At 50.6% G+C, this 253,560-nt stretch overlaps 2 protein-coding genes, 1 non-coding gene and 1 pseudogene across 16 annotated transcripts; 2 read left to right on the top strand and 2 right to left on the bottom strand.

Annotated features, from left to right (window-relative positions):
* Positions 1-59,304: 59,304 nt before the first annotated feature.
* On the bottom strand, positions 59,305-69,674 carry CLRN3 (clarin 3). The gene is made up of 3 exons (XM_059052230.1): positions 69,446-69,674; positions 63,109-63,288; positions 59,305-59,585 (listed from the first exon to the last, which is right to left on the bottom strand). The coding sequence occupies exons 1-3, from the start codon at positions 69,672-69,674 to the stop codon at positions 59,305-59,307; spliced, it is 690 nt and encodes a 229-aa protein (XP_058908213.1).
* A 12,290-nt stretch (positions 69,675-81,964) lies between these two features.
* Positions 81,965-249,503, top strand: PTPRE (protein tyrosine phosphatase receptor type E). Of its 14 annotated transcripts, XM_059052228.2 has the most exons (21): positions 81,965-82,036; positions 150,418-150,440; positions 204,466-204,584; positions 211,988-212,078; positions 212,353-212,426; positions 214,097-214,233; positions 219,475-219,565; positions 224,052-224,128; positions 224,830-224,866; positions 226,759-226,856; positions 230,836-230,955; positions 232,429-232,589; positions 235,937-236,072; positions 236,354-236,503; positions 236,815-236,908; positions 237,941-238,017; positions 239,212-239,346; positions 241,932-242,057; positions 243,198-243,364; positions 244,776-244,911; positions 246,720-249,502. In XM_059052228.2, the coding sequence occupies exons 3-21, from the start codon at positions 204,473-204,475 to the stop codon at positions 246,792-246,794; spliced, it is 2,094 nt and encodes a 697-aa protein (XP_058908211.1). In that variant the 5' UTR covers positions 81,965-82,036; positions 150,418-150,440; positions 204,466-204,472; the 3' UTR covers positions 246,795-249,502. The 14 variants fall into 14 exon arrangements, with proteins under 14 accessions (XP_058908211.1, XP_066880419.1, XP_066880420.1 ...); XM_067024318.1 differs by lacking the exon at positions 246,720-249,502 and having other exon boundaries at positions 232,426-232,589; positions 244,776-246,110; XM_067024319.1 differs by lacking the exons at positions 81,965-82,036; positions 246,720-249,502 and adding an exon at positions 82,217-82,232 and having other exon boundaries at positions 232,426-232,589; positions 244,776-246,110.
* Positions 92,483-93,386, bottom strand: LOC131750028 (S-phase kinase-associated protein 1-like; annotated as a pseudogene).
* Positions 249,504-253,151: 3,648 nt separating the features above from the next.
* LOC131751761 (U6 spliceosomal RNA) lies at positions 253,152-253,258 on the top strand. The gene has a single exon (XR_009334318.1). It is a non-coding gene; the product is annotated as a U6 spliceosomal RNA (small nuclear RNA).
* The last annotated feature ends 302 nt before the right edge of the window (positions 253,259-253,560 follow it).

Raw genomic sequence — 253,560 nt, 5'->3', positions numbered from 1 at the left:
CCATCAAACCATCATTGCATCTCCTCCTATTGCACTTTCTTCCTAAAAGTAATGATTAACTGCATCTTGTTCTTTCTTGCGTTGCGGTCACATTGCCTACCTGTCTCCCTAAGCGGACAGTCAAATCCCTGTAGACAGAGTAGGCTGGTTACTCTTCAGGCCCCTGAGACGCAGCTTTGGGGTACATTGACGTACTCTCAGCGAACACAGGACAAGGGTTTGGCCACTTTTTTGTCTGTTAGCAGAACGTCGCTTTCCATCACTAAGGCAATAGGGGAGCATGGAAATTTGATTTGTCTCTGGAAGGTCCCACGGGCTGTGGGAAGGGTCCCAGGCTGATCTCAAAGCCCCTCTCTCCACTCTCCAAGCAATTGTCCTATAAGGAGAGGGCTTGGGCTCACCTCCTAGTCATTCTCTCTGGTCCCTAACTGGCCTAAGAGGGGCTGGCAAGCTCCAAGGTCAGTCCAAGCTCCATCCTCTCTCTCCTGCATTCCTCCACGGCCTCCCTCTGGACCACATGCCCTGGGGCTCCCTCCATCCACCCACTTCTGCAGCCCTAGGCTGATGACTCCTGGCCTCCTGGCTTCACACTTTTCAGTAGCTCCATCTTCCTTTTAAACCCACACGGCTGAACACCCTACAAGTGTCCTTAGGCCTCGCTGACACCCTCCGGCTATTGAGTGCAGCCATACAGGGCCTCACTCTTTCCTTTCCTCTCCTGCCTCACCAACTTTGCACAAACAGCTTTTTCGGCCCCACTCCTCCTCCCAGTGTGCCCACTGCAGTTATTCTCACAACCCCTATCCTCCCTGCACAGGCGGTGTCCCTCCTCCAGGAAGCCTCTCTGGGTTTGGCCTTTGAGTCTTTGTTTTCACAACCCTCTTACTTCCTCTCATAGATGACTCACCACTCTCCATGACTCTCTGAGGGTGGGGCTGTGTTTGCATTTTTCATCACAATATCACCTTAAAATATCACCAGGAGCCAAATCCAGTCCACTGCCTGTTTTTGTATGGCCCTGAGCTGGACATCACGTGAGTTCATGTGACCCACCTTCTCTTCGTCCATGAACATTCCTGGTTAAGGCAGGTTATCCTTGACTCCACTCTTTCTATGAGCCAGACACCAAGATACACACTGTAATGATATGATATCATTAAATCCTTCCTACAAATCATCACCGGTTGTACAGATAAGGATCTGAGAGTAGAGATTAATTTGCCCAAAGGTACAGGTTCTTCCGAGGTGCTTTTCAGATGTTATATGTCCATTAGGCTAGGCACGTGCTAGTAAGGGACAGAGCTAGAAGCTGGATATGACTTTTAATTTCAAACTGTCTTATTCTTCCACCTACCAATATCTTAACCACCATCTATCCTCCACCATCTCATACAACTTCCCAGTGAGAAGCTTTGGGCTGCTGCAGAGTTTTGGTAGGAAACTCCATGTAGGGTTGCCTTCTACTCCCTCACCGGTTTCTGGTTTTATCAGCTTTGGCCATCATACCATGAAAGCACCCGGGCATGGAGATTAAACACGGCAATGGGGACCAGAAAAAATCACTGAGGACTCTTTTCCTAGGAAGAAAGCAGTCACTGGCATCCATCTGGAAGCTTGTGGAATACGGAATGGTGCCTTCCATGCAGTGCTATGCTACCCATTTCCAGAGCCCTACCGTTCATTGCTTTCCAGACTACACTGCAGCCAGCTCTTCCAGGGTAGGGTCCTCCTTTGCTTGCTTTCTATTCCCAGAGCCCAGAGGAGGCACTCAGTGCATGCTTTTGAGTTTGTTTGTTTGGTTTTTTTTTTTTTTTGCGGTATGCGGGCCTCTCACTGTTGTGGCCTCTCCCGTTGCAGAGCATAGGCTCCGGACGCACAGGCTCAGCGGCCATGGCTCACGGGCTTAGTTGCTCCGCGGCATGTGGGATCTTCCCGGACCAGGGCACGAACCCGTGTCTCCTGCATCGGCAGGCGGATTCTCAACCACTGCGCCACCAGGGAAGCCGGCTTTTGAGTTTTAAATACAATGTGTCATCAGAATGCATTCTCTGTACAAAAAAAAAAAAAAAATCAGTCACTCAGATTAGCTGAAAGAAAAGCAAGTATGAATTGTTTAAAATTCTGTTTTATAGTCTTTGATGCTATTTTGTAAATGCTAAGTCTAAATAATAGCTGATGGTTAAATGGAGAACGTATCTCAGGGCTTTAAAAATTATATACAGAGATGAACTTCAATAAGTGCAGCTTTTAAAATAAAAATGGGGCTGTTGACACACAAACTTGAAGAGCTCCCTTCTTCAAATAGTTAAATGTACTCTCATCACCACATCACTCCACCTTCGGGATTAAGTTCTGAATTTAAAGTTTTAGTGACTCTTTAACTAATAACATTCTACTACAGATTTCTTTAATAATTTTCTAACAAGAAGTCATATGAAATATAATAAATCTTAGACACGAAACGCAATGTATATTTTAAACTTTTACTATTCTAACTTTGTTTTTATAAGTCAATTTATCCTTTTAAAAATACCCAGCAATGTCACCCAATTAGTTTAAAACTGCATATATATTTGAGTCATGACAAAAATCCCCAAGGTTTTATTGTCATATGTGTTTTAATTTAGTGGGTTATATATTTTAGGAATGTTTGTGATAGGCCTTCATTCTCAAGGTTCATCGATTAAGTGCTTCAATTGAAAATGGAGATAATCATATTCATATCTATTAATCTCCCTTTTTCCTTTATCTACAAGATCTCAGTATTATTGGAGGAGGTGGAAACATATCTGGTTTAAAAAAAAAGAAACCTGCATTTCTCATCATCTTGTGGAAATATGGTAGCCCTGTGACTAAGTTCTGACTAATGAAATATGATCAAAAGTTGCTTGTTGAAGGTCTGGGAAAATCTTAAAATTGGGATAGGGAGGGGCATATTCAGGTTGTGTACAGCCTCTTTGCCTTTTGTTCTTTGTCTTAATCCTTTTTCTCCTGCCTGGAATGCAGTCATGATGGCTGGAGCCCTAGGAGCCATTTTGAGAGCATGAGGATGAGGGGGGACCCCTGAGAATGGCAGAGAAGAAAGGTGGAAGATGTCTGGAACCCTGATGATCTTGTGGAACTACCACCATGCCAGGCCTGACTGGCCGCCTGCAGATGGTTTTTACATCAGAGAAAAACAAAACTTCTATTTAGTTTGCTAGAGTGTGCAAATTCTCAGCTCATCCTCAACATGACTTTCCAAGGAAAATTAGCCAAAGTTCAAAATAAATGTATGAGATATAAAAATGTTCTTGTAGCCTGGGAAGTGGTGTGTGAGGGGAGTGGGGGGCATGAGATGAAGGCACACTCTCAATCCATGCCCAAGCTCTGCCTCACTCACTCTGTGAGGATGGACCAAAGAAAAAGTGTCAGTTTTCACCTCCATTGTCTCATCAAGAAAATGACGATGGGTTTGCCAGTTCACTCACCTCTACCTCAAATGTTTGTTGAGTGTTTAGCACATGCAGCTCTGTGCATGCAATCTAGAGATTCAGTGACAAGCAGTGACAGGCCAGTCTTGCTGTCATGTCACTCAGGCTTGGGACCCAACTTGTGTTGGCAAAGAGAAGGCGTTGAAGACATCATTTTATGCTCGGCCTGGAGAGATACTGCATGGGTTTGATGAACTGATGAGGGAAAGAAGAAAGAAGAGACATACAACGGGGGTGGGTAGAGGAGGAAGACCCTACTCATCTGCCTGGAGACAATTACTTTTGAGTTCTGCAACCCCCTTCCCAACCACACACACACACACACACACACACACACACACACACACACACACACCTTGGAGGGGCTCAGCTCACTGGTGCTGGATGGGTCTAACCACTCAGAGCCCTTGGCTTGCACTTTGACTAGCAATTCGTATACAACCAGAGCAAACTAGTTGTTGCTCCTCGGCTTTCTAACCCAGTATTTACCTACAAAACAAATATATTTATGGATACTTTTCAACTGAAATTCGATGCCTGTAGGAATGCACGCCAAGGCTGGGGCAGACTTGTCTTTGAAGGGCTCCAGCTTTCATCTTGCAAAGCCATTTATTGGTTTTTTCCTTGGGCACAGATGTCTTCAGGCACCTGGGGGACAAGGAGCCTTCTTTCATGGAAACAGTTCTCCAGTCTCTCTGGAAGTCAAAGATATTGGACATTCTTGTTCCTGAGAGCATTTCCATACATTCGCTCTTCCTTAAAATTTCACACCAAGTCAAAAGTGTGAAAAGGTGACAGAATGTGTAAGAACACTCATCATCTCCATCCTTGCTCTAGAAAATGTCAGAACAAGAGGAAAATTAGACACGAACAATAACTCTTGTCCAGCTAGAATAAAAATGGCAGAAGCAATGACATTGCATCCACTTCCTTGTAGACCTTAAAACCATATGCTCATTTTGTGATTTAAAATTCACAAATCCTACCCAGGAATAGGCTTTGGTCCTTTTAGTGATCTTGTGAATCACACATGTGAATAAAGTCTGCTGAGCCATGCTTCTCTTTGACTCAAGCCAAGTCCTTCCTTGTATACCTTCCCCTTCAATCATACCTGAAGAGGTAACGGCTAACCTCTGGATCTGGGAGAGGAGAAGGAACTAGAGGACCAGTTGGTTTGAAAGTCCTTCTCCCACCTGGTGCTGAATTTTCTACCCTTTTGTCAGTTACTCCACTTGGTCAAAACCATGCATCTCTCCACTCTCCCATCCCCTCACTCTCAACCCCAACCCGGCCACTATTTAAAATATAATATGGTGACAGTCTTGGTCAAGCATGCCCCGGATACAAGGATCAGGAGACTGGGATCTAGTTCTGGGTCTGCCATCCACTAGCTGTATGACGGGAACCGAAGTTGACCTCTCTGGGTCTTTTTGATAAAACTGAGAGAACTAGGTTATATTATCGGTAAAATCCCTTCATCTATGAAGGATTTTACCTGGTTGAAAAATTATCAATGATTTAGAAGCATCTCTGAATTATGGCACCAGCTGGGTCTGCTTTAAAAGCAGACCTGTGAAGAAATGAAGGAGTAGGGAGGTGGTGGGGTCCCTACAGGGACTGGGGAACCTCATCTTCCTGGAGCAGAGCAGAGCCTTCCTGCAGCAATTGTGTCCAAGGATGCTGCACTCCTGCCGTTCCTTCCCTTCAGTGGAAGGAGGGTTCAGGGTAGGAGGCTTCCTTGACTGTAAGCTGGCAGGAGACCACGCCCTCCTCCTCTGTGCGCCCCTCCAGGCCCAAGGCTGTGTGAGCCTGTCAGGGAGTCGCCCAGTGTCCTTCGGTGGTAGCCTGGATGTGATCTTTGGAAGCTGAAGGCTTGGGACAGGCATTCACTTGGCCTAAAGCAACAGTGTGAGGACTGTTGTTATTTTTGTTTTGTTTTCTTTTGTTTTTTACCCAAAGTTCATTTTGCAGAGAACTGGGCACTGTTTCTCAGAAGAAAAAAGCAGCCTTGGGAAATTTTTCTTCTTCGGGGTTTTGTCCAAAGGCCAAAATCACACTTGAAATTGCTGAGAGGGGTTTTTCCACTATAGGAACTGGCAGCTTCCCCAGAAACATAGAAACATTTATGAACTCAACAGGAATCGAAACGTGAAAAGCAAAACTCTGCAGTTCCGTCATACCTCGGCGAGCCAGGTAGATGGTGCAGGAAGGAGAGGGAGCTCAAGCAGAAGGTTTTTACCCCAGACATCCCTCCACCTGGGTCCGCCTGGGAGCCCAGCCCAGCACACCTCTGCCCTCTGGACACAGAAATACAAGGCGGTGATGGCGACACCGGTCCTGGCAGCCCAGGGGCCCACTCTGGTGCCTACTCTGGCTTGGGGAAGGACGGGCAGGCACACCGGACTTCTTCAGTGACAGGGCAGCATAATTGGAACTCAAGGGACTGCGGAGGCACTGCTTGCTTTGTCCTGGAAGAGAGCCTTTTCAAGGGAGCTGTTGGGGCCTTAAATATTTCCTTATAACTCAGGACAGGCAGTGCTCTAGGGCCAGAGAGGGAATCGATCACCTTAATGAATGTTCTCACTGTTTGCACGGGGCAGATACTTCCCACTCTGAAGTCCTGCCTGCCAGACACACATTAGCAGCACGATTAATGCACGTAGCGACTGAGTCATCTCAAAAAAAGACTACCTCTGTAATCAGTTATACTCATGGTCCTGCAGCATTCAATTCCTGCCAATGTGCATTTTAAACCAGCACTTCAAAATAATCAATTTCTGATTCTCGGGTCTACTGCAATGGCTTCTCAGGATGAACTGCTTTCAGAGACATTACCAAGTTGATGCCACGGACAAAGGGGCCCTGCACCGGACTTTCCACCAAGCCATCCCCCTCCAACCAGGTCTTCTGGAAAACGGGGTACCAGAAGGGTCATGCATTTGGGGTGGGGGGTTTCACCTCTGATATTATGCAATTCTCCCATGAACCTCCCTGCGCCCTCTCCAAGACCTTGGCTGACCTCCCCTTTTGCTCTAGACTGCCCTTTTCTGGAATTTAATTCATAAGTGAATTTTATGTGGTTAATCAAATGGCAACCAGTCAAGTTTCAACTCACAAAGAACAAAAAGAAAACCTTATAAACTCGCATTTTCAGGGAATATCATTGATTGCTTTACTCTGAGTTTCCACAAAACCACTTGACACTCTGTGAGTGCTGTTTGTAGGTAGAATAGGGCTGTTGTTTTTGTTAAAGGTATTACTAATTTTTAAAATAAAGTTATTTATTTTATTTATTTATCTTCGGCTGCATTGGGTCTTCGTTGCTGTGTACGGGCTTCCTCTAGTTGTGGCGAGAGGGGGCTACTCTTCGTTGCGGTGTGCGTGCTTCTCATTGCGGTGGCTTCCCTTGTTGTGGAGCACTGGCTCTAGGCACGTGGACTTCAGTAGTTATGGTACATGGGCTCAGTAGTTGTGGCTCATGGACTCTAGAGTGCACGGGCTTAGTTGCTTTGCAACATGTGGGATCTTCCCAGACCAGGGCTCGAACCCGTGTCCCCTGCATTGGCAGGTGGATTCTTAACCACTGCACCACCAGGGAAGTCCCTAGAATAGGGTTTTAACAAAGTTATCCTCAAGACTTTTTATGCATTATGATGACGTGTTACACTGATGGTAGAAAACGAACAGATATTGGAGCCAGTCCTTTCTGGGTTCAAATCCATTCCACTTCACAATTTACTATGTGACCTTGGGTGTGTTGACCTGAAACAAATAGACTACCAGATTTTTCTCCAGCAAAGATGGATTTATTTGGGATCAGCAGAGAATCGTAATTCAGGGTCTGCAACTATGGTAAGCCACACGCAAGTCCCTGAACCGCAAGGAAAGGAGATGCTTTTATACAGGGGAAAAGGAAGTTGGAAGGCTGGAGTCAACAAGGAGCCCATGGCTTTTCATTGGCTGAGTCCTTGCCAGGACAGAAGAGGAATCTTTCTTCTTCCTCTTGGCTCTGCTATGGTCATAGGACATGAGGACACCCCCTTCTGGTCTCCTGACTCTGTAATTGAGGCTCCTGTTTATTAAGTTTTATAGGTATGTTACTTAACCTCTCTGAGTCTCAGGATTTTCTTTTACCTGTTTAAATACCTTGCACAGTGCCTGGTATATAATACACACTCAAACTCAAAGTTCCTTTCTATTTACTTATCTATTTCTAGGTAAGGAAGCAACAATCGTGAGGTAAGTAATTTGCCAGATATTGTATAATAATAATTATTTTTATTTACTGTTGTTGTTGTTTCCATTATTATATTATTATTTTGTTCGTTCTTGTAGCTAACACTCTTTGAGCACTTTTTTCTCTCGCAGACATTATGGTCAGTTCTTACCTATGCATACAGAAGAAGTCTGTAAAGGGCTGAACCATCCAAAATTTCAAAGCCATTTATAATTAGGTTTCAAAACCATAAACAAACAACAAAAGAACAAATAGGTAAACTGGATGTCGTCAAAACTAAAGATTACTGTGCTTCAAAGGACACCATTAAAGAGTGAAAAGACGACCCACAGAATGGGAGAAAATAATTGCAAACCGTATATCTGATAAGGGACTTGTATCTAGATTATATAAAGAATATTTGTGGGCTTCCCTGGTGGCGCAGTGGTTGAGAGTCCGCCTGCCGATGCAGGGGACGCGGGTTCGTGCCCCGGTCCGGGAGGATCCCACGTGCCGCGGAGCGGCTGGGCCCGTGAGCCATGGCCGCTGAGCCTGCGCATCTGGAGCCTGTGCTCCGCAACGGGAGAGGCCACAACAGCGAGAGGCACTACACCCCCCAAAAAATAAGCAAAGGGTCTGAACAGAAATGTATTCAAAGAAGATATACAAGTGGCCAATAAACACATGAAAATATGCTCAAAATCATTAGCTATCAGGGAAATGTAAATCAAAAGCACAATGAGATACTACGGAGCACCCACTAAGACAGCTAAAATAAAAGAGATGGATAATAACAAGCTTTGCAGGGTGGGCAGGACACAGAACCCTTGTACACTGGTAGCGGGAATGGCAAATGGAGCATCCAGTTTTGAACAGGGTCTGAGAGCTCCTGAAACAGTCACATGTAGAGTTACTCCGTGAGCCAACCATTTTATCCTAGGTGCATATTCAAGAGAAATGAAAACGTATGTCCACACAACAACTGGTACATGCAAGCTTCTTGCAGCATTCATTGGAATCGCCCAAAAGGGAAAAGAACACAATATCCATCGACTGATTTTTTTTGTGTGTGTGTGATACACGGGCCTCCCACCCCTGTGGCGTCTCCCGTCGCGGAGCACAGGCTCCGGACGCGCAGGCTCAGCGGCCACCGCTCACGGGCCCAGCCGCTCCGCGGCACGTGGGATCCTCCCGGACCGGGGCACGAACCCGCGTGCCCCGCGTCGGCAGGCGGACTCTCAACCGCTGCGCCACCAGGGAAGCCCATCGACTGATTAATGGATAAATAATGTGTTATATCCATACAGTGGAATTATTTGGCCACAAAAAGGAATAAAGTACAGATACATACTACAACAGTGTTGGATCTTGAAAACATTAGGCTAAGTAAAAAAAAAGCGAGTCACAAAAGGCCACATGTTATATGATTTCATTTATATGCAACATCTAGAATAGGTAAACCCGGAGCAAAGGAAAATGGATTAGTGGTTGCCTAGGGCTGGGGGTTGGAAAGAAATGGGGAGTGACTGCTGACGTGTACAGGTGGTTCCATTTGAGGGGACGAAAATCTCCTAAAAATGGCTATGGTGATGGTTGCATGCCTCTGTGGATGTACTATAAACCACTGAGCTCTGTACTTTACATGGGTGAATGGTATGGTATGTGAACTATATTGCGATCAAAATATTATTTTTTACAAATAAGCAAGCGGTTAGTATATACTGACTTTCTCTGACAGGGTGAACTCACAGTTTTAAGGTAGTCCGTGGTCCGTCAGCACCCCTTCCATCCCCACCCCCAAACACACCCAGAGATCGGGGAACTGTCCCGGAGGCCTTGGTGCTGCAGGGCCCTGGGTGACTCTGCCCAAGGCGGCAGCCCCATCCGATCATTGGAGGCTCCTCCAGATGTGCCAGGAAGCCCCATCCTCTGCTCTGGGGCCATTCTGGCCAGGAATATGCCCTTCCAGCTACATCTCTATCGGTAAATTCTGGCGCTTCTTTCAAGGCATGGTTTGGGGGCCACTTCCTCTGGTGCCCCACCCAACTCTTCTGAGATGGTTAGAAGCTCTGTCTGCTCCTTTGCCCTCAGACTTGTCACACTTCATGACCATTAGATGACTACCTATGCCCCTCCTCCCGCCCCAATGACTCTTTCAGCTCCCTGAAGGTAGGGACTGAAACATGTTTATCTGAATGTCTGCATCACCTGCCAATGCCCAATAGACAATGAATGAGGAAGCTAAGGGGGTCACTGAGCACTTACTGTGTGTCAGACATCATGACACAGTACTCACATACGGTACAGTGTTAATTATCAATACTTTCCCCAAAAGCCTGCAGAAGTTGATATTATAAACCACACTTTTCCAATAAGGAAACCAAGACTCAGAGAGGTCAAGTTCCTTCTCAAAGTCACAACATTAACACTTAGCAGAACCTGTATTGAGCCTAGTCCATGTCATGCTAAAGACCATGGCTTCTTATGAAGAATTGAACAGTCTCTCAAGACTATATTTTTAAAAATAAATTTATTTTATTTTTGTCTGTGCTGGGTCTTTGTTGCTGCATGCCAGCTTTTCTCTAGTTGTGGCGAGCGGGGGGCTACTCTTCGTTGCAGTGCACGGGTTCTAGGCGCACAGGCTTCAGTAGCTGTGGCACGCTGGCTCGGTAGTTGTGGTACATGGGCTTTGTTGCTCCGCGGCATGTGGGATCTTCCCGGCCCAGGGCTCAAACCCGTGTCGCCTGCATTGGCAGGTGGATTCTTAACCGCTGCACCACGAGGGAAGCCCTCAAGACTATATTTATGCATCTATTTCCCTAAAAACCTTCTCTTTCTCCTTCTAGCTGCTCCTGCTTTTCCTCTGGGGTCTCTGCAGCCTCCAGCAGAGGCTTTGGGACTTTGTGTTGGGTCTTGGCTTTTTCTTAAGGTTGACTTCATCTATTATGCATGACAAATGGCTCCTTGTTTTCTTGGACCCAAATCATGCCTCTTCAGTAGAGAATGTCCTGACCTTTTACCCTCCCTGGCTGCTAAGGTAGACTTCACACAGACTTCTGACTGACCATTGCTTTTTTCTGGCGGGGGGAGCAAAATTTCTGAGGATTTCTGAATCTAAGGTGAATACTCCGTGTGAGTTCTCTGGTTGACTCTGTAAATGTAACGTCAGGTCAAAAGTCCACTGGGAAAGAACCCTCCAGACTCTTTGGGAAATGGTCCACGCAAAGCCAGGGCAGTATTGCAGAGAGGTGCAAGAGCATCTTGTTGCCACAGTAACAGCACTGAGCTTCTGACACAGCCTATAGCCTGGTAAACACCAACATGTTGTCTCATTTCCAGTGGAAAAACAAAACACCATTCCTAAATCCGTGTTTAGAACTTTATTATGACATAGATGCAGATCAATATGGTTTCACTTCTTCGTCAGAGTGTTTCTCTGGAAACTAAAATTTAGGCTATGAAACAATGGAGATTTCCTTTAATGACATTGGAGTTGGTGTTGGAGTTCCTACAGATTTCCTCTTTCCACCCCAGTGCCAAGAGCTCCTGGGATGAAAACGAATTGACCACCCAGTCACTTATCTGGGTCATAAGATTTGTAAAATCCAACAGAGACCTATTTCCTTTTTGACTGTGATCAGCAGATATGAAGCAACTCGGATCATTTACAGTAAATATTACTTTTACGCTGGTGAGAATAACACCAGCGCACCTGCCTTCGCTGACATTCTAAACAGCTGGGACATTTCCTTCCCTGTTGACCATCAATACAGCGGACAAAACACAGGCGTGCCCCCCAAGGTCACCTACAGAGGGCGTAGTTAGGACCTCAGCTTCCAAAGGCTGTGCCCAGACCACTGGGTTAGTCAAACTAGGAATCGAACCCACGTCACCTGCATTGGCAGGCAGATTCTTATGCACTGAGCCACCAGGGAAGTCCCTCCATGTGTATTTTTAAAATGCCACCTCCCTCATCCGCAGCACTCTATTTTGAGCCAGCGTTTGCGGGGTTGTTCACCCTGTGTGTGCTTTTTAATGGAAGCTAAGTTTTTAAATAAGATCCTTGTTTTTTCATTACAGCCGTGAAAACCTAAGCTTTAGGAATAGTGTGAATAAGCATTTTTTTAAAAAAAATGAGGTTTGTTCCTTGCAGTGAGGTTTACTCTAAGGGATTCTAAGTGTGCCTTTGGTTTCCTTAAGAAGGGATTAGCGCATGGCGCCTTCTCTGCTGTGGTCTAATTGATTGTCTCCTCACACAAAAGGTGCAATTGTAAAGGAAGAAGGCGGGGGGGGGGCACAGAGAAAACACTTTTCCGTACCTCACTGTCTGTAGCTCCTGGTGGCTGCATCAGGGGCACGTGAAGGATTCCACTTGGAGGTCTGTCTGCCACATTTACTGCAGCTTCACCCACCCTCTACTCCTGCCCCAAGATAAATTCAAACAGCTCTATTGTCTCACGGAGAGAGATGGAAGCTACCTGAGGCTGCCCATTGCACTCATGTGAAATTACTGCAATGACCCACTCCTGTCTCGGGGCCGGCGAAGCTGCCAGCTCCCAATTAGCTCTGCCTGCCAATGACTCACCTGACGGTGATGTGGAGACCCGGGCACTAAGCCCAGCAGACTTTGCGGCCACATAATTGGATCCGATTCCATGAGGGAGCCCATCTCATTATTATAATGATAATGATCACAGCAATTAAGAGAGCACAGGCTGCCTGGTAGATGCAGGGAGGAGCTGGTGTGCAAAGACAGTCTTTGGAAAAGGGCTGAAACTCAGCAATTCCAGAACAGCTGCACATCTGCTGCTCTGCTGTGGATACATGAAAGACGTGACCCTAGGAAGGAGTGGGTACATCCAGACACCCTTAGGAGCCCAGTGCAAATCGTTAGTTCATGATTCTGACTGGCATGCAGGTTGAGACAGTCTTCACCTTTGGAGATGGGGATCTGTGCTGGTAACGACTCCACCAACCATAGAAAAGAGGGACATGCACACCCTTTCCCCAGGGCCCCATCGGCTGTGGTCTCGGCACCCACTGCATTATCCCATCCACACTTCAAACTCCAGTCATCCAGAAGGACTCCCGGTTCCTGGACCCCATGCCTGTTCTTGCAGAATTCCGTGCCTTCATGCTGGGTGTTCCTGCTTTTCTCAAAGTCTTTTCTCTCCTCTGTGGATGAGCTCCCACCCATTCCACAAGACCCAGTTTGAATTTCACCTCCTCTAAAAAGCCTTCCCTGACCCCAGACCCAAGCAGGGCTTGTATCTCTCTCCTCTATCACCCTATAAGAATTTGTATCTTATCACGATTACAACACTTACCAAGCAGAGCGATTTAGTCACAGGTCTGCTTTCCCCCACTGGACTGCAAGAGAGGAAGGACCACGGTTTGTCTTGTTCTTTGCAGCATCTGTGTGTGTGTTGAACTAATGGATGATGGACCAGGATGATATTTTAACTTTAATATCCCAGTAAATACTCTCCTCTTACGAGCTTTTTGCCCAAGGAATGGATACATTCTTTTGACCCCTGAGTTGTCTGGATGGTTGAACAGAAGCATTACTCTTATTTTGCTCGAAGCAGTGACAGCCCCTGGGCTCCGTGGGCTAGCCTATAGGACACCGGTGACCTGCCACCCTGTAGAACGTGCTTCCAGCAGAAGAATCCCGATTACTTTCACATGTCAAACTCTGCTCTTTTCAAAGCAGATGGAAAGAAGGCATTAATATTTAACATACATTATAAAACTACAAAGAGGAGGGGCTTCCCTGGTGGCGCAGCGGTTGAGAGTCCTCCTGCCGATGCGGGGGACGCGGGTTCGTGCCCCGGTCCGGGAGGATCCCACGTGCCGCGGAGCGGCTGGGCCCGTGAGCCGTGGCCGCTGAGCCTGTGCGTCCGGAGCCTGTGCTCCGCAACGGGAGGGGCCACAGCAGTGAGAGGCCGCGTACCGCAAAAAAAAAAAAAAACTACAAAGAGGAGAGCCAGCCATTTTAGCATCGTTACACACGTTGGTCACCGACACTTGTGCTGGTGCGGAGAGACAGCGACGGGTGCAGGGTCTTCTACGTGCAATTCACCTCCCACTTGAAGATCAACGCCAGTAGGAGTTTATGTTACCCGTGCACAAGGGAGAATGCACTGTACCTGCTCTGAAAGGTAAAGTGGGTTGCCAAGCAGCCTATGAAATTCAATTCCACAGAGAAGATGACCTGATAGTCCAATGTGGGGTTGCAGCCGCTTCTGAGTCCAAGGCAATGGACAGTTGCGGGGTGACCCTGCTTGCCTTCTGGCTCCTGACAATGATCAGAGGTTGCTCCATAAGCAACCTACAAAACCATGAAGGAGGGGGGAAGGTGGACTGAATTCTCAGGGAGAGGAAAGGTAATTAGACACAAGTGTCCATGTGTGAAGCACAGTGTACAGAACCCAGGGCTGAGCAGAGACACAGCTGGTCAGTTAACATCTCAGGGGTCGGTGTCTCCACAGGTGGAATGAACGGGATTGACAGTAGGGTTTTTGCAAGGTCACTTCCAACCCTAGGCTTTGATTGATTTTTCAACCCCAGGCTTCAACTGGTCCAATCCAAAAATTCGAGTGCCCCAGACTCCGCCAAGAGAAGCCTTCACCTGCTGATGGGGCATCTATCATCGAAACTCACATGTCACCTTCTCAGGGACGCTCCCGTCTCTCCCGACCCCCTTCTCTGCTTAGCTGTCTCCGTAGGACTTCCCACCACACTGTGTTTTGCCCACGTATGATGTTTACTTGCTTAACTATAATATACGACCATGGTTGCAAAGACTGGTTGTCTGTACCTAGCCAAGTTCCAGACACATAGTAAGTTATTAGTAAATGTTTGTTGAATGAATGAAGGCTCCTCTGCTTTGAAAAACCTGTATTATCTCAGGAGAAAATGATGAGGAAAAAATACTTTTTACTTCAATGATACCCGTTACTGGGGAAAAGCTTCAGGAATTGTTAACTTATGGAGTGAATGCTGCTGTGTAACAATTATTTCCTAAATAGCCTGGAAAATCTGGAATCGTCCATACAAAGGAGAAAAAGAGGTGTAGGGTAAATTAGTGTGTGATTGGACTATTACAAATAATTGAGAAGGAGACCTTTTCTGCTTTGGTCAATTTCCGAGAGAGTCAATGGATAAAGCTGATTCAAACCCTCAGGAGCACACCCTGATCTGTTTCCTGCGGTTTCCACTCTTCCTGGGGCTATAGCTGTATCTGCTTTCACTTTAATTTCAGGCTTGAACAGATGAGAAAAGGATAAGAAAGGAGATAAAAGTCAAGTTCTTGGTTCTCCCGAGATCCATGTAATGACTCTGGGAGCCCACAGCATAATTCCTTTAACATCTTCTACATGATAAGCACCCCGCTGTGGAAACCAAAAATCTCTGAAAGACATAGCAGTGACCTCCCGCTAGCGGTGCGACAGAAAAATGTAAGCTTAAACCCCAGGCTTCTCCTGTTTCACCTCCTCTGCCCCAGACCTCGGCTCTCAGATGTCTTAGCAGGGCCCCAGTACCATGGGATCTGAGCCCTAAGGGTGATGGTGATTTAACAGGAGCTGAAAATAACCACGTGTCAACATTCCTGAGACTTCACTCCCGAGAAACTGAGCGGGAGGAGAGGAAATCAACACATCGTCCCTTTACCAAAAAATATTGGAGGTGTTGATCACAATGAAACAGGCAACACTAGAACAGATGACAAACTGTCAAGTCAGAATGCAGTCGGACAGTTTGGGGCCGCTGTGAGTTTTTATTTATTTATTTATTTTATTTATTTATTTTTTGTTTTGTTTTTCCGGTACGCGGGCCTCTCGCCGTTGTGGCCTCTCCCGTTGCGGAGCACAGGCTCCGGACGCGCAGGCTCAGCGGCCATGGCTCACGGGCCCAGCCGCTCCGCGGCGTGTGGGATCTTCCCGGACCGGGGCACGAACCCGTGTCCCCCGCATCGGCAGGCGGACTCTCAACCGCTGCGCCACCAGGGAAGCCCCTGCTGTGAGTTTTTAGTGAAACTTCACAAATTTGATCAGGGACTCCAGGGCAAACAGCTCTTCTCTGCCAAGTGTCTACCCCCAGTAGACAAACAACACAGAAGACTTAGCCTCCAGCTGCTCCAAGTGAACCGCGGTCCTGGGTTGTTCCAGAAGAATGTTCTCTCCATGTCACAGGGATTTTAAAGAATAATTCCAAAGGGTCTGAGCACTTTGGATCTGATGCTTGGTTCACCGGATGCTCTCCACACAAGGAGGTGTTTTGGAGTCTCTATATGCGGGCTATTTGACGTTCCAGCCTTTTCTTCTACTCAACATTTCAGACTTTCTCTGGATTTCTTTATTAACTATAGAACCCATTTATACAGGATCTGTACACATAGGCTCTTTAATGTAGGATATATGTTAACTCTAGGATCCTCAGAGATGGAATTAAAGTGTAATTTTTGTCCATTCATTAATTCATTCATTTAGCAAACGTTCATTGTGTCCACCGTGGGCAAGAGCTTTGTGAAGAGTTGATGTCCCTGTGTCAGTGACAGCCTCCCTGTGCAATCTGCCTCTGATCTTGATTGGCCAAGACCCTGATTTTCCAGCAAGCCTCCTTGCACGCTCCCTTCCCCAGCTTTCCCCATCCGTGCTCCTTTCCCTAAGCCAAATAGCAAACCGAGCCACCAAATGTGTGCAAGGCATAAAAAAAGCTAGGTTAGCAATACCCATTCAGCCGTGTGCATAGAGTCTCTCTGGATCCAGACACACATAGCCCCATCAGGACAAACTCAGGTTAGGAGAGAGGATTGGGGGGGGTGGTTGTTTGGTTTTGGTTTTTCTTTTTTTTCTGGTTTGCCCACTCTGGACACCAGAATCTAGACTTTTATGGTTATCTGGAGCTCCCTTAGGTAGAAATGTAGAACTACTTCAAGGGATTCTTATGTAAGGATTCCAGGATGAGACAAAAGGATTTATAGCCAATGACTGGGGTCCAGGCAGTTCTCGATGACCCGCTCCGTGTGTTTCCTCTACGTATCTTTACGCAAGGTGCTGCGAAGGGTACATAGTAGGTCCTGAGGTGGAATTGTGGTTTCTTCTCCCCGAGGGACTGGTGGTAACCTTGGCCAGATGTTATGGGCACAGCTCCGCCTGGGTTTTCTTCTGTGTGTTCCGTCTGTGCGTCTTAGCCTTTGCGTGACACCTTGCTAGGACGAGACTTGAAGCACCTTGCTTTATTCACCACTTCCTTGGACACACTTGGCCTCTATTCCACGTGCTCTCCAGTGCGGACTCTGTCATGCGCAGGGTTCCATGCGCTGTGGTGATAGGAGAGAGACTGCGAAATCTCCTTAGAAATCTATATGGGGTCCAAGTGAAAAATAGGGCCTCTGTTGTGTAAGTTCATGGCACTCCCTATGTGACAGCATTAAACTTTCCTCCTGTCCCCAAAATTGACAGCCAAAGAACATTGCTGCTTCGTAATCCATGTACTGTCAGTGCAATAGGTTCATAAATCCTGGCAGGAACTACTGTAGCTCATAAGAAATGGGGAAGTATAGAGGAAGAAACACCAGGCCATTGCCAGCCCTTACCCCTCTTTGGGGCCCTGGGACCTTCAGTTTGTAGACATGTGACATCAAATCTATATCAGCAGAGTACTCAAGGACTAAACTCCAGAAAATTTATATACAGCTCATTTTTCATTATTAAAGTTGGTAGGTAGGTGTGTGTGCATGTGTGTGTAAATTGAGTGTAAAGGAATTGAAGGGAGTTGAGTAGTATGGGGAACTGACCATGTACTAAGATTGTCATAATTTAAACGTATTAAACACCAGTTCCCCAGCCGTACTTATCAACCCAAGCGAAGTTGAGTGATTGTGCTGTGAGTTGAGGTATGATAAGAGGGCAGATTAGAATAATGGTTAAAACTCAGTCCCTTCAATCAGGCTACTGCGTCTGAATATAGGCTCTACTGCTTAGAAGCTGCACAATCTCAGGCAGACCACTTAACCTTGATTTTCCCAACTGTAGAACTCAAATGAGCTAAGGTATGGAAGGCACTTAGCTCAGAGGAGTGGATTTAAGAAGTGCTCAGTAAATCTCAGCTCTTAGCATTTCGTGCTAGAAGCCAAATGGACTGTCACTCAGAAAAATGCCCCATGTGACTTCCCAAGCAAATTGCTCAGACAGTTCTTGAGTCATAATGTCTTTCCTCTTTCCCCCACCAGTCCAGTTTCAACAAGTCTCCTAAAGCCATGCTCTGTTCTCACCACCACCTCCATGAAGCCCTCTCTAACCTCATGAATGATGAATTCACAACCCAGCAAACCAGAAGCACCTGGACAGCTGTTGGTAAGTTCAGACCCTTCTGTAGGTCTCTGCTGAGACCTCACAGCAATAGTCCTAAGGAATTCATGGAACCCCTCAAGTCTGTGGACAAGGAAGTTTTTGATAAGGAGGCCCCAGTGATACTTATACCTCTAAAGGAAAGGCTAATGTCCAGGGGTCCCTATCACTAGTTCACCCAACACACCAAAGACGGGATAAACACAAATGGCAGCAATAAAAGGCCAGTGCTGGGCATCTGGACATATGGTCAATATGGTTGTTATTATCTTTATCACGATGTATGATGCGTAGCTGATTAGTGGTCTTGGATCTCTGACACTATGTCCCATACCTCTCCAATGGCCTCATGTCACTGTGGAATCTCTCCAAATAGTGTGGAAATGTACAGCCCAGAACAAGCAGATAAGTTACTCTCGCAAATAAAAAATACCTCGCTTCATCTCAAAGGAAAGTGTGACCTCTGCTGGAAGATTCTTGGGACCGACCATGACTAGGAAGTTGAAGGAAGGAAGGAAGGAAGGAAGGAAGGAAGGAAGGAAGGAAGGAAGGAAGGAAGAGAAGAAATGGACTGAGTGAAGGAGAGAGGGAGGTAAGGAATGAGGGAGAGAGGGATGGAGGGAAAAAAGAGAGAAAGAAAGATGGAAGGAAAGAAAAAGAGAGCAAGAGAGAATGTAACAGAGCAGGACCCAATGGGGTCTTCTCAGGACAGGACCCTCCCTCCCAATGTCCTCCTCCTGCATCTTGTCTGTAGAAAAATCTTTAGCCAAAGAATAAATTTAATCAGAGAAGTAATAAAATGCAGAAGCAAAGGAAAGCAGCCAAACCAGACAAAATAATAATAGTTTAGTCATTAAATAAAGTAAAGGACATTTAGTTCCTCCTCAAGGGCTATAGATCATATTCTGAGCCATGTCCTTGAGCTGTTTTACAGATACTGAAGCCCCCACCAGGTGGAAGAAGTTAACTATATGATGACCAGACTGCAGCCACGACATAAGCTTCTCCATCTTGCACAATTCCAAGAACTGTCCTTAAGGAAATGGGAAGAAACTGACCCTGGAGCTGAAGATTAACTGTACTTAAAACAATCAAGATGATGCTGATCAGACCACCCCATGACCAATTTCAAAATGATTTTCAGAGCTGACTGTGATGTTCTGCACGTAGCCCCGCTTCCCTCTGCTTGTGCATCCCTGAAATTCTCCATTAAAACCCTTACTCCCTGATTGGCTGTTGGGAGTTGGCTTTTGGACATGAGTCCACCTTCTTCCCAGGTTTCTGGTCTCCAGAATAAAGCAAACTTTCCTTTCCTACCAACACTTGTCTCTTGAGTAGTGGCTTTCAAGTGTCAAGCAGCCGAACCTGAGTTTGGTAACAAGATGAAAGCAAGAAGGTCCCTTTATGTCAACCCAGAGCCCATTCCTTCTGTGAAATGCCAGTCTGATAAAGCCTGTTTGATTGACCTCTTGGTTTCACTGCCTCCATGTTTCTTTCTTGATACCCTCTGATGTGTACACCTCTCAAGTGTGAAACCAGCCTTCAACCTCCCTTAGGACACAGAGCTTCTGTAAGCTAATCTTAACCATTCTCTACTGATCATTTTAAAACCTCTGTTCAAATAAGATTTTGGAGAAAATTGTTCTATTACTGATTTTGGAGGTTTGGCATGTAGTTGGGGAAGGTAGCCCCTGTGTTCTGAAAATTGTGCCAACACTTTGAAGTTCCTTGTCACCAAATCTCCAGGGGTGGTGGGGCAGGGAGGAGGTTGGGGTTTCTTTGCTTTAAGAAATATAATCTTTTAAACACCCCTTCCCATGTGTTCCCACCTCATAGAGTGGCCGGTTGATAAAAAGGTCACATGCATTATAGAAAACCTAGATTCTTAGACAAACATCTCACTTCCTTGATCAGCGAGATGGCAGAATTTCCCAGGTATTCATCAGTCAGGAGCCCATGGAACCTTAGACTTAGTTCTTCTCCACCTTCTGCTGCAGAAATAATGGCACAGGAAGATGCCCACAGGTACCTTTTAAGAACAAAATTAACCCTGTGGATCATCCACAGACCTCAAATACGTTCTGGGTCTTTGGAGTCTGCACAATTGTCCCCTTTGTTTTCTAAATCACACGTGTCAAGTTTGGAGTTGTTTTATCACCTTATTTGGACAGAGAAAGTGGGCAAAGAAGAAAGAGGAAAATTGTCACTGTGGATCATTAAAATCACAATCTGAATAGCGACTGGCATGTAATTGTGGAAGCTGCTTGACCATAAATACATTTACAAGTGAACTCTTAGTTTTGGAAGATATACACTATTGGCAGATATTTAATTACTAATATAAAAGGAGGAAAAAAAGGGCCATTAACTGGGAGATTAAATGTTCCCCAATTTTCAGGCAGGTATTAACTAGAAAGTATGAACCCATATGGCTGAAAAAATAATCTCTCTCCTGGCAAAACTTCTCAAAGGTTGGAGAGGATGATTTGAAAATGAGAAGATATTCACCTTTAAACCCATCTGCTCTGAATTTCAACAAATTTGTCCCCTGTGACTCCTCCTGTCAGATCTTCACTCTTACTCTTCCTGTTCCAGATGTTCCAGTCCTAGAGATGCCTGTCACTGCCTTCTCTGGCCCACAGTCTTCTGGGAGAGTCTACCTCCCACTGTCCTGGGTTCTATGTTTGTATTAAATGATGTATGGCCACAGCTGACTCCAGAGAAATGAAGTCATTGGCTGGTCTGAACCTATCTGATGTGTTCGCTCTGAATAACTTGGAGGTACCCAGACTGACTTAGTCTGTGAAGTGCTCTTAACCGGAAGGCAATGTGCAGCCAGGGCCAGAGTGGTTATTTTTTCACCCTCTGACACAAGATGGTACTGCAGAGGCCCAGACAGAAGCAGAGACAAGAAACCATGTGCCTCCAGAGAGACAAAAAAAAGGAACCACATTAATGGAATACTCATGTCCTAAGTCCAGCCCCTTGTAAAACCTGACCCTGCTTTCTGCCATGTGACCCCAAAGATGCCATCACCACCTCTGTTTCTGTCATAGGCACCATCATCTTCACCAGAACCACCACTGTCATCTTCATCAGCAGCAGCATCCTCATTACCACCATCATCTCCATCACCACCATCATCCCCAGCATTACTTTCACTATCATCACCACTATCACCATCACCATCCGTACTGTCATCTCATCACCAAAACTGTATCCCATCACCATGACCGCCATCACCATCCTCTCCATCACCACCACTGTCAGCACAACTGTCATCATCATAACCTCCATCTTCACCATCACAACCACCATCAATATCCCCTCACTAATAACACCATCAGCCATTCCTGTCACCCTTACCACACTATAGCCACCATCTTCAGTATCGCCATCATAAATTACCACCAACACCGTGAATACTATCACCAGCTACAAATCATCTCCTTTGGATTAACCTTTGAGTTTCTGCTCCTTGCAACTAGGTAATCCTCAAGAAAGATGTCATGCATGAGAAGGGCCTTAGATTAGAATTTCTACAAAGTTAAAGAGGTGATAAAAATATTGGAGCCATCCCAAAATACCTGTGAGAAGCGGATCATGCAAAACATTGGGTTTGCTAGGATTTGTAAGGGAAGTCAATAACATTCTGTATGATTAAAAACGTTGTGATGGAGAAGATTACCTCAGAGAAAAGCAAACCTGTATGTTGCATTTTCCTTCTTAATACTTTCTCAGTTGTTGCGGAATAATAGTGGAAACTTGGCTTGAAATCAGGAGAGCAGGGTTCTACCTCTGTCTTTATGCTTTTCTCTCCTTTATGCTTTTCTCCCCCACCCCTGCCAGTTCCCCTCCTCCCACTGCAATACTGATAAGCTAGACTGCATACTGTACTACTGGACACAGAGAAGTCCATGGCTGGTAGACATGGCCAGAAGGAGATCCCAGGAGACAAGATGTAGGAAAAGAGCTGGAGGAGAAGGGCCTGGAGTGCAGTGGGTTTTCTACATTCAGGACTGTCCTGATTGATGGACAGAAGACCTTGTGTAGGTTCACATTCCTGGCTCTCAGCTCCCATGGTGCTCAGGTGTGTCTTCCAGGTCTGATGGACTCCTCCCCAGAGGTGAGCAGAGTGAACATAACATTGAGAAGAGGTCCCTCCCACACCCTAACCTGTAACCCGCAGGCCAGGGACTGTCACACTTGGACCACCCCATGCTCTCCTCTTCTTCGTGCAGGTTATGTCCATACACGCCTGTCTTCTTTGCTTCCGCAACAAGGGAGTGAGAGCACCTTAAGAGCGTGGATCACATCCTATTTAGAAGGGAATTAGGCTTAGGAGCCTAGGAATCAAGCAGACCAGGGTGAGTAACTTTGAGCCAGTAGCTGAGCCTCTCCCAGCCTCAGTTTCCTCTTCTGTGAAATGGGGACAATCACAATACCTACTTATTGGGTTTTGTATTAATGAGATAATAGTAATTGCTTTAATTAAATATTTATCATTTGTTGAATCTAGGGTTTGGCACTAAACAGATGCACATCATTTTTATTTTTATTTTGTTTTTATTACGTATTATATCTTTTGCAGAGTCTAACTCAGTTGTTTAATTAGTGTTAAAGATACTAATAAATGGACATTGAAATTTAGTTAAGGGTAAAACACAAGAGATAGGAAATGAAAGTCTATTCTAAACTGTATCTTGACATTCTGTGTTTGATACGGCCACTTCTCCTGTTTCACTGTAAGCTCCTTGAGCCTGGACACTAGGTCTTTACTCAGCTTTCTCTTCGCATCCCTGACATAGGAGTGCAGTCAATAGTACATGCTCAGTAAAAGTTTGTGGAACTCAGTTATGTTTACCTGCTGCTGCCTTTTAGTGATGCTTTGGGCTTTTTGATTGATTTTAGAAACCAAAATAAAATGGCCCTTAAATAAGAACCGGTGGAGACGGATGGTTTGCTATAAAAGAGTGAGAAAGCGACACAATGAAGACCCTGGCATCAGAGAGCTGCCACCTCCGCAGGTGGGGAGCCTGTTTCCCGACCGTCGGTGCTGCTTTGATGTAGGGCTCTGGGAATCAGACAAGTAGTTAAATTCCGCTTCCTGGGAGTGCAAAATTGATCACCAAAGTAGCTTCAGCTCTTCATGGCATGCATCAAAAATGTTTGTTTACAGACAGCTGAGGGGCTACTGATTACCTCCTGACATCCCGCCATGACACTCATTTATTTCCCATGCTGCCCGGACAGCCGTGTAGTGTGTGTCTGTCACCCTATGCAGCCAAGTAGCAATTTCCCCAGTTGGGGCCGCCAGCCTGCCCTCCTGTGAGTGATGGAGATCAGGGCGTTTCTCACTCAGGCAGCCCGACCCTCACACAACCTCTTCCACTCTTTGCAGAAATCCCTTCAACTGGTGATGAACACCGTTCATCGGGCTGCTGGTTCCATATAATTGCTGGGTGACTGTACATCACAGCGCTTTTGGCAGCTCATTAAGGGAGGGGAAGAAAAAGGATTCTGGTGAGTCAAACATTGTCAACTCTTATTTTAATGGACACATTGAGCACTTCTGAGCCACACACTATTCTTCTCAATTTAAGATTAGAATTCTCCACTTGGCCAATTTTTAACCTCATTGATTTTAACATCCTGACCCCAATTTTAAAGTAGTTAATCTAAGAAAGTCATTGAGGTGGGAACGGGCCTTTGGAAATCCCTCCCATTTCTTAACTAAGAAAAGGATGTATGGAGAACCGTGTAGATTGAGTGCCCGCCATGAGCCAGGCATTGAGGGCATATTAGGTGTCTTATCACAGCCTTCTCAACAGCAGAACATGGTAGGTGGGTACCTACGTCCTTTTGAAATATTTCCCACTTTCACTCGCATTTCACTGATTACTGTATAAAAATGTACCCTGGCCAGTTCTTGGAGCATTTTAGACCTTGTTTAGAATTTTAGGTGTTCTTGTAGACCTTACTCATATGCTCTCTTCTTCCATCACAGTTGCTCAACAAGCATTTATTGAGCACCTATGTGACAGGCACTGTTTTTCGCCCTGGGACCCCCCCAGAGAACCAGTCAGAGCCCTGCCCTCAGGGACCTCACAGTTGAGGGCAGAGACAGGCAACCAGCAGCCAACAGGCCAACCTGTAAGGTCAGGAGGGAATCAGTGTCCTGAAGAAAATGGAGCATTTTGGAAGGACAGCAGGATGCATGACAGTGGGTGTGTTCTTAAACCCTCTAACATACCAGGGGCGTCAGTAAGCGCCTGGAGAGAGCCATGCAGGGCACTCAGAAAGACTGATCTGAGGGCTTCCCTGGTGGCGCAGTGGTTGAGAGTCTGCCTGCCGATGCAGGGGACACGGGTTTGTGCCCCGGTCCGGGAGGATCCCTCGTGCCGCGGAGCGGCTGGGCCTGTGAGCCATGGCCGCTGAGCCTGCGCGTCCGGAGCCTCTGCTCTGCAACGGGAGAGGCCACAACGGTGAGAGGCCCGCGTACCGCAAAAAACAAGAGACTGATCTGAAAACCGTTAAAGGAAGGCACTGTTATGGAGGTGTGGGCTACATTTAAGGGACCACCAGGGAGGCTGAGGCCCCAGCAACTAGCAACAGGGGGAAGATAGAACCTTCCTGGGCCTGAAGAGCCTGGAAGAGAGTGGGATTAGCCGGGCCCCGGAGAGCCTGGCTGCGGAACAGCGAGTGCAGAGGCCCCAGCAAGCACACGGATGAAGGCACGCGTGCCACAAGTCTAAATACCTTCAAGTGATAGATCCAGCTACCAAACTGTTAAATAGAACTTGTTTTATCCTCCTACCATGACAAATATATCTGCATAAAGACAAAATAGGAAAATATATGTAAAGCTACAGTTGTATACGTCTAAAGCCAACAAACTACCAACAGTAACTACATTTAATTATTATTACCCATTTCTGGGTATTCTCTTGATAGGCTAGAAATATATGGGTGAATAGCAAAATGCCTCCATAATCCATACATTTTTATATTCTTAATCCACAAGATCTACTTTCCATGGCTTCATTTTAGGAAAATCACAAATTATGTTTCATATTCAAGAGTTTTACATTATCTCTATTCTGTTGACAGTAATGCCAAATTAGACAACATTTCTGGAGTGACTGTAGTTCTTAGTTATGTCTTTCCTTAAGTTCAGTTTGGAGGCAGTTTGCCCTGCTGAAGCTGTAGCAGCTTGAATTGGCAATAAAATTTTAAGCAATGCTTAAATTCACAAATGAACCATAAAATTTACATATTATATTCAAAAATTATAATGGGATCTCCTATGATAAATTATCCTTACTGAAAAAAATAACTCACAATATGTTAAGCTTAGATAAATTATTCTCACTTATTAAGCAATTTCATGTATCTTAAACCAACATATAGATGTACACAGTGTTAGTTTTTCCCTTCTCCTTCACATTTTTATTTTATTTTTTATTTATTTATTTTTATTTTTTTAACTTTTTTTGGTGGTACGCGGGCCTCTCACTGTCGTGGCCTCTCCCGTTGCGGAGCTCAGGCTCCGGACGCGCAGGCTCAGCGGCCACGGCTCACGGGCCCAGCCGCTCCGCGGCACGTGGGATCTTCCCGGACCGGGGCCCGAACCCGCGTCCCCTGCATCGGCAGGCGGACTCTCAACCGCTGCGCCACCAGGGAAGCCCTCCTTCACATTTTTAAATGCTGGAATTCTATTTAAAAAAAAACACTGAAATAGTAGTGTGGAGCTCAGCTTGTTCAATTCTCTTTTTATTTGACATTATAGTTTTATTTACAGACTAAATAAATAATCATTTCAGGAATATTTTATAGAAATTTCTCCTTCATAATCATGCAAAATTTTTATTTTTTTGTCCTAATTTTCTGATATGCGTTTTGGAATGTCACTTTAGTTTATATTTCACCAGCAGTTTCTTTCAATTTATTTTTTTCCTAAAAATTGTTAAAACATTTTTCATCCTTTAAAAGGTGAAAATAGCCAAACTATGATCTACTTGACCTTTTTTGGTGTAAATGTTACTAACATGAGTAACTGCAAACAACTTTATAACAAATAACTGTCAGCTTCGCAAATTCAAAATTAATCGGAGTTTTCATGACAGACCAGATTCTTTATTCAGGAATCTTCTGTTCTCATTCCTTAACTGTCCAGAGTGTCTCTTATCTCTCCTAAATCAAACCTACGTGCTTCAACAGCATGTATTCAACATTCCACCGTGTGTCTAAAGTGGTTTGCAAAGTCACATTTGACATGTGTTCTATCAAAATGTCCCAGCGTGGGCAGACGCAGAAGATACCACTTGTGACCTCAGAATGGTGCCGAAGAATGGCATGGCTTTGGCCAAGCTGAGGCCGTGTCTCCTGGTGACAAATGTGTCAGCAACCGCTGTGTGAGACCCACCAGCGCCGAACATCAGAACAGGAGGAGAAGTCAGGAAGTGGTCCCCCGGCACCAGCGATGGCCGATGCTCCATTGTGCCAGAGTGTCCACACTGCTGCCCTCGAGAGGAAGGACTTGATGAGGAATGAATCGGACTTTTCTTGGCCGCGGTACAGCCCAGATGCAGACGGTGGAGGACCGGGCTACCTTTCACCATGAGAACTCACGGGACAGTTGTAGAGAAGTGTCTCCTGGGGCCTGAAGGCCTCTGTCACCGGACAGATGCTGGTGGGTATGCGAGTAGGGCAGGAAAAGTCTTTTCCCCTTACCCTCCTAGGCTGGGGCCCCAGAGTCAAGCTGATCAAAGACGTCAACAAGGAAAATAAAGTTTTAAGGGAGATCACAATGCAGAATATGGCTCTTGGAGACGGCCAGAAGATTGAGGTTTACATAGCATCTTAGGTTAAACAAAGAAAAAGGGGTCGGGCTTCTGGATGCGGAGGGAAGCCCTGGGAAGGGGAAGAAATGGGTGCCATTATGGGCCGCCTAGTGCAGACGCGAGTTTCTTGGGTGATGGATTTGTCTCCAGGTGGGAGAAGTCTTCATAAGTGGAAATTTCCTTTACAAAAGGGGAAGTTTAACTCTATTTTTAGGCAGCTAGGGAGAGGTAAAGAGCTTTCCCTGCATCTGCCTGTTTTCAATTGCCCTTAGCTCAAAATGACCGCTATTCCAAAGAGGCACATTTGGGGTGGCGTGTTCCAGTACACTTCTCAAGTGAGAGGGATCATTTGTTCCCTGGTACGTTGATGTGTATGCAAGTCTGTGACATGTGGGGCCTTGTGACGTGGCCTTGTGTTTGTACAGGGCCTGTGTTCAAAGGAGCAGAGTCCCAGAGGGACCCACCACCTCCAGGGAAGCATCCGGCAGCCAGGGGGTAGAAATACCCAGTCCCCTCTCCCCCACGGAGGGGAGGCTGGCCTCCTGAGCACAGAGCAGGACAGAGAGGGGAGGAGGTGACAAACAGGGAGCAGTGACCCTGTAGTGCTCATCGCTGGTTTCTGTTAGGGACTTCTGATCTTCACATAATTACATTTTGTCTTTCTCAATTTAGGACACTGTAAGAATGAATTTTTACATTCTTGTGGAATGAAGGAAAGTAAAGCAATTTCCTCAGACAGAGGATCCGACACCTGAGAGCAGTCCCAGCTCTGAAGTGAGGGCTCTGCGTTTTTGAACACCTGGGGCGGAGCGGGGTACCACCCAGAGGGTTGCCAGGGTAACAGCCCACAAGAGAAGAAGGAGAATTATTGCCGATGGAAGTTCATTGCCTTTGCAGCACCCTGGCGCAGCCCCTAAAAGTTTTCACAGACTTCCTGTGGTGAACCGCTCAGAGTTCTACCAAAAAATCCCCCAGATTAGTCCCAGTACCTAACAGCACAAATGCAGAGGTGCGAGACAGTTTGGTGTTTCTCACAGAATGTGCCTTGATGGAAAGGAAATTGAAGTCTTTTACTTTTGCATAATTTTGTAAATTATATGCACTTGCTAGTTTAGCCTAAATTAGTCTTTTCCTCACCCTGATCTCCATTTCATTGAAAAACAGTAATACTTGATGTGCAGCTCTGGGTTTTTCAGACTGCTTGAGGCAAACAGGCTCTACTCTGTTGCCAAAACGTCTGGCTTGTAGAGTCCACAAATGGTTGTATAATCAGAGAGCATTATTTGTGGGCTTAAGTGGGAAAGAAATAGCCGCCGGACTCATTGCTTCACACGGCTTTCACGGGCCTTTACATTCATCCGAGCGGTGATGGCCCGGCTGCATGTTCCTTCAGGGTTTCCAGTGTCTGAGGGAGTCAGGTGGGGACGAACAGTCAGCAGAGTGCTCAGGCCCCGAAAGGAGACCCCAAGGAGGCCCAGACCGCATGGCGGCTGCAGTGGGGCTCCACGCTATGAGGTCCCAGCGTTTGACCCTCCCCTGCCTTTTGGACGTCTTGATTTTGTGTTACCAGCAGCGCGGAGCGCGCACCGGGACAAAGCGGGGATCCCCTGCCCGTCCGGGACCTGTCCTGCCCCTCAGCCTGGCACACACCCGCCCCTGTCAGCAAGTTGCTGTGGGTGACCTGCGTGGTCCAACGTGGTGGCCACCCCCCCCCACGTGGCTATTTAAAGACGTTAAAATTAAATAAGAGCAGAAACTCAGCTCTTCGGTTGCCCTGGCCACGTTTCAAGTGCTCAGAAGCCACGTGTGGCTGGTGGCCACGTATCGCACGGGGGGCGCGGACAATAGAACATCTCCGTCATCGGCAAGAGCTCAGTGAGACACAGCCCTGACCCCGAGGCCCCTGAACACGCCCCCCAGGGCTGGTCCCCGCCCCCCGCCCGCCGGAGGACCAGCTGCGTGAGCTCCGCCCACCTCCTGCCCGTGGGGTGTTGCGCTGCGCAGGGAATTCCTTAGCGCCCACGGTTCAAAGCGCGTATGAGCGCCAGCGACCATTAGCTTTGTTATTGTTTGGAGTTCTCAGTGACGCGGCCCGTGAACAAAAGCCCTCAGGAGACCTAGAAGAGGATGTTTCTCTGGACCGGAGAACGCCAGCCTGAGAGCGGAGACAGATGCCCAGAAAAGCTACTGCCTGTGACTAGGAGAACGAAGGGTTGGGGGGACCAGGGGAGACCACTGCTCACCAGCCTCGTGGGGGAAGAGGAGGACAGAAGCAGGGCAGCAGCGACCCTCTTCAGACCCGGGGTCTTGTCCTCAGATGATGTTTTGAGTGTGAAGTTACAATGCTTGTTGACCAGTGAAAGTTCTCTCACTTTCAGGGGACCATCCCGGCATATCCATCAAGACAGCAGACCGCCTGTATAGGCTTTAATGTAATGGATGGGACATTTAAAAAGCAAAGGGAAATTAAATTATGCACCCATAATTTGCAGATGGCCTGGGTAAGCTTTTCTTGTCTGAAAGTGGAAGCTGAGATGTAAGATGAGCCGCTCCAGGTCACTGGGCGGTGGTTAAGGCGGGGCTGAGATGGACACCCACCTCCTGGGTGCCCCTGGGGTGACACTGGGGGGCTTCCCTAGGAGTCAGCTGACCCGTCATGCCTGATGGGGGTGCCAGATAAATGCAGGATGCCAGGTTAAATGTGAATTTTTGATAAACAACAAACAATTTTAGTGTAAATATGTCGCATTTTTTATTTACCTAAAATTCAAATTTGATTTGATTTCCTATATTTTTATTTGCTCAGTGGGGCAACGCTGCTGCCTGGGTCCTGGGTTAGCCAAGGCCTCCAGGGGCAAAAGTCTCCCCGGTCGAGCTGCTTGGGTTGTCAGGTTTCCACTGTCCTCTGTCCCCTGAATGAGGCACAGACGAGATCCAGACTTTGGTCCACAGGAAGCAGAGACAAGGACAATATCTTCATGAAAGTGTTTAAGGGGATTCTTGCCCTCCGTCCTCACACCCACCCCCTGTGGTCCCCAGCCTAGTAATTCTTTCTTTTTGAAAAAAAGTTTTCATTGAAATATAGTTGATTTACAGTGTTGGGTTAGTTTCAGGTAGACAGCAAAGTGATTCAGTTTTACATTTATATACATCTATTCTTTTTTTGATTCTCTTCCATTATAGGTTATTACAAGATATTGAGTAGAGTTCCCTGTGCTATACAGCAGGTCCCTGTTGTTTATCTACTTTACATATAGTGGTGTGTATATTTTAATCCCAAACTCTTGATTTATCCTCCCTCCTTCCCGCTTTGTTAAGCATAAGTTTGTTTTCCATGTCTGTGAATCCATTTCTGTTTTGTAAATAAGTTCATTTGTACCATTTTTTTTTACATTCCACGTATAAGTGATATCGTATGATATTTGTCTTTAAACGAAAGTGGTTGCTTAAATCTTTCTCTAAACAACACAGATCCCTCAGCAACACCCACCCAAGGTTCTCCGCAGGAGGCCCCCCCAGGGGGTGCAGAGCAGGCGTATCTCTGCCTACCAGGCTCAGAGCTCTGCGGAGCTCATCCTGGCAGGGACAGGGGGCTGACCTCTCAGAAATCATGGCCCTGAGTCACCTTCCAGGGACTGGGTGGGGGACCTCCTTAGAGAGAGGAGGCAGGTGCCAGCTGCCTGCCCACCTCCAGGAGGGGCCCTACGTCTGGCCACAGAGACCCTGTTGGCCCACTTGACCTTGAGCCCCTGGAGAGAAGGAGCCACATCTCTTTTGTGTCTTTGAGTCCTAGCACCCGGCACAGTGCTTGGCAGGGCAGGGGGTCTGTGATTGGTGGCTAGGTGGTGGATGGATCAATGAGAAAGTCTTTGGCGATAGATCTGGGTCTCTTACCCCCTCTCCTCACCCCACACTCAGCTGCACACCATGAAGTTCCATCTTCAAGGCCAGAACTGGTGGTTCTTTCCCCTCTGAATCTCTGGGGTGAGGACGCATCCCAGAGGGAGGACTGATGGAGCTGGTCTGTGTGGCCTTTCTTTGCCTGTAGAAGGCACCCGTTTCTGGCTTTGTGGAGGCCAGGAGAGACTCAGAACAGGCCTCCCAGGGTGGAGGTTGTGTGATCCTGAGTGTGTGATCCTGCGTGAATCCCGGACTTGGTTTCCCATCTTCCAGGGCGCTCTGTTGGCGCTGACCTTTTACTGCTTTCTAGTCAACAGCATTACCGCCAGCAGCCAGAGCGCACATGGCTCTCGGGGCCAGGTGGCTGCAAGTAGGGCCGGGCTGCCACATCCCTGGGGATTTTGGGAGTCCACTGGCCTCCAAAGAATGTGAAGGGAGGAGCCGTGTCCCGAGGCAGGCTCTCCCTCATTGATCAGGAAAGTGGTGTCAGGGGCTCCGGAAACAGGCCGGGTGGGCTAGGCCCGGGGCTGAGGGCAGAGATGTGGGTCCTGGGAACCCAACCAGGGGCTCCCTGAGCTCATGCATCTTCTGAAATCAACACTCCCTGTCACCATGTCCCAAAGAATCCCGAGGACCAGGTGGGGTGGAGGAGGGGGGGATGAATGGGAGCGAAACGCAGAGCCCCGAAGGCGAAGTCAGGGCAGCTTCTCCAAAAGGCATTTGATTAATCTCCTGAAGACGCCAGCCGGCCACCTGCCCCTAAGGTAAACAGGACAAAAGACACCACTGTCCCTTGAGACGTGTCAGATGGCTTGGCGTCAGCCCCATGGACGGCTGTCTGGGATACGTGGGGTCGTTTAACTTCCCATCACCAGTAACACACACACACACACACACACACTCACACACACACACACACACACACACACACACACAGGTCTCTACACCAGTGGACCTCACTCTGGTGGTCTCACCTCCAGGGACATGCAGCCATGTGTAGGCATGTCCTTGGTTGTCACAGCTTTTAGGATAAGGAGGTAGTGCTACTGGCACTGAGTAGCAGTCAGATGCTGCTAAATATCCTAGAATTCCTAGAATGCACCGGACAGTCCCTGGACAGAGAATCATCAGGCCCAAAATGTCAGTCATGCTGGGGTTGAGAATCCCTGCTCTACAATTATGAAGCTGCTTATAAACTTGTGCTAAAAAAGACTTTGGGGTTTCCAAGCAGCTTCCCTGGAAAGACCATGCCAAGTCTCTACAAACCGTACATCTGCTATTAGCATCAGTTTATGTAGATACCCGCTGAAAGATGTCTGGTTTTGGTGAAGCTACCCTCTTTCTCAACCACTTTGTAAGTGAAGATTCTGTAGGGACACAGACACACACACACACACACACACACAGGTCAAGATGCACAGCTCATCCTTTTTCTCCCAGTGGAAACCGTAAGTCCAGACCCTTTGGCAATGCCGAGAGCAATGGCAGAGGCACATTTAAAGCCCTTAAAAATGCTGGTAATTAAGGAAGTTAGAAAAATGCTCAGGAGGCATTCGCGTGAGGCTGTAATTCCTTTCACCCTCGCGTGCAGAATGGAAATACGAACGTGGAGCCCATTTTCTGTCTGGCGTTCAAAATCTTTTCTTTGGGTTGAAACACTCACGCTTTAAAAGACGGATGAAAATATAAAGACAATTGAAATGTCATTTGACAGATGGCAACATTTGTCTTTTCACTAATTTAGACTAATTTTTCACTGCAATTACACTCCACTGTCATGGAGATTCTTGCTGGGGTCACCTCGATTTTAGTACAGATGAAGGACTCCAAGCAATTTTTGTGCAAAGGAAAACATTCCACTTTCCTGGTTTGGGGACTCTGCTCCCTCATTTTTGTCTGAAAGCCTGAAGAAAAGCAAGATGAAGGGAGTGTACAATTTTCTCACTGCAGTGACAGTCATACTTTAAAATCATAAAAACCCATCATTTAATTTGGAAAAGAGTAAAGGAGAAATTCTTCATTTCTGCAGGCTGGTGGTGTGAATTACAGGACAGAGCATACTTGAATTGACTCGTGCTGGTTACAAATGGTTTTCTGCTTAAAGGGATACAACAAAAAGAGACTCCAAACAGTCTCTTTTTTTTCTTTTCTTTTCTTTTTTTTTTTTTTTTTTGTGCTAACAAGCTTTTCAAATTCTCAAGATAGAAGTCAAGAAGTCCTGATGAACTTGTCCTATTAAAATTATACAGCAGTTAGGTCCTTGGACACCTGCCTGAAGTCATTTTTTAAGGGAAGAAAGCTGCTCCTTCACTAGATATTTTTCTTGGGGAACAGGCCCTCAAAGCGGGCATCTGAGGAGATGCTTCTTGTACGTTTTGTGACGGCAAGAGGTGAAGTAGCCATAAGACTGGGGCAAGTGGGTTGGTTGGGATCCAGATGGAGAATGAACAGCTTCAACTCAAAGGGAAAACTCCAGTCCCCAGAGGTGCGGCTCCGTGGAAGGGAGCTGCCTAGATCTCAGTTTAGGGAAATAGAAGACACAAGGAATCCACTGGTTTGCCAAAAATTGACATTCGATAGGAAAAAAAAAAAAAAAAAAGCCAGCCCGGTTACACAGCGTCTGCAGGAGAGGATCACCTCCTGTGACGCCCTCTGGACCACTCCCAGTGACTGCTTCCCAGGCTGCCTTCCTTTGCGGGAGGATGCTGGCTTCTGCTTCAGTTTCAAAGCATCACTTATCCCACAGGTCCTTAGCTCCCAGGTATTTGTATTAATTTCATAATGCTGAAAACCCTACCTTGTTCTTAAAAAGAAGGGGGTCACTGTGCTTTACTAAATCGTTTTTTATTAATCACAATGTCTCAGCAAGATTTGTACTTTGGAGAGCATGCAATTTTCACTGTGTGCTTCCTATAACTTCCTCCTGGGATATATAAGCTATGATATTCTTAACTATAAATTAAAACGTTTTTAAATTTCTCTAGCCTCTCAATTTGTAATAGGAATGGCCATTCATTCCCTAAAGGTTAAAACAAGAAGCAGCAAAGGAGTTACTGGGGCAAGAGGGAGAGTTTCCATTTCACTCCATCAACAATCCCAACTTTTCGATAAAGGTGTTTCTTCTCAGCAAGCTCAGAAAACCCGTGAGGAATCATCATCAGAAGTTTCATTTTCTTTGTTTTGGGGGCTTCTAAAATCTCTTATACGGGGGCAGGGTAAGCTGGTGGCCCCGCTAGCTGAGTCTTCCTCTTGCGTTTGTGAAAGATGAAGGAAGATGGATGGGGTGGGTTTGGCTGGTCCCCTGTCAGGGTGATTTAAGGGACCTGGATGTGGCTTTCACCAGGCAGCCAGGTGAACCCAAAAGCCCAGGTCAATAGAGACACTGGCGCTGTCCCCAAGCTCTGCATCAGGAGCCATTTCTCTTAACCACAGGGAACTGACACTTCACATCTGTGGAGAACCAGGCAGAAGCCATAGAATCAACCTGCTCAAGGTTCCAGGGCTGACAGGCAGCAGACCCAAAGGCCAGACTCAAAGCCCAGTCGCAGGCCTGGACTTCCCAGCGTGGCCTCCTTCTCCACGCTTGGTTGTCACTGGGTGTCATCGTCCTGCAGGCAAGTCACTTGCTGCCGGGTAACCGGATCCGGGGAAGCCAGCTTTGGAAGCGGGAGGATGGTGACCGCGGAGCCAGCGGTGTCCGCAGGGACAGCCCCTAGTCCAGGGTGACACGCCTGGCAGCAGGAACTTGACTTCAGGTGTTCACTTGCTTTAATCCTGGTCTACTAAGACTTAGATGTTGCGTGATCTTTCTCTGCCTGCAACAGAAGTTTTCTCTTTCTGCTTTATGAACGTGTGCTTTAGAAGAAGGAGAAAACATAGACCAGGAGCCCAAGATTAAAATGAATGTGATGTTTGGAAATGGGTGCAGCCTTTATGATTAAGGTTTTCTAGGAGACACTGAAGTGACTTGCAAAACAAAAAGTGTGTGTGTGTGTGTGTGTGTGTGTGTGTGTGTGTGTGAGAGAGAGAGAGAGAGAGAGAGAGCGAGCGAGCATGCCTGTACGTGTGCACGCGTGTGAGTGTGTGTTTGGGTGTCTAATTTTGAAAGCTTTGACCCTTTAGAGTACTTTTCCAGGAAGGGTTTATCCCACAGCTGTTTCCTCTGTAAACCTGGGAAGCAGGTGAGTGTGTGGATGTTTCAGGAAGACTTGTGAGATGCCAACAGTGTGGGTCCTGGGACAGAGTGCTGTCTTCGGTCTTTGTGTCCTTCCTAGAACTCTGTAGCCAGGTGAGAGCTCCCAACAGAGGGTGAGTAAACCGATGGGTGAAGGAAAGATTTGCGTAACGAGCGATGGATGTGAACCTTCCCTCTGAAGGACATCTCAGCCTCTGTCCAGACCAGACAACACGAGAAGAAGAGAGAGGGTCCACCTGTAACTGAGCGGGACCCTCTGGGGCCTTCCCAGGACAGACCCCCTCCATGTCATCCGCCGGCCTCACATCTGTAGGAAAACTTTAGCCAAAGAATAAATGTAATCGGAGAAACGAGAAAATGCAGAAGCCCAGCAGAGACCCTCCTGCCAAGTCTGCATAAGGTGCTTTCTCGTCCCTGAAGAAGAAAGAGAGGAACGGGGGTCCCAGGGCCACACCACGTGGTGGCGGTGAGCGGTCAACCTGGGGAGACCGCCCAGAGCCTGGAGACCCTGCGAGGGCAGAAAGAGTGCCCCCCCATATCCCCGAGAACACCCTGCAAGGCATTTTGTCAACTTCCGGGGCGACCGGCTTCCCCTTCACCGCATCACCCCCCGGCGGTAGCACCTCCAAGGTCGCCAGTTAGCCGAGCAGCAGGCTCTTTCTCCTGCACAAACAGAATCTGGGAACTCATTGCTGCCTTTACTGTGCGACAGGCCGTGGGCTTGTTTGGTCTGTTCACAGGGGCGGGGCTGGAACCTGGGCTGCGGCTGTCTGGACGGACAGGGGAAGCGAGTCCCTGTTGAGGAGTCGGTTCCAGGCACCCAAGTCTCCCTCAGGAAAGGACAGAGCCCCAGGCTTCTCAGCTCTCTGGGGGCCTCTGCAGCCCGGTCATCTCCTGCTTGAAGGAGGGGGCAGCGCAGGAGGAGATTAGCGGCTTCCTGTTTACAGGTAAGCGGGGGAGAGATCGCTATCGGGGCTGCCACTCAGCCATCCGGCGCTAGCTCGCCGGCCCTGAAACTGATCCGGGGCTCTTCAGGTCTGACTTTCCAGGACAGCCCGCCGGGCGGGAGAGCAGCCTCCCAGCGCCGCGAGGGTCCTGGCACTCGCCGACTCGGGGCTGCAGTGCTGTCGGGGGCTTTGCCTCCTGGGGCCCTTGGTGGAGAGGGTGTGCTTTGGGGGAGGGGGCCTCACGATTGTGGGCTCGGCTCTCAGCCCCGCCTCTTCTCGGGCTCTGGACGGTCCTGGCCAAGGAACGTCTCCCCGTGTCTTCCTCCACCACCCGCCCCCAGACCGAGGACACTCCAGGAGCTTCAGCTGGACCATCCTCGGGGATCCTGGTGGCACGGCCATCTTCCTCCTGGGTAGCGCATGTGTCCCAAACGTACCCGAACTCAGCATGTCCCACGGTGAACTCGCCCCCGCCATCCCCCGGGCCTGCCCCTCCTTCAGCCACCCTCCGCCATCCCCAGAAGCCACAAGGGCTTCCCTGTCCCCCACTCCCTTCCAGCCCACCCCCAGAGCCCATCAGTCCCATCTTCTTATCTTGGCTAAACCATGGTCTTCCTTGCAGCCCCACAACCTTCCGCGGCTCAGATCCTCACCTGCTCTCCCAGCCCCACGGCTTGTTCCCGCCCCTGCCCTGGTCACCACTGAGCAGCGGCCAGAGCGTCCGCACAGAGACGCAGATGTGGCCCATCCAAATAAACCACACTCACAGTCACCCCTCCCAGCTGAGACCCCACAGGACCTCATGCGTTCCGGGCAGGTCACAGAGGAGTCCAGCCTCCACTTCTGCCTTCTCACAGTTCTCTTCCTCCAGGCTGATTGCCAGCCACCCTCCCCTACGCGGAGCCCCCAGAACCCAGCACAGACCCTCACCTCAGGGGCTTCCTACCTGCTGCTTCTTCCACCTGCTTCTTCCCTAGCTGCCTGACTAGTCGCTACTGGCTTTCACATCACCTCTTCCAGGAAGCCTTCTCTGATACGCTCCTCCATCCCATGCCACCCCACCCCCTGAAAATGCTGCATTTTGGTCTTTTGTTCCCTAAAGGGTAGCAGAGGCACATTCTACCCAAGACTGTGTTTGTCTCTGTTGGGGCTTCACACACAGCAAATCTGTTGTTTCTTAGATTTGGGGTAAAGGAGTCCATCACCAGGTCTCAGAAAAGAAATTCACCAGGGTTAATAGCACTGCAGCCCACAGGATAACTGTGTTTTAAATTAAACATCTTCTACAGATCAGGCATTTAAGAGGTTAGCTGTGACCCTGGTATAGCATATATGTGTGTGTTATATATTTACATGTATACAAAGCTATGAATCTTATAGGCCATCTTTATTACATATACACTACATATACACATATATAACATACGATTTTACATACATAAAATTATAAGTGTCATGCATGTATGTAATAAGATGGGTTACCAGAGCTCTGACCTTGGAAAGCAAAGCTCTGTGGTTTTGTTTTACTTAACCAAACCCCTACGTCCCTTTGCAGAGCATCTCTTACCAGTGGGACTGGGTGACGCGCTATGTAAATTCATCTCTTTTCGTTTCCACGCACTCTCCTTAAACCCCAGAGTGTCAGGTGCTCAGACAGCATTCTTTCAGCAACTGTTGGATTATATTTCACTCCACAAGAGATACTCTGCCTTTCTTTTCTCTAATAATTTTTGTTTAGAATCTACTTGGAACAAGAAAGTGGGAGGTCCTGTCCCAGCCGGACCGTGCAGAACAGGCTGCCTGTCACCTGGAGACATTGGTGGGGGCAAATCCTGAGAAGACAAAGCTCAGCCGGTGAACCCGGGGCCGGGAGGCAGTTTTGAAACAGCGCGCAAGCCCCGCGTCTGGCTACCCTTCCGGCTCCGTCCCCGCCGCCCACCCCACCCAGCACAGACCCGGTGCCCGGGGACACTCAGGCACCCTACCCCGCTGCCACCCAGCCCCACTCTCAAACCCGTATGGCATCGCCATTGGTTGAGGGCATCCGCCTGTACGGCACCCACTCTGCTGGACAGCAGGACGCCAAGACCAACAAGACCCCATACCTGTGCCCACCGGCCTGTGGGTGGAGGTGGGGCCGGGAGCTACAGGCCCTGAATGACGACACTGTTGTGTGACAAGGGCGCCCACAGGTGCCAGGTGCCCTGGGGACCCACACAGAGCGGGTCCCAGCACACGACGCCTCACCCCTGATGGGCGCACCTCGGGAGACCCCCGGCCTGGCCTCTGCTCACGTGTCTGAGAAGGGCGGCCTCTTCCGTCCCGTCCCAGCTGATGCCTGCTCCCTCGAACGCTTTCCATCGGGGCACCTGCACGGCTCTCACCGCTCACCTTGGTCCTCCGCGCCCCATGCCATAACGAGGACCTGGGGGGAAGGGATCCGCCATCCTCCCTTCAATCCGAGGGGCTCCAGAGCCCCCTTACCCACCCACCCCACCAGCTGCAGAGCACGGATGGGAGCGCTGCTGCCTGGCGGCTCCGAAGAGCCAAACAGCGAACGTGGTGCGGCCTGAGCCGGACCCCGGTTCTTCCCCATCCTCCGTTCACTCGACAGCAGCCCTCGTGGGCACGGCTGCGGTGCAGGGGCCATTTCGGGCGCAGGTTTTAGAGCGGGAATGTGGAGACAGAGAATCAGACAAACCGGAAGATAAAGTGCTGGGGACGCGATGCAGGGGGTAACGGGCGGTACCTGCTCGGCGGCCTGGGGGTGAGGAGGACAGGCCCGTGGAAGAGAGGCCGGCACAGGGCAGAGCCGGCCGCAGCCCCGCGGGGTCCATCTGCCCTCACATCCCTCCCAGGACCTGCTCAGCAGCCTCTGGTGTCCACAGCAGGTGGATGCGATGCATACATGTCCTCTGAATCCCGTGAAAAACACAGCAAGTCAACGCCGTTCCACGGCCTACGTCACAGAAAGGTTCTCTACGTTACAGCAATACCGACTCCTCTGGGGTCCTTGTTTATAGAATTAAGCCACCTGTGTTCACTCAGATAAATCATACACGGACATTTAACACCTAAAAGGAAAGACACCAAAAAAAGAAGAAGAAGAATCTACCTTCCTTCCTAGGGTTCTGTTTGAGAGAATGATCATCTTTAAGAGCTCTAAATTTATGGGAAATTTCTATTGAGAAAGAATTTAAATGGAGTCTGTGAGAAATAATTTTTCAAGAAGAAGAAATGCGAGTTTTTCCCTCAGGCCCGGGGATGTTTCAACCCAGACTAAGGCCATCAGTCAGAGCCTATTAGGTGAAACGAATCTCCCCAGGCAGCTGTAATCCCATCAAAGGGGGAAAGGGTGGGAGGGAGCTGGTGTGACCGCCCCAGCCCAGGTCTGGGAAGGAAGGAAGTCCTTCGCTCACAGTGCAAACAAGTTTTCACTCTAGGAAGGATTAGCAAGACTCACAGTAACCCAGCGCTCCCACTCGGCCCCCAGAAGCTGCTCTGCTCTGTTCCAGAAAGACCGGCAATGCTTTTGAGACTATTTCACTCAGGGAAAATGCCCCCTCCCTGAGATTCTTCCTGATTGCTTTCCTTCAAAGAAAGGAATTAATTATAAACCAGAAGACCCTCGTTGCCTTCCAGTGCAGCAGCCCTGGAGAGGGGCCAGGGCACAGGTCCCCCCGGAGCCCTTGGCGATCAATACCAAGTGAAAACTCGTTATAAAACTAAATTAGAAAACAACTCCCAGGCGTTTGCTGTTGGGGGGCTGTTCTGCTTTTCCTCAAAGCCCAATAAAACAATTAACTTTTACATCTCAGTTCCCACTGCCAGAGAGCTGGTTTCTCCAAGCAGCGTCTTGGGCTGCGCGGGCCTCTGTTAGAAAGAAGTGAGCCCTGCGGGGAGGCAGGGAGGCGGCCACGGGCCACGGGCCACGGGCCACGGGGTACAGGCCGTGGTCTGGCCGCTGCCCCCCTCCCCCTGGACTCCCAGGGCTCTGCGGGCAGCGACCGCCCTTCACGGGAGGGCAGACGCTCAAGGTCCGGCTGTGGTCGCCACCCCTCAGGCAGAGAAGAAAGGAGTGTTTATAAACGTCACTACCTGGGGTGGACGAAGTGAACCCTCAAAACTGAGTGTGCCCGTGACACCAAGCGCGCAGAGCATGCGGCTTCCGAGTTCATTCTGGGTGTGGTGCATAAACCCCCGACCACTGCTCTGGGGCCGGGCCCTGTCGCCTCCTGCCTGCAAAAGGCACTGTGGGACTTGGCCGGGCCGAAGCTCTGGGGGGCAGGGCGGTGGGCAGGCCCCAGCGGTCCCCGTGACAGGCGAGGCGGGTCGGACGCAGCCTCCAGAGCGCCCGCAGCCCCAGGAGCACCCCGGGGGCTGAAGTGAAGCTTGGGGGGATAGAGGAACGGGCACACAGGACTGGGGGGGCTGCCCTGGCTGGGACGCGATGCTGGGGACCCCAGATGGCCCCGGGAGGAAGCAGGGGCTGGGGTCCTGTGAGGTGGGGCTGGGACAGCGCCGCGTGGGGTGAGGAGGGGGCCTGGGGCCGTGGGCGGGGGCAGGGCAGCGGGTAGGCAGGGCAAAGGCAGGACTGCTGCCGGGCCGCAGGAGGGGTGGGTGGGAGGGGGGCGGGTACGGCGCACCTCCGAGATGCCTGCCTTGCAGACGCAGCCCGGAGGCTGCTCCAAGGTGACGCGAGGGGCGGTAGATGGGGAGACGTAGGGGTTTCAGGGAAGAGGAGGCGGGTCAGCAAGACGGGGGTCTCTCTGGGGGTGCGAAGACTTCTCGGAACCTCCAAAGAGCCTTTTGTAATTTCCACTTGGAGTTGGGAGTTTTCCCAGAGGCACGAGAGGCGGTAAGGCTGCGCTTTGGAGGGGATGTTGAGAACGTGCAGGGAGCAGATGCAACTGCATATGCAGCAGGAAGGGCCACAGAGGGAGGTGGGACCCCCTCCCCTCATTCTCCCCTCTTTTCCGCGGGGAGAAGCTGGATCCCCAAACGGGAAAGGGCAGAGCACACCACGTGGACAGGGCAGAGTGGCCCGAGTGCGGGGAGGAGAGCCGGGGGGGGGGCTGCCCCTCCGGATGTAGTAGGAGCCGACAGGGAGAGGGACCCCCAAGGGGATGGCTGGCCCAGTGGGAAGGAGATAGAACCCGGAAAGGAGAGCCCAGTGCGTCGCTGCCAATTCCTGACAGGGCTTCAGAACCGCCCGTTCGGGGCTTCCCTGGCGGTCCAGTGGTTAAGAATCCGCCTTCCAATGCAGGGGACACGGGTTCGATCCCTGGTCGGGGAACTAAGATCCCACATGCCGCGGGGCAACTACTGAGCCCGCGTGCTCTGGAGCCCTCGTGCCACAGTGAAAGACCCTGCGAGCCACAACTAAGACCTGATGCAACCCAATAAATACATTTTAAAAAATAAAAAGTGTTGAGTGAGTTGTTTAGACCCACTCGTTCTCATGGGCTCTAAACGACACTCTCTTGTCAGTGACCAATATCCCAGCTGCTTTTGAGCAGCTATGAGGAATATGTCCCTGTTCAGAGCTGACATAGTTTCAGAGGAAGCAAATTATTTCATTGATTCATGTTTAATCCAATCAGCTTACTCTGTGCAAGAAGGATTCCCAGCCCCTCACAGTGGGCACCCGACAGATGCAAATAAAATGCTGGGGGTGCACAGCAGAGGGGCCCCAGAGGGCTTCTTGGAGGAGGTGGCATATTCTCAAGGCCTTGAACATACTGTGGAAGAATTAAGAATTAGATTGTCATGGGTAGTGGGTGAGGTTAAGGGGAGGAGGGAAGGAGGGGGGTTTCCAACACTTGGAATCTACAAGGATGTAACAGGCATGGGATTTTAAAAGGATTTCAGCAAAAATCAACTGCACAGTGACACCCATTAACAGTGATGGAGACTCATCTCCAGGTTTCTGCTGCGGCAGTTGACCTTTCGCATCGTCGAGGAGTGACGTTAGTCTAACTGCTCAGCGGCTGTTGCCAACATGAGCCCCATCAGTCTCAGGAGGCAGGGATCTGCATTTCCTCTCGGCTACATCACCCAGCGACCGCGACCTATGGCACTGGCCTGAGGGGGGAGACGGAGAGGAGGACCACACCACTCCCGGCTCTCCCATCGTCCACCCCGGGAGCCGTGGTCCAAGAAGGAGAAGCACAGACTCACCACCCCCGAGTGGAAGAGCAGGGCAATCATGTTAGAGGTTCGTTCCACATTTCTTACATAACTTTCTCGTGTTAGCTGTCCGCTTCTTTTGTCAGCCACCCGTCGTTTTCCCAGACGAGAGGGGCCCTAAGGGGAGACACAGAAATCGGGAGAAGTGAACTGACCCACAGTTATGGTGAATGTGGTCCGAGAGCACTTAGAATCCATGAGCCCGGCTCTCCCTCTTGGCAAGCACTCCTTCCCCCAGCAACACGGGATCTATGCCCTCCAGGCCTGTGGGGATGGGACCCTGCCTGCCAGCACAGAGCAGCTCCCTCACCCCCTCAGAGAAACCAGCCGTGGGCTACTGGCAAAGACAGCTAGAAAATGAACAAGAATCCAGCTTTAAAGACAAGACAAAACCAAAAGCCAAGCATTCCCCAAAAGGGTCTCAGTCAGCATTCACCAAGGTCCGCTTCATGGTGTGGGTGTTACACACACACACACACACACACACACACACACACACTCACACTCACACAAAAGACCTTAATGTCAAATAAATTGGAGAGGGTGTCAGTTTAGCTGAAGGGGCAGATTCCTTCACTGTCTGACCTCCGACCTCTGGCAACGTTAGAGTGTAAATATGACTCTGCAGGGGAGGACCAAGCAAAGCAGAGCCCTCTTTTTTTTTTTTTTGCGGTATGCGGGCCTCTCACCGCTGTGGCCTCTCCCGTTGCGGAGCACAGGCTCCGGACGCGCAGGCTCGGCGGCCACGGCTCACGGGCCCAGCCGCTCCGCGGCACGTGGGATCCTCCCGGACCGGGGCACGAACCCGCGTCCCCCGCATCGGCAGGCGGACTCCCAACCACTGCGCCACCAGGGAAGCCCGCAGAGCCCTCTTTGAAGGAGCATCTTGGAGGGGAAGGCATTTCCAAAATCACTGGGGCTGGGGGGACATCCAAGTAAAGACAGGTGGGCTGCTGTTCCCCCGTGGCTCACGTACCAGAATGGTCCATTCCCGGTTCGGAGCCAGGCCCCGCTGATTCCTCGACTCCTGCTGAGAGCTCAGGACCCCCTGCCAGACCCGGGCACTTGCTTCCCAGGGGCGCCGGCGGCCCAGGCTCCAGCCACGCACTCGCGGGCTTATAGTGCCCTCTAGTGGTGCCGCCTCGAAAGGGCCGTGGGATGCTGAGGCGGGGTCCTGGGCCGCCCGGGGGCTGTCAGGATGCCGTCGTCCCTCCGTCTCTAATGCCTCCGCAGTGAATCCATAGAGACTGTCACCTGCTTATGCTCCACCTTGCAAAAAGATAAACATAATGGCTTGACTCTACTAGAGAGCGGAGCTGCAAGAACTGAAAGTAAGTTCTATGAGTGTGTTTCAGGGACTCACCAGAAACAGTTTCCAAATCGGCCGCTAGGAGGCAGTGTTGCCCGCACCGAGGACGGCCGAGCAGGGGCCTGACGCGAAGTAGTCAGCCAAGGGCTTTGGGGGCAACAGGCTGTCCTCACAACCCCTCGCCCTGCGGGGGCCTCACAGCAGCTGCGGGCGGTGCCTACCTCCCCGGGCACGGCTGTGCTTCCGTAAAAGCGTGTCCGCAAAAGCAGGGGCCTGGCTGGACTCGGCCCGCGAAAGGGAAGTCGTTTGCGGACCCCTGGCCTGCAGCTTCCAGACGAGGAAGCTCGGCGGGACGCTCCCCGGGAGGGGCGGGGGGGGGGGAAGAGGCAGAGAGTGGCTAAGGCCCGGAAGTGAGATCCTGACCCCGTGGGAGCAAAGCCAAGTTCCCTGAGCCTCCCCCCGCCCCCACCCAGTCTCCCTCCACACTGTGCATGGTGGGGGGTGGGGGGGGATGCGGCTGGGAGGGTGCAGAGAGCCCCGTTCAGCTCTGACACCTCCGGTCCCTCGTGGCTCCCTCCATCCCACACCAACACTCCTTTATTCATTCATTCACTCACTCACTCAGCCTTTGGTGACCCCCGACCCCATGCCTGCCCACTGCCACCCTCGCAGCCGCCCCAGGGCCCAGCCATTGTCCCAGAAATGCCCCACAGGGAGATAGGAGGCCATCCCAGCTCCCAGAGCAGCCCCACGGGGCAGCTCTCTGTGTCTCCCCAGGGCGCCTGCTCTCTGCTGCTCCCCAGGATGGGTCCAGAGGCAGGCATTCAGCATCTTGACCACAGAGTGGAGCCTGATGGGAGGAGCTGCCCCGACCCCCAAGAAGACCACCAGGGTTCCCGGCCCCCTGGGATCTGCTCACTTCTGGGCCAGGATACAGACCAGTGCATCCCAAACTCTCCACGGTTAAGGACAGGTTTATTTCTTTTTCTCAGTTCGTCTTGGACTGATACTTCTGTAAAATTCCATAAACATGAAACCTAGAAAATAAGATAAAAAGACCTGTAAAATGTATTATTAGATTCAACAGGCATAAATTCACTGTGTTGAATGTCTATAAAAGTTGCTAAGCCTCCGGGCTCTTTTCTAGCCTCCTGATGGGCAGGGAACAAAGAGCCTGCAGACGCGAGGCTGAAATGAGCTCTGGGCTCCGGCTCCTTTGCAACGCCAGCTGCGGCGGTAGTCCAGGGTCAGCCAGGCCGGCTGGAGGGGAGCAGGGGCTCTCGAGGTCTGGGGACGGTCCCGTAGGGGCTCGGGAAGCACCTTGGGACCCAGGGCCCGTGTCCCGGCCGCAGTGCTGTGGCTGTGGCTGTCCTTGCCATCACAGTCACTGGCTGCGGCTCCACTGCTGCAGTGGAGCCGCAGTGGCCGTGGGACATCACACGGCTCCTGGCCCTTCTCACGGGGACCCTCAGCCCTGCTGGAGCTCTGCACACATGCCGCCTATGCACCACTGGGCAACCGAGGACCCAGGTCCGGGGTGGGAGGCCTCCTGCCAGATGGGCGCCCATCCAGGGCGGGAACCACACCTCCCAGAGGGGCCGGGAGGCCGGCAGTTCCCAGCTTCCTGGTTCCTCTCACCCTCCTGGTCTCAGGGACCCGGACAAACTCTGGACCCAGATTCTTAGAAAGAGAAGGCTGCTGGAGACCTGGAAACATGGAGATGGTCCTGTAGGGGCTGGCGCTGGCAGAGGTTTCCAGGGGCTCCTTGGGGCCAGGAAACGGGCAGCTTCCATGAAGCTCCTCTTGGGTTCCTGGAAATAGTGGACCAGAGTCTACTGCCCTGGGGGTACCTCTCTGGACCCTGGACTGAGAGCCTGTGATTAGTCAGGAGGCTGAGGGGATTCAACTCTGTGTCCTGTCATTGACAGAGCTTCTCAGAGAGGTCTGTGGTCCTGAAACCCACCAGCAAGTCTTGGCAGCTCCCTGACGGGTGCCTGGTGGATGAAGCCAGGCGAGGACCGTGCATTGTCAAGGACAGGCAGGAAGGTCATTGTCCAGGGCTCAGGAGCGGGGGCAACAACCTAGAACAACAGAGAGTGGGAAAGACCCAAGCCCAGGACCTCACGCTCAACAAAGGGAAGAAACAGGGTCCCAGGGGAGTGCACCCCGGGATTTCAGTGAGTGAGTGTACTGGTTTGCTAGGGCTGCCACAGCAAAGGGCCACTCACTGGCGGGCTTAAAGCAGCAGACTCTTATTGCCTCATAGTCGTGGAGGCATAAATTCAAAATCAAGGTGATGGAAAGGTCAGGTTCCCTCTGAGATCTGGGGGGCTCCTTCCTTCCTCTCCCAGCTCCCGGTGGCCCCAGGCGTTCCACGGCTGTGTCTGCATCACTTCAATCTCTGCCTCGTTTCCACGTGGCTATCTTGTCCCCTGTGTCTGTCTTCGTCTGGCCTTCTCCTCTGTGTCTGTGTCCCTGTCCAAATTTCCCTTTTCTTGTAAGGCTACCATATTGGATTGAGGGCCCACCCTAACCCAGTGTGACCTCATCTTAGCTAATTACATCCGAAAGAATCCTGTTTCCGAATAAGGTCACACGCGCAGGCACCGGGACGAGGACTTCCAACCTCTCTTTCTGGGGGACAATTCAGCCCCTAACAGTGGGGCTCTCGCCTGGATTGCCCGAGTGGAGCTGGGGTTCCGTGGGCTCCGGCTCGCCTGCAAACACCATGGCCTGAGATGCACCAGCCAATTTGTGCATCTCTGTTCCTGGATATAAAGGGTCCCTTAAAAAGCCGCTCTTTCGGGGCTTCCCTGGTGGTGCAGTGGTTGAGAGTCTGCCTGCCGACGCAGGGGACGCGGGTTCGTGCCCCGGTCCGGGAGGATCCCACATACCGTGGAGCGGCTGGGCCCGTGAGCCATGGCCGCTGGGCCTGCGCGTCCGGAGCCTGTGCTCCGCAACGGGAGAGGCCACAGCAGTGAGAGGCCCACGTACCGCAAAAAAAAAAAAAAAAAAAGCCGCTCTTTCTCACTCTTATGGGCCAACTTTTAATAAGAAGCAAGTCAACATCAGTTAATAGGTAACACTGTGCTGAAGGCCAGGGGCCACGTCTTGTCCATCTCCAATGTCTGCCCATGATGTCTCGCAGATCCGGGGGGCCCCACAAAAGCCAGTGGGCAGGGCGGCTCGTCTGAGGTGCAGTGGCTGGTTTCTTAGGCTGAGCCACAGAGGGGTGCTGGGGTGGGAGTGGTCGGGGGCTGCCCGTGTCGGGCTTCTAGGAGAGTTTACCGGTTTTATTCATCCTTTTCTGGCAGATATTTCATGGCTCACAGCACGTCCATCTTCTCCATGATGAAGCATGTGAAATGCAAAGGCTCTCAGCTCCTCTCTCTGTTTCTCCTCCTTTGATGACAAAAGCCATAAAGTGTTCAAGGCTTCTTGGAAGATTTGTGACATTTGCAGGTCCGGCAGGTGAGCATTAGCTGAGTTCTACTTAAGAAACCTAGATCGTCTGCTCGAGCTGTTCAGAATAGCAATTTTCACCTTTTATAGAAGGGCTTATAAAATCACCTTAGAACTGTAAAAATGTGTCCTGGAAAATACCAGAGATGTTTTGAGATTTCTGCACGTAACATATTCACTGATAATATTATTCATAACGTTGTCTTCGTGGAAACAGATTAATGGGATCATTTGTGAGGTTTAACCAAAGAAGGTTGTTGGAAAAACAGAGAATGAAAAAGCAGGCTGCTAACACAAGGGTGGGACAATAGCATCCAGTGGGAGTCAGCTAAGACTTCTGACCTTGGGCAGCTCAATTTTGACCTTTTGGACCTCAGTTTGCTCATCTGTCAAATGGGGTTAGTAACGGTTCAGTCTCCCAGAGCTCTTGTGGTGGTGACAATAAAAGATACTTAGAGGCTATGGAAAAGTGACCTAAACCATGGACAGAAGGACAGAATCTGTGATTGTGGCTACCTTGGTGAGGGAGGAAGGGGAACAGAACGGGGGGTGGGATAGAAAGGAGGCTTCCACGGTCTTAGCAATTTTTTGTTTATTTCATGTAAAAATATTAGAAGAGAAGGTAACAGACTTCTAAAATAGCTTTATGGAGATATAATTCACACGCCATACAACTCACCCATTGAAAATGTACAATTCAGTGGTTTTTAGTATATTCACAGATAGGTGAAACGATCACCATAATTTTAGAACATTTTCACCATCTCAAAACGAAACCCTGAAGCCTTGATCGGTCTCTCCTTGATCCTCCTGTCCCCACGCCCAGCGCTAAGCACACCGATCCACTTTCTGTTTTTCCTGATCTCTGTATTCTGGACATCACATATGAATGGAATTCTGCAATATGTGGACTTTTGTGTCTGGATTCTTCCCTGAGCGTCATGTTTTCAAGGCCCATTCATGCTCTAGCATATGCCAGTCCTTCACGCCTCTCTATGGATGACTAATATTCCACTGCATAGTTACACCACGTTTTGTTTATCTATTCGTCAGTGGACGGGCATTTGGATGGTTTCCACGTTTCGGCTAGTATGAACGATGCCGCCGTGGACATTCATGTACACATTTTATGTGGAAATGTGCTTTCCATTTCCTGGGGTGTAGAGCTCGTACTGGAATTGCTGGGTCATACATAACTCCGTTTACAGGTTCCGGCAACTGCCAGACCGTCGCACCCCCGCACCAGCCGCGCACGCGGGTTCGGAGTTCTCCACGCCCTCAGCCACGCTTGCTGTTCTCTGCCTCTGGTTCCAGCCAGGCTAGTGGATGCAAAGTGGTGTCTCATTGTGCTTTGAGGTGCATTTCTCTGAGAGCTAATGATTCTACCTGCCCCCTGAGCGCTGGCTCTTTGCTTTCTTTGCTTGAACAGCATCAGAACATCACTGCGTGGGTGAAAGTGGGCTCATTGTGAACACGCTGAAGTGTAACTGGCAGCTCTGCTCCCAACAGAAAGTCTCAGGCAAGGGAGCCAGACTGTTGCTCGGAGCAGGTGTCCCAGTGGCTCGAAAAGGAGGCTGTTCGCCAGTGGTGTCTGGTCCGCATGCCCCTCGGATGAACCGCGGGAGCCTCGGTAAATTCTCGCGTTCTCATCTGGGGCCAACGGGCTCTCCCCGTTGACTCCCTTTCCTCCACCATCACCCTGGCTGTGGCGCTCCCTTAAAAAGCGTGGCTGTCCGGGCTTCCCTGGTGGCGCGGCGGTTGAGGGTCCGCCTGCCGATGCAGGGGACGCGGGTTCGTGCCCCGGTGTGGGAAGATCCCACGTGCCGCAGAGCGGCTGGGCCCGTGAGCCGTGGCCGCTGCGCCTGCGCGTCCGGAGCCCGTGCTCCGCAACGGGAGAGGCCACGACAGTGAGAGGCCCGCGTACCGCAAAAAAACCAAAAAACTCATTCTTGTCTTTTCTCACCTTCGGCGGATGGTGAACAAGATACGAAGTCTCCCGTGAAGTTTCCAGTAGATTCCCTCTCTTCACAGCTCGGGTCCCATGCAGGGGCGGCCCTGTGCTGTGCCCCCTGCTCTTGTGTACACAGCTCAGATGTGCGCCCCCCGTGAAAGGCCTCTTCAATCTCCGCCTCCCCCGAGCCCGCGCTGAGCCACTCGAGAGGGACAAGTTGCTCCGTGGTGTCCTCTAAGCGACGGGGGCAAGCACGCGCCAGCCCGTGGATCCAGGGCGTGGGCCTCGGGCCGCCTGTCAGCACAGGGCTTCTTCCTCTTGGCTGGAATCCATCCTCCTCTGGAGGGTACAAATCTGTCCTCCTCGCATATCTGCCCGTTCGTTGTCAGCGTGTGCCTGACCCCAGATTAAGCCCAATCTCCCCACCCTCTTACCCACCCAAAGGCTACCTGCAACATCGCGGTTACGAACCAAAAATCTGCAGAATTGCTTTCTTCAAACCCTCGTGAAAGACCCCAATGGACCGAATCAACCTTTAGACGTAGGAGTGAGCCAGGGTCACGGCAGGCCTTCCGTCACGTGAATGAGGAAACCGAGGCCCAAGGAGGAAAAGCTGCAGCTCCAGGTCCCACGGCTGGTCAGCTGGAAGTCCTAGGCTGGAGCCAAGCTCGTGATCGTGGGCGCGTCCGCCACCCGCACTCCCACCATGTACCAGAGTGAGCAGTGGCCAAGGTTAGCTCCCTGCTGGCTCCTCTTACCCCACTTGAGAGCCAGCACCCAATTCATTGCTTTCCTTTGTCCCGTGCTCCGCCGGGCTTATCACAAAACACAGTTACCTTTGAGAGGCCCGTCGCTCAGGTTGACCACGCCCCCCATAGATGAATGGGTCTAAAAAGCCTGTCTTCGTCAGCTTAGGCTGCTATAATGAAATATCACACTCTGGGGGGGGGGGGGGGGGGCTTAAACAACAGCCATTTCCTTCTCACAGTTCTGGAGGTTGCAAAGTCCAAGATCAAGGTGCCTGCAGACTCAGTTCCTGACGGGGATTCTCTTCCTTGTTTCCAGACAGCAGCCTCTGCTCACACATCCTCATGTGGCCTTTCCTTGGCGCTCACGGAGGCACAGAGAGCTCTGGTGTCTCTTCATTTCCTTTTTTTCTTTAAATTCTCTTTATTTTTGGCTGCGTTGGGTTTCCGTTGCTGCGCGCGGGCTTTCTCTAGCTGCGGCGAGCTGGGGCTACTCTTCGTGGCGGTGCGCGGGCTTCTCATTGCGGTGGCTTCTCTTGTTGCGGAGCACGGGGCCTAGGAGCATGGGCTTCAGTAGTTGTGGCTCTCAGGCTCAGTAGTTGTGGCGCACGGGCTTAGGTGCTCCGCGGCATGTGGGATCTTCCCGGACCAGGGCTCGAACCCGAGTCCCCTGCATTGGCAGGTGGATTCTTAACCCCTGCGCCACCAGGGAAGCCCCTCTCTTCATTTTCTTACAAGGGCCCCAACCCCGTCAGGACAGCCCCACGCTCATGACCTCATCTCAATCTGATCACCCGCAAAGGCCCACCTCCAAGTACTATCCCACTGGGAATTAGGGCTTCAACCTAGGAACTCGGAGGGACACAAACGTTCCGCCCACAGCAAAACCTCACCCAAGGTGGGAAGCGTTCAAGGCCATCCTGGAAGACACCTCTCGCCACTGGCGATTGTAGCAAACAAACACGAGAGGCCATTGACAGCTACAAACGCTACCAATAAGCATTTGTAGCAGCCGTGGCCAGCATCTGCCACAATGACCAGTTTGGATCATCTCCCATTCTGGGGACTCCCCTCTACAGTCGGGGTGGATGTCGTCTCTTTGCTCTCCCAGCTTTGCCACTGGACTCAGACTCAGCAAGCTTTGCAACTCAAATTTTACCTTTTTTCTATGATCCTGACTGCGACACTTAGGCCTGCTGACCGCGTGATCAATGGATTGATTTTCCCCATTTCCTGGTCTCTGCCTTTTTAAAAAGAATGAAAGAAGGTTGGTCCTTATTTCTGAATATGAGTGTAATGCATGCCAACTGTAGGAAATACAGGAGAATCTAAGAAAAAATAAAATCCGCTGCCCCTCTGCACCTTGGGATACCCCCGTTAGCGGTAGAACTCCTGCCATTTTTTGCACAATATTATGTGTACATATTTCCTTCTCAATCATCATTTTCAGTTGCTTCATCACGTCGCATGATGTGGATATAATTACATTCTCCACACCTCCATCCCCTGTAACTGTCACTCTCCAGAGAAACAGAGAAAGACATGGCTGTCTTACTCTGTTATTTGGGACCATGTTCTGAGGCTTTTTTAAGACACAGACCCTCACTTACTTCTTGGAAACTGTCTTGGAATCCTAACCTTCCTTTTCAAATATTGTTGCAATAGAGCTCTGGGTTCTGGTCAAAACTGTCTTCATCACAATAGTAAGATGTCATCTGCCTTTTGAACTGGGTTGGTACTTGCAATGGTGGGTAAAATTGCTTGCACTTTGGCACAAAGGAAGACACACTCATCAAACTGCTCCAGACTTCGCAATGATCTTCACCACCATGTACTTGCAGTGGGGGAAAAAGCCAGTGCTAGTTAAGAACACCTCTGATCGAAATGAAAATATGTACACAGCATGTTTGCAGCATACCGAAGAATTGTGAGCGTCTCCAGGGAAAGCACTTGTGAGATTGGTTGAAACGTGAGCTAAACTTACTGCCTCTTTCATGCAGTACCATTTCTATTTGAAAGAATGACTGACAAACTATGGTTATTCAGGCTGGAGTATTTGGCAACCTTTTTCTCAAAAATGAATCAAGTGAGTCTGTCCCTTCAAGGAAAACAAAACTGACAGTATTTGTTGCCAATGATAAAATTTGAGCTTTCGAGCAAAAGATTAGAATTCTGGAAAACTTGTATTTGCCATCCTGAACTTACCAGCTTCCCAGTCCTTCAAGACTTTTCTGATGAGATTGGTGGTAATATTAACAAACGTGAATTTTCGATGTTTATAATTAATGTGTCAACATTTGGAAGATCTGCCTGAGTCAGTGAACCAGTATTTTTCAAGTCATCAATATGTGATGCTACAAAATCATGCATGGTTAAATGATCCAGTCTCAGTGCAAAAGAGACCAATGCAAAGGACGCAATGCGTTAATGTAACAGAGAAGGAAAAATTCACTCCTATAGTTTCAGATTCCACATTGCAACTGACCTTAAAGCAAAGACCCATAAAGGGCCATGAAACACTCCTCTGTTCTGACCATATCTCCATGTGAGGTTGAGTTTTCTTCAGCCAAACAACTGATGACAGATGGAAGTCAGAAGCACATGGGAGAATCTAGCCGTCTTCTGTGAAGCCCGATATTTAAGAGATCCACAAAAATACAAAAGAATGCTACTCTTCTCACTAAATTATTTTTTGTTTTAAAAAATATAGTTATTTTTCTTTCATACATGTTGTTCATATTAACATGTAATGAATTTGTTGGGCTTTTTTAATAAGTAAAAAATGATCATTGTGGAAACTTACCAGTTTTCATTTCTAATATGGTAAGTATCAGTACAGTCAGCCCGCATAAGCAAAAGCTCTTGAGAGTCCTCCAGCGATCTGTAGCGTGCAACGGAGTCCTCCTGAGACCAAAAGGTTTAAGAACTCCTGATCTTTAGCCACGAGCATCTTAAATGCCATCCTTCTCCATGGCCCTCCGAAAAAGTGCTGCATCATTCATCTTGCTATGAAAATTCTCTACAAGTTTTTATTTGATTGAACGAGTCCATGACAGCCAAATTTCCATGGAGGCATTAAGCTAGATGTTGGCATTGAGTCACACTGGGGGTGGCAGTTTATCGGGTGGAGTGGCACGAACTGACTTGGGTCAGAGTACAGCCAAAAACCCTTCCAAAGGCACTGCGTCCACAGCAGGGTGTGAAACATGCGTGGCTCGGTACGCTCAGTACAAAGCCACACAGCTCCCAGACATGTGACCTCAGAGTTTCCTCAACAGTACACCACGAGCTCCTGGGCACTCATTTGTAAATAAAAAATGGAAGAGTCTGGAAATTAGAAAATTCTTTCAAAGATTTCTCATTCTGGAATAGGAAGCGAATTTTTTCTCGTCCTATCAAGTATACCTGATTGTCACCAGCATTCATTCATTGCCCTTTTTTCTGAGGTTCTTGTGTGTGCTTTTAAAAAACAAAATATATTGAAATATAGTTCATTTAACATGGTGTGTTAATTTCTGCTGTACAGCAAAGCGATTCAGCTGTACATATATATACATTCTTTTCCGATATGGTTTATCACAGGATATTGAATACAGTTCCCTGTGCTCTATGGTAAGCCCTTGTTGTTTATCCATTCTCTATATACTAGTTTGCATCTGCAAATCCCTAACTCCCAGTCCATCCCTCCCCCACCCCCCCTCCCCCTTGGCAACCACAAATCTGTCCTCTATGTCTGTGAGTCTGTTTCTGTTTCATGGATAGGTTCATTTGTGTCATATTTTAGATGCCACATCTAAGTGATATCAGATGATATTTGCCCTCCTCTGTCTGACTTACTTCACTTAGCATGATCATCTCTAGGTCCACCCATGTTGCTGCAGACGCGGCGTTCTTTGACTTTTGTGGGGCAAATGCTGAAAGGAACGTTTCCACAACACTATACAGCCAAGTAAGACCCCTGCAGAGCAGGCTTGTTACACCCCTCATGGAATAGAAGAGCAGCATCACAAAAACAGAATTTTTATAGGAACGGAAGTTCCCTGGGAAACCCTTATCACATGTGTCCTGCATACTTTTTGGAACCTTGACCGGGTCACATTTTGTGTTTATGTAAATGTTTCTTTAAACAATAAACTTAATGAAATTGAGGAGAAAAAAACAAGAACTTAAAGGATCCCAAATCTTCCTCTACCCTTTTATTTCTTATTTTCAAATGAGGAGGCAGAGATTAGAAACCCTCAACTTGCTAGATCTGAGCTTCCCTTTCTTTCCATGTAACCCGAGGGTCGGATTAGATCCTCTCTAAGGTCACAGAATTCGGGGTGGAGCAAAGGCCACGTCTTTCTCCGCGAACCTTCCCAATTAGTCCAGGTTCACCTTCAAGATGCTCCCGAAGAGGTCCTGCTGGAAAGCCCCGCCAGGGTGGACTCAAGGTCTGTCTGTCCAGCTGGGCTCCCACCTCCTGCCACCCATCTTCAATAGACTTAGCGCCTCAGTAAATCTTCATTCGCTGTGTATTCACTAAAACCTAAGTCTCAGCACATAAGCATGTGCTTTCTGCACTGCCTCACCTGCCTTCAACAGAATACTTAACCTCTACTTAGCACAGTGACGGAGCCATCGAGAAGAGGTGAGTCTGCCTTAGGTACATAAAGATAACACTCGTGAAAATAGTTAAACTTTTAAGCCAAAGGAGAATGATTCAGCACTTCAGAAATCCAGCAAACTTACCAGGAGGGCACCTGATGGAGGCCAATGTCTAGTGCGTGGATGTGCACTCGGAGCATTTTACAGCCCTTTGATACAGACACAAGGGGCCACCGGAAGATTATCGGCCCCCAGGGCATGTGCCTCACCCGAGACATGGCAGACAGTCTGTGCTGGAATCTCTGCTCAATGTCTCCCTTGCTGTGGGATTGCGGACACACCATTTAACCAGTGTAAGCCTCAGTCCTCATCTGTGACATGAGTTAATTCTAAACCAGCACCTGCTTTTGCCAGGAGGATTCAATGGATTCTCGCCTGTAGAGCACTTAGGGGAAGCACACATTGAGAGACGCTGACGTTTGCTGTGACCACACTCTTTTCTGGAAGACCCACCATCTGTGCACTGAATTAGAAAAGCAGAAACGCCTGCTTCCGGAAGGGACCGTTTTGTGGGCGTGTCCTGCTCCAGGACAGCCAGAGGGGCAGAGCATTCTACAAAGGGTCAAGGTTAAAAATGATGAAGTCTACGCCTCTTGGTGAGGAGTGGGAGACAGAGGTAGGAGCGGTGTTCATTTTTAAGTTCATTTCAAAGGAATAGTCATAAAATACAACGTATTTCTAGCTAAATTTTTGTTTTTTAACGAAATATTTGAACATTTTGAAAATGAAATCTTCATGGTCTGAAGCCTGTCACAAAGACTGATGAACTTTTCTTTTTTTTTTGTAACTAGGACGTTGTCTAGAATTCTAAGTGATGCTCTAAGAATTTTCAGAGTCTGTGGGCAGCATGAGATCACAGAGCAGGAAGGGCAGGGAGGACAGGCTGGGCTGACCTTCCGTGCCGTCGCACTCAGGGCATTTCATATTCCACAAACTCCCCAGGTCTCGGTTCCTCCTTGGGCTCGGCTTTAATAATTCAGTGACCCAGGTCACCGTGAGTAACCTGGGCCTCGCTTTCTCTTTTAAGAAGCACAAAGTCCTTAGGTCACGGGGCGTTGCCTCATCTGAGTGTGTGGGGGAGGGTCACGTCGGGGGACACGGCCCTCTCCAGCCCAGCTGAGGATTTATTTGAAACAAATCGGGTGCTTTTGCCTGAGCGAGCTGCTCCTTTGTGTTCTAAATGAACCGGATCCAGATCCACTGTGAGACACACAAATGCGGTGAAACGTGCGGCTTAGCCCCACGGGCAATACCGCGGAGGCCATGCCTCCTCTCGGGCAGAGCTCACAGGCAGGGACCTTCTCCTCTGTCCCCTCGGTCCACCCTCAGCCGGATGCAGACAAATGTTTATGCAACCGAATCAAACATTAGTAAAAAAGAACAGGGGCCCGGAGACCTGTTTTTCGTGCTGCTTTGCTACTTGTCGGTTGTGGACACTTGGGCAAGTTTATTAGCCTCCCGGGTTTAAGCTGTTTGTCGCTCATTTACAGAACAAAAGAATTATTAATGTGGTAGCTAAAGGGGCAAAACATTCTTTAGCTTTTAAAGTTGCCACCACCACGCTCTGCAGGCTGCCAGTTCTGTGAGGAGAGGGAAGGCCATCAGTTACGAAGGCCCCGAGTTCTTTACCTCCCTTAATCACAGTTCATTCCCACATTGCTGAGAGCGAAGACTGGTACTGTGATCCCATTTCACAGATGATTAGAATGAGGCTTGCTGAGATTAACTTCTCCACCCCAGGCAGCCTGACTGCAGACGTTCCCTGCTCAATCCCACACTGTCATTTCTATTATTGTCATTATTCTTTCTATTATTGTCATTATTTCTAATGTTGTCATTTCTATTATTTATTACTTATTTTTTCATGGTGAGGAAAGCTCAGAGAAGAGGGGGACTGCTGGCTTCTTGCGGCTCCTATGAGATGTCAGAGCAGTGTACAAATAGAGCCTCCAACTGGGTCCTGGGTCCTGGGTCGGGAGGTGTTTGGGGGTGAGACCAGGGAATGAGGCCCAGAGGGCAGACCGCAGCCCCAGCTGCTATGGAGGCGTCAGCCCTCCACACTCCTGGTGGGGGGGGGAACCTATGTATCCAGGGCCCTCGGGGGGGGGGGAATCTAGGTCCCAGGGTCAGGAGACCCCCATGGGGCTCAGGGACCAAGGAGCCTGGCTTCTCTCCCAGCTGGAGTTTCAGAATCAGAAAAGCCTGCTGACTCCTAGACGGCCAGTCCCACACACGCCTGCTCTGCATCCTGGTCAAGGCTATAGAAAGACATCAGATTAGACAGCTAAGAACCTGGCTTCAAGCCTGCACTCAGTGGCTGCTTTCAGTGAAAAAGAAGGATGCACTCTGGGTGGGCGATGGGCCAGCATAGGGAGAACCTGTCCTGGAACTTTGCTTGGCACCTGCCTATGCTTTGCAGAACTGCAGGTTCCTAGGGCTTCCAAGAGGCCAGCAGGAGGCAGGAGGCTGCTGATACTGATACGTCTACCTGTGTGGCTATGTGCCACAGGTACCAATCCTGTACAGCCACATGGGGCTGGCTGCAGGATAGTTCATTAGACCCAGAGAAGTGACATATCCAAGGAGACAACACCCCCTGCCCTGCCTGGTCCACAGGCTTTGGTGAGATGATCAAATCAAATTGTAATGATGAAGGCGAAGCTTAACTGGAGGTTAAGGCCCCTGTCTGCCACCGTGCTCTGCAAGCAGCAGCCCATTAGAGGAGCCCCTCACTTTGACATTAGTATAAAGTACGACTTTCCCTACAATCATTAGCACAGACTCTATGTTCTTATCAAACCGAAGAGCACGATATTTTATATGGTAAACTAGCTCATCATAACAGGACCATGTGGACTGATTAGGGGTCATCTCACGACCCTTGAAACATTCATATTTCATGGAACAGTTTGGACCCCTTCCAAATAGTGTTTCAGGTGTTTCCATTACAAGAAAAGTAAGAGAATGCACATTTATTAGTAGTTTTAGAACAGCAAATTACCATTCAATGGCACTTTTCTCCCTGAAAAAAAGTCAGTCCCCCTCCCTGCCCCACGGACATTCACTAAAAGGCCCATCTCGGGGGCCAGGGCAGGAGGCCAGAGTTGGGGCGTGCCGCATGGCCTGTGGTTGTGAATAGTCAGCAAGCCCTGAACACACAGGCAGCTTCTTTACTTTCTACCTTCAGACATAGAAAGAGAGCAAAGCTCTTCATCTCCCGAACTGTGAACTGTAGTTCCACTTACCTGATTTCCCTGTGTCTTAAATGGTTCCTCAAAGACCATTGATGATATAAGGATTAAGATAGTTTGCCGTCTAAAGAAACCAAGCTCTACTCCAATGCTGAGATGAGTAAACACAGTCTTCAGCACTTACAGAATCTTTTGTACTGATACAGGATGTGAGGGCAAACTTGTTACCCTCATCTGCTTCCTCTTTGTTACTCATCCCTATTTTCAAAATCTAATATAAAATTCAAACTTCCAAAGAACATAAATGTTTTTAGCTTCAAAGAATTGAGAACAGTTTCACTGTGGGTAATCAGACTTTTAATATGTTCAGTTTCACACTAAGTTGATTTTTATTAGAGTAATTTTGATTTTAGTAGGATTTGGCGGGGGGAAGTTATGGAGAACTGACCTTTCAAAGAATGAACACAGTTTTGTGACTAAGAATGGATTTCACACGGAATTAGTGACTGCTTTTTGAATGTCTGTCTTAACTCTTCAATTGTGATCTCCGCCGGGGCAGGTACTTGGCTTAGCAAGGCATTAATCACATCGCAGGTATTCAGTGCATGTTTCTTGAACGAAAAATGTTATTTCTAAGACAGGTTGTTAAAAAGTAATGGGTAAGAAGATGGTTAATCTCTGCTAGTTTCATAAAGGATGTATCCTTCTGTCCAGAGCGCTGCTGCTTTGTAAATTACACGAAGAGATTTCTGCTTCTTTTGGCTCTGGTTCCATCAAGACGTGAAGGTCATTATTTCAGAATTCTGTCAGTGCTCTGTCAAGCCCAAAAGATTCCCAAAGTGGTTTTCCGGGAGAATATCCTATTGGCGAAGTAGGTCGAATCCATCTGGTGTCTTTTAAAGTATTCCGGGTCACCCACTGTCCTCTCACGAGGCCATGAACTTGTTCCACCCACCTCCATCACCGGTGCTGTGCACCTACCATCAGGGTATGCCTGCAAGCCCTAGAGCTGGAACCCATTTCTCAGCCCCTGGCTGGGCAGGAGTCTGCTGACGGGTGATACACTACCACCTGGCCATCTACACCTGTGTCGGGGACACTGCAGCAACTCAGCAGAGGGTTGGTTGATGGGGTTTTTAGAGCTTACCACAATATGACATTTCTCTTTTGACTGAATTCACCACAACCTTTTTAAAGCAAAAATCGATTTAACCTTCTTAGCATGAGGCTGTAGGGCTATAATTTTAATCTTTCCTTGATCTTCCTCCTTCCTAACCTTTTCCCTACAAAACACCCATCTTGGAAACTCAAAAATGAATATCAGCATGTCTACTCACCATTGGGTTTAAGTTATATTGGCGGTTGAGGGCCCAGAGGACCAGCTCATACACCCCTACATCTCTCCTTTTGCTTCCAACACCTGGTCTAGGAAAAACAAGTTCTGAATCTCTCTGTGCCTGGAAGTCTTCATTCATAGAGTGGAACAAAAATGCGTGGTCTCTCCTGAGGTGAATGAGATCATAGGTACCAAAGTGCTTTGAGCAACTCAAAGGGAAGGTGAGTAACCCAAACCTTTATTACCTGAGAGACTGAGACCAGGTCAGAAGGGCCCACAGGCTCACAATCGTTCTACTGCTTTGAAGGGTACAAGGACTGGAGAGCTTGCTTTCTCATCTTCCCTACCCTCATGGGAAGAATCCTTTCTCAAGGGTACATCAGTTACGAAGAACATAGTGTCATGAGATACAAAAACTGTCACAGAATGACAGTCAAACAGGGCCGCACTTTACCTGCTGATCATCCAGACTAGCCAGCCAGTTACCGCTCGGGGAGCTGGCCTACGACGGAGTAGACGGAACCACCAAACGCGGGTATGGAATTCAGAATAAAATTCCATCCCGTGGGGCATACTCCGTGGGCTTTCTCTGCTCCTGCTTCCACTGGTACCTGGCCTTCTGGTAGAAGAAGATGATGACCACGGTGACTATGTTTAGAAGAACGGCGAGCAGGATGAGCCAGAACGAGTATCCGTAGCAGTGGGAGGTTCCCCGGTGAGTGACCGCTGGAGAAAATAAGTAGACCCTCTGGGCCAGCTCTTCAGAGAGACGACTGCACTGTGTGTTCCCCACGAAAAGCACCATGCTTATGAATGTGAAAGACGCTGAAAGGAAGAAATAGTTTCATAGATAACATGGTGATACATTCTTTAATATCACCGTTTTCCTTTATCACACGTACTCAATGGGTATTCACTGAATATCTACACTAGGGTTTGCTCTCTTTTAAGCATTAGGGAGAGTGCAAAAGACATGAAAGACGCGAGCTAGATTCTAGGCTCCGAATGCGAACGATGGTGCACCGCAGTTGTGGACAGGACAAACGTTCGGCTCAAGTCCTTTCAGGAGGAGCTGCTCTGCCCACTTCCCTGGGCAATGAACCTCGCAGGTGTACTGAATGAGTGGCGAATAAATGCTTGAACACGGGGGCCAACGGGGAAACTATCTAGAGAGACGGGCGGGATGGGAAGGCTGAGGGAGGGCCAATGGAAAAGGCAGCCGACAGAGGCTCGCGGCGGACGATGACCTCAGAGCGTCCGGCTCTGTGAGGCACAAGCTCGTCTGACGGGGAGGGGTCCTGAGCACTGGATACAGAGGACGAGCCCACCTGGAGAGCTCTGAATGCCGGCTCAGGAGCTGGGATTTCGTTCTACACACAACAGAGTACAGCATTTAACCAGAAAGGATCTCTTTACTGAAGTCATTTGAGAAGATCATTTTACATTTTTTATCTTCCCTTTTTTAATTCTTCACAATGTCCTTCACTAGAGAACATTCCTCCACTTTGACTTTGGAAAGCTCCTTTGGCTTAGTTAAGGAACATAGTTCTGGAGTCAGAGAGAGCAGGGTTCAAGGGCTCCAGCTACTGGCCTTGGGAGATGAGTTTAGCTTCTCTGAACCTCATTCCTCATCTTCCAAAGTGGGCGAGCTAGAGACACGAAGTAGTTTCATGGCTGCTTAGGACTGGGGATGGGCTGGGGGGAGGAGTTTCCTTCCGAGACCATGAAAATATTCTAAAATCAACCGTGGTGATGGTGGCACAGATCGGTGAATATACTAAAACCCCCGAATGGCACTGTCTGGGTGCCAGTAAAGGGGTGAACTGTAGGATATGTGAGTCATATCTCAGTAAAGCTGTTTAAAAAGGTGGGAGGAGGAGGGTCAGGAGGCAGACGTTCCAGACTCGCGATGCTGCCGGAGCGCCGTCCGGCGGGGCGGGGCCTGAGCGCGCCGGGTGTCTGTCCGGGAGTCCCCAGGACGGAGGTCCTTTGGGACACAGGCTGCGTGACTCGTCATCTGCTGACATCTACCCAGAACTAGAAGGACATTTTGGCATCAAACTTGTCCTGATCGTAACCGACACCCAGGGAACGGCCCTCCAGAGGCCCTAATGAGAGGGCTTCTGCGTGAGGAGTTCTCACTCTCCGTGAAGACGGTCTTTCATCCTCAAACGAATGGTTTTATTTCTTAATAAGAAAAGGAGTGGGTACATACAAACCCCCTCCTCTCTGCACTATGCGTCTCACACCCCTTAATTATCCTTCATTGTGCTCTTGGGAACTTTCTAATGAAAACTTAGTCATAAAGGGGTAGGATGGAAATGGGTTAAATGCCTTTTCCTGAAGTGGGTGCTTTGATTGGAATTGGGAGGGGCCGCCATGGACACGGATGCTGGCCTGAGCCCCTGAAAAAGGGCACGCCTCTCACAGCCTGTCGTCCGGCTTCTGGGACAGAAGATTTATTGGGCCTGGAGGGAGCCCCTGGTAGAACGAGCAGCCCCTGAAGGCTCGGGACACTGGCTTCCCACCCCAGCCTGTCCCCATCGGGCCGTGTGACCTGACGGGTTACTCTCTGCTCTCGGTTCCTGGACTGAGGATCAAATGTGTTGGGACACACCGTCTGCAAGGTTCTCTCCGGCTCCACCATCTCTCAGACTACAGTGCTATCCCCTGGGGTCAGGGTTGCGCCATGCCAGGCTGGGGTCAGAGGGCACAGGGGCCCGGGAGGTGATGCTGGTATTTTTCTCCTCAAAGCAGAATCCCAGGGCTTCCCTGGTGGCGCAGTGGTTAAGAATCCACCTGCCAGTGCAGGGGACATGGTTCGGTCCCTGGTCCGGGAAGATCCCACATGCCGCGGAGCAACTAAGCCCGTGAGCCACAACTACTGAAGTCCATGCTCCTAGAGCCCACGTGCCACAACTACTGAGCCCATGCACCACAACCACTGAGCCTGTGCTCTAGAGCTTACGAGCCACAATTACTGAGCCCACGAGCCATAACTACTGAAGCCCATGCATGCACCTGGAGCCCATGGTCCGCAACAAGAGAAGCCACTGCAATGAGAAGCCCGCACTCCGCAACAAACAGCAGCCATAGCTCGCTGCAACTAGAGAAAGCCCGCGCGCAGCAACGAACACCCAACGCAGCCGAAAATAAAATTAAAAAAAAAAAATTTATAAAAATAAATAAATAAATAAAGTAACTTATTGTTTTAAAAAAATGCACCACCTGTGGCTTACACGCGAGCACCTCCAGAGCCGTCCGGTTAGTAGGATGGGCTGCTTCTGATCCAGTCTCGAGAGCAGGTTCTCATGGTGGAGGGAGGGAAAGAGCAGGAGAAACCCGCTGCCTGGCAGGGGCAACGAGGCCCCCACATGACCACGCCCCTGGGCAGACACAGTGGCCACGGAGTCCATGAGACGCAGAGAAGGTCCAAAACACTGTGACTCAAGCTGGGCTCTCGTTCCCATCCCCCACCGCAATACCTTTCCCAGCAAACAAGTAACACAACCTAGCGACACTGCCCAGCGACATCGGGACTCACGGATTGCCCACAAGAAGGGCATTGGCCCCAGATTCTCCAAAATGACATTCTTGGTGGCTCTCTGTGCCACGATCAGGTTGAGATTTTAAGCCCAGTTGACTGCTGTTCTATGAGGGCAAGAAGTAGACTAAATAACACACATGCATGTGTGTGCATGCGTGTTCACGTGTTGACTTCCACGCATCATGCGGAGACTAATTTGGAGTCAAGCACACACCGCAGGAGCCCAGTGAATGTTTTGTGGATGCATGTGTTTTTTGTTCAACTCCTTACACCAGATACTCCAAAGCAAAGACTGGGTATGTCATATATTTTAACACCTAACACGCCATCCTCACCTCACTCTGGTCTCTTACTTGGGCACCTAAAACAGAATTTTATTTCCAGAGATACTGACTGGGGCTTCCCTGGTGGCGCAGTGGTTGAGAATCCACCTGCCGATGCAGGGGACGCGGGTTCGTGCCCCGGTCCGGGAGGATCCTGCGTGCCGCGGAGCTGCTGGGCCCGTGAGCCATGGCCGCTGAGCCTGCGCGTCCGGAGCCTGTGCTCCGCAACGGGAGAGGCCACAGCGGTGAGAGGCCCGCGTACCGCAAAAAAAAAACAAAAAAAAACCAAAAAACAAACCAAAGATACTGACTAAATGCTGTAAGTTTACAAAAATAAACCTCAGCCCCCAGCGCGCAACTCAGCACACAGGGGGCCCTCCTAATGCCCGTGGCTGGACCGTGACCGTGTGTGCCCACGTGTGTGAGAGGGAAGCAGGGGGACAGAGGCAGAGAGCACGTCCTCTCGGCCGATACTCACCGCTGAGTCCACTCCAGGTGTACACCCCCATCGGTCCCAAGAACGTCTGATAGGGGTTGCTGATGCTGTTGTAGAAGGTGAACCCAGAGCTCAAGAGCGAAGTGAACAAACTGAGGACCAGGAACAGGATGACCGCCAGGTGTAGAGTCTTTGGCGGAGAACTGTTCAATGTCCCTAAAACTAAAGCAATGTTTGGTAAGTACGCGCAGACGCAAAGACCAACTCTGGACCGGAGGGCAGGTCCGCCCTCGCGCACTCCATTCTACCTCCTTCCCCATTCTACCTGCTTAGGCACTGGGGTCAGAAACTGTCAGCCTTTTCATAAAATTTGCATACTTCTTAAGTGCAGGGGAGCTCCAGATGTGGATATGCACTTGCGCGTAAAATGAAACGCAGGTGCCCTGGGCCGTTTGCCATCAGTTCCTGCTTTTGCCATTCTCCGCTTTCTAACCACCACCAGCCAGCCTCCCCGGGCGTCTGTTTCCCCCTCTCCCTCCTTTGTTTACAAAATAAGCAGACACCAGAGACACACGCTCTCCCCACACTTACCTGGAAACCCAGCCAATGCGTTTATAAACATCTCCAAGAGCAGCCATTGTGCTTTAGGCCCTTAGGAGATCGCTACCACATTCAATAAAGTGTTTACCAAGAGGTTCTGTGAAAGTCACAGCGACAGAAGGAAAAAAAGTAAATTGGGAAAAAGATTTCAGAGTCCTTAGTAATGTACTAACACCATCATCGGGAATGACAAGGTGTTAGAGCCATGATGGGGGTGGGAAAGAGAAAGTAAAAGCTTCCTTCTTTCCATTCCTGTTTTTCAGGTCCCCTGGGAGAGAGCAGGAGCCTCTCACGTCTTCACCCCAGAACAGCTTTAAAGAACAGAAACCAGAACGGCCATGGAAGCCTTCTTGTTCCGCTGTGGACGGCACATTCTCAGAAGTGGGGCCCTGGGAGCCAGAGGAGATCTGGAGCCTCCTCCTGAAACATGTCCTGGCAGCAAGGAGCCCTCTCTTTGCAAGGTGGCCTTTCCCATCACTGCGTCTCCTTAGTCATTCAAAGGGTTTTCATTCTGCGTCTCTGCAACATTTACCCTGGATCTAACGCTCCTTTTGGAGCGACGCGGAATCCACTCCCTCCTCTCCTGCCTGGAGCCTTTCCCAGTATTTGAAAAGGGGTATAAACCCCAATGTGTCCTTCATAAGATGGGATTCCAAAGCCCCTGCCAGCCTGGCCCCGGCTGCACACGTTTAGTCTGACTTTACCTCCCTACCCGTGCTGGCCAGACAGGCTCAACTCTCCCGATAAGACGTGACGATACTTGTGCGGGGTCCGTCCTCTCTCCACCTCTGAATACCCACATGTTATTAGTTCAGATGTTTTCCTTTTTAAATCAGTGGTACTTTGCGAGGGAGGTGAATTTCCTGTCATCGGACAGAGGGTGGGCGTGAGAGAGATTTGGCCACAGCAAATCTGCCTTCGGACACCTGGACGCTGGGGATATGGTTGTAAAGACCCTCCTGTGTGAGAGAATTCATCCTGAGGGCCACGCCACGTGGCCGAGCCCGGGCTGGAAGCGTCTCCAGACCGAGCCGGGATAGGATGCCAGGAGCACGGGGCTGTCCCGCAGGCAGGAGGCTGTGGCCAGCAGACAAGAAAGGAGTCTCAAAGACAAGGGGCGGGAGAAAAGAAATGTGGGTGTGGTCTGCCGTGAGCACAGCTACAGCCCTTCAAACCCCACGGGAGACCAGAGAGGACAGAAGAGGGAAAAACCAGTTCGGCAGCACGGAGGCCGTGAGTTCACCACTCGGTGAGCTGGGCCTCTGGGTGCAAAGCTCAGCGCACACACATCCAGTCCGCTCATCCCTAGCGGTGCCCAGCCCTTGTCACTGTTTCTGCTGTTAACCCACGGGAAGGGCTAAGTTCTCAGCACAGCGGCCTTTGTTATGCACTCCAGGTAAGAACTCTGAAAGGCATTGGTTAAACTGAGAATGCTGTCCTCTCTGCCACCCCTGTTGCCTGCATGGGGATGGGTGGGGCTGGGACAGTTCCAAAGGCCCTGCCCTCAAGCCCGAGGCTCTAGCTCCTTTGCCTGGCTCACCCCGGAGATGCAGTGGTGAGGGCTTGGCGTGGCCGTGATGTAGCACACACCTATTTTGCAGCTCGTGGAAGATGACACCAGAATAGGAGAAACAAGAAGCAGGACACACCTGTTCAGAGGTGCAGGGTCAAATGCTGCAGATGTTTCCAAACTCAGTCACCACTGGCAAGAACTGCCCCGGCTTGGTCCGCCCTCCCACAGCCTCTGCCTGAGCATGAAGGAGGAAACTCCAGCATCAAATCAGAAGTTTGCTGGGGACTAAACGACCTCTGTCCTTAGCCAATAAGACAAAATTTGGATCCTTAACTAGAAAATAAAAATTTCCGCATGGGAAAAATGTCCTGTGTCCAAGGCACCAAATTGCCCTGGGGAAGCTTTCTTATTAAAAGCTGTAAATGGATGTTCATTTGCAAATGGTGAACGTTCCACCTTTTCAGAGTAAATTAGAAAGTGACCGTCAGGTTTGGCTTTCTTTTTGACTGCGGGTAAGATCTACTACACATCAGTTCTCAAAAGGGAGTCCATCTGGAGCCTAGTGACTCAAACTTTTCTATGAGTTAATGTGACAATTTATCTTAATTTTAACTCTGCCATATTTCCAAATTCTATTTCGTCCTTCTGAGTACCCTGCCACACAGGTACGACAGCTGTATCTCCCCTCCCCTTCCTGGCTCAGAACTCAGACAACGAAAGCTGGAAATTCAGTGAAAGTTGGCAAGAATGAAATCACAATCAACCTCCACAGCATCTGACAGCTGCTCTCTGCCTACAAAATTGGCAAATACATTCTGTTCTTTCTCCTTCCTTTGAGGGGTCAAGCATCGGAATCGAGAAAGCCACCTCACAATTGAAACTAATCGCTCGGATTCTGGCAGCCCCCCGGGGAAAGAGGTCACGGCCCCCACAGCTGGGAGGCCGAAATGTACTGGCTGGTGGAAGGTGCACAAATGAGGGGGTCATCCGGACATCCGGGTTTCCTGTGCGTGGACATTTATACTCAAGCCCCACTGGCCATCTGGCCCTTCTAGCTCTGGTTTTCAGGAAGTCCTGGGAAATTGAGGGAGCGCCGAGGAACGGCCTCCACCCCCTCCTCAAGCACCTGGTCGCCAGGGGGCCTGACCCAGAGGAGCTTCTCGGTCCCTGGACCACAGTGTATCCCCGGAAGGGCTCATTAACTCCATGAATCCCAGGGTGTGACCTAGGAGCCCTCCCGGGACATCCCAGCTGATGGCTTCAGCCTCTAGGAAATGGCTGAGGGTTGTTTCAGAAAGAAGGACGGGGGAAAAAGCTTTTTCTGCCCCTTTATGCTCCTCCTCCCAGTGCGCTCATGTCTCTGGGGGCAAATGATATGCTGCTCCCACCCGGGGTGGGGGGGACGTAGGGGATGTGTATGGGGTGCGGTGGACAGGTAGGAGAAGTAAGAAGGGGCTTTTTGTAAATTCTGGAGATATAAACCTCATTTCTTCAGTTCAGTCATTATTGCAGTTAATTGATTTTTGCTGTCGACTCACTTCCCTCATTATTTTTAGCTTTTGAGCCAGTAGTACAACTTTGAGTCCCCCCAGAACAAAAGGGGTAGGTGGTGAAAAGAGACTGGTGGGCAGGGAGAAGCACATTTGGGGTGAAACTCCCCCTTGTTCTCATGGTGACCTGCACACACCTTTGTCCTACAAGTAGTGCGGGCTGATGGATTTAACTGATGGAGTCGGGGCCTTTCTCTAGAAAGACTAGGTGGTGAGTCCACCCAGCTCTGTGCAGTTCCGCTTGGGATCCAAGCCCCTCACTCACATGGTAGCTGCTCAGGAAGGTTTTTTTGAACCAAAATTAAATATCCAGAATCTTTGGAGTAGCAAGGCAACGTGCTCACGGGTGGACACCTGGCACTTTTCATCTGGGTGTTGGACAAGCTGGGATGTCTCTGGGTGAGGCTAGTAGAGCTCCTGGTGAGCCTGAGCTGCCGGAACAATCTAGCTACACCACGGAGAGTTTCCTCCCCAGGTTGGACTGATTCTTTTCCTCACCCATTGGCGTACTGTAGGCTGAATTATTTTGGCAAGTTGAACTCAGCCATCATCACTTCATTTCAAAATCTACAGCCCCGAATCGGCACCATGTGATAAATCCTATGTTAGAAATGTAGCAGAGCTTTGCAATGTTCATTCCTCTTTGGAGATTTCAATGTGACCTCATCCTAGCTAAGAAACTGACATGGTTATCTTCTCCTACGAAAAGGCAATCCACCACAGCAGGGCAGGAAAGTGGCATCTATACGATGACTTTATTGTACTGCCAATGGTTGGTTTCTGATTGGAAATAAGCCCGTGTGGTCCTAAAGAACCTGTCTCACTGCGCGTTTGCAGTTCTCCTCCAGGGGGACCATGTCCACACACCCGCACCAGCTGAACCCCCATCTACACTCGGGTTACGTGACTTTTCCCTCTCCGAGAGGACTGTTTGCAAGTGTTCCCAGTTCAACGACTGCTAAAACCATCAACACTGAAGACCCCCGGGGCTCTGAGGGTCCCTAGCAGATTTTAACGCCCTGCAATTGTGCAGCATCTCAGTGCCTGGGAGGTCGTTTATCTTCTACAGCTCCTGGGGTGACTGGAGGCAGTGACTTGAAGTTGGAATGTGGTTCTCTGGGGAAAAGTGTAAAAGTAGGAGAAAAAAAAAAAAGAAAGAAAAGAAAAGAGTAAAAATAGAGAGCCAGGCAAAGCAAATGCAAATATCCCACCTCCTCTGTGGGCCCACTGGGCTGCATGCCACCTTCAGAGCTATCCTTTACCACAGCTGTCCCTGTCCTCCCAAAGCCACCGTGCTCACGTCACTCCCATGGGGTTCTAGAACCAGGCGCTGACCCACCCGGGCCCCCTCGGCGCTTCTCTGGATGTAGGGAGTCAGGGATCTCATTGAAGCCAGTTATCTCAAATTGGAGCCAACTGGTTCCAAACCGACACTGTATGAAAATCAAAAAATTCACAGGCTGTTTTCTCGTATTTTAAAAATTTTACAAGTGTCTGGAAATTCAGGAAGTAGAACAAATTTTGGTTTCGCAAATGCTATTCACAGAACTGAAAATGGTAGTGAATCTTTGAAAGTCTTCTTTTCTAGTCACCGCAAAGAGAATATTCCTCATTTTCCTGAGGACCTGGGGCCGGTACCGGAGCAGATGTGTAACGCTGCTGAAATACTGGGGAAGATGTTGCTTTTGCTCAGGTCTAAAAGGCAAATTTGTCATTCGGAGATATAATTATGTTGCTCTGGATTTAAGGAAATCATTTCATTAATAAAGTCACAAATTAGAGCTAGAACTTGGAGCTAACGTCAAAAGCTAATATCCCACCATTATGCACGGCATGAGGGCTAAACATTACATTTGTATAAGGCAGAAAATGATGTACGTTTATAAGGAAAGAGGTAATGACTGCATCGTACCTGATAAAGCCTGTGTAGTGAGCTGCACGCAGCACCCTCGAAACAAAGTCCATTTAAGGTGGTAAACAAGTTACAAATTTGGTTTTAAATTTAGAAAACATAATGGTATATATTCAACTTCAAATGCCAAACAAATAGCTAAATTCAACTTATCATTCTCAAGGAATTTTTGTTTTCCACCCATTGAGAGTAGGAGAGTAGTGTGTATGAAATCAGAAAAAAAAAATTTAGGAATTCCTGTAAAATATTTGATTAATAGCCTTAATGGAAATTCAATATCAATTCCCACAGCAATGAGATATTTTGGAGGTAAGACTGCAAATTCAAATCAGTGCAAGAAATGAACCTGAGATATAAGGATAAGAAATTGTCCATATTTTCCACTTTATTTTTTTCCTTGCGTAGATGCCAATAATTAAGTTCTGGACAGAGGTTCTTGCTCCAGCTAAAAATCCACAGTCAATGCAGTTAAAAGTGCTGTCGCTACTGGCTGTAGAATACCATGTTGGTGCCCCATATTTTTACTTAACTATTTACCTATCAATACGCTCTGTAGTGCTGTTTAAGCACAGCCTCTGCTAGAACGATTTAGACTGTTTTGCTAATAGACACAACCAGAACCGAGGAAGCTGAAATAATGATTCAGTGAATTTTCAAAATTAAAAATATGCGTCATATCTACAGCCCAGCTCAGTTCACAAGGAAATTATTTTTGAAGGGCTATTTGGCCCAAATACAGAATGGTTTGACTCTTACCCAGTTAATTCAATCTCACTGTATCCATTCAAGTGAGTTGTGATTTACCTTTAAAAGTTTTGTCTGATTCTGCAATTCCATGATTCAATTCTTGAATACTCTTCCCACGAAAGAGTCCATAGGTGATAATCACACTGCCATTCGAAGAAGAGTCACTAATGACAACTGTACTGCTGACCCATTCTTGAGTTGTAAGAATGGAACAAATTACGATGAAAGCCCCCAAGCTTGTGACAAAGCTGGATAAGAACATCAATCTTTTCATTGCCGTGGGCATCTTTTCAGGAAAATAAGGATCCTAGGGTAAAACAACAAAGACCTTTTTATATTATTTCTGGACCTTCTCATTTGGAGTCCAGTATTTAGAAATGGAGTCTAACACTCGCTAGTAAAATATAAAACCTCTCTCTACGTAAGGAAGGGTCATACTAATGAACATTGGACTATGAACATGGTCATAAAGATTTACAGTAGCTGAACTTTGGTCTGGAGCAAGAGGTTGCTATGGTTACAGCCAACCAGCAGGAACAAGGGGTAGGCATGGACTTTCCAAGACTTCCTCAATCACACCATGAATTTATAACTCTTTTTCAAGTGCCTTGGAAGAAAGCTCAGCCTATCACGTCAGGAGAGAACTAGAATTCCTAAATAATGAGGGAGCAAAGGATCTGTACCCCCCAAATATTGCTGATTCTAGCAGCCGACAACGTAGAGTCCCACCTACCAAGGTTAATGACTTGACCCTAACAAGTGTTCCAAAAGGAAACCCTAAGGAGATGAAGCCCTTGCTGAGGATACTGGAGAGTGGAAAGAGAAAAGTTGACCCTTTACTTTTAGACCTTGATAAAGAAGTGCACCTTTCAGATTTCCTCTTTGAAATTGGATCACACCCGCACACTATTTAAATTCTAACTTGAGAGGTTTCCTCTCTCTTTCTCTTGTTCTCTGAGGGAAGTGTTTCCGAACAATCCTGCTTTCAGTCTTTGCGACTCCATTCTCCCTGTTGAGTGGCGAATGGTTTGTAAATGATCATTTCTGGCCCTCAGAGAAAGTCTCCCATTTGGCAAGAATATCATCTCTTGAGATAATAAATAGATGTTCACAGCACTTTATGGACACTTCTTTTTATTATATTCTTTATCTGGCTATAAAGTAATATCGTATATGCACATTTTCATCCTGTACTCTTCTTGAATAGCACCTAACTTATTTGTGGAATGAGTTGATAGTGTCTGACTTTCCCACTAGAATAACTAGACTATGGACCAGGAGGTGGACATGTTTGTTCGGGTCACCACTAGACCCAGGGTCTGCCAAAGAGCCTGGCACAGCAGACACTCAGCAAATATTTGTTGAATGGGTTATCGGGGATATATGTGCAAATACTCCACTATTGTGGACATTTATGTTGCTCCAAACTTTAAATTATAATTGAAAAAGAACAATGCATGAACACCCTTCTGGACAAACCTGCATCCATATCTCTGAATATTTCCTCGCTTAGATTTCTAGATGGGAGTCAAAGCGTGTGAACGTTTTCTGAGGCTGTTGCTCTGCATTTTGCTAAGTTGCTCATCAGAAAAAGTTGTACCAAGTTAACTACACACCTTTAACACAGTGAATGTGCATCTTTATCTTCATAACATTGTGAAAACTATGGGGAAAACTAGTTTTTTCTACTTAAGTCTATTCATTTTAACTACATTTTTAGGGACAGGACAGAATTTCCGTAGTTATATCCTTCTAGCCCTTCTTCCAGTCTGAAAATAATTTTATATCATGATACAAGCATTATATATGCTCCTTAGAAAAAAATATCAAATGGAACTCACAGAACAAAGGAAGAAAGCAAATATAATTTAAAAATTCATCCTAAAAGAAATAATTGTGTTCATACTCGGGCAACGACTTACTTGGGCAACGACTTTTATACCCATATCCTTATGCCCATACACGTTTGTATTAAAACCAAGTTCTACTCCGTGTTCAATTTCGTAATCTTCTGTTAAAAATCTCAACAGTTTGTCATAGGACTCCCTTTCATGCCAATACATCAGGTTTACCATTGTATGAAGTAATCAGAATTTATTTACACATGTCCTTCTTGGTGGACATTTTAGTTTTAAGGGTTTTTTATAAGGTACATTCTGCATGTAAGTCCTTTACTAGATATATGTTTTGCGACTATTTTCTCCCAGTCTCTGGCTTATCTTTTCATATTCTTTGTAGTATCTTTTGAAGAGAAAAATTTTCTAATTTGGATGAAGTCTAAGTACCAATTGTTTTCATTTTGTGGATTGAGCTTTAAATGTCATATTTAAGAATCTTTGCCTAACCCAAGATTGCAAAGGTATTTTTCTCCTATGCTCTCTTCTAGAAGTTTTATAATTTTAATTCGTACATTAATGGTTATTTGCTTATTTTGAGGTGTTTTTTTCTTTGTTTGTTTGTTTGCGGTACGCGGGCCTCTCACTGCTGTGGCCTCTCCCGTTGCGGAGCACAGGCTCCGGATGCGCAGGCTCAGCGGCCATGGCTCACGGGCCCAGCCGCTCCGCGGCACATGGGATCTTCCCGGACCGGGGCACGAACCCGCGTCCCCTGCATCCCCAGGCGGACTCTCAACCACTGCGCCACCAAGGAAGCCCGAGGTTGTTTTCTTAATATAGTATGAAGTAATGGCTGAAATTCATTCTTATACATGTGGGTATGCAATTGTTTAAGCTTGATTTCTTGAAAAGATTACTCTTTCCCTGATAGATTGTCTTGGCATCTGGCATCTTTGTTGAAAATCAGATGACCACACTGTGTAGGTCTCTTTCTGGACTCTCTGTTACAAAGTCTTTCTTCCTAGCTCTGTGTCAACTCCAGGAACTGTTTGTCACACTGCTTTCCAGTGGTTCTTCTCCTGTGACCTCAGATGGCTTCCTCACACCCTTATGGACCAGCACCCAACCAAAGATTTGAGGGATCTCCCTGCAGATCTCTAGAGCTTTCCTGGGCAGCTATCTCTCTCCAGGACTCTGCACCACCAATTTTAGCCACTTTTGCTTCCCCAAACTCTGATCTCTTTCTCTTCAACTCCAAATGACTACTGGCTCTTCCTCGTTTCTTCTCTTGCACCATTGCCTGTGAATTCCTCCTTGGAAACTCCCTGGTGCAGTGGTCAGTAAAACCTCATTTTTTTCTTTTCTTTCAGGAATTAAAGCCCGATTCTGCCTAATGTCCAGTGTCTAGAAACCCTTTTTAAAATATATATAATTTTCTGTTTTATTACTGGAGGGCCAATCTGGTCCTTGTTCTTCCATCAGGGTCAGAAGAAGCAGTCAGCTTTTATTCTTGAATGACGGCATGGCTGCTGCATTTTCTTCCCCTCAAAATTTTGTGTTTTGACATTGAATGTTGCTGTGGAAGAGTCTGAGGTCAGCTTTATTTCTTCTCTCTGATTGTGACTTTCTTATTCTGATAGCCTAGTTATAAAAGCCTTTATTCATGAAATGCAGTAGCTTGACCTGAAGACACTTTGTATAGATTGTTCTGTATCATTGTTTTTTCTCATTCTTAAGTTGTCTTTTCAATCTGTTCACTCAGCTCATGGCAGATACATTTTTTCTGTAACATATTTCTGAATTGTGAGCCCCATTTGCTGGAATCTTACCTTGAGGCACATCAGTCATTCTTGGGTTGGGTTATCTTTGGCCTCCACATCCACCATCTCTCTCGAATTGGTCTCTTTACCGTCTTCCTCTGCACTCACTCACTATTGCTTTCCTCTGTGGGCATAACTAGTCTTTCAGTCAAGTCTTTTTCTAGCTTATGTATTTAATCTGAAATTGTATGGTTTGGAGTATCAGTTCATCTCTATTGTTTTATTATCTCATTATTCATTTCTTATTTTATTAAATTCTTCTTATTATAAGTCTTTACATAGCATAACACATGCAGAGGAAGCTGTTCGTTGGATTGTGTTTTCCCAACCCCAGAGGGTTTACTCTGTCTTTCTTTCCTTTGGCTGTATGTTTACATAGTCCTCTTGGCATTTCTTTTTGTCTTGCTTATGCTTAACCTGGGCGGTTCTGTCCAACCATTGCTTTGTTCTAATGCATTGTGAGTGATTTCCGTTGATATTCTTCTTACCTTATCTGGGCTCACTTTGTCTTATCTTCACCAAGCTTCAGTTTTTGGCTGGATGACTTTCTTCCACTTTTTCTGTCGAATGCATCCAGGAGGAAAGAATGTACAGAGCTTTGACAAAATACCTAAATCAAGTTGACTTAAGCTCACATACGTTTCAGGTAAGGGAAGTCCCATGCATAACCTGGTACAGAGCCTCAAACGAGGTCACCTGTCTTGTTCTCTTTCCTGGTTATGTTTCTTTCGGATCTGCTCCTGAGTTCATGGACTTTCATCCTTGTCCAGAACTTTTATCCTCTCAGCTTTAAGTTATTGCAAAAAACAATTATAGGCCTCTACCCCAGAAATCGCTTGGCATTTTATTAGCTCTAAAGCTGTCACCCACATATCTCTTAGAGTTGGGGGAAGGTGGTCTTGCTTTTGATTCATTTGAGTTTGGGGAAGCAGAATCTGTGATCTTGCTTCAAGTCAAGAACCTTTTCCAACTATAGGTTTGGGAATCTCAGAGGGCTTGATATTGGGGACCGTCTCCCCCTCTGTCAAGAGTGAAAGATGTCCGGGGACTCCTCCAGGGACAGGGCCTGCATGAAGTAGGGGCTGAGATAGACAGAGCTGGGTGTGGCAGACAAAAGAAAAGTGATGTCAGAGCCTGGGGTGTAGAGGCTGCTGCAAATAGAGCACAGTCCAGAACACAAAGACGCCATCGATTGGAGAACAAGACCAAAATCTGGGGGGAAGGTCATGTCAGCGCCTGGGCAGTGGCCCTGGCTCCAGACTTCCCACAATTCCATCATTCCAGCTCCTCTGGTGCCATTTTTGACAGATGTGAATTCCCACCTCTAATTCCTTAATATTTTTTCTGTATTCATATTTTTACAAATATGAATTGACTATGATACTATCTCCATTATAGCCTACTTGTAATAAAATCTCAGATGATGTACCAATATGAAAATAAATATGCAACTCATATATAAAGTTTAAAAATGGCCGTTATGTACTGTGTGCCATGTACAATCATCTCTGCCTTCCTCCACAATATCTCGTTACTAAAGGATTCTTGCTTTGGAAAGTGCTAGTCTAGCTGATAAAGCACTGGGACAAGCTGTTAGCTTTCTTGTTTATTTCTACAATTTGAGGCTGCTGATTTCTTCTTTTGTTTGTCATGTGGGTTACTAAAGGTTAACATTTTTTTTTAAATCGCAAGTATACGTCTTACAGCACCTAGAACTCTAAAGAATATAACAGGATTTATTTTACTATTTTTAATGAATTCATGTACATTTTCACTTTTGTTATAAAATGTATGTAGGCTGTGTGTACTTTGGGATCATTTTAATAGAGAAACTGCCTAGACATACTCATAATTTTCCATTAAAGAGGCAATTAAAAATTTTTTAATTACTAATTTTTAAATTTTTTATTAAAGTATAGTTGATTTACAATGTTGTGTTAATTTCTGCTGTACAGCAAAGTGACTCAGTTATATACATATATATTCTTTTTCATATTTTTTTCATTATGGTTTATTACAGGATATGGAATATAGTTCCCCGTGCTATACAGTTGGACCTTGTTGTTTATCCATCCTATATATACTAGTTTACATCTGCTAACCCCAAACTCCCAGTCCACCCTTCCCCCACCCCCTCCCCACTGGCAACCACAAGTCTGTTCTCTATGTTTAAGAGTCTGTTCCTGTTTTGTAGATAAGTTCATTGTGTAGTATTTTAGGTTCCATATGTAAGTGATATCATATGATATTTATCTTTCAAACAGGCAATCTTTTAATACATAAAAGCCTTTCTTAACATTGCAATACTTCCGGAAATTAAACATTTAAGAACTAAATTTCTAACCTGCTTTAATAGCTGATAAGAAATAGCTGTCTATCTCCTATTTACCAAGAGACTTTCCTTGGTATCTCAGTGCTGTATTATATTCTATTACCAACATTTTCCCTCAATTCCTGAAGCAAATCAAAAGTATACACAAGGCAGAACCTACGTGGATACTAAATCATTCCACAAGTAATAATGTTCTGTGGATTATAGACACTCATTTCATGGTGAAAAATAAAGAAATTGTCATTTCATTCTGCCAGAAATCCATTGAAGGTCTCCAAGTTTCTCGAAGAAGTTGAGGAAAAAATATACTTTTGCCAAAGCATAAACATTTATGATTATTTGAGTGAGGAATAGGAGGGAATTCCATGCATCCCTTGAAGCAGATCATGGAAGGTGCTGAATTGTTTTATTATTTGGCCTTCCAATGGTATTTACTCCAGTTTCTAGATGTCAGTTTACTTAAGGGATTGAATCAAACTTTCTTAATCATATAAGAAGAGAAGTAATTAATGCTATTTGTCATTACAGGTGGAATGGTAACTGCACTCATACTCACATAGTGAAAACTTTTCCAAAGAATCACACACACACACACACACACACGTATTGCTCATCTATTTTAAAAAAACAACCTGGATCCAGTGACCAAGAATTCTATATTCACACATATACTCATATACCTGAAACGACATGTGAATGACATATGAGCAAGGATATTCCACATAGCTGTTTTTGTATTAGAAAATGACTGGGAATATGTGGTCTGCAACAGAAGCAGAGTTAAATACATTCTGGTGCAACCACATTTTGACTCTAATGGCTAAAATGAACGAAGTAGGTCTATAAGTACTAGTATGGAAAAATACCCATATCTTGCGATTTAGTTAACAGAAAATTCATATATATACATATGTTTGCAAATGCCTAATATTCCTCTGGAAGATTAGACAAGAAACTGGTAACTAACTTTGTCTCAAAAAAGGCGAACTAGTTGTCTGGGGAGCAAGGAAGCAAGGAGACATGTTTTTCATTATTTCACTTTTTGAACCTTTTTCATTTTGAGCCATGTATATGTGTGCCCTATTTTTTAAAAGTATAAGTTAACTGCTATTTAAATAACATAACCACATAACTTTACTAAACTAATTACAATTCTAAACAGCACATAACATAAAACTTGAATTGCCCCCCCAACACACAAACATATATATACACATATATATTAGTTCATTCATTCAAAAATCATTCACTCTGCACCATTTAAGGTGCTTGATAGGGGCTAAAGATGCAAAATTGACTTAGCCCAAGCCTTGGAGGAAGGGATCCATATAGATAATTACAAAAGAATGCAATAAATATTTAACATAAACATAGGAAATCCTGTGTTAGCCATGACAAAGTAAGGATATTAAACTTACCTTCCCACCATATAAAAGTGTATAAAACTGGCAAAATACACATGGTAAAGTTTTTTTGCTTTTGTTTTGTTTTGTTTTGATCCGTGGATGGCTGTGATCCTTGAAAGAAAGGAAACATATGAAAGGATTACAACATTGACCCCAGCATTCTGACTGGGAAGTTTTCTAAACTGCAGCACAGAGAAGTAAAGCCCAAAGAGAGAGCAGCTTTGTGTCTGAGTAGAGGAACAGAAATCAAAGTTTGTGGCTTACTGGGGAGGATGGAATGTGTGAGACGGGGTGCCAAAGCAGAATAAATCTGTGCAGAAAAGAAGTTCTAGAGGTCTGCGTAAGAGTTCCTGAAGTCTTCCATAGAACACTAACTTGTACACTATCAAGATGAAACTTCAGTGAAGTCTGTCATAAAACTGGGGCTACTCTCACCTATAAGGATTTCTACAGACTTATTCTAACAAAAGCTCAACCAATCCAAACTCTCAGGAATTTTGCATCCTTCAAATGATTAAAAAAAAAATTAGACTGCAAAGGAGCAGGAAAATAATCAGGACCAAAAAACTCAATAGATGCACATTCAAAGATGACATAGATGCTAAAATTAGCCAAGAACTTAAGAGTGCTATAATGAATATATTCAAGGATTTAATGGAAAAGCTGAATACAATAAACAAACATGAAGAAACTTGGCAGAGAAATAAAAATTAGTTTTAAAATAACCAAATAAAAATTCTGTGACCTAAAAATACAATATCTGAATGACAATTTCACTGGGTGGACTTAAGAGAAGATTAAGCTCTGTAAAAGAAAAGATTAGCAAGCTTAAATATATAGCAATAAAAACTAGGCAAACTGAAATACAGAGGAAAAAAATGGCTTAAAAGTTTAAAGAGCTTCAGTGACTTATGGGACACTATTAGGATACACCATGTACTTATAAATGAAGTCCCAGAAATGAGGGCAGGCAGAAAACATTTTTGAAGAAATAATGGCTGAAAAATTCCCAAAGTTGATGAAAACTATAAACTAGATATTATAAACTATATTATATACATTATGAACAAGAAGTACAACTAATCCCAAGTGTGATGAGACAAAGAAAACTGCACTAAGACATATGTTAATCAAATTTTTAAAAAAACAAATGAGAAAAATCTTTGAAGCAAAGAGAGAAAAAAGATACATTACCTAAATTACTGATATAGGTAATAAAGCATGAAACTCAGAGGTTTTGCTGTGTGAAAGAAACTAGAAATAAAAAAGTATATTCTGTACAATTCCATTTATATGAAGATCTAGATCAGGTTAAACTATCTATGGTAATAGACATCAGAACAGGTGCTGCCTTTAGCAGGAGGAGGAGATTTTCTGGGAAGAGGCATGAGATAACTTTTTGGGGTGATGTAAATGTTCAATATCTTGATAGATGCATTTGTCTTTATTTATTAAACTGTACATTTAGGATCTCTATAATACATGATATATTATTCAACAATGAAAAGTAATCCAAGAAAAAAAGGGTAAAGGAAAATTCCAGCAAAGGGTCTGTCCTCATGATTTCACTGGTTAGTAAATGTTAATACTTGGGCATAACTTGGGAAAAGACGAGGGAGAAGGATAGATGAGTAAGGTAAAAATGGAAAGTTCTGGATCCACTAGAGTTACTCATTCTGGCACATTCTAAAGTTTGGAATAGCCATCCATCCTGAGTTTTCTCTATGTGGGGACAGGTCCTGAAATCAGTCTTCCTGGGCTTCCCTGGTGGCGCAGTGGATAAGAATCCGCCTGCCAATGCAGGGGACACAGGTTCGATCCCTGGTCCGGGAAGATCCCACATGCCGCGGAGCAACTAAGCCCATGCGCCACAACTACTGAGCCTGCGCTCTGGAGCCCGTGAGCTGCAACTACTGAAGCCCACATGCCTAGAGCCAGTGCTCCGTAACAAGAGAAGCCACCGCAAAGAGAAGCCCACGCACTGCAAGCAAGAGTAGCCCCTGCTCGCCGCAACTAGAGAAAGCCCGCGCGCAGCAATGAAGACCCAATGCAGCCAAAAATAAATAAATAAATAAATAAAAATTAAAGAAAAAAAAAATCAGTCTTCCTTCCTTGCCCTGCTCTGTAGCCAACAGTCACCAAGACCTTCTGATTTTATCTCCTAAATTTGGACAATTTTATGTTAATGTTTCTGGACAATGTTTAAAAGCAAACTCTGATTTCTGTCTACATACCAATTTTGCCTTTTTTGCTTATTCTTCTAGAGACACTTCTGGCCTCAGCATTTTAACTTTGACTGGCACCTGTTGAACCCTTAAAGCACGCCAGGCATATTATCTGGGTTTTACCGCAGAGAAATCCAAAGGCCCGGTCCTCCAGTAAAACGGAAGACAAGACACATAACTACAGTTAACATGACCAGTCACAGGAACACTGCCTCCAGCTGCGTTTTAAAGGAAAGGAGCTGCATGGCTTGGTGAAGAGGAGGAGGTGAGAGACAGATGGGAGGATATGGCGTATGTGAAACCGATGGTTGTTTAAACAGGAAGTGCGTCAGGGGCTAAAGAGAAAGCTGTGGAGGTAAGAAGGGCCATGTCCTGGGGTCATAAAAGATGAGAGTACATAGGTGTTCAGGATGGCAAGAGGCTGGGGGTGGTCCTCAGAGCCTAGGAGGGGAATAAGGGAATTGATTCTGATGTCAGGAGGGGCCTTGAGCCCATGAGAGGGGGAAGGAAGATAGAGATGGAGGGTCAAGGGGCTTCCGAATGGACACCAACACAACCCTGGATCGATGTCTCTGACAACACACTCTTGGACGACAGTGATGAATGTCTTTAGACCGCAGAGGTTGAGGAATATTGCTTAATTCCGGGAAGAATCGCTGGCGTCCAGCAGAGAGGATCTCACCCGGAGAGAGGCACCGTCTGCCCTCATCCTGTTCCCCCAGCTGCTACTTTCCAACAGCAGATGTCCGACAAAGGCAACTTGGTTCTCTCTTCTTGCATCACAGTCTCTGCCTCTGCAGCCCTGCAGGGTTAACAAGCAAAACTGTGCTCGTCAGAGTTTGACGTGATCGCCGTCTCCTGTACAGAAGGCTGGCTCTGGAGGCCACCATGGCAGGGACATTGACAGCTGGGTGGAGTCACTGGGCTACCTTAGCCCCACCTGACCTGGACTGTTCCCCCAGGGCATATGCTCAGGAGGGGGCCGCCCACCTGCTGGTCTCCAGAGTGACCAGGCTGCCTGGTGCTGGGGCCGGCGCCCCTCCTCTGTTCTGACAGCCCACAGGCTTTTATTGGGCACCTCCCGGCTGTCCTGTTGCATCAGGAGCTGGAGATGGAGAGGTGATGGGGAGAGGCACAGCATGGACGCTCTTGGAGCTCACAGCCCTGAGAGAGGGGGAAGGAGGGGGCCATGACTGACACCCTACAAGTGAATACACCTTGTGAGAGAGGACCCGAGGGGACGGGTGCGGGGTGATTTTCCAGAGGCAGTCAGGAAGAAGGTGCAGGCCACGTACCAAGGAGGGGAGTCTCAGGTGGGGAGGAGCTGGACTCTGACCCTGAGAGACGGACCTGGGGGCTGGAGCCCAGGGAACGGGGTGAGGGGCTCAGGAGCAGCTGAGACGTCAGGCAGAGCCCCCCACGCGTTTGGATTTTTATTCGGAACGGAGGCTTTTAAGCAGAGGACTGGCAGGACCTGGTTCCATTTGTAGGGGTCCCCCTGGATGGTGTGCTTAGAATGGATTGCCTAAAAAACAGTGAGTCAGAAGTTGGCGGACTACTGCAGTCATCAGATGAAGGCAGTGGAGTGGGGAGGAGGGGCCCATTCGAGAGGCGTTTTGGAGCTAGACAGGAAGTAGACGTAGGGGTGGATTAGAGGTGGGAGGGGAGGTGGAGACAGGGTGCCTGTGGAGAAACAGAGTCAGAGCAAGAGCTGGGTCTGCCACGGTAGACAAACAGGAGGATCGGAGCCACCAGACGAGCTGTGCTTTTCTGGAGCTCCCTGCATAGACATGATATTTAAAGTCCTGTAGCTGGACAAGATCCCCCAGGGACAGCATGGACAGGGCAAGGCAAGAAAGTTGAGTTCAAGTTCTCCACTTTTTGACCCCTCTTTACACCCTGTGGAAAGGCAGTTGCATGGTGGATGGTCTCAGCCCATAGGTGGCCATCCTCCTCAGCCTTTGGGCTCTACAGCTCTGTCCAAAACTGGTCCCAAGGGTCCCAGAAGGTGGTCTGCTGGCTACTGATACAAGGTGGGGTAACATACCCTGAATATCACCTTCTCACCATTGGCTCCTTCATTCAGAAGCCATAATGAGTGAGGTCCCTGCAACAGGGCTGCGCTCTCCTTCATGAGGGTGGGGGCCTCGGACCAACGTGGAGGGCACAGCAGGAAGGCTCAGAACCAAGATGAGGCAACATGTATCCTTTCTGCCCTTCCCCATGGACTCTCCTTGACTCCGAAACCGCCCTAAACAGCTTGCAGGAGGTCACCTGGAAAGCCGTCCCCCAGAACAGCCGGTCCAGACCCCTCTGGCAGTTGCTCTTCCTCCTGCGTGTGCTGGATATTGTCTTAACGACAAGTAAGCCCTTTTCAACATCCACCAAGTGGCCACCCTTATTCCCGCTTTACGGAGGAAGATACCGGCCCAGGAGATTTCCCGGCTCTCCCTACTTCTCCGAACCAGAGGCAGTACAGGGTGCCTGCCCTCTGCGATTGCATGGCCCGGAGCTGGCGCCCAGCCACGCCACTTCCTGGTGCCCAGGGCCAAGGCTGGGTAGGAAGGGCCTTTCCCGCTCGTAAAAGTGGCTGTCACACCCTGACCCCCTACATGATGCCTGGGTCTGGGCACTGGGGCCCCGGCCAGGGTCTCCGCGAGGGGCACCAGCCTGGGCTGACGTCCAGGCTGGCCGGGGGCCTGCCGCGCGCCGGCCGTCCCTGCGGGGCGGAGCCGCGGCCGCAGGTGGGTTGGACGCCGGGTGCGCTCCCGGCGCCGGACACCAGGCGTCGCCCCCGCTCCTCGCGGCGCCGGGCCCCCGCCCCCGCCGCGGAGCCCGAGCCGAGCGGCGCGGAGGAGCGGCGGGAGCGGCCGGACAAATTTCCTGCGCGGCTGCGGGCGGCGGCCGGACCCCGCGGCCTCCGCGCGTCCGCACGACCCGCCTGCGCGCCCGGCGGGGACGGCGGGGCGCCCGGGAGATGCGGAGCCGCCGCGGCGGCGGGATCGGCGCGACCGGACCGGCGCCCCCGAGGTGAGCGCGCGCGGGGTGCGGGCCGGAGCAGGCCGGGGTCGCCGCCTCGGCCGCCGCCGCGGGAGGGGCCGCGCCGGGATGCCGGGTCCCCGAGGCCGGTCCCTGCCGGCCCGCGGCGCGGCCGGTGCCCGTGTCAAGGGACCGCGCGACCCCGGCCCTCGGGCCCCGGGCCCCCCCAGCCCAACTTGGCGACCAGGTTGGCAGCTCTCGCGCTCCCTCTGGGTAAACGGACCAGAGGAGCGTGTGTGTCTGCGGGTGGCGACGGCGCTGGGGGGACGGCGACTTGGAGGACGCGTGTGAAAGCAGGCGAGACCGAGGAGGGGTGCCAGGCGGGTGTGTTGGGGGCTGCCGCACGCAGGGGTCGAGACTAGACGGGCGCCTTTGGAGGAAGCGTCCCCGAGTTGCACCAACTCCGGGAGGGGCGTGCGCTGCTGTCCAGGCGCCCCTTGCCTTGCCAGGAGGGGAGCGGAGGGGGATGCCGCTGGGGGCTCAGAGATGCGGCAGGGAGCGCGGGGAAAGTGGGCAGGCCCCGCTGGCCCAGGCCGGTCCGCGGCGTCGGCGGGGTGACCTGTCAGAGTTCCTGGGCCAGAGGGCAGCGCAAAGCCGAGCCCGCGGGCTTCCCGGGACCATCTGGGAAAGGCCGGACAACCCCTAGGATGGAGAGGCATAGCCAAGCCCTGAGTGATTGTGCTGGGCTTGACCTAAATTCCTTCCTGGCATGGCAACCCTTTCTAGAAAGGTGAAACAATTATACTGGCAGAATTGTGATATCGATCTGTCTCGCAAGAGGACCTCTCTACCAGAGTTTCAACCCAGGAAACTCAAGGAAAGAGGAATCCGGCTCCGTGTGTGCTTGTATTCTAGAGAGAAAGGTGGTAGAACTGGATCAAAACCGGCAAAGGCTGGTCACGTGTTTCAGAAGTCCCTGGGCCCGTGTCCAGTTAGCTCCTGACCCCCAGTACCTCTTGACCCAGGGTCCCTGGAGGTCTTTGTGTCTGAAAGGTCAGTGAATTCCTGCCTGTGCAAAATAGACTCATGCCCATATAAACTGTGGCAGGGAGCGGGTAACGGGAGGGCCGTGCGTTTTCAGAACCAGAGCTCTCAGCCAAAGGAGGGTGTGAAAGGGTGGGTGCCGGTGGCCCAGGCTGCCTCCTGACTGCCACGGTCACTCATCCTTCGTGGTTTGGGGCAGAGCTCAGTGTGCGAATAGGACTGCGGTCTGGGCTTTCCGAGCACAGGCTGTAAGCCTTCGGGGAGCAAAGGGCCAGGTGGTGACATGGAACAGGCCCTGACCCGATGTGACACTGCCTCTGACCGTGATCTCAGGGGCTGAGGTCTTTGTTCATTGGTGTTAATGTTGCCTGTGAACCAGCAACTGCCCCTCCCCTCCCCACAAAACCCCCAGACTTTCCATGTGTCGTTGAGACCTAAGAGCTAGATTTGTCCCTGTAGAAGGCCAGGTCGTTAGATGAATCCAGATGGTTTTAGATTTAAAGCCATACCTACTTAGCGCCCCCAGCCAAGTGAGTTGTGGGCAGTGGTTGAGGGAGTTCGTATTACTGTCACTGTGATGCCTCCTGGGACCCCTGTGGAGGCACAGAGGAAATGTGAAGTATTGTGCTCAGGTCCACAAGCTCTGCACAGGGGCCACTTCTCACTTCCCTGGAGGGACACCTGGCCCCGAGGTGGCCTGGGACAGTGCCTCCAAGGAAGCCTGCAGAAGCCTCCCGGAGCTCTGTGTCCTCGTGCTTTACCCCTCCCCGTCCTGGGATGTGTGTGTGTGTGCAAATCATCAACCCCTGAGAGCGGCTGCAGCAGCCGTCGGAGGGGGGTCCGGGGTCCGCAGAGGGGGCGTCTTGAAGGTGGATGTGTGAGGAGTTGACAGCAGTCGATGGTTGGCTAGCAATGAAGCTGGAGTGTGAAGGTGGGTCTCCTTTGAACTGTGCCCCGGCTGGTCTACTTGCCTCTCCTCCTGCTACCATGATCCCAGTCCAAGCCACATCCCCCTTTAGCAAACTCCCTCCTTCCAGGTCAGAGGCACATTCTAGCCCAGACCAGCCCTCTGCGATTCCCAGGCTCAGGTGCCCACTCTACCTTTCTTCTGGAATGTCAAATGCCCCCAACTCAACATGTCCCACATCCAACCTGTGAACTCCCCTGACCCAGCCCAACACTTTGCTAATGTTTTCTTTATCCGTCTAATCACACCAGCCTCCACCCTGCTGTGGAAAGACAGGCTGCATTGTCATTTCCCCGAGGACCATACTGTGTCCTCTGTGCCCAGCCAGGCAGGTACCTGACAGGAGGCTCTGAAAGCTATCATTGGACGAATTGAAACATTTTAGGAGCGCATCTGCGGATGTAGGGGAGTCTGTGTCTTTTTAGGGCATGTCCGTCATGGTTGATAGGCAGGCACTCATTTTTTATTTTTTTTAATGTGATTGAACTGGATCCTGGAGAGATAAGAGAGGTCTGTCTAGGGACCACACTGGAGATGCTCGACATACTTGCTAAAATGACTGTCTGACCTGGACCAGAGCGACCCCAGATGACCTCCCAAGGAGGCGGGTTGGAGGTCAGTTAGGAGCCCCATGGACGCCACCCTCCGTTCCTTTATTTGACATGTCTTTTTCATTTATAATGTTTGAGTTACAGAGGTTCTGCTGTCAAAACAAGAACAAATATATCCATTAGGATAAAGACTGGCCTTCTTAATATTTGATTATCACTAGGAAGAAACTGCGTGTTCCAAGATCGCCTTCAGCACTTCCCTTGGCGTGCCATCTCCTAGTGAGCCAATGGCTCTGTGCTGCCTGAAGGCACCCCTATGCTTTCCAGATTCTCAGAGATGGAGCCTGCTCAGCTCCCTACTCTGAATCTCCTTCCCCTTCATCTCCATCTTCGGGACTCCTACTCATACCTCAAGGCCCACAAATGCCTGTCTCCACAAAGCCTTCCTAACCCCCCTCCGTAAGAGATATCTCTCTGTAGAAGGTTACCTGTCCTGAAGCAGCTATGAGAATCTATTTTGATTTCCAGTTGACTTGTTTCTCTCCTCTACCAGGTCATTTGTGTTTTCAGGGTGGAAGGTATGTTTCCGAGAGCCTGGACTTTGGGTTCAGGTATGGATTCAAATCCTGGTTCCGGTATGACCTTGGCTGAGTTATTCAAGATTCATGCCTCAGTGTTCTCTCCCCTAGAGTGGGAGTGATAATCTCCGCTTCACAGGACAGCTGTGAGAGTGAGAGCTGATGCATATGAAGTACCAGGCACGTGGCTGGCACTCCGTAAATTGTGATTAATCCCCTCCAATACCCGAGGCTGTGTATTGCGTGCAGTAAGAAACAGTGATGTTTGAATGAATAAATGAACAAACTCAGAATCCACATGAGTGGATAGATACCTTTTGTGTGCCTTCCACAGTGCTAGATCAAATCAATACGGTGAGACGTGCCAGTTAACTGTATGTTTTGCGTGATAATTTTACAGATGATGTAAAATTTGCGTGATTAAGTATTTTAACCTGTGCTCCACGATCAAATCCATTCTTTAATGCACTCCATTGGCTCTTCAATGTGCGAATGATCTGGCAGGCGGAGGTGCAGTGTTTTATGTGCATCAGCCTGGATTCATGGGCTGGATTAAAGCAGGCTGTGTGCCAGATGCAAGCGAGCCGAACCCGACATCGAGAAGTGGTGTGGTCCAGAGCCAGCGTGGCCCCAGGGTCAGGAGAATGGCTTCTAGACTAGAAAACAAAGGCTGTGAAACTGTGGACTGCCCCCCCAAACCCTCAGAACTTCACTTTTCTTACCTCCAAAGAGAGACGTGTGGCACTGGGCCATCTCTGAGCCCCTCCTAACCCCAGCGTGCTGACCGATTTCACCCATGCACGCTGGTCCAGGCTGCGCTGCCGACCGCACGCCCGGCCGCATCCACTGCCGGGTGGCCTCCCGTTCCCGGTTCGTCAAAGGGGCCACATCCTCTCTGCACTGGGTACCAGATCTACCCAGAGTAAGATTAGGCTCATGGGTGTATTCAGCATGGTGTTAGTTTTACCTGCTGACCCCAGACATACCAAAAGGCTTTTTTTGGAGAGTTAACTTCTCACTGTTCTGTCACTTGGGTTTTTCTCCAAAAGCAGAGTGCTGGGTAACATTCTAGGTGGCTGGAGTTTTAGATCAGCTGCACCAGAGGAAAATGGGTTTCCTTGAGTTTTACTAAATCCTCCAACAGATATGCAGGTGAACTGTCGTGGGGCTGGGGGAGGGTCTGCCGGATTCAGGCTGCGAGACCCGTAGTTTGGGGGTTACCAGACTGGCTTCCTCATCTTCTCTCAGTCTGGCTGCTGTTCCCCAAACCTTGTCCATCAAGGGCCGCCCCAGGTGTTCTCCCTGGGGAGTTTTGATGTGGTTCGCATCCTCTTTGAACTCACACGGCTCCCGGCCCAGAGCCAGAAATGTGAGCCTGATGTCTTTCTTTCAACTGTGCAAATACTTCAAAGGAGTTGTCAAAGCTTGCGAAATAAAAAATTTTAGCAATATCTTTCAGAAAAACAAACATACCCTTTTATATTGATCCCCAGCGAAATAAGAAGCAAGTAAATATATTTTTTTAATGTGTGTTTTCACATAGGTTTCAAATATAATCAAGAGTATATTGGATGAGAGATCCAAAAGGGTGACGTTTTCTTTCTCCCTGAAACAAATATAAACTCCAGCAGGGGACAGAGGGAGAGTTTGAAGGAAAAAAATGATCCTTGGTTATGTGCTAAAAACCTGAAGCATTTTGGGCAAGTGTTTTGCTGTTCTGTTTATTGGGTGGGGAGTGAAGAATTGATAGGAAAACTTGTCTGGCCCCCAAGCCTGGGTTCCAGCAATGCTAAATATGATCTGGCAGAAAGGCTCATGCCGGAATGAGTGTTCAGCATTCAGCCATGTTCCCCGACAGGTGCACTGGCTGCATCATCCTCTCCAGGTGCCTGGAGCTCACAGGGCATCCAGGCTTCCAAGAGAAGTGGGAAGTGGAGGAGTGGAGGGAGGGGAGGAAGGGACAGACCCGAGCGTGAGCTGTCCCGGGCAGTGGAGGAGGCTGTATGCATAGGGCTCCCCCAGCAGTGATTTTAGTCTGTCTGAAAGCCAGCAGCGGATCTGAGCCCCAGGCTTTGCTTTTCACTGGCAGGTGCCCAGCCCAGGGCTCAGGGCACAGACTTTGGGGCAGAGTGACGGGGTCAGGCTGGGGCTCTTGACACTGAGACTCTGGGCAGGTGACTTACTGTCTCCCAGTGTGATCCCTCCTCTTTCTGATGGCGACAATGACACTTCCCAAACGGGGTTGTTATGTGGATGGATTGAGGTCACGTATAGGGAGCACGGCCTCCTGCTTACCAGACGGTCACTGGTACTGCTAGCACGTCCAGGAGTCCAGGGGCGACAGGACTGCCATCAAAGGCTCGAGATGATCTGAGCTCTGATTTCTGCTCAGCTACCCTTGCTTTGTCCTCAAAGCAAGTCACTCCATTTCCATTCTGTAAACACAGGCATTTTTGGTTATTAATGTCCTTAAATCTATTTGGTCGTTTCCAGCTGAACGTTGCTCAACGATTTTTGTACTAGGGAGCAAATTACTTCCATTTTTCTTCTCAGCTAAAATTTTTGTATGTCCTGTCGCCTAGCTACTTGGTTACAGTGTGTTATTCTGAGTGACCTTTGTACTCAGCTTTGTTATTTTGTTTCTGACCCCAAAAGGACTTGGCGTTTGCAGGCTGTGTCCCAGGGACGGGGCTTCCATGGGTCTGCCCGGCTGAGTTCGGCAGACTTGGCCTTGACTCCTTTGTCAATATGCACGCGTGCTGGGGGTGGGAGCCCGCTGGGGCAGAGCCCGGCCAGTGCCAGCTCTTGTCCCAGCAGGTACCCCATTAAACCGTGGGAGCTCCGGCCTCCCTTTCTTCCTCTCTGGTTCAAAAGGCTGGCCTCAAAGGGGGACACCCACTTACATGATTTGATGTCACAGCCCTGGGGCCTCTACTCCCTCAGTCACCAGTCTGGCTGGATTCTTGTCACAGGATAAAGCTTTTCTCTGGTCGTTTGAAATATGGCTCAGGAGGGGCTTTTTGAGGGCACCGGTGGTCAGTTTTTCTTACGTCACAATGTTTCCCAGGGCTGGCCTGCTCTTAGCCGTTTTATACTAATCCACTTGTTACACAACACGGAGACTATCAAGATACTAACCTTTTTATCTTCTAATGATTGTCATCTGAGGAGGCCTCCAAATTTTTCATTCCAGAAGGGGAGCCCTGGGTCCTAGTACCTGTAGGCAAGAGTTAAGGACCAAGGCATAGCCTGAGACGATTTCAGAGAGCAAGGGGGTGACCTGTCACTTCCATTAGGGCACGGAGCTAACATTTAGACCCAAACACACTGCATCTCAGAAGCAGAAGCTTTCTCAACAATTCCAGGGGAACAGGGGTAGGGGATCAGTATGAATTAACAAAAAGTCAGGATATTTGTATCCTTTTATGACATTCAAGGATTTACAGTGACTCAGTCTGGACTCACAAAATGTTGCCTTAGGGCACTTGCTTTAATGACTAGAAAACACATAAATGCTCTTTCAGAGAGATTAAAATACTTCAGCTGCTTAAACATGTAAAAGAAAAAAACCCATCTTAGTTGCACTATGACATTGGCTAATCAAAAGAAACTCTCCTTTGCAACCACATTATTTCAAGTCATCTCAAAACCTGCCTGGTTACTAGTAAAAGTATTCCTTGTAATGAACGCTTTTCTTCAGTAGGTGGTTTTTCTGGCTCTGAAAGTGGCCTTAGTTATATAAACAGCCGAACATTTAAGTCCTGGACATCAAAATGCTTTGAAACAGTCACCCTGTCCTTCAAGTTCCAATACAGTCGGCTCAGCACTGTCTCCTCCTGAGCTTCTGGCAGCACTTCATTAAGTGCATCAGTAATTCAATAAATTACTTTTCGCCAGTGTTGCGAACATCAGCTAAAGTTCAGTCTTCCATTGGAGATGGTATCAGTCTGCTCATTTAAATTCCTTTGAGCAAAGACCTGATTTTGGCCCAACACAATATAAAAATGCAAGAGCCAGAAATTTAATAATTTTCCACAGAATTGGGCCAAGCTAGGCCTATTCTTAGCCAGCCAGTGATATTCTTTCAAAGGATAGTTCTTGGTTTTCATCAAATGTGGGTAGTATTTAAAAGAGTCTGTAAGGTCGTAGAGAAGGGACAGATGGGGATTTAAACATTTATTGAGTATCTACGATATACTTGCACTGGGCTTAACACTGGTGTTACAAAAAAGTCACAGTGCCTGTCCTATGGGAGCCCCCCACCCATAGGAGGGCAGAATCCATCATTCCCAGGGCACATAAAATGTAAAGGTGGATGCAGAGGTGGAACAGAGCTGTCAAGACGGGCTTTTGAAGCGGGGGCCTGGAAGGGCTTCACCAAATAGAGCAGGCTTCGTTTTCGAGGATGTTTTCTTGGCAGCCAACAGGGCTAGAACATTCCAGACAGAGGGGTCTCCGTGTGCTTGCCCAGCGGTGAAAAGTAGTGTGACCTATCTGAGGAACAGCGGGTATCTGAGTGCAGCTAAAGCCCAGGGATGATGGGACTGGGACAAGACAGATGGAAAAGCTTGGGATCCTCCAGACACTTCTAAGAGTCTGGGTTCTGTGAGATGGCCCAGCAGTTCTTAACCTGTTTGAGCTCATGTCCTCCTTTGAGATTCTGAGGAAGACCATAGACTCATCCTGCAGAAGAATGCATGTGTCTACAGTTGTTTGTTTGTACAGTTTCACGAGTCTGGCCTGACCAAGGCCCTGAGGTTTTTGGCTAGGAAGACTGCTTTGCACCTGGACCAGATGCAAGATTGAGGGATGATGATAGGACCAGATCGTAGGCTGAGCTGGAGGTGCCTTTGGCGGGGAGCCAGGGAATTTGGTGACTAGAGGCAGGTGATTCTACTACAGAGAGTCCTCTGCCCAGCGAGGCTTGAGGACAGTTTTTCATCTTGAAACTGGTAATGACAGTGTTTGTGCATCACTCTGCTAACTGCTTATCTTTCTTTTTCTGAGAAACTTGGTTACAGCGTACATTGTACGTGGGGGATTGGACAGTATTCCTAATAAAATAACATGAAATAGGTCATTTAATGGTGGCTGTTGTCATCAAAGAAGCCGGCTCAGAGGAACTGTGGTCGGAAGGGCTCATGAACCTGCATGTGGCCACCGTTGGCCTCTGACAGGTATAGACTGGAAGTCACCCCACTCTCTCCCTGCACCCAGGACTCTTGCCTTGCAGACCTCAGTCTAGCTTTGCTGCATCACATTTTAAGTTTCCTTTTTAAGTGGAGAAAAGCCAGATTGGAAGCAATGACGTTTATTAAAGGAGTGGAACACAGCGGCTGGGGGAGGGGCTCAAAGAATCATGGTCACTTATGCAAAACCCAGTCTGAGGGATGCTAAATGCAACCTGGCCCGCCCCGGCCGGCCAGCATCCTGGCAACTGGCCCTCTGGCAGAAAGGGAGGAAAGACGCACACTTCCAAGAGCGAAGAAGGCCGGCTGCCCCCGAGGAAGAGCTTCTGACAGAGGTTGAGTGCCTTTGCTGATTTCTTAGCCAGCCGGAGTGAGAACCTTCCCTGTAGATTTCCACGAACTGGCCCAACTGGGAAACTCAAGTTCTGTCTTCCATGCCGGGGAAGGGGAGTTTTCCCGAGGGCTCCCTGGGCTGTAAAACACCCTTCAAAGTCATGGAGGTCAGGAATGATGGTGAGATCCCCAATTGCATTGCATTAAAAATTCATTTTCTCGGGACTTCCCTGGCGGTCCAGCGGTGAAGACTCCGCACTTCCACTGCAGGGGGCGCGGGTTCGATCCCTGGTCGGGGAACTAAGATGTGCGTGCCGTGCGGCCAAAAAAGTAAATAAATAAAAATAATCTTCTCCCTTCATTTTACAAATGGAGCCAGGTGCCTTTGTGTGCGGAACAGTGCCCAGGACGGACATACGACCTGGCTCAGCGCAACCACGGTTTTGTGCTCAGGAAGCTGAATTCACTGCGCACTAAAGAGGCACCCCTCCCACTGATTTTCATCAAATAAAAAAGAAAACGCTTTTACTCATTTCTAGTTATCTTCTCAATAACCTTTTCCATTTGTTTTTGGGTAACTAGAAATACGTTTTCCGTATAAGTCCTTCAGTTTACCAAAAACCAAAGCCAATTCGGTGAAATCATGTCATTTGCAGCTACATGGATGGCCCTAGAGATTATCATACTAAGCGAAGTAAGTCAGAAAGAGAAAGACAAATGTCATCTGTTATCACTTATGTGTGGCATCTCAAATATGACACAAATGAACTTATCCACGAAACGGAAACAGACTCACAGACATGGGGAACGGACTGTGGTTGCCAAGGGGGAGGGGGTGTGGGGGAGGGACGGAGTGGGAGTTTGGGATTCGCAGACACAAACTATTACATAGAGAATGGATAAACAGCAAGGTCCTACTGTGTAGCACAGGGAACCGTATTCAATATCCTGGGATAAAGTGTAATGGAAAAGAAAATAAATGAATAAATACCAAAGCCAAGTCTACCTTTTTGCTTTAGACATTTTCTCTTTGAGAAGTTTGGGGAACCGTGTGAGCCCTGCGTTTAGAGTCTGAGGACAATGCCCGCCCTAGGTGAACAGCCTGAGACTTTCCGGGGTCCCAATGCCCGTTCCTGGTCCCACGTCCTGACCCGGACTGAGCACCCTTTGTTTTTAATGTAACTTACTTTTTATTGCAAGTATCTTTGCATTCGTGACTGGTGCTTTCTGCGTTCTGCGACACATTTTAACATTAAAGGTTAAATTATCTTTTACACACAAGTAGTGTTTATGGCTTTCCCCACACAGGATTACTGATTATAAAAAGATGACACACCACACGGGTCAAGTGTCTTTTTTAATTGAAAAGCCAGCAAACCGTCTAATTCTATGTCCTCTCAGACCACAAACTGAGCAGTAACTGAGCCTCTAGCCAACATATTCAAAGCTGAGAGGATTAAAAATGCAAAAACACGTCCTCAGATCCAATTAAGGGAGCCCTGCTACATACAGGCTCATCAATACCAGTGGAGTCCAGGAAGCTGGAAGACATTCTCATAACCCCACTCTGATAACATTTACCTCAAGTAGCCTTTTTCCAGTTTCCAACTCATGAATAAAGATAATAACGTTGTGAATTTTGTTTCAGAAAATTTTTTGCAAGTTGTTTGATTTACAATGCCAACTTTTAAAAGTCACTAAACTGAAGTTAACTGGACAATAAACTAGGCAGAAATTGCTTTACAAAAAGAGGGAAAGCCCAAAATGCCGTTTTCTATAGAGAACCCAAGTTCAGTTTTATTCAGAGCAAAGAAGAAAGAACTTTTGGTCACACTAGAAGAAACTGAGCCATAAGTTTGGAATCTGAACTGAAACTACACATGCAATGAGGACAACATTCTGCTCATACAACTGATTTGCTGCTGCATTTGTGGACTGTTTTTCTAATATTAACAATTATAAACAAAGCAGTGCAACTAGTATTTGGAACAATCCTTACAGTGTTACAGCATCAGACACAAAATTTCACTTCTCCTCACACCACTGGTTCTCTTTGCGTACCTGGGCTTCCTCTTCTTCAGTAAAATCTTTTTTTTTTTTTTTTTTTTTCCTCGGTACGCGGGCCTCTCACTGTTGTGGTCTCTCCCGTCGCGGAGCACAGGCTCCAGACGTGCAGGCTCAGCGGCCACGGCTCACGGGCCCAGCCGCTCCGCGGCACGTGGGATCCTCCCGGACCGGGGCACGAACCCGCGTCCCCTGCACCGGCAGGCGGACTCTCCACCGCTGCGCCACCAGGGCAGCCCTGTAAAATCATTTTTGATATTGAATGTCTTTCAGATCTCCTCAGGAGTTTTCCCTTTGATCATAGTGGCAACAGTCTCGCAGGTAACATCGCACAAACCTTTGCTGTGTGAGTAGTTTGCTGCCAGTATAAGCTCAGAAAGCGTTCCTTGGTCGACCTTCAGGACTTCTTGATCCCAAACAGGGATGTCATCCGTTCCCTTTTCTTTGTTCTCATCACCCTCGGGAGGAGGAGGACCATCCTTGTGGTGGGTGCACCACTGAATGACCTTTTTAAATGTTGCTGCATTAACGTTTGGCAAGGGGACTGGATGAATCTCCTTCAGCATCCGTTCCCAAATCTTCCAACGTGGTCTCAGTAGTCACAGATTGTTTCACAATTTCAACATCAACTTCAAGTATCTCTCCATCAGAACTCTGCAACTTAACTGAAGGCATGGTGTTAGGACTCAAGGAGATGACGGGCCAGAGACTGATGAGAGCAGGGCGGCGTCTGCAAAAAGAAAACCAGACAAGCGGAGAACAAGGCCAACCGAGCTGCTGGGCTGACCCCTTTATCCTCCCTCCTCTGTCTGACCCCCTGTTCAGGTTTGGGGCTTCGGGAAATGGAGGCCCCTCATCTGCTTCCATCACACGAGAGCCTAGCTGATCTGTCTGTTTGGACAGGAGTTGAACGTTCCGGCCTCAGGCAGAGTCCGGAGGTGAGGGGCTGTGGCCTCACTGCTGGGCCTCCATCTTGTGTCTGCTTGGCCCGAGTCTCCCCAGCCTGTGTGGCTGGGTGTGGTCTCGGCCCGGCCAGCTGTGTCCAGGCGGTATTTTCGAAGGCAGTCACGTGAGTTTCTTGCACGCGGCGTGCTTTTGTTTAGCAAATGATTGATTGTTTGTTATAGTGAAACGCACATCCTGAATGGGCAGGCAGTGCCGGGCAGAAATCAGTGACATCAATCCTCGTTTAGTTTACTTCGCAATGGATTTTTTTGTGGTTTTGTTTTGTGTCGGTATAGCAGTGATTTGTAAGTGCTTTACAGAGATTATGCTTTCTGTAGTGACCGGCAGCTTGGAGATTGGAGCAGCCAGACTCGACGTGCTGTGTCCATTTTCAGACCTGGCAGGCGGGGAGCGTGGCCATGCTTCCCGGAGCGACTTCTGAGCCGATGGCCTGAACGATGTTGCGTGGGAATTCCTTGGCTGTGTGGATGTGATGCGCTTGATTGACGGCAACTGTATGCATTGAAACGTGTGGAGTGAGTGGTGTCTGGTACCCTGGGGCTCGACCCCTGTTGCCAAGGATACGAGACATCGGGTAGGCACCCATGAGGAGGGTCCCTTGGCCTCCCTGGAGCCTGAGGGGGGCCTGCCTTCTGGGAGGAGCCCCTTACTGCCTCCACTCGGAGTCTGGTTGAGGGTCCACCCTGTTCCCCACCCCCAGCCAGGGTACGTATCCCCGGGGAGCTGGTGGGTGTGCACCTGCCCTGAGGTCGCCACACTCCCCTCTGATCACCGTGCTAGTTGGTGGGGGTCCCCGTGGCGGGGCACAGAGAGCAGCTCCCATTCCTGACGTGGCTGTAGCCCCCCGGGCCCGTCTGGGGGAGGGTCTGCTGGAGAGTCTGTGTCTGGGTGTGGGCTGACCCTTCCTCCACGCCTCCCCTGGCCTTCCCGGGGGCCCCAGTGCAGAGGAAGGTGTGATGTCGCCCCGCAGACGGGGAGAGGTGGGCTGTGTATTGTCAGGGATCTGAGGGTGTCAGAGGTGGAGACACGGTCCTTTCCACCTGGGTTCACAAGAGGCCTCCTTGACTTAGGTAACCGAAGGTTCGGGAGGAGCGGGATCCAGTGGCTCAGCGCTGCCATCAGGGTCCGCCGTCCTTTCCCCTTCGCCTGGCCGGGCTCTTTCCCCAGCAGCCTCTCATGCCCCCAGGAGAGCGCCTTTCCAGCAGGTGCAGCCGTAGGCTCCCAGGCGGGTCTCCTTGGCTCTGATGAGCCAGGCCTCGGCCACTTGCCGTCCCCAAAGCTTGCCGTGGCCTCACCCTCTTCGGACTGTCCAGGCTTGGGGCCCGTGTCCTGCCAGGGGTCGGGGGTGGAGCAGCTCCCTCCAGATCACCTTGGGGTGGGGTGGGTGGGGCCTTCGGGGGGGGGGAAGAGGCTGGACCACTCAGGGAGCAGGATGGGAGGACCCCTGGGCCTCCTGGGAAGGGTCTTGGAATCAGAGGAGGCACTGGGGCTCCATCTTGGGCTGGGGGAGGTGAAGGGGAGTTCTGAGGAAGGGGAGGTGGCTGATGAGGGCTGGGCTGGGGGCCCGGGGGGCTCTCAGTGGTCTCCTCCAGCGGGCCGTGCATCGGGCAGGTCCCAGAGCATCGTGCGTGCCGTGAGGTCGGCAGCTGCATTTTTCACGGAGCTCCCCAGGGAATCCCGATGTGTGGCCAGGTGGAAGACGTCAGGGGCTTTTTGCAGGGGCCCAGGGACGAGGTCGGGACTCTCCACAGTGACAGAGGGCAGAGGGCGGCCCCGGAGGTATAGGCGGCCCCGTGGCTGCCTGGGCAGGTGGAGAAGAGGCACCGATTCCTCGCGGGGCCGACAGCGGGATTGAGATGGTACCTGGTACCCATGGCTCTCAGGACTGAAATGCAGCCGTCGTCGGGAGGGGCCGGTGCCGAGTGCCTGCGTCGAGGGGGACTCGCGTCCTCGGCGAACACGCCCTCTGCTTGTGCTCCGCTCCCCTTTCAGTCCGGCCGCTTCCATCCTAAATGAGAGCTCTGGGGTAGACTAACCCGTGACGAGGCGTTCGGGGCTCAGTGGGGGCCAGTTTCGAGCGTTGCTTCTTCTAAGACGACCGCTTGGGAAAGCCGAGGCCTAAACGGAATAAACAGTGGAGGGTGGGACTCCCGGCAGCGTGCTGGCGATGGCGGAGGCGACCTGTAGCCATGTGCGTACGTCCATTCTCTCACCCGTTCAGCACATACGGACGGGAGCCCTGCTCTGTGCTGGGGCTCCAGTGCCGAACAGAATCCACGGGTCCTGCCCCTGCATCCTCCACCTGGCGCCTGGGCTTCCATGTCCGTCTGTCTCTCTGCCCCCAGGATTCCCCTAAGAGGCCGGTGGCGCCCAGCTCGGCCTTGCTCTGGGCACCGTGTGTGGCGAGGGGGCCGCCCCGAGGTCCTGGTGTCATCCACGTGGGACTGAGAGGCTCTCCCGTGCCGGGAACCGTGCCCGCTTCCCTTCCCGGTGGATCCGGAGCAGCGTGTGTTCATCAGGGGCCCCATTTCCACGTGGGTGTTGATGGCTGAGTGGCTGCCGCCCGGGACTGAAATTTTGCCAGCCGCTCTTTAAAGAGCCCATCTATCTTGTCGTGAATCCCGATTCCTGCGACTCTCTTCCTAACCTTACCACTCAGAGGAGGTCGGACTCGAAGGCCAGGGTGGGCGGCAGGGCCACCCACTGGCCGTGGCCGGGCTTGTCCCCCCCCCACCCCAGGCTCCCCTCCTGCCGCCCGCCTCCCCACTCTGCTCTCTTGTGTGTCCCCAGTCTCAGCTCCACCCCTGGGGCCTCTTCTTCCAGAACCCCAGACCCCGCTGAGCGAGCCCGCCCGCCCGCGGTGGGGACGCTTGCGCTGTGGAGCGGGGGCCCTGACCCCAGACACCGGCCCCGCTGGTGGCAGTGGCATATGTCAGCGGCTGTGGCCTCGTGCCTCTGGCAGCTTTCCCGCCTGCTGCACGCCTGCCCAGACCAGTGGCCCCGGGAGCTGGCACTTCATCTTCAGAATGGCCGGCGTGCCGTTCTTTTGAAACGAGTAATAGCAAAGCTAGTTCAAGAAATGCCCAAATTTGTTTCCTCCCTCCTATTGCCCAGTCTCCAAAAAATGAAAAGATCTGATTGCCTCATCGCATGAGGAGGCCCCTTCCGGGAACAGGGGCCACCCCAGGGGCTGCAGGAGAGACCCTGACTCAGGCCTGAGGAACCACAGATAGCCAGGGCTAAGTGCTACGAGCCTGGCAGAACCGAATAACAGAATGATTTTGCCCAGCTGCTCCTGATTCGAAAATCATTTTGGATTCGTTTTAAGGGCTCCATGGAGAGTTTCTACTTTGGGAAAAATTCTATCAAGATACCCTAGCATTGGAGTCACAGTCTTTCTTTAATGCAACGTCCAAACCACACATACGTTACTTCTTGTTTCCTCTGGCAGGATCTGGATGACCCCGGGATTGGCGCTGACCTTCAGGTGGGGTGCCCACTCCCTGGCACTCGTCTCCCGCTGCCTGATTTCTGGTCGGTGGGAGCTCAACCCCTTAAACGAGCAGCGCGGATCCTGATGAAATCTGTGCGATCGCTGCACTGTCTGGCCTGGCTGGCAGGGAACTATTTCCCTGCAGGAGCCTTAAGCTGGAAAATATCCATGACGAGTACAAGGAGTATTTGGGTGGAGGTTTAAATGCTGTGTCAAAATGCATAAAAAATACAATTCACCACGGTGTGAGGTGGACCATGTCTCTGAGTGTCTGAGCAAATCAGAGGAGCACGTGAGAACAAACTCTGAAGTGTTTTTATCGAGAAAGAGTTTGAGCTGGAAATGGGGTTGAGTTATAGGGTCACAGCCCTGCTTCTTCATCAGGAAGGACAAGGGAATGTTTTCAAGATGCGTGATTGGACAGATGTATGTTTGTCAGCAGGATTTCACCATTGGCCTACGGTCGGTATGTTCCTCTCTGCCCTACTTCCCTTCCTGTGTTCAGGGGGTATTTAATGACCCAAGCAATAAAAACTGCAAGATTAACCAGGACGGCGTGGGCGAAGTATTCAGTAGGGTCTCATTTGGTTACAGAACATGGAAACGTTGGCACGGACACCCGTATCTTAGTGCTTTCATCTTTCCTAAAAACTATTGATAATATATAATTTTTAAATCTAGAAGTTATCTAGTACGACTGCAGCTGAGCTCGCTAGAAAGTAGCTGCTTTAATGAACGAGCAAAGTGAGAAAACCTCGGCCGTCAGTACCATTTCTATTTTAAGCGGAGGCGTTTGGAGGAGTCCCTGGGATACTTTGAAATGCACATTCCCGGGCACCGAAGAGGTTGTTCTGTGGACTCAGCAAATGCAGCCTTCGGCAGTTTTGTCTCAGCTCACCTGTCTGAAGCGAGTACGTCTGAGCCTTGGCTGATCCCCTCCCGTGGCCGCCAAGCTGATGTCGCCTGTGGGCAGGAGGCCTCAGTGCCTCCCCATGTGGACACATATCCGTAGGACAACGTGGGCATCCTCATGGCTAGCAGCTCGCTTCCCCCAGAGACAGGGGTCCCAGAGGAAGCAAGGCAGAAGCTGCAGCATCTCAGCCTCAGAAGTCGCAAGGTCTCTTCTGCAGTAATTCTACTGGTCACACACGTTAGCCCGACTTACGCAGAGAAGGACCACCAGCCCCTTTCCACAGAGTAGGTGCTGTAGGTTCGTTTATTATGCTGGGTGTATTCGTTGTGGCTTTTAGCTGTACACCACAGAATTGAGAAAAGAAACGGACAGAAGGTTGCTGAATAGTCCTTAGAATCAAATGGAAGACTGGAGAACCAGTTTCAGAAAAGGGGAAGGAACCCAAGAGGCTCACGGCCTGAACCACAGTCAAGGCCGGGCCACAGGAGGTTTTGATGAGGATGTGACCTGTGGTCCGTGGCTGATGGGTCCGCTGGACGTCGCTGCCGCTGGGCCCTCGCAGCTGTGGCCTCTGCCAGCAGCTCCAGAACATCCCTGGATACACAACTCGCCCGCCAAGAGTCAGTCCTGGGTAGGATCGATTGTTGGAGCCTGCGTCACCTCCCTGCCAGAGTGTGGCTGCCGGTGTGTGGAGGTGGGACCACAGGTAGGATCCTGCACTGGGAGGTGGAGCGCTTTGAACCACCCGCGGTGCACGTAAGGGGGATGCCAGAAAGTGGGGCGAGAGTAGAGGCTGCCAAGGGCAGCCCCCAAACACAGGCATTCATGCTGCCTGGTTTGTACTGAACTCAAGGGCTATTTTTGTCTCCAAGTAAACCCAGTATTACATATTAATATATTCCTGAAAAGTTATGTTAATTTGAATCGTGGTTTATATACACTTGCTAAGCTTAATACCTTCTAGAAGTCTGTAGATAATCCTTTTGTAAAGCAGCTAATCCTTTTAGGGAACAAATAATCACTTCTTAACCTTTTTTTTTAAGGTCAAGACTCTATATATTGTGTTTTCTTTTGTTTTTTTTTATTGTGTTTTCTTAAGGCGGAGTGTCCAACTTTTAGGTTTCCTCTTTTGCTCATAGAGAGGAAATGTTACAGCTTTATAGATAACTGTTTGCGATGTCTCATGCTGTGTGAAAAAAAACCACTGAGGTGGTGTTTTTTTTCATTTTCTCCTTCTCTACTGTAATTGATTGCCTTCTGGAAGGAAGTACAGGCTATTAAAATTTTTAAAGAGCTTGTTTTTATTTTGTTCTCACCCATGAGGCTGTTTTAATATGAGCATGTTTAGCCGTGAACGAGTCAAGAAATAAGCGTTTATAGTTGTTGTGTCTGGGAAGTCAGATTTGGAAAATTCACCTTTAATATTAGTCTTTTTTTCTTCTGTGGGAAGCTTTCACATCACAGCAGGAATATTTGGTTCCATTTCCTAGAGGTGCTTTCACGTTTCCTGGTTAACTGAGAGCAGGAGCCTGAACAGCAGGGGTGTGGGGAGCGAGACCGAGACGTGGGCACTGCGCCCCGTGGACCGGTGACAGGTTCCGTGTGTGCAGAGTAATCCTGGCGGCACAGGCGCAGGGCGAAGCAGCGGGTAGGGGATGGGAAGCAGTTGGGAAGCGGCCGTCGTGCTCTAACAGGGAGATGAGAGAGACAGAGAGCTAGAGAGACAGAGATGAGAGACACAGAGAGACAGAGACAGAGAGAGACAGAGGGACTAATGACAGCTGCCATTCACGGGCCTCCATGTGTCAGGCGTGTGCATAGCTCTTGTCTCTTTCCTCACGGAGTTACAGGAACAGGCAGCTTTACTGGAGTGGCCTCCGCCCCAGGGCAGGTCACACACCTGCAGGAAGGTGGCACGTGGGTTACTATGTCAGTAAGACTAATTCAGCTACCTTTTCCTCCAGCGTTGGAACCCATAGGTGTCACTGGTTGACACCAAAGGAAATACTGACTTCTGTTTTCAGAGGCCGTGTTATTAACAAATACGTTCCTTTAGCTACTGGAATCATAGTCACTGTGACAAGATGCCCCCCTCTGAGGAGGACACAGTGGATTCACTTCGTGTGGCTGAATTTTCTTAAGTTGAATACGTGTAAGATGTCAGGCCATCTCGTGGTTAGCAAGACTGAGGCTTGGACAAGTGACCCGAGTTGTTCAGGGCCATTTCCCTAGAAGGTGGCAGAGCTGGGCTTCCAACCCGGGTCTGTCCGCTTTCTAAGCAGGGCCTGCCCGTCACCAGACCTGCACACTGGGTTGTCATGAGCAGAGCAGCTTGGAGGGGATGCGCCTGGAAATCCGGGCAGCTTGTTTTGAGCCTCTTTCTGCAATTCCAGACCACGGTTCTGAGATGGCCACATCTTTGAATAAAATGTGTGGCTAAAGAAAATACAATAAGTAACATTTGTGAGTGGGTTATTTTGGTCCTTTATATCACAGTACAGGTGATTCCAATTCCGTGGTGGGACATAGAGTGAATCACTTTCCTGATTTAATTTTGCTTTTAAGAGTGAATAGTAGTATCCATTTATCTCGTGCATTTTAATGTGTTGTTTATTATGATTATTATATTACTATTATTATTTAAATGGATTTTCCATATCTTATATTGCATTTCAGTATAAAATACAAAAAGCACCATCATTTTTTGGCCAGGAAAATTAATGCACTCTGTAAAAACTATCAGAGGGAATATTGATTTCCTAGATACACTAACCCTGAAAAAAATTACTTTTTTTCTCAAGATTCGTAAATTGCATTAATGGTAGCCTTCAGATTTATAGTTAAAGCAAAACGTTAAAGAAGATTTATTTGGGATATTGGCTGTTCTTCACTCATTTTCCAACCATTCTCATGCAATATCTGAACAGACTTTAAAATTCCTTTCATTTAACAGAGAAAAGATCCTCCGAGTCGCTCTTGTTTTGTTTATCCAGTTGTCATCGTGTACTGGCTTCCTGGCGTGCTCCCCCTTTCAGTAAATCGTGTTTGTTATTGACAAGCCTGTTTGTTTCCTTAGAGCTTGGAATTTCTGAGCGGGAAGGAAATAGTAGAAAACTTAGTGCAGATACAGCAATTTTCTGTTTTTAAATGCACATGTTACCATCCATTTGTATTGATTCTATCCGGCCTCCTTTTGGAAGTTTTCCAGTGCCAATCCATTCCCTTTTTACGTCTTTACTGGTTTTTCTCTGTGCACCTAGAACCATTTGTTCTGGGTGTGTGACAGAGTTGCTGTGTTGGGTTAGACAGCATGCTCGTCTGATGCTGAATCCACCTACAAGGCTGAGTGAATAGGAAACATCCTACCCTCAGTACAGACTTGGAGGTGTACACTGGAAATGTGTATCTATCTTTGAAATAACATTTTGGAAAGCACAGTGTTAAGTAGTTAAGGACTGCACCGATGTCACATCAGAAAAAAAAAAATAATGGGACTTCCCCGGCAGTCCAGTGGTTAAGACTCTGTGCTTCCAATGCAGAGGGCGTGGGTACGATCCCTGGTTGGGGAACTAAGATCCCACGTGCCATGTGGTGTGGCAAAAAAAATTTTTTTAAAAAGAAAAGAAAAGAAAAAAAAAATCATAGCATTTGGTTTCATAGTGTTTTTTGTCCAGCCCAACTTTTATAGCTGAACAAAATGCTGAGAGCAGTGTTGGAGGTCAAGGTCACCATAAATCAGCTTTCACACTGGAGAATGAAAATTAACTGTATAGTTATGCAAAGTGACATGTCTGTTAAATACAGAGATTGTTGTGAATAGATTGATGCATTCAATTTGTTTGCAGTTGTCAAACGCACATTAATTGTAAGCCCAATGACATTGTTTGCTGTTTCAAACCACTTTTAAATTACACTGTGCTACTTAATCTTAAAAGCAAAATTAAACCTTGGATTGGCATACATTTCAGGTTACAACATTAAGCCATTGTATTTGGGGGGAAGAAGTTTAATATGCGTTGTAAAATAAAATTAGGAGGTGCTTTGCATTCATGGTGGCTTATGTAATTAGATTCTGTCAACTGTAATTTTTCAGGTTAATTTCCACGATGTGTGCTGTGTAAATAATAAAATTATCAATCCCGATTCATGTTAAAATTATTATATATATCCTTAGTATTAAAGCAACGAAGTATTTTAAGTAAATTACTTGGAAGTTTGAGTTGTATGATAAATAGGTAAAATTGATTGTTTTTTTTTTTTTTAGAAGTAAAAAAAAAAAAAGAGGATATTGTATTTGTTTAACAAATACAGGTGTTTATTGAGTCTCTACCTGGGCCAGGTGCTGGGGACCCAAAGGTCAGGAAACCGTGGGCACCGCCCTCAAGAATCTGTTAATCTAACATGGTATTTCCAAGGGGTTCTCTGGGCCATGTATCCCCTCCCCGAGTGCCCTGTGTGGTCAGGTGAGCTGAGAGCTATAGCTGCATCAGGTGCCACTTGAGAAGGGGTGAGGACGCCCGCATTTCCAAACTGTTTTGGCCACAGAGACTCTTCTCCTCATAACACCGCTGATCATGTTGGTCTGCACTCGGCGATTCTTTTTATTTATTTGTTTTATTTGTGGGGGTTTTTTGCGGTACGCGGGCCTCTCACTGTCGTGGCCTCTCCCGTTGCGGAGCACAGGCTCCGGACGCGCAGGCTCAGTGGCCACGGCTCACGGGCCCAGCCGCTCCGCGGCACGTGGGATCTTCCGGGACCGGGGCACGAACCCGCGTCCCCTGCATCGGCAGGCGGACTCTCAACCACTGCGCCACCAGGGAAGCCCTGTACTCGGGGATTCTTAACCTGAGATTTCATGGGAGTCTATGGATAGAATTCAGAGGATCTGGAAATGTAGATGGGGAAAAAATTTACACTTTATTTTCATATAACTGGCTTCCTTGGTCATCCTGTATTCCTCATCCCTTAAAACACTTTTATGGTGGGAACAATATATATATATTTTTTACTTTATGGTTAGCTTTTATTTATTTTTTAATTGAAGTCTAGTTGATTTACAATGATGTGTTAGCTTCAGGTGTAGGTGTACAGCAATATGATTCAGTTATACATATATAATTACTGTTTTTCAGATTCTCTTCCATTGTAGGTTATTACACAATATTGAGTAGAGTTCCCTGTGCTGTACAGTAGGTCCTTGTTGGTTATCTATTTTATACATAGTACTGTGATATATATGTTAATTTCAAACTCCTCATTTATCCCTCCCCCCCACCTTTCCTGTTTGGTAACCATAAATTTGTTATGTCTGTGGGTCTATTTCTATTTTGTATATAAGTTCATTTGTATCTTTTGTTTTGGATTCCACATATAAGTGATATCATATGATATTTGTCTCTCTCTGCCTGGCTTACTTCACTTACGAACAATTAAAAAAATTTTTTTTCAGGATTTAAAAGTCACTTTTTTTGGTGTACAGCTCCATGAGTTTTGACAAGTGCATAGAGATGTGTGACCGCCAGCACAATCAAGACACAGTCTTTGCCTCCCCAACTAAAATTACTCTTATGCTGTTCCTTTACAGTCAGACCCTCCAGCTCCACCCCTAACTCCTGGCAGCGATTGATCTGTTCTCCATTCCTAGAGTGATTGCCTTTTCTAGAATGTTCTATAAATAGAATCATACAATATGTAGCCTTTTGAGTCTGGCTTCTTTCACTTAGCATATGGGTTTAAGAATCATTCTTGCTGTGGTGTGTATCAATATTGCTGAGTAGTATTCCATGTATGGAAGTACTCACTTGTGGTTAATCATTCTCCAGATGGGGAGAATTTGGGTTGTTTCCGTTGGGGACACTTATGAATAAAATGGCTATAACATGTGCGTATAAGTTTCTGTGTGAATCTAGTTTCGTTACACTTGGATAAGTAAGTAGGATGGGGTTGCTGAATCACATGTATGTTTAACTTTATAAGAAACTTTCAAACCATTTTCCGCAGTGTTGTACTATTTACTTTTCCATCAGCAGTGTATGAGCATTCCAGTTGCTCTGCATCCTTGCCAACATTTACTGTTGTCTGTTGTTTACTTTTCTAATTTTGCCATTCTTATAGGTGAGTAGTAGTAGCTCATTGCAGTTTTAATTTTCATTTCCCTAATGACCAGTGGTTTTGAGCAACTTCTCCTGTGCTTATTTGCCAAACTGTACCTCTTCTTTGGTAGTGTTTGTTCAAATATTTCGCCCATTAAAAATATTGGGTTGTTAGTCCTATGTATTTTATTTTATGCAATTAAAAACATTATTCTGAGAATAAGCTTCACTAGATGGCCAAAGGGATCCATGTCACCAAAAAGATTAAGAACCCTTGGGAGACACACTAGCTTTAAAATATCTTTATTATTTACATTTTTGCATTTTATTGTGGTAGAGCTACCTTGCTCAAAGACTGACTGCCACACCATTTCCAAGGTAGTAGCTTGCCCACAATAGAACACATCACCATGCCATCATTCTTTCTTTCTGTTCTGAGTACATTAAATAGGATTTCATAAAATCACTCTCAACTGTGGGCGGGATCCCCTATGCCACCCTCGTCTTTGGTGAACTGTAAAGCATTTCTTCTGTTTTTATTTATGGAACTCCTTAGCCGTCCTTGATTCTTTACCCAAAAGGAAGGAATCCTAAACTGCAGGAAAAATGTGAACCAACATATTCCAGGAGAATGGTCCTATTCCACCTTTTAAGTTAAGAGCTCTTTCTTAAGGCAGGACACAAGTGTGTGTGTTTCATCACTGCTTGAGATTATCTCCGCAGCACCGCAGACTGACATATTTTTCTGCCTTGATCTCTGTCTTTTTCATCACAACAGAACTCATCTCCCAGCAAAAATGTTTTTTTTTTTTTTTTTTATCTAGTGGAGCTATTTTTTTAAAGCCTCTGTGGACTCTTTAAGTGGGCAGCTAAATACTGACTCAGTCGTATCTGAATCTATGGGTCAATATCATCTTCAGTGGCTAATGATTTTAGGAACCATATGCTTATCTATGATCGGTGTGTCCGTTTTGTGGTCCTCCTAGTAAGGAATATAAGGAAGATACAAGGTACAGAAACTTGTGCCATAATATTTTAATTCAATGAAAGGCCTTACATAGGATTCTCTTCTTCCCCATTGGAAGGAAAAAAAAAATTGGAAAAGAAAAGTAAATGCACTGTGTGTGCTGAAAATTTGGCAACACGCAAAAAATCGTGCCATGGTGAAGAGCTCTGCCATGTGTTAGTTATTGCTTTAGAGTGAGCTTTAGTGATAAATAGATGCCCTACATTTTATATTTGGCGCACTTAGCATATGCAAATGTATATATATGTTAAGTGCTTATCGTTTGGGAAATCAGAGACATAAAAATACATTCTGACCTTCCAGCTGTGCACAATCCCTCTGGGAAATGAAGAGCCACACAGGTAAAGTGACAAGGACAGTTAGAAGGAGGAGTCAAGTCTTGTGACTCTCACGTGGGCGCAATCACCGTAGTTTTTAGTGTCACTTCTCTGTTTTTCTCTTAGAGAAAGGAGGGTGGGAAAAGGCACTTTCGCTCATATGCACACGTGTGTGCCCACGGCCACTCTCCCACCCGTGCTTATCAGTTTCCTATTGCTGATGTGATAAGTTCCTGCCAGTCTAGCAGCTTAAAGCAATGCCCACTTCTGATCCCACAGTTTCCATGGGTCAGGAGCCCAGGCCGCAGCTCCTCTCTGGCTGGTTCACTGCTTGGAGACGCACAGGGTGAGATCAGTGTGTTGGCAGGGCTGTGCTCCTTGCTGGAGACTCTGGGAAGTGTCCTCTTCCAAGGTCATTTAGACGAAGTCCCGTTTCTATGCTGGCTGAAGGTGGAGGGTGGGCCTCAGGTTCTAGAGGCTCCTTGGCTCCCGGCCCCCTTCCCCCATCTTCAGAGCCAGCAGGGTGGGGGGAGTCCCTCCCCTGTTCCCACCATCTGTGCACACCCTCTGCTCCTTTCCTGCCTTTAAGGGCTCGCGTGACTGCACTGGACCCACCCGGATAATCCCGGATGTGCTCCCTTTTGAAAGTCAGCTGGTTAGGAACCGTACCCCCCCTGCCTAGTCCCTTTGGAGCAACACCTAGACTGGTGTTTGATGCGTTGGAATCTGGGGGATATATATATATTTTTAAACATCTTTATTGGAGTATAATTGCTTTACAATGGTGTGTTAGTTGATGCTTTACAACAAAGTGAGTCAGCTATACATATACATATATCCCCGTATCCCCTCCCTCTTGCGTCTCCCTATCCCACCTCTCTAGGTGGTCACAGAGCACCGAGCTGATCTCCCTGTGCTACACGGCTGCTTCCCACTAGCTATCCACCCTACGTTTGGTAGTGTATATATGTCCATGCCACTCTCTCACTTCGTCCCAGCTTACCCTTCCCCCTCCCCATGTCCTCAAGTCCATGCTCTAGCAGGTCTGTGTCTTTATTCCCGTCCTACGCCTAGGTTCTTCATGACCTTTTTTTTTTTTCTTCTTAGATTCCATATATATGTGTTAGCATACGGTATTTGTTTTTTTCTTTCTGACTTACTTCACTCTGTAGGACAGACTCCAGGTCCATCCCTGCCAAGTCCCTTCCGAGCAGCAGCACCTAGACTAGAGTTTGATGGGTTGGAATCTGGGGGATATTTTTAGAATTCTGCCTCCCAGCCCCCTGCACGTGCACATCAACATCAAAATAACAAAATGTCAGGTTCTCCTGAGGGACTGTTTGCAGCAAAGGGATTCGTTTCCCTTTCGGAGACAATATGTGCAGAGATAATTCTGTGATATTTACACATTCGGTGTTTATGCCTCAAAGATTCCATTATCATATCTTTAGGAATACTCTTTACATAAATTAAGATGATTTGTCTATTTCCTGAAAACATAGCAACATGCCACACATTCTGGATGAAAATGAGGAATTGTTTACACCATGGGCCAAATTAAGCTCTGGGAGAATTCTGAAGTAGGATAGATGGAAATGTGCTCAAATGTGTGTGGCATATTTTAGGTTTCCTAGGAATTTCCTTTCAATGTAACCGCAAATTAATATTACAAAGCTAGTTAATTATAATATCATCTAATATCCTAATATGTATCTGAGGTCCCCTGGCATTTAAGAGAAAAAGTAATCCTAAGCACACATTGTTTTCCTCCGTGGGGTTTCCCAGGACAACCTCTGTCACCTGGGAAAGACAGATCTACCCCATGTGGTGGAGGACAGGGGCTGCGGTCAGAGAATTTGGATTCTGTTTTCTTCCCCCACCCCTCCTGGCCGGGCTATCTGGGGCAAGTTCTGTGTTCTCAAGCCTCAGTGTTAACCATCTGGGAATAAGAATCCTGACTAGACTTTAATGAAGTGACGTCTAAGAAAATAATTTGTGAATTAGGAAAAGTTAGACACCTACTAGTTAGGCAACCAAAGAGAGAGAGAACGCAAGTGATCGAAAGTCACTCAGCTTGCTTTCTCACACTCGTTCTGACAAATTCTGGAACCAGTATAGAGGAGGTGGGGTTTCTCAAATGAAGGCTCTTTGCAGGGGATAATCTTGGAATCAAAAACAAAAACGCTGGGGTTCACCTTCCCTTTTTCTCAGCACTAGAGTGGGTTCATTGAGGGGAAGGGTACCAGGTCCGTCCTTAGCTCCCTGGTCTCCATGTCATTGCTTCCCTGTTGAGAGCCCAAGTGTGAAGCTCTTATGTTAAGAGGATATTCCTGTCCTTCAGTGTGTTAGAATTTTATTTGCTTTGGAGAGAGTCACACACATTTGCCTTTTGGGACGTGTCTTTGAAATCCATCCTCAAGAAATAAGATACTGTCTGCAAACTGAGCTTGGCTGTCTCTCCAAACTGGGAACCCTAATCTGCTCCGTGGCTAGCCTGGGGATGATTTGAGCTTCCCGGAATTCTGCATCTTTTCCCAGGGATAAGCACATCTGTAGGAAACGGGCTGGCCCTTCCTCACCTCCCTAGTTCATCCTTGGTTTAGGAAACTCAGAAGCTGACACCATATGCAGCATGAACAAGACACCTCCGTCCCATGTGTGCTTTCATGGGGAAGGAGACACTTGTCCTCTAGGGACCCAGGCTCGGGAGGGAGCCAGGTGTCTCTGAGGCTGTGGCCAAGGGCAGCACCCGCTGGAGGCCTCCTTCTTTAGACCTGTGAGGAGGGGCCTGCTCTGTCCTTCACTGGCAGCGCTGAGCGTGGGGCTGGCATCTGGGGTCCCGCAGTGAGCATCCTTCCTGAGAGGGCATTTCCTGCCAGCCCTGCCCCCCTCCCCTCTTGCCCTCCCCGTCTGTCCCCGCCCCGGCCCCCACGTACCTCATGCAAACCCTCTAATTAGTGGGTGCCCCCATCTTCATCTGCCCTTCTCTCCTCCGGTTTCCATGGAGAGGCCAGCAGTAGGGACACGTGACTGACGGTGCCGCCCTCCCCCTGGAGCAGCCCTCTGGGTGCTGTTGGGGGTGAGGCTCCCCTCCTTCTCCCCCGCCCCCATACAAAGCTTTATGACACAGGCCCTTCCCCGCAAGCTGGTGTCTAAAATCTGCCGCTCTGTCCTTTGCTCCCATTTCTGTCCCTGGGGATCCCCCTTCTCCCACAGGACCCACCCCGTCTCCACCCAAGGGCACCTTCTCTGACCCGTTTTGCAGGGCACCCTGGCTTGGAGACAGGTCTAGCTCCCTGGCAGCTTCAGGCTGGAGGCTTTCGGGGACTGTGGTCTCCCTCCAGTGCCCAAGACAGGGTCTCCTAGGAGTCCAGAGGGTCACAGAGACTTCCCGCAAGGGCCTCACCAAGGTAGAAGCTCCTGGAAGGAGCACCTGGTGTTGGTCATTACACTAAGCCTTGAAGCCACGTGATTTCTTACTAAGGCAGTAACCTTCCTCCTTGATGTGCAGGTGGCAGACGCCTCTGAGCCTCAGGTATGCGGCCCCTGGGGCACACCGTCCTGGTGTGACAGAGCATTGTGTGTGTGTGTGTGCGCGCGTGTGCGTGAAGGGACGCTCTTTCCTCAGCTCCCCAGACCGCTGCCCAGCCCTTCACGTTTCACTGAACACAACCCACCTCTTATTTCTTACTTAAATTTGAAAATTACTCTCTGTAAGATAACTCAGGGGTGTCCGATGTCATCTTTTAAACGGTGACAGTACTGTATCCTCCGTGATACTTAAAAACAATTTTACAAACCTCACCAATCACAGCACAGTAGAGATGATCCCATAGTGAAGTTCATGTCAAGACTGTTTCATAAATGGGGACGGATTTAGGGTTTATCTTTTTAAGAAATGTAGTTGGAAATGACATTATTTGAGCTGTTTATTCAATATTTGTGGTATTTAATTAATAGCGGCCAGTGTGTATATATGTACACACACACACACACACATGTCTGAGTTTGCCTGGACCATTAACCCTATTGAAGAGAGGACTGATTCTGACACCCAGGCGGCGGGGGGGGGGGTGTGTCGTAACACCCAAACGGCTTTTACTCAAATTGCTGACTGTGCAGAATCATTCCCTGGCTGATCTAGTTGCAAAAATGAGCTGAGAATTTCTAATTCCAGTTCAGCTCAAAGATGGCCAAGGGTTGGTTGCTGTCCTCCTGTAAAAGGCATGAATATTTATTCTTGAAACAGTGAAGGCGGCCTGTGTAGGAAGTGACAGGGGTGTTGAGAGCTGAGACGCCTCATCCCCACATCTACGTCCTCCGCCTTCCACACTCTGTTCTCCTGGAGACAGAACTCTGATATTTTTATTCCTGAAGAGGCTTGGAAAGCAAACAGAATGCAAAAGTCAAGGTGCCAATTCCAGTGATCTGGCTGCAAAATTTTTATTAATGGGATTCAGGTTTTAAATATGTGATTTAAATTGTGTTTATTCAGATGACAGTGCCTTTTGAAAAAATATCTGCATTTTTCCCCACCTTGGGAAGAAATCAAAGGCACTTTGTCATGAACCATTCGGCTAAAATTCCTCTCCAGCACCCTGTACAGTTCACTCATATTGGAATTGGTGAAAATCGGGTGATTTGCAACTCTGCACTTGCCCAAATTAAACCACGAGTGTAATTTGTAATTAGAATCCTGGACTTTCCGAGCTGAAAGGAGGTTCTAGCAGTTGCCCAACCAGGGATGGCATTTCGCTGATGAGGAAACAGAGGTCCCGGGGTCGTTTCTCACCCAGGTAGAATCTATATCTCAGTTGGGAAAAAAGGGGGAATTCCATGAGTATGCCTTTTTAAAATAAATTGAAGTAGACTTGATTTACAATGTTGTGTTAGTTTCTGGTGTACAGCAAAGTGATTCAGTTATACATATATATATTACTTGTCATATTATTTTCCATTGTGGTTTATTACAAGATATTGAATATAGTTCCCTGTGCTATACAGTAGGTCCTTGTTGTTTATCCATTCTATAAATAATAGTTTGGCATATGCCTTTTTAAAATAAGCTTCTTGTAAGTTTGTGTGTATACATATGTGTGTGTAAACTCCATGGCTCTTACTTATAGATATTAATAAAGATGTATGACTAATATTCAAGTAGATGATACTATCTCATATTCTTTAAAAAAAGCTTTCATTCCCCTATGTCTCCGAATAGCAGCCTAGTAGGGTGCAAAGCTGGTTAAAAGTCAGGAGCCCTGCTATACTCGCCAAGTCCCGCCATGACTGTTGTGTGCAAAATTGCTTTTGTGTTGGGACTCAGTTTCTTCACTGTGAAGGGAATTGACAAACAAAATCTCTCAATGAAATGATAGTTGTGAACAAGCCAGCATGGCAGCCCCTTAATTAGGGGGTGTGTGCCATCGAGCTGGAATCCTCTAAGTTGTAATCATGGAGCACAGCTCAGTCATGACTAATTGTTGGTTAAATGGACATTTTTTAAGGAATCTTATACTTTCTTCAATCCAGAACATTTTTAGAATTGATATTACTTTTTTGTTGTATATGTTTAAGGTGTAGAACACAACTTGATATGTATACATTATGAAATGATTACCACAATCCAGCTAATTAACATACACCTCACCTCAAGTAATTACCTGTTGTGTGGTGGGAACACTTAAGGTCTACTCTCTTAGCAGATTTTAAGTATACGATACAGTGTTATTAACCATAGTCACCATGCTGTGCATTAGATCCCTAGATCTTATTTATCTTATAACTGAAAGTTTCTATGAAATGACGTCTCCCCATTTCCCCACCCACAGTCCCTGGCAACCACCAGTCTACTCTTTGCTTCTATGAATTTGACACTTTTTAGATTCCACACATAAGTGAGATCATACAGTATTCGTTTTTCTGTGTCTGACTTATTTCACTCAGCGTACTGCCCTCCAGTTTCACCCATGTTTTTGCAGACGGGAAGATTTCTGTCTTTTTTAAGGCTAGTTGTATTCCATCATCTCTCTCTCTCTCTCTCTCTATATATATATGTATATATATATATATATATATATATATAAAATATATATTTGCGTGTGTGTGTCTCACATTTTCTTTATCCATTTGTCCATCAGTTGGCACTTAGTTTGTTTCCGTATCTTGGTCATACTGCTGCAGTGAACATGGAGGAGCAGACATTTCTTTGAGATAATGATTTCATTCCTTTTGGATATTTACCCAGAACTGGGCTTGCTGGATAGATATTACTTTTTAAATTGTTTTTTCCCAGCTTTATGATACATTTCACATGATATTACCTCTTAACTCTTTTTTGCTACCAGTGGGAAGTATGTAAATTGATAAAAATTAGTATCATTGCTTCTGCATTTGGAATTGGAAAAACAGAAACAGAACCAGTCACCTTTGTCAAGGCGTTATGTCCATCCTCAAGCCCCAAATAGGTGCCCTCTGACCCTGCCTGGACCTGCACATCCCAGGGCGCTCCATGTTGGTGTGAGTTAGGATGTCATGTTATCAAACCTTCCATGAAGAACTCGAGGAACCCGACATGCAAAAGCCTGCTACCACAGAGGGATGCTTCCCTCTCTTGGAAAAAAATTGTGTGAATGCCTTTCTGAAACAAAGGCTATGAACTAATCCCCAGCGTTCATTATCTTTAAATAGCATAATAACATCCAGTAAAATGCTTTTCCAGATATTTCGGCAAGTGAAATCACTTGCTTGTGATTCACGTTATAGCTTTTTCAGTAAAATATGACTTTAGAACTTTTCACTCCTATGAACAAAAGGGACTCATTCCATCAATTATAGAATTCTTCTTGGGATTCTTTTTTTGAAAAATTCTTTCATCTTTCTTTATTTTTCAAACATCCTAGCCTCCTGTAGCAAAAACACCCAGGACATGTTAAACTTTGTCTTTGGAAGATGACTGCAGTGTGTGATTTCCCAAAAAAGGAATCTTACATTTTAGGTCTAGTTATTCCAGAAAAAAAAAAAAAAAAGAAGAGGGCCAGGTGCAGAATTGTTTGTGATCACTGGCGATTGCAACGCACATTTTGAAGGTTCAGCTGAGCACAGGTCACTATATCTCCACGTAGGGGATACGAGGGGAGGGAAAGCATGGCCCGGCCCTCACTGGGATTCCAGTCCAGGTGGGAAGGCAGTTCAGATACGTGAGAAGTGGGGAGAACAACCTTGGAGACGTATTCCACACAGCCAGGGAGGGGACAGCACCTGGAGGAGCAGAGAGAAGAGATTGGCCCCAAAGGAGAGGCAGCCGGCGGCAGGCCACCGGGCTTCTGGTCTATCCCGTACACCCATCCCCAGAACACCTTTCTGAAAACTCTGCCCTGACCTCGGTGCTTCCTTGATTCAACACCCTGGAGGCTCCTGGTCTCCAGGAATCCCATCTGCTTAGTCCCGGGGACAAGTCCCCTACCAGGCCCCTGCTGAGCTTGGACACCTCCCACCCCGCCGTTCCCCGGGCGCGCTCCGGTACCCAGAGGGGACCCAGCATGTGCTTGGGAACGGACAGAAGAAGGACGTCCCACGTGAGCCCATGCAGAGCAGAACATCGGCCGGAAGGGGGCACTGAGCTGGCCAAGGCAGACGTCTGTCCGTAGGCACTCCTGGAACAAGGCTGACCAAGACGGGAAGGGGCAGTAGGGTTGGTGTAAACAGGAGGTCCTGCCGTGTCTGAGAGGTCAAGGTCAGGACCCCTGAAAAGGCTGGGCTTGCACCAGGCTGTGGAGGGTGCACTGATTCTGAGTGTCTCCAAATGTTAAAGTCAAGAACTTCAGATTAAACTTTCTTTCCAACTAGAATCTCCTTCTTGTCCAGGAATCCCCAGATTCCTGGACAGCCACCATTCAGCAGGAACAGCACAGATTCCCTGTGTGCCCGTTCTGTTCTGTGCCCGGCCCCGTAGCTGCAGGAGGGTCACAGGGCGCAGGCCAGGCAGGTGTGGTCCAGGGGCCAGCAGAGCCAGGCTGAGAGGGGCCCCCCCACTCAGGTTCAGCCCAGTGCAGCCCGGGTGGGCACGTCTGATTTTTCAAGAGATGCTGGACATCTTTTTTTGTGTGTGAAATGCTACAATTTACAAGTGTGGACAGGGCTTCCCAGGTGGCACAGTGGCGAAGAATCCACCCGCCAACGCGGGGGACACAGGTTCCATCCCCGGTCCGGGAAGATCCCACATGCCGCGGAGCAGCTAAGCTCGTGCACCGCGATCACTGAGCCTGTGCTCCAGAGCCCTCGAGCCACAACTACTGAAGCCCATGTGCCTAGAGCCTGTGCTCCGAAACAAGAGAAGGCACTGCAGTGAGAAGCCCGCGCGCCGCAACGAAGAGTAGCCCCCGCTGCCCTCAACTAGAGAAAGGCCGCGTGCAGCCCCGAAGACCCAATGCAGCCAAACATAAATAAATAAATTTAAATTAAAAATAAAATAAAAATGTGGACAACTGAATAAAATATTCTTTTACACCAGGTGAGCTAAACAGGCTGTTTCCTGCCTGCATTTGGTCTCTGGGCAGCCAGCTTTCCACCCCAACCGATGCATTCTTCGTTCATTTCTTTACCTCCCGAAATCCATTCCTCTGCCCTTTCCGCCTCCTCAATCTTGCTAAAACCACTCGAGCCAAGTCCTTATGGGCATCCTTGAAGGCTCTGTCTTTATATCCAGGCTCCTTTGGTTCATGAACGCAGGCCTGGGGGCCCTTACCTACAGACAGGTGATTTGCCGAGCGGGGAACAAGTAAGGTGGTAAAGCAGCCCAGCTCTCCCCCTGGGCCAAGTGGTGCGATTGAGTGCTGTGTCACCAGTGGGGAAAAGGCAAAGGAAATGGGCAAGATGTTGACACTGAGCTGCAAAGCTGAGTGTCTTTTTATAATATGTCACAGGGAGAAAGTAGGTCAGCATCCCCCAATGCAGGCCACTTCTCGTGCAGTCCAATCAAGAGTGTGTAGATGCTGCCCTTGACATGCCAGGGATCACCGTGCCAGAAGTAATGAGAATGAACGGAAATGCAAAGACAGCCTTACATTCCAGGGAGGCTTTTTTTTTTTTTTTTTTTTTTTTTTTGCGGTACGCGGGCCTCTCACTGCTGTGGCCTCTCCTGTTGCGGAGCACAGGCTCCGGACGCGCAGGCGCAGCGGCCACGGCTCACGGGCCCAGCCGCTCCGTGGCACGTGGGATCCTCCCGGACCGGGGCACGAACCTGCGTCCCCCCCATCGGCAGGCGGACTCTCAACCGCTGCGCCGCCAGGAAAGCCCCAGGAAAGCATTTTAAGGACAGGGAACCAAGGAATTTCACTCCGTGTGCTTACTAGCAGCTCAGAGGCTGTAAGACCCACTAGGGCTGGAAGAGAAGTGGGGAAATGAGGAAGTCACGGGATCGGGTGCTGTGTATCTGCCTAAAGTGACATTTTATAAAATAAAATTTTTGTTTGAATTATATGATAGCTTTGATTGTAAACATTGAATTAACTAACAAGCCCTTGCCTTTGATAGGTCAACTTGATCGAATTCAATTTGACCCTTTGTCTTTAGAGCTCAAAACCAGTGCATTCAAAGTGGCCATCGATGGATGGATGAATAGATAAACAAAACAAAGTCCATCCATACAGTGGAGTATGATTCAGCCTTGAAAAGGAAGGAAGTTCTGACCCAGCTACAGCGGGGATGAACCTTGAGGGCCCTGTGCTCAGTGAGATAAAGCCAGAGAACAAATGCTGTGTGATTCCATTCAAGCGAGGCCCCTAGAATAGTCAGATTCACAGAGATGGAAAGTAGAATAGAGGTTCCCAGGGGCTGGGGGAGGGGAATGGGAGTTGTTTAATGGGGGTGGAGTTTCACTTTGGGAAAAATTCTGGAGATGCTAGTGGTGAAGGTTGCCCTGTGAACGGACTTAATGCCACTGAACTGTACACTCAAAAGGGGTAAAAATGGTAAATTTTATGTTAAGTATACGTTACCACAATTTTGAAAAGAATCCTGCAAGAGCAGGAACCTGAGGGTGGCGTCTGTGATCACAAGGCCAAGACGTCTTTGCGACTTGGAGGTCATCTTTATCACACAGCCCGGGATTCTTGAGTGATTTTCCTCTTCCCTCTTCGGTCTAACAGAAACCTCAATGATTTTTTTTTTTTTTTCTCAGTTTTATCCTTCTCTTGTAACTCTGCCAGGTATCACCACATCCTGTCCTAACGAAAACAATCAGGTTCATTAAACTAGAAAGAGGTCTTTTAAGGAAACCTTCCCTACGTGTGCCCTCCCAAGTAAAATGCGGTCATGTCTCTATCAACTTTTGAGAAATGTATTTTTTCTGAATACTGCAGTGGTATGTGTTCATCTCTAAAAATCGAGACCATATCAAGATGCTTTCATTCTTTCTCCTGTCCGGTCTCTTCTCCTCTGGGACATCTGTACTGAGGAATAACGCCTTGCTGGTCCCTTCTTAGCCGCTCTTTCCCATTAGGCCCAAGGGCCTGGGGATGCCTCCGGTTCTGGTCGCGGTTCCGTCGATTCCTGAAGTTCCCTGCCCTGCCTTCTCGCCCACGGAAGGGAGGGCAGGGATTGGGAGCAGCCCATCTCAGAGCCCCCCGTTCGGAGGAAGCGCGGGGCAGGCCCCTCCCACATGGGGCCAGGCTGCAGGCATGCAAGGACCCCCGCTCCCACCCCCCCGACTGAGGCCGCAGGCATCCGGAGTCTCGCTGCCTGGAGTGGTCTGGAGGCCTCCCCGGCGGTGGCGGCGGGAGAGCTGCACCCGTTATCGTTTTCTCAGGCAGATGGGGTTGGAGAGACTTGTACCACTTTATTCTGCAGTTGGCCAGCATTTCCCACAGGGGTTTTGTCTGTCCTCCCATGTCTCCTAATTCCGGGGCGTTCCCAGCCCTCCCATCTGCCGGAACAGAGCTGGGGAGGCCTGCTCTTCGGCAGCTGGACAGGCGGACTGCACCGGCACTGACCATGCCGGAGCTGGGCCTGCCTGCTGGCGCGGGCGGTGGGGCTGGGGGCAGGTGCGCACGTGGAGGGGGAGTGCTGCTCTGGCTGTAGACTTTGGGGAAGGAGGAGAAGAGGTCCGCGTGGGCCCCGGGGCTGCAGGGTCTCATGAGAAGCACTGGGGCTGTCCCCGCAAGCTGGCGAGCTCAGCGCTGTGGAACTCAAGAGCAGGCGAAGGTGTTCCCATCGGGGAAACACTTGAGCCAGTGGACGGGGTGGAGGGCGGCAGCGGATCGGGGCCCTCCTGCCGAGAAGGCTGAGGTCCAGGTGGGCGAGGGCCTGGTGGGGATTCGGGAGCCACACTGGGGGACAGAGCAGGACTTAGGATTAAGAGTAAAACCTTAGCTGCTGTGTGATAATGACAGTATGGTCACCATGAGGTCGGGGCCAGGTGAGCAGCCCTGGGAGGTAGACATTGATTGGATGGGTAGGTGGATAGGTAGGTGAGTGAATTACCCTTGGATGCATAGGTTGATGATGCTAGAAAAGTAGGCAAAGATCGGATCATGAAGGCCTTGTGAGGAGCTTGAGGATAGTCTGAAAGCCCTTTACCGAGTGCAAGCAGGAGATCTGTGCGTATGAAGAGCGCTGCTGGCCCCATGTGGTTAAGAGGCCGATGGAAGCAAAGACCAGTCGGAAGCTTGATGCGGTGAGAGAGAGAACAGTGCCCGGCCGTTAGGTCGGCATCGACGGGACGGAGAAAGTGGGCCAATTCCGCGAATTTCCGGAAGCATGATTCTCAGGTAACAGCGCCTTAGATGTTTGGGGTGAGAGTGGGAGACACCAGGATGACCCCCCGTCGATTAGGCAGCTGGGGAGACGGCAGCACCTTCCACGGGAGCAGCAGGAAAGGGGGAGGGTCGGGTTTGGGGAGAGGAGGGATTATGGTGACAGTCACGGCGCTGCGGACTTGGTGGCCTTGATCTTCTGGCAGCCGCCTCCTCTCCAGGACCCTGACGGCAGGCCCCGTATCGTCCTCGCTCCTGCCCTGCATCCCCAGAGCCGAGCTCAGGGCGTTTGCAGGTGGGCTCGCTAGTGAACGTGGAGCTGGGATCAGAGCATCTCTGAAAGCCTCCCCCTCTGATCCGTGACACGTCCGCGGGGCAGAGCGCGGTCACTTGAGGAGCTGGCAGGTCAACACGGAGAAGCCTCCAGGGCCAAGTGGCCGTGTCTGGCCGCATGCCTCGAGCGCGGGCCGTGTGCCAGCCGGACTCTCGGGTCCTCGCCCGGAGGCCCCCGCCTCGCTCCCCGCTCTCGGCACTTGCGTGAGGAGGCCCCTTGGTCACGACAGATGTCGCCAACACTGAAGGTGGGGGAAGCTACTGTGGACGGAGCGCGTGCTGTCTCCCTCCGCAAGAGCGGGGCCTGGCCGTTAACCAAAGACGCGCTGTTCCGACACATCCTCAGGGAAGTAGGTCCTGTGTGCCCAGGGCAGTCACAGAGGCCATCGAGGGTGACATGTTTGGGCTGAGCCGGGCTTTCCCTCGGAGCTCCGAGGGTGGGGGCCGTGGCCATTCTGTTTTCCTGTCGGCGAGGCATTTCCTTCCCGAGATTCATCACCCCCTCCTCGTGGGCCTGTACAGAAACGCGTCATCCGGTTCATCCATCTTCCCTCCTGAGCCCTGCGTTTGCCCCTGGCCCGACGCTGGAGCTGAAGAAGAGGGTGCTGTTGGGTCACCTCTGGGGGCCATGTGCTGAGCTGGGGTGTCTCCTCGGGCCTCTGAGAGAGGTCTGCTCTGCGGTGGCTTCAGCTGGAGGCGAGGGCGGCCCCCGATGGCCGGGATGGAGCAGGGTGCAGGCTGGAGAAGGACGTCAGATCCTGCGGGGAGGCTCATGAGGTCTGACAGGCCAGGCGAGGCATCTTCCTCCCGGGGTCGAGGGGGGGGCTTCTCCACGCTGATGATTCATCGCTGTGACAGAAGAAAGAGGGAGCTCCTTGTTTCTCACCCCGTTATTCCAGGAATATGCTTGCTTCCCTCAGCACTTCTGAGGCAGTCAGAGACGGCTTCCAGGGTCCCCAGCTGACCTTCCAAACGAAGTAGTTGAGCTGCGCTTGGTGGGCTTCTCTTGTCCAGGTCCAGTTAGAAAGATGAGCTAGGCCGTGGAAGCGACCTAAGTGCCCATCGACAGAGGGATGGAGAAAGAAGATGTGGGACGTGTACACACTGCAACGCTGCTCAGCCATAAAAGGGAACGAAATAACGCCACCTGCAGCCACGTGGATGGACCTAGAGATGATCACGCTAAGTGATACTGACTTACTAGTCAGACAGAGAAGGACAAGTGCCATACGATGTCACTTACATGGGAAACAAGATACAAATGAACTTATTTACAGAACAGAAACACGCTCACAGAGGCAGAAGACAAACTTATGGTTACCAAAGGGGAAGGGAGTTGGGGGAGGGATAAATTAGGAGTTGGGGATTAGAAGATACAAACTACTATGTAGAAAATAGATAATCGACAAGGACCTACTGTATAGCATAGGGAACTCCACTCAGTACTGTGTAATGACCTATGGGGGAAAAGAATCTGAAAAAGGATCTCATAGATCCTTAGTGGGCATGCTTCTAGTTTCTCACCATTAAGTATTGTTAGCTGTAGATTTTTTTAGTAGGTGTTCTTTATCAAGTTAAGGAAGTTCCCCTCTATTATGTATAACTGAATCACTTTTGCTGTGCACCTAAAGCTAACACAACATTGTAAATCAACTATACTCCGATATAAAAAGGTTAAAAAAAGGAAAGATTCCACAAGCTCAGCTCATTCTGAGAAAACCCACACCATAACACTTTTATTTTTTGAACTTTCCATATCTTGCTTCAAAGTAATTTCCATTTTCTCGATATCCCGTCCCAAAGATGCGGTAACGTAGTTGGTGTTCTATGTCGGGAAAATTGTCCCTGGGACACATTGTAGGGGTGTGAATGAAATGATGGTTCTTCTCTAAATGATTCCATATTTATGTTAAAAGATAGATACATAGAATGCATTGAAATCCTCAAGTGATTAAAAATAAATGTATGTATCAACCTAGTTTCATTATCAAATTAAATAATTCATTTATTTGATTGGAGACTCTGCCACAGGGCCTAAACACAAAGAAAACACGTGTCAGAATTCACGGCGGGTGAGTGGCCATTTGTGCCTATATTGTTTGATGGGTACTGATCACCTCCTAAGTGGCCAAACCTGCTCAAGGCCGTAGGAGGAAAGAGATGAAAAATCAGACTCTCTGCCCTCGTTTCAGGGCCAGTGAGTAAGAACACATGTGCACAAAGATGTTTACTGTGGCAAAAAATAAAATTAAATTAAAAATGTAAAGGCCCATCAATAGGGAAAGGTCGATAAAAGACGGTTTCCACTTCCGCATCATAGACCAAAATGCCGCCCTTCAGAGGCATGCGTTGGACCTCTAGGGGCTGACAGGGTGGAGTGTCTGCGACGCTTCATAAATGAGAAGAACAAGATACACCAACGTGTTGTCGTCTCCCCAGAGCCTGCACCTGTGAGCACTTGTCCGACCCTAACTGTGGGCAGGGACAAAGGTGTGCAGGCTATCACAGATCTGTACGGGACCACATACACTCAGGAAAAGTCCCTGACGTTTGACATTTGGTATACAAACTCAAACGGCCTCACCCTGTAACCGGGATGGGGAAAACGTGGTTGGCGGTGGGTCACCAAAGTTCAGTGTTCCTGGAGCTCAGGGAAATGATGTGGGGGAGGGTGGCATGTATGTAGAACATTTTTTTCATATGCTTGTCATCTGTATATTTCTTCCCTGAGGTATCTTTTTGGCTCTTTTGCCCAATTTTTAATCAGGCTGTTTATTTTCTTATTGTTGAGTTTCAAGAATTCTTTGTATATTACTGATAACAGTCCTTTATCAGGTATGCCTTTTGCAAATAGTTTCCTCCAGTGTGTGGCTTGTCTTCTCATTCTCTTGACACTGTCTTTCACAAAGCAGAAATTTTTAATTTTAATGAAATCCAGATTATCAATTACTTCTTTAATGGATCCTGCCTCCAGTGTGGCATCTAAGAAGTCATCACCATACCCAAGGTCATCTAGATTTTCTCCTAGGTTATCTTCTAGGAGTTTTATGGTTTTCAGTTTTACATTTAAGACTGTGATCTATTTGGAGTTAATTTTTGGGTGTAAGATCTGTGCCTACATTCATTTCTCTGCTTATGGATGTCCAGTTGTTCAAGCACCATTTGTTGAAAAGACTGTCTTTGCTCTGTTGTGTTGCCTTTGTTCCTCTGTCAACAATCAGTTGACCGTACTGATGTGCGTCTCTTTGTGGGCTCTCTGATATGTTCCATTAGTCCATTTGTCTGTTCTTCTGCCAATACCACATTGTCTTGATTACCATAGTTTTACAGTAAATCTTGAAGTCCAGATAATGTCAGTCTTCCAACTTTTCTTCTCTTTTAGTATTGTGCTGGCTCTTGTCAGTCTTTTGCTTCTCTCTATAAAAGTAGCATCAGTTTGTCAATATCCACAAATAATTCGCTTATGTTTCAATTGGAACTGCATTGAATCAATAGATCAAGTTGGGAAGAACTAGCATCTTGACAATATTGAGTTTTCCTATACATGAACATGGACTATCTATTTATTTAGCTCTTCTTTGAGTTCATTCATCATAGTTTTGTAGTTTTCCTCAGAGAGATTTTGAAATTTATTTTGTTTGATTTATACCTATTTCATTTTGGGGGGTGCTGGTATAAATGGTATTGTGTTTGTAATTTCAAATTTCACTTGTTCATTGCTGGTATATAGAAGAGCAATGACTTTTTTAATATTAACTTTGTGTATTACACCTTTGCTATAATTGCTTATTAGTTCCAGGAATTCTTTTTTTTTCCCCCGTTGTCAATTCTTTCAGATTTTCTACATAAATAATTACTATTATCTGTGAACAAAACCAGTTTTACTTCTTATTCCCTTTCAGTATACCTTTTATTTCCTTTTCATGTCTTGTTGCATTAGCTAGGACTTCCAGTATGATGTTGAAAAAGCGTGATGAGAGGGGACATCCTTGCCTTTTTCCTCATCTTAGTGGGCATGCTTCTAGTTTCTCACCATTAAGTATTGTTAGCTGTAGATTTTTTTAGTAGATGTTCTTTATCAAGTTAAGGAAGTTCCCCTCTATTAGTTTGCTGAGAGTTTTTATCATTTATGGGTGTTGTGTTTTGTCATATGGTTTTTCTCTTTCAATTGACATGATCATGGGATGTTTCCTCTTTAGCCTGTTCATATGATGGATTACATACATTGATTTTTAAAATGTTGAACATACCTAGCCTTACATACCTAGGATAAATCCTAGTTAGTCATGGTATATAATTCTTTTCATACAGTGTTAGATTCTATTTGCTGATATGTCATTGAGGATTTTTGTATCTATGTTCATAAGGGATATGGGTCTGTGGTTTTCCTGTAATGTCTTTGTCTGACTTTCGAATTAGGGTAATGCTGGCCTCGTAGGATGAGTTAGGAAGTATTTCCTCTGCTTCAGTCTTCTGGAAGACATCGTAAAGAGTTGGTACAATTTCTTAGATGTTTGGTAGAATATACCAATGACCCATCTGTGCCTGGTGCTTTCTGCTTTGGAAGGTTATTAATTATTGTTTCAATTCCTTTAATAGATACAGTCCTGTTCAACTGGTCTATTCCTTAATTTTTTTAAAAAAGAGAAATCCAGGTTAATTACAGGTCAGGGCTTGAGGGGAGTGAAGTACAGTGCATGTGCATCCTAAAAGGCCACCCACTCCATGCATACTCACTCATTCATCATTCATTTTCACATTCATTCATTTAACAGGCACCTACTAAACTTGTTTAATAGGAGCAAGCCCTGCGTCAAAATGACAGCCTATGCATTTCTTAGGTCTTCCTCTGCTTTTTCTTGAATTCCTTACCTTTTTTGGTTTCTAAAGTGTAACTGCGTATCTTCAATAATTTAGATTTAGTTAGTCTGTATTTTGTAATAACCATTGAAATTAGCTTGATAAAAGGCAGTCTTCCTGAATTTGCAAACAAAGTGATTGCCAGACAAGACAGAAGCGTAAGTCCATTGCTGGGAAGATGTTTGTGTTTAAACCACACGCTGTTCAAATGGAGTTCGGCACGTTCTCCGTAGGGGTTTAGGGCGTCGCTAGAGTCAGACCCACTTGGAGTGACCCTGGCTCAGCCACTTGCCAGGAGGGAGACCTAGGATAGTCTCCTTGCCTCTTTAATCCTCCCTTCTCTCACTTGTAAAACGCAAGTGGTAATACCAACCTTGCAGGCCGCTTGTGAGGATAGATGGAATAAAGCCACAGAGCTTCTAGCCCAAGGCTTGGCAGGCTGCCAATGGTATCGCTCTTGTACTTATTAAAGTGAGGGAAGCTGTATGGAGATTCTCCTCGGTGTTACAGGGGATGCAAAGTGCCTGTCCTCACAGAGAATACCGTTGCTTGGGAAGCTGGGACAGAGTGAAGATTATTACTATAGAAGATGGAAAGTGATCAGAGATGAGGGGAAAAGAACGCATGGCAGAAGCTGGTCAGAAGGGAGACCCCCTCCCCTGGTGTGGTCGAGGCTTGCTGGTGTGCGTAGTACCTGGTGGACTCGGGGTGCCTGGCGCTGGATGGTCAGATGGGGGCATCGGAAGTGGCCTTTGGAGGGCCAGGAGGGATGCGCATGGGAGAGCGGACCGTGCCCCCCTGCAGCCCACAGCATCTACGCTGTGCTCTGCATGGAGCAGACACATAGTATGTGGGCACCGAGTTGGATTTCACAGAGAGAGAACAGTTGAAGAAAAAGCACAGAGGGGAAAGCCTCCTCTGTTTGCTAAGAGCCATGATTTCCTATCTGCACATTTAAAAGCTCCTTTATTAACTTCTCCTGGCCTTGGGCCCTTGGGTGATTTCCCTGCTATAACGTAGGCCTCGCAGGATTCATTCTTGTTCATCTGCATCCAGCTCCAGTCTCCTTGGGGTCGGGTCTCACTTGTGACTTCACCTGGTCCCCTGTGACCCTGAGCTCCTAGGGACACAGACGTGTGCGTGTGTGCGCCCACACACACATCTTTTCACAACTGTAGCTTTGTGTCCCTGCAGCCTGGAATGGGTCCAAGTCATGTCTGGACCCCTAACTCAATCAGTGTGTGAATTTACCATCACCCAGAGCTTGCTGGAATTTATGAGCGCGTGGTTCCATTAGCCCCCAAATGTGAGACTTCTTCTTCTACGGGAACAGGTGGTTCCCACCGGCCCCTCCTCTTGGCTGTGAGCACACATTCAGATGATGCCAGCGACTCTGCTGGTCGAGGCAGAGCCTTGGGTTTAAGAGGGGCCTCTCCTCCTCCCCAACGTGTCCCGCATGTGTATGGCCTCCTCCGGGGCATATAAGTGCTTTTTTCAGCTCCCACAAATGAAAACGATTAGACATTCAGCAAAATATCCCAGCTGCAGTCTAATCATTTCATAGCATTATCAGTGACAGCCTCCCCTTTTTGGAGCTGGGATGGTGGGAGGGGAGTGAGAACAGTGTTGGCTTGTTGGGGAGCCGTTTGTAGGGCACCCGGCGTGGAGAATGGAAAATGCTTCCTTAGAGGCCTCTCTTTGGGGCGGGGTGGGGCGAGGGTGTGTTTGGAAGGGGGGGAAGCGTGGTACAGGCCAACAGCAGCCTTGGCATGTCCCTCCAGGAAGATGCCCCTCTTCCTGCCCAGGACTGGGGACAGTGCAGCACGACAGTGATCGGGTGGGTGGGGGGCACTCTCCCAGGAGGCTGCGGGGTGGCCTGGCACCCGAGAACGAACGAGGCGGGCGTACAGGGTAGAGGCATCTTGACCAAGGCAGGCACCCCTTCCTCGGGTGGCCGCCCTTTACAGCCGTGTGACCCTGTCCACCGGCCTCTGTCCCTTCCTGCACTGGGTAGTCGTGTGTGTCTTGGCGTGTTACTGTTCTCATCGCTGTCCTCCACCCGCAAGGCCTCCTGACTGCAAGCAGCGCTGAGCAGGGCCAAGACCCTCTTACTCACATGCTGTCCCCAGGTGGGGCAGGTCCAGGCATGACTGCGGGTACTTGGCAGGTGCTTGTGGAGTGAATGAATGAATGAATGAATGAATGAACAGATGAAAGAAGACATGAAATATACCTTGGACGATGCCTGGCGTGTCACGACCACCCAGGAGATGCTCGCGCTGGTGGATGGGAGAGAGACTCGCACTTTCCTTCATGGATCACTGGGTGGTTTTAATTTCATTGAACAAGAAACCTTCATTATCTTTCTTTTTTTTAAACTTTAGGTAACGACAGGGAAAACACAGTAAACATCCAGTCACTCGTGCTCTCCAGGGCCCAGGGGTCAAGGGAAGTCTGGCCACCCAGCGCACACGGCTCTGCCCCCCCCCCCCAGCAGGAGAGGCTCCCCCCCAGGTACTGCTCCTAAAGCTGCAGGAAGGCTGACACCAGCGGAGCACAGGCCCCGTGCCTGGTCGTGTGTCCTTCTCAGAGAGAAAGGGAGGCCAGCAGAGAGGCCGCTCAGGGAGCCCAGGCCAAAGGGTCAGGTGACTTGTCTCTGCTCACCAGACAGTGAGCCCAGGTCCACTTTTACATCCTCTGCCTGCAGCTGCTCGACTTTGCCAGGCACAGACCCACGCCCGTGAATAGAGGCCACCGTCACGTGGAGGGGAGGGGTTGTGCCCTGATGCGCAGAGTCTGCGGGGCTGGGGACTGGCCGAGCCCGTAGGCAGCCCTGCAGTTCTCACCGGCACTTCCACGTCCCCGGCATCGACAGCTCACTGTCAGAACGAGATCCATGCTTTTTTTTTTTTTTTTGGTGGTACGCAGACCTCTCGCTATTGTGGCCTCTCCCGTTGCGGAGCACAGGCTCCGGACGCGCAGGCTCAGCGGCCACGGCTCACGGGCCCAGCCGCTCCGCGGCACGTGGGATCCTCCCGGACCGGGGCACGGACCCGCGTCCCCTGCATCGGCAGGCGGACTCTCCACCACTGCGCCACCAGGGAAGTACAACCCACGCATTTTTAATCAGCTGCAGTCAAACAACTTTCAATGTTGATAGAACAAATGCCCTGTTCAAGGCACAGCAGTGGGTGTGGTCTGGGGCAGGCGTAGGGGGCTCCGTCTCTGGGATCCCTGCCCACGCCAGCGCCCGGGGGGGGGTGCGCTCAGGGTTAGGGTTCTTCACCTTCTGCAGGGGAAGAAGGAACAAAGCCCTGTCCCGAGAAGCCCCCGACTGCTCACGTCACTGTCCTTGAGAGACTAATTATGCTCCTTATAAAAAGGTTGATGTTTTTCCTACAGTCTGATCTCTGGGGCCAAAAGCCTCTGTGAGAGCCTGAGCTGGACCACTTAATAGGTCGAGGCGGAGAGAGTGTTCTTGGCAAGTGTTTCCCTTACGTGGCTGGTTAGGATGGGTGAAGCTTTCATCTCTGGGGTCAGCCCCACAGATTAAGGATTATCTTCCTGGCCTCAAAAGGACCTCAAAGCTTTATCCTAGGGATTTCCCAGACACTCTCCCACTCTCCCATCCACCCCCTCCATCAGTATGTTCCAGGCCACCTCCTGAGCTCTCCGGGATCTCAAGCATTTACCACTGGGAGAAAGACAGGGTGTATTTGTGAAAAAGCAGTGCTTCATTGGGCTTAAGATCAGTTCAGGGTAAGCATGGGGATGAGTCAAGGTGGTTTGTTGGCAAAGTCGTTTTTTGCCAGCCTGATAATTTGAGGCGTCCGTGGGGAGCCACAGAATGTTTTAGAGCAAGGCCGTGGCGTGGCCAGATCTGCACCGTAAAAGACAACACCTATAGCCAAGAGTGGAGAAGAGGCTCGGACACCCTTTGGGACGCTATTGCGGGGGTCTGTTCATCACACAAACAGACGTGTGTTGAGCACGGGTTACACACCAAGGCTTGTGCTGAGCCGCGCTGGGAGGGTGAATTGGAAATGGTGACGCCTCCGACTGGATCCAGACAAAAGCAGCCAGAGCCAAACTGAGCCCAGAGGTGGTAGAGAACAGGTGGCTCTCAGCAGCCTCACAGGGGGTGGATGAAGCCGAAGATGCCCTGCGTGGGTCAGGAGCGCAGCAGTGGTTCTCTCTCGCCCCCACCCCGGGGCATTTGCTGGAGACACGTTTGATTGTCGTGACTGGAAAGGTGGGGGGAAGGGTGTTACTGGCGTTTAGTGGGTAGAGGCAGGGACGCTGCTGAACATCCTACGATGCCCAGGACAGACCCTATGGCAAAGGGTTATCTGGTCCAAAATGTCATCTTGCCAAAGCAGAGAACCTCCAGGCTAAGGTAATGTCTAGGTTGGTAGGAAGGGATCTTACCATCCGCAGAAACCAGGGCCTGGGAGAGGAGCTGGGGTGGGGTCTCTGTATTGCCTAGTCAGGGTATTTTCAGATTCCTATATGGAAGTGGAACTGTGCATCCAGAGGCCTTGGCTGGGGACGCCTGGGCTGAGAAACCTTGGCTGAGGCTGGAGAAAGGATGTGCCTGAGGAAGGGGGTCCATGGGGGACCACCTGCCATGGAGGTGGCAGCTAGACACCGTCCCCACCGAGGCACGTGAAAGTCCAGATAACCCAGATACCGAGATACCGAGGGTCCTTCACCTGCCCCTGAGGGGCTGGGGCGAGCAGGCTCAGCCAAAGGCCTGTGGTGTGGGCCCTTTCTCCATGCACTGGCTGGATGCGATGTCTGGAATGCTCTCTCCCACCACCCTTGCATCTAATTAACTCCCTCACTTCCTTCAGCTCTCAGCCAAGGTCGCTTCCTACAGGAAGGCCTCCCTGACTACTAGTCTGGGTCAGGTTGCATCCTCTCAAAGAACTGTTTGTTAATGTAAACACGTGATTCCCATCTGTCTCCCCCCCGCCACCCTGTGAGCTGCCTGAGAGCCAGAGGGGCTTCTGAGTTGGCCCCTTGTGATATCTTCAGAGCCCAGCACATAGTAGGCACTCAGAAAATGTTTCAGAAATGAGTGCACTTTGTCCTTGATAACTGAGAAAGAGTCTTCTTTGCATCACTTGTATGGCAAAATCGAGTTGACAAATCCATAGTGGTCAGGGGGAGCGCTTCCAATCCTGGAGAGGTCTCCCCCCACCCCTGCCTCACCTAGAGGGGCAGCATGTGTGCCTCTTTGTGTGTGTGTGTGTGTGTGTGTGTGTGTGTGTGTGTGTGTGTGTGTGTGCAGAAGCCACTGGGCCGGGGGTGTTCTCCAGCAGTCTGAGGCCACAGCACATGCTCACCTTCTGGGAAAGCCCGGGGACCTGGGTACCAGGTCCTCTGTGAGAGAGAAGAAGCAGAGTCTGCTCCGGCCGAGGGTCTCCAGCCCCTGTGCCCCAGCTGCCTTGCCCTCTGTGCTGAGATGGAAAGATGGTTTCTCCTTCCTGGAGGAGAAAGCAGGCCCCATACCTTCCATCTCTCTTACTGCTCATCCTTTGGTCCAGGGGTTCAGGCTTATTTTCGTAAAGCAAGCATCAGGGTTAGTGCTGGCCCCCAGGTTTTAAAATCTTCCTCCTGGTGTTGTCTAACCTCTTTCCTGTTGAGGCCACTCCTTGCAAAGCTAATTGCATTTGAAGTTGAACCCAGTGTAATTGCAGTCCATTACTCCTCCTGGTTGCCAGGGTGTCCTTTTCCTTTATTAAATTTAAACTTTTAGGGATTTATTTTTATAGGTGATACTTCTAGCCATCTATAAGAATTAATAAATGCCTCATTCCCGTGGCTAACAGTAGACAATTCTCAATTTTAAGGGAAAGATTTACTTCTTTATTCATAAACCTGAGTGCCACAGCAACCCTTTTCATATTCCAAGGGCACTTGCATTACATGGTGATCCTTCCTGCAAAGACACAGGTTGGTAACATTCGAGAATATTATTGAATACTTCGGGGAATGCAAATTCTCTGCAAGTAATGATTTAACAAACAAACCCGAAAAGCACTCTGCACCAATGAACGCCATGAAGAGTTTCATTTTCAATAAGCACTTGCGATCAGATGTCTAATTTTCAGAACACGGGCTCAGCAGCAATCTTGAAGATGTCGGCATTTTGCTGGGAGATTGGCGAGTGCTCTGGATTGCAGGAAACTGCGGTCTGGGTGAGCGACAGGGTCCAGCCAGCCAGCCTTTCATGTCTTCTCCCACTGAAATGTCCTGGAAGCGTTTGGGTTTTAAATGTCTCTTTTCCCAAATCTCATAAACCTATGAAGAGCCTGCACTCTACATGTGAAATTCGGTCCAAGATGGATTTCCTTAATAAGCATGTCACTACAAGGATAAGTGAGTTTTACTTCTGAAGAAGCTTCTTTAATTTGAACTTCCATAACGATATTTTTATAATCATCAAATGGAAGGAAATAGATGCCGGCTCCCTTAATTTTTATCATTCTAAATGTCACAGGAATGGCAAGGATGTTGAAAAGACAAAAGAAGTGCTTCAATTAGTAATTCCCATGGTAACTAATAGAGGTTGATCTTTTTTTTTTACCCTTTCTGTGGCTATTTTAAGTACTTAAATTGATTTATATCCCTGTGGAAATGTGAAAAAAGCATGGATTGAGTTCGTCCACTCTGCTGCGAGTTGGGGAGTTTTTCTGTTATAAACCACGTTCTTTTCATTCTTCCCCAGGTATTTGCAGTAGAAGGTAAGAGCCAGATCCCAATCAGGAATGTTTACATTTCCTTTAAGTGGGGAGAAGTCACGATTTCCCTTTGTATTTCTTCCACTGTTTATATTAAAACATAAGTAGGTGACCAATTTCATTTTGTATTCCTCTTACAGTTTATATGAAAACATAAATACAAATGTGTTTTAGTGGCCAGACATTAGATGATAAAACTGGCTTAATTTGAGCTGAGAAGGGGGCCTCCCTCGTTGGGTACAGTGAGGCTCTGAGCCCAGAAACCTTGTCTCTGTCTGGCACCCACTCTGGAGCATTTAGACCATGGCCAGCTCGGGGTTGGGGCCGTGTCTCACCTTGTTCACTGGCCGTGAACCATACCCCTGGACACTGAGGTCCCCTGTCTTTCCCCGCTGGCCCCTCTGCCTGCACCGCTGGCCCCTGGGTGCCTCTGCATGGTCGCTGGTCCGCAGGCGGCCCCGGCAGAGCGCAGTGCCAGCTCCCACACCCACTGAACAGGGCAATGCGCAGCTGTGCCGGGCCGTGACCGCGCATCCCGACACCTGAACAAGCGGACGGGCGTTTCACCCTCGTTCCACTCCACGAGGGGCGGAGCTCGGCGGTCCAGGCGCTGCATCTTGTGTCATCAGGGTTTGCTGTCTCTAGAGCTGGATGTCCGTGTTCTGATAGGAACTGCTAGAAGGTTACCCATCATTTATGTTTTAAAGTGTGTCAGGAAACTGAAGGAAAGGTAGGACTAAGGGAGGTGTCTCAGGTATAATATGTCAACAGGTATTACAGTCGAAATACACACAGAGGGAAACTTTTGGGAGAAGGTCGTGGTCCTGGTTATGATAAAAAGTCAGTATTTGTTAAGCCTGTGGCCTGAGCCAGACACCGTAGAAGTTCCCTGATGAACGTTACCTGGCACGTCCCACATCTTTACAAGGCGGCCACAGCCACTACGTTTTCCAGGCAGTGAGGGCTTCACCGGCCCGTGGGATTTCCAGTGCAGGACAAGAAGGTCCGGGGCAAGCTGGGCTACTCGGTCACCAGATTTGCGACTTTCCCAGGGTAAAGGGGTGGGGACTCCCCTCATTTTGTACATTGAAACCCCACAGCTCAGAAAGGGGAGCCTTCCTCCCCTGGCAGAAGGACAGATCCAAATCCGTGTGCTTTGACCATAGCGCCTGATCAGCCCCTGAAAGGCAAAACCCTCCCACCACTGAAGGGTCAAGGTTACCCGTACGGTCAATATCATAAAAAGAGTTACATGCAGATTGAAGGTTCCCGTCCTTCTGAAAACAAGTAAAAGTCAGAAAGTCATTTCAAATAAAGTTCGTCCCTAAAGGTAAACAAGCTTGTTCCCTAAGAAATCGGGCTTCTGATGGCGACCAAGCAAACACGCCAAGGGCACAGTCAGGCCAGGGGTACTGGGCCCTTCGACCCTTTAAGTCTCTTGATGCTAACGGTCATCTGTCGCCCTGTTGGGTGAGGAGCAGGTAAAGCGAGGGTGTTTCTTAGTTGACCATATTTGCAAATTGCTTTTTTTTTTTAACATCTTTATTGGAGTATAATTGCTTTACAGTGTTGTGTTAGTTTCTGCTTTATAACAAAGTGAATCAGTTATACATATACATATGCCCCCATATCTCTTCCCTCTTGCATCTCCCTCCCTCCCACCCTCCCTATCCCACCCCTCTAGGTGGTCACAGAGCACCGAGCTGATCTCCCTGTGCTATGCGGCTGCTTCCCACTAGCTATCTATTTTACGTTTGGTAGCATATATATGTCCCTGCCACTCTCTCACTTCGTCCCAGCTTACCCTTCCCCCTTCCCATGTCCTCAAGTTCATTCTCTATGTCAGTGGCTTTATTCCTGTCCTGCCCCTAGGTTCTTCATAACCATTTCCTTTTTTAGATTCCATATACATGTGTTAGCATACGGTATTTGTTTTTCTCTTTCTGACTTAACTTCACTCTGTAGGACAGACTCTAGGTCCATCCACCACACTACAAATAACTCAATTTCGTTTCTTTCTATGGCTGAGTAATATTCCATCGTGTATATATGTGCCACATCTTCTTTATCCATTCAGCTAAAGACACATTAGTTAATTTGTCTGCTTATTTATACAGGGTAAAAAGCAATACCAGCAATGATCCAAAATAGTAGCTCAAATTACTACTATTGAGCATCCCTCCCGACGTGGGTATACGCACAAAGCGAGCTGCTGAGTAACCAGCAGGGCTGAGGGACAACATGGGCCCAGCTGCCACGCAAGCCTCCTGCTGCTTTATCCCCGCTTCCTCTCCTCCTTCCGGGGCAAGCACTCTCCCCACTCCTAAGCCCTCCATTCGTCTGACTTGCTTTTGCACTTTATGTAAATAGAATCATAGAGTACGTAACACCTTTTTTCCATGTTTTGTGAAAGCCTACGATGTGCGAGGCGCTGTGCAGTTTCTCGGTGAGTCCCCTTGACTTGGCTTTGACGGCATCCCAGTTGGCTCTTATGGACGCGTGTGTCCCTGTGTAGGTCACGGAGTCGTCTCAGCGGCCAGTCCTCAAAGGCCGTGCTCACCGGTGACCAGCTCACAGCCTGTGTGTGTCCCGGAAGGCGTCGCCACCGCGTGAATCGATGGTTTAGCATTCGGCGTAAGTGGGAAGTCGGCAGAGCACTTTGGGCTCTGGGGGGCTGGGAAGGCTTCGGAACGCTGCGGTCACCTGCTCTGGGCCGGAGCGGGCAAGTTAGGACGAGGAACAGTGGCAGCCGCCAGGGAGGGGTGGAGGAGGGAGGGGAGGAGCCTTCAGACGTCGTCTTACAGGGCAGCTACCACAGACCTGATGTCCAGTGAAGGCACAGCCATCTCGACAGGCGGTCCCCGGGCAGCCCCGGCTCCACCCAGCGAAACGTTCGCCCACCCTGGCCACCCGCAGGGAGTGTCTCTAACGACCAGAGCGCCTGGGTCAGAGCCCGGGGCAGGAAATGCCCATTGATTCCATCCTGGGGACGGGCGTTACCGGTGTGTCATCTTGGTAATCTGTGCTCTTTGCCCCTGAGGAGGGTTTGGGGCAACTTAGGGAAGGGAGGCTGCACTGTGTCGGGATGGTCGTAATTCGGGTGGGTTGGGCTCTGCTTTTGCTGCCTTTGCCTTGAGCTCCTGAGTCGGCATCTCTAACTCTGCGTTTCTACCCTGTGAAGCTGCACTAAGAACCAGGCGGTCACAAGAAGTCAGTTAAAAATATTTGGTGGAAGCACCCTGCACTAGTAGGCATTCCACAAATGCCAGCCCCCTTTCCCTGGAGATAAGTTGTGATTGCAGTTGTACCTTAAATTTGGTCCTCAGCTTCCTGGCTGACAAGGCAAAAACGGAAACACAATGGTTCGTATTGTTCTAGTCTGATTAAAAGAATGTTCCCAGTTTTTCAGGAAGCATCAACACTTTCCTGGTGCTACTAAGGCAGCTTTTTTTTGCAAGCCTGAGTCATTCAGTTGATGGTGTTTGCAACAATGATTTTTCTTTCTCCAGAAGGTGGAGAATGCCCCGTTCTATCTCCACAGCATGTATTAATCCCTTAATTTAAGAAATACTGATCTGAGGGTATAGTACTAAATTAAGTATGGAAAGCTAATACCTTGGCATAGGATTAAGTAAGTTCTGTTTCTCCATTTCTTTCACCGTCGCTTTTTCATGGCATCTTATGATAATAACATAAAGCAAAAGAGCGTAAAGTCTGGAGGAACTAGAGGGGACCCTGGGTTCACCCAGTGCTCTGGAGCCTTCCAGGGTCACCGTGCGGGTGAAGGAGGTGACGTCCATACCCGCGCCCGGTGGTCTCTTGGTGTCGGCATCTGTACAGGAGCCAATCGCACTAGGGGTCTGTAGAGTCATAGCGAGTGTAAACTAGTCAGTGAAGACCGGAGTGAGCGGTGCCGCCGTCCTTAGCCTTTGTGGACGTGCTGGTGCCTGTGGTGGGCTCTGCTCCCTGGGCTCACGGGCACCGGGTCCAGGGCAAGGAGCCTTGCGGAGGGAAGCGTGGGTGTCTCCCTCCCCTGCCCGGCAGCTCAAGAATTTGGATTCCTTTGCCCAAAACATTGCAGTCGAGTTCTTTGTTTTTCTCCTAGAGGAACTTACACACACACACACACACACACACACACACACACACACACACACACACACACAGAACAGTGTGTAACCAAGGTGTTTTCCTGGACTGCAGTGGCCTGGGAGCCCACCACACACACATGCAGACTCTGAACCAAGAGAGGCAGAGGTGAGGGGGCTGGGAAAGGTAGGGGCCACTGCACGGCGAGGTTCTTGGGGACCCGTCCTCCCAGGGCCTTCGAGAACAGAGCTGCTATGTGACAGCCAGAGTGCCTTAGACCTCGGAGCTGACGAAGCCAGGGAAGGGCAGTGAGGGGCCTTATCACCGTAACCACAGCTTTGCAGGGGAAAGGTCTGCATTTGCAGAATTAGCTGGAATCAGAGCTACAGGCCTGGAGCGCCCTCCTCCTGCCCTCCTCCCACCCAGGACCAGAGTCCAGATTCCTGTCCTTAGGGGCAGCCCATCTCTCCTCCCTCGTTGCCTGTCCCGGGGGGGTTGGGGAGGACCCTTCCTTCACCACTGTTGACAACTCATCTGTTGTAGTTTTTTGTGTAGCCCAAAGCGTCTCACCAGATACTTCAAACATGGTAGGCATTCGAGAAATATCTGCTGATCAATTGATTGCATGTTATAGCCACAGATGGAACGATCCTACAACCTCCTAAAAATACTTTATAAAATTATAATTCTAAACTCTGAAGCTTGAAAATTTTGACGATTCTTTGATTAATCCTACAGCAGTCTGAGTTTACGAACGGACTCTAAAGTTTTCATTACAGCTGCATTCATGAACGAGAGAACCTGATGTTTCCCTCCGTGTTGAAGATTTTAGGTGGATAATATTCCTACTCGAGTCATAAGAACCATTTATTGGAGAGAGGCCATTTTGTTTTAATTATGAACGATTAGTCATCTTAAAAATAATCCATCCCCCCAGGTGAAATTTATCTGGGGCTAGTGGTTGGACAGAAAGGCTTCTATGCCATTAAAATTAGTTGACACAAAGTCAACTGGACCATTATCCCGACCCATATCTGTCACGGAACCAGAGGGCTGCCTGTCTAACGCACGGCAGCAAAGGCTGCTGTGTCCTTTGTCCCACGCAGAGGGCCTGCCTGTATGTCACACGGAACTGAAATGTTAGGGAAGATCTTTTTGTTGTTGTTGTTTAATGGGTACAGAGTCTGTTTTGCAAAATGAAGAAGTTCATCTTGCATATTGCACAACAACGTGAATATACTAAACGCTACGGAACTGTACACTTGAGAGTGGTTGAAATGATCAATTTTGTGTTATGTGTATTTTTTAAATTTTTATTTTATATTGAAGTCTAGTTGATCAACAGTGTTGTGTTAGTGTCAGGTGTACAGCAAAGTGATTCAGTTATACATGTACACATGTATCTATCCTTTTTTGAATTCTTTTCCCATTTAGGTTATTACAGAATATATGGCAGAGTTCCCTGTGCTCTACAGCAGGTCCTTGTGGGTTATCTATTTTTTTTTTTTTTTTTTTTTTTTTTTTGCGGTACGCGGGCCTCTCACTGTTGTGGCCTCTCCCGTTGCGGAGCACAGGCTCCGGACGCGCAGGCTCAGCGGCCACGGCTCACGGGCCCAGCCGCTCCGCGGCACGTGGGATCCTCCCGGACCGGGACACGAACCCGCGTCCCCCGCATCGGCAGGCGGACTCCCAACCACTGTGCCACCAGGGAAGCCCAATCTATTTTAAATATAGCAGCGTGTACGTGTCAGTCCCAAACTCCCCAATATGACCCGCGGTGTGAGCTTCGTTCGTCGCGAGGGTTACGTGCCGTTGGACGTGGCGGTCACTGAGGCCGGCACATTTGCACAGAGGGTCACCCAAGCGCTCAGGGCCCGCTGAGTCCACTGCGCAGAAGGGCCCCGGTGGGCACAGGGGCTCCGGCCCTGGGCAAAGGATCGGGGAACTGTTGGGAACACGGCTCTTACACTAACAGCCTCGGGGGGTGGAGGGTGAGGTTTGTCCTCACGGATGGATGTCACCCATGTCTCAGAGCTTGTTTCCTCCTCGGTCATGGCGAGGGTCGTCCTTGGCCCTTCGCTCTAAGGGGAGGCTTTGGGGAGGAGGTGCCTGCCCGGGGCTTGACACGCAGCGCGGCCACGGGGTACACGAGCCCGTGCGTAGCGGCCCGGCCTTGCTGTTCTCACGGTCACGGTGATTTCAGTTCTCAGATAGAATGACCCGATGGGTAAGGTGGGTGCCATCCAGCCCTGCCCTGAGTGCTTCTCCCTCACAAGATGCTTCTGGGACGGGGTCCCAAGAGCCCGTGGTTTCCAGTTTAGTTAAAGTGGAAGGGGGTTCCTTAGAAACTTGGTTGCTCTGGAGTGAGACTCCCAGCTCTCCGCTGGGCAAAGATACGGGCCAGGGGGGCAGGCGGGCTCGCTCGGGCCAGTGGGGGACACCTGCTGGGGTGGCCAGCGGGCCGAGACAGGGCCTGTTCGGTGCCCTTAGGTCCTGCCAAGTTCAGGCCTGCTCTTGAGCTCTGGGCAGTTTTCCCAAATTCAACTTCCAGAGCTTTTACCTTTTTGGAGACCCAGCTCTGTTTTAAAAGAGCTGAACGTTCTTTGAATTTGCTCGTGAATCATTGATCTGAGTTTGGGCTTAGGTGGGAAGATGGTTCTTTGGTGTCCTTGTGGCCGCAGCACTTCCCGTAAACGGTGGCCGTTTAAGGAAACGAGGGCTTTGTGGCTGGGGAGGCATCTCCGGAGTGTCCTTCCTCTGGCCGGCTGGGTCACAACTGCTTCCTCGGCCGTGGCCCCGCTCCTCGTATGCAGCTTGTCTCCCAGGAAGCGATTCCTGGCCCGGGGCATCAAAGCATCAGGGTTCTCCAATGTCGGTGGTATTATTGCCCAGGGGCGGGGAGCACACCTCCAGCTGGATATTGCTTCAGGCCTGACCTCTTTCTGACCACGTGCAATTGGCTTCCAGGCTGTCGTGTGTATCAGAGAGGCCACTGTACTGGGGGTGTGCAGCCTTGAGCCTGACAGGCCATCAGTGCCCCTCTGACCCCTGTGCACATGGCCCCAGCCCACTGCCACCCCCAGGGGGCAAGCAGTGGCCTCTCTGTCCTGAGCCGCCCCTCACCTGGACCTTCCCCTCTCACCTTCACAGTTCACAAGCTCCTTCGTGCAGCGCTGTGTGCTTGGATCCTCCTCTGAAGCCGTCTGTGACCTCGTGTGTAGAGGCCACTGAAGTACAGAGAGGATGTGGGACCTGCCCAAGGTCGCCTAGGTAGGAAAGTCACCCGCCCTCCACGGCAGCAGTGGCGGGGCCCGGCCTGCGGAGCAAACGCGCTGCTTCTCCCTCCATCCCTGTCCCTCAGACTCGGGTCACAGGGCAGACCGCCGGCCGCGCGCGGGGCCGGGGAGGGCGCTGGGCTCCGCGCTCCGCTTCTGGCCTCTGACATCTCCACGTTCACCCCAGTGCCTGGGACTGCACCGACTGTTTACGGCAGCTGCTCAAACCCACTCGTTTCCAGATGTGGCTCCCTGAGCGGTAAAGGAAGAAAATCATTTTCTTTGAGAACGAGGGGTACGCTGCCTGCCGGTGGAAGAGGAGGGCTGACCTTTCTAGGCAGACAGAGAAGAATGCCAGTCAATCGTGACACTTCTGTTGCAGCGTATTGTTCCCGAATGGAGCGCCGCATATTTGTGTTATAATGCTGTTCTTGTCTTCAGATGAATACTGCAGTTTTCTTACTTGTGGGGGAGGGATTCCTTACAAGTTCGCAGGACTTTTCCTGTGGCGGGGCAGGCGGAAGTGGGTGCCTGTCCTCAGCAGCAGCGCAACGTTTCTGTGAACGGCTCAGTGATGCACGGGTTCCCCGAAAGCTCACCTTCCATCGTGAGCTCTCTGTCAAATGGCGACATTCAGTTTTTCCTCTTTAGGACAACACATTTCATGTTCAAGATGGTCTTTGCCCTCGTTGTTTTAAAACCAGCCTCTTCTCTGAGCATTTTCCACGGATTCTTAATAATGAACTGGTTTAGATGGTTCAGACCAGCCAGTTCAGGTGGGGAAAGAATCATAAAATGTTTGAGGGGTTCTGGACCAGATAACTTGTTGATTAGTAGATCTCTTCGTTATCTGGCTTACTGGTTTTCAGAGTCTTTCTTGGAAGGCTTTATTTCCAAGTTCGTTATTACTAACAGACTGCTCTGCTCTGGAGGCAGTGTTCCTGAAAAAGAACTGCGCCATTTTCAAAAAGGTTTTCTCCTTTTCTTACGATGCTTATATGTGTTCTTAGTCTCTCAGTGACATCCTCTGGGTGTCTGTGAAGGATTCCCATACACCTCACTTCCTGGCGGCTCTGAGACTAGGACCCCACCTCCAGGAATGGCAAACCTTCCACCTGGGTGCCCAACTCAGGTCCAAGGTTACCTTGACTTCTTCCTTCCCTTTCTTCCCTCTTCACATCCATTTCCCAAGGCTGGTGGGCTCTTCCCGCATTGATCTGTAAATAGCCTCCTCCCCCCGGCTCCATCCCTAGTGCCAGTGCCCTCAGGGGCACCTCCCCGTCCCTCACCTGGACCCTCAGCGACCCACTGGCCGCGCTCAGCTCACCCCAGCCTTTGACCTCTCCGCAGCCAGCACAGTGACCTTCCTTGCAGAGGGCAGAAAGGGATGTCCAGGCTGCCAGACTTCTGCAGCCCCCTCATGGCTACACCCCCAATCCAAATGCCTTTGCAGCTTCCCAGGCCCTGCCCATCTCACATTCCAGATCCGTGTTAGTGACTCGCTGGGTATCTACGGAGTTCAGTGCTGGATCCTGTATGTGGGTTTACCTCATTTGTTAACCCAGAACAGTAGGGATTCTTATCCGTATTTCGCAGGGGAGGAAACGAAGGCTCAAAAAGGTTCAAGTGACTTGTTCCAAGGTCAAAGCCAGGATTCAAATCCTCTGCCATTTTTAGAATGTTCCACGAGCCCCCCAGCTTCCTAGCCTTTTTGTCATCTGCCTGGGGGTCTTATTCGTGAGAAAGATGCCCTGACTTCGGCCAACACGGGTTAGGGGCTGCCCCTCCCACCTCTCACAGCCCCTGGGCTGCCGGGATCAGAACACTCACCCCTGCCTTTCAGTGATTTGTTGATAAGCCTGTCATTGGACTCCGTTAGAGTAAAGACCCGGAGCTTCCGTCCACGTACTTTGTTAGTCTCTAAATTCTCAGCACTTGGCATGACGCTAGCACATAAGTAGACGCTCAGTGACCAGTAGACGCTCAGTGACCAGTAACGTCTGATTTAAAGCACTTACTCATTCTTCCAACTAGTAGTTTCTGAGTTTCTGGTAAGTGCACAGAACTTTGTATATGATAAAGAAGTTCAAGTTAGAGATAATAGGATTTCTGTTCAGGAAGCAGCAAACTGGCCACAGATCGTGGATTTGGCGGTGAGTGTACCTTTGCTTTCGTCATCTGCAAAATGTAGATTGTGCGTGTGTGCCTGCATCATAGGGCAGCCGAGACGGTGGCAAAGGTGGCCCGATCTCAGTCCCCCGTCCTCTATATCCTGTTGTTATGAAGGTGGGGCTGTAAAAAGATGACACAGAGGGTGCAGCAGAGGACAGCTTTGTGCTTCTGAAGCAGCAGGAGGGATAAGACCAGGGTAGCCTGGTGGTTTGGACGAGAGGGCGGGGCTTGAGCTGCACCTGGTGGGCGGGGGAGGGGGTTGGGGGGAGCTTTCTGGGTCGGAGAGCAGCATGAGGGAAGTGATGATGTGGGGAGGACCTTGATGTGTCTGGAGGACAGTAAAACACAGTTTCTGTGGGTGAGGAGCCTCTGGAAAGTTCCGCCCTGGGCAATGTTTCGAGAAGCATGCTGTGGCTTTCGGAGGGGCTGCTGACAGGGGAGCTTGGCGTTAGAAGCAGGAAGGGGACCCCCCAAGTTGGAGGGTGTCTGGGTACCACGTGCTGCTCACTTGTGGCCTGTCCACATCCCGAGACTCTTCCCCGGGAACTTCCAGGCTGTGCTGAGCAATCCAGGGGGTTGTTTACCGACATACTCGACTTTTCTCATGGATGCCAGTCTGAGGAGCAGAAATGCTGTTGTCTTTATTCAGTAACAATCGTTATAATTATGTAATAATAATATTGCATCTCTTAATACTAGCAAAGTGGCACATTTTACTTGTCCCTTTGCCATTTGTATAGGATTGTTGGTAACTGGCATTTTAATTAACAGCAACAATTGATATTTTATTTTATTTTATTTTTTTTTTATTTATTTTTTTTTTTGCGGTACGCGGGCCTCTCACTGCTGTGGCCTCTCCCGTTGCGGAGCACAGGCTCCGGACGCGCAGGCCCAGCGGCCACGGCTCACGGGCCCAGCCGCTCCGCGGCACGTGGGATCCTCCCGGACCGGGGCACGAACCCGTGTCCCCTGCATCGGCAGGCGGACTCTCAACCACTGCGCCACCAGGGAAGCCCAACAATTGATATTTTAAAACTAAGCACATTGTAGGTTTCCTCTCATTCTGGGTCCACGGGAATAATGATCCTCCTGAATAATTACTTAATGCCGTGGCTCATCCCTTGCACTGCCTTGGGGAACGTGGCTTTGCCCTTGGCCTCTGCAGCTTGCTGCTGTTTACAGCAGAGTGTAAGGACCATCACCAGCCAAGCCCGTCCTGAGTACCTTTCGCAGCCTGAGCCCAGTGGGAGGAGTGAAACAGGCCTTGCTCTCAAGGCATGCCCCTCTGCAGCCCCATCCCGCAGAAGAGCGGGGTATCAGGTAAAGTGTGATCAAGGCTCTGGCACAGGCGAGCAGGGAGGCACAGGGCATGCAGAGTAGGCTGTTCTCTGGTCAGGTCTTACTCCCACCCTCAGCTGACTGTCTAGCCCACCTTCTCCCCTGCCTCACCCGGTTGGAGACATTGAGGTGTGTTCAGGGATGGTCACTGGGACCCCTTCATACTCTGCTGGTTCCACGTTATACACACCTGGCCCCTAGAGCCAACCTGGAGGGTAACTCGATTTTAGAGAATCACCTGGAAGGTAAGAACGGTCCTCAGACATTTTGGGGCAGCAGAAAGTTTAGAATCACAGCATTTTTGGTTCTCCCTCAGAGCTCATGAAATTCATGCAAGGCCTGTGGATACCTCCCTTGGGCCGGCACCCTTCTCATCATGTGGGATATTTTTCTCTAGTTTCACTAGGAAAAATCATGGCCCTGTGTATATATCATAAAATCACGTCTCCAAGCACGTGAGTCTACTAAAAACAGGCTGAGAAACCCACTGTGGTTTCTGATTTCTATACTAATGGTTAATTGGGGGATTTTGTTTGTTTGTTTTTTAATAACAGCTTCATTGAGATATTCATCGCATACCACACAATTCACCTTTCAAAAGTGTACATTGTAATGTTTTTTAGTATGTTTTTCAAGTTGTATATCCATTACCACAATCAATTTTAGAACATTTGTGCCACCCCCAAAAGAAACCTTGTACCCTTTCTTCCCTCTACCCCCTCCCCCACAGCCTTAGGCAACCAGTACTCTGCATTTGCCTTCTCTGAACGTTTCATACAAATGGAACCTGGCCTTTTGTGATTGGCTTCTTTTACTTGGCCCAAGGTCGTCTAGGTTCAGCAGTGTTACAGAGTGCGTCAGAAGTTCATTCCTTTTTCTTCCCAAGTGATTGTCCATTGTATGGATAAATGGTAGTTTATTCATTTGTTAATAGGCATTTGAGCTGGTTCCACTTTTTGGCTGTTATAAATAATGCAAGTTCGGGCGTGGATATGTGCTTTCCATTCTCTTGGGTTTCTCCTTAGGAGTGGAATGGCTGGATCCTGTGGTAACTCCGTGCTTAGCCTTTCTCATACTGTTCTCCAAAGTGGCTCTATTTCTTTACAGTCCCACCAGCAGTGTATGAGGGTCCTGGCGTGCGTTTGAAAGATAAAGTCTCATTTAACGAGGAGGTCATTGTGTTCCAGCACCTGTCGTTCAGCCCCCTTTCAGAGCCTTTTAAAGGTTGTAGCCCGTGGCTGCAGTTCTTTTCTCTATCTCAGGCCCCATCCTCTGCTGCTCCTAAAGGCTTGGGGGGAGTCTTGAGTATTTTCAGGTATAAAAGGAAGTCTGTGAGTTGAATGTGTTGGAAACCGGGGTGAGGTGTCCTGGCCGCCGGTGGGTGCGCTCTCCCATTTTCCTCCTGCTCTTCGGTCCTTAGGAAGAACCACGCCTGCTGTAAATTCTGTCTGAGGGTTTTTCTACAGTGTGGGGGACGGCGCTGTGCATACCTGGAGAACTTTGGTCCATAACACGGGGATTCAGGGAGTATTTTGTGAGTGATGCACTGAAGGTAGCGCTGTCATACTTGGACTTTCCAAAGTCGCCCTTCTTCCCCAACTCTGCGTTGTTGCTTTAGAGCAGCCCTGAGGGTGGAGCAAACAGCTGTGCTCAGAGGCCCCAGGCCACCCAGAAGTCCCCTGCAGACAGTCCTGTTGGAAGGGGGCTGCTTTGTGTCTCCCTCTGCCTGAGGGACATCTCTGGTCACAGAGAATATCTGGCCTGCATGTGGCCCAGCCAGAATTTCTGGGGACCCCAGGAGCAGCTCAACCAGTGAGGGGTGGGCCATTAAGGGTTAATTTGTATTTCAGTCCTTTTATTCCAGGTAGAAGTGACCAGGAGATGAGTGATTGGTCGTGGAGAAAAAGTGAAGCGATCAAATTAATCTACTGATCTTACCGCTCTGTAAACTGGAAAGTGATGCTGACGTCTGATGTTTTTAGTAGAAAGTTGTGACCCAACCTGCGGAGCCTGGGTGCCCACATCCTACAGACCAGGACCCTGAGGTCCACGGGCACAGGGGAAAGAAGGTGCCAGCGTTGTCTTGGGACCCGGCTGAGCGTGACTCAGTTTACTACGGTGCAGTGGGAGGGGATGGGGGTACAAGAGCCAGCACCCAGGAAGCAAGAGGGCTGCGGCCAGAGTTTAGGGTGGGACCCTGCTTCATAAGAAGAGTGTACAAAGTGAAGCAGGCTTGGTCACAGGCGTGTAACTAAAAACAAGGGTGAAGGGGGAGCTGGCTCACACGTGACCCGTAAGGAGGGGCGGACCTCCAAGGAGGTGGCCCGATTGAAGAAATGTCACCTGCTGACAAGCCGAAGGGCTCCTGGGTTTCCTGTCGATGAGAAGTGTCTGTTTGTCCACTACTGCAGAAGAGATAGAACCATGGTTTACGAGGCAGGATTGCCAGTACTCGTATGTTTCCAACAATAGCCAGTTTTTTCCCTCTTGGAAGTTTGTTTTCGTTTTTAATTGGCGTCTGGTTGATTTACAATGTTGTGTTAGTTTCTTCTGTACAGCAAAGTGAATCAGTTATACATGTACATATATCCACTCTTTTTTAGATTCTTTTCCCATACAGGTCATTACAGAGTATTGAGTAGAGTTCCCTGTGCTATATAGTAGGTCCTTACTAGTTATTTATTTTATATCTAGTAGTATGTATATGTCAATTCCAATCTCCCAATTTATCTCTCCATTTTCCTGGCTGGTAAACCTAAGTTTGTTTCCTACGTCTGTGACTCTGTTTCTGTTTTGTAAATAAGTTCATTTGTATCAATTTTTTTAGATTCCACATATAAGCAATATCATATGATATTTGTCTTTGTCTGACTTACTTCACTTAGTATGATAATCTCTAGGTCCATCCATGTTGCTGCAAATGGCATTTTTTGGTTCTTTTTTTTTTTTGCGGTACGCAGGCCTCTCACTGCTGTGGCCTCTCCCATTGCGGAGCACAGGCTCTGGACGCGCAGGCTCAGCGGCCATGGCTCACAGGCCCAGCCGCTCCGCGGCACGTGGGATCCTCCCGGACCGGGGCACAAACCCGTGTCCCCCGCATCGGCAGGCAGACTCTCAACCGCTGCGCCACCAGGGAAGCCCTATTTAGTTCTTTTTTTATGGCTGAGTAATATTCCATCGTATATATGTACCACATCTTCTTTATCCATTCCTCTGTAGATGGACATTCAGGTTGCTTCCACGTCTTGGCTATTGTAAATAATGCTGCAGTGAACATTGGGGTGCATGTACCTCTTCAAATGAGAGTTTTCTCCAGATATATGCCCAGTAGTGGGATTGCTGGATCACATGGTAGCTCTATTTTTAGTTTTTTAAGGAACCTCCATACTGTTCTCCATAGTGGCTGCACCCCTCTTGGAAGCTTTTGAGGGAGAGTGTGAAATCTGCACCCCTACCCCAACATTAGGAGACTTACGGGCCCTGGGCAGTTTCCAAGGCAAAGATAACAGAGCAGAGGGGGAAGCTGGACCCCTGGTATTGGGACTGGATTTTACACGTGGGCGGGAGTGACCTCCAGGGGGAGTCAAGGGCCCGGGGGCTGCATCTTGGCGGGACTAGGCCCGCTGTAGTCCTCTTGGGTTCCTCGAGGTGGGCTGGGTGGGGTGGGAGGGCACGTGCCTTACATGCGGGAACAGGTGCATTTCAGGACTCCCGTTTCCCATCCTCTGAATCGCCTCACCTGCTTCTCGATGCTCCGAATCTCCTGCAGGGCTCTGAGCCCAGCTCTGCACAATGAGAGGGAAAGAGCATCACTAAAGTGGCAGGTGGACACGTGCACACAGGAGGACATGTGCACACAGTAGGACCCTAAACCTGCCACCAAGCCTGGCTCTGTGATGAGTTAGAGAGCGGAGGGGAGGGGCCAGAGAGGTGAGCTGTGGATCTCATAGACCTGCCTTCCTCTTGCCCTCTGGGCCTGATAACCTCCCCCAGCGGAGGCTGAGCTGAGTGTGCTGTGGGTACCAGGCCTTGCTCAGAGCCCCGGGTGGGCCTCACAGCAGTAGGCCCACCTAGGGACATGCACAGACCCCACAGCCCAGAAAACCTCACAGCCCAGGCAAAGAGCCCTTGTGCCTTTTAAGTACTTAGTGCAGCCGGTTCCGTTTCCCAAGAACTCCAGGAGGCAAGGAAGCCTGTGCCCGGGCCCCGGAGACGGATCCTTATGGCAAAGTTACTTTATCTCTGGGGCTCAGTCTCCCCATCTGCAAAGTGGGTCTAAACCAGACTCTTCATCAGGGTGTTGAGAGGGTTCGGTGAGCACTTAGCAGGATGTCTGGCTAAGTGAGCACCTGGCAGGATACCTGTCCTCAGGGCTGATACTTTCTCCAGAGATGTTCACACCATCCCTGCCCTCAAGCACTGGAGCCCCCACGAAGAAGCTACTCGTGGCGAAAACACTTTTTGAAAGGCGACAGTGACCAAGAAGCGTTTGTGCCGAATGAGAGAGGTGGGCGTCTGAACTAATGACGCCCAAGCTGGGGGCAGGAGGACGAGCCCAGGGAGCCCTGGCACCGGGCAGGGGGCGGGGCATGTGCTTGACCCACACCTGCAGCCTGCACAAATGGCCCGTGAGACGGGAGCCAGGATAGACCACCCTCCCCTCTGGGGCTTCAGAAGGGAACACAGAGAATCCATGTCCTGTGTTCCTAAATTCCATGGCAGTAATCATGGCATAGACAGACATGGAAGAGTGGAAACGAGCAGTCGTTTGTACTTGCAAAAATGGAGTCCTTGGCGTGCTAATTTGCATGGTTTCCTAGTCCAAAGGGGGGACCCCCAACTGTGGGGTAGAGAGGTGCCCTTATGTGCACTTTGGGGGCTGGGGATTGTGCTTCAGAAAACACTCTGGAGAAGCAGGCAGCGACGCACATGGATCTTCTGAGTAGCTGCCCATGAATAATTTTTAAAAGTTGCCAAATACTTAGAAGTCCAGCTTGTTCGTCACAGATTCACAGAACGGGTGCCTGGGAAAATGGACTTCTTTTCAGCCTTGGCAACATCGTGTTTTTTTTTTTTTGTTTTGTTTTTTTTTTTGTGGTACGCGGGCCTCTCACTGTTGTGGCCTCTCCCGTTGCAGAGCACAGGCTCCGGACACGCAGGCCTAGCGGCCATGGCTCACGGGCTTAGTTGCTCCGCGGCACGTGGGATCTTCCCGGACCAGGGCACGAACCCGTGTCTCCTGCATCGGCAGGCGGATTCTCAACCACTGCGCCACCAGGGAAGCCGGCAACATCGTTTTAAGGACCCTCCCCCTTTTCCAGGATGGGCAAGAGATTCTCCCAAACGGCCCATCATGCAGAGAGGTTTCCTTCCAGCCTTTCTTTCATGCATTAGAAAATACAGAAATGAACAGCTTTGCCGATGCCTGGAAGGTAAACAAGGAAACTGTGAGACTTGGCAGAGGATGAGATCAGTGAGGACCCGAAGGGATGATTCCGAGGCGTTTTGCCTCCTCCCCGTCCTTTGAATCAGCCGCAGGAAGCAGGGTAAACTTGGTCTTGCTTGGACACGATGCTGAAGCAGCGATGGTTTCATCCATTTCCACTGCCGTGGGTGGACGTGATGGGGTTTCCGTTGCTTTCCCATGTGCAGTGACTTTCCTGCTCGTTGGACCCCCAGTCGTCCTAGTCGTTGTGCTTCAGTGTCACCATGACTGAGAGTGAATGACACTCCTGCTGTTCCAAGGGCTCTGACCAGTGGATCAGGAGAAGCGGTCTTGGGGAGCACGGGGGCCCCCAGGAGAGTGCCGCCACGATGGAGGAGCCTCAGTCTGCGGTCTCATTATCCCAGGAAGATTACTTCAAGTCTAGGGTCCATAGTGTCTAATTACGTGCGTTCGATTTTTATTTGTGTGGCCTTGCTTTTTAAGATTTTAACCCATCGTTAAAAGTTCACATTTTAGGTGCCCTGTACGTGTAGAAATACGTATATAAACATTTAAAAGTAAAATGCAGGGTTTTCCCTGGTGGCGCAGTGGTTAAGAATCTGTCTGCCAATGCAGGGGACACGGGTTCAAGCCCTGGTCCGGGAAGATCACACATCTTGCGGAGCAACTAAGCCCGTGCGCCACAACTACTGAGCCCACGAGCCACAGCTACTGCAGCCCGTGCACCTAGAGCCTGTGCTCCGCAACAAGAGAAGCCACCGCAATGAGAAGCCCGCGCGCCGCAACGAAGAGTAGCCCCCGCTCTCCACAACTAGAGAAAGCCCGCGTGCGGCAACGAAGACCCAACGCAGCCAAAAATAAATAAATAAATTTGTATATAAAAAGAAAAGTAAAATGCAGATGAGCATTCCAAAATGTTTAAAATGCTGCTGCCCATTTAAAAGAGAAGCTTGTCGATACACCCTCGGCAGGCAGCATACAATCCACGCACTGGAATGTTTACAATGCTTCAGGCCCAGGGTGTGTACAAAAGGCATTTTACTTTTGTCTGAGCTTGGAAAGATTACCAACTTCTGTCCATCTCAGCGCTTGACAAGTCAGAAACATTTTAATTTTTTTCCTTAAATAGAGCAGTTCCGATGGATTGACTCTACGTGGTGCAGTTTTATTCTCTGCTTAGCAAGGTCTGGATGCACAATAGGTGGCTGGGTCTTTCCATATCTCGCGAGCGATCAGGACCAGCCCTGCAGCGCAGCCACTTCCTGTGGGAGTGCCTGCCCCCCTGACCTTGGCTGCCCTCCCCGCCCCCAGGGTGGGTTTCCCCTGCTCCGTGGCCTCGCTTGGCCTTTTTCCCAGGGTCTAGCTGGGCATCTTCCTTCCTCCTCCCTGGAAGCAGAGCGGCTGCCCCTGTAGGCCCCAGGGCCAGACCTCCACACTTCCGTGGTCAGGAGGCCAGGGGCTTCTGTGAACCCAGCCGCTCCCATAGGGCTGTTTCTCCCCACAGGAAGTATGTGGCCAGCCTGGGCCTTTCTAGATCTTTCCAGCCCATAGACCACAGTGGAGCTCCTTCTAGGGTTAGAAGGGACTTTACGAAATTCTGCAGTATGCATGTCGCCCTGAACAGAAGGTCTCTTGTGGGCCCTCCTCCTGGCAGGCAGTGCCCCACACGCTAGGAATGTGAAGAAAAGGAAGACGGTCTCCGGAGGAATTACAGCTTCGCTGGGGAGATGGAGACAAGAAAAGAGAAAACAAGCAAACCAGAGGAAACCACACTGTAGGCTGGTCTCAGCATCCCTGAGTTAGCATCCCTGCTGCCCTGCTTCCTTGTTCTGTGTGACACAGGTCAAGGAGCTCACCGACCCTCAGTCTTCTCATCCTTAAAATGGGTCTCATCTTGCCTCCTAAGGATTGGCTGTGGGCTGTGGGCGAGATGCCACAGGAGCCACCAACGCACTCGACTGGCCCAGTGAATCCGTAGCTTCTCTCGTTTCCTTTTTTAGAGGACGGTGCTGTTCTAGTAAGACCAGGAGCCTTTCCAGCTGTGGCACTGCCCTGTGCAAGCTCCTCAGAGACACCCCCCTCCAGAGGAACGTGGGTCTGTCCGTGGGGACCAGTTTCCCCCACTCCTGCTTTTTTTTTTTTTTTTTTTTTTTTTTTTTTTCGGTATGCGGGCCTCTCACTGTCGTGGCCTCTCCCGTTGCGGAGCACAGGCTCCGGACGCACAGGCTCAGCGGCCACGGCTCACGGGCTTAGTTGCTCCGCGGCATGTGGGATCTTCCCGGACCAGGGCACGAACCCGTGTCTCCTGCATTGGCAGGCGGATTCTCAACCACTGCGCCACCAGGGAAGCCCCACTCCTGCTTTTTAATGTGCTTATTTCGCCATTTTAGCTGTTCGCCCAACCTTACAGTAGCCATCTGCAGGAAGGCCTTGGCCTAAGGGAAGTGTTCATGTGATAAAGGCTGACTTCAGAGGATATGCTGGTTGCTTGATTTTTGCTCTAATTCTGCACTTTAGAGAAGATGATGGCTGTGGTTTCATGTGAACATGTGTGAGCCCCAAGCCAATATAATCTGTGATCTGTTTGTAGAGCCCACTGTTTCATGAATTTTTGCTTTGCTTTAAAAATCACTTCAGGGCTTCCCTGGTGGCGCAGTGGTTGAGAATCCGCCTGCCGATGCAGGAGACACGGGTTCGTGCCCCGGTCCGGGAAGATCCCACGTGCCGCGGAGCAACTAAGCCCGTGAGCCACGGCCGCTGGGCCTGTGCGTCCGGAGCCTGTGCTCCGCAACGGGAGAGGCCACAACAGTGAGAGGCCCGCATACCGCAAAAAAAAAAAAAAAAAAAAAAAATCACTTCAAAGTTTAATTGAAAATTATTAATCGGGTTCGTTTGGGATTTAGTCCACGGTGCTTTTACTCATTTATTTAACCACCCGTTGACTGGTTTCTTTTTGCCTTGTGGTTTTTAGTTGGGTTTGACTCAGGGCTGCAGCCCTGCTTCCGCCTATTGCTGCGCTTTGTTTTACATTAAAATGACTCAGCATTGCGTTGGAAGGGAGTTTTGAGCATTTCTATGAATCCTCCTGAAATATTAAGGGTACCTTGCACTCCTGGCTTGTCCCCATGCTTGGCCCCAGGCAAACACCACAAGTCACCCTTTCCAGCATCTTCCCAAGCTCTCTGGGGGGATTGGAAGGAGTGGACTCTTGAAGTAAGTTATTTCTACGAAAAAGTGGTTCCCACACCCCCAATGATCCCCTGTCGCCCAACACTCAGTGCTCCCCTTACCCTCCCCCACTTGCTTTGTGTGATACTGGCCTCCTTTGTACTCTGGGAACTCTGTGACTTTATACGCTACTCAACAGATTTGTCCTCCATTGCTTTTTTGTAGATTGGTGGAACTTTCTATATCCAGAATCTTGTCATCTGAGCATAAAGAAAAAGTCCTGTTTTTTTTTTCTTTTCAATTTCTATGTATTGTTTTCTTGCCTTAATCTCATTGACTGGGACTTCCAGGATAACTATGAGTGGTGAGAGTGGGCATTGTTGCCTTTGTCCCGATATTAGGGGGGAAGCATTCAGTCCTCCCCTGTGAAGAACAATGTTAGCTGTAAATTTGCCCAAGTAGATTTCAAGATTCCTCAGTAACAGAAGAACGAGTTCGTCTCCTTCCGTGGCTTCAAACCTGCTTCCCAGGTCAACTTTGTAATTAGTGCAACCACTTGTTATACTTGTGTGCTGTAGAGGATAATCTTTGGTTTAACATTATCTGTAGCCTGACCATAGCTAAGATAAGTAGTCTGTTTGGTGGAAAATGCGGTGAACTGCAGTAGCTGTTAAAAATAGTGACATCAAAACATGATCCCACTGTGCAGCAGGGCGGAGGCGTGGTAACAACGGCGCATGGTCTCCAGCCACGGGGAGACGGCTGCCTTACTGGCCACGCCCACAAGAGCAAGGTCATGTCTGTCACCTGAGCGGGATGGATAAACAAAAGGTGGTCCATCCGTATAATGGAACAGTGTCCATCCACAGAAAGGAGTCAGTCCTGGTAACAGGCCACAACATGGGTGAACCTCAGAAACATACCGAGTGAAACCAGCTGGTCCCTAAAGGCCACATACTATACAATCCCAGTTATATGAAATTTCCAGAATCAGCAAATGCATGTCGGAAAATAGATTAGTGGTTGCAGGGGCCAGTGGGTGGGGAGAGGGTGGTCTGGGGGAGTCATGAGCTAATGGGCAGGGGTTTCCTTTGGGATGATGGAAATGTGCTACAATTAGATGGTGAGAATGGGGGCAAAACTCTGTGACGGTGCTAAATACCATTGAATTGTACACTTTAAGCAGGTGGACTTTATGGGATGTAAATTATATCTCAGTAAAGCTGCTGAAAACCAAAAGAGCGTGAAAGCTAAATGAATGGGGAACGAGCAAGCTGGATGCCGAATGAGCTGGAAAACTGGGGTGAAGGGGGTGCCCTGTGTGGGTTTTAAGAGGCTGTCTGTGGGGAACTGGGCTGAAGGGATGGCTGGGGGCGAGAGGGGACATTGTAGGTCACAGAAGGAGCCGCCAACAGACGGAGCACCTTAGGGGCCAGAGGCCAACACTTCAGATCCAGGGCAGCTGCCACGCTCAGCCGTCAACCGGAGGCTACAGGAGCATTCGGGGCAGAACACTTTTGAAAGCTGCTGATGGCAGCAAAAATAAGTTATTATTACAGAGATTAAAAGGCCTCAAGAAGACCCCAAATCATGAGGCAAAAACGGTCACATTCAACTAGTGCTGTAGAAAAAGCAGTGGCTAGAACAAGCACTTTTTTTTTTTTTTTTTTTTTTTTTAAACCAGAAAACTGACCCTCTCTTTTTTTCTCTTTCTTTTTCAGACTATAGCCTTCGTTTTCCCTTGGTAAGTACAAAACTTTTAAAAAATATTTCTCTGATGTGTAGTTAACTAGCGAAAAAAAAATGTTTGGGCTTTCAATGTTTGAGAAGTATTATCTTCTAGAGAAAGAAGGTCATATGGTCAGCGTGTTATATTTGAATTTTATGTCTTAACTGGCTTGGACAGGCTCATATCACACTCTGGTTACATCTTTTTTTTTTTTTTTTTTTTTTTTTTTGGCATTTAGAATCTGGCTCAGCTGCTCAGAATCCTGAAATGTATTGTTGAGAACACAGTTTCCACACGCCTTCCCCTCACTGACTTGTCCTTACTTTTGAAACGGCCTTGTCTTATCGCAGTGCCACATAATTGCGTTGATGGTAATTGCTTCCTAAATTGATCTGCTGTGGGGAAAACTGCCGAAGAGGAGTTTTTCCAGACTGCACTTTTAGTGAAAAAAAAAAAAAAACAGTGTTGGCATTCCATAATTTTTTACCTTTTGAGGCAATATTCCACGGCCTCCAGGTCCTAGTACTTAGTAAAAGAAACACCATCGCCTTTTTTGTGTTCGCTTAATCAACTTAATGCTGTGAAGTTTCCTAAGGAAATTGAGCGAAGACCATCTAAAAGCTTTTGAAGTGGCTGCAGCCTGTGTAACACATGGTCTGCCCTGGCCTGTGTGGCACCTCTCGTGAGTGAACCAGCATGTGGGCCGCCGAGATGTTGCGTTTCTCAAAGGAATCACCTTATTTGAAATACCTTGACTCTGTTCAGAATTAGTCGAAGGCCGATGGGTGGATTCTTTGGCCCTGGCTGGCCCCTCTTTTCGGGGCTGTGCCTTTCGTTTGGGCATCAGCGCTTACGGTTATTCCTGGTGTGATCAAGGTCATTTTGGTTGTACAGACTGTTTCTCCTTATCTCAAAAAGTGCTAAATATAGTCAAAGATTTATCAAGACAGAGAAGAGGAAAACTTCCATTTCCTACCTACTCAACTAATTGTGTTGTCCACGTTCTTTATCCTATAATTATTGGATGTTGATGATTCTGAGCGGTGCACTTTACTTGGGCAAATGGTCACGGTGGGATCAAAGAGAAGGGTCATTACTGGAATGATATTAATGGGATGGAGACTTAATTAGAGGAAGTCTGCAATGCCTTCTTGTCTCAGAATCCCAAGTGAGAGGTATTGCTCGCTCGTGTGGGGTGAAATGGATGTTAGACCTGCTGCCTTCCAAAGCAGTGGATCCTGACCACGCTGAAATTAAACATTTGAGGGCAGGCCCCGCAGACTCACCTCCTTCCGAAATACAAGGCGCAGGTTATGACGCGTTAGGAGTGTCTGACCTTTGCTTCCCTCAGCTCTCGACTCAGCACTGGCCCCTCCACACCCAGGTGCCATCCACCTGCTCTAGGATTTCCTGGCCTCTTGGCGGGTTGACCTGCTGCCTGGCCATGCCTGGGTCAGCCTCGCTCTCAGCTGAGTGAGCCCATGACCTGTGCTCCTAGGGGCCCCTAGCCGCCAGTGTCTCAAAGCAGCCCCGCGTTCAGAAGTTCATGCGCCGTCCAAAGGCAGCCGAGCCTGTGTCCGGGAGGCGACCTCTGACCCCTGGTTCTCCCGCAGGAGCCTGGCAGCCACCGGCTTCAGGCAGCGTCTCTTCCACCTGGCCCTTTCCTTTGCCTCCTTTTCAATAGGCAAGTAAAGTTGTGCTTAGGGAGCGGTCCTTAGACTAAGAGCGTTTCTGATTTCCAGAGTCTTTCTCTTCCAAGTGAGGAAAGTGTGTTGGAAGCATGAACTCCCCAACCGTGGCTACCTTAGGCGCTGCCTTTGTTTGGAACTGTAGGTCTTTTAGCCTATGGCAAGTTCACTGCCACACATTTCAGACTCCTTCCAGAGCGTCAGGGTTTCAGCTAATAGAAAGGAATTTATTTTTAATTGGTGAGGTTGGAAACTTGCTTTTGAGTCAGTTAGAACGAAATAAATAGGTCACCTTGGGCAGATCGGGAGAGAGTAAATGCCCTGAGGTCGGGGGCCACCCCAGGCCACCGTCCACACTCGGTGCAGTGGCTCCGGAGGAGTGAACATGCCGGCGTCTCAGGTGTCCGCTCTTCCTAGGGTTCTTGTGACATTTAAGTGAAATAACCCAAATTCTAAGCATTTGGTAAAATGGTTATTGTCCCCGTCATCAGAAAATGATGAAAATCGTTTCCAGTGTTTAAAGAAGGCGTTGAACTGGGTAATGATGTATTCGCTGTATTATAATGGATATTTAAAGGCATATCCTTGTCTAGAAATAATCCCTGATTTTTCATTTAACAAAAGACACTCTGTGTTAATATTTGACTTTTAAAAAAAGTCCATTTTAAACTGGAGAAAGAGGAGTCTTTTTAGTACAACCACCCATTCTCATATTTTTCTTCTTCTTTGTTTCAGTATCTAAAAATAGATTGGGGAAGTAATACCATAGTTCATATCGATCATCAGATACGACCGAAATTCCCTCAACTGGGGAATGCCTGCAACTCTGTGGGCCTTGGTTGCCTAGTGTTCAAAAAATGCAGTGGAATTTCAGAATTAAGAATATAGGGAAGACACATAATTAAGGTTTAAATATTTTCTCCAGGCTCTTTGAGGTCTTACGTTGTTATAACAAAGCGTATCCACCAGTGAGTAAAATTAAATTGACGATTTCACTTTGGTTCATGGAAATACCCAAGGAGTAAAAGAAAACCAAATTAAAGTGCTAATGTTAAATAACAGTGAATTTAATTTTAAAAGTAACTTAGAATATTCATTCACTAGCCTTGTCCTCTGTAAGGATCTATGATTCCAACTCTGTCAGTTTCAATACATGTGATTTTCCTCTTCCAAGTCATTTTTCTTCCTTGGTGTTGGTCTGAACAGTCACCATGGGAGAGAGGAAAAAAATAAGGAACCTGAAGGTTTTTAAATCAACTGCAGGGGCCTTGTTCTGCCAGGGAGGGTTGAATACTCGGCCCATCTCAGCTGGGGTTGCATTTCTGTTGGCAGAACAGGTGTTCTATGTCCTGTCCCGGTTTCTGAATCTGTAGGAAGAACAGGAAAGCCTGGTGGGCAGAGCACGGGAGACGTGAAAACTTTCTACGAGATGTGATTCCGTTTCCTTCCTTTGCCGCGTCCTCGGGGTTTTACGAGCACGCATGGACCGCGTGGGTTTCCTGTCTATCCAAGCAAAATGCGTTTCTCCCAACAACAAAGCAGTTATTCTCCTGCAAACTGAGAGCAGAAACTGACAGCCAGTCGCAAGAATGCCTTTGGATCTGACGGTGACGAACGGCTCAATCCCTCATTTATTTTCATGTCCATTTTGCCCCAGGAAAGTTTCAACATTCTTCCAAGAAGTACCTCCTAAACGCGTCCAATAAGTAATCGTTTGTCACATAGCAAAGGCATGGATACTGAGCTGTCAGAGTTTCCATTTAGAGGAAATAGGAACATAGCTCTCCTATATAAACGCGCGTCTCATCTCTGAGCTCCCGGCAGACCCGGTTCAGAGCTGGAATTCTTCTTCTAGAAATCCTGTTCCTGCTGACAGGAAACCATGGGTCCTCTCAGGCCAGGATGGCTTCCCAGCGTCGCGCCCGTAGGACAAGAGGTAAAGGGAAACTCAAAGGGGAGCCTTTCTTGTCCTTTGGGATTGATGTCATGGTTTATTTTTATGTAATGTAATTCCTAAGGTATTTCAAAATTGGGTTAGAGAATATTATCAGGACGCATCCGTTCAATGCAACACTGGCAAAAGCACTTTGGTTAACTTTGCGGAGCCCTGGGCAGGAAATCTGGTACTCATGCTTCAGGAAACTGTTCAATGCACCACGGCTCGGCCAAGTGGTGCGTGGGGATGGTACAGAGGAGCGGTCTGCTTTGGGGCTGCCAGGAAGCCAAGTAAGGCTCGCTTTTTAGGAAAACAATCCCCAGCTATTGTTGGGGCCCTGGGTTGCCTGGACGACACATCAAAATCCCACCCATTTTAACTTGGACATTTTCGATTTTTATAATCAAAACCGCCCTCTTAATTTTCCTTAGCACCTAGATTTGTGAAACGGCATTTTAGTTAAAAGTGACGCACTGAGAAAGTGGGAGGTACCTAGGCGGCCGGGCGGCAAGCTGGTTTTCCAGGAGCTGGTGTCTGGGTGCACGAGGGCGGGGCCCGCAGTCTGGGGGCAAGGTTGTGCCGTCTGTGTAACTGACGTTGTAGGGACAGATGGCACCGTCAGCTGCAGATCTGTGCCGACTGCCTGGCTAAAGGCAGCGTTCACACTGGGGAAAGAAGACAAGATGTTTATAAAACCGTTGGGTGTGTGACTTACAGAGACCGTTCTCACACCCGTTGGGCCACAGAGTCAGGAAGGAGTCCTGCTACCACAGGGAAGGGTCATGGACCAGTCCCCACTGGATACGGGACCTCTCCCCCAGCTGCAGTCCCGTCCACGGAGGACGTCCCTGTGTGAATCGGGACATTCAGCCAGCAGGAGACTCGGTGCATTCTGTTCCAAAATTGCCAACTGGGAGTGACTTTTTAAAGACTGCTTATTGCGATGCAGAGTTTGCTATAAACTATTTAAAATGTTGGGAAAGGAAAGGTCCCTGTGGAATTGCTGAACAAAAATGTGTCACATAATGGATTCTCTGAGTAGCTTCTCTCCTTGTTTTGAATCGAAATGAACATAAGCTAAAACCAGAACTTGGATTTGTGTTATTTCATGATGGGGGCTGATGGAATTCAGACAACTTTTAAAAAAATATGTTGACGGTATTCAACTGATTTCAAACAACTCTCCCAAGATCGATCTTCTCTCAGAAGTGGTACAGATTTTGTGTTCAGGTGTTACATATGTGTAAATATTTTTAAAGCTACCGTGTTGCTGCTGAGAAGTTAATTTTTTTAAAAAACGTCATGTTGGTGGAAATTATTATTTGCAAAAGCAGGACTTGATCTATTTCCTGTTTTGCCAGATAACGTTGTAAATGCCTTATGCTGAAAACCTAAATGGCACCGCTGATAACTCATGTGCAGTTCATTGTCTTCTTTGGGCCTCGTTGGCACCTGGGCGCAGTCTCGGCGTGCGTTCTCACCTCCGCCATAAAGATGGGGAGACGGAGACTTGGGCAGGCACGGAGGGCTGAGAGTACGGTGGGACGGGGCTCACAGGTCCCCATGTTCCCTGCACCGAGCCCACGTTCCTCTCAAACCTAAGAACCAGTCAGGTCTCAGGACCACCTCCAAAGGTAAGGTGGAGACCTGCCAAAAAAAAAAACAAAAACCCACAACAATGCATTTTCCATTATGGAAAATGTGATTTTTCTGTTATGAAAGTAGTGGAGCTCATTACTAAGTCAGAGCATATCCTGTGGATTCTGCAAACAGTTTTCTGGTAAATAATTATATTGGGGAACAATTTTATGATCGCCTAAGTTGATCTTGGCCAGGTTTCCAAACTGTTTCCCCATGTTACCTGCTGACCGAATCCAGTTTTCTAATCTCTTCCCACACGCTTGCCAGGCTTCCTTTCGGCGTGGCCAGTAGTCTGTGCAGTCGCTCGCCCGGCGTTTATCAGCCGTCTCCTGCAGGCTTATGACTGTGCCAGGTCTTGAAAAATGCAGCAGTAGATCTTAGTTCTGATTTCAGGAAATATTGCCTGCAGGGCCGATATTTGAGTCCTTTCTTTAGCAGTTCTGATTGTGTGTTCTGCACAGTAGCCTAGACAAGGATTGGTCAGAAATCAAGTTTAGTTCTAGAAAAAGCTGAATGACTTGGACGTGTCCCTTCATGCCCTGAGTCACACCTTCTTTGTTTAAAACATAAAGAGCCCTCTAAGGATTTTTTAAAGGTGCCTTCATGACATAAAGTTCTGTGATCGGGGGCAGTGCTTCTCTGGGTTTTGAGTTAACAGCAGAGATGCGCTTCACGTAACCACTGCTGCGTATCCTCCGTGTTTGGGGGCTGTCACCTTCATTGCCTTCCCTTCTGGGATGAAATCTGTACACTGCGATGTAACGGTTTTATCATCTTTGCTTTGAAAAGGAAGCAGCTGTCTTGGTGCTTTCTCGTGCCTTCTCTCTCTTACTTGTATTTGCTCTCCTGCAGCCCTCCGAAAGAAGCGGGAACCTGTAAAAGAGGGTTTTGTTCCTGGAAAACAATATTGGAAAAGCAATCTTCTTCTTTCTGTGATGTCGCTTACGTATATGCGGGAAGTAAAAGCTGGGAATCCGTGGGTCTTGATTTTAAAACTTAAGCAGGCGATTAGCTAACAAACCAAAGGTCCTTTCTCCACTGTTTTGCAATCCATCCTGGCAAAGGGTTCTGGGAGCCTGCTCTGGTGTATTCTACCTGCAGAACTGATGGGCGGGGAAGGCGAGTTGCTTAATCTCATTAGATACCATGGACACCCCAGTACCACTCTGCTCACCTCTTGTCGAGAGTCCTCCAAAAAAAAATCCCAGCTGCAAAGTGCGTGTGGCCGAGATGAAGTTGGAGACCCCGAAGGCACCCAATGGGAGCGTGATCAGGTTCAGAGGCGTCACTGTTTCCAGGATCTATTTTTGGCTTCCTTCCAGTGTGAAGCCAACACCGACATTCTGTTGTGCTGTTTCCCGCTGTGGGTGGATTTATTTAATTCTTCATGAGTGATTCACTACCCATGGCTGTGTGTTTTCCTCCCATGCAGCTGAGGATTAAGTCATGTTTCCTTTTAAAAATTATTTTTGATAGAATCTGAGTAATGTGGCACACACACTCAGAGGGTTTGAGACGAAGGGACCCAGTAGTATCACTAAGACAAGGCGCTTCGCTTCCCCGGGCTCTTACGAGATGGCAGTGATGGTGTCACCCCGTGACTGGGACGTTCTCCACCAGAGGGGACTGTGTCTTATCAAACAGCCCAAAACGCCTCTCTCTATAAAAATGTTTTTGTAAGTTGTGTGATTTTTTTAAACATTTTTTTTTTTCACGTTGCAACAAATCCATTCCACTTGGAACGCCACACGGTAGGATTCCCTAACAGAAAGCCTAGTAACAGAACCCGTTTCCATGCAGGTCCACGCTGCTTCCCCCGAGTGGCCTCTGTCTGCCCGGCTGGGTTCTAGTAACCCCTCTGTGTCCATCACCTTAAGTGACAGTAGCTCTGGACAGCACAGCTGCTCTGATCCCGTCTCAGGCTCACTCCTTGCCAAACTGCTTCCACTCAGCGGCGTCTCAGCCCTGCTCTCTGAGATGCACGAGGAGTGAAGGTCATCCATCTTTACTGTGAGGCACTCCCTCCTGGCCCGAGCACAGACCAGGGCTCCTCCAGACAAGCAGTCCAGGCGCCTGCCCCGCACCCAGGGCTTCCAGCGTCAGATCTCCACAGTGCTGCCCGAGAAGATGGCTGAGCACAGGATGTGGCCAATGCAGGGCCCGAAAAGGTCCGTAAGCAGACGGAGACGGTCCAGATCAGAGGAGAATGACAAAGGAACGCGGGGATGCGGCGGGAGGGCAGGTGGGCGGCTCCATGGAGTCCGTCCAGCCAGACAACGTGACCAGGAAAGGAGCAGAGGAGGGGCCGGCCTAGAGGTCAAGAGGCTCGCCGTCTCTTCCAACTGGCTGGGTGCCTTTAATCAAGTCGCCCACCTCCTAAGAGCACTGTCTCCTTAATCGCCCACCCCTGGAAGGCTCCGGCATTCTTTCCATCCAAGATGGGACCCCAGGAAATAGCAATGTTCTAGTACAACATTAATAGCACAAAAAGTCACCTGTGTTCTGGGTGAGGACACCGGAAGGTGCAAGAGGCCATGGCTGAGGGGTTGCTTTTCTTTAGGGACGATCTGCCTTTAACCAACATCCTAGGTTCAGGCTCAGGGCTTCCCCGAGCTGTTTCCCTGCAAAAGAGACACCCCTTCATCAGGGTGGCTGCTCCCGAGCCTGGTAAAGCTCAGGAAAACCAGCTTCCCTGAGAGCCAAACTGCGGGCCTGGAGCGGGAACCTCCGATGCTCCATCCGTACGTAGGTGCACCACCGTCAGACCTTCGGGTACCACACCAGCCATCCAGGTGCCACTCCAGACGTCCAGATACCGCGCCAAAAATCCACACTGCATGTCAGAAATCCAAATATTGTGTGAGAAACCCGAGTACCCAGTCAGAAAATCAAGAACTGTATCTGGGCAGTTGTAATAATGGTACAAATGGGAGTCTTCATTTTCACCGGACCATGGTGAGAGCCCCTTCTGAAATTCATTTTAGAGATTAAAAAATTGAAGTTTTCTTTCAGCTGGGCTGTGACACTCCTTATAAAAATGTGTCTGTTGTATATATCACAGTGTCCCTGGCGAATCTGAAAAAAAAGTTGAAATTGCCCCTAATCACAGAACCCAGTGGGCTTGACTGAGGTGAACAGATGATCGAGGAAAAGGTTCCTTGAAATTTCTACGCCAGATTCTGGGAAGCTCAGAGGACCACATCGGTGGCGTCTGGGCAATCCTGGCAGTGCTCGCCAAAAATCCACCAGAAAGGGTTTCCTTCAAGGGCATATGGTTAGAAGAGAATTAACTACTAATCTTGAGGAATGAAAAGTCAGATTCAGAGAATATGGTCTGGTGACGTAGGACTAAAGCCTGTCCAGCTTTAGAAAATGCATATTTTTTTAAAAAAAACTTCTGTTTTCTCCTTTTCCCCATGATTTATGTAATGTGTGACACTTAACGTAAAACTAATGCTTGATCGGATCCTTGCAGAGGGACAGAGGACAATCGATCTGGCCCCCATGGCCGACTGTGACATGTAGGGGCATGTCAGCTCCTGGAGGACAGCAAATGTCCTAATTCAAACCCCCAGGGGTGGCCTGGCACCTAGCCGACCTCCGCGTACAGTGAACGAATGAGTAAATGAATGAATGACTGAGGGAGACTGCGGAGCGAGACAGTTATAGCAGAAAGAAAACTGCATTTTGCCTGCTCCACAGAGCCTGGGGTGGCACTTAGCAAGACCAGGGCCACCTACAGAAGATGCCACATTGCTTGTTCAAAAAGCAGGGGAAAAAAAGCTTTTTCCTTTCTTCTGTGGTCTCTCTCTGGACCTGCCAGAGTGTTTTATACCTTCCATTTAATGTCATGCTCCCTGGGGGTACGGGGATTCTCTCAGGCAGTATAGACCCTCAGAGATGCCTGGCACCTGCCCTGGAACTTGGCAGGTGGCGTTTGCGTATCAGGGGCCAAAAAGGGACCTTTGGGAACCAGTCCTGGGAAGGGGGCAGAAGGTGTGAGTCGAGGCCCCAAGCCCCTGGCAGGATGCAAAATTGTTCCATGAGACTTCACTTGCCGAACACAAATTCAGAGATAGAATCCTTCCAAATTCAAGAAAGTGGGTGCAAATAAATAAATAAATAAATAAAAATAAAATAAAATAAGAAAGTGGGTGCAGCATTCAGCCCCAGGCCCTGAGCCCCTTCTGAGTCTCTCTGGTCTCAGACCCCCTCACCCCCACCCCACCCCCACCCCCCAAGCCGGCTGTGGTGTGAGAAATGGTGGTCAGAGCACTGGAATGTTCCCCCGGGGCATTTTGCGGTAAGGGATTTCACCCCCCCTCCCTGGGAACATGATCTGTTTCCAGCTAGATCTTTACTTCTCCCTGCTTCCATCATTCATTTCTGGAAAGGTCTCCCCGACCCCTGCCAGAGCTGCCAGACCTCCGTATCCGACCCCCAATCCCGGGTGACTTTTCTGCCACCCTGTTTTGATTTCTTTATATTGTTGTGGAAACACTCACTACTCTTTGGAACGGCCATATCCATCCACTCTCTCCCCTTCCAGAATGTAGGCCCTGTGTGGACAGGGATCTGTCCCTCTGTCCCTGCACACAGGTGCTGGCACATGAATGAATGAATATGCTTTAATACTTCTTACACTGCTTTAGCTCCATTTTGGAGCAAGAGGGATACAAATAAATAAACGAAGGCAGCTAACACCCCCAAGATTTCCAGTAAACCCCCCAGGATTTCCTCTGTCCAACACCAGACTGGCTTCGATGATTTCTCTCACAGGTGGGCTGAGCTGGTATTGTTTTCTCTTGTGCCTGCGTGTGGCAGATGCCAATGGGCATGCTCGCACGTCTGGCCCACTTTTTGCCTGAACTCGGGGGAGAGCAGTGTTCCAGGTGTGTGCACTGCTCCCCAAACCAGGCCAGGACTACACGTTTCAGCTCCATTTGGGTTTTTAATGGCAGTTCTCTTACCAACCCCTCCACTCATCTTAGGCAGACTCCTAAGAGCTAAGGGGTATGCTTTCCAATCAAAGCCACCTACACGCCTTAAAATTCCTTGTCTTGAAAGGGATATGTTTTAGGTCAATCAATTAAAGGTGTAGTCTGACATGAGGACCTGTTATCCACCAAGGGTTTTATACACCAAGAAGAATGACGGAGGTTCAAGTCCAGCGCATCTCACCATGTAAGGAGCTGGCACGGCACAGGGCTGAACAGTGGGGAGTGACAGCTGGACCCAACTCTCAGAGCCGCCCCAGGACCCAGGGAGAGAGGCGGGCAGGGCTAGGCCCCTGGATTCGGAGAGCCCTCACTGCCCGGGCCCCTAATTATCACCTTCCTACACCAAGCTGCTGGTCGCAGCCTTACTCTCCCAGTCCTGGGGGAATCGGTGACATGGGTAACTGAAGAAAATACAAGGAAATTAGGTGAAAAAGACCTGAATGTGCAAAATAAATCGTGCTAGCCTGAACTGACCCTGCGGTGTGGAGTAGGATAGGATCTCGGAATTAACAGTGTGTTTTGTGTTATCCCTCAGGGGGTTTGGTCAAAGCCCCCCGAATTCTTTTAGCATTTTTGCAGCCCTCTCTCATAGAAGGAGCTACATTCAGAAGCCGAGTCTCACCGCTTCACTTCGCTGTATTTTTAGAGAGCGAGAGCACCATCCCGTCCACGACCCACCGCCCTCGTAAGCCCTGCAGCCTGGACCTCTGACTCGGCTCGGTCACATCCCGGAAGCTCCTGGCTGCGGGGGCCTCCTCCTCGCTGCCTGGGCTTCAGACACGTTGAGTAAATGGCAAAGCACACCATCTCTCCAGGGGAATGGATGGAGCAAAATCAGGAAAACAGGGGCTTCCCTGGCGGCGCAGTGGTTTAGAGTCCGCCTGCCGACGCAGGGGACGCGGGTTCGTGCCCCGGTCCGGGAGGATCCCACGTGCCGCGGAGCGGCTGGGCCCGTGAGCCGTGGCCGCCGAGCCTGCGCGTCCGGAGCCTGTGCTCCGCAACGGGAGAGGCCACAACAGTGAGAGGCCCGCGTACCGAAAAAAAAAAGAAAAAAAAATCAGGAAAACGAAAACAAGGAAACTGCCTAAAGCCGAATGGGTTGGTATATCTCATGAGTAGACTTGGTGCCTCTCCAAATCTCCTTATCCTCAGAACTCAGAGCGCCTTAAGCCAGGAGCCATGCTTGGGCGTCTCCTCTCTGAGGAGGAAGACTTCAGATCTGTGTGGCTGGGGGTTGAATACTGGGGTCATCCTGGCTCCTGGGGAAGGGGTGCGGAGAGTTCTCTGCCCTGATGGAAGGTGGCACCACGGGATTGGTGCTGAGAGCAGAGTGATTCTTCCTGGTGTGTAAAACCTATGGTTGATAACAGGTTCTCATCTTAGACTGCGTCTTCAATTGATTGATTTAAACATATCCCTTCTCAAGGCATGGGATTTCAAGGCTGGTAGGTGGCTTGGCTTGGTGGGCATATCCCTTGAATCTTGAAATACGTCGGAACTGGATGGAGCTATCGTTCTCCCTTCTGCAGCAGAGGAGGTTAGCTCACGGTGGCCCCCCTCCAGGAAGAGAGGGTGCAGCCCGGGGGCTTGCCAGTATGTGGGTGTTGCAGCCAGGAGGCCAAGTTCAATCACCAGGGGCTGCCTGACAACCAATGAATCCTGTGCTTTGTGGGGCCTCCATGTAAAGGACTTAGGTCCCAGAGGCCCCTACATTCTCAGGGTCTGTGGATCCAGAATAGCACCACAGAATTACTGGTACTCAGCTGATGGCCCAGAGCCTGCAGGCAGGGTTGGGAACTGGACAGTACCCAAGGCTTCTGTAGTTTCATAAATAGCTCCATGCAACAGATGGTTATAAACACCTATGCAAAGCCCGTTTTCCAATGATGCCGCCATATTTGTTTTCCAATGATGCCGCCATATTTGATGAATGCTTCTGGTTGGCATCACAGGATGACTGAAGCAAGCACTGCTTGGAGTTGTGGTGAATTTGCTGGGCGTGAGAGCAAAATCGCCACGTCAGGAGCCTAATCATTCTTAACTCATCTCATCTGGCATTCTGTCTGTGTGTTTACACTCAGGCTACACATGCACACACACTGGAAAAAAAAAAAAAAATCCCAGAACACCTTGAACGAAATGGTTTTGACCTCTATTTCTAAACTGTGTGTTAGCATGAAAACAGGGGGCTTTCTCGGAGGGTTCAGCCAGCAGTCTACTCCACCTGCTTCTGTCTTAGCTGCCAACCTTGGGTGTTAGAGTGTCAGGTTTCTCTGGGAAAATTCATGTCATGGACATCTTATCGCCGGGAAGCGGCACCATTCACTTTTCATTTCAAGGTGATGTAGAGTCTCACATGTTATTCCCAGCGTGGATGTGGAGCGCTGAATGATGTCTAATTGTTTGGAAGGCAGAGAGCTCCTCTAAGAAGCTCCCCTAAGAAGCGTGCAATGTCGGAAGCTTCCATCGCTCTGCAACGTTATCACTTGACTTCTGAGAGGGGAAAATCTCCAGCCTGCCCTGCGAAAAACATTGCTTCCACCGTAGAAAATAACCCCCTAGGAGAAGATTGGGGATGGGGGCAGGCTGCGTGTTGATACTGCGTGTGGAGGGAGATAGCGGTGCCCCCGTTTCTCCTGCATTATACTAACTTCAGATAAAGTCTATTCAAATTGCTCAGGATTCCAACCATACAAACTCCAGCTTAAGGATTTTTTTTTTTCAGAACATCAGCACTGGAGGCTTCCCCAGGTTTTATAACTGTGGTGCCTCGATATGGAAGCCATGTCAGTGGACCCCGCTCCATTCAGCGCACCTCCCAGCTCTCAGCGGCCACCCTCCGCCTCATTTCGTGTCCAAGCTGAGCTCAGGAAGACCCTCCTTTCCCCTGAAGGAGGAGTCAGAGACGTGCGGAGGTGGCTCAGACCACACACACTCGGGCTGTGTCCTCACAACCCCAGGCTGATGCACCCTGGCTGCCGGAATCACTCTGAATGTTACAGCCCTCCTTTCTTCCTTTCTTCCTCCCTTCCTCCCTCCCTCCCACCTTTCTTCCTTTCTTCCTCCCTCCCTCCCGCCTTTCTTCCTTTCTTCCTCCCTCCCTCCCACCTTTCTTCCTTTCTTCCTCCCTCCCTCCCACCTTTCTTTCTTTCTTCCTCCCTCCCTCCCTCCTTTCTTCCTTTCTTCCTTTCTTCCTCCCTCCCTCCCTCTTTTCTTCCTTTCTTCCTCCCTCCCTCCCTCCTTTCTTCCTTTCTTCCTCCCTCCCTCCCTCCTTTCTTCCTTTCTTCCTCCCTCCCTCCCTCCTTTCTTCCTTTCTTCCTCCCTCCCTCCCTCCTTTCTTCCTTTCTTCCTCCCTCCCTCCCTCCTTTCTTCCTTTCTTCCTCCCTCCCTCCCTCCTTTCTTCCTTTCTTCCTCCCTCCCTCCCACCTTGCTTCCTTTCTTCCTCCCTCCTTCCCTCCTTTCTTCCTTTCTTCCTCCCTCCCTCCTTTCTTCCTTTCTCCCTCCCTTCCTTCCTCCTTTCCTTCCTGCTTTCCTCCCTTCCTCTCTTTCTTTCTTTCCCAGTGCACAATGAAAAGGCACACAAAGCAGAAAAAAGCGCTAAGGGTCTTAAAATATCAAGCTTGTTCCTTTCTTCCACAGTCTCAACTTGCCCTGGTGGTGTTTTTTGGCTATTTTTTTAGTTAATTTTTTACTAAAGTTTAGTTGATTTACAATGTGTTAATCTCTGCTGTACAAAGTGATTTAGTTATACATATATATATATATATATATACATTCTTTTTTTAAAACATTTTTATTGGAGTATAATTGCTTTACACTGCTGTGTTAGTTTCTGCTGTATAACAAAGTGAATCAGCTAAACGTATACATATATCCCCATATGTCCTCCCTCTTGCATCTCCCTCCCACCCTCCCTATCCCACCCTCTAGGTGGTCACAAAGCACCGAGCTGATCTCCCTGTGCTATGCGGCTGCTTCCCACTAGCTATCTCTTTTACATTTGGTAGTGTATACATATATATACATTCTTTTTAAATATTCTTTTCCATTATGGTTTATCATAGTATATTGAATATAGTTCCCTGTGCTAGACAGTAGGACCTTGCTCATCCATTTTACTTTATTTATTTATTTATCTTGGGCTGCAATGAGTCTTCGTTGCCGCGCGTGGGCTTTCTCTAGTTGCGGCGAGCAGGGGCTACTGTTTGCTGCGGTGCGTGGGCTTCTCACTGCGGTGGCTTCTCGTTGCGGAGCACGGGCTCTAGAGAGCAGGCTCAGTAGTTGTGGCTCGCGGGCTTAGTTGCTCCGCGGCATGTGGGATGTTCCCGGACCAGGGATCGAACGCGTGTCCCCTGCATTGGCAGGAGGATTCTTATCCACTGTGCCACCAGGGAAGTCCCTATCCATTTTATATGTAATAGTTTGCATCTGTTAATCCCAAACTCCCACGCCATCCCTCCCCCACCTCCTCCCCCTCATTTCTTTATGAAGCGGGAGCTGTAAGAAGTGCGTCTATTCATCATTGCAGCCTCGGTTTTTAAGGCCCCCACGGCATTCCTTCCTACGTGGAGAGAGTTCTCTTTCTGTCCCTAAAACAACAAGCTTTTCAGCTTTGAGCCTGGCCAATCTTAGTGTCATGGCAAAAAACGAAATGGAAAAAGGCAAAAGAAAACAAACACCAAACAAATAAGAGTGTCGGAAGAAACAAAGACCAGAGAGCACAGGTAACATGAGTTCAACTCAGGTTAACTTAATGAATTGGGGCCAAACATAGATTTGGCATTTTCCTTGAAGTTTGGCTTTGGTACATGACCTACCTGCCTTTTGCAAGAAGTGACCTCTGAAATCCAATCCAGTTGATTTGATTTCTCCCCTTTCGATTAACACTGTGGTGTCAGGAGTCCAAGCCAGCTCTCAAGACCGTTTGCAGTAGGAGGTAAGGACAGCTGACTGCTCACCCTGAGTGTCCAGATAAATTTTGTGTTTTTGCTCAGAAGGAAATGTGGTGAAGTCTGTGTGCTCCAAAGGAAGGGTCCCACCTGCCATTTTCCTGGCGGTCTCCCATTTCCCTCCTCTGCTTTGGGGCTGTCACGGGGTGGACACCCCTCCCACAATCTGGAGTCAGGGCTAGAGCCTCAGAGAACCAGCATCTTTGAGTTCAAAGTGAGTTCCACACTTGAACGGTTCATGCTCAGCAAATCAGGGCTTAAAGACTGAAAAGTCAAATCAGTAATTTCATTTATTTAAGCTACACTTCACAGGTTAGAGACCTCAGGAATTAATAAATAAGGACGTGGACATGTGTTTGTGTGCAGATGTGTGTCTACTAGTTACAAGTAAAAGCAAGATAGGAGATGCACAAATAGGAGCATTAAGCTGTTGCTTTAGAAATGAATATGGCAGAGCTTCAGTTAACATAAACTCCCAACGATAAAAATGTACAGTTCCTCATTTCTAGTCGTATTACTTTTGCCTTTTTTTTTTTTGCATTCAAGAAACATTTGTTGAGTACCAATGTAAGTAGATTCAGGCAACTAATTGCTTTGCATCTTTTTTTTTCCATTTTTTAAAATTTATTTTTTATTTTTATTGAAGTACAGTTGATTTACAATGTTGTGTTAGTTTCAGGTGTGCAGCAAAGTGATTCAGTTTTATATACATAATTCTTTTTCAGATTCTTTTCCATTATGGATTATTACAAGGTGTTGCACATAGTTCCCTGCGTTACACAGTGGGTCCTTATTGTTTATTTTATATACAGTAGTGTGATCTGCCCATTGCAAACTCCTTACTTTTGCTTTTTGAAAAGCATTTCTCAAGTCATTGGAAATAGTAAGAAATCTCTCCTTAAATTAATGAAGGGAAAAGAATAAGATATTTTTGGATGTTTCTTCTCGTTGTTTGAGATCGTGCTGCCCACGTGGGTGCTGGCACACACAGACACTTTCGGCTGTCCCCATTCATCACCACTGTGAGATGAAGATGAGAGTTCAATTAACTAAGTTTTACGCAGCCAGGTGTTCGTTTTCCGAAAAAAAGCCCATGCAGGGTGATACAAATGGTTTGATTTAAGTGTGTGGTGTGACTGCATCGGGAAGCAGTGGAACCCCGGCAGTGATACTGCAGCATCACCATGGCAACCGGTGGAAATAATGGCCCCCTTGGGGAATAAAAGAGATCTCCAATCCTGTTGCAGGCGAGTAGCATTGGCTGTCTGCCGTAGAGATGGTTTCTGATGATTGTTTCAGAAATTCCTCATCAACAGAAAATGAACGAGAAGTGGCATTTTCAGAAAATGAATGGATTTACAGGCAACTAGTGTGACCACATCTCAGGCACCCAGGAAGGCAGGGTGGCGATTTATTCCATGCACGCTGCTATTCCAGTAGCTGCCGGAAGCCTGGTCACTGGCCCTGCCACGCAGAACACGTCTGTAGGACTGTTGTCGACCTGTGCTTCTTTTATGTAGGCTTTCCACTTCTGTCTGGATTCTTGCTTTATTGGAGGCAGAAATAATTGGGAATTCAATGAAAGAGTATATGACTACCTAGCACGGTCCTTGGTACATAGAAAGCACTCTGTAAACAGTACTTCACATCAACTTCTCAGGACGAAATGAAAGTGCCTGGGGCTGGTCGGAGGAATTGTAATATTGATGGTATTGACAACAATAACAGCAGCGGAAGTGAGACGTAGCAAACCATCCTCTAGACGTTGGGTGCTGCTTTGGTGTGTTTATGTCGGTGTTCCTCCCTGAAGATGTGCAGCTGGTCAGACTTGTCTGCACAGCCTTCTACCTCGTGCACCGATACCCATGTCCATGGGAAAGGCACTTTCTTTATGAAGGGGCCACATTTCCAGGGATACAGCTTGACCCATAGCATGTGCGATAAAGAAGCTCTGTAAAAGAAAAAAATCTTCCACGTTAACGCAAGAGAAGGAGAACTTGGTGAGAACAGGCAGAGCCTCGGCAGCTTCAGTGTTTCAGATAACAGACTTCAGAGTAACACTTGGGAGTCCGTTTCCCTTTTTATTTTAGGAAGTGCTCTAGAGAGAAAGCAGAGATCTTTCTGCTGTAAGAAGTTCTCTCTTCAAAGCAGCAACATGCCTGAAATAGAATTTTCTCTTAGAATTTTCTCTAAGTGGAAAACTCTAGAATAAAAGATTTTTACCTTTAAAGCCTATTTAGGGGAAAGGCTTGCATCATACGTGTGTGGAAGAGTTTTCCTGCACGTTTTCTTCGCTTTCAGTTGTATTTCAATTTACTTTTGCCTTGAAAGAGTTCGGGGGAAAGAATAACATTAGTGGTAATTTTTCTTTGGAAACGAAATCTGAAGCGTGCGGGACTCGTGATGGATCTTGCCATGTGTGTGCTTTTTGCTCTCTGCGGGCTGTGAACCCAGCTTGTCCTGGGCGCTGGGTGTTTTCCCTTCCTCTGCCTTTCCAAGCGCAGTGCGCCGGAGGGTTTTGATGACCCAGCTGGGACCGCCGACGGCAGCAGCCAGCAGCCGGGTTGCCTTGCTTCCAGCAGCCTGACTGCTTCTCTGCCACCTTTCTTCCTGATTTATTTTAAACTTAAAAAAAAAAAAAAAGGAAAAAGAGGCACGCCACCACTGCAAATTATAAATTTATTTGCAAGTGTTGATTTCAACTAGAGATGAGCCATCTCTCCTGACACTTTTTCCCCTGCTGGATTTTGGGCTCTGGTTTCTGATGACATAGTCTGGGTACTGCAGCCACTAGCCTCAGAAGGAGAATTACAGAGGGGATATACCCACGTAAATTATGTATTGCCTTTTGCATCAATAGCCTGCTTGGAAGTGTTCAAATTGTCCACTGGTGAGACTCCAATGCTGTGGACATGGGTTTGAATGAGTTGATCACCTAGGGGCTGTTCAGAAAGCCGTGCTCTGTAAGTATCCGGGGATGCACCACACGGACGGGAAAAGGGATTTCTGGAATGTTCTTTATGTTGCTGGTTTTGGTTGGGAGAAAAATGCATTTTCCAACAGCTTTTAAAATGTAATATCTAACGTTGCCTCTCACTGTTAATTTAAGAATGTCACAGCGATTCTATTCTTGGTCAACTTTGTGTGTGAGCTTATGCTACCAGTTTGTAAAATGTAACATCCGTGCAGGTGGTGGGTGAGCAGTTTTTACAAACGATTTGCGCAGATTTTATGTCTTCCTGTGCGTTAAATTGCTATTTAACATATAAGTACTTTCTCTTTCACTTAAAATATAATATCTAAATGTTCTTTAAGCAAAGAGAACGTGCTTAAGATTTTGGACATGCATCTTTCAGCTAATGTGGAAATTATAAAGACATTTTAGGAAATATTTGACATGAAAGCCAATTAACCAATTAAAAAATGGGAGAGAGAGATTTTTTTCTAGCTGTTTTCTTTCTTTCCTTCCTTCCTCCCTCCCTCTTTCTTTCTTTCCCCCTCTCTCTCCCTTCCTTCCTTCCTTCCTTCCTTTCTTTCAATTTTTCTTTCCATTTCTTGCTTTCTCTCTCTCACCTTCTTTCCCTCCTTCCTTCCTTCCCCCCTTCCTTCCTTCCTTCCTTCTTTTTCTCTCTCTGTCTCTGTCTCTTTCTTTTTCTTCCTGCCTTCTTTCTTTCTCTCTTTTTTCTCCTACTGCTACAGTTAAGGCTGTATCATTTTGTAATTGCATCTGTTCTCACAGTGACTGTATGTTAGATAGATGCTCAAATTAGTTTTCAGTTGCTAATGCTGCTCTGTGGGTAACTCAGATACAACTTGCCTTGAATTATTTTTGGATACATATGGTGAGAACAGGCTTCCTGCTGAGAAAAAAATATTAGGTTGCTTCCTACGAGGTGGTTCATTTAATCAGTTTATCCTGGGACGTCAGTCTTTCCCGGCAAAGTAGAGGGAAGCCTTCCAGGCTCTTGCACACTCCTGCAAGGATGGCCGTTCATCCCGGCGTGACGCCACCTGCTCGCTCACTAGGGACCACGCCTCCGGAGGTGCCTGTGCCTGGTGGCCGGAAACTGCCGTGCCAGGGCCGGCCTTCTCCCCGGGACCCCCGTTAGCGGGGCACCCCTGTGCATGTGGGTCCCCAGAAACATCATGAATGGGATCCACAGTTCACCTTAAATTTTGCTTTTTTTTTTTCGTTTGTTTGACCTGTGAGAGCCTATCAGACTAGTTCATGTTAGAAAGTCCAGAGTGAAAAACTTCATAACACTTTGCCTCTTATGTGAAAGTGCCTCCCTTACCTTCCAGCCAACTTAGGTGCCATCTGGCTGTTCTTCACTAAAGAGAAGTGTGTGTGTGTGTGTGTGTGTGTTTGTGTGTGTGTGTGTGTGTGTGTGTGTGCTGTGTATGGGGCAGCACACAGAAGAGAGCAAGGGACCCCTTCTCTGGGAGTTGGAAGCTAAGAGCATCCAGTCATGAATTCCTGTTCTTTCACACTGAGTGGCGTGGTTTTTGGTGTCCTGGAAACAGGCTCACGGTAAGGAAAACCTGAGCTGTTGTTCCCACAGTACCTTATCGCAATCATGCACAGGGTGAATTTTGCACGGTTTTTCTGCCTTTTGATGTGAGTTAAATCCTCCTCCTCCCAGTATGGCTCTGGGGGCTGTGAGGTGGCCTGGGGTAGTTCCCACTCTGTCCCCCGGGTCCTGGGCGGGCTCAGGGCCCCGCTCCCCTAAGGGACTGCCTCCGTAACGCAGGCGGACTGAGGACTGTGCCTTCCGTTTCCTGCCCCTGGGGACCTCCCAGGGGCGCTGAGGGAGATAACGATGGAAAAGTTCTCAGAATAAGGAACACACAGTCTGTGAAAGTCAGTCCCCGGTGAGTAGGGCCGCCATGCGGCAGCTGGATGTTCCTCTGTAATCAGGGGTCTAAGGGCTGAAGGGGTTATGGTCTCACCTGGTTTCCCCTCCCCCTGGCCCCCCTAAATAAACTCCCTCATTCATGTTGCAGAAAGAGCGCCCCTCCTGTCTGATGTCCGGAGGGCCGGCCGCTGCCTCAGGACTTCGGTTACACGCACACTCCAGCCCTCGCCCCCTCCCTAATCCAGAGAGCTGAGCTGTAACGGAGTGTGAGTGCCCCCCCCCCCCCCCGCATTGGACCACACCCATTGGCTTACCTGCGCTGCGGGAAAGCTGGGGGAGGGAGCCCATCCCGGGAACAGGTGATGAAGGTTCCCGTCTGCAGGAAGTTTGTGTAAAGGTGGCCCCCCGTGCAGGAGGGCTCCGGAGGGACCAGGGCAGAGAGAGAGTACTCTTCAGGAGGAAGCAGGAGTGGGGATCGCTCTGCTTCAGGGCCCCAGCGATTGGAAGGGGGGATCCGAGGAGGGAAGACGCAATGGTAGGCGGGATGGCGGGAAAAGCGGACACCTCAGAACCCAGGAAGGCAGGGCTGATGATTCTTTGGCTCCTCTTCGTCTTCCCTGCTCCTGGCACCCTGCCTGGCACATAGCAGGTGTTCACGCAGTTGCTTCTACATAAATGAACACGAGCTGGTGAACGAAGCAACATCAGTTGGTTTTGCAATATTTGGGGGCGATACGTCTTATGTGTGATGTGTTTTGTCTCCCTACAAACACTCATGCGTAGCTACATAGTTTGAAGGATGGAAAAGCGTTGGAGCCTTTGGATCAGAGGCTGGGTTGAAATCCTGCCCTGTCACTTCCTTGCTTTGAGACTTTGGGAGTGACTTGACCTCTGGAAGGTAGTACCTTCCTCTTCAGTGGCTGAGGGACTGAGATGAGATGATTCTTGGAAAGCGCTCAGCAAACCGCCTGGCCCTGAGCAGGTCCTGTAGAGCATTGCTGTTATTGTTATTGTTTCTTCCTTCATATTCTCCTAATTGCACTGGGTAGCAGTCATTTGTATTTCTTTGGGAAACACATTTAAAAAGTCAGCCATGCTCGGGGGAGACAAACTTTCAAAAATATTTTCTAATGCATTAAAGAAAATATTTGCACCGTTGATTTTAAAAGCATGCTGTACGGTTTGCATTTCAGAACTGTACTCTGTTACCTTCATCCTGCTAATAGTGTAAAAAAAGAACGCAGCATAATACTGAAGGCAGTTTTAAAGTCTAAAACAATCTTAAATAGCTGGAAGTTAAAAGTGCAATTTACTCCATCCGTTTATGGCTGTTCACACGCAGACATAAGGTGCTGGGGTTCTGCCAGGGTTTTAAAATTAGAGCAAAAGAAATGAGACCCAACTTAATTAGTATAAATGTTGCCGTGTGACTTCTAATAATGAGTGTAATTTGCAATGCATGCTCACCATGTAATTTAGCACAATGGGACCCACAGAATGTAGGACTAGTATTTAATCAAGAGAAATGATTAATGCAGAAAGGGACGAAGTTTGGAGATTGGAATCCTGTATAGAAGCCCTGCGTGCCCACTGGGCTATTCTGCCTGTAACACCATTTCCAACACCCCTTCCGGCCCCACCCCAGAGGAAGCTGTGTCAGCTCCTGAGCTGTGTGACTCTGGCAAGTTACTCAGTGTTTCTGAGCCTCAGTTTCCTCGTCTGTGAAGTGGGGACAACAGCAGTCCCAATCTCTTATTGTGGCCGTGGAGATTAGATGAGTGGACAGTGGAAAGCCCTGGGTACGCAGCACTCAGCCAATGTCTCGCCGACTCTCGCTTTTGTGACTGTTCTCATTCATGAGGGTCTTGGATGCCAGGCTGAGGAGGGGGCCTTTTATCCCAAAGTACAGGATGCGGTGGTCCTGGGATGCTCTGTCTTTATTGAGGTAAAATTCCCATCACCTAAAACCAGCCATTGTAAAGAGTAAAATTCAGTGGCAGTTAGTACATTCACAATGATGTGCAGCTACTGTGCCTCCCTAGTTCAACACATTTTCATCACCCCAGAAGGAACCCTCTGTACCCCTTCAGCAGACAATCTCCATTTCCCCCTCGCCCAAGTCCCTTGGGATCACGAATCTGCTTTCTGTCTCTGTTGTTTGATGTGTTCCGGTATTTCACAGAAAAATGAAATCAGACATTAAGTGAGCTTTTTGTCTGGTCTCTTTCACTTACCATTATGTGTTTGAGGGTCACCCAGGCTGGAGCAGCTGTCGGTGCTTCCTTCGTTGTCACGGCTGCCCTACTGTCCCATTGGATGGACACGCCACAGTTCCATTTAGTCTGTCCTTTCATTGGTTGATGGACATTTGGGTTGTCTTTTGCCTTTTGACTGTTGTGAAGCATGTTGATATGAATAGTGGTGTACAAGTTATCGTACTCGTGTTTTAAGTTTTTTGGATATATACCTGGGAGTGGAATTACTGGGGATAGAGTAGTTCTGCGTTTAATTGTTGGAGGAATCCCCCAGACCGTTTTCCACAGCAGCTGCACCGTTTTGCGTTCCCACCAGCAGAGTATGAGGTTCCTGTCCCTCCCCATCCTCGGCAACACTTGGCATTTTCTTTTTTTTCTTTTTTTTTGCAGTACGCGGGCCTCTCACCGCCGTGGCCTCTCCCGTTGCGGAGCACAGGCTCCGGACGCGCAGGCTCAGCGGCCACGGCTCACGGGCCCAGCCGCTCCGCGACACGTGGGATCCTCCCGGACCGGGGCGCGAACCCGCGTCCCCTGCATCGGCAGGCGGACTCTCAACCACTGAGCCGCCAGGGAAGCCCTATTTTTTTTTTTTTTTTTTTTTTTTTTTTTTAAAGTCTAGTCATCTTAGTGGGCATGAGTGGTATATTATTGTGGTTTTGTTTCTGTTTACGTTTCCCTAACGATTAGTGATGTTGAGCATCTTTTCAGGTGCTTGTTGGTCATTTGTGTGTCTTCTCTGGAGCAATATCTATTTAAGTCCTTTGTTTTTTAACTGGGTGATCTGTCTTTCTGTTCTTGAGTGGTCAGGGCCCTTCATATATTCTGGATACTAGACCCTTATCAGATACATAATTTGCAGGTACTTTTTCCCATCCTGTAAGGTGTCTTTTCACTTTCTTGCTAGTGCCCTTTGATGCACGAAAGTCCTGAGATGGTTTTAGGTGGAGACAGAACATAGCAGTGAACAAGTCTGAGTCAGTTGTGAAGGGAGAAATTCTTCCCGTCTTTATCAACCCTTCCAGTCTTTCTCACGCTCAAAGCGGGGAGAGGCTCAGTTTGATGCTACTGTGTCTTCAACACCTTCCCACATCTTTTTAACAGTCAGAGAACAGGCTTTGGCCCAAGAGCCCTCCACGGGGCCAGTGTTCAGCAAGAACGTCTTCCCCTTCTCCGCTGAGCTGATGGTTAAGATCATCACTATATATGGCTAGCGATGCTGGTTTTCCCATTTACACTAATGACAAAGCGTTTCCTTTTAAAGCAGCCGCGTAGCACAGGGAGATCAGCCCGGTGCTTTGTGTCCACCTAGAGGGGTGGGATAGGGAGGGAGGGTGGGAGGGAGGGAGACGCAAAAGGGAGGGGCTATGGGGACATATGTATACGTATAGCTGATTCACTCTGTTATAAAGCAGAAACTAACACACCATTGTAAAGCAATTCTACTCCAATAAAGACATTAAAAATTTTTTAAAAGCGTTTCCCTTTAAATACATATATTTGGGTTTTTTAGGAAAATGAGTGAATGATGAGACAGAGCTTGTGATGGTGATGAGAGGATACAGATGTGTGGGAACTGCCTGAAGGTCCTTGGGCACAGATGAGGGGTGGGTGTGACCACCCACCTTGGGCTGGGGTGCAGGGTGGGCTGCAGGCACCAGGCTGACCAGGCATGGGAGGGCCACCTGGCTGCCACCACGGCCTCCCCGGGGTGTTGCCCTGGGGGGCGTACCCTGCCCTGCTCCTCCTGGTTCCTCACTTAATCCTGATGACTGCCCGCTGTGGTGAAGGAGGTCTTGACCTTCAGGGTGAAGAGACGGAGCAAGTGAAAAGTGGGCAAGTCAACTGCGAGAAGAATGTGGAAAGTTGGGGACTGATGGATGTAGGGGGTGAGCAGGAAGGAGGTCTGGAAGGATCTGGAAGGATCTGAAAGGACCCCACAGCCCATGAAGGGGGCAGATGGGCAGGCAGGGAACCAGAGGCATTTTAGAAACCTCTTCACAACTTTCTTAGCTCAGCGTCTGTATCCATTTCCTACGGTTGCTGTAGGAAATGACCACAAACTCAGTCACTTAAACAATAGGTATGATTCTCCCACAGTTTTGGAGGCTGGAACTCTGAAACCAAGGTGTCAGTAGGGCCCTGTTTCCTTTGAAGGCTCCAGGGGAGGTTCCTTCCTTGCCTCTTCTAGCTTTTATGGTTCCTGGTGATCCTTGGCGAGCCTTGACTTGTGGCCGCTTCACTTCAATCTCTGCTTCCTTCTTCACATGGTGTTTTAGAAAAAAAAAAACAGCCTTTCTTTCCTCCTATGTGTCTCCTTCACGTCTACACAGAACACTTCACGACTGACACTTCTGGTCACAAAACATGTGGAGGTTTTCCCCCACCAAGCAATTCTCTGTGACACCAGCTGGGCACCCTACAATTTAACTGGATTCTAACATCATCTGGAAATAGCATCAGATCCCACAGGTGAAGGGAACCCCCTCCTACACCTCCCGCAAGACGGCTCCCCCTTCAAATGCCAAAATCACAAGTCCAGGTTGTCACCTGTGCTTCTGACCGAGGGGCTCTAAACTGCAGGTTCCCACAATCCCTTCCTCGGGTTCCATTAACTTGCTAGGGCAGCTCACAGAACTCAGGGAAACACATCGACCAGTTTATTAAAGGATGCGGTAAAGGATACAGATGAACAGCCGGATGAAGAGACGCACAGGACGAGGTCTGGGAGGGTCCTGAGTGCAGGAGCTTCTGCCCCCGTGGAGTTGAGGTGTGTCACCCTCCCTGTACGCGGGTGTGTTTGTTCACCCACCTGGAGGCTCTCCGAACCCTACACTATTGTGATTTTTATGGACTCTTCACCAGGCACGAGCAACCATTAACTCCGTCTCCAGCTCCTCTCCCTTCTCAAGAGAATGGGGTGGGTGGGGGCGGGGGGATAGGGGTGTGGGCAGGGCTGAAAACGTCAAGCTTCTAATCATGACTTGGTCTTTCTCGTGACCAGCCCCCATCCAGGAGCTCACCCAGAGTTGCCTCATTAGAGCAAAAGACATTCCCATCACCCAAGCCATTAAAAGCATTTTAGGAGCCCTGTGTCAGGAACTGGGGTCAAAGATCAAATGTTAGAACAAAAGATGCTCCTGGTGTTCTTATCACTTAGGAAATTCCAAGGGATTTAGGAGCTCTGTGCCAGGAGCCAGGAGGAAGATCAGATGTATATTGCATGTTATAAATCACAGTGTCACACATCCTTCTCTGTGTCTCTCCTCTTCTAATAAGGACACCACTCACTAGATTTAGGGCCCACTATTATACTAATCCATTATGACCTCATAGTAACGAATTACATCTGCAAAGACCCTGTTTCCAAATAGGTCACATAATGAGGTACCAGGTGGACAGGAATTTGGGGGGAGCACACAGTTCAGCGCAATATGGCATCTGTTGCAGGTTGGCTGCTTGTCCTTTTCCACTGCGGATCTTGGGAGTGGTAATGGTATTATTGGGCTTCCTAAGACCAAAGTGAGTCCCTGGACCTTCTCTCTGGAGCTCAGTTAGGGTCAGCACCCTCGGGGTCCCTGGGCATGATTTCACAGACCACGGAGAAAGCAGACTCTCACAGGCAAAGGTAAATCTGAGCACAAGAATTTTACACACGTCTAGGAGCCCCTTAGGTACTTAACTAACTTGGACTTGAAAATCGCTGCTTAATTTAAGTGTGTTTCCTCCTGTCTGAGCCAAAGAGAAGTCGGGAAGTATAGTCTTTCAAGCTCGCTGCATTGTTACACAGTTTCTAGATACAAACCGGCAATGGGGCAGTACTGATGCTCTGTCGATACAGAGTTGCATCTTTATTGAAAACTTTCCTGCATGGAGTCGGAAGACACCTGATCAGTACCCTTGTCCTTTCTTTCCATCTGGGTGACTTTGCCAGACCTGGGATACAGCAGGAAGGAAATCAGCAGGCCTTTGGGTGGATTAAAAAAAAAAAAAAAGAAGGAAGCCTCCCCGGGGAATTGAAAGGCCAGCACCCCCAGGCCCCCATGACTGTGCCAAAGCCCTGTGAAAGGCTCCTTCCCCAGAAAAAAGCTTTCTGGGGTGGCTCTGCCCTAAAGCATTCTCCTCCTTCTCCTCCTCATCCGCGTTCTCCTCGTCATCGGTGTTCACATAAAAGGATGCTCTTTGCTCAGAAGAGAATCCCCTCTGACAGCCAGGTCCAGGGTCTCTGTGCTGAAAGCAGCCAGACTTTGCTTGACCTCAGCGTTTCTAAACACAGTTGAATAAACTCAAATTCTCAGGGCCTGTTTCCTATTTTCCTGTTACCTAGCAGATCGGGACATCCATTTCCTTTGAGGTTCTTTTCTTCCTTCTTTGGGGTAACAGAGCAAGGAATCTCTCTCAAAGGACGTAAAGTTCTGTGATAGTATATTGATAAATATTTGAGGAGATGCAGCTGGTGTTTATAGAGATAGCAGTTGGGGAAAATAAAGCTCAACTCAGGCTTGTTTTTGTTTTTGTTTTTTTGGTAAACCTTTTGGCCATTTCATTCCGTCAATGAACAAATATTTATTAAGCACTTATTTTATGATGCAGGGCCATTTCCCAGGTATAATAGATAACATGAAGTTTCTGAGTAGACCTGTTTGGAATCCCAAACCCACAAAATGCTAACATCAATTAGTGCCAAAACAATTCATGGAGTTCCACCACCCACTTGGGGGGGGGGGCGGAGTTAAAGTAAATATTTTCAGTGAATTTTTGGAATTTACAGAATGTGTGTCTATTTGTCTTGAAAGGAAATGCTTTTTAGTTTACATGGAGCCTTGCACTCCCCGTGTCTGTTCTGATAAAATCTTCCAGTGTTTCAGAATACTTCCCAGATCTGGTGAGCTCACTTTGACCTTGGAGACGTGGTTTTCTAAAGTCTGGTTGTTTGCGACTGCTTGGGCTTGAATTCGGGCTCTGCCATTTTACGGCTGTGTGGCCTTGGGCAGGTTACTTAACCTCTCTGGTCCTCAAAGTCCTCTGCCATAAGACAGGCATGATGAGTGCCTATACTGTCTCAGAGAGCTGCCATGAGGGTCAAGTGTGTTTATGCATAAAGTGCATGCACCCATGTCTTGGGCCGGAGCGAGTGCCCTGTGGTGTCACCATCACGATCAGCCTCAGCATCCTTACTTGACCCTCCCCTGCACGGCTCACTGTGCTTCTGGAAATGGTTGTCTCTGAGATAAGGGCGCAAGTTCTGTCTCGGTACCCAAGTGCTACGTGGCTGAACTTCCTACTCCCGGTGCTGACTTGGGGTGGAGCTCAAAGCTTGGTGTCTCCCCGCCGCACCCAGGGCTCGCACTGGGGGTAGCAGGCAGCTCCCCCCCAGGAAAGGAGTCTGCCCTCGCCTCCACCCAAGGGACAGCACAGCGGGCTCTGAGCCATGAGCACCTGCCCTGGGAACACTGCACAGCAGGGACGATGCATGGAGGCTTGTGGCGTCCAAGAGGCGTCCTGTCCGGGCGGGTCTCGGGCATCCTTGGGGGCCTGGGCAGAGCCGTGCTTGGTAGAAGCTGTGGTGGGTGGGTGAATCCCAAACATCTCACTGTCCCGGAACTGCTGGGCCCTTCTGGGGGTTTATGTCTCTGGGACTGAAAACTGAGGCCTCTCTTAGGTTTCCTTCCCCGACTCAGAACACCGGTCTGTAATTAGAGAAATAAAATGGATTCTGTTGCTTCTTGTTGGGTTGCCTTTGAGCTGAACATATTTTAAAGTGTTTATTCGCGTTCCAGAGTGGGTGTGAAAGGCTCTCTTCTTATCGTATGGACTCTCCCCCAAGTCTCGTGAGGTCATTGCTTTGCTCATTTTACAGACTCAGAGAGGGAAGGAGCTGGCCCAAGGCCACACAGCTAGAGAACCAGAGCTCAGGTTGCCCTGAACTGGTGACCCAGGCTCTTTCCAGTGCTTTCTGGGCTGCCGGAAGGGCAGCTGTGGTTTAAAGGATGCTGAAAGCAATGAAATCATGTGGGATTTTAAAACCCGGAATTCTCCAATTCCCTAATTGTTTCAATGCCATTCATGAGACTGAGGGGATTTTAGGCCACTTCTGTTGGTTCAGGTCTCATACGAAGAGCTGTCTCACGCCAGCCTGCTGACCTCACCTCCGTCCGTCTCTCCTAGTCAGGCGGACACACAGTGGATCTTCCAAGCCCTGATGCTTTGAGAGAGAAGGAGGACACTGTGGCGAATTAGGCTGCTGACGGGCATAAGTGACACCGTCCAGGGCAAAAGCAGGGCGTGCGGCCACTCTGCTCACAGCCACAAGGCTCATTCACTCGGCAAATCCTCCGGAGCAGCCCCTGGGCGCCAGACCCTCTGCTGGTCGTGAACCAGACCCACATCCCATCCCGGAAACCTGGTGGGTTTGGGGCACGTCTGCACACGTTGTTCACCCATGGCCTCGTCTGAGCCTCACGTGGAGGTGACAGCCCACTTGACAGGCAGGCTCTCAGATAAAGTGGCGGGGCCGGCGGCCCCCAAGGCCAGCCCGGGCGGCAAGAGACAGAAGAGCACAGCTTGGCTCGGGAACTGACATCTTTCTTCGGACCGAGGAATACAAAGCTGCTCCTCCTCCCCGGGGCACAGGGACGTCACCACACCGGGGACAGGCAGTCCCCACCCTGTCCAGCTCCTGGCTTCCCCCCTCTCATTGCCCCCTCTCCTCTCCTCCCTGCCCTCCTGGCCTCCTTCTCTCTCTCCATCGCTTTTCCCCCAAACATAAATATCAAAGCAGTTGTCATCAGTCAGTTTATTAAATAACTGATAACTGATCCATTACATGGAAGCAAGTGATAGGCCAGCATGTCCTGGAAGTCCTCCGTCTTAATTAACTCCTACCTCTGCCCTTGTCCACCACTTTATTTGTACATAATTTGAGTTATAGTTTCCAGTATAATTAATTTTAACGCGTATGGAAGAATCGCTACGGTGGGAACAAAGCCAATTTCCTGAACGTGCCATGCTGTCTGATTTACAGTCTCTCTCACGCCAGGGGAGGAAAGTCCGTTCAAGTGTTCAATTTCTTAACTGAGGGAGAGGTAGAGTGTCCACGGATTATGAAATAGAGTTCCAGGCTGGGAAAGAGGTGTGAGGGTGCCCATTCCGGAGAATTCGGAGGCATCTCACAGTGCTAGTTACTAATGCCTTCGCTAGAATGCATGGGAGAGAAGGATTATTAGAGAACAAATAATGGTCCTGGCGTTGGTGGGGTTGCTGTGCGGCGCTGTGCAGGTACCAGCAACCCCGTTTCTGGAGTGACCCTGGAAGGATGCTGGGTGGGTGAGAGCCTGACCTCACAGGAGGGGTGGGAACGTTCTGGGTTGGGGTCTGGGAGCCCCGGACAGGTGCGGATGGGCTGGTCCCTGGCCTCCCCGCCTACGCCACCTGCTGGTCATCTCTGGCATCGCGTCCGGGTTTGCAGCGACTGCGCATGCGTGGAGTCAGGGTCCCGCCCCCGCCAGCATTCCTGATGCTTCCAAACTCGGGTGCAAGTTGAGCCAGTAAAACAAATTATAGAATTATAACACTTGAATCACTTGAATGCTCCTTCTTGGGCACTCCTGGCCCTCTGGGATATTCCGCTTTCTAACTCCACGCTCATTATTGTGTGTCTGTCTGTCCTATTAGGCCGTGAGCATCTTAGGGGTGCCCTGCACCACCGGAGGGCACCACGCAGCTGTGGGTGCCTCGAAAGTGCCGGCGCAGGGGCGGCACCCCGAACACCGGGGTTGCATCTGTAGCTGCTCCCTCCCACCTGCTCAGAGCAGAACCTGGGCCGAGAGTTCACTTGCGTCCCTATGGGTCTTAATACGCAGGCCCTGTGCCCCCCAGACCACAGAGGAGGGGGGCAAGAGACTTGGCCCGGGGTGACAGGTAGAGGAAACAGGTGTCAGGGCTCTTTGCACTAGACTGGCTGCCTTCTGGGGCCTCCCAGTGAGTCACAAAGGCAATTTTGGGACAATGAAATGCCCCGAGGATAGTTGCCATCCTGGGCACTCAGAAGCCCAGCAGCTTCCTGGCCAATACGCCCAACTTCTCCTTGCCCTCTGCTCGTGAGAACAGACGCAGCATCCCCAGGACCCAACAGCTGAAATAGCCGCTGCTACCTTCTTCTCTTGCTTTGCCAAAACCCCAGGTGGAGCTCCTGACCAGGGTAGGAACAGGAAGAGGCTCCAGCCTCAGGAAGGAGCCCACCCATCAGCTTCTCCCGACAGACGTGCCGCTGACTGCCTGGATTTCTGCTCAATTCAGGGGTCGTGATGATGCACGTAGTACGTGCTAGGCAACGTAGAGGCATGGTTTCCTGCCCACAGGAGCTTCCCAAAGTCAGGAATGGGGGTTGGTCCCTGAGGCATCCACAGTACCCAGGACGTCTATATCGAAGGCAAGAGCAGAGCAGACTTTCAAGTGGTCTGGTGTGGTCACTCCCCGCAACCCCACCCTGACCCACGGAAGTTCTTTTCACGAGAGTACTGGCCCCCGGTCAGAGTAGAAATCCCCTGAAGGCGACATCTCTGTCTAATCTTGTTGATTAACAAGGCCACCTCCTATGCTCTGTGTCCAGAAGACACTCAGTAAATATTTGTTGAATGAATAAACACGTAAACAAATCTCTATTACTGGCTCCTGGTCGTACTCAAATCAGCATTTCTTTAAAAATTCATGAGCGCCATAATGTTTTCTAGAGTGAGAGCAAACCATTTTATGAAATAAGCATGAATTTTCTATTAAAGAGAAGAGTATCAATTTATTAATATTCCCAAAGGGTACCTTTTTTGGTTTACTGCTGTGCTGCTGTTTTAATTTTCCATAATTATATGGTGTTGATGGTAGTTTACCGACAGAGCATCAATAATGAAAACTGTAACCCCGGAACTATTTTACTTAAAGTGTTTAGGCTTACCAGATGGAAACTAATCAGCTAGCTGAGTAGAGGGTGGCAGAGAGAATAGACTCCCCCAAAACCGTTAAGGAGGGGAAACACAGAATTGTCCTACGGACCTGAATCCGTGTGGTCTAAACAAATAGCAGGTAGGCTGTCTATCAGAAAGCCTGTGGGGACGATTTAGAAATGGAGGGAGAGTCTGAATCCTGAGCGCCACTGAGGGCTGGTGGTAGAAAATATCTTGATAGAAGTCAACGTTCAGGGGTAGAACCTGTTGAGAAAAGCAATCCTGTAAACAAACAGCCCCACATTATTAAGAGAAGGTGTTTAAAGAGTGGTCCCTGGGGCTTCCCTGGTGACGCAGTGGTTAAGAACCCACCTGCCAATGCAGGGACACGGGTTCAAGCCCTGGTCTGGGAAGATCCCACATGCCACGGAGCAACTAAGCCCGTGCGCCACAACTACTGAGCCTGCGCTCCAGAGCCCAGGAGCCACAACAACTGAAGCCCGCGCGCCTAGAGCCTGTGCTCCGCGAGAAGAGAAGCCACCGCCATGAGAAGCCCGCGCACCGCAACGGAGAGTAGCCCCCGCTCACCACAACTTAAGAAAGCCACGCGCACAGCAACAAAGACCCAACGCAGCCAAAAATAAATACATAAATATTTTTACAAAAATAAATAAAGAGAGCTCCCTGACGGAGGTCTTGTTTATTTCGTTCACTGTTGTACAGTAGGTGCCAGTAAGTAGTTGAATGAATAAATGAATGAATAAATGAAGCGACAGTTGACTTACTCAGATTAGATCCAAGCGACCTTGCTTCAGGCGTGAAGTGGGCGAGGCCTTCAGAAGGGACCCTGGCCCCTACCTCCCCTCCAGACACAAATAGTGTGTGTATCCACCACGGCTGAGGTGTCCAGGGAGGTTCCAAAGCAGCTTCTTTGAGTTCCGAAATATGGCGAGTTCTTTTCTTAGTTGCAATTTGCAGGCAAAATTTTCTTCCAAATAACCAGAGGTGTGGTTATACATAATTCATGCACATTGTTTCCCAATTAACATTTTTCAGGAGCTGCCCGCATTTCTTTGAAGTCTTTCCTTCTTAAGAGACAGCGACCCACCCTGTTGGGCTGGGCCAAGCTTCTGCCCTAATTAGGCAGTTACACAAGAGACCTGGGCGAGGAGGGTGGATTTACTTTTAATAAAAGAAGATTAAAAACTGTGTATCTGCCGCCTATTAAAGAAGACCGAACCAGATTAAAATCCTCCCACAGCTGTGGATAGTCGTGGTGGCCTGAAAAGGAAGCGTTTCACTTGGAATTACTACAACTTCTTGCTTTGAGTCGGGAGAAGATTCAGGCTCCCCCAACCCCGATTTCGGAATCCCGTGTTGGCGTTCTGAGCGAGAGTGCTGCGGCTGGAGAGGCACTTGAAATGCGGACACCGGGCCCAGGTGTCCCTTGGTGGAGTGGCAGCCACGGGCTTTGTGACAAAGGAGGTGCACTGGGAGCCACGTGGCACGCCGCCCATCCAGGCTCCTGGTAAGGGACCCACTCCCACAGCCTGGCAGGCATTCAGGCCAGACCTGGTTTTCCCAAGAGAAGCCAGATCTCCAGGCTTAGGTAGACTCTCCCCCTTTCAAAATATTTCAAACTAATTTAAATCCTTGCAAGTCATCAGCATACATACACCTACGCCTTGAACCCAGCAATTCCACTTACAGACATTCACTTCAAATGAGGGAAAAACACTTGCCCACAAAAAAAGACTTGTACCCAAGTTCATAACAGCTTTGCTCCCAATAGCAAACGACTGGGAAACAACCCAAATGTGTGTCAAGAGGAGAATGGGTAAGCAACATGTGGTAGTCGTGCGGTGGAAAACTCTTCAGCAGTGAACAGGGGTGGACCTCTGATGCCCACGGCCGCGAGGAGGAGCCCTGGAAACCCGTTGAATTTAAGAAGCTGAACACAAAAGAGTATCGTGTTTCCATTTACAGGAGGTTCAAGAACAGGCAGAGCTAACCGTCTCCGTAGATGGAAACCAGAAGAGTGCGTGCTTCTTGGGGTTGGGGGAGAGCGGACAAGAAGGAAGTTTCTGGAAAAGTGGCCAGTGCTCTTCATGTTGACTGCGTGGGGGTATACGTTCGACAAAACTCATCAAACCATAGGCTAGAGGTCTGCATTTGACTGCATGGAATTTTATCTTTAAAATTGTATCTTTAAAAATAAAAGAAAAACTTTCAAAACCCGGCGCACATCCAACCTAGACTGTCCGCGGATCACACTGCGTCAGCAGGCTCGGGTTTGTGGCTTCCGTGCTTCAGTGAATGTTTTACCCCTCGAAGCATCCAGGTGGAGAAGCACATCCCTCACCAGCAGGTGTGATGTGATGTGTTGGGGGCGGGCGGGAGGGGAAGGAGGGTCCCCCTCTCCAAATTGCTGCCCAGCCCATGCAATGGCACCATTTTGAATTTATTGCTAGGATCTTGACTTTCCTTCAAGTGCAGTGTAGAGGAACGTGTTCACCTAGTTCAGAGCAAGTGACAGTGACCTGTCAGCCTTCCTGTCTTCCTGGTCGGGAGACCTGTGCCGGCTGGGGTCTTGGGAGAATATGGTCAGAGGGCATAAAGCCCGCCTTTGCCCTGGATCAGTCAGCCAGGCGTCTGCTGGAGTGTCCCTCCTGTTCCTCCTTTCCTCTGCAAGGGTGTAGGGAGTGTGGGCGAGGAGGGCGCCCATCCAAGAGAGAAGGAGGCAGACGTGTCCAGGTGCACGCGTGGAACACCTGCTGTGTGCTCGTGGGACTGCAGAGCCACGGAGCTGAGGGGCTCAGGCAGAGGGGAGACCGACAAGGCGGTCGCTCAGGGAGCCCAGTGGGGAGCAGGTGGCCTGGAAGCAGGTGCCCGGGTCTCCCGGGGCACGGGTTCCCGGGGCGCATGGCTGGGTTCAGAGAGCCCAGGGTCAGCGGGAGCTTGGCTGGCAGACCAAGTGGGGAGGCAGCTCTAAACAGCCGGAGGCAGTCATCGACCTGGAGCAGGAAGGCTGGCGTGCTTGCTGGGCGGGGGGAGCGGAGGGGGGCACTGGAAGGGGAGACGGGGCCACTGCCCAAACCCACCCGGCCCGGCCCGTCTGGCCTCAACCCCGAGGGCAGTGGAAGCTACTGAATGGAAGGCTGTGGCAGGATTTTCATTTGATGAAAATCGCGACCTTGGCAGCCTTGAAGGCCGGCTTCAGAGGGGCCCCTTCCTGCCTTCCCTGCGGGGCCCACAGGGACCGCACACAGATCTGGCCCCAAATTCATTCGGTGGGCTTCTCATCCCCGCGACACACCCGCAGACCGGCTGCGGCCCTCCACTCTCGCCCCGCAGACTGAGAGCGCGTTCTGGACGTTTTCAGAGAGCAAGTGACTGATTGGAGGTGGATTCTGGAGGTGATGGGAGCTCTGGAGTGAGGAGCATGAGGGAGACTCCTTAGATCCACGGCGTCCTGGCCAAAAGTCGGAATCACGGTCCTTGTCTGGATGGGAAGCTCCGTTGGCGCCCCGACGCTGCTTCCTGGGCTCCTGGCCGCACGCGCGTCCTCAGGGGCCTTTCAAAGCGCAAACAGAGCCATCAAGCTGCCCGGCGGCTTCTGGCTCCAGGTCAGACGCGGCGCCTTCCTCTGCCAGCTCCCTGTCGTCCTGCCTCTTGAACCTCCCGTCTTGTGGTCCAGTCAAAACAGGTCTTGTTCACGCAGCCAAAATCTATACTCGTGCGGCCTTGGCGATGCACACGTTTCTTCCTTTCCCAGAAGTTCGGTGGGACGGGGTGGAACCGGTGAGCCGCCCATCAGACTGTGCTGTAATTGCGGTGCTTCCACCTCTCTGTCCCCCCCAGTCTCGTCCTGGGACTTCAATAGGCCCCAAGTGCTGGGGAGCGAGCCCTCAGGCCAGGCTCTGCTCCGTGGTGTTCTTGCTCCTCTAAATGCTGCACGTCTAGGGCCTTCTGTAGGATTCACCTTCGTGGCCGCAGCGTCAGCCTGGGGCGTGGGGCTGCCACTCGGTGACTCTTCGGTGGTGTGTCCGCTTAAGCCCGGCCCGTCTGCTCGTTCGCTCATCTAGTCATTGCTCGACAAAAGAGCACCCACCGATGTGCCCTGGGATTGTCCCCAAGGCCCCCCTTGGACCGGGGTCTCAGACCAAAGCCAAACTGGTGAATGGAGGAGAGGTGGGAAGGGGTGCTAGGGCAGGGTCCCGTGGGAGGTGCAGGGTGACAGCACCCATTGTTCCCCTCAAGGACCCCTGCCCTTCTGCATATGAGCTGTGAGGACGGACAGTCTGGCTTTACCCAAACTCAGAGTGACGGTCCCTGTGCAAGGACCCTTGTCACAAGGAAGCACCAAGAGCCTCTCCAGGGAGATCAGGATTCTCTCCCTGGGCTCCCAAAGGCTTTGCTGGGAGGTGGGAGGGGTGTGTGTGTGTGTGTGTGTGTGTGTGTGTGCGCGTGCGCGTGCGCGCGCGCGCGCTTTGCAAGGGGCTTGTGGGAATGAAAGGCAGAGAAATTATGCTCAAAGCCAGAAAAATTGATCGCTGGTAATTGACGGTGGGCCTTCTTACTGAAGCGTCAGAATTTAAGTAACCCAGTGATGTGCTTTAGATGCGACAAGGTGCAGAGTTGTGCCTCAGAAAATCCTGACTTTGCTCTTGGCTCAAGGGTGACATCTTGCACTGATGCAAAGCCAGTTTTTACTTGATTTTGATTTTGCTGATTGATCTCTTGACCCCCAATCCAGATATAATATCATCGGACCACAAATAGAAGCGGTTTTTCCCACTGTATTTCTGCCGTTTGGTTGCCAGCAACAGAAACCGACTTAAGGACAGTTCAGTGTACAAAAGAAACTGCCCTAGTCTGACCGTGGGTCGGTATTTGGGTTTTAGAGGCTGGATAGCTAGATAAATCTGGATCTCACCTCGCCTCAGTTTAGATAACAAAATGACACACTGGGCTTTGGGGTGACAAAATGGCCAGTGGCTTCTGTGGATCCCCTGGCCAGCTGGCCCGCCCCCTGGGAAGCCCTGCCCCCACTGTCCCCCGGGACTCCAGCCAGCTGGTGCCTTTCCCTCCGGTTTCGTGCGGATCCAACTACCAAGAGCCCAACCCTGGACAAGCTCACAGCGCTGAGGCTCCTGGTCCATCCTGGTCCGTCCTGGGGGGCCGGTGAGGGCGTCCGGCCTGGGGGCCACCGGGAGGGATGGACTTTACTGGGAGCCACCCGAGTTGAGAGGCGTGGTTAAACCGTATCTCAGCCCTGCTCAACTCAAGGAGACGGCATTTGTGCACAGGAGGGTAGAGGACCCAGGCGCTGAGACCCAACGTCTCGGGTGCAGGTGGCGTGCATCCTCCACGTGCTGTGCTGGCGTGGAGGAGACTGTGGCCTCCTCGGCGGGGCCAGGGTCCTCATCCCGTGAGCCTCGGCGGCCAGAGCAGAAGCCCTGCGGGTTTGGGAGCTGCTCACAGAATGGAGGCAGGCTGGATTTAATGGAAGCTAAAGTGCAGTGACCGGCTGGCGCCTTGTTCCACAGACACGTGCAGCCTCAGGGCGGCTTCTGCACCCCTTCCCCCCGGGACCACCTCCACCCTTCCCCAGGGAGTGGGTGCTCCGGAACGCACGCTGTTGCCAGAATTAGCCCAAGCAGAGCGCTCGGAAGAAAGTCAAGCTACAGCACCCTCCAAAGCCAAGAGTCTGTCGTTCAACGCTCCTGCCGGGACCCAGGGTCACGCAGCGATCTCTTCTGCTTGCACTGTGCCCGGGAGTCTGGCCACCGCCCATTACAGGACCTAGGTTGCCTGCGACAGAGGGGAAGAGAAAGGTCCAAAGACACCTTGAAAAATGCTCTCGGGGGGAAACAAAGAAGGAAAAATATGATGCTGGAGTTCCAGGTTTCTTACTGGCTCTTTTCCCTTTTGCTTCTCCTGAGGCTGCTTTTAGGTGAAGGGTCACCATCTTTATTTGACTTTGTTGTCGATTCTACATCTTTTTCCCGAGGGCTTTGATTTCCAGTGTAATTAACCTCAGTTTTCAGGAACGACTGTAGAATGTGCATTTAGTTATCGACCACTGGCCAAGCTCTGTCCCCAGGCGATCGGCATATTTGCCGAGTTAAATTAACCCAAGGCTGCAGCAAGCCTGTCTAGGCAATTAGATGGAGGGTGTTGGCTTACGGTCCCTGGAGGTAGGGATGCAAGTGTTGGTTTATTTACGGACCCTGTTTGAAGGACGTCACAAATTGATTTACTGACACAGCCCAGGTAAAAGGTGAGCGGAAGTCACAAGGTAGAGGAAGTGGTCTTACCTGATCACCCCCTCGGAGGTGTCCTGACCATATTCTGAAGCCCCGGAGAACTCTTCACATGCCTCACTTAAAGCACAAGCCCCTCCTCCCTCAGCAGCCCCTGGGCTCCACAGGGGGACCCAGCACCCCTGCTCCCTGCAGGTGCGCTTCTCAGGCAGGACCCTAGATGAGGGCCGAGTGAGAAAGCAGGGCAGGCCGGGGCTCCCCAGCCTGTTTGAAAATGGTGTCTGTGCCTCTGAGAATCTTCCTGCATCGGCAGGTGGATCCACATGGCCCTGATGGGTGTTCTTCCGGCTGTTAGTGAAATTCGGGTCTAGAAAAGGAGGCATGGCAGCTTCAGAGTGGTGGGGGCCTGTCCTTCCCCGAGCCCAAGCCGTACCCCCCGGCAGAGGCCCAGGCTTCCCTTGGCCTCCTCCTGACAACGTCCCTACAATGTTACTGGATGCTTTGCAGATGCCGCCCTCCCCCTGTGTAGCACCTCCCCGCCCTCAGGAAATGCAAGACCCTGAGATGGCATGGCTCCCAGGAGCTCACATTCGAGTTCAGAAGAGAGAGCAGACGGGAAGGCACATGGATCACACCCCCCGCTGCAGGTACCAGCAGAGACCTCCAGGGCGCTGGGCTAGGGTGGAGAGAGCAGAGCTTCCCAGGGCAGGGCCAGGGGCAGGGCCCTGGAGGTGGGTGCGCTGCCCAAGCGGACGAGGGCACGGGTGGCGTCTGCCCAGGAGACCCGCGTGGACAGGCCCGAAATGATGGCTCAGGTGGAAAGAAACCACCATCACTGAAGAGTCACCTTCAGTGAGATTGCAGTGCCTTGGTCTGTAGCACCAGGACATCTCCGTGAATATTAAGGTACAATATGATGAGAACAAAAAATAATCCTAGTACCTTTCCCAGGGAGTGAAGATCACCATTCATATTTGCTACACATAAATTGATAGCACCCTCCCCTAGGGCCATGGCGATTTCTGATTGAAAAAGTAACAAGAACTGAGAAGGCATTGGGGCAGGATCCTTGGTGTCTATTAATTGTTGTTTACTTATATCTGTAGAGATTAACTTTGTGTCTCCTGGGCATTTTTTTTCTGGCTCATAAATCATTATTCTGCAATAATAATTTGGTTGGTTTTGGTAAGATCTAAAGACTATCCCAACAGAACTGTCTTGTCACTGCCGAGGTGGTGATTTGTAATGAAGAAAGGATTCAGTGATGTTATATCTTCTGTGAAATGACAGTCAGCTACTGCAAGTGTAGGAAAAATGAATTATTGGTAATTTGTGAAGCTCACGAACAATTGATTGTGGCATTGTTCACAATATTTAAGGTGAGGCAGCAGAACCTTTGTCTGTCGTCTCTGGTTTTACGTAACTGCCACTCAGGATGAAGAGGTACACCTAGAGGTTTTCAGGGGTTTCTTCCTTTGTTCTTTTATGATAATAAGAAGGATGGTTTTCTTCTCAATAGGGAAAAAAACTTCTGCAATAAAAGTCTAGTTGTACTTCATTCCTGTCTTGTTTGGCCCCAACTATGGAAACGTGGTTAGTTTCACGTTCTCTAGTAGGTGACTGGTCGGTGGGCTCGGTGGTGTTTAAAGACATTCAAGAACAGCTTTGGGGTCGGTGAAGATGTGCTTTGGAGAAGCTTCCTTGGAGCTTTAGTCATGTGTCATTCTGTTGTCTCTACTGTAATGGAGAAAAACTTAATTCTTACAGAAGAAGCTCTTCACTTTTTCGTCATCTCCAAGAGGGCACGTTGCATACTTGGAACTTGCAACTTCTGTAGGAAATTGAAATTATCCCCTAACAGACTTACAGACACCTGTAACACAGCCTGTGTTCTTACGGGTCCTTCCTCGTGGCCAGGGAAGAGGCTGCCGTGTCCTCAGCCCCTCGCTGTGCTGATCTGCCCCAAGTATCAGGCCCTGTTCAGTTGGGCAGGCGGGGAATTCAGCGTGGACCAGTACATGAGAGGTTCAGGTACACAGGGGCTTTACGTCGTCCTTGTGATTTTTCAGAATTCTTTGATGAAATCCATTTCAGCATATAATCCACAAGTGTGCACACAGGTCTTCAGGAGTGCGTATAAAACAGAGCACAGACGCGAGTTATAAAGGACCTTTTACTCTTAGACGTAATGGACTTCCTGAATTCTTTGAAGAGCAGCTGCCACTCTCTGTTGCTGCGTCAGCCTCAGTGGTAGTAGATTTCGTGGAATTCCCAGTGTGGACGCTTTGCTTGGGATCCTCTGTCTGTTCCTTTGACGGCCCCTGCTTTGCTCAGGGAAATGCCTTCTAAGCCTCACACTAAGGAGGTAAGCTCAGCACACGGCCAGCTGAGGATGGAGTAACAGTAGGTTTATTGCCCCACTTTCCAGACAAGTAAACTGAGACATCCGTCCACAGCCACCTGCTTTCTCCCCCTGAATCTAATAACTTAAAGTTTCCAAGAGACCAGTCAAATTGGGGCAGAGGTTGAACTTCCAGGGCTCGTATTCCCCCACACTGTACACCCTCTTCTTCCAGAATGTACCCATTCGTCCAACAAGTCAAGTCTTGTTCTCGAATCACGAAAAGTTCAGTTTACAGGCGCCAACTTGGGTGTGGAAGCCGGGTCCTCTGCGCCCTGTGCCTGCACGTTCCCTGCGGACCTGAGCCCCTCCACGCGGCCTCGCCCTGTGTACCTGAGCAATCCGTGCCCGTTTACAGGCGGCTCCTGCACACCTGGTCTCCTTTGAGCCCCCAATCTCATGAACACAAGAGAAGAAGAACGTGACACGAGGACAAGAGAGAGAGTAAACTAAATGTCCTGTACCCTCTGCCCTGCCGTGGAGGACAAATTACCTACTTTTTAGGAAAAAGTTGAATGGCTAAAGATCCAAGTCCAATCACCATGTTAAATTCTACTGACTTTATTAAACAGAAAGGATGTCGTGTTGAGACTTTTACTTTAGACGGTCCTCAAACCAAGCCTGTGATGTTTGCAACAAAACTCCCAGTTCTGCTGGGAAATCTCCCACATTCCCAGGGAATCTCAGCTGAGGGTCTGGGGCTGCCCCTGTCTGTGTCTGCCTGGGCTGGGCCAGGGGAGCTCAGGACCAAGGACTGGCCAGAGGTCCACGTACACGTGACCACGTTCATCACTAGCGTTGGTGTAGTGGAGTTTCCGGCCCCATGTCTGGAAGGGTCTGAATTGCCAGGACTCCAGTGCCAGCGCCGGGACCCGTTAGGTGAATGATCTGAGCTTGTGCTGTAGTTTTCTAAAGGAGAGTGAAAGTCAGTGTCACGCCAGACTAACTCCCAAACGGGACACGTGGAAATCTCCACTGCCGTGACCACTGGAGGAGAAAGGGCGTCAACAGCCCTGCAGGGTCACAGCTACCACGGAGGAAGGAGGACTTGCGCCCCCTGGCGGGCAGGGCTTGGGGCCCCCTCCTCTGCCCCCCCCCCCCCCCCGCCCCGGTTCTCCCAGATCTGTCTGACTCTTCCTTCCTGGTCTGTTTGACTTTCTTTTCTCCGGGAGCCTCTAGGCGTCAGTGGCCCCAGCGTTCACGCCGTGCCCCATTTCTTCTCTCACTTTTGCTTTTCTCAGGTCCTTCAGCCATTGCCAAGGTCACCTGACTGCTGGCAGCTCCCAAGCTCCACCTCCAGCCAGAACTCCCTGGGAGCGTCACACCTGCCTGCTGGACACAGCACCTGCCGGGTGGTCCACAGGGCTGCAGACTTGACCCTGAAGGCACTGTCCCGCCCCTCCTCCAAACCAGCTCCTCCCCGAGGTCGCCTTCTCCATAGAGCTCCTCTCTGTTCTCTGGGCTATACTCCCCTCCTTCCAGCGACTTACAGACCACGACCCTGACACCCTCTGATAGGGGAACCAGATACGGCAAATTAAAACCGGCCGAAGGAAGCCCAGCGAAATCCGAGTTCCCAATAAACAGCGGACGAGTCTCAGGATCAGTATCCCCGTGAAATATTTGGGACACGCTGGTATCCGGGTGCTCTTCCCAGGTATTTCTCCAGGCTTTCTGGGCATGCATTTCCGATCCTCCCCACTTCTTGCCTGGATGCTGCTGCCTGCGAGACGCACCCAGCCCCACAGAGACATCAGAGCCCTATCCTCCCCCGTGTCCAAGGCTTTTAAACCTGGAAACCACCCCGCGTGGCTGTGTCACTCCCTCCTCCCGACCAGCGGTCCCAGCGGCCCTGAATTACTCACCATACCGGACCCATCATTTAGCCAAAGGGCCTCGCAGATGAAATACGTAAAAGTAAGTTGCTGCGTTGCGGCCGGCCTGCCGGCGCCGCGCTGTGGAACGTCCCCCTCACGGCCACGTGTGCACTTTGCGTGGATTTGGAGTGTGTGCCGGCCTGCGGGGGGTGCCTCTCACCTGCCCCGTGGCCGTGAGCTCTCTGGGCTTCCCCGGTGGTGGTACATCGTGAACTCTGGGCCGGGCATGAATGGGCCGCAGGTGGGTGTGTGTTTACAGACAGGGGTGGGAATCGAGGGGCCCCGGCAAAGCAAGCCCCCAGGACTCCCAAGGGTGGAAAGGGCGGCAGACTGCTTTGCTGCAGCCTTAGTGACAGGGAGCGCCCCACGCAGCGGGTGTCCGCAGCTCTGCCCACTCCTTTCGCAGCTCGGCATATCCCCAGCGCCGCCTCCCCGCACCTGCTACCAACCTCTCGCCTGCCCACGCTGCCCGCAGCCTCAGAGCGCATCTTTACACCTTGGAAGCTGCCCTTCGGGAGCGCGGAGGAGCGTGGAGGCCCGCCGGGGGGGGGGAAGCCGAGCCCCGCGTGCCGTGCAGTACGCGGAGCGTGTGCGTGCGCCCCGTGGGAGCGGGCGAGCGCCAGAGCCCCGCGCCGGGCGTGGGGACTGAGGGCCTCCGGGAGCTGGGATGGCCGGCCCGGGCCTGTCCCCTTGGTGTTCGCAGGGGAGGGCAACTTCCTTTCCGGCTCTGGCGCCGCTGTTTCCCACACGCCGAGTGTCTTCACGTCTCTGCCGTTTGTCGTTAGAACCGGCCTGGTTGGCACGCGGTAAGCTGCCCTCCAGGCTGGCCGCCGAGGCCTTGGGAGGTGGGAGGCTGCACAGACCCGCGCTGCCCTCGCTTCTCACCCGCACGGGTCCAGGATGGCTCTGCTCAGACCTTCCTGCCAGACAGCAGAGGGCCCCGGAGAACCCCAGGGACAGCACGCGTGGCCCAAGTCCGGAGGCAGTGGGGCCGCGTCTGAGGGCTGACCCACACCCGTCCATCCGGGCTCCATTTCGAGGACTCACTTGTCCTTGAATTAAACACGTGGCTCGTCTTCTCTCTGAGGTGAGAACTCGCAAAGTCCCTCCATTCATTTCTCTGAGGATAGTGATGAAAACGAACCACGCAGAAAGTTTGGACCATAGATCGATGCGCTCATTTGCTCCCAGTTTTCAGGATCTACTTTTCTTTGTGAGGTCCGTGGACCTCGGTGGGCTTGAAGCAAACCTTCACTAGTGGAGAGCAGAGAGTCCCCTTTTGCTCCTAAAAGCAGGCAGCGCTGTGACTCCTAAACAGATCACTTTGTCATCAAACGCCAAGACACATTTTCAGATGCTATTACATCAGCTGATTTTATTGTATCAATATTTCCCCCAATTAAAAGGGAGAGACTTTAGTTAGCTCTGCGGAAGGGCCATTTTTCCGAATGGATTGAGGACTCATGGCCTCAAATTTGGAAAAAGACTGTAGTATCCATTATTTCGAGGCCAAGTAACGTCACCTGACGGCGGCTATGACATCTGCTTTCCTCACACCCGTCTCCCCGGGCTGCATCCTCTCACTCAGGATCCAGCCTCTCCTTGAGCCGAGTTCTCTAGTTCTCTTGTCTCTGGGATTCGCTGAGCCCAGGACGTGCCTCAGGCTGCGGACGGGGCACCATCATCCCCCCGGTGCCCGCTGCCCTGGCAGCCTGGGTGGTGGCCAGCAGCTCACCCTCCGACCTCCCTGTCCTTGTCTGTCCAAGGCAGAGGTGGCGCCCGCCTCTCTGGGCTGCTGTCAGGGGAGGCTCAGACGAGGGGACCCCGGGGGACACGGCGGGCGACGCGGGCCCTGCCTGGCCGAACTGCCCAGGCTTGCCTCCTTCATTGCCCCCTGGCTGTCTTTCCCCTTTTTCTCTCCGAACACGTGGGCTTCCTCGCTAGTCTCCTTTTAATGACATTTCAATGGTTCGACATTTAGACCTGTGCAGTTGCCTTTGTCCAAACGCAATGAAGTTCCAACGTTCACTAGCTACGATAAAAAGCGCCCTTTTGCATCTTTTCCTTTTGAACAAGCAAAGCCTTCTCTGAAAAGGCAGGGTGGCTGTGGATACAGGGGGAACTTGCTGAGTCTGCACATTTCACTGCTTAAGGGGGTCTTACCGTTGTTATTGAAATCTCTCATTCCTGTAAGTATATTCAACCCTGAAGCTTGGGAAAGGTCCGGGTTTGTTTCTCCTTTACCGGGAAAATACATCTTTCTTCTTCTTTTTATTCTTCCCCAATGCATAGAAAAGTAATAATTTTGCCCCATGGGTAATATTGTCCTGATTTTCTAGAAAACAGGCGTGGTGGGATCAGGTACCAGATACCTAGATACTCGAGGCCCTGAGGCTCGGCTCGTAGTGGCCCCTGCTTCCTCAAGGGTTTATCAGGAGGCTGGGAGGGGCTCAGCTCTGTGCCCGGCAGGCAGAAAGTGCTTGACTTGTCTTATTAGGGGTGATTTCAGAAAGTCGGTGCTGCCCTGCCCTGTCTGTTTCCCAGGCGAGCAGCCGAGGAAACCCGCTGTCCGTCTGGGCTCCTGGTGGCTGTTTTCCAAGCACAGTCCCTTCTCAGGGGCCTGAGGGATGGAGGGATGCCCGGAGCCCCAGGTTCGTCTCTCGCTGACCCGCACCCCACGGGTGTCGAGCGGTAACCCCGACGGTAGGTGAACAGCAGTGCCTGTTGGTTTTCTGGGATCTTTGAGTTCCCACGTCTGGTCATCCTGGTTGAGCTGCCGTCTGCCTCGGGATCTGTCAGCGGCCAGAAGGCTGTCCTCCTGGCCTTCTCTTTGCTCCCTAGCCCGGAAGGGTGCGGGCAGCGTGTGCATAACTGCAGGCCCGGAGCGTGTGAAACTCTCCGTCCGCGCATACAACCCGCCAGGCTTTGTGCACACGTGGCCTTGAAGGGTCTGTAAAGCAGTTTGGGGTCACCTGAGAGGGCGCGATGGCTGGCCTTTCTCTTTCCGCTTGCCCTCCACTGAGGGCCTGGATAAGCAGCTCCAGAGAGAGCCCCTCGCCTGCGCCAGACATGCCCCCTCCAGTCGGGCAGACCCGGCTGGCTGGGACGGCAGGGGGTGACAGCTGCGGGAGACTGAAGAGGGGCCTGACTTCGTCCGGCAGGAGCAAAGAGGCCAAGAGGCCTGGGGGCACAGGGCGTGTGTACCCCGGGCCTCCCCTCCTCCTCATCCCCGGGGAGAGCCAGGCAGGTAGAGGGAGGCCTTCGGGTGGTTCCGTCCGACTTTGGCCAGGGACCTGGCAGCTTCCCTTTGCTCTGGAGACCGGAGGAGCCTGGGTTGGGTCCCTAGAGAGCACTGAGCTTCCCCAACCTGTCTCATCCCTTATCCTTAGAACCTTCCAGAGAGGGCGGGTGGCAGACATTCTAAGCCGCGGCGCTCAGGCTCAGGGGAGGTGAGGAACCGTTTCTGTCTGCCCTTAGAAAGAGGATCTGCACAGCTCTGCCTGCCTCCGGGCCGGGGGGGTCTCTGTGGAGCCCGGAGGCCTCGCCCCCGGGAGGACACACGCAGCCACCCCAGGACCCGAGCCCACCGGCTGAGCAGGTGGACTTGCCCACCCTGAGCTCTCCCATCTTCTCCTTCCCCAGCTGCCTCTGAAGGTCCCTGTGACCGGCGTTCCCCAGGACCGATTGGGGAGCGGGGGACACAATGCCCTGGGCCCTGGCTCTGCCCCGCCTGGGCAGGTGACAAGGGGCATGGGCTGTGCCCAGCTGGAGGAAGCTACTCCTGGCCCGCAGCTCCCAGCACAGCTGAGGGACCCGTCACTGGAGCTGAGGGGGACGAGGGAGAGAGGCCGTGTGTCTGGGTTGGGGCCGACTTTGGACTCTGATTACAGGCTGGCTGAGGCCCCTGCACAGCCGGGCTGGGCGCACGCATTTGGGCTCAGGGGCCGCCGGCGCCTCGCCCCACCTCCGTGCATTTGGTGGCTCCTGGGCGTCAGTGCGGCAGCAGCCGGATCTGTCCAAGCTGTTTCTGAAGCTTGTTTGCAGAGAAATGGTTCTTTTGTGGGACAACAGGGAGCTTATCTCCCTCAACACAGACCATCCCAGGAGGGCACGACCTCCCCCAGGAGGCAAACAGCAGGGACAAGGCACAGACATTCTAGACGAGGACCACAGAGTGAGTGAGCCTCCAGGCTCCGGGCCAGCAGGCTCAGTCGTGGAAATGGCACTGCTTTCCCCACCCCAGGCTGTGCCCACTGCTCTGGCTGCCTCCAGGGGGGTGACGGGGAGGACGTCTTCTTGGTAAATACCAGCAGCAGTCACTGAGCTGAGTTTAAAGTCTCCCTGCAGCCCGCGTGGTGCCCTGCTAGTTCTAATAACCAGCCCAGGCTGATGCGTTAGCAAGATTCACTCACAGTTATTATCTCGTCTCCTTGGATCCTCTTGTTTAACTAATTGGGAAGGAAGGTCAGAGTGGTGAAGTGGCCTGGCAAAGACCTTCACCCTGGTGGGGGCGGGAGAGGAGAGAGAGAGAGAGAGGGTGAGAGCACCAGAGACACAGAGGCAGACGGACACTAAACGCAGCTGGGCCTTCAGTCCCAGTAGATGGTGTGGACAGGAACCTGCTCTGCCTTTTTGCCTAAGGGGTTTATTTCCTTCCACCACGTTCCCCGTTCCCCGAGCATCTCCCCTGTGCCAGATGGACACTCGCACTGAGAGCAGCTCCGGCCCCAGGAAGCCCCCCGGGCGGGAGTAATTCTGCCCTGTGGAGTGAGCTTTACTGCGGTCCTGCTGGAAAGCTTTTCCTGGATGTCTTCAAGGTAACCATCCTCAGCATTGCCAGGAGAGACCCTCGGTCTTCCTTATCCTGGGCAGGTCCTGGGGCTTCCTAAGGACCACGTTCTCTGCATCGGAGGCCCCCTGGCTCCTGCCCCCCCCCCACGCTTCCTCCCCCCACCCCCCCACCGTGGACCGGTTGACTCCTTATTGAGAAGACACCCCTCTCCCCAGGCGGCTTTTCAGACCTCCCTGGCCCCGTCCTGACACGTCAGAGTTCCATTGTCATTATTTGGTTATTTCCTGCCTCCTGCTGAAACAGGAGCTCTGCGGGAGGGAAGGCTGTGCTCGCTTTGTTCCGTTGTCTCTCCAGACTTTGGCAAAGACTCGACTCGGTAATTATCACTGAAAGAAGAAAGAACGAATGAACAAATAATCAACCCAACAGATCGTTGCAGGTGTACAGGGTTCACACAACGAGCCAGTAAACTCATGCCTTTGAAATCAAACGTGTGTGTAAACCTAGCCACCGAGGTTTAGTCCAGCCCTCCCTGTCTTTGGGCGTCTCCACGTCTCATCCCAGGTGGGTGGAAGCAGCGTGGTCCGAGGTTCACCCGGCGGGGGTCACCCGGCCCTTGGAGCTGGCCACCTTCTCCTCTGTCTTCCACGCTCCTGAGTGGAGGGTCAGTGGACACCCATTTATCACTATCCTGTCACTGAGTCCCAAGGCACTGCCGCATCCGCGTCTACTTAGCAGCTCTTTTAGGGACCCCGTGCCTGAGGAGGGTGGGTGGGAGACGCAGGACATGGTGCTCCGCAAAGCGTGACTTTTCATTTAGATCAAACGGCTCTTCTTCGTTCATTTTGCCTGCTTTCAGCTCCAAGTGTCACTGTGCACTTACCGAAGGGGAAGTGATAGGTGTTCACGCTCCCATAGCAGACGAACCTCACAAACCGTCAAACGAGGCCAGTTGGAGATCAGAGTCATCGTCAAATAGTGATTTTCAAACAGAAAAATCAGTTAATTCCAATCTTAGTTCTGTGGTCTTTCCATTTCACGGAATCCAACCACAACTTGAAAATTTGCTCCGTCAGAGATAAGCACCTGACATGATTGCTGATGTTACTGAAAATTTGATGAAAGAATTCAACATCTGTGATACAGTTATTTGTTTTGTAGGATAATATAAATGTTTGCGGTAAGTGTATCACCCTCAGAATTGATGGTGGTGTACAGATACTTTATAATTGTGTCCAAACCAACTGGATGTTCTATCGGTTAAAATAGAGGCTGTAGATGTCAGACTTTATAAATGGTGATAACTACAAGAGTAATTGAACTAAAAATGTATATGGTAATGAAGCCGATGTGGAATTTTCTAAAATACTTCGGCTTATAGCATGCATTTTCCCTTCTCTGTTCAGCATCAGATCTCAGAAATGTTTAGGCCGTCAAAGAATTACTTTGTAAATCGATCTGAGTGTCCAAAGATGGTGAACTTTTCTCTAACTGAGGCCCTAAATGTTGGTTGGCTTCATTCTGTTATAAATTAGGAGGAAATATTTAATAGTAGCCATCAACAAATGGAACACCGAAAAACACAACCACAGAACAAAACAAAACCAAAAACTCTCAGCTTTGAGACTTCTATAGAATTACAAGTATTGAAAACACAGTTTCTGAACAGGAAGACATTAAAATTTATTCTTACAATAGCAAGGAAGGGATAAACAAATTGAGTGATGAGAGCTCACAAGATGCTATTTTGAAAAAAATTACAGGCAATTTCATGAAGAAATGTAAATATTAAGGATATTGAAGAATATATTACAAGTGAAACATACTAAGAACAGACAAGGCTAAGAAATTTATTGGCGCAGGTGAATAGGTACTGCGAATAAATATTCTGTTCATGTTTTTATTTTATTTTCATAAAGACAATATAAAAAGGTTTTTCCCCCAACTATTGCTGTAATGTGCATTGATAGGTTAATTTTGTCATCTAGAATTTTTTCTTAAGTTTTTAAAATAGTTTTTGAACAGAACTCCTTAATAGCTTCCCATTGTAATAAGACCAAAATGCTCTTCAATGATTATTCTAGAAAGCGTATAGCTTTAGTTGTTTTAGCCCCTCCTTCACTCTCAAAAGGGTCCCGATTTGGATGAGAAAGTACACGGCGCCCATTCTGAGGGCTCTAAGTGCGATGGCTTTAAATCTCGAGCGGGATGGCTCCCAAATCCTCATCGGCTCCTGTGTGCAGGAGCCTCGTCTGTTTTATCCGTGTAATCGAGAACAGAAGAACCACCTGGGAGGGGCTGGAGCTGCAGAAGGAAAACACCACCCTCTTGGGGAAGCAGGGGGCAGTCTGGTTCGGTCGGCCAGGACACCCAGGGCTACTTGGAAAGGGCACTTCCAGGCCCCGCTGGGCAGGAGGGGTCAGCCGGGCAGCCCCTCTTCAAAGACACCGGCTCAGGGAAGGCGCCAGCCCTCACAGAGCTGAAGATCCCAATCGTCCGGGGTGGCTGGGGCAGTACCCGGCCTGCTTGGGACACCCAACACCCAAATGACTGTAAGTCACACCGGGTGGTGGGGCCCCAGGGAGCAGGCGTCGGTCTCAGACTCGCTGGACCTCAGGAGCCGATGGGACAAGTCAAGGAAAAGGAGAGGGGGGGTTGCGCGTGAGAGGAGGCTTGTGATCGAGGGCTGGGGTGGGGGGTCGGGGCAGGAGGAAGCGCTCTCCTGCTCTGCTTCCCCCTCCATCGGCCTCCGCCCTCCTCCTTTCCCCCCAGCTGCCGCTGCCCGGTCTCCTGCCCAGTTCCCCTCTCCATCCCTGAGCCAAGCACCCCGTCCTCACCTGTCTCCCTCCCACTGACCCTTGGAGTGAACTCAAGCCCACCCCTCCCTTCCGGCCAATCCCCAGACCCCCCTGCTCTCGGTGGTCTCCACTAGCACGGCGCACAGCCCCCTGAAATACAGCTTGTCGACCCGCTGCAAGGACAGCAGGACATTTCCCGTGGGATTTCGGTGAGGGTGGGTGAGGAACTTTATCTCAGAAGCTCAGCTAGCCTGTCACGCGTCATAGGAGCCCCCCCAAAGCGGGACCCCACTCCCCCGTCTCAGCTGATGGATGATGTCCCCTCCCATCCACCTCCCAAGATGGAAACCCCAGCGCCTCTGACACCCCACTCTTCACCACGTCTGGCTGATTACCGTCCACGTGGGTGCCACCCTTGAAACCCCCCTCACCTGCTGCCTCCCTTCCGGTCCCATGGTCCTGCTTTAGTCCAGACCTGCTCCATCATCTATTTTGCCTAGACCAGCACCTCTCAAATTGTAACGCACATAGGAACCACCTAGGGACCTTCCGAGAGGTTGAGAGGTCTGGGAGGGACCTGGGATCCTGCGTTCCTAACCAGCTCCCAGGGGAAGCCCAAGCCCCAGGACCATCTGGGGCAGCAAAGGCTACATCCGCCTCCTTCCCTCCCCATCTTAACAGTGGCTCCCGATGGCTTCCAGGGCTCACTCGAAACTTCCGTGGCGGTTCATCGCTCAGAGCCAAGGTTTCAGCTTCAGTCTGTGTAAAACCCATCACTGCCCATTTATTTGGATTTCAAACATCCGGAATCTGGAGTTAGGCCCAGGAATCGGCATCTTTGTTTAATGCCCCCAGTGGTTCTAATAATGTAGGTTTTGGGGGGGGGTTGTTTTGGTTTTGGGGGGTTTTATTTATTTACTTTTGGCTGCACCTCGAGGCTTGTGGGATCTTAGTTCCTCAACCACGGATTGAACCTGGGCCCCAACAGTGAAAGCACCGAGTCCTAACCACTGGACCGTGAGGGAACCCTGATAGTCTAGGTTGTTGATGGAAAATGAGCCTTTAACACCAAACCAAACGCTTTACCGTGGCACTCAAGGGCCTTCTCAACTCAGCCCCATCTTTCTGCCTTGCTCACCCCTGCTACCTTCACGTACCAGAGGTCCAGCAGAACGAACCGTCCACTGTCTGGACAGTAGATTGTGCTGTCGTCTCCCTCAAGCCTCTGTCCGTCCCCTCTGTGTCCTGGAGGGACCGCTTAGCCCTCCACCTCTGGGGAGCCTTGGTGACCTCCCCGGTGAATCACTGCCCCCATCTTCCTTCCTTGGTGCTGTGGCCACATGTCTCCAGAGCGTGGGAGTGGGTGTCTTAGGGGTAGCTGTTCCGCACTCATCCTTCCAGCTCAGGAGAGCTGCTTTAGGGCAGGGACGGCTCTGTATTGGTCTTTGCATCTCCAGGACCAAGCGGGCTGCCTGCCTCAGAGCCATTTCCTAAAGAATAGTATTAAAAACGCATCAAAGGGGGGTTTAAAAAAGACAATTTTAATCAAATGTAGAGCTGGCTGACTTTTGAAGGCTGTACAAATAAAGTCTGCTTGCTTGGAAATCATCTGTTTTGATAAATCGCAGTTTCGGAGAGCAACGTGCTTTATTTATATGCCCCACAGTACTTCACGTTTGCTGAGCGCGCAAGCACTGATGAGGTACAAATCATTCAGAGTCGGTCTAGATTTAATTACTGTTTGAAGCCTTATTTTTGTACCGATTCGTGCCTGTGTTTACCAGGTAGCTTGTGCAAACCCTTTGAGGGTGAACGGCCAGGGACCGGCAGGTTGTCGTTGGCCTCCTGAGTGCTATGATTAAGGGCCTCTAGGTGGTGGGCTGGGCTTGAATTCTGCAGCGTCTAGTGCCCTCTTCTGGTCACACCAGGCAAATCACCCGCTGCTCCAGGAGGCCCTTGCAGACCTCGTGGTGTCTGATTCCTGATAAGCTGGTCTCGTCTGGCCCCCCTTTAAAAGGTCGTTGAACGTTTGGAAGGGAGGGTTTTTGAATTGATGCACACGGGGGAGAAAAAGGTTCCACCTAGGAATTCTGCCTCTCTGGATTGTGTTAAACCAATTAATACTTTCTAATCAATTACACTACAATTTACTCAAATATATATTTTTTTTAGTGAACTCATTTCTTTTCCCATTTTTATTGAAGTCTAGTTAATTTACAATGTTGTGTTAGTTTCAAGTGTACAGCAAAGTACAGAAAAGTGATTCAGTTATATATATATCCTTACATATATGAGATTCAATTTTATGTATATTATGTTTATGTATTTTACATACACTTTTTTCAGATCCTTTTCCATTATAGGATATTACAAGATATTGGGTAGAGTTCCCTGTGCTATAGAGTAGGTCCTTGTTGTTTACCTGTTTTACATACAGTGGTGTGTATCTGCTAATCCCAAATTCCTAATTTCTCCCTCCCCACCTCCACTATCCCCTTTGGTAACCATGAGTTTGTTTTTTTATGTCTGTGAGTCTGTTTCTCTTTTGTAATAAGTTCATTTGTATCATTTTGTTAGATTCCACATATAAGTGATATCATGTGATATCTGTCTTTGTCTGACTTACTTCACTTAGTATGATCATCTCTAGATCCATCCATGTTTCTGAAAATGGCATTATTTCCTTCTAAACAGGAGTAATATTCCATCGTGGATATGTACTACATCTTCTTTATCCATATATGAAGAGTATCATAACAAACAATTTTTGAACGCAGTGTATACAAAGTGCCCGCCAGGGGTTGAGGGCTTTTGACTCCAGCGGCCCAGGATTGGAACAGCGGCTCCTGAGTTTCCTCTGGACTGGATATGGACCAGTTCCCCTGTGGGGCCTCAGTTGCTCAGTCCTGGAGGGATTTCTGTGAGGGTGATACCCATAGAAAGGGCCTAGCACACAGTAAGTGCTCACAGGACGAGAGCTATTTTGCATGTATGACTCACTGTGTAAATCTAAAATATATTTTGGAAGCAAAAAAGAGAAGGAACTGAAAGTGTTGATCGTGACTGTGGTAGTTGTTCTGGGATAATTGTCATAATGTGCTCAGAATGGTTTCATTTTAATAGTGGTGATTGCTGGAAAATGATTGGGTTTTTTGGTGTTCATTCAGAGCCTTCTCTAATTACAAGTGTTTCTTGGCTTTGGTCCATTCGTATTCCCGAGGGAGGCTTCTTGCAGGAAAGTGCCATCTGTAGGGCCGGGCGCCCAGGCTGACCGTGGACAGGGCTCGTGGATGGAAACGGAGGAGGGCGCCCAGGAGGGAGGGCACACGCCTGCATCATCAGCACCAGATCCTGCCCGGCAGGTGCTACTGCCTCCCTTCAGCTGCAGGGAGCCCTCGGGAGGGGCTTCTCTGCCACCGAGAGGCCACTATCATGATTCCCAAGGATTTATGGTGTCTTGCCAAGACGGAGCGCTGAGTAGGGGGTCCCAGGTGACCGCCTGCAGGTCCCCTGGGTGCGAGAGCCTTTTCCTCCGTCGAGCCGCGTCGCAGCCTGGGTTTGCCCAGCACGTCTGCCCATGCACCCAGCAAATACTTTCCCCCGTCCCCGAGGTGCCCAAGCGGCTCCGTCAGAGATGAGCTGACCACGGCCCCTCCCCCAGGAGGGGGCTTCCCTCTGCTTCCTGGAGGAGAGTCCAGATGCAAGGCCATCAGCCCGGAGTCGTGAAGATTGAACGAGATGATCCGGGAAAGCTGCCGGCAAAGTGCTTGGCTCAGAGCAACAGTGACATGACGCCAGCTCTTCGTCCCCGAGTCACCGTTCACACCTCACAAGGCAGGGGGACTGAGCTGAGCTTCACGATGGCTAATCAGGCCCCGGAGTGTGGGACAGGTGGACGGCCAGGGGCTGGAGATTTTCGGGAACCTTTTCCTGTAGCTCAGGTAGGAGGTACTCAAGGCCGGCACCCGGAATAAGGGCCGGGGTGTAGTCGTGGTTGTGGCCGAGGGACAGCAAAGGGGGACCCTGTGCAGGTGGCCGGACCCCGCTTCCAGCCCCCCAGCGCTGTGACCACAGGCTACGTAATAACCGAGGGCGCGGATGCGTCTCTGGGCCGCTGTGATGCGACGCAGAAGTGTCACCACGGGCACGGCGAAACGTTGCTACGTGTTCAACAAGTTACCGTCGTCGGCAGTCCTCAGGTCAAGGTGCCCGGGCCTCTTGGGGGGTCTGTGAAGTTGCCTCTCAGAATGCCAGACCTCGTGATGTTTTCAGAGTTTATTGTCCCCTGGCACGTGTGAGTCCTTGGCCTCCTCTCTCCCCCCTGAAACAGACAGACAAAAAAGGAAAGGGACCTGAGCAGCAGGAGCTTTTATCACTTGAGGGCAGTGACGGAGTCGCTAACCTGCCTTGTTCTAAGGTGAGGCTACCTCCCAAGTGCAGGTAGACACCGTGCCAGCACAAAGACACCTCTCCCCGTGCCGCAGGCCGACAAAGCCACGCTCCCAAAGGGTCCCCACTGACACCCCGACACCGCTCTCCCTCCCGAGGCCTCGGCGTCTTCTCTGAGTTTCCCGCCTCGGTGGAGGCCGGCCACCCCCAGGTGGCTGGTGGGCGAGAGTCCCTGAGCCCGTCCCGCCTCTTCCAGGGTCGCCATGGAGCCCTTCTGTCCGCTCCTGCTGGCCGGTGTTAGCCTGCCCCTGACCAAGGCTCTCAAGGGCAACGAGACCACCAGCGCGCAGGGCAACTGGACCTCCGCGACCGCAGGTAAGGGCCCCCCGCCTCTCCCTCCCTGCCTGCGCCGCCCGCTGGCCCTCCTCCGGGTGACCTTGCGGGGTGACGGGCAGGTGAGTGGGGAGTGTGCTTCTGACATTGCACGGCTGCGGGGCACCTGGCTAGGAGAGCAGTGGCTCCGTATGTGACGGTAGCAAAGCTGAGCGCTCAGGAGGCAGCGGACATAAGCCCCCGCCCGGCCCTGGGCCGAGAGTCCGCGTGCGTCAGCTCTCGGTGGGACGGGGGGCAGGGTGGCTCCCGGGCGCTGATCCCGACTCACAGCAGCCCCGAACAGACGTGGAGGAGTCAGCGGGGGATATTTAAACGCTGGTGTGGTCGTTGGTGACATTCATTAAGGAATTAACACTGTGGGGCGAGATACTGGTATAGTAGTTATAGGTTTATTTAGAGAAACGAGTCCGTACCTTTTAGAGACGCACACTTGAACATTGGCAACTGAAGCGACAAGATGTCTCGGAGTGAGTAGCGGGGCAGGCCACAGACGCACACAGCTGATCCAGGCATGTCAGGGGGCACATACATGGGGCCTCGTGACTCTAGTCTCTCACTGTGTTTATACTTTGAAAGTTCAAAAGGAGAAAAGGAAAACAGAATGCCCGATACAGGAGACAATATGGGTGGATCTCAGAAACATGCAAGGTGACCAGACGGAGAAGAGCACGTGTTGTATTTTCCACGTATGTGAAATGCCCGGGGTCGGGGGCAGGTCACTGGGGCTGCGCGCAGGACGGGCAGTGACCACAGGCGGGCAGGAGGGATCTTAGTGCGTTGATGGACAAGTGGTGACGGATTGCGGCGACGGCTGCACAACTCTGGAATTTACTGGAAGTCATTGAATCGTATGCTTAAAATGGGTGTGTTTTATAGCTTGGAAATCTTACCTCAGTAAAACAATGTAAGTGCAATGCGAAGTTAAAAGAAAAGGAGGAGAGGGAGAGAGGAGAAGCAAGAGCAAATGCCCCTGAATCGCCCGCCTGTGTTCACATCTAGCTCTGCAGCTTAGTGGCTGAGTGACCTTGAGTAAGTCGCTGACCCTCTCTGTGCCTCGGTATCCCCAATTGTAGATGGTGGTGACAATAGTGCCCACTTCTTAGCGGTGCGGTGAGGATTAAGAGAGACCGCCGTGCTGAGGCGTAGGGGACCCCTCACTGCTGGCCGTCTTTAGCAGGAGAGTAGGTCGTAGGTCATCCGGCCAGACTCTTAACCGAGAGTGGCTGCTCAGTATCTTTTGGTATCTCCTTCTTGGACATGTGCCTGATACAGAGGGAGGCGCGGCTGCGTGGGTTCCAGGTCCCCAGGGAGTTGATGTGGATTTCCTGGGCACCGCCATGCCTCCCTGGTAGACCTGCAGGCCTGTCTGCCAGCTCCATCCCATGGCGGGGCCAGCAGGGGCCTGTGGCCAGCAGGGGCTGGACCTCCACGCTGCACCCGGGCCTGCTGCCAGTCTCCACACCGCGGCTCCATCCCCATCCGCTCCTTCCCCCAAGACTCCCAGGCGTAAAGCTCAAGGAATTCTCTGGTAGGGCATCACTTGGCGTATTGGTCAGGGTTCTTCAGAGAAACAGAACCAGTAAGATATATAATTATACGTCTACTTATTAGGAGGAATCGGCTTACGTGATTGCAGAGGCTGGTAGGTCCAAAATCTGCAGAGCCAGTGGGCCAGTCTGAAGACTGTCAGGCTGCTCTAGACACCGAAGGGGTGATGCTCCGGTTGGAAGGCAGTCAGGCAGGAAGAACCCCCTCTTACTCGTGGCAGGCGCCGGCTTTTTGTTCTCTTCGGACCTTCAACGGATTGGATGTGGCCCCACCCACAGTGCAGAGGGCAATCTGCTTTTCTCAGAATACCAGCTCACATGCTGGATCTCATCCCAATGGCCTCCCTATAGAAATACCCACGTTATCCAGATACATTGACCAAATATCTGGGCACTTTGTGGCCAGTCAAGTTGACACATGAGATTAAGCCTCACAACTTACTCATCACAAACCTTCAGGAAAACAAAAATTATCAACTTCCCTGGCCAAGGTGGTTAGAGTTCACACCGTTCAGCCTCGGGTCAAGAGTTCAATCCCCATCCAGCCCGAGGGCTTTACAGGATTTCCTAACCCTGGACAGACATCCTACTAAAGACCCTAAGAGCAGGGACAAGTGAGGCTCCCTGCTGACCTAAGCCCCCAGCTAGGAGAGCCGTTCTAGGCTCCTGACCCTCTTTAGCACTGAGCAGCACCCTCTTCCCGTTGAAACCCCAGAGAAATGCAAAACCACAGAAAAGAAAGACCAGAAGCCCCAGCAAGAAGAAACTGTGCTCGTCATGCTGCCTCGTTTCAAGCCGGCCCTCCGGGCGCCAGGTCATCGGCGGAGCGCTGCAGCCTGGGATGCTCAGGCCAGTGCTTCCCTGGGATGGGCAGAGAGGAGCTGGCCTCTGCTGGCCCCGTACCAACACCTGCAGCAACATTTAACCAAACGTTCAACCAGGCAGGGCATCCTCTGCCCCAGAGTAGGAAAGAAACGCCGCAGCTGAGTGAAGGCACCTGCAGATGGCGCTGTGGTCACCGTCAGGGTGTCGGGCTCCCCACTCCTGGGTTCACCTAAAAATAAAATGCTTGGCTGATAATTGGCTGTGGCCGTCAGGTGTCCTTACAGGAAGCGGGACGGTTGTGCGACCCGGTGCCCACCAGAAGGAATGTGAAAGTCACCTGTTGCAGCCTCTGCAGGCTTGGCAGTGGCTGCTGGTCACTTCCAAGCGGGAAATCGTCTGGCTCAGGGCCCCTGTTACGTGAGTAGATGGGCTCCTGTGGCCTAGAATTCCGGAGGACAGCTGACTGACCGTGGGAGGTGCCCTTTGAAACTTCATCTGTTCCCCGAAAGAAGGATGAAGCATCGTTTTTGGATGATCACAGCGCTTTGCCAGTGTGCTCCAAAGTAGCCGGAAATCATTTCCTTTGCTCACTGAACACACGTATTAAATCGTCAGGAGACATTATTTTACACAGGTAGTTGAAGGTAAATATCTATAGATTGTATAGCAAAATGTTATTGTCCAGATTATATGAGGGATTCCTAAACATTAACAGGGGGGGAAAAAAAAAGTAGGAAAATGGCAAAAAATTTGACCAGGCGAAATATGAATTTCTAATTAAGTATGTTTGTGAATCATGAGAAGGCGCCTAACTATCTAGAAATTAGGGAAATGCAAATTTCAACGGTATTATTTTACTTATCAGATTGACAGAAATTAAAAGAATGACTAATAGCTGGGAGAAATAGGCTCCATCGTACACTCTAGGTGAGTGTAGAAGGTGGAAACATTGGAGGTCGGCACTTTGCAGTTTCGATTACAGTTTAACGTGTGTGGACAGAATGCAAAGGGTCCACTTCCAGGAGCTCGCCTACAGAAACCCTTGTGAGATACACAAAGATGTCGACATGAGCTGCAAAATTGTAGGTAATAGCCAAAAAGTTGGAAAAAACCTCAGTGTCCATCCAAATCTTGGTTTATCCCCAAAGTGGAAATTCAAGGGGCAGTTAAACAAAATGAAGAGGCTCCTGTGTGCTGACACTGAAACTCTCCAAGACAGACGACGCAGCGAGAAAGGCAAGTCGCAGAGCTGCCAGATACCGTGTTTCATCTGGATTTTGTTCCCCCCACATTTCACATCACTGTATCCTGAAGTGTGCCTTAATATCTTTTTTCCTTTCTTAGTGGTTCATAAAGTAATAGCAGTGGAGCCTTAGATGTGATGAGAGAGTAGTTAGGACTCCAGTTATCGGTGAACCTGTAGGTTTATGAATGTAAACGTGTAGGGAAAATGTCAGGGCAGATACACCCCACGAGTTTAACAGCGTGTAACTCTGGGAACAGGAAGGCGTGGCTCTTGCCCGGGACTGTTTTGTGTTTGGTCTGAACATTCTGCAGCAGACTTGTAGAGCGCCCTCTGCTGGTAAACAGCGGGTCCTGCAGGGACCTTGCCCCCACCCCACCCCCACCCCCACCAACCAGACCACAACTGCCCTGCCGCCTTCGTCCCCTCCCTCCTCTTGTCTCTCACCCCCCCAACGCTTCCCTCCCCGAGGGACCCCCAAGGCCCAGCAGTTCCACAGTGGAGGAACATCATCCAGTACCCCCTTACTACAAGAGGGCACCCCAGAAGGGGGGTCCCTTCGTCAAGGCCTTACACAGAACTCTTTAGGGCTGAGGGGGGGACCAAGGGGCCTCCCCACGCACTGCTGCCCACCCTTACCTCACAGGGCCGTCCGGCACAGCGGGCGATCTGCACAAGTCTAAGTGTGCAGGTGCACGACTGAGGTCAGGACTCGCACGGCAGCCCCCGACTTTCAAATTCCAGGACCAGATTCCGTGTAAGCCGACACACACACGTGCACATTTCTCAGGCATGCATGGGCATCAATTTGCACGAACATCCGTACACACCTGACTTGGAGCATCGGCTGCATAGAATTGGAGGAGATCTGGGGAGAAGGCTGCTGCGAGTGGACCACCAGCGTCCTTACCCCCAGGAGAGCCCCCCTCTGCTCCCCAACCCTGACCCTCAGCCCCACCCAGTCTGAGTCACATCAATGTGAAATGAAAACAGAGACTTGAATTTCCTCTGAGTCATCACCCTGACTTCCCATCGGGAGCCCACTGGTGCCCGGGAACACAGACCAGCCTGCAGAGGGCTTTTCTGACCCACGGTGTTTTTCAAAATTGTATTTGGGTTGATTTGCTCACCAATATTTAAAAATCAGATCATTTTTATGTAAAAATATAGATTTCTTCCTTCAGTAAATTGGAAGAACTGAGCACGCCACATGCTCCTCTCCTTGGCCCCCGTGGGCTGGGGCTAAGACGCAGCCAGCCCCGCAGACAGGGCATGGACACCCCGCCAGTTCCCTGAGCTCCTCGGGGCCTGCTGGTCCTTGGCTGTTCCCGCCTGACCTCTATCTTCCACAACAGAGGCGGCTGCTGACCACTGACAGAGACCCTGAGCAGCGGAGCCCCATTTGTCCCCGTGGACCGTCGCTTCTGTCCGGGTGCACGGCCCCTTTCTGGGGGCCTTGGGTCATGCAGCCCAGCTCCCTACGGGCGTGCCGTGGAATTGCCCGGGTCTGGAACTGCAGCCTCGGCTCCAGCATGAGAGTCATGAGGCAGCATGAGGGCGGAGGCTGGGCCCTGGAGCCGCTGACGGCGCCAGGGGTGGGCTGTCTGTGATTCCGGTGCCCACCCGAAGCTCCCGGCAGCCCTGCACGCTCAGCTATAGGCCCATCCGGCCCTCGGACCCCCGAGCCGGCCGGTCAGTCACTGCCGAGGTTGAGCTGAGCGAATGCGGAAGTGGGGAGTCCAACGGAAGCGACGCCCCGGGACAGCAGACGGGTGCCTGCCAGGCTCTGCGGCTGCATCCGGACGGGCAGGGATGGAGCTGAGTGGAGGTTATGAAGCAGCCAGGCCCTCTCTGGGGCTGGGCCCAGCTCTGCCCCTCGGTAGCAGGCGTCTCCCCCATCCGTCTGGGCTTGAGTCGCTCCAAGGCCCTGGCAGGGTTCGGGGGTGCTGCAAGGAGCTGCAGGCAGGGAGGCCACACGCAGGTCAGCTCCCAGGGTCGGGGAGGAGCCTCTGCAGCGGGAGGGGCTCCCGGGGAGGGACTTAGCAGATTGCGCAGCCTGGCGCCCCCCGGCCTCCCAGAACAACTGCGGTGGTCTCTGAGCATCGCTAGCTCCGATGGAAGGGGCTTAGGGGGCGGAGCCTGGAACGAGGGCGTTTCGTAGATCCGCCAGGTTTACGGTGGCGGAGGTCACCTCCTCGCCACTGTCCTCAGCGTATAACACTTCTGCGTCTGGCAGTCACTCAAGTCGGTTAGAGTCCTTTGCTTGTTAGGAGTACTGACCTCCCACAGGGTGCGGCGTCAGCGCAGGGCCCAGGCAGCAGACGGATGGCCTGCCCCGGGGAGCTCCGGCCCGGGGATGAGATGCCCGTTACACCTTTGGGATACGTGGGGAGGGGTGCAAGATGGGGGGCTGCGCGGCGGTGGAGCTGGTGCTTCTGTGACTCGAAGTGATGACGGTCCAGTCGTGCCTTCTAGGGGCTTCCACTGAAACAGGGGTGAAGGCGGGCCCCCCGGTCCTGCTCACCCCAGGAGAATAGGGTCTGTGCTAAAGGCACACAGAGCCCCCCTGGGGTCCACCGGAGGGGCGCTGAGTGGGCTTCGTGGACGAGGGGCCTTTGAGGTGGTCCTTGGCGAGCGAGGACACTTTGGTGAGGAGGGGGCAGCAGGGCAGTCTGCAGAGACAGGAGCTGAGTCAGAGCACTGGGGGAGGGGTGGGGTCTGAGGGTGGCGGCCAGGCCACCAGAGCCCCCTGGAATTCGGGTCTGCGGGCCAGGCCCTGGTCAGCCACAGGGTGGCCATGTTGGGTCCAGGGATGTGGGACCTTCTGGTGCAGGAAAGACAGATGAAAGGGGAGCGCGGGTGGTGCCTGGTGACCGGCTTTCCTCTGGGCGGGTGAAGTCGGGAGCTCACGGCTCTGGGAGGCCGGGTCACCACGTGACCATGGGCCACCGTCCTGGGACAGAGCAGCAGGGCATCGGCACCCCCACCCTCCTCCACCTCCCGTTAGGGGGAGGAACAGGTGCCCTGGGACCTGGGGAAACAGGTCACACGGGGGTCTGGGCCTTCACTACCCAGCAGCAGGGGGCCTCGGACGCGTCAGGTCATGAGATCCTTAGCTCAGGTCCTTCTTGGTGTCAACGCTGCTCATCTAAGTAGAGGGGCCTTTGTGGACACCATGGACCAGGATGGTGGACTGACTTGCAAACTGTCAAGTGGGGTGCTGGTGTCCAGGAAGAAGGACTGATGAAGGAGGAGTTTGCAAACTGTAAAGTGGGGTTCTGGTGTCCAGGAAGAAGGACTGATGAAGGAGGAGTTTGCAAACTGTAAAGTGGGGTTCTGGTGTCCAGGAAGAAGGACTGATGAAGGAGGGAGTTTGCAAACTGTAAAGTGGGGTTCTGGTGTCCAGGAAGAAGGGCAGGTGAAGGAGGGAATTTGCAAACTGTCAAGTGGGGTTCTGGTGTCCAGGAAGAAGGGCAGGTGAAGGAGGGAGTTTGCAAACTGTCAAGTGGGGTTCTGGTGTCCAGGGAGAAGGACTGTTGAAGAAGGGAGTTTGTAAACCGTAAAGGAGGGTTCTGGCGTCCTGGAAGAAAGACCGCTGGGATGGGGGCGCGAATTGGTGACCTGTAAAGTGGGGTCTGGCATCAGGGAAGAGGGGCTGGTGGAGGGCCACTCTGCAAACTGTGCGGTCTTGTGTTGGGAACCCTTCCTTGCCCAGAGCCCGCTTTCCCTCGGGTCTCGGGTCCTGATGGGGACCTGCTTCTGCCCCCCAGGCCCTCCGGCCCCCGGCGCGCCGCAGCCCCTGCTGGCCTGGCTGCTGCTGCCCTTGCTGTTCTTCCTGCTCCTTGCGGCCTACTTCTTCAGGTAGGAGTGTCCGGGCGCTGACTCGCCCAGACCTGCTGGGGAGGAAATGATGCGCGAGGCTGTGCCTGCGGATGAGCAGGCGGGGGCTGGCCGGGTGGCAGAGGGCAGGGCAGGGACGGGGCGGAGGGACCAGGGCAGTGGCTCAGCCATGAACAGCAGGGGCAGCTTCTCTCGGCTCAGCTGGTGGGTCTCCCCGGGGCTCACCTGTATCCCCGGGGCTCTGGGCTCTCGGCAAGCTCCCTGTGTTGACACCTAACGCATCTGTGTCTCTAAGGTTCAGGAAGCAGAGGAAGGCGGTGGTCAGCTCCAACGACAAGAAGATGCCTAATGGAATCCTGGAAGAGCAAGGTAGGGGGCCGGGCCGGGTCGGGCCGGGCCCGCGGGGGGCCGTGCCTACCTGACACCTTAACCCTTAAATGATGAACTCCTCCAGCTTTGTGACTTTCACCTGCCTTTACCTGGTATCATGCTGTCCTTTATAACCGGAGTTTCCCTGTTTCAGAACTTGTGTCATTTTCTGTCCGGTGTGAAACAGACGTTTGAGGCATTTCAGTTTGTGGCTTTGGGGGAGACGTGGTTCATATCCTGTCGTTTTTGCAGGATTTCAACATATAACATTTATCAGTAAGTCTTAGATCGTCCTGAGATGAGACAGGTGGGCTCATAATTTACAGTTCTCGGACGGGCCCCCCTGGAATCCGCAGTTTTCCAATCAGCTAAAAGAAGGGAATTGATGTACCAGTGTGCTTAGCAGGGAGGCTCAGAGTAGCTAAGGGGGAATTTCCTACCTTTCTTTAGGTTCCAAATGCAGCTACTAACTTGTAAATTCTGCTTACAAAGCCACTTTGGTTTTCTTCCCACGCGCCGAGACGTCCAAGAAAGGTGTGTGAGGCAGAGAGGCTTTTAAAAATATTGTTCACACCAGTGACTACAAATGCCTCAGTCAGCTTGCTGCCCGGTTGTCGGTTTGGGGGAGCAGAGGTGCCGTCAGACTTCAGATGAATTACAAAGCCGACCCGGCACACGACGAAGCATATCAGCAGCAAAGGACCTCAGCCACACCCAGGAGGGCAGTCTTGCCGTGCTGGGGGACCCGTGACCCCGGTTACATGATGATACGTGGCCTCCAGGCACCACCTTCCTGCCCCCTTCTCCCTGCCCTGCATGTCCCAACAGCCCGGATGGGAGGAGGAAGTTGGGGCTGGTTAGGCCGCCTTGCTCATCCTAGAGTGTCTGTCTCAGGAGGAATGAGCCCTGGAGGGAGTTCTTGGCTGGCCCCCAGAACAGCTCTGCAGGTGGGGACAGGCCTTTTTGCAAGTGACAGCAAAGTAGTGTTGACCTTGTTGAGAACAGCAGCTCATTCCCTAGGAAGAGAAGCATATGCCAGGATGTCGCTTGCTGTCTCACTCTGAATTTGTGAAAGCAGCTTGTCCGGGGACACCCTTGAAGCCTGGCCCTCCTCCTTTTCAGTGCCGCCAGCCTCTCCCAGCCCCGCCCACCCCGAAAAAAGACAAAAACAGCAATGGTGTCTCTTATTTCTCTTGGAGCTCATGGGGCTTGAGCAACCAGGACTAGTTGTTACCAAGAAGACAAGGCTGCAGGAGACTCATACTGGGACTGATTCCCAGCCTGTTACCAAAGTGCACCCAGAAGCCTATCGCTGGTCTGCTCCATTTCAAACCCGGACGGGTTGATCTGGAGTGTGAAGCCACCTGAACCCCCTGGGGAAGGAGCAGGGCCTGGAGGGAAGGAGCGGTGGCTGGGTGGGTGAGTGAGCTGAGAAGATGAGGCGTCTCCGGTCGGTAAGAGCAGGGGACACCAGCCAGAGGGGCGTCCGTCTGTCACGATGAGTGATCGGGGGGTGTTAAGAGAGACGGACCTTGCATTCAGCTATGACCTGAGATGACCGCCCCCCTCCAGCTGTGTCATCTCCCCAGGAACTCTGTCCGTCTGTCTGGTTAATGTCACCCATCCGGGAATACGGCTTAATAAGCCTTGTATTTCTGTTGATCCCACAGAGCAGCAAAGGGTCATGCTTCTCAGCAGGTCCCCCTCGGGGCCCAAGAAGTACTTTCCCATCCCCGCGGGGCACCTGGAGGAGGAGATCCGGGCCCGGTCTGCGGACGACTGCAAGAGGTTTCGAGAGGAGTTCAATGTGAGTTTGGGGCCCCTCTCTCGTGTCACGTGGAAGGGCGCTGGGCCATGGGATGTTGTGTTTCAGGATAAATTAGCCCAAAGGCTCAGAATGCTTGCGTCCGTTGAGACACTGTCCCAACAATGGGGTTCCAGGGAAGCCTGGTTTCTGCCGTGATGACCCTCCGCCAACCCTCATTCCCATTTATAAGATGGTTGAGAAAGAGGTTCAGAACCTCCTTGCAGCTCAGACGCCCTGAGTGCCGTGTTCTAAAGGCAAGTGTGACGGAAACACCGTTATCCTGTGGGCCACAGGATAACAGTTTCACGCTGAGAGCAAAGGAGCCCCCAAACCATCCTGCACAACGTCAATTAAACAGTCGAGGGGCTGCCTTGAGGGGACACTAGCTCTGCCTGGACAGCCCTTTGATTCTGCCCAATCAGTGTGTTCATCCAACTACTGCTGTTTTGGATGAACTTAGCGATGGCAGCCGCCAAGAGGAATTTGACGAACTGGTCCAGCCCGAGGGTAGCAAACCGATCCTACTAACCATCAACAAAAATGCAAATGTACATTGATGACACCTCCCCTTGTGCCGCTAATTTTTTTATTTAATGTCCCATGAATTGTGAATCTGCCAGATAGATTGATGGGTAGATGATAGATAGATAGATAGATAGATGGACAGACAGATAGTTATAGATGCTTGGATGCACAGGCAGACAGACAAGACACACTGGGAAGTGTTGTCTCGGATTTGGCTGTCCAGTGTTTATCCCTGATCGTGTTTTGAGTTTTCTTTTATGCATCTTTCTCATATCGTATATAGCCGTGCGCTGGTGTTGAGCTTGAAAGAGGACGGGTTTCCAGCAGGGGGCCACCTGGTCCTGGCCCTGCCTGTGGCACCGCAGCCCCACCCGGCTCATCAGTTAATCACCTGGAAGCCGCAGCTTCCGTCATCTGTGAAGGGGCGGGGGTGGGAGGAAGATGCCTTAATGACCTCACAGGTCAAATATGAGGTTCTGACTTCGTAAACAGCAAAGAGTTGTACAATCGTGGCTGCAGACAAGTGACTTTTCATCCAGAAGCAACCCACGAGGGCACAGCAGGGTGATGGCGCATTTAGACCCCTGCTTTTGTTTATTTTTTAACACAAGCCTCACCTGCCTTTATCTTGCTTCCTTTTAATTGTTTCCAAACGTATCCCCTTTTTTGAGAAATCAGGTCATAGTGAAAGACAGCTCCAAGCGGTATTGTTTTGCAGTCTCTCAGCCTGACAAGAGAAGTTAATGCTCCATTTTCAAAATGACTCTCCAAGCTGGAGGCCACAGGACCACGTCCCCCGCGTCCGTTCTTGTCCTGTTTCCTCTTGTACTTGTATTCCTCCACGTGGAGGCTGGTGGCTGGCCTTGCCGAGGGAAGGCTGAGTCCGAACTCGCTGGCTGTGCCGCCATCTCGAAAGCGAGGGCCCGGGAAGAGAGTCGGGCAGGTAAGGCACTTGTCCCAGGTGCAAAATTTACGGGGGCACCAAAACACTCTGCCATCTGGCTAAATTCTACTTTCATGCAGCTTTTAAAAATCATCAAAATTAATTCAAGCCATCCATGATGAACAAGACAGCACAACTGTAAATAAAGACAGGCTCGGGCTTCCCTGGTGGTGCAGCGGTTGAGAGTCCGCCTGCCGATGCAGGGGACGCGGGTTCGTGCCCCGGTCCGGGAGGATCCCACGTGCCGCGGAGCGGCTGGGCCCGTGAGCCATGGCCGCCGAGCCTGTGCGTCTGGAGCCTGTGCTCCGCAACGGGAGAGGCCACGACAGTGAGAGGCCCGCGTACCGCAAAAAAAAAAAAAAGAAAAAAAAAAAAAAGACAGGCTCACTCTGGTGTTTCCTGTTGCCCCAGGCTCCGACATGGCTTTATCACCACACTGTTTACTGATCCTAACGTTATTTAAAAGTTTGATATTTTGGTTATCATGGATTTTTTTTTTTTTTTTTTTGCCTTTAGCTTTTTTTAGATGTTGAATTTGATTTTTCTTGATTCCTGGCTTTTGGGGTGCTCCTTTCAGTTTTGCAACCAAAGCAAGTGTCTTGCTCTGCTCTCCCCACCCCTGCTACTGAGCAGCCCTCGCAGCCGCCCTCCTGCCCCCGGCCTCAGCTCAGGGAAGGGCCGGGAGAGAGGGTTGAGGGGTTGAGTCCAGCAGCATATGGAGCCTGGTCCTGGCTCCAGGGGACCCAGGGCAGCTGCACATCCCCCTCTGGACCCCCGTTTGCTCCTCTCTCAAGTGAAGGGCGGGCCCTACTGAGAGCGTCGCAGCCGCCATGACCAGCCCGCTCTTGGCTCCGCTGGTGGACACGCTTGAGATGGGCCTTCGAGGCTCTTCCTCCTCTTTTCTCACCCTCTGCCCTGAGCTCCTGTCCCAGAAACTGCGCAGGGAGACGGATGAGCCTCCAAGTAGTCGATCCAAATGAGTCGGGACTTGTGCGTGTGGCCAATGGAAGCCGCCGTGAACTTGGCGAAGTAAAAGAGGGCCTGGCACTGGGATATCAAGGCGTGGATGCTGGAGATGGGCTGCCGGGCGCCTGCCCCAGATTTGCTTCCTAGCAGCCTGGAGGGCTCGGGCGACATCCTTAACCTCTGCCTCAGTGTCCTCGTCTGTGAAATGAGGCCCTCCCAGCCCCCATGGGAGGGTCTTAACACGTGAAAGGCGTAAGGTGTGTGCCCAGCTCAGCCCGGCGTCTGCGCGAGGGGAGTCTGAGCTGCCGTCCTTCTCGGGGCGACTCCTGTGAATGTCCAGCCTGCCGTCTCCACCCGCAACGGTAGAACGCTGACCTAGCAAAGTCTGTTCCAGACCCCCGGTTAAGTCCCTGCAGGTGAGGAAAAGCCCCCCTCCAGACAGCTTTTTCCACGAGCCTCTGTCCCAGCAGGTTATTTTAAGCCCAGTGCCCAAGAATGCCACCTCAGACAAACAAACCAGCAACCCCCCTTTAGCCAAGTTACATAACCAGTAGGTATGTAGTTATCTGCCAACCGCTACCTGCATGGCTCACTCGGGGCGCTGCAGGGGTTACCCAGCTATGGCAGACCGCACCCGCCCCGCCCCAGAGCTCTCTCATTAGCCCTGTGCCTTTGGAGCAGCTCAGACATGACTGACGGCACGAGAGAGTGCTGGCCTGCTCTGTGTGGGCGGCCATCCTGTGTGCTTGGCAATGGGGTGGAAGTTCGGGGCGCAGAGCACTTTGCCTCCACTGTGAACGTCTGTGCTGCCCGCCCACGGGGTCCGGATCATCACGCCGTCCCCGTGTTCTGCTCTCCGGTCGCTGCCGGGGCCACACGGCGGGGGTGGCAGAGCCGGCTCCATCCTTTACCACTCAGACCCTCCAGCCAGCCACTCCTTCACCTTCCGCAGCTTCAGAGGAAGAGAGAGGCTTCTTGGTTTTGTTTTGTTTTGTTAATTTTAATAGAGTATTTTTTAGAGCAGATTTCGGTTTCCAGAAAAATTGTGCAGAAAGTACCAAGTTCCCACGTACCCCAGCTTTCCCTGCACAGTTTCCCCAACGATTAACATCTTGTCTGAGTGTGTTACGCTTGTCACAACTGATGAGGCAACACTGACTCGTTTTTACAAACCAAAGTCGGGGCTAGGGCTCCGGGCTGCACATTCTATGGGTTTTGACAAACGCACAACATCATGCATCCCCCGCGATGGTCTCAGGCCTCATTTTTGTTTTCAGTGCTGGGGTCAAAAGAGCTTTGGGGTGAAAGAGAGAAGGCTCTAGAATGTTGCTACAAATTTCACGTTGCGGTTTGGTCAAGAAACTCAGTGTTAAGACAGCTCGATGAAGAGCCGAGAGCTCCCGGCGGAGGAGGTGCTGGTCTGGCGGAGAACACCCACCAGCCTTGCCCAGGTGCCCGCCGGGCTGGCCCCCACACCGGCCCTGGCAGAGCCTCTGCCTGTGGCCACTGGGCGTGGTGGGGAAAGAGGACGTGGGCTGGCCGGGGCTGGGTCTGTGATGGAGAAAGCCCCGACCCGGGAGAAGGGGGCTCTGGGCCCCCGTGGGCTGCAGACCCGACTCGGGGCCGTGGCTTTGATCCCAGACTGTGCCTCAGTCTCCTGGGCGCTTACAGCCGGACGCAGGGAAGCCCTCGCTCGTCCCTACACTTAAGCAAGCGAGTGCCCTTCTCGTGGTCCAGGTGCCCTGCCATTGCCTGCTGCGTGCCAGCCCGGGGACTCCGTGCAATTCTGCAGCCACGCTGGGGTTCTCCTTCCCCATCTGCAAAACAGGGGTGATCCTAGTGTCGCCTGATAATAGGTAGGTTGTGACGTCAGGTGACCCAGCTCCTCCCTCAGTGCCTGGCACATCGTAAACACGCGACAGATTTTAACACCAGTGACCCCTGGCTTATCCGACAGTCAGACTGAATGTTGAAGGATGTGATTTGGGGGTCCAGAAGCCTCTTTCCCAGCGTGCACTTCGAGGAGCCCCCCGAGCATGGAGCCACCCCCCCCCCCAGCAGTGAGCAAACAGGAAGACAGTTGGCGCTAACAAGATCCGAGGGCCTCTGAGTGGTGGAAGGAACTAGAAGTCAGGACGCCGGGCTGGCACCTGCTGTGCCACACGTCGGCTCGAGGGGCCTAGCTGAGCCCCTCCACTCATTTTCCTCCTCTAAGACAAAGGGAGGGTTAGGGAGGTGCGTGCAGGTCCCCTGGGGAAGCGGTGGCTGCTGTGCGGGCCTGGGGTGGCCTGAGGCCTGCGTTTCCAAAGAGCCCCCGGCTGTGCCTGTCGCCCGGGTCCTCGGAGCACACCAAGTCCTCAGCTTCGCCATCACTCGGCTCTCCTTCAGCCCTGCATCCGGGTCCCTGCTCCCGGATCCGAGCTCTGCTGCGGCCAGTTCCTCCGTACTGGTGCAGGGCCTGCTCTGGACCAGGACTGTGAGGCCTGGGGGTTTGGTGGCAAGGCACGGGCCAGCCCCTGCCTTAATGCACTTCGGGGTCCGGCTGTGGGTCATCATGTTATCTGCACCTCCGCTGGCCCCACTAGACAGCGGGCCCAAGGGGAGGTGGGCCTGAGTCTCCATCACATCTCTGCCCGGTGCCGGCCCAGCGCCCGAGGCAGAGACTTCCACAGGCAGGAGCAGAGAGACGGGCACAGCACCGGGGGTGCTCAGAGACCAGATTTCTGGGTTCCTGCGCTCGGTAGGGAGGTGACGTAAACACGGCGTTGGATTCTCACGTTTAGTGCTGACCTTGCGTTTTCTTCTAGTCGCTGCCGTCTGGACACATACAAGGAACTTTTGAACTGGCCAATAAAGAAGAAAACAGAGAAAAAAACAGATATCCCAACATCCTTCCCAGTAAGATTTTACTTTGTCTGCGTGACGGGTGGCGTTTTGACTAAACTCAGCCTTGCCTTGCGGCTACTGGCGACCCTGCCTGTCCAGGCAGCAGATGCTTCGGGGGCTTGGAGGTCAGGGCCTGGGTCAGCACAGCGGCTCCGCCTTCGCGGCTGGGAGTCTGTAGGTGTCTGTCTCCCGGCCAGGGCTTGGGTAGCCTGTGTTGCTCTGGGTCTGGCTGCCAAGTCTGTGTTCCCTGTTGAGATCTGCGCTGCCTGGTCTGTTTGCCCAAGAGGGGTGCCCCCTGCACCGGCTGGCAGAGCTCCTCCTATGGACCCAGATTGGGCCTGGGTCTCGGGCAGCTGGTGACCCTGGGCATCTCCTGTCTTGGACGCGGTGCTCCTGCCACCAGCAACAAGGCTCCTGTGCCAAGGGCAGAAGTGGCAGAATAAGAGAGCTGTCTGCCATTGGCAGCTTTGTGGGAAGGCTTACAAGTAACTGGATCTTTACCACCGCAGCTAAAGGTGGCCATGGGCTGGGGAGGGCGGCCTCCAGGGGGCGGGGGGCCGGGGGGCAGTCACATCTGTCCGGGGGCGTTGCTGGATGGGCTGCGCCTTGGCCTCGGTGCCAACACAGACCCCCCAGAGTTCCAAGCTGCCTTGGTAGAAGCTGGTTCGGGAGGTTTGTGACGTCCTTCCTCCGTCCCGGACCCTCCTGTTGGCTTTGCCATCGGGCTAACAGAAGGGCAGACACAGAAACCTCCAGGGAGTTCACATTTGAACCCCGAACCAAGGCCTCCCCGTCCCAGGGAGCCTCCCTTGTCAGGCGGTGCTTCCGTGGGGTGGAGCGAGCTGGCCCGTGCCGGCCCTCAGCATGTCGGCTCTCGGTTGCATGTTTAGGGCTAGAATTGAGCCCATCTGCCCTGCAGGTAGGAGAAGCTGTGGTCCGCCTCATCTCTGTGGTCTCTGGATTATCAGCACTTGATAGAAACAATTCTTTCCCATTTTGCGTGCATAGGATTTATTTGTGGTTTTCTTTGTTTATTTGTTTGGGGTTTTTTGTGGGCTTTTTCTGCAGAGCCCACCATGAGCCTGGGTCAGCTAAAACCAGAGAAGTTAACTAAGTAGTCTTCCATCCAACACATATTTGTAGAGGCAGCCAAGGGAGCACCAGGGAGATGGGTCAGGAGGCCACCGTGGTCACACAGCCGAGCTGAGAGGGTGGCTTGGACCAGGGTCAGGTTCTGGACGCACTGCAATGATCGTGTCGAGAGGACTTGCCGTTAGATTGGGTGAGGCTTATCAAAGGCAAGTTTTGTGGCTCGAGTAGCTCAGGTGAAAGGAAAACCGTGCAGGAGGTTTTGGGGATCTTTGGAATGTTTTTGGTCGAATAAAAATCAGGATATTTGGAAGTTGGCGTCTAGTATTAGTTGAGTTAACTAGCTTAATTAATCACTTGGTGCAGTGACTGCAGAGCATATACGTGTGGAGGACCCACTCAGCGCCAAGCCCTTTCCTAGGTTCCTGGCCTGCATTCCTCTCCTTATCACTCACTGAACACTGTATCTTTGAAAAGCTAACGATTACATTGCTCCTTAAGAGTAGTTTTGGTGGGAGCTCAACTGGGCGGAATTAGCGGCCAGCTGTAGGAATTACCTGCACCCACCACTGCTCCCAGACGTGATGGCCGACGGGCGGGGGGGGCTCCCCAGAGGATCACCAACGGGGACCAGGACCAGCAGGACCTGGTCCGGCACAGCATCTCTAAGCTGCGTCCTCCAGCTCGTGCTATGGAAGTGAGTCGGCCTTTCCTGCGTGTATGGAAGTGTGGGTCCTGCCTCAGCCCCTCCTGGCCCAGGAGCGCCACTGAGGATGCTGGCTATCGCCGAGGGCCCGCGGGACCTCTGCCAGGGCGTGAGTGTTTCACGTTGGCCGGAGGACGAGTTTACGGAGCAGAGTGGCCTGGAGATGCTCCGGGGGGCCCCGGAGGTGGCCAGCTGGGTGGCGTCTGGCGTTTGGCATCAGCCAGACTCAGGAGAAGCGTATCGGATTAAACGGAGCAGTCGGCCAGAGCTGCCCTGGGGCGGCTGGGTCACGGGGATATCGTGCGGGGGCTCCCAGGCCTGCTCCCCCCACCCCAAGGCTGGGAGACCGGTACACCTTCCCTGCCCGCCCCCGCTTCCCCAAGCAGAGGTGGGCTGTAAATGTGTTAGATTTACGAGAGGCCCCTGGGGTAGGAGCCCCGTCCTGGATGTGGCTCGAGGGAGCTCTGAGGACAGAGGTCAAGATGCCAGGTGTGTTGAGAGGTCGGATGTTCCAAGGGCTCCATGGCCGGTAGCAAGAGAGCATCCTCTTTCCCGGAGAAGAACGCCAACACCTGGTAATTTTAGGAAATAGTGTTTTGAAAGACAAGTGTGACTTTTTAGAGTAAAGAGACAGGAAGCTCTTAGAACTGCAAGCTGCTAAATCTAACCAGATCGCTATTTTTTACCCCCTGCTTTCTATAGCTGTCCTCAAAAGGGTAAATTGGTCCAAATTATGTTCAACTAGCTTGATACGTGTCCAGCCAGAGCTGTTTCCGCCTCAGGGCTGTCGGCCCCTGAGCAGGGGGGTCTCACGGCCGAGCCTCTGTGGGCTGTGAGTTTGAGGTGAGACACCCTGGCGGCCCCGTGAGGGCCGTGGCTGACCCTGAGAGCTGCACTGGCCTGTCGCTAGCAGCAGTGGCTCAGTGTCCAGTGTTCAGTGTCGCAGTCAACCAGCTTCCTTCCACGTAATTGGGAGACGTACAACCTGTGACTAGGGGTGGGGGACAAAGCAGGGACGAGGACGCGAAGCTGTTCAATAACTAATGCAGTAAATCCGTATGAAGTGCCCACCGTGCGCTGTGCCCAGCGCAGCATAATAAACGCGGACGCAGCTTGATCCCCGGGCCCCGGGCCGAGGCTGGGCATCCTTCATATTTCTACTTCTGGGAGCGGCCGGCCGCTTACACACCAGCGGGGAGACCCAGGGACGGGGCCACACCACCTGTAGGGACCCGTGAAACCATCTAATTTATTTTCGAATCAGAAGAAAATATAAACCTAGTCCAGCCTGGTTCACACTCATCTTTTTTTAAAAAAAATAATTTATTTATTTTATTTATCTTTGGCTGCGTCGGGTGTTTGTTGCTGCGCACAGACTTGCTCTAATTACGGTGAGCGGGGGCTACTCTTCGTCGCGGTGCGCGGGCTTCTCATGGCAGTGGCTTCTCTTGCTGTGAAACACGGGCTCTAGGTGCATGGGCTTCAGTAGTTGTGGCACGTGGGCCCAGTAGTTGTGGCTCGCGGGCTCTAGAGAGCAGGTTCAGTAGTTGTGGCGCACAGTAGTTGCTCCGTGGCATGTGGGATCTTCCCGGACCAGGGCTCGAACCCGTGTCCCTGCATTGGCAGGTGGATTCTTAACCACTGCGCCACCAGGGAAGTCCCTCACACTCATCTTTATACCAACTACTACTAATACAGTTGTAAAGTAAAATGTGTAATTTTTTTTTTTTTGGAGAAAGGGGCCCATGAAGGCAGAAGTGACGTGGACCCACGTAGGTCACATAGGGCCCCGGCTGAAAACTCTTCCACATGTGTGTACACACAGATACATACAACAAGCATACACATACACACCACAAACACACATATACACCACACTCACATAAATACAACACACATTACACACACTGTATACGAGACACACCACTATACACCCCACAAGTACACCCCCCACACTCACATAAATACAACACATATTACACTCTGTATACGAGACACACCACTATATACCCCACAAGTACACACCACACACACACACACACACACACACACACACACACACACACACACACGCACTGCACAGCCCTCCCTGGTCGGCCCTCCCACACTGGAAAACCGCTTGTACCACAGGCTAGAATCTTCCAGGCGGTGGCCCATCCTGCCCAGTCGGTGCACATGAGTCTGGCTTACCTTCCTGCTCTGCGGCCGACCTGAGTGTGAGGACTGGGCTCTGGAGCCCTAAAGCCCGGAGCCTGGTGTCCGTGTGTCCAGAGGCAGAGTTGCACTCCTCCTGGAAAGCCTGGGAGAGGGGACCCCAGCAGTGGTCCTGAGGGTACCCGCACTGGTCAGTACTGGGGCCCGATCCGGGGTTCAGAGAATATTGCCATCGCACCGTAGGGGTCCCGCGTGTTCTGCTGTGTCTACGTGATGGTTCAGCAGACCGACGCGTGGACCCTGAAATTCTCACCTGTCATCGTCCCACAGGCTGTATTGAGCTCCTGTTTGCGGCCTGGCTTGTCCTCAGTGCTGAGGTACAACAGGTGCACCCCCGACCTCAGGACCCTGAGGATCTCGTGGGAATGTTTAAGAAGAATGTCCCTTCCGTCCCGTGGTCACCATGGTTATGTCCTTTGCAGGGTTTAATACCGTGCATGGGATTCCCTTGTCCTAATGTCATGGTTTCTGTGTTGGGCCTTTTTGCAGATGACCATTCCAGGGTAACTTTAGGCCAGGTGGGCGGAGCCCCATGCTCAGACTACATCAACGCTTCATACATAGATGTAAGTACGCCCAGTCCCCCTCCCAGCGCGACACTCGCTCCCGGACCGTTGAGGGTTGAGCGTGAGTCGTGACCGTCGGGCACGTTCTTCTCCGGGGCCACGGATGTCGATTGTCGCGACTTTCCTGAGCGCAGTGGCCACACTGGTCACAGCACAGAGGGCATGAAAGCGCCGGGCCTTTCGGATTAGCACCCGTGTCGGGGATTCCTCCTTAAGATGCAGATAAGCCCTAAGGATGTCCATTACAGCATTATTTATATCGCTGACCAGACAGAACAGAGGGGACCAGTTAAGTAAATTGTGGTAAAATCATACACAATGGATGGTTAAGAATCCATTTTAGTTGAACCTTAAAAGATCATTTAATAGAAATTTTAAATTATTATAAAAATTCAGTATAAGAGAATGTGTACATATTAACCAATTAAAAAAAAAATATATATATATATATATATATATATACGTGTGTGTCTGTGTTTCTGCTTGTGTGTGTGTCTGGGAAGGTATTCACAGAAAAAATACTGGAGAGGGATATACAAAAATAGCATGTTATTTCTGGAATTCCTGGCGAGTTTTCTTCGTACTTTTCTGTGTTTTCCAAATTCTTCATGATGGATACGTGTTACTTTCCTGACAACAGCAACAAAATCCTTCCACGATGATAATTTTGAAAAATTATAAATCTGATTTTATTTTTCTAGGGTTATAAAGAGAAGAATAAATTCATAGCAGCTCAAGGTAAGCTTTATGTTAAGTTACTTTCTGAACATGATTTTGATAAGATGACATGGAAGGCGATTGCTTTTTTATCCGGTACCAACCGTCCTGAGGGTGTATGTCGGCTCTTCGTGCGTGTGTGCTGCTACATTTACATAGCGGATCAGAGTCCGTCTAGCCTTTCCCTAAGCACAGAATTCAAAGATGTCGTGAATCTTCCCACAGCCTCGCCACTCACTGTGTCTGCTTCACTTGCCAGGAGTGTCCCATCCCCTGGGAGCTGGTCAGAAATGCAGCAGCTCAGGCCCCACCCCCAACCTGCCGCTGTCCCTGAATTTGCATTTTGGCCGCAGCGTTCCCAGGCCATTCTGCTCAGTAGAGTTTGAGAAGCATTATACTGCGAGGTGATGAAACTCCTCCTAGGAACAGGGCTTCAAAAGAACAGAAGAGTTGGAACCTCTGAGAGCATGTGCCCCCTGTCTGTGGTCAGGGCAGACAGACATGGAGCGTTTGGGGGCGTCTGTCATACAACAGGCATGTTAGATGTGCAGCCACACGATGTGTATGTGCAGACAGACGCACGATCTGTTTCCACACCTGCATGATTTAAACGCAGACACCCAGTGGTCTGGGTTGCCGTTTCAGCGTGGCGATACTTGCGATACTTGCGTTAGAAAACCTTGAATTTCTCTGGGCTGGCTAAGCTCTATGTGGCTTCCAAGTTGTCCGGTTTGGGGAGCAGCGGGGAAGGGAGTGAGTAGCTTTCCAGTTCAAGGCCATAACCAGGAGGATGCTTTAGCTGTGAAAACAGCCCTTAACGCTTGCACAGAACCCTCTTTGTGCTTTTGATTACTTTCCATCCAGCATCTCCTCCACCTGCCCAGGGGTTGTCACCCCCAGGAGCGAGTACTGGTGCGGTCGGGTGTCATGGGAGCTAAAACCAGGTTTCCTGGACGTCCTCACTCCTCAGCAAGAGTCTTTAGAGCTGTGGGTTCCAAATTTCAGTGTAGATCAAAATCTTAAATGCACGTTCCCTGAAAGATAGGGAGCTACACATACGCCCACAGTCTATCAGGAATAGGCCCAGCTTTAAATGTCAGAAAACCTGACAAACGCCAGCTGACACCAATAGAAATGTCTTTTTCGTTCTTATAAGCAGACATCCAGGGGAAGCAGCCCAGGGCTGGGGTGGCAGCTCAGGGGAGAGGGGCCTCTTTTATACCCCTCCACCCTCCACAGTGTCATCCTCAGGGTCACAAAATGGCTTCTGCACCTCGAGGTACTGTGTCCCTAATCAGGCAGGAAAGAGGGCAATGGGCAGAGCTCTTTCTTCCAGGGACACTTTATCTTTTGTTCAGATCCCCTCCCCAGGGACTTCAGGCCACATCTCACTGGACAGCATTACTGGCTGTCAGTGAGATGTTTTCAGAGGAAGGGGGCTTAGACATGGTGCGCGGGTCAGTCAGCCTGCAGCGTCTCCCCCCCGCCTCTCTCTCTCACACACACACACACACACACACACACACACACACACGCTCTGCTTCAATAGTTCTGGATGGAGGGTCATATTCTGAGGCTTTGACAAGCACTGCAGTGGCCACAAACCACTTTGACAGGCAGCTTGAAACCCAGCTCCCACTTGAATAGCCTTTATGGCCCATGAAGATAATCACCCACTGGGTCTTACTTAGCTGCTGAGGATTTCCCAGCCCCAGCGGGATATCGAGGGCAGTGGTAGGACAGAACGGGGAGGTTCCGGGACTCTGTAGGGTGTGAAATGGACCAGCAAGCCCATCATCCCCTTCCTCAGGGCAGGTGGGGAGCAGCCGTCCCCGGGCCTGAAGGCCAGGGCAACAGGCCTGGGGCTCGCAGCGACCTCTCTGTCTGACTTCGGGACCATCCTCTACTCACAGGCCCTAAACAGGAGACAGTGAATGACTTCTGGAGAATGATCTGGGAGCAGAAGTCTGCAACCATCGTCATGTTGACGAACCTGAAAGAAAGAAAAGAGGTAAGCCCGGCCTCTGAGTCACCAGCACTTTCTTCTCGGCTGCTTAGCTGGGGGTATGCTTACCACTTCCTTTTCCTGTCTCTCCCCCCACCCCGCCGCTTATCACTGCGGAAGAGAAAAAAACACCCAGTGGCTCACAGCATTTTTATTTTGCAATAAATTCTCTGTGTTCCAGGGATCTCACTGTCCTAAACTATGATATAAAAATGATGCAGAACATTCTTCTTTCAGCCTGAGGGTCATCTCTGGTAGGCTACTCCACGGTCGGAGCGGTGGATTTTAATATAGAGATTTTTAGTGTACTGGACATATAATGTGTTGAGCCTCAGACCATAAAAAAACAAAATGATTTCCTGCTTATTATTCAGACCAGAGAAATGCATTTGAAAAAACAAGGCGTATTGAAGTAATATTTGTCGTGATTTGTCATGTGAGTGTGTTTAATTAGCTGTTTCTAATTATGCTAATTATGTAAGGCATGTACATTATAAGAACTTGAAATCTCTGGGTTAAGCTGGCTCATTTCCTACGGGGACAGGTACACGTTGACCTCTGTGTCCTGGACAGGGCTGCCCCAGGCGGGGTGCATGCAGTCAGCCGCCCGGCAGACCCCTCAGGCCATTTCCATTTCACTGTCGGGGGCTGGCACCAGGCAGAGAGCACCGTGGATGTAGATTATGTCAGGAGGTGACAGAAAATATAGAGGAGAGTAACGGGGACAGTGGTGGCCCGGGAGGGACGGGCCACCCGGAAGGCAAGTCCAGGCTGAGGGCGCAGAGACGCCGGGGCATTCTCGTGCCTGGGAATCACTCACTCACTTTTTAGCCAAAGGGACACAGACCCCTGTAGGATAAACCGGAACACGGCATGATTGTGGCTCTGGAGGTGTGGAGGAGAGGAGGGGCGGCCCCCCGTAGGTCCTGGGCCAGGACCGGGGCAGGACGGCTCGTTTAGGGGGTGACGGTGTCGCTGGGTCTCAAAGACTGGGCTGGTGCGGGGAGGGATTGCATCGGATGCAGCTGGAGAGAGGCACTGGGGCGGGGAGGTGTGTTCGCAAGACCGGGAGCGATCTGCCGGACCCAGAGCCAGGATGCCCACGCCGGGGACAGAGCGGCTTCAAATGCATCAGGGAACCGGGGCTTGGGGCTTGAACGTCGCGCTGAGACGGGTGGGCAGTGGAGGCCCTCGGCGGGCGTCTCAGCAGTCAGCAGGGGCCTGTGCTTTAGGAAGTGAGCTCTTGCTCGCTCTCCAGAAGGAAAGAATCGGGAGCTGGAGGGATGGACGCTAGTGGCAGGGAGACTGTTCTTCTCGCAGATTCCAGCGTGAGGGCCAGCACAGGCGTGGGTCGCGAGCAGGCCAAGAGGAAGACCCAGCCTGGCGGGAGACGTCTGTCCTGCTGGCCTCTTCCCAGGGTCTGCGCGGCCTGGCACTCGGCCAGGCACGGACCCAGAGGCACTGATTCCCCCGACCCGCGCCCTGCGCTCCATCGTCACACACTGGCCTGGGGCTGGCCGGCCTGTCCCCAGCGAAGCCCAGGCATCTTGGCTGGGCCCGGGGCTGGAGGGCAGGGCTGCCCGTTGAGATGAAGTGACAGGCCGTGGGGAGCTCAGCTGGGGCAGGGGTGGGGAGACCAAGCGGCGGGCGGGGCAGCCCTAGCACTGCCACCATCACTAATTTGTTCCGCCCAAAAAAGCACCAGAAAAGGCTCCACCCACACTTTCGGGTCGGGGAGAGGAGAGGGGTTTTCTTTTGTTTTCCAGGCAGCTGGGACAGGGCTGGGGAGGGCCAGCCTTCTCTGTGTGGATCCTGCCCCGGCCTTCCTCTCTCACCGGAAAGGGGAGGAAGCAGGGGGTTCCCGGGCAGGGACATGGCCCCGGGGGGCAGGGCGGCTGCACGGGAGGTGTCCCCACGCTCTGGGCAGGTGCTATGGCAGGGCCTGGCCCTAGAAGAGGAGGCTGACCTGGAGCCCTGTGTCCCCTGGGACCAGCTGTCCCCTGGGACCAGGCTTCTGGGGGCCCGTTTATAAACATGAGACCCAACGAGACCAGTGCAGAAGCGGCGGGACTCAGAAGACGCCCCCAGCTCCCCCATCAGTGATCCTGTTGCTACGTTCCTTGACATTTTCCCTCCATCTTTCTTTGCAGGAAGATCCTACTGCATTTTTCTGTCTCTGTGACTCAGAGCTGGCCTGCTTCTGTGTCTTGATTTTCACCGTTTCAGATGAAATCATTTCTCAATAGACTTCCCTTTTTCTTAATTGCTCACTCATCTGTTGTGGTCTCCCTGGCTTCAACATCCTGACTTGATGTTGAGAAATGTAGCTGCTCTGGCATCTCATGATCTGATGGGAGGGAGGGGATCGGCGCCCGCCTTGTAGACGGGAGCCATGTAGACGGGAGGCCATGTAGACGGGAGCCTTGTAGACGGGAGGCCATGTAGACGGGAGCCTTGTAGACGGGAGGCCATGTAGACGGGAGCCTTGTAGACGGGAGCCTTGTAGACGGGAGGCCATGTAGACGGGAGCCTTGTAGACGGGAGCCATGTAGACGGGAGCCTTGTAGACGGGAGGCCTTGTAGACGGGAGCCATGTAGACGGGAGGCCATGTAGACGGGAGCCTTGTAGACGGGAGCCTTGTAGATGGGAGCCTTGTAGACGGGAGGCCATGTAGACGGGAGCCTTGTAGACGGGAGCCTTGTAGACGGGAGCCTTGTAGACGGGAGGCCATGTAGACGGGAGCCTTGTAGACGGGAGCCATGTAGACGGGAGGCCATGTAGACGGGAGCCTTGTAGATGGGAGCCATGTAGACGGGAGCCTTGTAGACGGGAGCCATGTAGACGGGAGCCTTGTAGACGGGAGCCATGTAGACGGGAGCCTTGTAGACGGGAGCCTTGTAGACGGGAGCCATGTAGACGGGAGGCCGAGGGCGTGGAAACAATGCACACACTGAGCCCTCTGGGGGCCTGAGAAACAGCCCTCAGGTCCCTGAGTAAGAGTTTGTCAAGGTGAGAATCTCTGGAGGGTCCCTAGGACGCCAAGACTGTCTCGAACCAGGACCTTCAGGGCTTGGCTTCTCCTCGGGGCCCCTTCCGAGTCACCCGGGCCCGGGCCGTGGAGGGGCAGCTGTCTGGTGGGTGTCATCACACAAGCTCTGGGCGCTGGTGAATACCAGCTGACTCTTGTTTTATAAGATTATTAACCCCTCGTGACTCGACATCTGTGCCCCGTGGGCGTTTCCAGGGTAAACAAACGGCTTGCTGACCCCAGGGCCTCTCCGGTGGCTGTGGAGCAGGTGTCTCCCCCTTGGGTGGGCCTCACGCCTTCAGGTCCTCCTTGTAGGAGGACAAGCTGGGATCAGGGGCCGGAGGCCCCATTCCCCACCCTCTCGTGTGGCCCTTTGGTAGTTCCGGGGGAGGGAAGGCGAAGGAAGGGCCTCTCTGCGACCACGCGCCCGCTCCGCAAATCCCCACAGCGACCTCCTCCCGGCTGGAGAAAACTTAGGAGCGTTCAGCTGACCACAGGCTCATGACTCTCCCACAGAGGACGGCGGGATGCAAATTTAGTTTGTCCTTAGCGCTGGACAGGAAAGAGGACCCGCTGAATCCGACGGGCAGTGTTTGGGGAGCACATGGTCCTCCGGGGCTTAGGGCAGCCCCTGCCAGGTGAGGCCACTTCTGCTGTGGTCCCCGGCTTTGCAGGGAGCAGCTCAGCCAGACGGTTTGGTCGAGGTGTGGGGTTAGTGAGTGGATGAGTGAATGGGGCATGAACCAGAAATGGGCCGATCCTGGTCTCAGCCCTGCCGTTCACCAGCTGTTGGCCTCAGTTTCCCCGTGGATAAGATGGAAACACACTTTCCCAGCTGAGGACTATTTCACGGGAAGCTGGTGTGTGTGAGGCCTTGTGGCCACGGCCAGGGAGGGGGCAACGAGGTGCTCAAAGGTCCCCACAGACCTATTGATTCTGTTCAATTGTTCCCACAGGACAAGTGCTATCAGTACTGGCCGGACCAGGGCTGCTGGACCTACGGAAGCATCCGGGTGTGTGTGGAGGACTGCGTGGTCCTGGTGGACTACACCATCCGGAAGTTCTGCATTCAGTCCGTAAGCACTGCACATCCTGGACTTTTCTGGAGAAGCGGGGTAGAGAATAAATAGCCGTCTACGTTTCTAATAGGGAGAGCTTTGCCTGCGGCTCTCACGCGTGGAGGATGAGGCTGGAGGAAGTGCCGGGAGGGGACGGGGGACGGTCGTCGGCGGGCCCGGGCCGTGAGTCTACAGGGCAGATGGCAGACAGGTGCACGTGGGCCTTGAGTCAGTGCCGGATGCTCCTGGCGCCCAGGGACCTTTCTGGGTGGAGGAAGTTGAGTCAGTGGGAGGGTCGTGGGGGTCCCCACTCAGTGACACAGTGTCACTTCACACACTGGAATGGTGAGGTGAGTTTTTTGTAGCAGTTTCAAAATTATACCTGAAACACCTCGTTAGTTTTCCCACTGATTTCCTGCTAGTCCTTCCTTCCCAGAAAGGCTTTAAGGCGGTCTTCAATGAAGATACCTGTATGCAAGGCAGAGGAAGTAGAGGTTTAAGAGATTAAAAAACCCCAGAAAAGACAGAAGGTCGTGTCATCAGGAATCGAAGGTAGAGTGAGGGGTGTAGTTAGATACAAAATATGAGTCTGAGGTTCTGAGAAACCACAGCGAAAAAGGAAAGAGGATGAGCTTTATCGTTCTTACTGTCCCCGGCCTGCCTGCCTCCCCAGAGCGCGCGCGCGCACACACACACACACAGACACACACACGCACATACACACATAGACACACAAGCACACACGCACACACACACATGCACATACACACATAGACACACACATACACACACGCACATATACATACACACACCTACACACACAGACACACATGCACAGACACGCACACACACACATACACGCACAGACACACACACATACACACATATACATACACACACCTATACACACCTACACCCACATACACACACAACTTCCCAACACACCGTATAACTTTCTGTGGCTTTGGGTAGAGAACCAAACTCCTGGGTTCTGGGTAATAAAATCTGAGCGAGGCTTTGAGACGGGCTGGAGGGGTCTCCCGAGGGTAGGCCAACCGCATCTTTTCCCCGAAAATTAAGATGCTTTCGAGAGTGAAAGCTCGTGCTGGTGGTAGTTACACAGGCCTAAAAGCTATAGGCGCACTGGGACGCAGCCACCCCGCTTCCCAGCGGGGTCCACGAGCCCCAGGGCCGTCTGCAGGGATGTATCTGGCTGCCCGGGGCCTGGCCTGGTCCTGGGCCAGGTGACCGTGGCTCCCGCCCTGCCGCCCCTGCTGCCGTGGTGCTGTGTCCAGCGCCGGCAGTAAGAATGGGGGTCTCTCACTCTGGGGCGTCCAGCCTTCACTGACGGGCCCCCTCCCTGCACCCGTGCCCAGGCTGCCCACCCCTGGATGGCAGAGGGGGCCCCCAAGCAGGCATTCTCAGAGCGTGGTGCTGGGGAGGCGGAGGGGCCGCCCCACCTGTTCACGCCTCCGTGTACCCCGTCAACAGCTCCCCGACGGCTGCAAAGCCCCTCGGCTCGTCTGCCAGCTGCACTTCACCAGCTGGCCCGACTTCGGAGTGCCTTTCACGCCCATCGGGATGCTCAAGTTCCTGAAAAAAGTGAGGACGCTGAACCCCACGCACGCCGGGCCCATAGTGGTCCACTGTAGGTACGTGCGGGGCAGGGGCCGCGGGGCGGGCCCTCCGGGGGGACTCGGGCCCTCGTGGGAAAGTCACCAGGGGACGGATGGCCGGGTGAGCAGAGGGGCAGCAGGGCGACGTGAAGGCACCTCCCAGACACCGGGTGCAGCTCAGAGAATCCCTCAGGGCAAGAGCTGGAGGGCTAGTTCCCACCCCGGGCGGCAGAGCCCTTTCCTCAGTGCCAACGGGGGGGAAAGCCTCATGTCGGAACCAGACAAGAGCCCCAAGGCCCAGGTTGATGGTGGGGGTGGAACTCTGCCATTCACCCCCCGGGGACCCTCGGGTCACCTCAAGGAACAGAGATGGAAACCGCGCTTCGATAGGGCGTCCACTTGACCTCCCTCAGCAGAGGTTTCCGCGTCTGTAATGGGGAGGACAGCCTCGGAGGGGCCGGGACTCACCTCTGGGAGCGGGCTTTGCAGGACGCCCAGCACGCGCACCCATGCAAGTTGCTGCTGCTGTGGTTACAGCCGCAGCAGCTAAGGTGGTGGAGGAGCAGGTTACGAACTGATTGCTTTTCCCAGAACGTGTTCCCCTGTTGCCTCTGCATCCCGGCGCATCCGCTGGCGGTTCTCACGCTGAGCTCTTACTTGCTCTGAGCTCCCCAAGCCATAGAGTCAGGGCTCAAATCCACCCACTCTGTAGCTCGCGACTAAATGCCGGTTGGGCTTCGAACACGACAATCATGTCCATGAAAAGGCCTTGGACTTTTGGGTGGCCGGCTGGCGTGTGCATGTTTTGTTTTTTAAGACAAAGGCACAAAGATGAGGACATTCCCCAGCCATGCACCTCATTCTTTGGTGGATGCACGGTCAGAACCCAAAGGTGCTGGCCAGATCCTTTCTCTGCCCCAGCGCACGGGCTTCTGCTGTGCCCCTCACTGCCCAGGCTGGGAGGTTTGGGGGTTGCTGGGGTGGGGGGAGCGCCTGGCGTCCTGGCTGGGGATGGCATCCTGGATCTGCACCTGGGAGCTGAGCACCTGCACATCAGGTGAGATGACGCCTGTAAGAGTCCCGGCCCTGCGCGCTCCTCCCAGCAGCTGCACTGGAGGGGGTGGGACACGGTCTAGCCCCGCTTGGCCCCCTCAAGGGGGCAGCCCCGGTTCTCAGACGTCCTGGAAGCCGGAGTCTGCGTGTCGCTTCTGCTGAACGCCCGTGTGGCAGGTCCGGAGCGCCTGTGTCACTAGGTGCAGGTGCCTTTTGCCCCTGACAGGGCTGTGATACTCAGAACGACCCTGTCTTTAACAGCTAGAAACCCAGTGTCCAGTCAGCGTGACACCCAGTGAGCAGGGCCCTTCCTCCTCAAGCCTGGAGAGCCGGGCCACAGGCCTGAGTTCCTGCACGGCGATTTCGGAGAAACCCCCGCAGAGATGCGGGCTGCGGCCCTCCCCTGCTCCCCTCCCCCTCACCACAGGTGCCCCGGGCAGGGGCGTTTGCCCTTCATCTTGGTTTCCATCCTTGGTTCCCCTGTGGCTGTGAATCTCAGCCTTTGCTGTTGAACCCAGAAGTAGTCTCTCGGGGCAATGCTTTATTTCCGGGCCGCCAGCGCAGCTCCTGGCCCTCCCCGCTGCTCTGTGCTCTGCTTCGCCAGCGCGTTTTTGTGTGCGTGGAAGGGAAGCCCTTCTCTCTGGGTCTGCTTTCCCACAGAGCTGAGTTCCCCTGCAGGTAGTTGGGTGGTCTGGGCACTGCCTGGCAGCGGGTCACGTGGTGACAGCAGTTCCCACCAGGAGTTCAGGCCAGACGGAGCCTGCCCGGAACAGGGAAGAGGCTCCCATGGGTTGGCGGCCTCCAGTCTCGGGGGGAGCGGACTAGACCTCCTCAGCGCTCCAAGTTCATCTTGTCACGGGGTCTCCTGGGGCTCCGGAACGTGCATCGCCTGGGGGTGGGAGGTTCCGCCATTTCTTTCTCTCTCCCACACGCACCCTCAACGTCTCCCCCTTAATCCCTTAAAAAGAACCCACTGCCTGCTCGCGGTCCCTGTAGAAACATCAGAGAGGGTGGTGAGGCTGTGAGCTCTGCACCAGCATCCGGCGCCCAGGAGGGAAAGAGCTCCCGGCCCGGGGCTTTTCCTCTTGGAACCGGCCTGGTCCCTTTCCCTGCTCCCAGGAGCTCCCCAGCCTCTGCCCCGCGTGCACCTGGGCCTCCTGGGCTCTCGCAGCCTCGAGTCCGACATTTCCTGGCCCTTACCACTGACCTGTTGGGAGGGGCGCCTTTGGCTCTGCACCTGATGATTTTCTCTTGCTTTGCATTTGTAAAGAACCGAGGCTCCTGAAGGAGCCTCTCCTGTCTGTCTGCTTCCCCTGCCCTCAGTGTGTGAGCCGGGAGACCTTCCAAGGGCGAGGGGCTTACTGTCTGTCCTAGCGCCATTCTTGGAGACTAAGGGTCTGGAAAGAGCAGTACCACCCTGCCCCCCAAAAAGAGGAACAGGGTGGGGGACATCATTCATTAAGTTGCGAGCCTTTTCCTTTAAAAGGTCACTTTGGCTGCAGGGGCCAGAGGGGGGAGCCCCGTTCAGCCAACTAGCCAACAGACACCCCGGGCTGCCGCGTGCGGTCCTGGTCGATGCTGCACATATGAGGCTGGGCCATTGGGGGTTTATTCGTCCAGCGGACGTTGGCCGAGTCCATGTGTGCGCCCCCTGAGCCCTGGGTGTTGGGGAGAGACACATGTGGACGGCCTGCACGGGCCGGTGGGCATCTAGATGAGACAGGCGGGGTGGCGGTGGGGAGGCTGTCCAGAGCCTGCGGTGGGAGGGCACCGGGAGGGAAGGAAACCCGAACCCAGGAATGGAATCGGGCAGCTTCCTGAGGCGGGAGACCTCTCAGTGGAGCCCCTGAGGACCAGCTGGCCCCAGCCAGCCCGGAGGTGTGGGCTAGCCTCCCAGACAGAGCCCCCATTTGCATGACCTTGGCTCCAGGGCCAGCAGACCTGGCCTGGGGTTCTCCATTCTTACGAAGAGCCTGGAAAAGCCACATCAGGCATGACAATAAAAAAATCCAATGACACAAGTGATAAGGAGAAGACGACATCAGGTAATAGAGGAAAAATGACCTGTACAGCTCCCCCGAGGCTTAGGACACAATTTCCAGGTAGAGGGAGAGATTTGAGGTCTTTTCACTAAGATTGTGGTGCCCTCTGGTGGCCTCGCGTGGATTTGCTCTCTGTTAACCGAGGGAAGTTCTGTGCTCAGGGATGAAGTGGAAGCCTCCGTGGAGGGCGGGGTGTCCTCCCGTCCAGGCTGCAGGCGTGCTCCGAGGCCCTGTCATTCATTTCGGGGAAATGTGACTCACGACCTGGCGTCTTTCCTTCTCCCCAAGCGCGGGCGTGGGCCGGACGGGCACCTTCATAGTGATCGATGCCATGATGGACATGCTGCACGCCGAGCACAAGGTGGATGTCTTTGACTTCGTGTCCAGAATCCGCAACCAGCGGCCTCAGATGGTTCAGACGGACGTGAGTAACACCCTCCTCGGGCCCGGCCGCCCGTCCTGCTGTGAGCTTCGCACATGCAGACCCCCAGGCGCCCCAGGATGTGTGCCCGCTCCCCAAGACGGTGCGCGCAGAGCGGTGCCCGGCTGGGAGGGCGTCCTCAGTGACGCCCGCCGTCACACTGTCAAGGCCGTAGACGGTCGTTATAAATGGCCAGTCATCCGACCCTGCCCCCGAACCCCCTTCCCTTTGCGCAAAGAGAGGAGAAGGGCCCCCTTGGAGCCCACCTGCGTGTCTCCCCACAGATGCAGTACACGTTCATCTACCAAGCCTTACTGGAGTACTACCTCTACGGGGACACCGAGCTGGACGTGTCCTCCCTGGAGAAGCACCTGCAGACGCTGCAGGGCACCGCCACCCACTTCGACAAGGTCGGGCTGGAGGAGGAGTTCAGGGTAGGTGCCGACTTAAGGGCCACCATTTACACGAAGCTGCTTTTCAGTTGCTTCCCCCCTTGACGGACCCCAGAAAAAGCGGGGGAGCCGTCCTGCCCATGACTTTCGAGGGGAGAATACGCTTAGCAACCACCTGTGCAGGGGGCGTGTCGCGCGTACACTTTTATTTCCCAAGACTCAGGAAGTGTCTGGAGACGCGGACAGGTGTTTCCATTGAGCAGGCGCCCTTGACGGTAGAGCTGTTAGAAGGCTGAGTGGCCTCTGGGGAATGTCCGGGTTCTAACCGCGTGGCTGTGTCCTCTTGGCCGCAGAAACTGACGAACGTCCGGATCATGAAGGAGAACATGAGGACGGGCAACCTGCCGGCCAACATGAAGAAGGCCAGGGTCATCCAGATCATCCCGTGTAAGGCCGCCCGGGCCGCGGAGGGTAAACCCTTGAGGCAGGCGTGAGCGGGCTGCTACCCGCTGGCTTCAGTTGCTAAGAAGTCATTGCCCACCCACCCCTGTAAGCCAGGGGTCAAGGGCAGGGCACCCTCTGGGAGCTCTGCCAAGTGTGTGGGGGGGCACGGATGACCCAGACAGTCCTGTGGGTGTCAGGCGGGCAGCTTGTGACCTGGGCTTGGAGGCAGGAGAGGGAGGACTTCCTGGAAGCAGTGAGATTCTGGCCTGACTCAGTGCCTCCTGACTCTACGTGTCATCCAGTTCTCCCCCGGGCCTGGGCAGAGGCATGGAGCCCCGCGTACACAGAGCGGGGGTCCTGGCCCAGGACGTGCAGCAGGACCAAACTCGGCGGAGACCTTCCAGGAAGAGGCCTGGAGACGGGCAAACCGTGGGCGGGGTGGCATCGGGCACTGGGCCGCCTGGGGTCTGGGGGGAGGGAGGGCCTGGGGGCCCGCAGGAGCATCAAGGGAACCATGGAGGGAAGGGGGGGCACCCGCCTTGAGGGGAAGAGGAGCGCCTCATCCAGACGTCCCCTCCACCTCCCCTCCCGGCCTCGCTCAAGCTCGGCCAGCAGAGGGCTCTCACGTGGACCTGCCCGGGCAGGCAGTGTGTGGGCTGAGCGAGTCCTCTTCGGCCTCAGACCCTAGGGTCTTCGTGGCTGTGACGTCCCCGGCCGGCCACCCCGGGTTGCCTGCCTGGACACACTCCTTTTACTCTTTAAATTTACTTTAACGCTTACGTGTTGGTAGGGATTACCTCAGTTTATGACAAATGAGGACGATAAGTGGATTACTTTAGAACTTTGCTGATAAAACACAACTTGCCTGGGCCACTGGAATTAACCTATTTTCGAAAGTAAACCTTCCGATGAATTGACTTTTTTGTAGTGATTTTATCCGTAAGTTTTACATCTCGGAAGCTCCTAGCAGCACGTTCACGTTTGTAAAAGGCAGGATGGGGTTGGTTCTGACCCAGGGGACGCACTGCTTTGCAGATGACTTCAACCGCGTCATCCTTTCCATGAAAAGGGGCCAGGAGTACACGGATTACATCAACGCGTCCTTTATAGACGTAAGTGCAGCGGCCCCGCCCTGCTTGTGTGCCTGGCGAGGACGCATGCTCTCTTCATCTGTAATCGCAGAGACTCTTGATCCACTTGCTTTCACAATCAGAAAGGATGGACACGCCCACAGAAATCCAAACCATTTCATTAGCAAACGCTTGCTTAAAGAAAATGAATAAGGAACTTTGGAAATAGAGGATGTAGGTGCGCTGCTAAATAATTTGCTGTTTTTCCATCCTGCTTTTAAAAAAAAAAAAATTATTTATTTATTTATTTATTTTTGGCTGCGTTGGGTCTTCGTTGCTGCGCGCGGGCTTTCTCTAGTTGCGGCGAGCGGGGGCCCCTCTTCGTGGCGGTGCGCGGGCTTCTCGTTGCGGTGGCTTCTGTTGCGGAGCATGGGCTCTAGGCACGCGGGCTCAGTAGTTGTGGCACGTGGGCTCAGTAGTTGTGGCTCGTGGGCTCTAGAGCGCAGGCTCAGTAGTTGTGGAGCACGGGCTTAGCCGCTCCGCGGCATGTGGGATCCTCCCGGACCGGGGCTCGAACCCCCGTCCCCTGCATCGGCAGGCGGACTCTCAACCACTGCGCCACCAGGGAAGCCCTCCATTCTGCTTTTAATACATAGTGACTTCCCTTTTACCTCTCTGTTGCACACCAGCCCTCTATCAGTGCTCGCACAGGCTTTCTCTCGCGTGTGCTGGGCGTGGACAGCACAATTGTGTTCAGGTCCAGTCTTGGGCTGCCTAGTGCACAGCAGAGTTAGCCGATGAACGGGCAGGAGAGAGCACAGCAACCAGGTCTGGGCGAGGATTTTTGTTGCAGATGAGAACGCTGTACCAGGGGTCCCTCGGGCCCGATGGGAGGACCTGGACTTGAACCCACTTCCTGTAACTCCGTGCCCAGGCTCGCCGCCCCACCGCGATGCTAACTTAGCTGTGACACACACAGACGTGTTAGAATCAAAGCCAGCCCAAGCAAGGGGTTCATTATACCCATTCGGAGGCGACCGGGGGCTGAAGGGGGGCTGTCTAGCTTGGGTATCTTGACCTGTTTTCTGAGCGTGTGCCAGCTGGGGCTTGGCTCAGGCCCTGGAAGCCTGGAGAATACTGTCCCTCATCCGGCCCCGGGCTGTCCTGCACTCCCACGTCCCACGGCGGAAATGGGCTGGAAGGAAGTCGGACTTGAACCTCTGCTCCCATTTGCAGGGCTACCGGCGGAAGGACTGCTTCATCGCCACCCAGGGGCCCCTGGCGCACACAGCGGAGGACTTCTGGAGGATGGTCTGGGAGCGGGAGTGCCACACGATCGTGATGCTGACCGAGGTCCGGGAGAGAGAGCAGGTCAGGGCGCCGCCCAGCCCACCTCTGGGGCCGTTAACACACACCAGGTGCGGCCAAATGTCTCAGCCGCTGTCATCTGTGAGGCCAGGCCACAACTACTGAGGAGGGAGAGAAGCTGGAAATGAAAAAGGGTTTATTTCATCACCACGCCCACCGCAGGTTAACCATAACTGCCACTGGCTTTATTCCGAGCCTACATTTTATTTAACACACCTTGCAATTCTGCCATCTTTTGTTTGCCACAAATACAAATTTGGTCACAAGCTGTTGAAGAAAAAGACATCGATTCACTTTTTTTTCGGAACAGAAAGACATAGGTATTGATATATATGTACCTAAATAATATAGTTCTAGTAAAATTGAATGAGTTAAATATTTCTTTTTTTCCCGAAGATCCACGCATGGCCTTCTTATTTTTATTTAATAACGTAGTAAACAGTCACGAACCCACCATCCAGCTGAAAAACCAAACTTCTGCCAATAATGTCCATTTATCCAGATGCTCTCCCGAGAGGTAACCGCTCTCCTGAATTTGTGTTTTTTGATTTCTTTGCTTTTTAAAAACAGTTTTGTTGGGCTATAATTCACATACCATACAATTCATCTTCCTAAAGGGTACATTCGGAGTTGGGCGACATCACCAATCCCAGATCATTTTCATCACCCCAAAAAGAAACCCCACACCCACAAACAAGTCACTTACCCACTTCCTCCCCCCAGTCCCTGCAACGACAAATCTACTTTCTGACTCTGTGGATTTGCCTCTTCTGGACATTTCACATAAGTGGAATCGTACATGTCTTTTGTGACTGAGCTCTTTCACTTAGCATAAGTGTTGTCAGCGTTCATCGTGACTCAGTTCCTCACTCTTTTTTATTTTTTATTGTATAAATATACCCCATTGCGTTTATTCATTCATTAGTTGATGGATATTTGCGTTGTTTTCACTCGGGCTGTTATGAATAATGTTTTGAACATTCGTGGACACGTTTTTACATGAATGTTAACTTTTAATTTCTCTTAGGCAGATGCCTAGGGGTGGAATTGCTGGGCCATATCATGACTATATTGCAAACTCATATCACTTAACATTTGGAGGAACTGCCAGGCTGCTTTCCAAGCAGCTGCCCCGTTTCGCATTCCCACCGACAATGTACAAGGGCTCCATTTTCTCCCCACCCTCATCAACACTTATCATTATCTTTTCGATTAAAGCCACCCTAGAGGATGTGTTCTTAGCTCTTTAAAGAATCTTTTTATATCACGTGCATGCATTCCTAAAGAAACAACTGTTTAGTTTTGACTGCTTTTGAACTTTATTCAAAAGTTGAGTTGGTTTTTCCACTCAGAATTATGCATTTGATAGTCTTCTATGTTGCTGCCCGTAACTGTGGCTCATTCATCATTATTTCCTTATCCTCCGCGACACAAACTGTACATCCTGCATCCATTGACTTGCCCCTTCTCCTGTCATGGGCATTTGGGTTGATTCCATTCTGCTGTTTTACGAACGGTGCTGTGGGTACCTTCTTGTACGTGTCTCATGATGCACAAGGAATAGTAGGTTCCAAAGAGACAAAACGCTGCATTGGAGAGTGTGTGTGAAGGTTTGAATTGGCGAGACATTTCCTAATGGCTTTCCAAAGTGGTTGTGGTTTCCAGAGTGGCCAGTGGGTGAATATCCGTCATCGACATCCCTAGGGTTGTCCGATGTCCTCATTTTTGTTAATTAAATAGGTATAAATATCATCTCTCTGTGGCCTTGATTTGCACCTGTCTGATCCCTGTGAGGTCAGGCGTCACTATGCATATTTATAGAGGACATGTTTCGTCTTGTGCAAAGTGCCTGTTCATGCCTTTCACTCATTTTTTTAGTGGGTTGTTTGCCCTTTTCTTATTGATTTATAGGATTTCTTTACGTATTCTTGGTACTGATCCCTTGTTGGTTTTATGTATTGCAAATATTTCATCCCAGTTGATGGTCTGTCTTTTCATTCTCTTGATATTTTTGGATGACGCAGAGTTAATTTTATTATAGTCTGATGTTGCAATCTCCTGTACCATGGTTGCTTTGCTCTCTGGAGCTCTTGTTTGTTAAATCTGTACCCCCAAATGAACAGGTATTTTCTTCTTCTAAGGCTTTCACAGTTTTGTTTTTGACGGTAAGTCTGACCCTGTCTTGGTTTGTTTTTATTAAGCTTCAGGGCTACCATATATGGTAGGGCAAGTTCTACGCTGCCCAACTCCAGGAGGGGCTGGGGCATATTCATATCAGCCCAGGTAGGGTGTGAGTCAGGGATCCAGTTCCCTTTTCCCATATGGAGAACTGATTTCCCAGCTCCATTTACTGACTAGTCTCTCCTCTGTGTCATGTCACTTCTGTTCTGTATCAGAGTTGCAAATACACGCAGGTCTGTTTCTGGACTCTGCTCTGTTCCCTCGGTCACCGGGCGCTGGTAGCATTCATATTCGTGTTCATATGTTATTTTCTTGGTCAGGCGAAATACGTTAAATGGTTCGAGAGCAATCCTGCATCATATCGTCAAAACTGCTAGCAGCAAATTCTTTTTATGTTATCCCCCAAGGATAAATGCTACCAGTATTGGCCGACAGAGGGCTCAGTGACTCACGGAGAAATAACGATCGAAATAAAGAGCGATACCCTTTCTGAAGCCATCAGTATACGAGACTTCCTGGTCACTTTCAATCAGGTATTGTTGCCAAAGCCCTTTAATCCCTTGTGGACATCACTCGGGCTCTGCTTGCCATCGTGCCAGAATATGTCCTGCTCCTTTGGGCTTCTCCGGAGCCCCATGTTAGATTAGTATCGACGCTCAGCGAGGATGGTAGTGGGAAGCTGTGTTGTCAAGTGGCCGATCTCCCATCAGATTTGACCTCCGTGGTCCCCGGCCTCCTTGCTGGAGCATATGGGGTCGGTGGGGCAAAGTGGCCAACTCCGAGAGGCGGCCCACCGCCACCGGCTGCCCGGGAGCAATGACCGTGGCCAAGAGCGGGAGGGATGGATGGGTGACGCTGCAGAGGCCTCTCCGGGGCTCTCTGCCATCCCCCCTCCTCACCGTATCTTGGGCACTGCTCCCCGGCAGGAATTGGGGACACTGGGTGTCAACTGTGGGTAAGACGACCCGCCTGTGGGATTTGCTTCTGAGCTCGAGGCGGTCAGAACAGTGAAACCCAGCTTTGCCCAAAGGCTTGTTCTCCTCCACGTGGTCACAGGGCGACCCAGGGCCACTTGACTCCGAAACTGCTCATCTCCAGCCTCGAAGGGACACGTGGGGTCCTGGCTTCTTAAAAAAAAGGGGTGGGCTTCCCTGGTGGCGCAGTGGTTGAGAATCCGCCTGCCGATGCAGGAGACACGGGTTCGTGCCCGGGTCCGGGAAGATCCCACATGCCGCGGAGCGGCTGGGCCCGTGAGCCATGGCCTCTGAGCCTGTGCGTCGGGAGCCTGTGCTCCGCAACGGGAGAGGCCACAACAGTGAGAGGCCCGCGTACCACAAAAAAAAAAAAAAAAAAAAAAAAAAAAAAAAAAAAAAAAAAAAAAAAAGGGGTGATTCCTGGTAGCTCAAGCAGAACTGCCAGGATCCCGTGAAGGGGTCCGGTGGGCCCTGGGGACTCGGGGGCACATCCTCTGAGTGTCCTGATCCCCACCCAGAAGGAAGCACTGCTGGCCTTCTGCTCTAGGGTGACCGTGGCCCGCAAACAGCCTGACCGGGAGGCCGGCCAGTTGGGAACTCTGCTGGCCGCCAGACACCGTGGCCCGAGTCCCCGGGGGCGGGGGGCGGGCAGGGGGCCCTGCGGTGGGGCGGCACTGAGGCGCCCGTCCCGCCCGGCAGACCCTGGCCCGGCAGGAGGAGCAGACCCGGGTGGTGCGACAGTTCCACTTCCACGGCTGGCCGGAGATCGGGATCCCCGCCGAGGGCAAAGGCATGATCGAGCTCATTGCGGCCGTGCAAAAGCAGCAGCAGCAGACGGGTGATCACCCCATCACCGTGCACTGCAGGTGAGCGGCCCCCGCGGGCCCGGGCGCCCCCTGCCGGCGGGGCGGACGCGGAGCCACGCCCCGTCCGCTGACCCAGCAGCGTCGTTCGCCTGGACGGCAGCCTTCACCTTCCCCTACGCTCACAGCACAACGCAAATGCATAGGTGTCACCTTACCGTACGCGCAGAAAGAAGCATTGGGGCAAAAGGAGTCAGGAAATGCCTCGAACACGCATTTCTTCGTGCTTTTTAAGTTGTCAGAAAAACCCAAACAAAATTGCCAGGCACCGCTCAGGCAAAGCCTGAACCGGAGTCATCTTCGTTTTGAAAGACCGTCTGACTCTGGCTGGTGCGCCCACCCAGCACGGCGGGAGGCTCTTCTTGAGCTTCTCACGGATGTCCAGGCGGGGGTCCACGGCGGAGGGCCCGCCGCTCCACGCCCCGCCTCTCAGCCCAGCTCCAGAGTTAGGCCCAAGGGCAGGGGGGCACACTGGGGGGACCCCTGGACACAGCTGGGCGCCCCCAGCAAAGACTTTGAAAGCCATCATGACGAGGATAGGTGGTGAATCCGGCTGAACCTCGGCACGTGCCAGCTCACCTTTTTTTCTGGGCCAGGCCCCCCTGCTGGCAGGGACCTTGACCGCCCTTTGCAAAGCCCTTCCTCGCGTTTGGGGAGTTTACTCTTGGGGGTGCTGATTCGCCTCCAGAGCTGCACTTCTCTTCCTTTGTCTACACGAGCGGCTCCCATTTTTTTGCGACTGCCGTTGGCATCGACCCTCCTCTCCTCCTCGTAGCTAATAGCACCCCCCAGCGTGGAAGGAGGGTTTGGGCCTCTTTCTTTGTCTGGGACCCGCCTGGCGCACTTCCGGCCCTGCCAGCAGGGGCACACACGCCTCGGTTTCCAGTCCTGGTGCCTTTGTAGATGTCGTTTGAGTTCCTTCTTGTTCCACCTCCACAAACCCAGACTGAGCTTAACACGTGTTGGGCACCGGGGATGCAAAGGTGAAGGAGACCCACAGGGTCACCCCCACCCCCCCGTGGGGAGGCAGACGCAGGGAGAGCAGCCACAGAGCCAGCCCACAGGTGGGCTTCCAGGGCCCAGAGGGCAGCCGAGCGTCGCCAGAGGGCTCCCTGGAAGAGGCCAGCCAAGCCCGCCCCCATTAGGTCTGCTCTACACGAGGAAGAAGGGAAATGGTTCCACCAGCTTAAAAACTTGTAACCGGTCCCGATTCAACTCATGTTGTAATTAGGCGAGTGTTTTAGGAATTTTATGTTTGCTGACTCTTAGTCCAGAGCTAAGCTACCTACAAATGATCATTAAAAATCCAAGCTCCGATCAGTCCAGTACTGACGTGTGGGGCTTGGCGGAGGCTGTGGGATTCTCCTGCCCGTGGGTGAGTTTGAATATCTCATCCAGCACGTTTTCTCTGCAGTGCTGGAGCTGGGCGCACAGGGACTTTCATAGCACTCAGCAACATTCTGGAACGGGTCAAAGCTGAGGGACTCTTAGACGTATTCCAAGCTGTGAAGAGTTTACGACTTCAGAGGCCACATATGGTGCAAACCCTGGTAAGAAACCGTTTCCAGAGGAATCGAGGATGGTCTCATGTTGAATTTGATGTATGTTTCATTGAAGGAGTTCAAGTCCACGGGGAAGGAGGGAGGTAAGGTTTCCAAGAAAAAGAGCTAGAGGTTCCAGTCAGCTCACAGTAAAGCTCTACAGACCCCCTTCTTCCCTTGCGTCCGGCCGGGGTCTGTCCCCTGGGCAGGACACGTGATCAGGGGCACGTCCATGACTTCAGATGATAAGACCCCTTGGACAGAGGCACAGATGATAAGCAACCGTTATGTCAAAGGGAGCTGTTCCTCCAGGTTCCCGTGTCCATTCAAATATGAACCAAGTTCAAAAACAGCACTGACGTTTACAGTCCTGATTCTTGTAATCTATCTTCCACTGCTCGTTTGGACTCTTTTCCTTGGCTGGACCTCACTCAGCCTCCAGACGCCTACTGCCCGGGGGCCTTGCTTCAGGAGTCCCTGCAATGCACAGTTCCTTCTTACATTCTCTTTCATTTCGTGGTGAAAACACACGCTTGCTGGTTTTCAGAAGAATTGCCTCTTCACCAAATTTGGTGATTGTTCTGCAACAGCAAGGTCAGTTTTAAAGGCTGTTATAACCCTTTGTTTTCCCCAAGGCTTCTTCTTTTAGCACTTGCCCTCCCGGCCCGGCCCACTCATTCTCTGTGCTAACTGGATCCCGACTCAAGCACTTTTCCTTTCCTTTCCCTTCCGGGGGCTGGCTGATCGGGTGGGAATCTTAGTAGCTGGAAGGGAGGACCCCTACCGTCCATTCTTGGCTCTCCTGACAGCTTCCCCTGGAAAGCCCAGCCCCTTCCCATGATGGCTGGACTGAGACTCCAGAACGGCCAGACAGGCCAATGTTTGGCCTCTCCCAATCCAAAAGCCTGTAGATTTTTGTTCAACGGGAGTTTAGAGAAGAGGCTGAACCCAAGGTGTTGGGAAAGAAGAGGGAGGGAGATGAGGAACCGCCCTTGGCCCCCCTGCTTCCCCAGCTCCCGTGGTCACTGGGCCAGCAAATGACTGGGGTCTGCAAGGAACCAGAGCCTTTTAGGGCCGCTGCTGCTACTTGAACCTGCCTGCAGACCGCTGTGCACGCGTGGTGTTCCGAGACACGCACTGGGCTCACGAGGAGAGCCCTGCCGTGGCCGTTTTCCGCATCTCTTTCATCCCTCCTTTGAGTTCCCGTTGAGGGCACAACCCGCTTTCTGGTCCCCTGTTAACCCAGCCCCTGGCTCTAGTCTCACCACCTCAAAGAGCCACTGGGAGGTCAGGAGTCAGGTGATGTCCAAGTGTTCGAATAAGTTAACAGCCTTATACATATGCAACGCATTTTTCTTTTAAATTCTAGTAAAATGGATATAAAGCAATGCCCTTTTACAGTGTCAATTTAGGCTCAAAAATAATCTATATTTCTATCTTATTTAACTTCTATAGATTATTTTCATTACCCTGTGAAGTTTGATGTTAAGTATGCTCCCTTTGTTTCAGTTCAGAAGTGGTTGTTTTTAAGTTTAAATATGAAAACTAAAGATCTCCCACTCAGAGTGTCCGGAATACACGAAGCTAAAGTGGAAACTGAACGTTGACATTTTCTGTGTAGAAAAACAGCTTTATTTGGAAACGTTCATGTGCCTAAAAGCTAAATTATATAACAGAAGCTGATACGCAGTAAGATATACAGTATTTCAGTAACTGGTCAGACTTTTTTTATGTCTTCTCTTTAAAGTTTCTCCTAATTCAATTAGGCAAATTTTTTTTTCATATTATTTTAATGTGTTCTTCTTTTTCTTTTTCAGGAACAGTATGAATTCTGCTACAAAGTGGTACAAGATTTTATCGATATATTTTCTGATTATGCTAATTTCAAATGAAAATTCCTGCCTTAAAATATTTTTTAATTTAATGGTCAGTATATTTTGTAAAAATCATGTTAATTTATTTCATAGTTGACATGAATATGCTCCTAATTTCTTTGTATATATTTTGTTATGCTTCAAAGGCCACCTGCTGTAAAGTTATTAAATCTTAAATACCCCTTTTAAAAACTGGAATAATGTATTAAGGTCAAATAATAGTCCATAAAATATATATTTCTGCTAATATCAGTAAAAATATTTTAATTTTTCATTAGATTCATATCATTTCATTTCACACAGTCAGCACCTCTAAATGTTAAAAATCTTACTATGACAAGTGTGTTTATTTATGCAAGATACTAACCACAACTTCGTTAGAAAACAGTCGAGGACTCAGAAATCGGTGGAAAATACATTTTCCTGACACTGGTTTTACAGCCCTGAGCAGTGGCAGATTTTTGAAAGCAGCAAACTGTTTGTGAAGATACAGTGTAAAGAGGGAATTCTGTGTCCTCAGTCTCCACCCACGTGGTTTATCTTTACATTTTAAAGATCGAAGAAGACTTTACAACCTGAGTCCAAGTCTAAAACACACTGGAGTAGCCAGTGACTCTATAGTAATACTTACAAATGCATTTATTCGAGGCTGTGTCGTGCCACCTTGGCCAGATGAGAAAGGATGGAAAGGCCAGTGGTCCGGTTCGCCCGGGCCTTGGGTCCGGCAAAACCAGTTACCGGAGTTTCAGTCGCAGGGCGCTGGGCGCTGCTTGCTGTCCGTCTGACTGAGAATCACGCCCACTGCACTTCTCACTCCCCCCCCGCCCCCCCACCCCGGCCCCCACCATTCTGCCCTGCTTGTCGTGAGCTGTGCCTCAAGGCGTGACAGAAAAACCATTTCCCATTCCAAAAGGTCAGATAGAGCATCTGACGCGCGTGGAAGCAAGGAGCCCCCGCCTGGTAGAAGCAGCTGGGCAGCCACAAGCAGTTATGCTTCAAACTTGCTGAGAAGCATTTTGGTATTTAAAAATCTCTTGTAAAAGCTAAGACTGTTTGTAAGAAAAGAAATCCTAAAAATCTAGATTTATACAGTTTTTTTTTTAAGTCCCACTCCTCGATATTTAATAAAAGAACAAGAGAAATCCTTAATCTAAAGGCTAATTTATTTTTGAATGGTTACCAGTGAGACCTCTGACACTGGATAATAATGATCTCACTGCCAGACGGGATTGGCTTCTGGGGCAAAAAAAAAAAAGAGAAGGGATGAATGTAGAAAGTTTTGGTTTAACGGCAGTGATCTGTCTGCGGCTGTTAGGTACCTAGCAGCTGAGCACGATATAAAAAAAAAGACATCTGAGAACATTTAACATGTGCATTTGGGGGTACACTTTTTGCTTTTTAAAAGAGATGTGAATCTGAAGGCCTTTATTTGATATTTCCACTGGCAATGGAACCGATGGCACAAAGGTAACCCAGGGTAAGTTACGTCCTAATAACAAGCCCGCGGATAATCAAGCTTCAGCCACTCCTCCGAGCCCCACCCAAGGGTCAGCTGAGGTGCCCAGCTGGACGGACAAAAGCACAACTTTGTGAGCGCCGCCGCGGCCACCAGCCTGCAGCCCTGGGCTCCACACACAGCTGAAGGCGGCCCTCCCCCTTCCGGGTACGATGATGCATCTGGGTCGAAGAGAAAATGGAGGGAGCTTTGCAAGATGCACCTGGTGGTCCTGTTGGTTTTCATTGGGAAAGTCCCAAGCCCGAAGCCCTTCCTGACTAAAGGGGAAGAGAGAAAACAGCACCAAAGCCTAGACACAGAGCCGGTGTTCGTGGTGCAGGCGACGTATCGGGGTCAGAGCGTCGAGGCGCCTGGATTGGGGTCCACATTTAGGAGCCTTTAATGAGAATCCTTCAGGCCCTTCAGGGGTCTTACTGGCATCTCTCGTCTTGAGATTAAGGTAGGCCTGCTCGGGGCAGCGCCCCGTTTGTGTGTCCTTCTGCCCCCTTGGTGCCTCCCCCTTTTTGCCTGCTGCGGTTCCGCCCTCGTGGTTCTGAGGACACAGCTGAAGCCACCGTCCCTGGGTTGCAGGACCCCCTCCGCCTTTGGGGCAGTACTTGCCTCCCAGTAGCTGCAAGCCTCCTGGCCTCGGCCTCGGTCCCTGTCCCGGTTCAGACAGCCTCGGTGGGCGCTCCGGGACTCCTGTCCTCTCCGTGTCGCTGGGATAGGTGGACTCCTCCTCCCCTTCCGTGAAAGAAAGTCCATTGTACATAACAAAACAGCGCCAGGCTGGTAAAGTCATTTTTCTTTGCCAGTTTTCTCCGTTGCATGCGGCTACATTCAAATGCCAAATCGCGATTAGAAGACTACCGTTCTGATCTCCTTGCTTTGTCAGTCACTGTGTGACTCCCGTTACTGTTTCTCTCCGCGTGCTCTACGAATGAAGAATGCACACCAGTGTTTTAAAAGGTATTTTTATGTGTTTTTAAAAACTTTCTCAAACGAGCCTGACACCTCTGTTTCAGCGTTTGGAGTCAGAGGCCCATGTTATTTTTTCAAATGTGTGGTTACTGACACTCCAGTTGTGTTTGTGTTCATTTATGTGCGATCTTTATAATATACGTATGTATTCCGGTTTCAACTCTCCTTTTGTCTTTTATTCCATTTATCAGTTGATCTTGCTCTGGTTATGATACCAGTGAATGCTGCTGAATTCTTTGTATATGCAAATTGCAAGATCCAAAACATTCTGATGCAAGGATAAATCTTTACTTTGACTTCCGGCCTGCGTCTCTTTCTTCACTGAAATCTCCTTATCTTGTTCCTGTGCCTTACATCCTTTTAGACGGCAAGCATTGATTTAGGCAGACAATTTTAGGGCTTGTGAAATTGAGCTCAGACATGGTATAGAAACAGCCCCCCCCCCGGGCCCGAGTGGGCGTGAAGGCCAGTGGCCCCGGGCTTCAGAAGTCCCGAGGGTGTGTGCAACGCGAGTCACAAGTGACCCTGCAGCCCACGTCCCCCTCGAGTCCAAACAGGGCTCGGAGCTCTGAGCAGTGGCTTCTCAAAATCTACGAGGAAGGTGACCACATGCTCCAGGTCCGCAGCCAGGTGGGGTCAGAGAGCCCTTCTAATGTAGCTTCTCCTCCTCCTAAAACCTAAGCACCTATCAGGCCTCCCTTTACACACCTTGTGTCTCTGGAGATCCCAGCTCTTTTTTCAGCTTCACCGCCCTTCCCCAGCTCACACCCCAGCTTCCTCTTTTAGATATTCTGGGCCTAATGTGGAAAGCTCAACATATGCTTTTTATTCTTGGTTGTATTTACTTAATACATTTTAATAAGCCTTGTTATATTTGTTCCAGATGTGATTAATTAGGATGAGGGCCTAGGAGTCGGGTGGGCCATTAGGGTGGGTCCAATTCTACTCCAGGATGAGGGCGCCTTTATGAGAAGACGGAACTTGGACCCAGAGACGCAGGCACAGGGGGAAGAACAGGTGAAAAGAAGGCAGGCGTTGGAGTGATGCTTCTGCAAACTAGGAAGCCCGGAGGCTGCCTGAGGCCAGGGAGCGGGTTCTCTTTCACAGCCTCAGGAGGACCAACCTTGACTTGGCCTTCGCGCCTGCAGGACTGGAGACCATAAGATTGGGTTGTTTGAACCACCTGGTGTGCGGCACTTTGTTAGGACGGCCTTAGCAGACCAACGCCCTGCCCCCGCTCCGACCCCTACAGCCAAGGTTTCTGTTGTTGGATGTCCCCGAAAGAAGCCCGGAATCAAGCACGTGGGCGCAGGTAGCTAATGGGGAGGAGACCCCGGCACGTGCGAGCGAGGGAACAGGTCGGGAGCCGTAGCACAGAGCCCCCCCGCCGCCCCCGCCGGGGCCCCGACTCCGCAGTGATGCCCGAGGGCCTCCCCGAATCGGCCTCCCGAAGGACGGGACCCTGGAGCCTTGCCCCGCCACCACCCCCGGCCCGAGCTGGAGGTTCTCGCCAGCGGTGCCAGCCCCCGGTCTCAAAGGACGGTGCCACCCTGGCGACACAGGGAGATGCGTTTGTTGTACAAGTTCCAAGCAAACGGAAAGAGTTGTACGAACTTGGCCTTTCACTTGGTTCCCCTTCTTCACCTCGGTCCGTTGGTAACTTTGGGGTACATCCTTCCAGACAGCTGTCTGCAGATTTAAACCTGTACAGTTACGTAAACACACGGACCCTTGCTCGATTGTTTGTTTATAAAAACAACAGAGCCGAACTCCCGGTATATCACCAAATCCAGGATGACAAAATTGCCAAACCCACTTTGTTGTGCTGAGAAAGCAAACACACTGCCAATTATTTCTTGCAAGACACCGTCAGTTTTCAGATACATGCTGATGTTCGAGAGGTTAATATGGAAAAACTTTGAATCTTAGAAAGGACAACGTGACACTACCTGCGGGCAGGTGGATAAATTACCCCTTTGTCCCGCCTTAGGATGGGGCCCTGTCAGCGTATACACAGCTTCCTCATCCTGTCTAAAGGCGGCCTGGCGTTCCTGGCGTAAAGCTCCTCTGATGGACGTAAAACGTGCAGACTAACCCTTTGTTATTCATGGTATAAATATTTCCCTTCGATGCTTTACAAGACTGTCATTGATGGCTATCTGACGTCCCTTGTCCAGGAAGCTTTGGGACTTACCAGCCTGTCGACAGGGTTGCTGGGTGTGTGCGTGGTTCCGCCTGGCAGCAGAGCCCTCCGTGGCCCTGGCATGGCGGCACCCAATAAACGCCCCAAACCAACATTCATGTCCGTGGAATCATCATGTAGACGCCAGGAGGGGCTTCATGTGCACAGGTCCTGGGCACTTTTTGTTCCTCTGCGAAGAGCAATGTCGATGACATGCGTGTGTCAGCACGGCGCTCTCTGCACCAGGAGGGGAGACTGCAACCATGTCCGGGAGACGGCCCGAGGCCTGGGGTCTGCACGGCACCGGAATCAGGGTCCCTCGGGCTGTGGCTGGAGCATCGCATCTGTGTCTGGGAAGATGATCCCACCAGCTCTTCTAGAGGAATCGTCTAGAAAGCCCAGCAGACGGAGAGATCACAGCCACAGCGTCTTACGTCGTTTTTAGTTCAGTAGCTGGACTTGACTTCACGGAGTTGACATTTACAATGTACTTTCCACGACAACCCGGACACCTCCACCCAGCGCGCCCGTCTGCTGGGCCTGAATTCCTCGGTCTTGACTGTGTTTAGGACTCAGGATGGCCCTTCCTTCCTGCCTCAGCCCCTCCAGGTAGTAATGAACTTGACGCCCGGACACCCCAAAGCCTTTCTCTGCCCCTGGCAGACTTCTTCCTGGGAACAAACCGACCCACCACGGGCTCCCACCCCGACTTGGCCGCAAGTTCACTCCCAGGATCTACTCGCGTTAGGACGGCCAACCTCAGGGCAACACGTATCTTTGTTTGCTGACTCTGCGGCCCTGACCAAATCCCTGTGCCTGGACTCCCCACTTCTGTCCAGACGAATAGGACAGAGCCAGGGTTGTGGGGAGTCCGCTTCCCCGAATACAAGGGCTCTTCCTGCAGGACCAAAGTGGGCCTGCCGGCCAGGAGGGGAAGCAACTGTCCAGCCACGTCAGAGCTGGGGAAATGCAGACAGGAAGCCGAAGAGCCCACGCCGACCCCACCCTGTCTGCCCCTGTCTTGCTTTGGTTTGGCTTTCTTTCCCTTCCCTCCCTGTAATAAAGAATACCATGGGTTTTAAGATCATTTCATCCCAGACACCTCCCGCACTGGGTCACCAGGGTATAGAGACTTGTCCATCCATGGTCTGCCCTCCTGGATGGACAAAGCTTTGTCCTAGAGGGGGGGCGTCTAGTTTTCACTGCACTGCGTCCCACGAGGATGCACAGCAAGACCCCAGGATACAAAACGGGGGAATGACCCAGCCTGGGAAATGGGGATGGAGGTGAACAAGGCTTCTCTGAGGGAGTCTCACTGGAGCTGAGCTCAGGGCTGAAGGGGATCGTCCTGTGAAGCAGGTGGGGAAAGTCCCAGGCAGAGAAAAGAGCTGTGTGTGTGTGTGTGTGTGTGTGTGTGTGTGTGTGTGTGTGTGTAGTGTGTGTTCATCTGCATGTATGAGTATGTGTGCGTGTGTATAAATGCATGGATGTGTATCCGTGTATACATGCGTAGGAATGGGTGTGGATCCGTGTATATGTTTATGTATATGCATGTGTATATGTGTGCAGGTCTATGTATGTGTGGGGGGCGGGGTGGAGGGGTTTAAGAAAGACAAGACTTGGCTGGTACAGAACCGGAGCAAAAAAGTCAAGGAGAGATTGTGGCAGCCATACCACGGAAAAGCTTGGAGATGAAAAAGTAAAAATAGCTTCCATTGTGCTCGCTTCGGCAGCACATATACTAAAACTGGAACGATACAGAGAAGGTTAGCATGGCCCCTGCGCAAGGATGACACGCAAATTCGTGAAGCGTTCCGTATCTTTTGTTATACGGCAGAAACTAACACAACATTGTAAAGCAATTTATACTCCCATAAAGTTGTTAAAAAAAAAAAAAGAATGGCTTCCATTTACCAAGAACTTTCCATCAGAAGGATGTTACTCACTTGGAATCTGAGGCTCAGAGAAGGTACCAAACCACACAGCAAGTAGGTATTTATTTCTTGCACCCCATTCTCAAACACACAATTAGTCTGGCTAAATATTAGTGGTTAATATTTCTGACCCTTCACCCTCAAGAATGCTAAATAAAGCACGTGTCCTGTGGATGTGTGCTTTTTGAAACA

Source organism: Kogia breviceps, chromosome 2 (genome assembly GCF_026419965.1).
Source record: "Kogia breviceps isolate mKogBre1 chromosome 2, mKogBre1 haplotype 1, whole genome shotgun sequence".
NCBI lineage: Eukaryota > Metazoa > Chordata > Mammalia > Artiodactyla > Physeteridae > Kogia > Kogia breviceps.
Note: the sequence above shows the minus strand (reverse complement) of the source record. Positions and strands in the feature narration are given on the sequence as shown.

What these genes read in the sequence shown, in the direction of transcription:
- CLRN3 (XM_059052230.1), bottom strand. Translation starts at nt 69,674, where the DNA reads ATGCCCACGGCAATGAAAAGATTGATGTTCTTATCCAGCTTTGTCACA. An exon ending in ATCAGACAAAACTTTTAAAG is followed by an intron (nt 63,289 to 69,445) that starts GTAAATCACAAC and finishes ACATTGCTTTAG; the next exon opens with TTTTAGGGACATTGAACAGT. An exon ending in CACCTGGAGTGGACTCAGCG is followed by an intron (nt 59,586 to 63,108) that starts GTGAGTATCGGC and finishes TCTTCCTTTCAG; the next exon opens with CGTCTTTCACATTCATAAGC.
- PTPRE (XM_067024314.1), top strand. Translation starts at nt 210,030, where the DNA reads ATGGAGCTGAGTGGAGGTTATGAAGCAGCCAGGCCCTCTCTGGGGCTG. An exon ending in TAAATTCATAGCAGCTCAAG is followed by an intron (nt 224,867 to 226,758) that starts GTAAGCTTTATG and finishes CTCTACTCACAG; the next exon opens with GCCCTAAACAGGAGACAGTG. An exon ending in TCCTGGTCACTTTCAATCAG is followed by an intron (nt 242,058 to 243,197) that starts GTATTGTTGCCA and finishes CCCGCCCGGCAG; the next exon opens with ACCCTGGCCCGGCAGGAGGA.